Raw genomic sequence first — 264,982 nt, 5'->3', positions numbered from 1 at the left:
TCTCTCATCATTGATGTTTCTATCTCTCCCTCTCTGAAATCAATAAAGATAAATAAAGTTTAGTGAGAATAATGTAAAAAACAAACTCCACTGTATTAGACTTCCTCATTTTACAAGCATGTAAAGTATTTCCTCAGGAGATCAGTAAGATCATCAGATGTTGTGTTTATCACTTGGCTTTTGTCCCAGCAACATATAAATTCTACTTTCAAGCCTCATCTAAGAAATGGTCCCATTGCTACTGATTAGAACTGATTTGCAAAACTATCAAAGTTTAAAGACTGATTGAGGCTTGAGGTTTTTTCCTCCTAACTTGCATGCTGAGAATAATATATATAACAATATTTTTCCTCTATGACTTAGGGCTTTATTAAAGTCAGGTATTCATATATAAATATATATCCTATACAATAAAGAGGTGATATGCAAATTGACCATCACTCCAACACACAATATGGCTGCCCCCATGTGGTCAAAGATGGCCACCCCCATGTGGACACAAGATGGCCACCACAAAATGGCCAGCAGGGGAGGGCAGTTGTGAGTGATCAGGCCAGTAGGGGAGGACAGTTGGGAGGGACCAAGCCTGAAAGGGAGGGCAGCTGGGGGTGATCAGGCCTGCAGGGGAGGGCAGTTGGGGGTGATCAGGCCTGCAGGGGAGGACAGTTGGGGGCGACCAGGCCTGCAGGGGAGGGAAGTTGGGGGGGACCAGGCCAGCAGGGGAGGGCAGTTAGGAGTGACCTGGCCAGCAGAGGAGGGCAGTTGGAGCAACCAGGCCGGCAGGGGAGGGCAGTTAGAGGTGACCAGGCCAACAGGGGAGGGCAGTTAGGGGCAATCAGGCCAGCAGGGGAGCAGTTAGGCGTTGATCAGGCTGGCAGGGGAGTGGTTAGGGGGTGATCAGGCTGGCAGGCAAAAGCAGTTAGGGGCGATCAGGCAGGTGAGTGGTTGGGAGCCAGCAGTCCTGGATTGTGAGAGGGATGTCCAACTGGTGGGATCAGACCTAAATGTGCAGTTGGACATCCCTTGAGGGGTCCCAGATTGGAGAGGGTGCAGGCTGGGCTGAGGGACCGCCCCCCCCCCATGCATGAATTTCATGCACCGGGCATCTAGTATATATATAAAAATTATTTTATTCTCAGCTGCATGGTTTTTAATAAAAATAAATAAGTTCATACATGTTTGTATGCTAAATTACTCATTTGGTAGTGATAGACTGAAAATTATTTCTAAATTTAATGTAAAAATAAAGCACTATGAGATAAAAGGAAAGAATATTTTTTACATTAGTTTCTATATAATTAATATATGTCAATATTTAGAACAAATGCTTATTTGAAAGTAAGATATTTGTTTACTAAAATGCTGATGACTGCCTGGCCAGTGTGACACAGCGGTTGAGCATCGACCCAGGAACCAAGAGGTCACCTGTTTGATTCCTGGTCAGGGCACATGCCCTGGTTGCTGTTTCCATCCCCAGTAGAAGGTGTGCAGGAGGCAGCTGATGGATGATGTTTCTCTCTCATCCATGTTTCTATCTCTCTCTATCCCTCTCCATTGCTCTCTAAAATATCAATAAAAGCATTTAAAAAATAAATAAAAATAAAATGCTGATGACTAAGAGTAAAGGAATGAATTGTGCATCCTTCTAAAGGAAAATTATTTTAATGTAGTTCTATGACTATGAAAAGTAGGATTGTTACCTTCATAATTGCACTCTTTGATTCATATATGTCTTTACATAAGCAAGAAATATCAATTCACAAAGTTCTTATAGCCCTGGTTGTGTTTCTCAGTGATTAGAGCATTGGCCCACTCACCAAAGGGTCTTGGGTTTGATTCCCAGTCAAGGGTATGTATCTGGGTTGAAGGTTCAATCCCCAGCCTCGGTCGGGTTGGATGTGGGAGGCAACCAATCAATGTGTTTATCTCAAATCAAATAGATGTTTCTGTCTCTTTCGTGCTCTCTCGCTCTCTCTTCCCTTCCCTTCCACTCTCAAAAAAAAAAAAAAAAAAAAATCAATGAAAAAATATGCTCAGGTGAGGATTAACAACAACAAAAAAATTCTTATCTTTTTCCTTCCCTACAAAATATTTTTAAATTGAGAAATAAAATTTTAATTATCTATGGGAGTGTAATTAAAAATATTTTTGGAAAATCTTAGAGATAAAACCTCTTTTTTCTGATTACTCACTTTTCTTCATGTCTTTGATTCTTTTTTTTGTGTGTTTTAAAAGTTGATTTGAGAGAGAGAGGAATAGAAAGAGAGAGAGAGAGAGAAACATCAATTTGTTGTTCCACTTATTATTGGTTGATTCTCATATGTGACCTGATCAGGGATAGAACCTACAACCTTGGCATATAGGGATGATGCTCTAACAAACTGAACTACCCAGCCAGGGCTTCATGCCTTTGATTCTAATTTCATTTTCTACATCTTGACATTATAACAGTTAGAACAAGGCTGAGAGGCAGGTTCACAACATACAGATAATATGAAGATTTCCTTGACCAAGGATGAGTTCTTGCAGGTCATAAAAGCTAGTCAGCACATTGACAAACAACGGGTAAGGAAGATTGCTCCTTATGGTTCCAACTAAAGAAAAACCTGGTTAATTGTGGCATTAATATGCCTCTGAGTCTGCTGCAGTGTGTATTTCCCTTCCTATTTTAACTGGAACAACTAAGTGACCAATGTGGTGGGTCAGATCAGCCTGGAGATCATAGCAGACAGTCCCACAGAGTTAGGGAATGATGCAAAGAGAGACCAATAATCTTGACCATTAAGAATTAAGTTCAGCCTCTAATACTAGAGACACAAAATAAAATTGTTTTCAACGAGGCTGGCTTTTTCTCACACATGAGAGTACAGAGGTAAGCTGGTATGGCAAATCCATGGTCACCTGGGACCTGGGCTCCTGCTAACTCTCCTCCTCCTCCATTAGTGCAGAGCTGCCTTCTTCAAGGTAGCCACATGATCCAAGATGCTTGCTCTAGCTTCATAAGCAGGATAATATTTGTATAGGTCAGCCATCCATCCAATGAAACAACTCAGCCCATCCATTGGCCAACCTATTTACAAGGCAACAGAGAACTGTGGTTTCCATGGTTGGCACATCATCACACCCAACAACAAAGTTTCTGTTTCTCAAAGCAGTGAAAGAGTATTGGGTACCCGATAAGGTAGCAATTCTGGCCATAAGGTGCTAAGCACTTAACATATCTCATCTCATTTTAATCTTCAGAATATACTTTGAAGGTAAGTTTAGGGAACTTGTAAACTTGTCCCATGTCTCCCCAAGGCTCTTACATCACTATGCTGCACTGCCTCCCCAGTGATAAGCAGTAGGAAAATATTTAAGAAGGTGTCTGTTATTGCCAAGGAGGCCTGAAAGTGGGCATGGCTTAAGATAAGTAGCAGAAGCTGCAGGATGGCAGTGATGGCAGGACCCCAGGGCCAGTGGAAATGGTATATCATGTTGAAAAAAAGCCAGGGTTTGAATAGAGGTGGTAAGGAAAGACCTAGTTTCTGGATGTAGGTGCCGGTAAAGTTTTGGTCACTGAGCAAAAATAAAATAAAATTCCCGCCCTAGCTGGTTTGGCTTGGTGGATAGAGTGTCAGCCTGCGGACTGAAGGGTCCCAGGTTCGATTCCGGTCAGGGGCACATGCCTGGGTTGCAGGCTTGATCTCCAGTGGGTGATGTGCAGGAGGCAGCTAATCAATGATTCTCTCTCATCATTGATGTTTCTATCTCTCTTTCCCTCTCCCTTCCTCTCTGAAATCAATAAAGATATAATAAAAATTGTCAGAAGTCAGAGCCATTTAAAAAAAATAATAAAATTCCCATTTACTGGAGCTAAAGTCAACAGGATAGTAGTTGTACTCTTTAAAGTTGCAATCGAAAGGCATGTCCAGATACTCTCAAGAACAGGAGTGTAGTGCTAGAATTTGAAAGAATGTAACGTAGCCTGAAATATCACCTCTTTCATAGCCATAGTCATGCTGCCTTTCAGAATAGCCAAGCCTAGCATGTAGGTAGGACTTGTGTGGAAAAGGAAAAGCAGCACAGTTTAGGATTCAGTCTGAGTTCAAGAGCCCACCTCTGGATGCATTCATACTTCCCCCCAAAGAAAATTGGATTGGATTGGTGTTTTAGCCATCTATTGCTACCCAACAAACCACCTCAAAACTTAGTAGCTTGATGCAGCAACAGTCATTTACGAGTCTGCAATGTGGATGGGGTTTAGTGGGGGCTGGGGGATTTTGACTTTCAGATGACTCACTCATATGGCTGGCAAGTTGGTGCTGGCTATTGGTTTGGAGCCCAGCAGGTCTGTGGGCCAGGGACCTTGGTTCCTATTACACAGGACTTCTTGGGCTTCCATACAACATGGTAGCTAGGTTCCAAGAACAAGTATCCCAAGAGAACCAAGTGGAAGTACATGGCATTTTTATAAACTAGACTCAGAAGTCATACTCTGTTGTTTAAAACAGTCACAAATCTCAAGGGGGAGAAGACATAAACCCCACCATTCAATGGGAGGGGTGTCAAGGTCACATTGTGAGAAGAGCAAGTGGATAGGAGATATGTTATAAGCATCTTTGGAAAATATAACCTGACAAAATTAGCATGAGCCCATGCAATATGGAGGAAATATATTAGGAAATCTCACATCAAGTGTCCTTAGCAATATTTGACTTCCTTTGAGTACAGTGCCTGTGTGGCTCTCTTGAGCCTGGACATACATCTCTGGTCCAATAATTTTTGGTAGGTAGTAGAATTGGTTTTATCCACTACATGAGGCATGATTCATGGCACAGAACAGGTGTGGGTGGGTCAGACACATATAAATTTATGGATACTCAATACATAAGGTTCTAATGGGACCTTATGCTCACACTCAGAGTGTGAGCACCTGGATAATAGAGATGAAAAAGACTTAGCATCTCTGTATCCTGAACAGTGTTTGGCACTAGAAGATGCTCAGTAATCATAGAAAAACCAATCACCTGCTGAGTTAAGAGTCACTGCATCACTCTTACTCAAGTATCTAATTAGTCTTCATTGTCAGTGAGAGCAGGACCCAAATAGAGAATTGTTCATTTTCCATCACCATTTTCTCCCCACGTTTCTCGATTTAATTATGTTTTTCTCACCTTACATCTAACAGATTCTGATATCATTTTTTTTATTGTTTGAAATTGTCCTATTGTAAGTGCGTTCTATTTTTAGCCACCTTAAATCAATCCGGAAGGACACTGAGAACAATCATAATTGAACTAACAAGCACGTGGAGGTGGAGGAAATAAAGTGGTCCTGATTGGAGGGTGAAGGAACACCTGGGAAGGAGCCCAGCAGATCATTAAAACCCTCTCAGCAATTCTTTCTTCCTCAGCTCTGGGCTTCTCTTCTTTGTTCTTTGGAGGGTCACGGAGAAAAGAAATACAAGTTTTATCAATTAAAAGTATAAATAATCTATTCTGGGTGATGACACAAGCACAAGATACAAAATACTTCTCTGGGCAGGAAATTTCTCCATCTTGTTACAAGTGGTGCTGCTGACTTTCTAGCTCATGTGGCTGTGCCTCTCTGCTCATATCCCACCTTGTGCCATCCCAGATGGGCCTCCATCCTCCCTCTTTGCTCATACTGCACAGCCTTCTGCCTTCAGGAATAGATCTGGGAAGTTGCCAAAGGAATTAATGTCGAGATTTGTTTTCTGAGTGGGGCCAGGAGAGCTTAGTGGGCTGGGAGGAGTGGGGAGAATGTGAGAAAAAGGACTTAGGGAGTTCTCTGGTAAAACAGGATAAACCAAGGTTAGTTGTGAAGACCAAAGGTGCAGGAGAGGAGCCAAAATCTGAGATACAAAGTAGAGGTAAGGGTCAGACAGGAACAGGTTGGAGAGGATTCTGGTGATTTCCACAACGGAGCTGAGCTATCCAAAGTCTAAATTAATTGGCCACTGGGTGCACAGAGAACAGTGGTCAGCCTGGCCTACCAGTGGGAAGGACACTAGATAACCACTACCTTCTCTTTGTCAGCATAGCCCATCCTTCCTGTTAAGTTGGGAAACCCAGTTGCAGGGAGACAGCATGAATAACAGACCTGGGCTGGGACCCATGCTCCCACAGCATCAGGGCACACATCCTGACTCCTCCCAGAGCTGTGGGCGTGGTGGGAGCTAAGTGAGTCACCGGAGGGAAAGGGCAAGCACCTACATCTCTGGCCAGATCCACAGTAAGCAATATGAGGAGTGGACGCGGCAAGGTCCAACACTTTCCCTTAAGTAAGTAAAAAAAAAATTATACTAAATAAATATGCTTCTCCTAGTTTTCTCTCCTTTAACACAATGTTGGTGTGTTTGTTTAAGTAAGACACTTGATTCCAGTGAGAAAATGTCCAACTCAAACTAACCCAGACCAAAAGGAACTGTGGGCTCATGCAACCAAACTGGACAAGGGCAGGAATTTGCTGCCCTCAGGGACAGCCAGACCAGGGACTCAGCACAATAAGGCTTCTTCGGTTTTTTGTCTTTCCTTCACTCTAAGACCAACTTTCTCCAGAAGGCGGTAACTATTGCAGCTAGTAGCTCCAGGGAGCTCATCTTTCTATCTTTGCCATCAGAGCAGAAGGGAATCTCTTTCCTTGAATCAAATTAAGTAATGTCTCCCAGAAAGAAATAGATTAGACAGTCTGGATTTTATGTCTAACCCTGTGAAAATGGGCATTGGGAATGACCGGGATTGACATTTGTTTCTATGGCCACAGGTGTGTGTGGGTGAATGTGGTTGGCTAGGTGGGTGGGTGGGTGTTTGATTAGTTGATTGGTTGGTTGGTTGTGGGAAGAGGATGCGGGAGTGGGGGTGGAGCAGGGAGCAGTTTATAAAGAGAACCAGTGTTATGGTCAGATGCAGGGCATTTGGGAACCAGCCAAGCCCACAGTTATCTATCACTATATACATTCCACTTACTTATCAACATCCAGAGAGTCAGAACTTCAGAATGAGCCAGGTTCTCAGGATGGTGAATTTACTAATGCTTTTCATTTCCTTCTTGTGCACTTTTTATATTTTCTAAATGTTCTATCGTCAATATGTATTACTTTTGCACTCTATGTTAAATAATAGAGTAATTTTTCATTAACCAAGGTAGAAATATTAAGAACCAAAACATAGAAAAATCCTAATTTTAGGGCTAATTTTCTTGCAGCATAAATATCTTTTGAAACTTACTTGCAAAGCTTCCATTGGAGGATTTAATAGGGTTAGTGAGAGAGGAAGCCAGTCAGAAATCTTGAACAGAGAAAATACTAGAGGGCTTCCCTGAAGATGCCACTGGGATCCATCCTTTCATTCAGCAAACATTTATTGAGTGCCCACTATGCACCAGGTGTTAAAGATACAAAGGGGAGGTAGGGTAGCATAGAAAAGTTCGTAACCCGTCAGCCACACTGATTGAGTTTGGATGCTGGCTATGTGTCCCTGGGCAGGGTACCTAACCTGTGCCCTAGTTCCCCCACATGAGTTGATCCATGTGAATGCTCTTAGCAGTGCCTACTGTGTAATACGATTGTATAGAACTGTGTGTTATGGTCTCTGCCCTTAAGAAGTTCCCAGTTCAGAGGCTGAAAGAGTACAAACTGGACATCTGTAGAACAAGATGAAGGACCTGCCAGGTTCATTTTGTTAAGATATGGAGTTGTTGGGAGGCTCCCCTGCTGAACAGCTTGCAGGAAATTATCCTGCCCAGGACTCTGGCGCCGTTTTCTAGGTCATTAGGTCATAGTGGGCATACATGTGCCTTCTCACACAGTGAGAGTCCTAAGTGTAAATGAGACGGTGATGACAAAGACTTTTATTGAGTACTTAGTATGCAATAGGTACTTGTCTAAGTGCTCCATCAGAATTAACTCACTTAACTCTCTAGGTAGATATATTATTACCCCATTTTACAGATAAAGAAACTGAGGCATAGGGAGATGAGGCAACTTGCTCATCATGGTCATACAGGTAGTATGTAGTGGAGCTGGGATTTGAACCCAAGTAATCTGTTTCCAAAACTAGCTTCCATGTTACCAGGGCCACCATATCATATGCCATTTTCATTGACCACAAAGAAATTGTACAAAGTGTGACCCTGGGTGCTATTTGCCCACATATTTGAGTATCAATTATTTGCTCCTTCAGTTGAGCCCCTTGCTCTAAGAAGGGCACAGTGGGACTTGTCAGCTGCAGAAAGGAGGCCAGGATCTTCCCATCAAGCTGTTTTGGGAGATAAGGCATGTGCACAAGTGCAGAGAGTAACAAGTTCCTGGTGAGAAGTAGTTACAGGGCTCAGAGACACAGAGGAGGAAAGATGAATAGGTTGGGAAGAACAGCAAAACCTCAGGGAGAGAGTTGACTTGGAGCAGAGTCTTAAAGAGCCGGAGGTTTTTGACAAGCAGTCAATCCCAGAAGTTGACATTCCAGTTCCCAGGGAAGAGCGTGAGGAAAGGCACAGAGACAGGACAGTGCAGTGCAGTACAACCTGGCTGGGGCACAGGTGTGTGAGGGAGAGTGGCAGGTGATGAAGGCTGCCCAGGAGGCCAGACGCCTTGAACCCTGGCTTGGGAAGCTGGATTTCATGTAGCAGGAAATGAGGAGCTCTTGAAGATTTTCAAAAATGGGAGCAAAATAATCCTCACCCCTCACTCTCCCTTCTCTTTGCAACAGTAAGTCCCACTCATCCTTCAGGTTTCAGCTCAGTCAAAGCCTTCCCCAGCCTCCATCGTATGTTCTCAGTCTCTTTTCTTGCAGCACTTGCTGCTGTTGCAGTTTTACATATGTTTATGTGATTATTCAGCTAATGCCTCTCTTGATTATAAACGTCATGAGAACAGATAATGCCTGCCCTTGATTGTTAAGCATCCTGAGAGCAGAGAAATACCTGTTTGGCTTACCCTTGTAGCCTCAGCACCAATCATATCTTGAGATAACATGCCCTCAAATGTTAGATCAATGAATGGAGAATCCATAGGATTTGGTAACTGATGGAATAAGAGGAATGAATGCTAACACTGGGCTTTGGAACACTAACAACAGGAGAAGTGGTGTTGCCATTTACTGCAACAGGGAACACTGGAGAAATGGTTTTGTAGGATGATTATAAATCTAGTATTGTCTGTATTGATTCAGAGGTGCCAGGAGGTCATCAATTTGTACAGCAGTTTGTAGCTAATTTAACATTACAATCTAAGGAAAATATTACAGCTAAAGAAAGGAAGAGTGAAGAGTTAGTAGGTATATTGGTGAAAATTGGTTTGCCTGCATATAGCATAAAAACATCTAAAAAAAAAACTGCAGAGGCTTTTACATTTGAATTTTACCCTCCCCTTCACACCTAAAAGAAGTTTGGAGGTAGGAAGTCCAGGGCTGGAAAGGTGGCTCCATTGTCATCGGAGAGCCACGTTCTTCTGCACTGCCATTCTTAGCATGTGGATTCTATCCTCAAACTCTCCTTTGGCCCAGATGGCTGCTGGAGCTGTAGTCATCAAACCTGTCTTTTTGGAAGCAGGAAAGAAGAAGGGGAAGATGAAATGGACTCCCCTGGAAGCCTGTTCCACCTACATCTATCTCATTGGCCAAAATTTAGAAAGGGGTGCATCTTGCTTTAAGTAAAAGCCAAAAAAATGTAGCCTTTTAGATAGGTACCTTGAAGAAAGCCAAAGAGTCTCCTACTAAGGATAACATACATCATGTCGGCAATAGCTGATTCTACCACAGGAAGCAACAGCCTAGATGAGGTCTAGAGAAATGTGAAGTTTCATAAATGTTCCCCCAAATGTGAGAAATAAGCACCCAGTAACAGATACGTGACATTTTAGAGCCACAAGGAATTTCAGTAATCACCTAGTCCAGTTTCTGCATTTTGCTGATGAAGAGACTTGACCCAAAAGAGACATGGGCAATGTCACACAGTGACTGGGGGTCAGAGCTGGACAAGAAGCAGATTCCCTGGATGAAGTGCTAGAACAGGGTGGGAGAAGTTTCAGCACCCCCATCTGAACATGCCTGAATAAAAACTGACTTTATGCAACATGATGCCTGATTCAAAGGACAGGCTGGCATGGAACAGACTTGGATTTGGATCCTAGCTGTGTGACTTCGGGCAGTTACCCAGCTTCTCTGAGCCTCAGCTCCTCATCTGTGCATAATATGGGAATGGCACAGAGCAAGCACTCCATAAACGGTAGTCATCATTATTGTTGTTATTAGAAAACAATAAATATTTTTGGAACTACTGTAATATGAGTCAGTGAACAAATAAAACATGAATGAATGAAACTAGAACAGACAGCTATCCATCTCAGATGGTTTAGCTGTTTGTTTGCTAAGAGATATGAAGTTGGATAGGTAGCTTCTTAATATGCCCTAGCTTTCAATTCTATCACTCTAGTTTTCTGCATTTGCCATCCTAACATATGTGCCTCCTTGGACTCATTATGGCCTATCTGCCAAACCCCGCCACTCTGCTCCGTGACACCTGACCCCCTTCTAAACACATCGGTCCTATAAAAGACTAGCCAGACACAGTCTTCCTCCAATTCTTGATTTCATTTCCTTTTTCTCACCCTCACATATCCCTTCTCTCACTAGTTCACTTTCTCCTCAACTTCCTCTCCTGTTCATGAGGCAACATAGTTTGATTGTTTGCATAAGACTGAGCTTAGTGTTGTAGGATAGTTTAAAAAGACAATAGTCAGATTCTGGCCTTGAATTACTTACAATATGATGACAAATGCATGAGCCATTAATGACATTTTCCAAGACATCATTACTTTGAGGAAAGACACAGATATCTGTACTGCAATATTTTTCCTACCTTCCCCCTTTATTGCTGTCATTTTCCCAACTGTCATTATCTACTCTTTGCTCCTTCACATAGTTGTGTGTTTAATTAGTAATTGTGATAGAATTTGAAAGGCTGGGAAATAGTTGTAGTTATGGTTTTCCTATCTTTAAAAAAAGGTAAAATCTCACTAAATTACCAAATGAAACATGCAAAATCCATGGGCACTATAAGTGAGATCCTCATTAAAATTAATTTATTTTTATTGGGCATATACCGGATTCCGGTTTTATTTGGAAATGCAGCGTTGGAGTCTGTTGTGAAAGGCGGCAATAAGGCCAGAGCTGTTCGCCAGCTGAAGAGCCAGCACTCGGTGTGCACTTGTTTGGGAAGGTCTGGCATCCGCAGTGGGAACCCTCCTGCACTTCTCTCCTGGGGGTTCTGCTTCCACCACTCACCAGCTGGATGACTTGGGGAAAGCTGCTTCGCTTCCCCAGGCCTCAGTTCCCCATCTGCCCTAACTCATTGAAACCTCCAACAAACCTCTGAGAGAGGTGTTATGGTCGTATGGATTTCCCAGAAACTGAGGCACAAGATTAGGCACGTTGCTGAGGGTCATGCATCTAGTGAGCAGTCGGACTCTGCAGCCCAACCTCTCAACCGCGTGGCTCTGTTGCCTCTCGTATGTTTGGAGGAGTCTCAGCGCTCCCTCAGCTGGAACCTGCAACCCCAAAAAGCCATCCCTTACCCAATTTGCATCTTTGTTCTGTGGAGGAGGAGGGCTGTGCAGAGGGAGGGCTCTGGGGCGAAATGGAGGACAGCTTCAAGGTAAACCGGCAGAAAAACCTAGGAAGAGCAGAGAGCCTGGTGGGCAGAGAAAATACAGGAACTGCTCAGCAGTGACAACTGGCCCGTTCCAGGCCCAGGCCCTGCTATACACACACACACCACCCCAACAGGCACTGGAGCCACCACCAGCCCCACCCCCACCCCACCGTGCCCCACAACCTTTAAGATGAAGGTCTAGAGCATTTTCCTTTGGGGGTTGCACTTCCCCGCCCCCCCTCCCCGCCATGCTCCTCTTATTCTTCAAGTGATTAGATGAAAAAGATAAACGCCTCATGCATATAAAGTTTCCTCCTGTAGGAGGTGAGCGGATGGGAGAGAGCCACTATCATGTCATGATGAGTCACTGCCTGGATTTGGAACAAACACCTACGAAGATACACGGGGCGTAGACGCAGTCAGTAACCGGTTAACTGGCACTTCTGACGCCAATTCCTGCCCCTGATGCGTTTTCCTAATTTTGTTTCCTCTTCATTTTTCACGGCTTTGGAGCTGTCTGAAGTTAGCAGCCTGCTCATTCTCTCCATTAAAATGCAGCGCTCCGCTTCCTCTTCTACCTTCAGAGTCTTGGGAGCCAGACTCAGTACAGAGGGGGAAAGTGAGGGCAGGGCTAAAGAGGATCATATAAAAAATAAATGAGCCCTTCATAAAAATGAATATTATTACCAAGGGGAGCTGCCTGCCAGCATCACCACGTATATATTAACTCAGCTGCCGAGCTCTGTAACAACACGGAATTAAGCCCATGCGTCATCTTTTCAGCGGTTGCTCCCTTGATTTACTCTTAACTTTAAACAACCAATTGTGAAACGAGCGCTTCCCTTTGCCATAATGATGATGAGGCTTCACGCGGTACTATTTTTTATCATGTAAGCTTGAAAATAGGGAAAATAAATTTAGCGGTGCTTAGTACACTCTACGGCTCTCCAAAGAAACCAGACATTTGGGTGGGTGGAGGAGGTGGGGTGGGGGGAACTGTTTAACTCAACCAGCTTCATGAAGCCATTTGCACAAATTCTAAAAACTGACTTCAGTCTCCTTTAACTTAGCATATCTTTCCCCGAGGATTCCAAATGCCAAAAAGCTGGGCCTTTTTGCTGTCTGCATGAGCAACTGCAGATGGCCTCTTTTTCTTCACACTGAAAGGCATGCCTATTAGATGCCCATTTTTCCCTCTGAGGCCTGCAGCCTATCGAGGGGACAGTCTGAAAGAAGCCCAAAGAGCCTTCCTGATGACAGCGTGGCCCCGGAGACCACCTGAGCTCCTGCGGCTCATGTCTTGCTGGGCGTTTTGCTGGGTCATATGTATCCTTTTGTTCTTCGCTTCTCGCAGTTGCTGCGCTCTGGCCCCTCGTGAGCTCTGAAGACAAGCAACTGACTCCTACACGCGGCTTGTGGCATCCGTGTCATTACTTCACAGCCACACCTTGTAAATCTCTCCAGGCTACAAGCTTGTGTCTGTCCCCGCGGTTCCGAGAACAATCTGCAGCCTGCGCTGACAGGAAGGGCCATTATGGTCGAGATGTTCTCACCATCTGGAATGGTTACAGTGTCAGGATCTGAGATGACTCACTGTGCTGAGCAATCATTTCTCTGATGGCAGCACTAATCAGGGGGGACGAGGCCGTTGCTAAGAGCCGCTGCGTGAAGAATGCCCAGCCAGATGAGAGGAAGGGCGGTGATTTGCTCTGGCCCATTTGAAAATAAAGTGGCCTGGAATGCCGTCTTTGGTTCCACAGGCCATCCTTTAGGACAGGAGCCAGTCCCTTGGGCCAGCCGTGAGGAGTGTGGCTGTTTCTATGGGCAGAGGACCTGCCCCGGGCTCTCTGTCCTTCTCTGTGGCCAGCTGTGGTCTGAGGAGACTGGGCAATTCCCTGATTGAGACTTAGCAGTTTGGTGTGGAGAGGGGCAGTACAAACATGTGAATACAGTGTTTTATGCAGCCCCTCCCTCCAGCGTTTGCCCTGGTGCCATTCTGTGCAAACGCTCACCTGGCCACAGGCACCCCAGCCCACAGCCGGTCCCAGTGGAAATTCCCATGGGCAGCTGGAGGATCTGAGGAACCACCGAGCTCAGCCTGAACCCTAACTGTTGCCTCCAGAAGGAACCCTGAAGACACCTTGATTTTAGACTTCCAGCATCCAGAACTGGGAGAGAATTAATTTCCTTTGTTTTGTGCCACGGAATTGGTGGTAATTTGTTATGGCAGCCCTAGGAAACTAAATTCATGGGAGACCAGCTGACCTTGTGCGTCACAAGAAGAAACACCAGACAAGAGCCAAATAGACTCCCCTTATGACTAAAAGTTTTCATCAGCTCCTCGGTCAGTTGCTGCACCCAATAGCCTTCGAGTCTGTGCTCCTGGTCACTGTATCATAAAACAAAGAACGGTTACATTCCATGCGGGGTTGATTCATTTGATTCCACTCCTTTTGTTACCATCAAGGGGTCCCAAATTCAAGCTGAACGCTTACCCCTGCCCTTCACCATGTTGTGGCCACATCGTCCTTTTCTCTGATCCTCTTCCCAGCCTTCTTCTTCTCCTTGGCCTTGCCTTATGCAGCTGCTCCCCCACTTCACCAGTGGTCCTAAGACTCTTATAAGGAAATCCAACAGCATCCTCCATCTTCAGATAAAAGCTAATACTCATGTAGCATTGACATATTACCAAATGAACTCATTTACTCCTCACAACCAACTTGCTAATATCCCCCTTTCAAAGGCAATAACATTGAGGCCCCAAGATCAACAACCAATAAGTGACAGGACTGAGACAGAAAGCCACAAAGTCTGGCTCAAGACAAACTGCTTTGCATAATGACTATGCAAACTGCCTCTAAATCGGCCACTGAGGGAAAAGCACCACCGGGGCTGGCAGCGGGGTGCCCTCTGCTTCTCAGTGTTCACCATCCCTTTGGGACACTCCCACCTGAGACTGCAGATCCCACAGAACACACTGGCCCAGGTGAAGACTCTCATTCCTCACAGCACAACCACGCCCAGGCTGAAATCTATAAAGCAATCCTAGAAGAAAACCAGAGAGTGGCCACATGCTACCACACCCGCCTTGCTCCCAGGCTGTCTCCATGACGGAGGCTATCTGATTCTGACCCTCAGGGAGAGGGTCAGAAAATGTCTAAATTTTGGCCCAAGGACAGGAGGAGACCATGAGAAGAAGGGGTTGCCCTTCCTGTCTGCCTGCCTGGTCTTCCTACTAATGTCCAGCCTCCTTCCTTGGGAGTGACCACACATAAACTCTCTCTCCCCCGCCACCCCCCAAACTGGGAAAATTCCTCCCTCTGTCCACATGGATGTTGTCTTACCCTGTGATCTCAACAAGACCCCTTCATCCTAATACAACATAGTAAGCCTAGTATCACACCCTGAGACCTGCAGGTCCAGCAGCAGAAAGAAAGAGTGTCCCCCATATCCTCTCTACGATGGAGTGGGGAGTTTCTGGCTCATTCTTATCTCTGTTAGCCATGTACTCACTGCTGTAATCCAAAAGACGTCTCATTAAAGAAGGGAGTGAGACAAAAGGAACTGAATTTACTGAGGAGTATGGGGGACATTTGTTTCTTGTTTTGCACATTCATTGCAGTGTGAAGATGCTGTGGCCACAGTGGTATCTAATTAGCCCACAGCACTTAGAAAATGAACCTGACAAAGACACTCCTGTGCAAGTTAACACTTGGCTTCCAGGAAGCTGTCCTGAGTCCATACGCTTTATTTGATCTCTTCCCCACTGCCCCAAACTGGCTTCTGGTTTCTGCCTGTGCCAAGGACTCTTACCGTTAACTCAAGGCTAGGGTGTGGGGTGTTAGAAAATGATTTCAAATCCAGTGCCGTTTCAGTGCTGGTCTATTTTTCTGAACCACTTCTGGTTCAAAACAGCAAGCTATTATAGTGATTATGGTAGTGTTTTAGGGTCAAGCTCTTCCAAAGACAAATAAGATGTTCCCAAGTGGTATTATGTTGAAATATTAAATATTAAAAGCTCAAATTTACCAAGAGTTCAAAGTCTGGGCTATTATGAAAGTCTGGGCTATTATCAGGCAGTCTCCAGCAGAATCTAGAAAGATGCTTAGAATATGAAGGTTATTGATTTTCTCAGTTAAGGAGCAGGAAGAAAACAGTGATTCAACTGATCTTAAAGGTGAGGTGGCAGAAGAGGTTGTGGGTAAGTTTGGAAAAATTCACCAGCTCCCACAAGGGGTGCTGTTGAGCTCTGTGAAGCATTCGCATCTGGCATGTGAGCCACCCAGACTAAACGCAGAGCCACAGGGTGTTTCTGGTGGCTGACCTGACTCGAGAGCCACAGTGAGCCACACCAGGGCTTCGTCGGCATTTTTAATACCTCTCTTGTACTTAGCTCCCACCCAGCTCATTTAAGGATGGAGGCATTTCATATTTTTTGCGATTTTTTAAAAAACCTTAGTGCTGACAGGTTGCACTAACCACAGGGCCACCACACTCCTGTTCAGTCACCAGTGACGGTGAAAGTCTAGTATTTACAGCATCCGTTCCTATTTGCTTGCCTTTTCTCTCTTTTTGTTTTTGTCTTGTTTCACTGCTAATTAAATTCCTCTTAACCCTCTGAATGGCTTCGTTTTGGTCTGTCTACTAAGCTAAGAACCAGTAGGCCTGGATTTGAAGCTTAATCCTGCTATTAAATAGTGGTTTGAACATAGAAGTGTCATTTAAACTCCTCTGCGCCTCATTTTCTCACTTGTAATATGGAATTCATGGACCAAAGAATTTTTAATTTGACGAGATCTTAGATGCTTTCTAGTATAGCAAAACATTTCTCTCTCTCTCTCTCTCTCTCTCTCTCTCTTTTTTTTTTTGCAGATGAAGTTGAAGATCAGAGAAGTTAAATGAATTGCCAGAAACCACCACCGGACAGGATTGACAATAAAAATGAGGTAATAAGCAAAGGATATTATAAGAACTCATTTAATACTCGGAATGCATCGTTGCCTTTGGCAAAATACTGAGGTAGATAAAGCCTGTTTTCCTATCTTCCCTTTCAGCTCCCTACTTATCTCTGAGAACCATTTAAATTTGTAGCCATTGTTTGCCAGGAGGGACTGGTAATGCAATCATAGCCTGTCTGCTGTGACTCTTGACATCACACGGAAGGACAGCTGTATTTGTAGACCTCAGGAAGTAAACTATAAGAAGTATTGTTAATGAAGCAACTTTCACAAAGATGAAGCTTGCATGCTGGCAGCTTCTCTGCCTTGGCCTTTTATTACTTCTTACAGAATCTTGAACATCAAAGATTAGTGCGCAATAAGACAGTGCCTGGAGAGAAATGGACAATATATTGGCAGCTTAGAAGACAATTTCTGGGTAGGAAAATAATTCTCTGTTCTTCCTTCCCAAAAGTTTGCTGATTTGGGAGCCAACCCCGTATGAAACAAAGTTAATTTAGAAAGTTTATGTGAATGAAATGGAATTAATTTTCAAATACCTTCACTTCAATGTACTTTGGCTATTTTAGTTCAAAAAGGTTGGCTCTAACCTCTTAAAGCAGACTTAGAACTACACCTCGGTTCAAGGCTGCAAACAAGAGTTCCAGGGCCAGGGGTTTGTGCTGGACCTTGGACCTACAGCATTAGAACCCCCGGGGAATGTCTTTAAATTGAAAGCTTTCCAGGTCATCACACTAGATATTTTGAACCAATTGAAGTGGAATGGAGCCTGGGCACCGGTATTATTTTAAGTTTCCAGATGCTTGTCAGTATCTACTGATGTGACACATGGGGTGCTGTGCCTGGGTACTTACTGAGAGGTGGTCCGTTGTTTCAAGCCTCAAGTGGAGACAGTTTACAGCAAAAGTTCAGTGAAAGTCAGAATCCCAGCAAGGAATAGATTGCACCCTCAAACTGGGTAGTTCAAAGAAAGATAATAAAGAGAAGGACTATAAAGGCATGGGTAAATTGTAGGGAAACCCATAAGAGATGGTACAATACCCCAAGACGAGCAACAGTAGGGAGCTACTCACCCACTAAGTCTAATGGACCAAGGAAAGGGAGTGGTTATGGGAACAAAGAGAGGGTAGTGATATGAAAAGTGACACCTGACAGGATTTATGGCCTTGAAAAAGGATGTAGTCATTGTACAGCAATGTTCATAGCAGCATAATTCACAATAACTAAAAGGTGGAAACAAGCCAAATGCCTATTCCTTTTTAAGGAATGAAATTCTGATACATGCTACAACATGGATGAACCTTAAAAACATTTCTTTTTAATCCTCACCCGAGGATATGTTTTTATTGACTTTTAGAGAGAGAGAGAGAAACATCGATGCGAGAGAAAAACATCAATCAGTTGCCTCCCGCATGTGCCTGGACTAGGAATGGAACCTGAAACCTAGGTGTATGCCCTGACAAGGAATCAAGCCCAAAACCTTTTGGTACATAGGATGATGCTCCAACTACTGAACCACCCATCCAGGCAACTTGAAAACATTTTGCTAAGTGAAATAAGCAGACAAATATTATATGATTCCTGTCATAAGAGGTAACTAGAGTGGGCATAATTCATAAATACAGAAAGTAGAATAGAGGTTCACCCGGGGGCTATCGGTGGAGTAACAAAGAGTTATTGTTTAACAGGTATGGGGTTTCTGTTAAGGATGATGAATTTCTTGAAATAGATAGTAGTGATGGCTGCACACTGTAAATGTACTTAACACTACTGAATTGTACACCTAAAACTGGTTGAAATAGTAAATGTTATATTATATATATATAATCACAATTTTAAAAGGCAGATTTTTTAAAAAAAAGGAAAAAAAAAAGGAAGAAGAAAAAGAATGCAGTCCACCCACAGCAGTTCTTCAGGGAGCAGCCTGGGGAATAAAGATCCAACTTCTTTGTCCTTCCTCCCTCCAATGGTGGCCAGAGCCTCTCATGGGTTGAACCTACAAGAATGCACAGAGTGAGGGAGCCCATTGATGTACTTCATGAGGATCAGCCTTGCAGGGCACAGAACAGGGCAGAGAAGAGAAGAAGATCTGAAGGGACAAAAGGAAGCTGGACAGCGTGGGTCCTGTCATTTAATCATCTGTTCTCTAAGGGAAGCATCAAACCCACAGTCACACCAACAACAAAGAAAGGAGTGGCGTGAGAAAAGCTGGTGGCAGGTGTTTTTTCCTTAGTCAGTAACAGCCGTGCACAACCAGTTAAACACAGCAGTGTGTTTTCCAGTCAACCTAGAAAATCCTTGTTGAAATGCCATGATGTTCATTTATATCTTTTGATCTAGAAATCCTACTTCTAGGAATCTACCTTAAGGAAATAATGAGAAATGTAGACTAAAAATCACATCCAAGGAGATTCACTGAAACATTCTTCATCATCACACACACAAAAAAGCAACTAAATGTGCAGCATGCACATTACATTGAGTGAGAAGCAGGCTGCAAGCGACTGTACGTGTAATGCCACTTGTGTAAGAGGCTACAGAGCACACTAGAACATTAGAGTGGCTATCTTTGAATGATTGAATTACAAATGATTTTTCTTTTTCAGGCTTTGTTATTTTTCAACATGACTGTATTGAACATGATTTACTTTGAAAATCCAGAAAAAACAATTCAGGGTGTTTTTTAAAACCTCAGGTCTGCCTCACATAATAAATACCCCCAACATAGAGGCCTGCAGAATCCTCTCTGTCGTCCTATAGAAAAAGCATTGATTGCCTGCTGGCTGCCATTAATTTGAAGGGAAGCAGCCGGGGGGAGGGCAGCCACCTCCTCTGAAATAGCGAGTGTGGCTAAGAGTGCAGTTTCCTTTGAAAGAATATTGCTAAACGCTGAAATTCTATCTCTTGCAAGAAATTATTTCTGCTGGCTGTGCAAACGTCAAGCTGGAGCCTGCCCTTGGAGAGGCGGCTGCATTACTATGCATTTGTAAAATCAGCAGAGCCTATGCATGAACAGTCACAGTGGTTGGTTTTACAAGCTACTCATGACAGGCATCTGCACAAGGGAAGCCATAGCTCAGAGTAGATTTAACCTACTATGATTCCTTCTAATTTCACATTTTTCCATTGTTTTACCCACGAGAAAATGCTCTTTGTGTAAAATGAGTTCATAGGCATAAGAAATAACAATACATTAACCTAAACTTGGTAGAATCTGGCCTACCTGTGACACCTTGTTTAACCACTCCTCACCCTTGCACCACTCACACTCTGGGCAGCCAGCGACCCGCTCATCAGGAATACCAGGTGTGTGCAGGAAGGTGTGTTTCCAGAAGGAACTGAGCGTTGCTTGGGAATGACAGCTTTGGACAGCCCGCTCCTTGGATGGTCAGCACAATTCTCCCCAAGGCTTCAGAAGTCTTCCCCAGGAGAAGGGGATACCTGCACAGGCCAGAGACCCTGCTGGGCTTGCTCAGTGCTGGGCCTCTATGCTGAAGACTGCCTATTAGAGACAAGGGCCACACCAATCTTGGAGGACACAGAAGCACCTGTCTGCTGCTGGCTTGACATCATGTCATTGCATGATGTCAGCAGATGGTAGGAGTTTTTAACCCACACAGACTGTGCTTCCTTCAAACTGAAACTTGGTATCATTTACTCTTCAGATCATCAGCTGGAGCTGTGATGTTTTTACCAGGAAAATTAATTTTGCCATTAGTGAAATCAATATGATGTTACCAAAAAAATGATGAGAGTGCTTTAAATTCCTAAAAAGTCAACTACAGCCCTGGTCAGGTGGCTCAGTTGGTTGGGCATTGTCCCGTGTACCAAAAGTTTGCCGGTTCAATTCCCAGTCAGGGCACATGCCTGGGTTCGATGTCACTCTCACATCCATGTTTCTATCTCCCTCTCCCTTCTTCTCTTAAAAAAAATCAATAAAAAATTCTTTTTTAAAATTAGGATACAAATATGAACCACAGAGAGAAGCCATTCTTCGCCAATTAGGTTAGGCACAACAACAAACTTGTGAAGCCTTTCATCACATTGCTAGATCACATCCCAAACGATTCTGACCTAGTAGGTCTTGAGTGGAGACTGCACATCTCTATATTGAAAATGCTCCACTTAAGAGCAATTGCATCAGAAAAATTACTGGATAAAATGAGACAATTCTAATGGCACTTACTGTTAGTAAGTATATTTTTTCTTTTATACTTGGTTGCATTCAGACAAGGAGATATTTACCCTTTTTTTTTGTGGTTTCAGTTTCATTCTTTATTTTTTAAATTTTATTTTATTGCTTAAAGTATTACAAAGAGCAGTACATAACCCATTGTGTATTCTTGTCCCAGACTACTGACTTAAGATTTGAGTGAGATCAAAGAAGATAGCCACCTTAACATAAAGCAGAAGGATTTCACAACTGAGTGGCTCACTTCCCCACAAGTTTCCAAGTTATACCTGAGAGCTTCCTCGTCTAAAGCCAGACTGAGAGGGAATGCATATTTCCTAATGACTGATAAGACATTATTTCTAGAGAGAAATTAAGCGAGAGCATATGTAACTTGGCCAAGTGTACAAAAGATGAAGGCAGACATATCTGAAGATGCCCAAAGATTCAGAATGTAATACTGTGGTTGCATTTGACTCTAAATTCCCATAGAGGAAGATGGATTTTTTTCCCCCATCAGTATTGGGCAAAAAACTTCATTCTTTCTTCTTCCTCCACCACCTCCTCCTCCTTCTTCTTTTTCTTATTTTTACCCTGCATAAATGTATCACACTATTGAAATTATCAAAACAAGCATCAGACAAGGCCAGAAAGAGAAGCAAAGCGGCCTAGGTTTTTTTATGCATGTGACCAGAGTTCTTAAAAAGCTGTTAAACTGCCATGCCAGGTAGTCAGCATTCAGTGAACACAAAGGAAAGTGTTGCAATCAAAGAATCATTTCTTTATTAGCTTAAAAATACAGAGTGGTAATTGTATGTTACTATTACTTCATGGCCAATTATGCCATCGGTCTGGTTCGAGCCCTCAGAATAGGCCTTGATAGCGCCCGCCGCGAAGGAAAGGACACAGATTCACTTTCAAGGGAAGGACACAGATTCGTTTCCAAGTGGCAATGCTTTCAAAAACAATGATGCTTTGTGGGCTCTCTGCAAATACAAAGTGATTCATGCAGAAGGAGTCGGGGATTGATTTATACTCTCAGAAAAAGAGATATTACCACCTTGAATGAATCCTTCAAAATGTCTCAGGTGGTTTAGGATCTCTGTCCCCTAGCTTATGAGGGGTCAGTTAGAAAGACAAACTTCCAAGCACTTTCTGGAATGAAATAATAGTAATAGCTGGACAAGAAAGGTCCTTGGAGATGAGACTAATTGAGAGGAATTGGTGAGCAGAGCCCCCCTGCAGCCCTGGTTTGGAGGACGCCCCTGTAGGCATGCCACTGTTATCTGGGAGTCTGTGCTTGAAGCTCTGCACATCTGCCCCAGATCTTTCCGGAGAAAGGATTGCTAAGCAGGAGCTGAATGATCACATCATTCACACTTGAACTGAATGTGATGAGCACATTTGTTTGTCCTCATTAAGGGCGGCGTAGCAGGCACTAACCGACATGCAGAGGCAGCGTGCTGGGGCAGGGCCAGGGAGCCAGGCAATGGTCAGGAGAGCTGGGTTCTCTCTGCCCACAGTCTGGCCGGGACAAACTCTGCAGCCTGGGGAAATCAGCTGCTTCTCTGAGGTCTTGTCAATAAGAAGAAGCATTTAGGTAGAGGTTTCCCAGAAGCCCCTGGAATCCCAGGAAATGCCCTAGGGTAGTGGTCGGCAAACTGCGCCTCCCGAGCCACATGCGGCTCTTTGGCCCCTTGAGTGTGGTTCTTCCACAGAATACCACGGCCTGGGCGAGTCTATTTTGAAGAAGTGGCGTTAGAAGAAGTTTAAGTTAAAAAAATTTGGCTCTCGAAATTTCAATCATTGTACTGTTGATATTTGACTTTGTTGACTAATGAGTTTGCCGACCACTGCCCTAGGGCCACCTCAGGGGTCCAGAGGATGGTGAAGCAGGCACAATGCCTACAGGATCTTGCCCCCATTTCAAACAGGGCATCTCTGAGTGGATCCTTATATATAGGAGTTCTAAGTAAGACTGATTTTAAAGGTGTGAAAATCACAGGACTAGCTAATCTTCACATACCAGGCAACCTGAGAGTCTCATACCTTTCTTCATGGTTGAGCATAATGGTGCTCAGAAGCATGGACCGTGGAGCCAGCTTGCCTGTTGTTCAGCCCTCTGTCTAGAGCTGTGTGACCTTGGGCAGGGTTCTTAACTTCTCTCTGCCTCCGTTTCCTCACCTGTAACATGAGTATAATAACAGTATTTGCCTCCCCGTGAGGATTAGATGAGGTAATATCGGTGAAGCCCTCAGAACAGTGCCTGGCACATGAACAAGTGTTTCTTCTTATTATTATTGGCGCCAGCGAGCAATGAGCTTCTGGGCCAGCATGGTTAATAAGGCCTCAAAAGGAAATGTAGAAGAGCTCACTCATTCCATATAAAGGTGCTTGGGGAGCATAAGTGGATTGATTGAAAGTGCCTTTTGAAACGGTACTGTTGGTTTCTGATTCACACTTGGGAAGAAAAGCAGAACAGAAGGTGATAAATTCCTTTATGGGAGAGCTTGGCAGGAAAGGCAGATGCAACTGTAAAGTTAATTAGAGGACGGGAGGTGGGACTCCTGGGCCAAGGCAGGCTGAAGGCCTGAGCATGTTCTCCCTCTCTGCTTGGGTTTATGGTAATTAATTCATTAGGGATTCTGAAAGGCCATTCTTGGGTGGCTGCTGGTCCTGTTTTCGCCCAGACAGGGATGATGTCAGCATATAGTTTATGGAGTTCTGCAATCCTCGGGAGGATTCCAGGAGCTTATAGGGCGTCTCTAGGCTGCTGGCCAGCACATGAACACGGAATCCCACTTGAGTCCTGTGTATCCCAGCTTGCTTATCTCCATCAGGATTTTTGCTGCTCTCTGTACAAGCATTGGGGCATTAGAAGCAACCTCAAAAGTTCCTTACGTAGGACTCATTTTTCTAGTCCTGTTGGCATGAGTCTTTGAGAATGCAGCTGCATTTCTCAGCCCCTTCTCTAATTCACAAAGAGCATGGAATGAGATACACCAGGAATATAGCAAATTTAAGATGCAGAATTTGAGATTATAAAATGTATCCTTATTTTAGGACCACTAAGAAAGAAACAAATATCTGCTAATTAAACTCTAACATAAGCTTTTCTTTTAAAAAATCAGTTTGAAATGCTCCTTCCTCGAGTTTGACACAGATTTTTAAAAATCACATATCACTCTTGTGCATACATAAAGAGCAACATATCACCTTAGGGTATTCTTAACATGTTTTTGTGTGCAAAGTCTGAGTCTTCTGAATCACTGTTTAACCCTGTCAACATCTGTGTTTCTACACATATTTTCTTCTGTGCCATCAGGAATAATGGGTATGTAGAGGGTCAATGTCAAGTCATAGCATACATTTCTGAGGACATTGTAAATGGCCTGGGGACTCAGCACAGCTGGTGACAACCAGGCACATCTCAACTGAAATGGCCTAGGAACAGGTGTGACAGGTTTGTGCTGGTGCCAGCAAGTCACCAGGTCTGTGGTGACTGTAAGATGCATCCAAATTGAAGGAACATTTACAAGAAAAAAAAATAAGTGCACCTTAGAATCCATGAAATTGGTAATAAGATGATGAATTAAATTCTCAGGACACTTTTCAAGGATTATTGAAAAATAGCACCTCACCCTATTAGTGAGAAGGTACACAGCACATTTTTGGCCTTTCCCAAGAATTTATCATTCCTCCCATTGGGGGCTGCTGCCTCCAGCAGGTTCTAGAGGGGAGAGCCAGCCTTGGGAGAAGACAGCTGCTCCTCGATGTGTCTCACATTTGCCCAAAGCCTCCTCCCTGTAAATAAGAGTCATTTATTTGTATGATAGAATTATTATTTGCTGTGAAAACACCCTTAAAAAGGTCACTCAGTGTTCCTCCTGCCTGATGAATGCGTTCTCCCTTCTACAGTGGATTTTGCAAGAGGTTTATTTAAAGGAGCCAACCTTTTAAAAAGAAAAATCTCTGAATGCTTCAATAGCATAACATTTAGATCACAAAAGACCACATATTGTACAATTTCATTGAAATGAATGTCCACGATAGGCAAATCTATAGAAACAGAAAGAAGTTGCCACGGGCTTAGGAGGGCAGGGAGAATGGGAGTGATTACTAATGGGTACGGGGTTTGCTTCCGGAGAGACAAAGCTGTTCTAAAATTAGATTATAGTGATGGTTGCACAACCCTGTGAATATACTAAAAACATTGAATTGTACACTGGGCAAGTTGTGTAGCAAACAAATTCTATCTCAACAAAGAAATTTTTAAAAAACACGTAACAGAATGTGTTGCATGTGTACTAAATAACCTAAGCAGAGGTTCTTTTACACTTATCCCAGTGTAATTCTTTATTTAATAAGAATTCAGAATTATTTTGTTCAAAGCAATTCAACAGACTCATTAAAGCAAAAAGCTAGGGGATGTGGCAAAGAAGAGTTGATCTCTCCTTTGAGGACCCCATAGTCAAGGGGGAGCAGGTGAGGGAGACATATACATGAATAACTCTGGAGGACAGAGGAAATATTTTGAGAAGCTTTGAGGACGTTTCTTGGTGAACTTAGGATTTGGCATGGCTTTGAAAGCATTGGGCTTTACTAGGTAGGTAAGGGAGGATGGGAGAGGGGACATAAGTGGAGTAGAGAATGTCTCAGATCCTCCATAAGCTGAGTGAGACTTTCTTGGAAAGAGGCCCCAGACCTGGTGAGTTTGTGGAGCCAAACCACTGAGAGCTTCTCAAGGCAGAGTTTAGGAATCGAAGAGCCATGGAGAGTGAGAGCAGGTAGAGTCAAGCAAGAGAAAGTTCTGGGTCTGAGGGGAGAATGTTGTCAGCAGAACTAGATCATTTATGGACCTGAAAGGACCAGAAGACTTGAGCAGGGTCACTCAACTAGTTGCTAGTACAGATCACAAGCTCAAATCCAGCTTTCCTAACTCTCAGCTCAGGCATCAGTCCTCGGGATGCATGTCATAGTACACTGTGCCATCCCCAGCAATGACCACCAGTGGTCTTATGAGATGACAGTCTAGTGGATAAACACAGGCCTTGGAAGGATGAAAGACAAAAATAAAAAAGAAGGTAAAGTAAGAACCTATTAGTCCTTTTTCTTTATTTCTTCAACCTCTCACCTTAGGATCATAAATACTTCTGTCACATTAACATCCATTCCTGAAAGTGTAGAGGTAAGCCCACTTTAGGGGGAACAAACCCCCTCATACCACTGTTCCCTAAGGCATGCTCCTGACTTGGTCTGCTCACTTGGGGACCTTGATTGCAATTAAGAGCTGGATTCATGGAGGACAGCCTTCTTTCTTTAACAAAGCCTCTAGATTTTATTTTTTTAAATTCAGTTCTTTACAAAGACCCCTAGAATAGTTTAGATTGATTGAATCTATACTCTAGCAACTAACAATATGGAGTTAACCAAATAGATGACCCGGTTGAAGTTTATATGTATTAAACATACGAAAATATACAGAGCAGTTCTGGCATTGACTTTTAATCCCTCCTCACTGAGTATTTAATGTGATTCTTAACCAGAGTTCACCAAAGTCACTGTGTCTGTGTTGGCCTATCAGGATCTTCTTTTCTTTCCTGGACGAGGAATCCCTCACTAGGCTGCATGCTGTTCCTCACCCATGCTTGTCATCATCCAAATGGTTATTTCTTTGCATGAAGCCTTTTCATTAATTTTCTTTCTCCATCTGCAGTTGCTTAAAGTGCTCCTTTTTGTCAACTGTATTGCTGTTGTGGGCAAGCAATGTGTGTGGAGTGGAAGGCAAGTGTTCCCCCCATCAATGCACAAGTTCGAGGGCCTGTAGTGGCCACCTGTTATCCAGAAAAGTCTCCTTCACCCCTCCCTCTCAGTTGATTCTTTGCTGTGTTGAGCTGTCCCCATAAGCTCTCAGAAAGGATGTTTATAACTTCTGGTTTTAGTACTATTTTAAAAAATTCTCCTATCCTGCCCAGAAGTCTGATATAAACACCCTAGTTTCTGATGTTCAGCCTTCTCCTTGTAGGCTCTGCTCAGCTTCTGTTCTTACTATGGGCATCTTTGCTCCCCAGGGTGGTAACCTTGCACACACTCACATGCAGGCATGCATGTCACTTCTGCTGTGGGGATTAGTCCATTTAAAGGACAAGCTGGGAGACACTGGGCAAGCCCACTTGGCCTTTCAGTTCAGCTCTCCTTAGCCCTGATTTTGCATCTGAACCATTTCCTTTCTTCATTAATTAATACAGGATAATATAATGCTATACCCAAAGATACAGAATTCATTCAAATGATAAATAATTTCCTCCCATCATGGTGGATAATTAATATTTTGCACTTATTTTTATAGGTAAAAATAAACAAAATGCTACTATAAAATTAACTTGACTTCTAGTTCCATGTTCCTCACAAAGGCTGCTTTCCTTCAAAATGTTTGGATATGCTGGCTAATTCAGACTATGTGATATTTTAAACTGCTTACCAAATTAACAAATGGAAGAAATCCAAACCAGATGTTTTTTTAAAATGCATTTTTTCATAAGCCAGGAAAGAATCCTAAACTCTGAGGGAATCCCAGATGTTTGAATGTTTCAAAGGACCAGTTCCATGATGATAAAACCCTCTTGTAACTCTTTTTGTCAGATCATATGGCTTCTTTATTGTAACTGATAAGTGAACAAGAGCAGCCTTGGCTAACACCACTGACATTATATCTTCCCATAAACATCAGGAGAGGAAGATTCTGAATTTTTCAGGGTCATCATTTCCACCAGCAGTTTCCTTTAAAATATATATATATTTATTGATTTCAGAAAGGAAGGGAGAGAGAGAGAGAGAGAGAGAGAGAGAGAGAGAGAGAGAGAGAGAGAGAAATATCAATGATGAGCGGGAATCATTGATTAGCTGCCTCCTGCACACCCCACACTGGGGATTGAGCCTGCAACCCAAGCATATGCCCTGACCAGGAATTGAACCATGACCTCCTGGTTCATAGGTTGGTGCTCAACCACTGAGCCATGCTGCTCGGGCTCCACCAGCAGTTTCTATCTTCAGTTAAACATCCCTAACACATATACAAATTATCACCTCTCTTTTCTTATAGGCCGGTTTCTGTAGAGCACTGTTACTTAAAATTATTTTATTGGCTTATATTATCAAATGATTATAAACCTCAAGATTTTGAAGCAATGTAATTTTTTTTTAATTTTTGAAAGTTTAAATACCTCCCCCTTAAAAACCAATTATCTTGTGTTCACAGTTTATAAATTATTCAGTCAACAAATATTAATATACTAGTACTATTAACTAGTAAAAAGTGAAGTGGCAGAAAGAAAAAATAAAAGAAACACTCTGAGGATGGAGGGTGGAAAAGATAAGTGACTGAAGCATTTGATGGTCAATAAATAAAAATGCATAATTAAAAGTCAGCCCTCAATACAAGCGTTTGTTTGTAAAATAAATAAATAAATAAATAAAAATAAATAAATAAAAAATGCATAATTAAATATTCAATGAATGCTGTCAATGAAAAGATGCAGTGGGATATTAACTGTGTGTGTGTGTGTGTGTGTGTGTATGTGTGTGTAGTTAGTTGGGTAAAGGGAGGCCCCTTGGAAGAGGTCTCACTGAAGCTGAAGCCCAGAGAATGAGCAGAAGAGGGACAAGTAAAGAGCAGAGAGCAGGGTCCCAAGCAGAACAATAGTAAATATAAGACTTTAGAGCAGAAGATGGGTTAGTCTATTCATCTAGAGAAAGGAGTTCTGTGTTGCTGAGATGTATAGGGCAAGGGAACAGGTAGGACACGACAAGAAAAAGGGGAGAGGCCAGATCACGTAGGCCATGAAAGAAGGTTAGATTTTATTGAAAGTACAATCCATTTAAGGTTGTCAAACAGTGGTGTATCATGATTCAATTTGTGTTTTTTAAAAATTACTCTGGCGGGAAGCAAGAGGGGTAATAGGGAAGTCAGGCCACTACTGAAGTGATCCAGGAAAGAGTAGAGAATGGCTTAGGGCTGGAGAGAAAGTGTTGAAGGTGAGAAATATTTAAGGAAGTAGGAATGGCAGGATTCATTGAAAGTGAAAGAACAGAGGAAGGGAGAATTAAGTATGACAGGGCCTTCTAGATTTAGCAACTGGATAGAGGACAGTTCCACTCACTGAGATGGAGAAAAACTAGGGGAGGGAATGTCTTGCGGGTGGGAGTGGGTTATCAAAAGTTTTATTTTGAAGATATTGAATTTGAGGTGCCTGTGAAGGAAATTCTGAATTCTTAAGGATGATAACATTCTAAGACTCTTCTGTGATTATTTCCATCAGCATCTTCAATCTTCAGCTGAACAGGGAAATGGCGAGGAGGCAGTTTGATAACTAAGGTGAATATATGGCGTATATGAGCTTAGAGGAGAGGCTTGGGGAAGTATTTAAAAGCATGGAATAGATGAACTGCCCGCTGGAGAGGATATGAGAGAAGAAATTAGGGCTCCAGATTAAACCCTGAAAAATGCCAACATTTAAAGACTGTGTTCAGGAAGAAGGTGGAGATGGTTACTCATTTTGAGAGGAGCAATTTTTAATGGAGTGGTAGAAGCTGAAGCCATTTGGAAACTTGGGAGAACCCAAAGGTCATGGTGGTTGTAAAAGCTCTGTTTAGTCCAAGTGTGTATAAAGTTTAGTTTACAAGTAAAATCCCACTGACAGCACAAGTCCAAAAGTCAAGCAGAATGTCTAATGTCATGTGGGATATTTCATTCCTGAAAGGAAAGAGGAATGAAAAAACTTATGCAGAACTTGTATATAGTAAATTTAGTAAACAGATCAAAGAATAGGTTTTTGTTCAAGTGGTTGGATTTATTTACTGTTAAATATTGTAGCATAAAATAAATGTACACTAATGTTCAGACTGTAACTGTATTTAAACCATGCATGTGGAAGGTAACATGCAAAAAGGACGTTTTGTTAGAGTTATAATATTTACATTTATTTATTTAATTTTTTAATTTATTAATTTGAGAGAGGGAGAGTGAGAAAAAGAGAGAGAGAGAGAGAGAGAGAGAGAGAGATATCGATTTGTTGTTCCAATTATTTATGCATTCTCTAACCAAGTGAGCTATCCATCCAGGGCTTCTTTTTTATGGTTTAGGTAAAAGTGGACATTTTATTGAAATAAAAAAGTACTGATGCTATTTAATTATAGAGGGTCCAATGATATGAAAACAATGTATTCCTAAGAATTATGTTAAATGAACCTACATTTGAACAACTACTACCTAAGCAGTACAATGCTATACAAGTTAAATATAAGCATTTGGAACATCAACAGCAGTTAGACTGCAGAGACTGAAAGAGATAAGCCAAAATTTCTGTTTTTAAAATTGATTTTTAGAGAGAGAGGAAGGGATAGGGGATAGAGAGATAGAGAGAGAGAGAGAGAGAGAGAGAGAGAGAGAGAGAGAGAGAGAGAGACATCTAGGTGAGAGGGAAACATCCCTCAGCTGCCTCAACCAGGGATTGAGCCAGCAACTCTTCCCTGCATAGGACAATGCCAACCAACTGAGCCACATCAGCCAGGGCCCAAAATTACTTTTATAGAGAGAAGACATGTGTTGCCATGTGTTGCCATGATGGTGAAAGTTCAGGCCCTGCTGCTGGAAAAGATGAATTAAACCTTGATGGGACCTTCAATCCTTGAGCCCTCCCAGCATGACCTTCCTCCTTCCTGAAGGACCTGGTGACCCAGGGGATCCCCTGGTACTTCTGGACCTCTGTGGGCTGCACGTGGAACATCAGGAGCAAAATCTCCACTTGGGAAAGGATTGAACTTAACCTGGACATTAGTATTTGTCTGATGGACTCGTTTTCCTTTCTGAGCATGTTGGGCTGTCTCCTGGCTGACAGAGTTGCCATCTACCTTTCTTGAGCTCTTTTCTCATAGATGAGAATCTGGTGTTGACAAGAGAAGATGGTTCTCTCCAATTCTTTCTCCGTATCTTCAGCCATCTCCTGGTAGAGGCTACACTTCTGATGGTTATAGCTCATGTTTCCATGCGCCTTGCAAAATCTCTTCTCAATGTCCAGGCAGTGCCTTTCCTCCCTGATTGGTTTTCTCAGAAGCTGCTTCACTTGCTCTTGATGTGATTCCTGTAGCATTTGAAGTTGCAGCCGAAGTTTCTGAGTCTCACTGTTGAGCTGTGAATGTTCAGACTGTAAAGATGCTTGCTCTGTTTAGACAAGGTTTCTTTGTCCCATAAGTGCATCATTCATTTGACTTCCTTCACAGTTTTCTGTATATTTTTTCTTTTTTGTACACTTTTAAGTTAATAGCAAAAATGAGACTCTTCGTTTGGCTGCCAACTTAGAAACTGGGTGATGTTTCTCTTTTCCTCTGCTTCCAAGTTGACGGCCTCTATGGGATCTCTGTGAGGAGATCGGGCACATGGATGACCTTCAGCGTGGTTTCAAAAAGAAAATTTAATTGGCTCGCTTTATCATTCAATTCCTATTGCATCCATGCATTTGAGCATTCCAGCAAATCCCGTGGCCCCTTCAGCTCCTGCATTCTTCGCTTCCATTCCTCAGGTTCTCAGGAGGGCAGTTCTAGACTTTGCTGGAGACAAATGTTTTCATTCCAGCCATTCATGATTTCGTTTGAAGGTGTTGAACATTGTTCTCAGATGTTCTCAAGATGTATTTTGCTCCCCCAAAATGGACGAAGAGACCTGGATTCAACGTAAGAACTTAGCAGAAACCAGTGACAACTGTCAGGTCTCACAAGTTCATGGATTTTTTTATGGAGCCAGTTTGCCCCCATTTAAACCAAGTGTTCTTGGATGGGATGACTCAGAGGACCTACATTCCTACCCACAGGTGGCCCTGCCATCCTCAGCTCATAGCCCTCAGGATTGACCTGAGGATTGCCCTGGGGATGGCCCTCCTACCAATCAAGACATCTTCAGCATGTGCCTCTGGGGAGGGAGGGTGTCCTTCTTTGGTTGGTTTTGCTACCTTTTGCTTCTTCAAGCCCTGTCTCCCTCTCCTAGTGTCTCTCTACTGAGTCAGGTTCAGAGCCTCCTGGTCCATCCCCCTGGACTCTGCCATGAGTGGCCATTGGAGGGTTGAAGCGGAAGTGTGGCATGATCTGACTAATATTTAGAAAGAGTGAGAAGACAGGATTGGAGCAGGAGGTGTCCAAAATGGAAGCAGATGAGGGGTTTGGAGACCATTGCATTAGTGGTCCAGGTCTGAGTGGATGGTGGTGGCAAGCCTAAGGAGGTAGGCACAGCGTTTGAGTCAGGGGGCTGAGTTCAGGATTATGGCGGGGGGGCCGGTAAATGTGGCACATAGGTGACACTCAATAAATATGTTGTGATTATACAGTTTCTGGCTAATGTTTCCCAACAGTGTAATGTCTGGTATAACCAGAACTCACCACACTTCCATAGCCAGCTCTCCAGAAAAGATGCATATCTTCCCAGCACTCAGTCCCACACTGTCTGCCCCAGAGTCTCTGAGAGCTAGTGTGGAGCAGCTCAGAGAAGTGGGGCTGGGAGTAAGGATGCCTGGGAGGGCATTGTGTTGGCTCTGGGTCAACTGCTTCTACTAGATCTTAGTTTCCCCATACATCCCCAATAGGAAGCACCTCAACATGCGAGCATCTGTGTCCATTTCAGTGTCTATGGGGATGTGTCTTCCTTTGCTTTAGTCTGGATGTGGCTTATCCAGAACTGGCAGCCTGGGGAAGAATCAGGCCAGCAGCTCAGATGGACCTTGAACCCTGACCACGGTCCTCTCTTGGTTGGAACCCATCTGCATGGGATCGGAGGTGGAGTTGTGGCTGGCGTCGGAGCAGAGCTGACATTTGTATGACTGCTCTAGAAATGTATCTGCAGATGTTTCTTGAGGCTGCTGCTGTCCAGGGGCACAGTCACACAGGTGACACTTGAGGGTTTTAGCTGGTGTAGCACCGCATATGCACAGGCGGGTTGTTTTTCCTGCTGAAGCACTTGTCACACAATTCACACACTTTCGTGGTTTGTCTCCCATGTGGCTTCACAGATGGTAGCCCAACTCTTTCACGCCATGAACAATTTTGAAGTGGCAACCTCTTCCTTTGACTCGAAAGGAAGAGCCATGACATGGGCTTTCTGGGCGTCATGCTGTCAATGGAGGGACAAGCAGGTTTTGGAACATCTAGTTATTTAGTTCTGAAGCCCGCTCCCCTGCCACCTTGCGGGCCACTGCCGCCAACTTGTTGGGTGCAGGCTGAGGCTGCTCCGAGTGGAGGTGCTGGGCTTGGTTTGCCTGGGCCGTGGCATGGCTTATCGATCCAGACTTCCAGGGATCCCTAGGAGAGGCCTACTTCAAATAACCAATCCCCTGAGTTTGGAAATTACTCCCTATCGGCCAGAGCGTGCATGTCCTGGCAATCTGGTATTTACATGTTTCCTTTAAAAATTATAAGGTTTATATTACTACTATAGAATCTTTCTCTAAGCAGAAAAAATTATTTCACGTGACATGGAAAGAGAGAAACAGCCTTTTGCGGTTTCTGCTCAACAGGTATACATTTTTTGGCAGATGGAGGACTCCCCAGACCAGATAGATATGAAAGGACCTCAGGCCACTGGGTGAGGCGGACTGGGAGGACCAGAAACAGGTCTTCCTCATCTGTGTGTAGGATTCTTTTCCCAGTTTCCTTAGTATTACAAAATAATCAACCCCTATAACTCTAAAATCCATTTCTCATCCTACTCCCTAACTTCTCTGTGACAAGATCAGAATTGGCCATCAAAGCAGCATTATTTATCTGCAAAGTTTTCCACTTAGATTTTACACCTAACTCAATTCTGTGGATTTGTTTCCCTGGAGGCTGGGTCACCATGGTTTCCCTGGCAGTTGTCCAAGCCCCGGATGTACTGGCTGCAGATGGAAATCAAGGGGGCAGTTGCCTTAATGTTGTCAGCTAATTGTTTGTTACCTAATTATTGCACCTTCCCACTGTGAGCCAGCAGAAAGAATCTCAATCTAGTTCCTGAGGTCAAAGGTGGGATTGGGCAAGAGAAGAGAAGGAAGGAGAAGGGAAGAGAAGGGGCAGAAGGAAGTAGAAGAGCCAACAGTCCATGTTCACGGACCTCTCGGGGTTGATGCGGGCAGCCTCAGCCCCATGCTTGCTGAGGTCGGTCTTAATACCAGTTTTTACTGACTAAGCATTTATTGAGTGCTTTGGGTGGTCACTGTGTTTGCTGCTGGCCAGATTCTTAAAGGAGCTCATTTTGTTTATCAATTATGAGAGAGAGAAAAAAAATCAGAATATGTGTCTTTTGGAAATACAAGTAACTCTGAGAAAAGTAATAATTACCACAGCTTTTGTAAAATTCAGAGAACTCAAACCATGTTCCTCAGTACTCCTTTTAACACCTTTTGCACATTCTACCCACTCAAGTAGAGCAAGTGTCCAACAGTAAGTCCTAGTCACTGGCAGTGTCTGCAGGTGGAAGGGGCGGGGGTTCGGTCTCCAGCCAGCCCACTGCAGTGGAGTGGAAATCCAGCAGGGCTCTAGGGTGACCCCTGATATGGCCAAGCTCAAGCATTGGGTGGTCAGAGCTCTGAGGTCTTAGAGCCCATCAGGGGCGGAGTTCCCACTCATATCAGTGTCCAGACTTGTGGTTTTGGGCATTCTGGGCCCCTCCTAAGGGCATTCCTATTATACCTATTACCTCAGTCTTGACATAGCACTTGACATAACTGTAATGGCTGACAGTGACTCCCTATTGGATTGTCAAAGGTGTCCAAAAAGTCTGCTCTGCTCTTGCTCTATACAGGTTCACATAAAGGTATCATACAGGCATAATGGCATAGAATCTAGAGACCTAGGTCAAGCCTTTTTGAGCTTCAATTTCCTCTTCTGTATAATGAGGGATAATAAAAGCACCCACTTCCTAGAATGACTATGAGGTGTGCGATAGATGGCAGCTATTAGAATTAGAAAGCTACCTATGGGGCTGGATGTTGATGTGTATTGAGGAGATTATACCCCAACTGGAATCCTAAAGATAACTCAAACCTGTAGGGCTGTACATCTAATTTTTGATTCAGTGACAAATTCACATTCAGTATTCTAGTATAAGACATGAGAGAAAGTTCAAAGCCTCTGTGGGGAAAAAGAAATCTTACCAAAGTCTCCTTATTTTGTTTTTTTAAATTTATCTTTATTGTTGAAAGGAAACATTCATTTACTCATTCAGAAAATATTTATTGAAACCTACTATAGGTATACTTAGCATTACAGTTTCTGAGATCATAGAACTTGAGATTAATCAAATAACCACAAATAAATAATGCAATTATATAATAAAAGCTATGGAGAAAAATTCTGACATTTTTTTAAATATTGAAGAATAGAAAAGCCATTGAAAAAGATACTTGGGAAGTGTAATTTTTCCATTTCTCAATATCAATCACTTTCATAATTGACAATGGTGTTAGTTCTTGGGCTCAGTTGTTTGTGTGGGGTGCTATTTGTTAAGATAAACTGTACTAAATGCATCTTGAGTGTTTAAAATTGAATTAAAACATAGAATCATTGAATCACTGAAGCTACAACTTTATATCATGGCCATGTCCACATTTTCAAGGGGCAGGAAACTCTGGACAGGAAGCCTGGGGTGGAGCTGGGGAGGGCAGGCCTACAGAAGGCAAGGGCAAGGTTCCCAAGGCAGCTGTCAAGGTCCTCCGTCAGAAAACCCTGAGTCAGAACAACAAAAGGAGTAAAGCAGGACCAGAAAAACCAGGTCATGGTTTTTATGTTCTCACTTGTATTCAGAGAATTGATCCAGAAGGTCTTCTCTGAGAAGTACTCTTCAAAGAATAGGTCATGACCCATTGGTGGCTCATGAAACAAATTTTGTGAGTACCCACTGACTTTTTTTTTTATAAAATAGAAAATGTCACCCATGCTTTAGGTGTGTCGATGTGTGTACTAAGTGAGCCTCTGCTCAGTGGTGGGAATTCTCTGAGCTATATCCCGTATCCTACTTCTGTCAGGATATGGTCCTTCTAAAGTAAACCCCTCTCCCTAGCAAGTAGGGCAGGGACAGGGGCCGCAGAGCTGAAGTTCAGCGATCAGTCTGATGATGTCTGGATGCGGGGCTGATGCTGCAAAGGAACTAGAAGATATGTCCCTTAAAAGTGAACGAGGTAGAGACCAAGTTCAAGGCAAAAGTGTCACCTCCTATGATGGGAAGGAAATGGACATCATTTGACTGACATTTGACCATTTTTGACTTGCAAAATTGGCAATCTGATATTGAAACTAATAGATGGGTTAGCTCAGCCCTGGAGGTGTCTCCTGAGGACATGGCTTCCCTAAGGCTTCAGTGTGAGTGTGAAAGGTGCTGATAACAGAAACAATTGGGAGTGGGATTTAACCTAGAGTTTCCATTCACATTTTCTTTGCTGGTCTCTTTGCCCTTGAGCAACTGCTAAGGGCACCTGGCAGCTGTTTAAACTGAAGCCATTGTGTTTCAAACAAGGTTTGCTTAGAAGTAGCTTCCTTTTCTCCTTAGCACTTTTATGACTAAGACTGCATTCCAAATACTGTAAATGTTTTCAGCTTTATTTCCTCCCTTGATCAGATACCTTTTTAAAATTCTGTTTAAAAAAATCAAGTCACTTTATATAAGAACTTTTTTCTTTTCAGAAGATGAGGGGTTGATCATTTTATTTGCAAACATAATTTCTAACTGCACACATTCTAACATCCCACAATTGTTTTTGGATAACAGAATTCTCAAGGAAAGGAGAATGGCTAGTTTGTCTTCCTTAAGAGTTTTTAGAGCATTCCAAAGAGGACTCCTGGATGATAAAAGGGGAGTAAGGTCAAGGGGTGACTTAGCATAAGTTCGTCAAACAGCATGGAGAGTTAATAGTTGATGGAGAGGACAGTGAGAGAATAGGCTCTTAGCTGGGGATATGGACAGATACACTGTGGGGAGAGAAAACCACTGCAGGAATGAATGATGCCAGCTTTCAGCCTGGGCATGTGTGGTAAGGGGCAGGGTGGGTATCTGCAGAGGTGGAGGAAACATATCAATCCAGGGATCCCAAGAATTCAACATACTAGTGAACTGTTAAGACAGAGATGACAATCTCTAGGATAACCACTTATTTCTCTGAAATGGCCCACCCTGTACTTACTACTTTAGCCTAAGTCTCTAACCTACTCTTTAAGAATTTGAATTCTTCCAAAGTTTTTCTTGGTCAAATCCAAAGGCCTCTTTCTTTCACAAGCAGGGAAAAGAGATGTTTCTTTAAAACCCTAACATAAAACTTTTATGTTGTAGGAAAAAACGTGTGCTTAGAAATTAGACAGACCTGGGTAACATTTTTTTTTTTTTTAGTCTTACCACAAACTAACTGTGAGCCTTTGGGTAAGACAGTTGGCAAGTTAGGAAACTCAAAGGGCTGCAGTTTCTTAACCTGAAAATAGAGGAGACAATCCCTGTCTTCTAGGTTGTTTGAAGATAATGTAATATAAAGTTTATAAAGTGCAAGGCTATTGCTGGGCACTCTATAAATGAAGTTAGTATGTGTGTTACTATTTTTCCATTCCAACAAGCAGTTAAAGGACAACCACCCCAGAATTTGCAGCTCTTTTAGAATACCAGTGTTGATCATAGTATAAACACTTGGGGCACATTTACATAATTCATAATTCAAGATAGGTTTTTTTTTTTTTAAAAAAAAAAAGGCTTTTATGAAAGTGTCACATGAGATTGCTTAGACAGTTATGTGAAAATTCTATGTCAAAATCAAATAAAATGTATTCAGTTTTAATTCTTGAGTTGATTATCCAGTCTAAGAATTAACCAAGCACTTTTCTATCTTTTCACTTCTGCTGTTTAACCTTCATCAGTTTTATTTAATTTGGGTTTCTCTATTGTGGTCAATATGAACAAGATTTGGAACAAAGGCTTAAAAATTATAGACATTTTAGATTTAGAGCTAAAATGTACTTTAGGGATTATCCAGTCTAATTGTTCCAGATGCTACCTATTAAAAAATAATACATCACTATTTTGTCATATCCTCATATCATTGACTTAATACTTGATGTTGACTGGCTTTTTTTAAAAAAGCTCATTTTACTTCCAACCACTAATATTCGTAAACATTACAGGTTTGATGGGCTAAATGTATAACTTAAAACAGTTGTCTATGTATCACCTAAAATCATTTCATGTACCACCAGAGGCCTGGGTGGCACTCTTGGTTGAATACAAATCACATACACCCCTCATTTTATAGATGAGAACACATACCCAAAGAAGTGAGTAATTTGCCCTGTCTGTGATTGCAACTCCAATAAAAATTTTGATATATATTGAAGAGTTTGGTCATTAAAAACCATCTAGGAATTTCAGTTGTACCAACTCTCCCTTTCCAAGTTTCCCGTATACTTCCTAAGATACAAAGAATAGGCAAAATAAGGATTAGCCTCAGTGAAAGATAAAACACTACTTATACATAAGCCCCTTCAAAAAAAAGAAAACATTAAAGTGGGGCAAAGGATGAAAAACTAGATCCAGTAATTTGTTGCTCTCTTAAAACAATTTTAAAATTCATCTGAACACATCAGAAAGTTGAAGCACATTTACCCTTTTGCTTATACCTGTTTGTGGCGTTTACTCTTACTGACCAGATTAAGGTCGGCAATATTGGCCTTCTCCTGACCCTAAATGCCTTGTTCATTGAAACCCGAGTGTTAGTTCCTGTTTGTACCATTGTACCTTGTTAGAGAAGGTATTTCTATTCTCCAGAGAGTGAACAATAAGCTACTGTATGTTTGGTCTCTAGAGTTCATTTCTTCATGTTTTCATTAGTTTTATTCAGAAGATTCTATTAGAGTTGATTGTTAAACTGCTGGAAACGTCCCCAACAAAGGACAAAAAGGTTCTTCTATAAAAAAGCACAGCCCATCCCCTGCCCAGACTTGAAGGACTATAGATTAGTGTAATAAGTTGCAGAATATAAGCAAGTACCTTTCTTCCCCACTCTCCTAGGAGCCTAGGATTCATGAGTCCACATATGGAAGTAGGTCAGTAGCATAGCAAAAAAATACCACCCCAAAACTTACTAAATACAAGTTGGAATTCACTGCTTTGAAAAATTATAGTCCCATCTAGTTAAATCAGATCCCATCTATTCATTATCATGCATAGCCTATATAGTTGAAATAATTTTTATAATTGTTAAAAATATCTCACTTGAAGCATTCCTCTTTTTAAAAAATTCTCCTTTCACTTGTAGAGCTTATGGTGAGAAGAATAGTCTTCAGTTTACTCTGGTGGTTTCTTTTGACATAATTCCATCGTGGAGTCACATTTCCTTAGTGTTTTGAAGATCTAGAATTCCTTTCTCTCTATTTTGAATTTAAGGAAGCATTTGAATATACATCTATTTTGATTCACTATTACAAAAAGCACATTATCCAAAAAGGGGCAAAATTTGAGAGTATGCCCAGTCATGGAATTTCTAGCCAAGAACACAAAAGCAAATATATCACTTAATATTTATTAAGAATTAATTACTCAGAGAGGGTTAGTCATTAACAAAGACAGAAGCACATACAATTCTGTGTCAAATGAGAAATTTGAGCATATTCATTGGAGCAAGCCTTAATCTTCTATGAATTGTGCAATTTTAAATAAAGCAACATGGGAGGAAATTACAATAGAGTGAAGAAAAGACGCAATTTGGGGGAATTATAATGTATTGTACAAACATGCCAAATACTTCTCTTAATACTGATGAATAGAATCAAGCCATATTCTAGCTGAGCTTCACATTGTTGTTGTTGTGCTGTTGTTGTTTTTTTTATGCTACATTCTAGCAAAGTATGAGAACAGAAATGTAAGGAGGCAAGGATGGAAATGTTGCAAAAATATTTGTTTTATAGTACAACAGCTGTTTATCTTATATTGAATTAAATGTTCTCTAATAGACAGCTGCATTAAATGTTCCTGGTTCTCATGGGCTCCTCCTCTTCTGTAATTTTTGCCCACTGTTTCCCCCCAAAACTACCAGAGTGGTTTTTGCTAGTCTTTGAATTCTTTAAAACAAATGGCTGACCATCTTCTTAACACACTGGTAGTATCCCCAGAACAGTTATAAGTGCCTCCATTACACATTAATGCCTTGTTCATTCTCTGAACTCAAGACAATTTCCCAAGTACTTATCTGCTTTTAGCACTTTTCCCTACAAACTCAGAAACCAGTTACCATTCCCTTTATCCCCTTAAAACTAAATGGGAGTGAGTAAAATGATGAATGATATAAGGAAAGGACCCCTTACCTCCCCATTGTACCTGTGGAGGAACCCCTTTAGGGACTGAGGGACCCTCCAGGGGCAGACACTTCCCCATGCATGGGCTGAGCCCCAGCCAGTGGCACTTGCACAGTCTCATCTTGCTGTGGACAAGAACACACCTGCCAGGTTATGCCAGCCCTTGTCACCTGCATTTAAAAATAAAACAGGGTGAGATCTTGGCTTAAGAGTCAAGAGTCATGCTCTGACAGTACCTCTGTGAACTGTACAACTTTAAATAAGCAACAGGGGACTTTACAACGCAGTGAAGAAAAATGGCAATTTGGGGAATTATAATGTATTGAAAATACATGGCAAATACTGCCGTCAATGCTGCTGTATGGAATCAGATCTCTCTGGCTCTCTTTCTGGTCCCCTAAGCTGAACGTTTTTCATCTACTCCTTGGACTTTGATCTTGAACTCAAGCCTACCTTCTTGCCCAATCAGGACTGTTATTTTCAGTAACTAGTTTTCAGCTCAGAGGCCACACTTGGTCATTTCCTCTAGGTCAGTCAGATGCCCCATCTTACATTGGCTGATTCTTCTCTCCCTCTTCCTACATGTAGCCTCTTTCACAGTCTACTAAGCTAGATCAGCCAGGACAAAGTCAACCTGGGACATCTTCTGTCCCAGTTCTCTGCAGCCTCTGCCCCCCTCTTCCTGAGGTCTTGTACTGAATTTTGTCCAATTCCCAAACTCATGAATTGAGGAATTCAAAGTTAAATTAAAATTTTGAAAAAGAACAATGTAATTTTGTTAGAAATGTTGAAAATGTAAAGTACTTAAGTAATCAATATCCTTGAAAGTTATAATTTACTCAAAGGGACCAATAGTTTAAGCTGATGAGTGTTTCTTAGTGTTGTATTCTGGAGGGAAAGTGTGAGGGGAGGAAGTAGAGAGAGTGGCAAAAGCCAAAAACCGGTGAAAAGGGTTGGAAAATGGGACTTATTAGAAAGAGGAGAGGATGTGGGGTATTTATTCGTGAGAAGACATTTGGATACTTAATTAACTCTTTAAGAAGTGATGTAACTACATGAGCATTGGATTGCATTGTCCTCTCATTTCTTCTGTTCAGTAAATACTACTGAAAAGACAAAACAAACAAACAAAACAACAGCAACAACAAAAAAAATCCAAAAAAGAAAAATGGAATGTAAAGAGAGTGCTTTCTGAGGGTGAAAACAGGCAATGACTAAAAAGGCATATCGTGGAGATAAGGAAGGGTATCTTCAGAATTGCCAGACCAGTATTTCCCAACACCCTTATTTCCTCTCCTGTCCTCAGCATGGCCCAGCTCACATTGTCTAAGGATAAGTCATGAACTGTTCCTACTCTGAGACCCAGTAATTCCACTTTGAAGAACATACTCCAAGGACAAAGAAAAAAAGCAACTTCCACAAACTTGTTCATAGCAGCATAGTCAAATTGTGGTGGCCTCTTTTAGGGGTCAGCCCAGCCCATGAGCCATCCCACCACCACCACCCCACCACCACCACCACCATCTACAGAGTGATGCTGGATAATCTCAACTCCGGAACTACAACTCAAACAGAGATGGATCTAATGCAAGCAAGGATGTGAAACTGGAACAGAGAATTGCAGGTTAGTCTTTGTATAAGCAGTGGGGGTGCTGTTACCAGGGTGGTAAAATAAACTGCTGCTATAAGGTAACTCTATTCCCCTATAAGGAGAGACAAGCAGGATAAGGAAAAGAAGAATGAAGCAAATTCACCAAGAAAAACAGAGATAAACAAAAAACAAACCAACAGTTTTCTGGTTCCTTCCAGATGCCCAAACTGCATTTCTGCCCATTGACTTCATGACACACCTCTCTATCTTAAAGTAACTTAAATCAAATTTTGTTGCTTATAATGAGAGTCTAAACTGGGACACAATAATAAAAAAAATCAGAATCAACTCAACCCAAGATAAGAAAATGATTACATAAATTATTATATGTTAGCATGATTGAATGTCTTTTCAAGTGATGAGGTTTCAAATTGTCTGCATGGAAACATCAAAGCATAAAAGTAGAATGAACATACTGCTTGCAACGTTTAAATTGTAGATTTAGTCAACAAGAACTGGAAGAATACAGAAATGTGAACAGTTACTAGGTGTATTGGATTTTTGGATATATTGTTTATAAAACAGCTTTAAATTTAAGACTATTGGCATTTTGAAACAGTGATTTAATATCCCACTTCAGATCTTTCTGAGAATATTCCTTATTCTGATATTGATATTCTCCATCAGTCTTCACCCAAAACTTGTAAGTTGTTCTTCAGTCTTTTTTTTTTTTTTTTTTTTCTCTAAGGAGCCTTTTATTGGGAGATGGTATTTTGAAGACATAATTCTGAGTGTGATTTAAAATCATCTTTGCTTTTATATAGAGAATAGAATAAAAGCCAGTTGAGTGGAATTAAAGAAACAGGTTAGGAGACAGTGTGGTAGTTCACTTGGACTCCCAATGAAAAGAGTCAGGGCTCCTTGGAAAATAAGCTGATTACAAGTCTGAGGCAAGAAATGGAAAAGACTGGTCTGAAATATCTTGCCATACTAGACAGTAGTGAAGCAATCCAAGACCACTGTGGAACTGTCAAAAGTTCTCAAGAATCTACTTAAAAAGACTCCCAAGGGCTCCATATCTTATCTAATAAAAGGGTAATATGCAAATTAACCATCACTCCACAACAAATATAGTGGCGCCCATGGCCACAAATATGTCAGTGCCCATAGCCACAAAGATGGCAGCGTCTGCTGGAGCCAGGGAGCCAGTGGAGGGGGCAGGAGGCTTGGCTTCCTTCGACAAGCCTCCTGCACGCCCAGGCCTGCTGCTGAGGGAGACATGCAGGGAGTGCAGTGGGGAGACTGTGGGAAGTGAGTGAGGTTCCCTGTCTGGGGGTTCCAAATCCACCATTGGTTCCTTTCACCGCTGATTCCCCTCCTCGCAGGTATCCTCCACGCAAAAGCCGTTCAAATATGTCCGTGCAAATATGTCATGTCCTAATGGGTGAATCCTAAACTGAATGAGTGTCACATCTGGGCAACCTAACTCCCGTTAGAAAGAGGACCTGGGAGGAGGGATTTAGGAATCACGAAGCCATCGTGACCTGCTCGGTCTCCGGAACTGCTGTCAAACACAGGCAGTCTGAGACTCTCCCAAACACCACCTGAGCTAAACCTGAGAACCAAGATATTTTCAAGGCCCAAAGCTGACGGGGTAAGGGGGCAGGGGAGCAAAGCAAGCAGAACAGCCAACTCAACCAAAGACGCAGGAGCCTAAGGTAAGGCAGAGAAATGTCCTGGCCACTGATGGTCTCCCGCAGACATGGTGCCCACACCCAGCTGTGGGGAGGGGGTATGTACGTGCGGAATTTAAGGCCACCAGCAGGAGGGAAAGTCGAAGCATGTGGGACATTTTTTGTACATGTCCCACAGTCGAGAAGCAGAGTCAGAATCAAGAAGCGAAGTCTTACCTCAGGGCTGGGGTGTTTAAAAGTATCTAAAAATAGCAGTGCCATCGCGGAGTCCACTGCCATGTTTGCCTTGGACTGGAGGCAGCAGAGGACTTTCAGGGCAGCCCTATAACCTCCGGGGGACAGCGGCTTGGGAGAGGGAGCGACTGCAGCCCTTTGGGTGGTGCGGCCGGAAGCCTCCGCCCCGCCTTCTCCAGCACAGCAGAGAAAGGCTGAGAGGGGACAGGCTGGTACGGTGGCTCCAGTAGTCCAAATCCTGTCGTTGTCTCAGTCACCGAGCCTCTGCGCCCTCCAGGACAGCCTCAGTACCAGTGCAGAGGAGGCTTTGGAGAGGGTGGTGGTGAGGAGAACGCTTCTGACTCTGGATACCCAGTGAAACCGCTGTCAAGAGCCTTTCCAGGGCTCAGTAGCTGCAGCCGCCAGCTCTCTGCTCCTCTCTGCTCTGCTCGCTCTAGCTCTCTGCGCCCCGCTGCCCTCTCTGGTCGCCATGGAAGAAGAGATCTGGTCATCAACAATGGCTCCGGCATGGGCAAGGCCGGCTTCGCTGGGGATGATGCCCCTACCCCTCCCTCCCCCCCGCCATGTTCCTGTCCATTGGCACCAGGGCGTCATGGTGGGCATGGGGCAGAAGGACAGCTACGTCGGCGATGAGGCCCAGAGCAAGCGCGGCATCCTGACCCTCAATGTACCCCATCGAGCACGGCATCATCACCAACTGGGACGACATGGAGAAGATCTGGATCACACTTTCTACAACGAGCTGCGCGCGGCCCCCGAGGAGCACCCGGTGCTGCTGACTGAGGCCCCTCTGAACCCCAAGGCCAACCGCGAGAAGATGACCCAGATCATGTTCAGACCTTGAACACTCCCGCCATGTACGTGGCCATCCAGGCCGTGCTGTCCCTGTACGCCTCTGGCCACACCACAGGCATCGTCATGGACTCTGGGGACGGGGTCACGCACACGGTGCCCATCTAGGAGGGCTGCGCCCTCCCCCACGCCATCCTGCGTCTGGACCTGGCGGACCGGGACCTGACTACTGACTGCCTCATGAAGATCCTCACGGAGCGGGGCTGCAACTTCACCACCACCGCCGAGCGGGAGATCGTGCGCGACATCAAGGAGAAGCTGTGCTACGTCGCCCTGGACTTCGAGCAGGAGATGGCCACGGTTGCGTCCTCCTCCTCCCTGGAGAAGAGCTACGAGCTGCCCCACGGGTAGGTGATCACCATTGGCAACGAGCGGTTCCGGTGTCCAGAGGCGCTCTTCCAGGCCTCCTTCCTGGGCATGGAGTCCTGCGGCATCCACGAGACCACCTTCAACTCCATCATGACAGGTGACGTGGACATCCGGAAGGACCTCTAGGCCAACACGGTGCTGTCTGGCGGAACCACCATGTACCGGGGCATCGCGGACAGGATGCAGAAGGAGATCACGGCCCTGGCCCCCAGCACAATGAAGATCAAGATCATCGCCCCGCCGGAGCGCAAGTACTCGGTGTGGATCGGAGGCTCCATCCTGGCCTCGCTGTCCACCTTCCAGCAGATGTGGATAAGCAAACAAGAGTACGACGAGTCGGGCCCCTCCATCGTCCACCGCAAATGCTTCTAAACCGACTGTGGGCAGATTCATAGCGTTTGCTGCATGAGTGGATGAGTCTCCGTTTGCCCTGGCAAAGGCACACCTCATGCCGCCCCGAAACTGGAAGGCGCCTTGGAAAAGAAATTGTCCTTGAAGCCTGGATCTGAGCTCAGCACTGGATTGTAGGCCTGGTTGCTGATGTTGACCTGTATTCAAGTTACCTGTTCCCTTGGTACATGTTTAATGCCCTGTACATACCTTTCATATAAACCCCTGTACACGTGTCGGTCACTTGGTGGCCGAGAGAGAACATGTTTCTGCAGGAGAAACCCAGTGGCCCCAGGAGCCCGCAGGGCCTCATGTGTGCGGGGCACTGGCCTGTGGGAGCTGCCCTTTCCAGGCGCTCTTGAGTTTGGCAGGGCTCTGCCCCCTGCCCCCTGCACCGTTACCATTCTGCCCTGCCGTCCGATGGGGTGGGGTTGGGAGGGTCCGAGCGTTGGGGCCCACTTTCCTTTCTTAGTTGATGTTCCTGCCAGAACACCTGGGCTGTTACTTGCCTTGAGTTGGAAAACAGTTTGCATTTCCACCTGTAAATCTTCATCCTTTTAATTTATGTAAGGTTTTTGTACGCGATTCTTGAAAAAATGACAAATTTTGGTTTTCTACTGTCACGTGAGAACATTAGGCCCCAGCAACACGTCATTGTGAGGAAGATAAAAGTGCTGCAGTAAAAAAAAAAAAAAAAAGAGCCTTTCTAGGGCTGGCAGGAAAACACAGCAATGAGGGAAGAATAATATCTTAAAACGAAGAGGTTGTTGTTTTTGTTTTTTTGTTTTTTGTTTTTTTTTTTATCATCAGCAAAATGTGAATGTTACCTAAACCACAGACTTTGCAAGAATTAATTGAAATAAAATTCCAGAAATTGTATAACAGCCAGGCTGAAGTGGATAGGTTGGTTGAGTGTGAGCATGGTCCTGTGCATGGAAAGGTTGCAGGTTCGATTCCAGGTCAGGGAACATACCCGGCACATACCTGGGTTTTAAGTTGGATCCCTGGTCAGGGCTCCTAAGGAAGGCAATTGAAGGGATATTTCTTACATTGATGTTTCTCTCTCTCTATCCCTCTCCCTTCCACTCTCTCTAAAAATCAATGGAAAAATGAATTAATGCCATATCTACAAATGTGGATAATCTAAAAAGAAAAAAAAAGAAGCAGGGGAGCCTAACCAGTTTGGCTCAGTGGATAGAGCATTGGCCTGCGGACTGAAGGGTCCCAGGTTCAATACCTGTCAAGGGCATGTACCTTGGTTGTGGGCACATTCCCAGTTGGGGGTGTGCAGGAGGCAGCTGATCCATGTTTCTCTCTCATCAATGTTTCTAACTCTCTATTCCTCTTTCTTCCTCTCCATGAAAAAAATCAATAAGATATATTTAGAAAAAAAAGAAAAACAGGGTTGAATAGGTACTGTATAATTTAAAGCGTGTAAAATAATATAACTTTTTAGGGGCATATATGTTATCTATACTAATAAAATACTAATAAAAGGGTAATATGCCAATTAGACCAGACATCTTTTGGACATCCATCCGGACGTCCTTCCAGACAAAGCCACGGTGGTGGGGGGCGAGGCAGAGGCCATTAGGGGCAATCAGGCTGGCAGGGCAGGGCACTTAGGGGCAATCAGGCTGGCAGGGGAGGGCACTTAGGGGTGACCAGGTCGGCAGGGGAGCAGTTAGGTGTCGATCAGGCTGCCAGTAGAGTCGTTAGGGGATGATCAGGCTGGCAGACAGGCAAGCGGTTGGGAGCCAGCATTCCCGGATTGTGAGAGGGATGTCCTACAGGGATTGGGCCTAAACCGGCAGTTGAACATCCCCCAAGAGGTCCCAGATTGGAGAGGGTTCAGGTTGGGCTGAGGGACACCACCCCGCCCCCCCCCCCCCTCCCGTGCACGAATTTCGTGCCCCGGGCCTCTAGTATTGATAAAAAATGATCATTGCAAGAGATTGAAATGGATTAAAATGTTTAAATCCATGAAGTCATAATGATATATATATTTCAAAACCTTTGATGGATACTAAATTATCTATGTAGAAAATTCTCTGGGATCATTTAAACTTCTAAAACTAATTAGCTATTATAGCAAAGTTATAGGATCCAAGGTAAATCTACAAAAGCCAATTGCTTTCTTATATATGAACAATGAATTTGAAATTAAAAAACACAATGCCATTTACATTAACACCAAAGGAAACACTTAAGTATAAACTACAAAATATCTTCAAGATCTATATAAGAAAAACTACAGAGAGAAACCAAGATGGCGGCATAGGTAAACACCTAAACTGCTGCCTCGCACAACAATTTCAAAACTACAACTAAAAGACAGAACGGACACCATCCAGAACCACAGGAAAGCTGGCTGAGTGAAAATTCTACAACTAGAAGGAAAAAGAAAAGCTCACAGAGAATTGGAGGTACGGCAAAGGGGCTTTGTGCGCGCAGAGAGGAAGGGCGGCTGAGAGCCTGGCTGACTTTCTCTGGCGGAAGGGGGAAGGAAGCCTCCGACCGCACTGAACCCCAGTTCTGACTGCACTGAACCCCAGTTCCGGGCGATCCCCTGGGGACCCACACTCTTACGGGGGGAGTCTGGACTCTCGGGCGGAGACTCGAGCTGGGAAAGGCAGAAGTCTGAAGGCGCGCGCGTGCCAGTGCGCACAAAGGCTGCGGAGGTTGTCACAGGCTTTCCCTAGTGGAAGGGAGTCAGAGGCTCCTGACGGCACTGAGCCCCAGTTCTGACTGCAGTGAACCCCAGTTCCAGGCGAGCCCCTGGGGACCCACGCTCTTGTGGGGGGAGTCTGGACTCTCAGGCGGAGACTCGAGCTGGGGAAGGCGGAGGACTGAAAGCGCACATGCGTGCAAGGGCAAGGCTGACAGGAAGCCAAGACTGAGACTCCACCCCATCCAAGCTGAGCACAGAGCCTATTGCAATTTGGCAAGTCTAATCCTATAAGGCTGTCTCCAGCACCGAACTTCTCCCAGCATAGACACAGCTGATCCTTATAGCCAACTGACCCAGAGGTCAATTCTTCGCAGTGATACCAACAACAATAAAGACTTAATTACAACAAGGCTGTACACACAGTCCACAAAGGGGTGCACCAAGAGTGACCACCTCAGGTTAACTGGGGAAGCAGACCCACTGGGCCTTATTGGAAACCTAGCACAAATATCTACCTTACCAACTCAGGGAATCAATGAAAATGCGGGGTCAAAGAATCAGATCACAAACGAAAGAAATGGAGGAAAACAAACGACTGGATATAGAATTCAAAACCACGGTTATAAGACTTTTTAAGAATATCCTAGAAAAGGCCGATAAATATAACGAGACCCTCGAAGATATGAAAAAGGACCAACTAGAAATTAAACATACACTGACTGAAATAAAAAATATTATACAGAGACCCAGAAACAGAATAGAGGAACACAAGAATCAAGTCAAAGAATTGAAATACAAAGAAGCAAAAAACACTCAACCGAAAAAGCAAAAAGCAAAAAAAAAAATCCAAAAAGTTGAAGATAATGTAAGAAGACTCTGGGACAACTTCAAGCGCACCAACATCAGAATTATGGGGGTGCCAGAAGAAGAGAGAGAGCAAGATACTGAAAACCTATTTGAAGAAATAATCACCGAAAACTTCCCCCACCTGGTGAAAGAAATAGACTTACAAGTCCAGGAAGCCCACAGAACCCCAAACAAAAGGAATCCAAAGAGGACCACAACAAGACACATCATAATTAAAATGCCAAGAGCAAAAGACAAAGAGAGAATATTAAAAGCAGCAAGAGAAAAGCAGTTGATTACCTACAAGGGAGCACCCATACGACTGTCAGCTGACTTCTCAACAGAAACTATGCAGGCCAGACAGGAGTGGCAAGAAATTTTCAATGTGATGAATAGCAAGAACCTACAACCAAGATTACTCTACCCAGCAAAGCTATCATTCAGAATTGAAGGGCAGATAAAGAGCTTCACAGATAAGGAAAAGCTGAAGGAGTTCATCACCACCAAACCAGTATTATATGAAATGCTGAAAGGTATTCTTAAAGAAGAGGAAGAAGAAAAAAGTAAAGAGAAAAATTATGAACAACAAATACATATCTATCAACAAGCGAACCTAAAAATCAAGTGAATTAAAAACCTGAGGAACAGAATAATCTGGTGAATATAATAGAATCAGGGGCATAGAAAGGGAGTGGACTGATAATTCTCAGGGGGAAAGGGGTATGGGGGGTTCATGAAGAGAATGGACAAAAATCATACACCTATGGATGAGGACAGTGGGGGGGAGGTAAGGGCAGAAGGTGGGGTGGGAAATGGGTGGAGGGGAGCTATGGGGGGAAAAAGGAGAAATAATTGTAATAATCTGAATAAAGATTTATTTAAAAAAAAAAAGAAAGAAAAACTACAGAACTCTGATGGAAGACATCAAAGATCAAAATAAATGGAGAGATAGTCCACCTTCATGGATGGCAAGACTCAATATTGTCAAGATGTCAGCTCATCCCAATTTAGTCTATAGATTTAACATGATCTCAATCAAGATCTCAGCCAGGTATTTTGTATCAATAATCTGATTGTAAAGTTTATATATCCTTTAGATACTAAGAAACCCACTCATTATTTTGAAAACAAGTAAATGAAGGGGAAAAGTGAAGCAAAAATAAAAGTAAATCAAATATGTCTGATTTTTAGATTAAAACCTTTCAACTGTTTCAAATTTCACTTTAAATAAAAGCCAACCTGTAAGGCCATGCTTGACTCTAATCACACTCATTTTACTTTATGGCACTTAGCCCTTGCTTATGATATTCCAGCCATATGCTAGTAAACCTTCACATAAACTGTGTTTTTTTTCTAACCTGAGCTGACTCCTCCTCATGCGTTAGATCTCAATTTACATTTTCAGAAGGACTTTCCATGACAGTCTTAGCAGGAAATCCTATTTGTTCCCTCCCTAGCACTTAACCATTTTTGTATATAATTTATTTGATCACTTGTCTTTGTTTCTCCCAATAAACTGTGATTCAATAGAGAAGAATGTCTCATCTCTGCCCAAGATCTACCACATTTGGGTACTTCATAACTATCTGTGGAGAAAAAAAAAAAGTGAATTATGTTATTCACCAAGTAGAGACTAGCTGGTTGAAAAATAGGTGAAACTCTTAAATAAACCAGTGATGTGATTGTGAAATTGTGGGCTCTTTGGAGGGCAGAAGTGCCAAGGTCCTTTGTGTGAAAGAGCAAGAAGAGACTGATAATAAAGAGAAATGTGATTTCAAGGAGAGAAAGGGTCACTGTGAATTTTAAGACAGAAGATGTGATCACCTTAGGCTTTGGGGATATTTCCATAAAGTGTTAAATTTTAAAAAATTATAAATACCACTTCAAACATAAAGTTTGTAGCATTCTTAGGCCTTACTTAGACTTTTTATTTACTTCCATGTTGCTGATAACAAATAGTGGATCTTTTTTATTCTGCATTTGACCATGGCATTGGGACAAATTATTTTAAGAACTTTTATTATTGTATCTGATCTTTGTGTGTCTTGATGCGAGCTTATGTATATGTATAGAAAACTCATCAAATTTATTTGGTGCTTTGGCAGTTTAAACAATGATCCAATTAGAATCTGTCCTACCAAATGCTCCTTTTAATTTTTCCCCCCTTTTTTTTAACCAATAGATCTTTCTGAACATAGTTGTTGGCAGAACTTGCCATTATAGTTTCTCAAAATTAAGACTGGGGTCACTGAAATTCTACATAAAAATGCCAAGAAGCTAATGATTTCTGAAGAGCCTATGACTTTTTCTATTTGTATCTTAATAAATCTGATCTAGATTTTTTAAGAATACATTATAGAAAATATGGAAAAAATTTTAAAAGATGAAAGAAATCAGACATAATCAATCAGCCCTGCCCTAACCGGTTTGGCTCAGTGGATAGAGCATTGGCCTGCAAACTGAAGGGTCCCAGGTTTGATTCCGGTCAAGGGCATGTACCTTGGTTGCAGGCACATTCCCAGTAGGGGGTGTGCAGGAGGCAGCTGATCTATGTTTCTCTGTCATCGGTGTTTCTAACTCTCTATCCCTCTCCCTTCCTCAAAAGTCAATCAGTCCCCATCACCCCATGTGATAAATCTGACATAGTTTCTCGCATGCTTGTTGTTTTCTAGTTGTAATCTCAGTGTACATACATGTTGTTGTCCTAAACGTTTTCTTTGTTGTAAAACACAAGGCAAGTAAATAAGAGCATTTAAGATAGATGTAGGTAATGTGAAGTAAATAAAGGAGCGTAACGTAGAGTAAGTAGTCAGGAGAGATCTCACAGAGGTGTTATTTGAGATGGAACCTGATTGACAAGGAAAAGTCAGCCTTGTGGAGGTCTAGGCCAGAGCATTCCTCACATGAGACAAGTTCAACACCCAGGACACCAGGGCAGGAATGATCTTTGTTTGAGGAACAGAATGGTGGCCAATGTGATAGAGTAAATGAGCAAGAGGAGCATGGAGGGAGCTGAGTTGAAGGAAGGAGAGAGAGAGAGACAGAGAGACAGAGAGAGAATGTGCGTGTGTATGTGTGTGTGTTAGGGAGGGGGGATCCTGTGGGACATGGTCCAACAGCAATGTGAAGTTGTTGTAGGATTTTAAACAGGGCAGTGATATTTCTAATCTAGGTTTTTAAGAATACTCTGGTCACCAAACACACTGTATGGAAATTGTTTCTGCATGAGTGAGGACACAACTGCTAAGGACAGACCCCCAACGCATACTGGCTTAACCATTCCAAACCATGTGTCAGGAATGCTCATATAAGTGGGAAGTATAGGGGATTTAGGTAGAGCTATGTGCAGGGGTCCAGGAATGTCACCAGATTTTTCTTTTTTTCTCTTATTTTCTTCATCTGTTACCTCCATTCTCCTTTTCTGCATTTCTCAACCCAGCCAGCAGGGGGGTGCGGCTGCCAGTAGCCCAAGGTCATCCAAAGGAAGGGAGGACATCTGTCTAGTTTCACTTGGGAAAAATATGTGAAAGGACTGAAATTGGTCAGGCAAAGAAAAAAAAAAAAGTATTCTTCCTTTGACCAATTACCATGCACAAGGGCCGTTGTCACTAGTCCATTTTGCGTCATATGCTCATCAGTTAACAGAGATGAGGTTAGGCCACCAAGATAACACAAGGTTGGGAATGATTCTCCAAAGGAAAGGGATGTTGTTATCAGAAGGAAATTGGTAAGCATGCTGGACAAAGGAGGGGAAAATCTCAAAACAATAGCTGCATTGCCTGGTCATTTGATTTACACAGTGATCTTATTTTTTGCAGAATAATATTCCACCATATGTGTTTCACTCATTCATTAATTTTTGTTCAACCCATCATTTGGCAAGATCTGAACCAGATCCTTATTGTTATATAATTATTGTTTCCGATCTTTTATAACTGTACATAATATTCTGTGACTAAGAGCATATGGCTTTTTGCTTGCATTTTCTTCTTCTACTGGATAAAAGGGCATGAGATATAATTTTCTTCTTAATATATTTTACCAAATTTATTACTTTCCAAAGGTGTGTCACTAGAAATGCACAGCATGTTTATTTTTCTGTCCCCTCCACATTAATGATATCAAAACTCTTTAATATTGCCAATTTAATAGTGAAAATTATGTGTTTTTGTTTTAGTTGTTGCTTTTTAAAATCACACCTGCAGGTGAAAATTTTTGTTTAAAACTAGTCATAGTAGGTATTCTATAAATGTTCTAAACATGCCCTTTGCTGACTTATCTATTAGGATCTTAGTTATTTTCTATCTATTTATCTGAACCCTTTAGAGGCAATACTATTTCCCAGTTTTCTGTCTGCTTTTTTAAAATTTAACTTTCAAAATTATGGTTGTTCTTATGTTGTCAAATTTTTATTTTTTTCTATTGTTTTCAAGCTTAGAAATTCATACTTTCCCAGAGGCTTGAGAAATACTTAATTCTCTCTTCGTTTAGCTTATCTAAAGCTTGATTTGTCTTTTTCATCTCTTTACATATTCTTTTTTATTTAATTTATTGAGTGGCATAGGTTAAGATGATCATATAGGTTTCAGGTATTTTTACATATTCTAAAATTTATTTTTTATTCATGATGTGAGGTGAAGATATGCATTGATTTTTCTCCCAATGGTGTTCCACTGAGAGATCTATCCATTCAATCCCCATTCCAGTACTACAAACTTTTAATTTTTGTTGCTTTATAATATATCTGGTAGGGTTAGCTCCCTACAGCATTTCTCTTTAGAATATCCATGTTGTTTTCGTATGTTCATTCTTTCAGATGAGAAACTTCCAAGTAAAGATTCTATTGAGCTGTTGATTGGAAGTACATACTTTGAAAAAATTTCTTGAACATCTAGGATCAGTGTTCCCTGCCATTAAATAGATCAGGGTTCTGGCACCTATTCTCTGTCCAGCTCATTCTCTCTCTTTTTGAGAGCATATTTCATTTGCACAAGGAAGAAACTTTCTCTTCTCATGGAGCTGTTTAAAATTTGTAATTTAGGAGACACTTCTTTAGTGGCTGATCTTAAAATTGAAGGTAGGACTTAAATAAATGGGGTATGGGGGGCTAAAATTCTTGTACTTTTTGTTGTCCCTTTTAGTTTTAGTATTTGTATATGTCTTTTATTACTTAAAAAATACTTAGAGCTTCAACATGGAAATTCCTTTCATTCATTAAATGTATTGTACTTCTCAAATTTATTTGAAAATTTGAGGTACATGTGCCACTTGTTAGGATAGCTAGCTTTCTGGTTTGTGTAATTATCTGCGAGTATGTCATAGATAGTTGGATCTGAAGTCTTTACCGACTAATACTTAGCTTTCAGCTACAGGTCCCAAATTACATAAATGGTGCCCCCTGCCATTGTGCAGTGCATAAGTCACATGGCCATATGATACAGCCCTGGTGATAACCGTCTGTTCAACTTGAAAGCAAGGGTATATATTTCCTGTCTTTGCACCAAGGGTTAAATGATACTCTGAAAACATTAGGCACTTTCCTAGGTACCTTTTAGACAGCCTGTAATTTTCCAAAGAAGGAAGGAATAATGACAACAATAACTTTTGCTTTCATTATTTCATTCTATCTTCATTATAACTATCTATTGTGAAGGATCTTTTATAGTCTGCAATTTTCCCTTTTCCAGAATGTCATACACTTGGAGTCATACAGTATGTACCCTTTTCAAACTGGCTTCTTTCACTTGCAATTTCCATTTCAGATTCCTCTACGTATTTTCAAGGCTATAGACATTTATTTTTTTATTCAATTTATTGGGGTGACATTGGTTAATAAAATTATATAGGTTTCAAGTGTACAATTCTATGATACATCATCTGTATATTGCATGTGTGCCCACCACCCAAAGTCAAATCTTTTAAGGCTGTGGACTTTTTAAAATGTATCAACAATATGTATTAAATACCTACTATGTGCCAGGCTGAGTGATAGCTGTTGAGTACACTGCAGCAGACAAGACAGGCAAGATCACTGTCCTTGATCAAAGCTTCAGAACCGTAGGGTATTCAGTTCCCAGCAACAATAGCTTTCCCTAGGCAACAAGTACTGTGATTATTATTTTGAAGGTCTTCTCTTTCTTCCCTGAGGAAACCATTTGCTTATACATCAATGAAGAGGAGACCAGTGAACCCATAAGTGACTTACCCTGTTCCAGACTAACCAGTTCCTTCTCCCTAGTGTAACAGCAATGGCCCTTCTGGTTCACAGTGCAGATCCTGCTCCAGCTCTTGGGGAACAGCCCTCAGCCAATGGCAAATGAGAGTTGAAGGACAAACACCCTAGCTTCCCTGCTTCCTTGGGTGGAACAACTAGTTGTCCTTAGTGGTACCCTGCTCATGAACATTTCCTTTCCTTTGCTTTGTTTCCAGCTCTGTATTGTTTTCTTCCCTTTGATGGCTCACTTCTCCATTCCTCTAACAGTACTTCCTGGTACCACATTTTACATGTCTAACATACCACATGTCTAACATACTTAAATCCTGTTGTAGAAGAACCCAGTCTAAGTCAGTAGGTCCTAGAAGTGATGCAAGGAAAGAGATCCTCAGAATGGGATTCTAGATTTGGATCAGGTGGCAACGAAGACCCTCTGCATACTCTGAGCCAGAACTCGCCGAAGCTCTCCCTCTTGCTAGAGGAAGCCAGTCTCTAGTTGCCTGGAGATTGTGCAAAGGCCTTAGCTAGGGCAGATGCCTTGCAAGATGATGCTTGTCTGTGAGATCTTTTCCTGCCTCTCCTTATTGCTTCTAGACCAGTAATTAAAAGTCTTATTATGAGCCAAGCAGAGAAATACTGCTATGTGAAGAAAGGGATTGTTCACCAAAAGCATCACAGAACCTGGCAAATATGTAGCAGCAGGAGCTGGGAGAATTTGCCTGGATCTTGAAAGTGCTCAACTTGGGAGGACAGACTATAAGGCTGGATATGGGGAGAATTTACTAATATGAGTGCATTATTCAGTGACTTAAGACTTAATATCTTGGTAGAATGCCTAGAACTGTACCTAGTACATTGCGGGAATGGCTCCTTGAAACTTTAAAACGACAATGAGATGGAGATTCTGGAATTACTTAGAAAAAGATAAGGAAGTGGGTAAAAAAAAAAATCAAACAGTCTAGAATCAAGAATGCAAAATGTAACTTCAGAGAAACTACCAGCTAAAAATGTTCCCTGGTAGGGCTCAGGGGACACTCTCCTCACTGAAGTGATAAGGAATGTGCTCCTACATTCTGAGAAGCTCAGAACTGCGTGTCCTCTATAGCAAGACTAATAGTAAGAGATGCCCCAGACTCGATGGGAGTAATAGGATTCTAGAGGTCAGACTGGCAGCACTAGACCATCTGAGGCAATGAGGTGCAATTATGGCCACTGACATCAACCTGAATAAATCTTAGGGACCTATTGTTGATGGGGGAAAATTAGTCCCAGAAGAACACATCATTTATTTAGATTTTTAAGCATGCAAAACGAAAATGTAAGTGTGTGTGTGCGTGCGCGTGTGTGTGTGTGTGTGTGTGTGTGTGTGTGTGTGTATGAGATAGGTTAGTAAATAATAAACTAGAATAATAGTTCTGGGAAGAAGAGGGGAGAGAACAGGGGTTGAGAGAGATGTATGAGAGGATTTTTAAGATACTGACAATACATATTTTCTTTCCTAAGCCAGGTGGTGAGTACACAGGTGTTCTTTTTATTGTTAATCCCTATACACATAAATTATACTTTTTCAATATATTTAATATTTTTTAAAAATAACATAAAGAAGTAAACCTAGCCCTGGATGCATGGCTTAGTTGGTTGGAGTGTGTGTCGTTCTAACCAACTAAAACCATTGTGGGTTTGATTCCTGTCTGGACGCATGCATAGGTTCTGTCCCCAACTGGGGCATGTTGAGACAACTGATCAATGTTTCTCTCTTTCACATAGATGTTTCTGTTTCTGTCTGTCTTTCCCTCACCCTGTCTCTCTGTCTCTCTCTCCTTTCTCTCTAAAATCAATAAGCATACCCTCTGGTGAAGATTAGAAAAAAGAGAAAAGAAATACGGCCTAGCCATAATTCCTTGCTGGTTGTGACTCTTAGTGGAGAGTAGTGGAAGGAGCATGGATACTAGGTGTTGGCATCAGATAGCTCCAAATTCATGCCACTTATTGGCTGTACAACTCTAGGTAGTTACTGAGTCTGTGAGTGATGAATTTCTCACTAGTAAAATGATTTTGATAATATCTATCCAGCAGGGTAGTAGTGATTATTAAATGAGATTGTTTGCATAAATCTTATTGTAGTGCCTGGCACATATCAGATGCTTATGAAATAAAAGTTACTATTCAATAACTTTGCCCACACTTTCCACTTCTTTCCCTTTTAGAAAATTTCCATCTTCCTCATTTGACTTCATTCAACTTAATTATTTGCTGCAATGCCCTAATATATATATATATATATATATATATATATGTATATATATATATATATGTGTATATATATATATATATATATACATATATATATATATAGCCAGTGATCGTAACGCCATAACGACTGGAACAAACGGTCACTATGACGCCCAGTGTGGCCAGCGAACTGGCCTGATTGGGGGACGGGCCCGTGGCCAACCTCTTGCGGGCCCCCCCTCCCCCCCCCGCTGGCCGGCCCCAACCCTGGTTGGCCTCTCCCACTCCGATCGAGGGCAGGGAGGCCGGCCAACCCCCCCCCCCCCCCCCCCCGTGGCCCTTCCCACAAGCTGGCCCCGCTCCCTGATCAGGCCGCCCCACCCCAATTGGCCTATAGCCCCTCCCCGCAGCTGGCCTCATCCCTGATCATCCCCCCTACCCCAATAGTGGGCAGGGCTGGCTGGCCAACCTCCTGCAGCCCCTCCCCCCAGCCGACCCCACCCCCGATGGGCCCTCACCACCCTGATTAGCCTGCGGTCCCTCCACTCCATCAGCTCTGCTTCCAATCAGCCCCCCGACTCTGATCAGGGACAGGGCCAGCTGGCCAACCACCCATGGCCCCTCCCCCCAGCCAGCTCTGCCCCAAATCAGCCCCCCCACACCAATTGGGGGTGGGGCTGACTGGCCAACCTCCCACGGCCCCTCCCCCAGTCCATTTGGGGGCGGGGCCAGCTGGCCCACTGCTCACAGCCCCTCCCCACAGCCAGCCAATTGCTTGTAGCCCCTCTCCCCAGCTGGCCTGGCTGATCAGGCCCTGATCAGGGCAGACCAGCCGGCCAACCTCCTGCTGTCTCCTCCTCCCAACAGGCCCGGTCCCAATCTGCCGATTGGGGCTGAGCCGGCCGGACCCCACCTGTGCATGAATTCGTGCACTGGGCCTCTAGTGTTTTTTATATTTAAGTTAGTTTTCAAAATGCCAATATCTCATTTGATCCTCTCATTCAATCCTCAGTGCCTAGCACAAGTTGGAACATGAAAGGAGCCACAATAAATCTTAACAAATGGATGAATGTAGTAGGGAGGTACAATGGGCTGAATTGTGTTCACCCAAAATTTGTATGTTGAAATCCCAATCTCTAGTACCTCAGAATGTAACTATTTAGAGCCGTGGTCGGCAAACTGCGGCTCGCGAACCACATGCGGCTCTTTGGCCCCTTGAGTGTGGCTCTTCCACAAAATACCACAGCCTGGGTGAGTCTATTTTAAAGAAGTGGCGTTAGAAAAAGTTTAAGTTTAAAATTTTTGGCTCTCAAAAGAAATTTCAATCGTTGTACTGTTGATATTTGGCTCTGTTGACTAAGGAGTTTGCCGACCACTGATTTAGAGAAAAGGTCTTGAAAGATGTTATTAAGTTAAAATGAGGCCTTACTTTATTGTAGGGTCCTACTTCAATATGACTGGTATTCTTATAAGAAGAGAAAGAAACCCTAAGAATGGGGTTCCTATAGAGAAAAGGCCATGTTAGGACACAGTGATAAGCAACCAGCTATAAGCCAAAAGGAGAGACCTCAAGAGAAACCAGCCCTGGTCAACAGCTCGATCTTAGATTCTCAGCCTCTAGAACTGTGAGAAAATAAATTCTGTTTAAGTTACTTGGTTGGTAGCATTATGTGTTATGACAGCCCTAGCAAACTAATGCAGTAGGGCAAGTATTATTATACCCAAGTTATAAATGTATAAACTGAATCTCAAATGTTAAGACCTTATACAGATTTATGTAAGCAGTAAAAGAGCAGAATTGCCCATTTAATTGAATTGAGGTGTTACACTCTGGCTCTTTCCCCTATAGCCTGCTTCTTTCCAAATTATGTGCTATATTAAGATGTTTCAATTTGTACAAACATAATTCTTAAATCAAATTCTTGTGGTGTTTTTTTTTTTAACCAAAGTAATATATAGGCTTGTTTAAAAAAAAAAAGAAAAGAAAAGAAAAACAAGAATCACTTGCTTTTCCCCTCACCTAAATGTGGCTTTCTTAGAGGCAACCACTTTCAACTTTTTAGGTGGTTTTCCCCTTAGTATTTTCATGTAATTAACATGCTGATACAGATATGTCACGATTTTTCAAACCAAGACATCATCTATTAAGTTTCTATTATAATTAAAGATCATCTCAACACACACATGTGCACACTACTATCCCATGCCCTTTTTCTTAATAAAGTTTTAATCTTTGATGTTTTTCTTCTTCTGTGCTGTCTCCGTTTTCTCCAGCTAGTTTTCATGTTAGACTTTCCTTAAATGTCTGATGATTCTTGGCTTATTTCCTGCTCTGCCTGCACCAGTGCCTTTAGAGGCAGCTAGCGACTTTGATTTTTGACATTTTCTAGAGTTCCGCATCAGGAATTGGCTGGTCACTGCTGGACACTCTGCTGCAGGAACTTAAGTTTTAGCTTCCTTTTGTCTTAGCTATTCCTTGTCCATGTACTTTCTACCTTATAGAACTTTCCTGAACATCTCTTCTCTCCTGTCATTTCATCTCATGTTCTCTTGTACTTTTTATGTCTTTTTGTTCCTTGACTATTATTCTAGGGGGTTTTGAGAGGAAGTGGAGACAAACAGGTTTTTAAACAGTAGTTTACATTTATAATTTTGATTTTCTTGGATTTTTATTATTAGTCAATAAGTAGTGGTTATTATCAGCTCAATGCAAATGATTTACAAATATTTCCAAGTAACTATGTTTCTAGTGGCTTCTGTCAAAGCCTCTTACATTGAAAACCTCTTTTTTTTAAAAAAAAAATTAAATCTTTATTGTTGAAAGTATTACATATGTCCCCCTTTCTCCCCATTGACCCCTTCTAGCTCACCTCCACCTCTTGCCTCTGGCCTTCACCACACATTTGTCTGTGTCCATGGGTTACGCATATATGCCTACAAGTTCTTTGGTTGATCTCTTCTCACCCACTCACCCACCCACCCACCCCCACCTTCCCTCTGAGATTCCACAGTCTGTTCCATGATTCTATATCTCTGGATCTATTTTGTTCAACTGTGTTATGAGTAGTAAGAGTAATATAACATTTCATACTTAAGTATCACTTATATCTGAAGACTTTCATGCTTAGAGTAAGGTGAGAAGTGTGTACAGACAGGAAGGATGGGTGTGGAGTCAGATACTGAGCAGGCTGAGGAGGCCTGAGGATGGCCTGGGTGTGGTAGTCAAACCTGAGCAGAGAGAGCATACATGAGGGTGGGGGGTGGTCAGATTCTATGAAAGACAAAGAGGAGCCACACTGTGGGGTGACCTGCAGTGTCAGAGCCCAAGGGGATGGCCTGGTACAAAGGTCTGAGCACAAGCAGACTGAGAGGGCCTCCTCATAGGTGAGTGCGCAGTGACAGCGATGTGAGTTTAATTTTATGGCAAGGCATTGATCAATTAAGTAAAAATATTAAGGGTAATGTGAGCCAGGTTTATCACTCTAGGAGAATGAAGTCAGAAATATGGAAAGGGAGAAAACTAGAATAAACCCTTAAGTGTTGGATTGGAAGTATAAGTTATCAGTGTGAACTCATGGGTTGCAATGTGTCTATATCTATATGGCATTGATATTGATATATATATAGATGTAAATGTGTGTGTACACAAATGTTCCCTAGCTCTGTCCATCAAGAGCTGAGAGCTATGGACTCAAATTGCAACCAGCAGGCCTACCCAGATTGTGGCTTCCTCTTAACATTCACCACTTAAGTGGTTCTCAACCTTTCTAATGCCGCGACCCTTTAATACAGTTCCTCATGTTGTGGTGACCCCCAACCATAAAATTATTTTCGTTGCTACTTCATAACTGTAATTTTGCTATTGTTATGAATTGTAATGTAATGTGTTTTCCAATGGTCTTAGGCGACCCTGCTAGTGGTGCTGTAGACCATCAGAAAACACAGATATTTACATTTCGATTCATTAACAGTAGCAACATTACAGTTATGAAGTAGCAACGAAAACAATTTTATGGTTGGGGGTCACCACAACATGAGGGTATTAAAGGGTCGCGGCATTAGAAAGGTTGAGAACCACTGACTTAAAGGAACAAGGGTTCCTCTGTAGGGTACCAGACATATAAAAATACAGCAAATAATTAGCAAATAAGAAAACTGCATGGGACATATCTATCCTTCAATTTTTATCTGAAATTCAAATTTAACTGATTAACCTCTATTTGATTTGGGAACACTATTCCTTGAATAAATGGACAATTTTAACACTGGGGCAAGGAAAGTACATGAGCCTGTAACGTTTTGTTGTGCTAGAAAAAAAAGAAAATACTCAAAGAATTATGAGATAAAATTGCATAGAAGCAAGTCATTTTGAAGGGGCTCCCACTGACCAAATATGGGACAATTTAAGCATCAAAATAAATAATAGTAACAGATTATAACCCATTGAACAAAAATAGAAACCCATGAGCTCATACTGATACATATATATATATATATATATATATATATATATATATAGAGAGAGAGAGAGAGAGAGAGAGAGACAGAGAGAGAGAGAGACAGAGAGACAGAGAGAGTAAAATTAAAGTTTGATGAGAAATAGGGTATTTATTTAGATTTAAAGTTAGATTTATTTAGATTTAAGGTATCTCCTCACAAAGTTAATACTTATTAATTCAAAATAGAAAAAAATGTAACTTCATTTTGGATCTACTTCATTGTGGAGAAGCCTGGCAGACACCATTTAACCAAGTGATTAACATGGACATCATCAGTAATAGGACCAACTGAAACTGAGTATCACCTGATGAGATGCTAAGAATACAGCATCACTTTGGTGATATTCCTGCTAAACAGAAACACACCCAAATTGAGGGATATTCCACAAAATAATTAACTGTAATCTTCAAAAGTATCAAAGTCATAAAAGTTAAAGATTGGGGAAGCATTTCAGACTTAAAGATATGTGACAATTCAGTGCCACACACATTCCTAAATGTATCCTTTATTTTGATATGAAGGATATTACTGGGGCAATTGATGAAATGTAATGGGGGCCTCAGGATTAGGTAGTAGTGCTTATCAATATTAATTTCTTGATTTTGATCATTATATTGCAATTGTGTGGGAGAATGTCCTACACACACACCCTTTAGTATTTGGGGGTGATGGGTCATCAGGTTGGCAACTTACTCCCAAATAGTTCAAGGGAAAAAAAAATTCTTTATGCTGTCCTTGTAAGTTTTCTGTAAGTTTCAGATTGTTTTAAAAATAAATAAAAATAATACTTATTTTTGTTTTAAAAGGAAAATGAATATTCAATCATTCTCACACATGGGCCTAAAAGAAGAGCTTAAAATGCCACTAATAAGATGTGTTTTGCAATGATAATGTAAGAGACTAACACCAACCATCTGGAGATCACAAATTTATTTATTTAAAAAAAAGTTCCTGAAATTAAGTTGCTAGAACTTTTAAACTACAAGAAGCAAAAAGAAGCTTCTATATATGACTGATATATGTATGCAAAACAATGGGGAAAATTGCTATTTTAAACAAATACTTATGGTAGCTATTTCTGGGATTTAGACAGTGACATTTCATCTCTGGGTTAGATGGTCATTTTAAGAAAAACATCTTTAAGGGTGTTATGCACTGAGTGTTCACATATTGAAAAATCTCCACCCCTCACCCCCTGCCATGTGATGTACTAAGAGGTGAGGCCTTTGGGAGGTGATTAGGATTAGATTATATCATGAGGGTAGAGCTCTCACAAGTGGGATTAGCACCCTTATGAGTTAGGAGGTTGCTATGTTTTACTCTCCATCATGTGATAATGATACAATGAAAAGTTGACAGTCTGACTCGGAACAGTGCCCTAACCAGAACTGGACCATGCTGGCATCCTGAGCTCAAACTTCCAGCCTCCAGAGCTGGGGAAAATTAATTCTGTTGTTTGTAAGCCACCCAGTCTTTGGTATTTTCTTATAGCAGTCACAAGAAAGATAAAATGTGTCAGATACTGTTAATATCTTACTACTTATCTATTTCCCCCACCATTCTTATAAACAGAATTCCAACCTCGCTTTGAGCAACAATACCCAGCTAAAATACTCCTCAGCCTTCTTTAGATCTTGGTGTGTCCCCAAGGTTCCACTCTATCAATAAGACCTGAACATAAGTGTGTGGAAACATTGGGAAAAGAAAGCATGTTTCCTCATACAGGCACCACCCTTTCCTCTTCCTTCCAGTCTGCAATGTGGATGTGACTCCTAAGAAACAGCAGCCTATTTGTGACACAGGTTTGATGATGCAAGTTGCAATGACATGAATAGCAATAAGGATGGCAAGGAAAGAAAAATAGCCTGGGTCCTTGATGGCATTATTGAGCTTCTGTGCCTGTGCCAATCTTGGGCTCTCTACTAGCATATTCTTTATTAAGAGAAACATGTTTATGCCACTTGGAGTATGTTATTTGCATCTGTATACATTATTAACAACAAATTTGATGAGCTTTTTAAAATTAATATACTAGAGGCCCAATGCACGAATTCGTGCACAGGCTGAGTCCCTAGGCCTGGCCAGTGATCAGGGCCGATTGGGGCCATCTTGTCCAGTCCTGATTGAGGCTGATTGGGGCCAGCTGGCTGGGGGGCGGGACCGCAGGAGGTTGGCCAGCCATGGGAGGTTGGCTGTGGGAGCACACTGACCACCAGGGGGCAGCTCCTGCATTGAGCAACTGCCCCCTGGTGGTCAGTGCATGTCATAGCGACCGGTCAAAAGTCGCTTAGGCTTTTATATATATAGACTTTTTAGAGAGAGATGGGGAGGGATAGTTAGAAACATTTATGAGAGAGGGACATTGATCAGCTGCCTCCTGCATGCCCCCTACTGGGGATCAAGACTGCAAGCCTGGCTTGTGCCCTGACCAGAAATGGAACCAGGGACCTCTTGGTTCATGGGTTAACACTCACCCACTGAGTCACCCCGGCCAGGCTGAAGAGCTTTTTAGTAAAAGTTTGAGAACCAATAGAGTTGACTTATACAATAAAGTAAAAGGAATCTTGTACGTAAGGAGACTGCTGGGATTAAGAAGCAAATACAGAGCAATAGGAAGAGACTTAAGACATAATCAGTGAGCTCCAGCTAGTGTGGCTCAGTTGGCTGGGCATCATCCCATGCACCAAAAATGTTGCTGGTTTGATTCCTGGTCAGAGCACATGCCCGGGTTGCAGCCTCAATCCCGCATAGGGGCGAGGCAGCCCATCAATGTTTCCCTCTCTCCCTCTCTAAAAAATCAATAATAATAAAAAGACATTATCAGTGAGAAATTCCCCAAGGTTGCAAAAGGCAACAGTTTTAGAAAAAGTAATATCTGACATTGAATTTAAAGTTTTTTCCTCTGATGTAAGTTGGTTCTTATAACAATTTGTTACCTCTCAACCTAAAAGTCCACTACATAGGACAGTTTTATGTTGATGAAATGGAAATAATAAGTGTCCAGTGTGAGGCAAGGTATTAAAATTCTTTGAGGATGCCAGGCACAGTGGAGAGAGCTGGCTTTGAACTTTTCATAACGTATTAGGTGGTAAGTCATGACATTTTATTTGGTTACTAGAGGCCCGATGCATGAAATTCATGCATGGGTAGGGTCCCTAGGCCTGGCTTGTGATCAGGGCTGATCTGTGGGGCGACCGGCAGGGAGATCGGGGGCTCCCACTGGCACCCACCTTGACTGGCCTGGGGCCTGTGGGCTGGGGGCAGCTCCTGCGTTGAGCGTCTGCCCCCTGCTGGTCAGTGTGCGTCATAGTGACTGGTCGTTCTGCTGTTCGGTCAATTTGCATATTAGGCTTTTATTATATAGGATTTAAAGAAATGTCAACCCTGGAATGAAAGGCTGGAGAACCTGAGGATATCTTGCCTATTTGTTGAAAAGGAAGCATTAAAAGCCTGGAGGGTGCTGATGTTCTAATGTGTGGTACTTCTTTCACAGAAGAGTCAATCCCTAAAAGTTCTTTTATCATTCAGATTGGAACTCAGAAATTGTGTTTCTGTAAAAACAGTGTAACAAAAAGGGATAGCTTCTCAAGTCTGCTCACAAAAGCTTATGTAACCCAACCTCACGAGACTAAAATACTAACATAATGACTTGCTATTCTTCATGTTTCTAAATGCAAACTTGGTATTAAATTCAACAATTTAACATGATACAATTTTATATTTTGCTCAGCTCACTTGTCTGATGGAGGTCAGATAGCATTCCTTCAAGTAGCAACTAAGGAATCAGGACTTCTAGCATGTGATCCAATTATCTTAACATCTTTGCTTCTAAGTATTGTTGACAGGTGAGAAATCACAGGCTGATTATCTCATGGGAGACTTTAGGGATCAAGCCTGGGAATGACACACATTATTTATGCTCACATTTTACTAATCACATGGCCCCAGCTTCACTGCAAGGAAGGTCGTGAACAACAGTCTTCCTATGCTTCCAGGAAGAGGAAAAAGGAATGTAGGCATCTTACACCTCCCGTGCAGGGTTTTGTGAAGATTAAATAAAATAACTGTACATTCTAAGTTCTTGTAATGTTACGTCCTTTCCTTCCCTTGGACTCAGCCAAGTACACACCTAGTGGTGGCAGGCTTCAGTGGTGATGGGCTCTGGTGCAAAGGACTCTTAGTGAAAAGGTTTTGGTAAAGGAAATCAGGTGCAAATTCTGGTGGTGCTCAGCAGAGGTCGTGGATAGAGAATAAGAACTGTGGAGTTAGATGCTCCTGAATGGCTTCCTAGAAAGCTAGGAGGGGGAAAAGAGGTAATAGGATTTTGCCTGGGAGAAAGAGGATGGCATGTGGGGCATGGGTGGAAGGAAGCAGTGTCTAAGAAAATGTACAGGCTACTTTCGGAAAATAGTGGAATGACTAGCATCTCAGTGAGCAACTCCACCAACTACTAAAGCTGCATTAAGTGATGTCAAAGGTAAGTGAAAAAGCTACTGAAGAAGGGAGTCCATTCTTTACTAAAAAGTACATAATGCTCTTAGTAGACTTAAAATATAACATTTTTAAAAAGGGAGAAAGGATATCATGTAAAGCAACTACTTTAAAATATTAGAGCCCAGTTTTTAGTTTCTCGAAAAATATTTACATTTAAATAAGATTGAAGAATACAATATGTGAACCTGACTGGACCCAGGTTGGGGGAGGAGGACAGCCATCAAGAATATTCTTGGTATTTTAAACTTGAAATTTGCTGAGAGTAAATCTTAAATGTCATCAAACAACAACAAAAAAGTAACTATGTGAGGTGATAGTGTGTTAACTAAGCTAATTGTAGTAATCATGTTGTATACCTTAACTTACACAATGTTATTTACAAGTTATATATCAATGAGGATAGAAAGTAATCATTTAAATATTAACTGTATTTAGATAAATATTTTTGTTAATTTTTATAAGTCTAATTAAAGGTAGGGGTTAGGTATATCCTTTTTCTTAGGTTATAACTGCTGAAGTACGTGGGAGTGAAGCATCATGAGACCTGCAACTTAGTTTGAAATGGTTCAGAAAAAGTTCATAAAGCAAATATAGCAAAAATCTAGGTGAAAGATGTATGGACACACATACTACTCTTTGAATGTTTCTGTATTTTTCAAAATTATCATGATAATCTGACAAATGACAATAGGCTCAAAGGTTGCTAGCATGTGACCATTAATGGGCTTAAGAGAATAAAGCAGTCACTCCTTTATTCATTGACTGTATCACCAGACATATGAAAATAGTTTTAGATGACAGTAGCTGGTGTGAAATATCAAGCCTGGCCTGCACTAGGCACTAAAATGCAAGCTCTATGAAGCTAGGGACAGGTCTGTTTCTCTTCACCATTATCTGTCAAGCAAGCACTTAGTCCAGTGCTAAGAAACAGTAGGTGCTAAGTTTTTGTTCACTGAATGGTGAAATATGAAAATTCTATGCTTATGATAGATATTCTAACCCTTTAATATTTTCTACAGATCATTGCTTTTTGGCAGATACCACAAAAAATATACAATTAGTATTTATGTATTTGGTACCTTTGGCAACTCCCTATAGTTAATTCAATAACTTTAAAATTCAAACCAGAACATTGTAAAGCCTTTGCTCTTCAGAGTTAAGTTACATCTAAGCCTACATTAGTATTTTTATGAAGTTATTTCTTTGAGGCTGTTTTTACTCAATATTAAAAATATAATAGCTAGATTTTATTAGATAAAAATACTTTGTGACTATTGACAAAACCACATGAAGGATTCTTATGAAACTTTAAGTTTAAATTATTAAAGATTTCAAGTGATTCAAATTTATTTATTTTCTATTAAAACTAGAAGTCATCAAAACAAACAAACAAAACAAAAACTAGAAGTAATCTATCACTCCTTTTTAGAATCAATCTTTTCGCAAAACTGGATGATAATAAAGGTAACTCAGGGGCAATCTCATCAAACAGTTGGTAAGTTTTCGAGGCTGGTTTGTCCTTGTATTAAAAATGCTAATTTCTAGCTGCTATGGCTGCCACTGTTGCAGAGGCCCTGGTGCAGGGCGGTAGGACCTGGGCCCAGGTCCCGGCCCAGCCACTGCTGAGGAGCCAGCCAGGAGCCCCTGGAGCAGGGCCACAGCACAGGTGAAGTGACCTGCCCCAGGTCTGGGTCTGGCCTCCAGGAAAAAAAAAAAAAAAGTTAAGTTCTGATATCCTCCAATGTTTTTAACCACATTATGAAATTATTAGGGAGCCGATCATCATCATCAAGGGCTTTTGCAGCATTAACAGCTAACACCTACCTTCTATTTTGTAACTCTTTTCTCAGATATGGAGGAAGTATGGTAATTCTTTGTAGAGGCAATGGGGCCTAGTGACAAATAGGCTATAAGGGAGAAAGGGGAGTAAAGAAATCATTAAAAAATAAAAACAAAAACCTTCTTATTAATTTTGGAGAGAGGGGAAAGGAGAGGGAAAGATATAAACATTGATAAGTGAGAAACATCAATTGGTTGCCCCGACCAGAGATCGAGCCCATAACCCTGGCATGTGCCCTGACTGGGAATCAAACCAGTGACCTTTGGGTACATGGAACAATGCTCAACCAATTGAGCCAAAACCAACAAAAACAATACAAACTTGCTTATTTTTTTAAAAGCAAGTTTTAGCACTATCATTTATATTAACCTTTATAATATTTATTTATATCAATCTTAATCTGATTCTAAAACTGGTAGGCTTAACATAACCTTATTCAATGGTAGAGTAAGAGGGTTGGCATATGGAAGTGGACAATATTCTGTAGACCATGGGAATTAATTTACCTTTCTGCTCCAGAAGACTACTAGTAAGAGTCAGTGTGATATACCAGCATGCATACTCTATTTGACTACTTGGGGTGGAGTTCAGGCTTCCTATTTACTTGTTCTTTTGACCTGGGTAAGACACTTAATTTCTCTGGGTCTCCTCTTCCTCCAGTTTTAAATATCACTGATTGTAAACCAAGAATTGACTGATAAGAAAATGATAAAAACAACCAAACAATATGTTGGGACAATTTGCCAGGTAGAAACGGGTGGTATATATTTGATATTAATGAGTGACATTAAAAAATAAAAACCCAAACCAACTATGTATTTTAGCAGGAACTTTAGGTAGAAAACAAAAAGCCATTGTGACTTTTATAAAATGAATGAAACCGGGAAAAGAAAAAAAATCTGTGCCGGGGGAAACAATTTGTTACATAGTTGCCTATAAAGTAAGGAGATTCAATGAAGCTAAATCACAACAAGTGAGGATACCACATTGGGCATCTCAGAGATTAGGCATGAAAATTATAATAACACTAGTGGCCCGGTGAATGGATTCGTGCACATTGAAAGGAAATTAATTAGAAGAAATATTTGAATATTGCTATCTGCCCTTTCTCTATCACAGAAGTGTCAACCAAATTCATGATCGACAATGACAGATTGAAACACACGCATGCAATTGGCACCAGCGAGAGCTTTATATGTATTGTGCATGCGTGAGTCAATGTTTATTTTCAAATTGCCAGTGCATGTCATATGTACCGCCCGTCTATGGCAGCCTTGGGCAAACTATGGCCCGCAGGCCGGATCCGGCTGTTCTATCCGGTTCTCTTGCTCTCCCCTCCGCTCCTTTACTTTGAATTTATATTAGTTCACACAAACACTCCATCTATGCTTTTGTTCCGGCCCTCCGGTTCAGTTTAAGAACCCATTGTGGCCCTCGAGTCAAAAAGTTTGCCCACCCCTGGCTATGGTCATATGATCAGGTCACTTAGCCTTTTATAGATATAGATCAGAAACAGCTTGGTGTTATTTATTCAAGTTTATGATATGCATATCCACTTCCAGGTATATACTATACAGAAATTGATATAGACATGATGGAATACATATGAAGAATGTTCACAGCAGCATTTATAATAGTTCCAAACTAGAAACAACCCAGATATCCATCAACAATAGAATGGCTAAGTAAATCATGGCATGTAATATTCAGCAATTAAAATGAACAAATTAAAGCTATATGAACAACCTGAACAACATATGGATTAAGAACAATGTTGAGCTAAAGCGGTAAGTACCAGTATAATAGATTACATATTAGGTTTTTCCATTTAATAAAGTTCAAAAGAAAGAACAAAACCAAACGATATACTGTTTAGGGATGCATGTTTGTGATAAAACAATAGAGAAAAGCAAGGAAATACTTATCACAGAAGATAGAAAAAAGGTTACCTCTGAAAAAGAGGGGATGAATTATGTTCAGGAAGGTCAACAGTGGGGATTCTGGGGTGCTGGCAATGTTCCATTTCTTGATCTGGTTGGTCACATGAAGGTTTATTTTATAATTACTCATTATACTGAGTAACTTCTTTATGCATTTTAATGTATATTTCACAATAAAAATTCTAAAAGTAACTGAATACTATAAATGGTATTTGTAGAAAGAAATCTTGCCAGATAATTTACTTAAGAAATATTTAATAGTAAAAACCAATGATATGGGCTAATAAATCACTGATTAATTCCCCATAAGAGCTCACTTTCAACTGTAGGAGAAAAATACCCCTTTGTCATATTTTAACATAGAAAGCAGATCTCTATCAGAAACAAATTGATGAACCAGGAAAACAACTGTTACCTAAAACTCCAAAGTTTTTTGAATTTTGAAAACTAGCTGTGTTCTCCTCTTTTTTAATAAAAAATAAAAGAACTAAAAAGTTGCAGACCAAGTTGGATATGTATGAACTTCCCCTTTTCCAGTCACCAGTTCCAGCTGTTTCCTCTGGTTATCACGCTGGGTGGTGAGGTTTAGTGTAGCTGGTTCTTTTTATGTAGGTTGTAGGTGGTGGGTGGCACAGGGCTCTCCGGGGTGCCATTCTGTCTTCAGCACTAAGGTTGTAAGATCAGGTTGCTGAAAAAGTCCATCTGGTACACACTTTCCTTGAGGTATACTTTACTAGGTTGCACTCTTTTTATTCAAAACCCACAGAACTGCCCTGGCTGATGTGGCTCAGTTGGTTGGAGCACTGTCCAGTACACCAAAAGGTGGCAGGTTCTATTCTGGTCAGGGCACCTACCTAGGTGGTAAGGTTCATGGATGGTGTTGGATCCAGGGTCAGGGTCAGGGTGTGTATGGGAGGCGACCAATCGATGATTCTCTCTCTCTTCTCTATAAAACCAGTGGGGAAAAAAATACTAAAAAACCTCTCAGTACTAAAATCTGAGGTGCTCAGCTTCACAAAATCCCATAAATCTGTGCATTTTATTCCTTCAATTTCCATCAGGAAGACAAGCAAAATCATAAAAGATTTGTTTTGTAGCCATGTGGGGCCATCACTTCATGGTCTGATTCTCTGTGTGTCTTATTTGGAAGAACATAAACAAGGCAGGTTATGAAAAGACAGTCAAATCAAGGGTAGCTTAAGCAGGACAGTTCACCCGGCTCTTGGAACTAAGGCTCAAAGGCAGTTGGGCAGGTGCTACTTTGTCTCCTCTTGCTTCTGCAACACCCCTCCCCGGTCCCATTACTTTTTCTGCAGGATTTTAATAACAACGAGCCTTGGGATTTATCCAGTTCTAAGTTTCCTTGCTCTACTATTTCCATATGGTGGCAGCAGTAGCGACAGAAACCCAAGCTCCCCCAGCCTGCCTATAAAAACTTGTTCCTCATCCCCGCTGAGGCAGAAAGACTTGAAATATCCAGTACTGCCCCTTCCAGAGGTAGGGCTGCCAGGACCCAACGACAGAACTGTGGAATCTGCTTACTTTCGTCATTGCTGCTGCTTTTATCTCATTCTCACACTATTCACCAGGGCAGGTTCAACCTGAGGATTCTGGTCTTTTCACTTAAAAATTTATTTTCCTAGAGAACTACACTTTCAACTTCATGAGTTTTTTTTTTTTTTTTTTACTTGAATTTACTTTCCAGGATAACATCTGTATGAAAAGCTGCACAACAGTAATAGTATTTACTTTATAGAGTAAATAGCTTTTGAAACGCAGGCTTGAAACACAGGCCACAATTTCTGGGTGACGGTCATGTACACCGATTCACAACCAAGGCCAGTTCTCCCGAGCTTCAAACCATAAGCACGAGTGATTACTAGGAGTGAGGCACTATTCAATTCTCCCCCTGGATAACTGTCACAGATCCTTCCACAATATCCGAGAGGATGATTCCTTTCTCTCGCCAGGGCAACGCGCCTCCTTTTTCACTAGAAAGACTCAGGCTGTGACGCGGTATTCAAGCCGCACCCTTATTTCCTTTGGGGTGAGGGAAGGGGCGGGGGGAGGGGGAAGAAGGGATGCATTACACCTCTCATCTTTACAATGCTATGCAGTTAACAAAGCGCTAGCACTCCATCCACTCCTCTGAGCTCCGCGAGTGTTCGTTCATTCGTTCGTTCATTCATTCACTAACATCTACTCGGTCCGACTCCGCTGGGTCGCGCCCCGCACCGCGGAAAGGGTGGGGCGCTCGCTCCCGGGAACAGGTGCAGCGCGCGGATCAGGCAGTAGGACAACTTCTCGCTCAGTACAGCTTCTCAAAGGCCTGTTTGGGGCCCAAGGCCTCACCTTCAGGTGGTGCGCACCCGAGCGTGGCCGCGCGGCCCGGGCCTCCCTCCTTCTGGCTCCCAAAGGAGCAGCCACCACCTGCCCTGAAGGAAACCACTAAAGAGCAAGCCCTCTCCGCCGCCCTCGGGTCGGGGTGAGATCGGGCGGCCGCTCTGGCTCCACTCGGCTCCTCCCCTTCCTCTCTTCAGTTCTGACGCGGCCGCAGAGGCCGCGGCAGCGGCGGCGACGAGCCCAGCGGCCCGAGGCGCACCCACCCGCTTGCCAGTCCCGACTTCCTCTTCCTTCCGAGCGTCATCGGAGTGCGCCGGCGTCGCCGGGGCGGGGCGGCTGGGAAGGGGAACACAGGCTTGCGGAGGACGCCTCTTACGGAGAGCGAAGGGAGGGGCGGAGAGCGGTTGCTAGGCGACTGACGTCATCGGCGCGCGCCGCTCCCCTCCCGCCCCTCTCTCTGGAGTGAGGCGAGAGCCCCGCACAGAGCGAGCGAGACTGCGAGCTGGGCTCCGGACGCCGCTGCCGCCGCGAGCGAGAGACCTGCGAGCATCGGAGACCCCGCCCCCGTGCGCTGGCTGCCGCCGCGACCTCCGTCCTCACCTGGGCCAGCGGGAGCCGCGGCCACTGCTCTGCTCCCCCCTCACCTTCCCGGCCGGCAGCCGCGGCTGCACACGCCGGAGCCCGAGCCCGATCCGGAGCCGGCGGCCGGGAGGCAGGGAGGAGGCTACCTCGGGCCGGGGCCGGGCAGCAGCTTCCCGGTGAGAGGACGCCGAGGAGGGATCGGAGCTTCTGTCTGGTCCTGGGGAGCGGGCGAGGGACCCCCGAGGTGTAGGAAGGGGGTCCCAGCCGCAGCGACACATGCAGGAGCCAGGAGCGGGGGCGGCGCCGAACGGAGCCGGCCGGGTCCCCCACCTCGCGGCCGCCGCGGCCACCCGCCCGGGGCCTTAGCATCTCGCCCCGGAGTGTATGATCCGGGGCCCCAGGTTCAGCAATCACCCCCGGCCGGGGGGCGGGGACCCCGATGTGAAGCGGCGGCCGGGGCGGCGGGGAGAGCAGGACCGGCGCTGCAGTCCTTCCCTTCCCTTCCACCTGCCCTTAAGCCCCTCGGGGGTCTTTTCCCCGGGCCAGTCGCCGGCCCCCCGGCTCCGCGGCAGGACTCCGGGAGGAGTTCTTAGAGCCCCCTCCCCCGCCCCAGCCCCGAGGGCGGCGGGGCCGGGGGGACCCGGGGGGCCGGCCGCTCTCCGCCCAGAGGAAACTTTCTAAACACACAATCCGGAGCCTCCCTAACGTGACTGTCCTGGGAGAAGTGGCCGAGGACGGGCAGAAGGCAGCCTGAAGAGACCCAGGAAGAGGAAAAGAGATAAGTGGGGCCGAAGCCGCCTCTGCTCCCGCTGCGCGGAAGGGACCCGGGTGGCCGCCGGGCTGAGCGACACGAGCCCCGCTTCTCGGCGACGCGCGGGTCGGCGCCGTCCGCAGCCGCAGCCTCGGTCCTGAGGAGGAAGGGAGCCGGCCCACTTGCTCAGCGCACGGTCCTTCTCCAAAGTGTGAGTGGCCCCGGAAAGGGATTGAGGGGTGGGAAGTGGGCAGATGCCGGTGCAACCTCCTGGGGTTTTGCTGATGGTTTTCTGGAGCGTTGGGAGTGCATGGATGAGAAGGAGGTACTAGAAGCTATCAGGTAGCCCCACGTTTAACCTTTTAGCTCCTTTCTGTGCAATACGGAAGCTTCCAGGCTTTTCCTAGAGGAGTTCTGTCTTTCTCCAGAGGGGACACTTGCTCCCTTCTGACCAGTAATTGACAAAAGGAAATCGAGGAAGCCGGAGCGTATGTGTATACAAAGGACATCTCTGTAATACACTTTTTCCTGGTACACCAGGTGTGAAAACCTGCGCTGTAGTTTTTGTTTCCGGGCAACTCTTATTTGGGTTCTCAAGGGGGAATCTCTTACCCCATGAACCCCTGAAAGTAAAGTACCCCCCCCCCCTTTTTTTGCACTCTTCCTTGAAGAGATTTTCATTTCAGTACCTGTCAGTACAGGAGTTTTTACAGTCATTTCCTGGGTCCAATTCCTGTGTATCAGGAGGACACTGTAACAGATTTCGGTTACTCGGGAAATTGTGAGTTCTTACGAATCACAAGTTAATTGGGGGAGAGCATTTGGTACTTGAACCAGTTTTTAAAAGTTTTTATTCCTTACTCAAATGCTTTTTTTGGGGGCGAGTAGCATATGCCCTACCTGTCAGCACTCTTTTATTTGGCAGAGTGACTTGAGACTTTGCTTATTTGAGCTTCTTTATTTTTCTATCTAATGAGAAAATTTGATACTTAATATTTTGAAGGATGATTTTTTCCCTTCCATTATTTTAGAGGTGAAGTCTATAAAATCTTTGACCTGTATTTTAGGTATCTTCCCAGAGTTCCAAACTAAGGTGCAGGAAAGTAATTTATACAGACCTGAAGGCTTCAGCATGGGATAGAATTTTATATAACAACATAGGGAGTACTATACCGATTTATGGTCCCTGCAGACAACTGAGTGGTCTTGTTCTCTCTGAAGCCCCTGCTGAGAGAAGCATTGTGGGAATGAATGTAAGTCTGAGGTTAGCTATGGTAACTTCTCCATTCAGGATCTTGATTAAATTTGATACTTTCTCAAACAATGTTTCCATCCTATACTTTTTGTCTTTTGAAATAATGAGTTCTACAAGTTTATTAGCTCCTAAATTATGTAACAATTCATTCATTTATCCCAAACCTTTTTCTTTAATGCTCCAGGACACATGCAGAGTTTGTGTTTTGAGAAATGCTATAATAAGCTGGAGTTTTCTTTTTCTCGTTTACAGATTTTTATTGTTTCTCTTTACCATTATCTTTCCTGCCTCTTTGTATATCTTAGACTAATTTCTTCAATTCCTTTGATTATTTTGCTCTCCTCTGGAACTTCTCCGCCTGTTTTGTTTTTCTTTATATGCCTTGTTCTTGTTATTTTTTATGAGAAACCTTAAATTCTATCTATTTTACTTTTATTATTTTATTTTTTTAATCCTTACCTGAGGATATTTTTTCATTGATTTTTAGGGAGAATGGAAAAGAGAGGGAAAGACAGAGAGAAATATCGATGTGAGAGGAACACATCGATTGGTTGCCTCCTGCACCAGTCCCGACCAGGGCCTGGGCCAGGGAGGAACCTGCAACTGAGGTACATATCCTTGACCAGAATCTAACCCTGGACCCTTTGGTCCGCTCTATCCACTGAGCCAAACTGGCTTGGGCTCTATCGATTTTAAATGGGTACTGACATGAGTAGTGGATATAATGTTAGATGTAAAATCAGAAACAGATGTCTCTGGTTCTGTTATCTTATTTTGTGACCTTGAGGAATTCACATATCCCATGTTTTACAGAAGGAAGAAAAGTATAATCTTTCATAGGGAGGAAAGGAGGACAAACCAACAAACTGTAGTTTAAGTATAGATTGTACTCCATCAAAATTGTTTACTTACCTTAAGACTTTTTATTGCTTGACTATGGTAATGTTTTATTGCACATTTGGGTATCAAAGAAACAAAGTATTTGGGATCCCTACCTTTGAAATGCTTTTATTTATAGATGACAAAGGCAATGAATCACAAATTGCACAAAACTGTAGGAAAGTGAGAATGGACCAACCACTATTTATCTACTACCACCATATGTCAGTTACTGTGTTTGGTACCTCATAGATATAAATGTATTTGTATATTTTTCATTAGGGAAATGATAGTGTTGAATTATGGAGGACTAATTGGAATGTCTGAACCAAATCTGCGAAGGTATTTTTTTGGGAAGAAAAGTTTTTCAGACTTTTGGAATTGGAGGGTGTGAGGGACAAATGTAATTAGAAATTTGGATTGATAGGAATACAGAGGTAAGTTGTTGAATAGGCTTAGGATCAATCTGTGTTGAATAGGCTTAGGATCAATACATGTTTACGGATCAAAGAAGCAATTGAGAACAATGTTCCTGAGACAGTTTTAGATGAGGAGAAACTGTATTTTAGGCCAAGAGGCATTATATCTTTTTCTAGGGAACCAACATTTTTACACTATGGTCACTGAAGAGCTATACAGATGGAGGAGTGAAAAAGAAGGCTCTTCCAGTATTTTAGTATGGTGCTAATGAGCGATTTCTTGTAAAACATAATTCAGAAATGGGGCATTGTATTTTTTTTTTTTTTTTGGACCTTAAGTTTCAGGGTAAACAAACATTGGATACTAATGCAAGCTCAAGACAAGAAAATAATGAGTGATATACTGAAAATGTAGAGCTGGAGTCATTTTCATAGTATTAAGGTTTCTCAAGAGTGCAGATGGAGAATGAAAAATGGGTATCTTTACTTGGGGTGGAGGGAGGAAAATCATTAAAGTTAGCAAAGATATAGTAGGAACAGTGAATGGATGAACTCTCCTTAAAATAAATGTTTTAAAAGTGAATAAGAGTTGAAGTTGAAAAGAGAGAAACAGCCTTTAAATATGGCCAGTAGTTAGTCTTATGATTCTGTATTTTTGAAATAGCTATGACAAACTTGTAGAGTATATAAGTCCCCTGAGGTTAAGCTGAATGAATATATAGGATTTCACTGTTAAGGAACTTACACCTAAAAGGACAGATTTCTTTCACCATATTCATGTTTTTAAAGTTTGCCCAGCATCATTATCCTAAATTTGGCCTCTAACTTGACGAAGTGGGGCTAAAAATAGCTGGCAAAGAAGGCTGCTTCCCCTGCTTGAGGTTGGTGTGCGTCTTTGTGTCCTGTACAATGGAGGGGATATCCCTGTGCTGGCACAGAAGTGCTGAAATTCTTTTTTGGAAAACCCTTTTATTAAAAAAGAAACACAAAACAATTTAGCACTTAAAAAAATCCAGACATCTTTGAAGTATGAGAAACTGAAAGACTGTCCTTTTATTTTTTCTTCCTGTGGTGAAACCTGCAGCTAGTGTGGCTAGCTTTTAGTGTTGACTAGAATAAGGATTAAGGATTGTGAGGCAAGGAATACATATATCCCCTCCTCTTTTGCATTGCTGAGTTTGAATTTTCCACCTTCCTAGTAACTTCTTTGGCCTCTTCTTTTTTTTTTTTTTTTAAATATATTTTATTGATATTTTACAGAGAGAAAGGGAGAGGGACAGAGAGCTAGAAACATCGATGAGAGAGAAACATCGATCAGCTGCCTCCTGCACAACCCCCACTGGGGATTTGCCTGCAACCAAGGTACATGCCCTCGACCGGAATCGAACCTGGGACCTCTCAGTCCGCAGGCCGACGCTCTATCCACTGAGCCAAACCGGCCTCGGCTCTTTGGCCTCTTCTTAAGAGTGATCATTGAAATGGCAGAACTCTCTGGGGAAGAGATATTTAGACAAGAAGTTTAAATCTAGGGTGATTCTAGGATGAGGGTACAGGGACTGGAATGTATGCCACGTGGATGCCTGCTCTCTTCACCCCTACTTTCCACAACATCTTTTTATGCAGGTAACACCATGTTTTGATGAACGTAAAGGGCAGCTGTACATGATTTACTAGTACAGACAGAGGGAAAGGTGGGACTCTGGTTGTAGGGAGTCATAACTTCATGTGCTCTGCTTTGGGATTGATATGGGAAGATTAAAGAGCCTTGAGAGTGTGCATTGTGTGTTTAGCACCAGATGACTGACTGCAAAGCCCACACCTAGGCTAGTAGCAGCCCAATTGATGTACTTCGGAGATGGTTCTGGGAAAAGTCTTATGTTTCCTCTGCTATCACATTGTGTAGAGGAGGAGTTGACAAATTTTTCTTTGTAAAGTGTTAGTAAATATTTTAGATTTTATGGACTACATGGTCTCTATCTTAGTGATTCAATTCTGCTCTTGTAGTGTGAAAGCAGCCAAAGACAATATGTAAGTGAATAAATGGGGCTTTGTTCCAGTAAAACCTTATACATAAAATCAGGAGGTAGGTTGGATTGGGCATGTAGTTTATGGACCCCTGATGTAGGCATCTGCCAGGTCCACCAACAATACAGTATGAGCTTCATCTGTTATGAATCTGATGTACAGCTATTTTAGGTGGTTTGTTTTCTAAATGAGATGTGTTCCTCAAGGGTTGTCTTAATATGATTCTGCATAAAGCATAGAGTCTACTGTACAAGATAGTGATGAAAACTATGGATTAAGGAGCAGTGGCAATGCCATCTGTAAAGGGATGCAACAAAAAATAGGAACTACTTGTGTTTCTTATTAAAGGACTAGAGGCCCTGGTGCATGAATTCGTGTAACAGTGGGGTCCCTCAGCCTGGCCTGTGGGATTGGGCTGAAACTGGCTCTCCGATATCCCCCGAGGGGTCCTGGATTGCGAGAGGGCGCAGGCCAGGCTGAGGGACCCTACCGGTCCATGATCAGGGACGTGGGAGGTTGGCCAGGTGGGAAGGGATGGCGGGAGGGCTCCAAGGCATGTCCAGGCTGTCTCACTCAATCTCTATCAGCCAGACCCCAGCAGCAAGCTAACCTACTGGTCGGAGCGTCTGCCCCCTGGTGGTCAATGCATGTCATAGCGACTGGTTGACCAGTCAACTATCTGCTCCTGGTGGTCAGTGCACATCATAGCGACTGGTTGACCGGTCAACTGTCTGCCCTCTGGTTGTCAGTGCACGTCATAGTGAGCGGTTGAGTGGCCTTAGCATATCATTAGCATATTACGCTTTGATTGGTTGAATGGATGACCAGACGACCAGACACTTAGCATATTAGGCTTTTATTATATAGGATACCATAATTGGCATATAGTGATATACTGGCTACGTATCCAGGTCAAAAGTTGAAGGGACTTATGGATATAATTTTGAGAGGTTGTGAAAATAAATTATGAAGCATTTACTTTAGATATAAAATTACAAGTGTTTATAGTTGGCTTGAATCAGATGAAAGTATTAGTCAAATTATAAGAACATTAAGGTGTGAGACTTGTCTCTTAAAGTCTTAATCTCTTGTAGTGACCAATTCAGTGTATACAATTATTGGCTCCCACAATTTTTGTTTTGTTAATTCCAAGTAGTATATGTTAACAAATCATTTAAATTATGTAAATGTATACTTTAAAAACCTTTGCTGTATCCTTAAGAGTAAATGTGTCCCATGGGTTGATTTCGTAGGTTAGTCTGTCTCAACTGTGTTGTTTAGAAAGGACAATTCATTCTGTGTAATTTTACATTGTAGCTAATATGAAAACATTAGTTTCACATGTCAACAAATACTTGCATTGGATGATGGTATTTTTTTGTTCTAATTTCATAAATCTTATTCATCTCAGGATTCTCCTGTTTATGGCAGAGAACGGTGTTACTCTGCAGTAGTGATCAGTTTTTAGTTAGTTTCAAACCTGCTTTTACTTTATGTGCACATGTAATTGGTACTTCATTCCTTCTTCCTTAAAAGGAGTTTATATAATCTGATAATTTTAGTATACCATTTAGAGGGTCACTGTAAAATTGCTTTCTGTTTATTAGGAGAGGAGTCTTTCCTTAATTCTTTTTAAAAAAATCTTCAATTAATTTTTTGCCTTTCAAGTAATTTTATCATTTTCTCAAGCTTAAGGATGGGTGCAATTTAAGAGATGCCAGGTGTTCATCTCATATCTGCAAATATTCTGAATAGAAATATTCTATATTGTGACACTTTCTGTGGACAAGGGAAAAGAATGGTGTATTATTATTATTAAGTGTAGCTGAATTGTCATTGCAAACAGATGACTAAAGGTACTTTCAAACTATGAACGCTTGCTGTTAAACCTTTTTTGCACTATCTTTCAAAATTTTGAGTAACACTTGATTTCTCTAAAACAGCAAGCTAATACAAGCAAGTGTGAGAGCCTACATTTGTGTTGTAGCTGCAATGCAGGAAGCGGAAAGATAATAAACAAGAATGCACAAGAGGCCTTATTGCTTGAGTATCTTATCTTTTTTTTCTTTTTCCCCATCATCTAAGGGATAGCTTGTGGATCAGTCAAGTATTGTGCCGTTTCTGTTGCTATGCTGTGTCTCTTCTGCCCTTTCTTTCCAGCTGAAAGCTAGCTATTGGAAACCTGAGTGGATTTAGGAAGGAGGTGTTAGTGTGTCTCTGTGTGCATGTACCTAGTGTATTGTGCCACATGCTCCTTTCTGCATGATTGTTTCGGAATTTAGGAAATATTAAAACATAGCGCAAAATATTTTTAATGTTACTTAGCCTTTCCTCTGAGATCCTCACCATTAGGTTCAAGATACTGTATTTTCTTTCGGTTTATTCATCACATAGCATCTTGAATGAACCCATCAATATACAGATGGTCTCTGACTTACGATGGTTTGTCTTAGACTTTTCAACTTTATGGTGGTGTGAAAAAGATATATATTCTATAGTGGTCAGTTTTCGAATTTTGAATTTTGATATATTTCCGGGCTAGCAATAAGTCGGGTATGATACTCTCTTATGGTGCTGGACAGCAGCAGCAAGATGATTTTGCCACACTGCAGGCTAATGTAAGTGCTCTGAGCATGTTTAAGGCAGGCTAACCTACAATGTTTGGTAGGTTAGGTGTAGTAAATGAGTTTTTGACTTATGATGAGTTTATTGGGACATAACCCCTCCATTAGTCAAGGAGCATCTGTATATTAGTGCCAAATGTCAAGTCTGATGGCAAATTGCTGGTTTGATTTTGGAAGAATGCATTTATCTTAGACTTTTAGGATGGTATGTTTTTTAGGGCAGTGTAAGGGGCAATAAATAATAGACCTTTGCATGACATTCTCTAGATCTAAAAGGAGCTTCACTAATAATAATAATTTATAACTATCTAATGGTTGAAAATATTGTGCATACCTGGGAACCAGCAACATGCTGCTAGTTCATTTCTCACTTACCTAATAAAATATAGTCATACTATGAAGGCAGAGACTCATTTGTTAGGCAGTTCATTTCTTAGCTTCATGGCTTTGGACAAGCTATTTATCCTAATATTAGCTTTATCACCTGTTGATGGGGGGAAACTGTGTCCTTCACAGAGTTGTTAGGATTAAATGAGATGATATAAAACATATGCAAAACTTTTAGTCCAGTGCCTGGCATATAGCAATGTGACTGATCACTGTTAAGTTGTTAAATTTAAAATCTTTTAAGTGTGACATAGACAGAAGGCTAAAGTCAGGTTTTATGTTGCCCAACATTTAAATTCAGCCCTTGAGTTTGAAAAATAATACTGAAGTAATTCTGCAGTGTTTTCAAACACATCTGAATCAGTGTATGTATGATTCATTAACAATAATTTAAAAAAATGATCAGAGACATGGCAGAACTCCTGATTTGAACACAACAGGAATTAGAATTCATTTCCAAAGACCTCAATAGTGTTTAGATCAGAAAGGACTTTTAAAAATAATTTGTTGATTATCTCTGAAAGTGGCTGTTGTTTAAATTGTCAATTTAGAAATGTCGGTTATCAAGTGTCTTAACTGTCCATCTCCTTAACTGTTGGGAATAAAAAGGTTTAAAGAATTATGAAGAAGTTTAATAGGCTTTATCTCTATTATTACATCTCATCTCAAATTAATATTGAAGGAATTTTATTTAGATGATTCTATTTTAAGTAAATTTTAGTTTTCTCCTTTTTCTAAAATGATTACAGAGATAGTGTTAGTGGTGTTATTGTTTTATATTCCCTTTCATGCTTAGTATTTATTAAATACAAGATTAGTTTCAGAAATAACATTTCTTCAAGCTTGGTGTAAACAGTGTTTTATTGGTCAATGAAAGAAATAAATGCTTCTGGGTCGTTTTTGTATTTGGAAAGTATTTCTATTTTGAGAACCATTTGGCTATGCCTTCATAGTCTGTTTATTTAATAGAACTGTATATTTAAGATATGTGTATGAAAAAAATGCAAAGGCAGAAAGGCAAGATTGAGATATATTTCTTAGCACTGATTTTATTGCCAGCTCTTGTCCTCATTCTCTAACTTCTTCTTTTAAGGCAAGTTTGCTTTAGATTTTGGTGTAAATAAAGAAATTAGATTGGTTTAAATATTAATGGGTCTTTGGTTAAGTGGTTAATTTAATAAATATTCTAGTTTTAAAAATTCAGTATTTTTCTTTGTTGGTAGCGATTGGAGTTATGCTTCTTTCCATTTTAGAGATTTTTAAAAAAGTATTTTATAATGAACTAGAAGCCCGGTGCATGAAATTTGTGCCCTTGAGGGGGGCGTCCCTCAGCCCGGCCTACACCCTCTCACAGTCCGGAAGCCCTTGGGGGATGTACAAATGACAGTTTAGGCCTACTCCCCTGGTGGTCAGTGCATGTCATAGCGAGCAGTTGAGCTGCCTTAGCATATTATTAGCATATTATGCTTTGATTGGTTGAATGGCCAACCAGATGACTGGACACTTAGCATATTAGGCTATAATTATGTAGGATAGGTTCCTGGATAGCTGGGAGAAGAGCATAGTTTCTCTAGTGAGTTCAATTTCTTCCTGCTTATTTGTTATGTAGGCAATAATACCAGGTTAGATAACTATGTGGGTCATTAGTTTTCTTTTGCATGATTGGTGGTTCTAAATTGACTACTGTGAATTTGGTAATAGAAACTTTGGAATGCTGCTATAATGAATGGGGAACCATTTTTCTATTGAGTATTACACAAGTAGAATTTTTTCATTAGAAAAATATTCAAATTTTAACTTACTAGATTAGAAATTTAGAGCAGGAAACACAAAATTTCTGATTTTTTGTACAGGCCATTTAGTAGGAGAGATGGGTGTACAGAGGAGGGAAGAGACACACAGCAAAGGAGGGAGGGAAGAGGCAAATACAAGGGGAGAGTGGTTCAGGAAGTTTTGAGGTCAGTTAAACTTAGTCAGAGGTCACACCCTGTTATTGCTTTGGGTTGTGGATGTGGGGTGTTGCCACTTGTTATCATCTACCACCCTTTGAAATGTTGATTAAATGATTGGCTTTAGTTCTTAGCTTTTCAACATCTGGATTCTTTAAACCAATTTTAATCTGTATGGGATAGTCAGTGTGTGGGAAAATTTCCACAATACCTGCTAGGAGAAGGGACCCACAAAGGGTTTTTAACTACATTGGAGTTTCTTGTCTCCTCATTGCTCATATTTCTCAAGCTTTGCCTAAGAGAGATGTTTGTAATTCGATATATGTGAGATAGTTGTTGAGAGGGAAGCTTTGAGGTTGATAGACCCAGGTTCTAGCTGTGCTGCTTTGCGAGGTTGGCCAAGTTGTTTATTCTGTGTGTTTCCTGTAAAACTGGCATGATAATAATAGTTAGTACCTACCTTTCTCATAGGGTAGTTAAGAGGATAGAGTGAGATAATGCATCACAAGAGGCTTGCTGAGAATTAGTGCTCAATAAGTGTTAGCTGTGGTAATAATAATAAATATTATAATATTAAATTATTGTTATTTCCATTAGGTTGCTGGTTTTTTTAAATGCTGAGGGCATTTGTGGTCTTTACTTCTGAATATATCACTAGAATACTACTGCCTTTATTCAGCAGCACTGGCACCCTAAAATCATAGAACCAGTTTCTTTGTCTCCAGCTACAGCTTGACCTTAATTTTAAGGCAGCCTTATACTCCTCATCATTTCCTTGACTTACTACTTAAATCGCAAAACTTTCCTTTCAGCCCCGAGACTTCTATTTTACAGTTTACAGAAGTGTGGCTTCTCCCCAGCTTATCACCTTTTGCTCACTCATGGCATTTCCTAAGAGAGGGGATACTAGAAACCTCTTTTAAGAAGTATTCCCTGGCCAAAACCGGTTTGGCTCAGTGGATAGAGCGTCGGCCTGCGGACTGAAAGGTCCCGGGTTCGATTCCGGTCAAGGGCATGTACCTTGGTTGCGGGCACATCCTCAGTGGGAGGTGTGCAGGAGGCAGCTGATCGATGTTTCTCTCTCATCGATGTTTCTAGCTCTCTATCCCTCTCCCTTCCTCTCTGTGAAATATCAATAAAATATATTTAAAAAAAAAAAAAAAAAAAAAAAAAAAAAGAAGTATTCCCTGACTAACTGTACACTTTCCCATCACCCGTTTTCTATTTTGCATATCCTGTGTATTATTAAATGAACTACTTAACTTGCTTATCCTATTGTTGTTTTTTAAATATTTATTTATTTATTTTGGTCTCTTCAATGAAATTGTAAGCCCTTTTAGGTCAGGGACCATTTTTCTACTCTAAGCCTTATCTTTCTCACTTGAAAAGAAGATAATACCTTCCTCACAGGGATGTTGTAAGATTTCAGACAGATGATGTGTGAAAAAGTTCCTGAGCCAAATCCTTAATAAGTGGTAGTTTCCTTTTCTTTGAACCACTCTAGTTCTTAAAGTTGGCACTGGGTATACAGTTAGTATTTTAAAAATACTTAATTTATTCTGAATTGAGTTTGGAGCCTTTTAGTTTCCACTGTGTGAATAATTTTAGTTTTCATTTTCCAGATAAGATTCAAAATGCTACTTTCCAATTATCCGATGGTAAAGGCTGAGGCATTAATAAGAGATGGCATGATAGTGATTAGAGCAGGGACTCAAGCCACCATTGTGTGGGTTCAAATACAGACTGCCGCACTTATTAGTTGTGTGACTTTTGGCAAGCTGTTTATCTCTTTTGGCCTCACTTAATTTGTATGATTGGGAAAACAGTTACCTATGGATACTTTGTTGTTAGGTTAAATGAAATAATAAATAAGCATAGGACAGTGACTGTCACATAATGGCCCCCGGGAACATTTGGCAATATCCGGAGGGAGATGTTTTTGAAGATCACAACTTGGGAGAGGTGTGTTTGTCGGGGGTTGCTACTAATATCTAGTGGGTAGAGGCCAGGTCAAAGTGATATACAGGATAGCCCACAACAAAGGATTATCTGGTTCCGAATGTCAATAGTATCAGGGTTGGGAAACTCTGCTCTCAGTTGCTTATTTGAATATTTTCATTGTGTAAGGAACTTTGCCAGTTAGATTCTGTATTATTGAAAAAAATAAATCATAGACATGGAATAGGCCTCAGTTAATATTCATTTTAAAGGACACATAAAGGGAGATGGCTTTCATGATTTTTAAAACAAGTTATATCAGTTACTCCAAACGTAATCTAAGAGTGCTTATACTTACTTAGAAACTAGGAAAGGTTTCCAGGTGGATTTTCCTGGATTCCCCTCCCCCCCCCCCCCCCCCCCCCGCCCTCCGCCAGTGGCAAACTGTTCATGTAAAAGTATATCAAGGGTAGGGGGCTCAAGAGATATGAGTGTCATAGTGTAAATATTTGTAAAGTCAAATGTACCCTGATGGAAAAAAACAAGTATCAAGGTTGATGGAATGATCTATTGAGAGAAAGCTTGGATCGCGTCTTATTTCCCTTATGCCCTTTATATTTTATCACTCACTGAGTTGAATGCTGTTTAACTTAGGCCTTTTCCCCCCAACCCCTCTTTTTCTCTCTGTTTAAAATGGAACTCTTCCCAGTTCCTGTCCATTTTAGGAGCTTCTAAAATGATTTTGTTGCTTCTATCCTTTATACTAGTATTCCTACCTGAATTGACACTTAAGGGAGAGAGCCTTTCTAGTCCAGGATTCTGTCTACCATTCAAACCTCCCTGCACTATCCCTTTATTTACAGGAGAAAATTAAATGCTATTAGTTGTATACTGTCTTTGGGAGAATTGGGAAAATAGTCAATCACATTATTTTCTTTTTTTTTAAATTTATATTTATTATTGAAAGTATTACAGATGTCCCTCCCACCTCAATTGACTCCCCCTTCCTTCCCTACCCCAGGTCTTCATAATCACATTATTTTCTGTATTGCTTAGTTCAGGTGACTTCCTTCACTTGTGTCTAAACATTGTATATCCATTTATATACAACATGTATATATTTTAATGCAAATTTGTGTGTGTTCATATATATACCTTCATGTATAATTTGTCTCTGTACCTTGTTATTTCCTCTGCCTGGAGTATTCTTTTCTTTTCATTTTTGAAACATTTATTTTTTAAGACACTACTTAAATACCACCTCCTCTGGGAAGATTGTCCTGATTTATATAAGTGGAGTTAGTTGTATTTTCTTTTGGTTACCCGTAGTATCTATGTGGCTTTTATAGCACTTAATATAATTATTTGTATTTTTCTCTTCTACTGATCTGTCAGTTCTTCGAGGACAAGGGTTATGTCTTATTTATCTTTTCAGTTAATATCTCCACCCTCCAAGTGCCTAACATCTCCTCCTACATAGTAGGCATATAGTATGTTAAAAAATTAAAGGAAGAGAAAAAAAAAAACTGGGAAGGTTTTTTAATAGGCTCTATAACAGGAAGATATTACCTTTTTTTAAAAAATTGATTTTTAAAGAGAGAGATAGGGGGAGAGAGAGAAACATCGATTTATTGTTCCACTTATTTATATATTGATTGGTATGAGCTCTGACAAGAAATGGAACCCATAGCCTTGCGAGTATTGGGGCAATACTCTAACCAAATGAGCTACCTGGCCAGGGTGAGGAGGATATTATCTTGTCACCTTTGTTTCCAAGTGCTTTGTGTACGGCCTGTCCATTGGTGTTCAACAATTATTTATTGAATGAATTAGAAGTCAGCCCCAATAGTTGAAAGAGAATCCATGCGAACTTTTTTTCCCCTGCATTTCTAGAAAGCATATCCTAGAAGTAAAACAGTCTATATATTTGGTACACCTGATGCATTAGGCCAGGCATCCTCAAACTATGGTCTGCGGGCCACATGCGGCCCGCTGAGAACATTTATCCGGCCCGCCAGGTGCCGCTGCCTGTCCTGCTTAGCAGCCGACTTGTCCCGGGCCCGCAGTGCGCATAGGAATTTGTTCATAGTTTTTTTTTTTTAAACTATAGTTTGGCCCTCCAACAGTCTGAGGGACAGTGAACTGGCCCCCCTGTTTAAAAAGTTTGAGGACCCCTGCATTAGGTAAACATTTTTCTTGATTCAGTAATGAGACTTTTGATCCAACAAATACTTTTTTTGAAAATGCTTCTGGTTGATTTGTTTTTCACCTATGGACCCATTGTAGTATTGGACTTGTTGAAAGATGAATGTTTAATATTAGTCTTACATCTTGGATGAGTTATCAGTAAGTAAAATTGGTGTACATTGGGTCCAAACAGAGTGAGTATATATTTACTCTCAAGTATGGATAATGACTGATGCTATTGAAGCATGGGAGAGAGAGGGGACAATTGGAGGCCAGGAAGGTGCCTACTAGGAAAGGTCTCTTTTTCTTTTGATGATGATTAATTTTTACCTGAGAGCTGCCCCAGTTATTTTTATTTTATTTTAAAAATAATCCTCACCTGAGGACATGCATTGATTTGAGAGAGAGAAAGAAAGAAAGAAAGAGAGAATCATCTGCTTCCCTTACATTCCCCAACTGGAGATTGAACCTGCAACCTAAGGTATGTGCTCAGACCAGGAATCAAATTCATAACCTTTCGCTGTACAGAAAGATGCTCCACCAACTGAGCCACACCGGCCAGGGTTCCCCCAGTTATTTATAAAGAATTATCTAGGAGGGAGATGGGTGTGAATCTAGAGGATAAGAATATTGATTTGGTAATTTGATATTTATTGTTTTAATTAACATTACCACGTATGGAGTGTTTATTTTATGTGAGACACTGTGCTAAGGTTTTTTATATGCATCATTTTATTCTTCACAGTAGTCCCTATGAAACAGGTACTAATGCCTGTTTTATGGCAGAATAAACAGATTCAGAGAATTTTCCAAGAACATAATATAGATAGGAATTTGAACGCACAGAACTGGGATTAAAATCCAGATCCATCTGATTCTGTGATCTATGCTTTTTTTTTTTAAAAAATATATTTTTTATTGATTTTTTACAGAGAGGAAGGGAGAGGGATAGAAAGCTAGAAACATCGATGAGAGAGAAACATCAATCAGCTGCCTCCTGCACACCCCCTACTGGGGATGTGCCCGCAACCAAGGTACACGCCCTTGACCGGATTCGAACCTGGGACCTTTCAGTCCGCAGGCCAATGCTCTATCTCCTGAGCCAAACCGGTTTCGGCATGATTCTGTGATCTATGCTTTTAATCACCATGCATACTTTCTCATAAGTTTCACTGAAGGAGTTTTATATTGAAAATGGGAAGTCATTGGTTGTACTGAGACTAGAAGTCTGGTGCATGGAATTTGTGCACTTGGGGTGGGGGGTCCCTCAGCCTGGCCTGTGACCTCTCACAGTCCAGGACCCCTCGGGGGATGTCCGCCTGCTGGCTTAGGCCCACTCCCAGGGGAGTGGGTCCTTAGCGCTGCTGAGAGCACTGCTGTGGAGGTGGGAGAGGCTCCCGCCACCACTGCTGCTCTCGCCAGCCATGAACCCAACTTCTGGCTGAGTGGTGCTCCCCCTGTGGCAGCATACTGACTACCAGGGGGCAGCTCCTGTGTTGAGCATCTGCCCCCTGGTAGTCAGTGCGCATCATAGCGTCTGATTGTTCCACCATTTGGTTGATTTGCATATTAGCCTTTTATTATATAGGATAGGAGGGGGAAATGATAGCATTTCTTTCTATACAGATGTTAGAAGGAAAAAGATTAACAGACTCATAGAGAAGCAATTCCCAGGTTTATGTCCTTATTCTATATAATAAAAGTGTAATATGCTAAGTGTCTGACCAATTGGTCGACTGGTTGACCACTCAACCAATTGCTATGACTTGCATTGACCACCAGGGGGTAGACGCTCCCACTGGTAGGTTAGCTTGCTGCTGGGGTCCAGCCAATGGGGACTAGGCGAGAGGGCCAAACATGCCCTGGAACCCTCCTGCGGTCCCTCCACAGCTGGCTGGCCCCCATTGTCCCCATCAGGACTGGGCAAGATGGCCCCAATAAGTCCTGAATGCTGGCCAGGCCGAGGGACCCCACCCGTGCACGAATTCGTGCACTGGTCCTCTAGTACAAAATAATTGTGAAATTTAAGCCTGTAATTTTAATTGACTTGCACTACACCTGTATTTTTTATTAAATTTAGTCTTGCTCTTGGTATCACCATCAGGATAGGTGCCCCAGATACATTTTTAGCAGTAGAAGAAATTTGTCTACGCAGAATCTGTCTAAAAGATTGTGGAGCAAAGTGGTATTTATAATTTTTTTTTTCTATGTAAAATGTGTTTTGTAGTTGAGTTAAATTTTTTGAAAGATTCTTGTTAGGGGATGAACCTCTGAAATATATTATTTAGGATTTTAAAACCTATGATTTGGCTTGCTTGGAAGGTATAGCAGAAAATTTGTTAGTCTCTAAGCTATAAATTATTTAAGTCAATGGGTTATTTGTGGAGTATTTCCTTTTTGTGATTTCTTAAACTAGTTTTGTTTGCCAGGATTGTGTTTGTCACTTAAAAAATTCTTTTTCATACTTCATACAGGTCTATTTCTTATTCAGTTAATTTATTTATAGATGTTTTTCATTTAATAAATATAGTGGGAATATAGTTTTGACATCTGGGCAGTATGATTTTTATTTTTTCATTATAAGATTAAAATAGTTTTTATGGTGTTATTTTGATACCTTGAAAAGAGCTTAACCTGGATATTGGCCTTTAACCATGTTTCCTAAAAGATTTTCTTTTTACTCTTGGTCGCATTTTAAATACTGTATTTGTAACCAGTTATATACATTTGAACTTTTCCCCTTCCTGAATTTTAATTTTATGCTTTTGTAAAATTTTATCAGAAGTTTTATGTAAACACTAAGAGCAGTGTGCTGAATGATATTCTACTGAAGATTTAAAAGGCCTAAGCTGAATTGAATTCTGGTAAATAAGAATTTAGGAATTGGGGGTTGGTGCATGGAATTAGATAATCATGTCAAGAGTTTAGGATTCTAGGTTTTAGGCTTGTTAGTGTTCTTTTACATTATCTACCACAGGTTGCTTTTCCTAGAAGTGAATGTTAACATGGCACTATTATAAAAATATTAATGTCAACATTCGAGTGCTTAATAGGTGCCAGCACTCATCAGTGTCCTCTATAAGTATTAACGCACTCAGTCCTCATGTGAGCCTTCTGAGGTAAGTATTTTTAATGTCCCTATTTTAGGGTTGAAAATGTGGCATAGAGAAGTTAAACATGCTTAAGATCTCACTTTTAGTTACTAGTGGAACTGGGACTTTATTTGGGCAGTCTGTTTCTAGAACCTGGGGCCTTAATCACTATTCTATATTATATTTATCATCTGTAATTAATTTCTTTTTTGTTATTTGTAGAACAGTGCCTGGCACACAGTAAGATCTATAAAAGTGCTGCTATTTTAATGGCATTTATTATATGCTCTAAGTTATCCATGTATATATGTATGTGTTTTTTTCTCTTAATTAGACTCCAGATTTTATTGAGGTTTCTGTTATTCCCCCTTTTTTAATAGCTGAGTTCCCTGAGGTTCTTAGGAAATAGATCTTTGCCCAGAATTATATGACCATGCTAGATCTCAAAATTAGTTTTTTTTTTTTTTTATCACGCATTCAACTTGACTTCAGTTTCTTTAGAAATGGATAAGGACTGAAATTTTTTGGAGTGGGGTGGGGTGGGGTGGAGTGGGGGGTATGTCATTGGTTTTGAAAAGCAGAAACAAACATACTAAGATTAAAGTATTGTTTGCATGTCCAGTTGGAGGAAATAAATTCTTAGGTGGTATAAAGTTGTTTTTTTTACCTATAAAGTTTTGAGAGTAGTATTACCTTAATCCTGCTGACTTGTGAAATTGAATCATCACTCATAGTAACGTGAAGTATTAGAAATTGTTTTGATGATAGAGCAAAGCTTAGTAGCCTTTTAGCGAAATAATGTAAACCATGTTTCCTCAAATCTAAGGAGTCATCTGTATTAGTTTTCTATTGCTGCATTGCAAGTTGCCACAATTTTAGCAGTTTATCACACAGTTTTTGGGTCCTGTCCTCTGGTCTTACCAGGCTGAAATATCAAGGTGTCAGCCGGGCTGCCATCTCATCTGAATGAAGCTCAGGGTCTTCTTCAGGCTCCCTGATGGTTTGCAGACTTCAGTTCCTATGTTTGTGGGAATGACGTCCTAGTTTTTCTTGCTGACTGCCAGTCAGGGACCATTCTCCTGAAGGCTCCACTGTTGGGCTCTTACCACTTTATCCTCTCTGTGGGCAGACCAACATGGTTGTTTCTTCAAGGAGAGTAGGAGAATCTCCCTTGGAACCTCTCTGCCTTCTTTTAAGAACTGAAATCTGTACGTTAGGCCTACCTATAATAATCTTCCTACTTTAAAGTTGATCGATTAGGGATTTTAATTATCCCCGGAAAACATTCCTTTCTTTCTTAGGTCTTAGATTTATTCCTTCACTGTGGGGGTAAATGATACTTCATGAAGCTTTCTAAACACAATTCTGGGATGTTCTTGGCCTCTACTTTGTCTATACATTTTTTCCCCCAGAAGATTCAGAGTTGGCTCTCCTAACCCTTGTATGTGCTTGCATAGTTTCCTCATCCACTTTTCTACTTATTGTCTTTGTAGGGCCATAAACAGAAATAATTTTCAACTACAATTCCAAGCTCCTAAAAAATTTCACACTGTTGCTATCTGAGGCTTTTCACCTGTTATAAGGTAGTCATAACCCCCAAGACAATCTCAAATTGTAATCATCTCAGGTTTTCTTATTAAGATTCATAGTACAATTTGAATTTTAGGAAACATGAAAGATTTCCCTTCTAGTCATTTCCTATGTTATTGCTTGTTTCATGTTGCTTGCTGTGTGCAGTGTTTTCTAGTGCAGGAAACACTCAGGGAAAAGTCTTCCTGGAGCATGAGAAAAAGGGACCATGGGAAGACTCAAGTGAAGCTCTCAAAAGCTCATTTAGCTGCCATCTAACACAGCATTGTCCAGTAGAAGTGTAATGTAAGCCAGATAACTAAATTTAAGTGATTTCGTTGCTACATTGAAAAAACTAAAAGAAACAGGTGACAATTTTAATAGTATGTATTTTTTAACAATGTATCCAAGCTATAATTTCAGCAGGAAATCAATATGAAATCTATGAAAACTTATTAAAGATTTTAGATTCTCATTTTAGCACTAACTTTGAGATCTGATTCATACTGTATACTTAATAGCACATCTCAATGTGGACTTAGCCATATTTCAAGTGTTCACTAGCTAGTGGCTACCTCATTGGTCAGTGCAGATGTAGATTATGAAGTTTTTTAAAAATTAGAGACAGTAATATATGCACACCTCAGGAAATTGGCTTGAATAATGTTTGACTCTCCAATAGGTTAGGGCGTTGGTGTTTCAGAATGATTTCTATGGTTGTTATACAAAATATTTTGTTTATAAAGTTAAATACATTTTTATTCATTTCCCTCATTATATAAGTAATGTCATTGTTGAAAATTTGGAAAACTCTGGATAAGAGACTACAAATTGACCTTATTTCCTCAATTTCAAGATAACAAGTGTTAACTTTTGTTGAATTTCCTCTTTGTGAATGTTTCATTTTCAATCAAAGAGAGAATAGTTTTCTTTTTTTGTTCTTTATTCTTTCCTCTTTATAGTCAGTCACATTAAGTTTTATTGACAGTCCTTTTGCTCCTTTGCTTAAATTTAATTATTTCTATTTTCCAGGCTATATCTAGTCTACAGAGTATCAGTGAGGGGTGCTCTCTGGAGCACAATACCCGGAATGGTGCTCCCTGGATTGGGATTAACAATAGAAGCTCTGATGGCTTTTATGTACTCATTGCTAAACCATTATAATTGCTCTCTATTTTTCCTGACTGCAGTCTTTTACACATTCCCTCAGCTTTCTTTGTTATTGAGATATAACTTAACATACCAGAAAATTTACCCCTTTGAAGTATATAATTTAGTGGGTTTTAGTATACGCACAAAATTTTGCAAGCATCACTGCTACCTAATTCTATAGCATTTTCATCATCTTGAAAAGGAACCCTATTTCCATTAGCAGTCCCCATTTCTCCTCCCCCCAGTTCTCAGGCAAGCACCAATCTATTTTCTCTCTTTATAGATTTGCCTATTTTGGACATTTTATGTAGATGAAATCATGCAATATATGGCATTTTGTGTTTGGCTTATTTTACTCAGCATAGTGTTTTCAAGGTTCTTCTGTGTTATGCCATGCACCAGTACTGCATTCTTTTTTTATGGCTGAATAGTATTCCATTGTATGAAGATACCACATTTTGTTTATCTATTCATCACTTGATGGACATTTGGGTTGCTTCTAATTTTTGGCTAGTATGAATAATCCCCCAGCTTTTGAGATCACATTTATTCTCCAAGAACATTGTTTCTTCACATTCTTGTTCAAATGTTCAGTGGCTATCTATTGCTCATACAGCATAATAGAAAATACTTAGTTTGCATTAAAAGTTTTACAAAGTGTGACCTCAAGCCACTTTTCTTTTCATTCATTGTGGTGTTTCTTAGTATTTCTAAAATAAGTGCTACATATGAATGATAGATTATGTAGACAATATAGATACGTTTGTCAATTCAATTCATTTTAAAATAATCTAAACTTTAAGAATGAAGATCTACATTGACAAACCAAGGAATGAATGAATGTGTATAAATATTGTATATGTATATGTACATATTCTGGAGACTTAGAAAGGCAAGTATTAGAACAGAGTACAGAGAAACACTAAGTAGAACGAAGAGGATTTTTTTTCTGGATTTATTCATTATGTCAAACATAGATCTATTTATTTTCATATAATATGAAAAAATACCTCATTTGAATCAGCATATGATACATGTAACTCATTCATATCATTTTCTGGTTAACACTATTAGCAGTTTCTTTATTATGGGGCTTCAGTTTTATTTTTCCTCTTATCCAGATAGAGTCAGTATTTTTCTCCTTTTAACATGTCTGAAATAGTAAAAGTGAAATATTTTAACATATAGAGTACTTAAAAAATATTTCCAGAATGTTTTTATGTGCGCATGTATGTACACACACACACACACACACACACACTCTCTCTCTCTCTCTCTCTCACAGAAATGTTTAGTGGTATTCTCTTCCATTTTATAAAAAAGAGAACATAGTATACAGATTTTCTTTTTTTATTTCATAATATATCTTGATATTTTCATAATAATGGCACATTGAGAACTTTCTTATTTATTTTCTGCAGGATACTTTCTCCAAAGTGAAATTATTGGATCAAAAGCTGTATCTACTTGAAATTTGATTACTTATATTGGTAAACACAGAAAAAGAAATAAGGGAATATAAACAGGAAAAAGGAAGCTATGGATATTTTGGACTTTGTTTATAGATTAAAAAAAATGGAGGACCAGAAAATTTGAGTAACTGCCCATGGTCATGCCACCAGTGCAGGGATCAGGATGCTAATCCAGATATTTCTGATTTTAAATAAGCTCCCGTCCTTTCTCTTATATTCATACTAGGGGCCCAGTGCACGAATTTGTGCACCTTGAACGGAACTGTGGGCCACGAGGCTGCAGTGGGCACAGGGGCGGGTCTCAGCCCATCTTCTGTGCCCCCACCTGGCCCCTCCCACCATGGCCCTCGGTTCCCTCTCTACCGGCAGCCCCGCTCCCACTGCTGCTGCTCCCACCCACTGACAGTGTGGAGCGATTGGGGCTGGTTCCAGCAGCAGGTGCAAGCAGGGCTGGCACCGTCAGTGGGTGCTAGTGGTGGCTGCTGGTCCAGATTGCCCCTCAGGAGCATGAGGAGGTGGAGAAGCCATCAGGGGTGTTCGGGGCCAGCAGCCGCCGCTCACACCCACTGACGGCACCAAACGATCGGGACCAGCACCAGGTGCCAGCAGTGGGGTGAGCGCCGGGTGGGGTGCAGGAGCAAAGAATTTTCAGTAACCACCAGAGGCTCGCCCCAATGACAGTGACTGGCGCCCTGCCTTGATCTGCCCCCCCTCACCTCCCCCCACCCCCGCTCACCTGCTTCACCATCCTGCCGCGCAAAACACCTGCCATGTTCTGCACGCACCCCCTGGTGGTCAACACACGTCATAGTGACCAGTTCGGTTGTTCAGTTCCGCTGTTCGGTCTGTTTGCATATTCGGGTTTTTTTTATATGTAGATTGCACTTGATGAGCAAAAGGGAAGAGGAATCATGCCAACTTCTTTTTGGAGAGAAATAATGGATTTTCAGACTTTTTTTTCTGGATTAGTACTTTAAGAAGCTTTATGTTTTTCTAATAACTAATGATGTTAAGCATTTTTTTTCATGTGCTTATTGGCCATTTATATATTTTCTTTGGAGAAATGTCTACCCAGTCTTGTGCCTATTTTTAAATTGGGTTTGTCTTTGTTCTTGTGTGGTAGGAATTCTTTATATATTCTGAATATTCATCCCTTATCAGATATATGGTTTATAAATATTTTCATCCATTTGGTAGATTGTCTTAATTTCTTGGTAATGTTTGTTTATGTATAAACGTTTTCAATTTTGATAAAGTACAGTTTACCTAGTTTTTCTTTGACTGCTCATACTCTGGTGTCATCTGTAAGAAAACATTGCCATGGTCGTGGCAATCCAAGATCATGAAGATTTACCCCTGTGTTTCTCTGGAAGAAGCTTGTGATTTTAGCTTATATTTAGATCATTGATCTAGTTTGAGTTTACTTTTGTGTATGGTGTGGATTCCTTCCTTTGTACGTGAAAATGCAGTTGTCCCAACACTTCGTTGAAAAACTATTTTTTCTTCGTTGAGTGGACTTGGTGCCCCTGCTTAAAAGTCAATTGGCCATGGATGTATGGTATAATGTCTGGACTTTCAGTACTGTTCCATTGGTGTATATGTCTATCCTTATGTATTATGGTGTTTAGAATATATATTTCTCATGTGCTTATTTATTTAAAAAAACTCTTAGGCACTCTAAAACCAAAATTATAAGTCACTTTAAGCATTAAACATACTGTACTTAGTAAATTCTAAAGAAATAAATTTAGTATCATGTGACGGATACTCTCTTGGCTTCTGTGGAAAGCATGAGTATGCTTAAGACTTGTTTCTGTTTTCTGAAAAATTGCAATTCACTAACAAAAAAAAGTGCTATAGTTTTGCTTTGCCATTTTATTTTTTTGTGTGAGTCCAACATTATGATGTCCTTAGGAAGTAAGTATAGGAAATGAGATGCCTATTCCTGTTACAAAAAAATTGGAATGTTTAGCTATTATAGTATCACTATTTCTTTTATTTTCATGTGGTTTGCATCTTTACTCTTAATAAGCACACAATTTTTCCACTCTCCTTATCTTTATACTAGAGGCCTGGTGCGTGAATTTGTGCATGCATGGGGTCCGGCCAGCCTGCCCCACTGGGGGCCCATTGGGCCGGAGGGGCTGCGGGTGGTTGGCCAGATGACTCCATCTCCGATTGGGGTGTTGTGGGCCAATTGAGGGCCAAGCTGGCTGGGGTGGGGCGGGGCGGGGGGCGCGATTAAGGCCTGGGTCAGGCTGGTTGGCTGCTGCAGTGCGCGTCATAGCCACCAGTCGTTCTGGTCATTCTGGTCGTTCGGCCGTTCCGGTTGCTGGGCTTTTATATATATAGATAATTTGCTGCTGATAATATTCTGCAACTAGTTTCCTAGAGAATGGTTTTGTCCTGTTTTAGTTTTTTTAAAAAGACTAAGCTATTGTAACACGGAAGTTGCAAATGCTGCAAAACGGTATATCATTGAATCTTCCTCAGGCAAATTTATATTCTGCTGCTGAGACTCATTCTCTATGTGTTGTGCATATAATGTGATGGGCAATCATAATGTGAACTTTCAAGGTGATATTTTAGTACTTGATAACAATGTTCTAAAGAATGTGCTCCGCTCATAAGGATAAACTTAATTATGTTCATCCTTAATCTTGTCCAGAATAGCCCTGTGTGACAGAAATGTAATTTGAGCCACATACTGTATATAATTAAAAAATTTCCAGTAGCCTCATTAAAATAGCAAAAAATGGCTAAATTAATTTGAATATATTTTACTTAACCTGATTTATCCAAAACATATCATTCTAACTGATAATCAATATAAAAACATTGAGATATTTTACTTTTTTGGGCGTACTGATTCTTGGAAACCTGATATTTTACATCTCAATTTGGTCACTAAATTTTCATCAGAAACACTTGATCTTCATTTAGATTTCATAGTTTATGGTTGGAAATGTAGATTCACATACCTAAGTTGTTCCCAACATTCTTATGATTTTTAATATTTGAATTTAAGTACCAAAAATAACTTTCTTTAAATATTTGCATCCAAATGGATAAAACTAATTTATGCTTTTTTAGTAGAATGTATTAGATTCTGAAGTAAAAGCTTGTTAGTTTCAAAGTTATGCTACTCAAATTAAGCAAATTCACTAACTCTTGTGTCAACTCAGTATTATTAACATCAAATTCCAGAGGACATTGTATAAGTTGAAAAGCAACTCTAAATTTTATCAACTGTTTTATGTCATTTTTATAGCCAGTTTGCACAGTTCTATCCATTATAATGAAAATACTTTTTACGTAAGAAACATCTTTTGTATTTTGCTCTGCCACAGCTAATTGTAATTGTCATTAATAGTAAAATTTCTTTCAGTCTCACTTCACTGTTCTGGTCATAGAACTAGTAGTTTCCATATCTCCACTTGATGCTGCATAGGTAGAATACCTTCATTTTAATTTAAAAAATTTGTCTATCACTTCCTTTGTCCATTTGTTTTTTGAGTTAAAGAAAGTAACTTAATTATATTCAAAATATTAAAATTTAAAAGGCAACTAAAATTAAAGTGAAAAAGTATCTCTATTTAGTTACCAATTTTAATTTGCAACTTATTTGCCAAAAAAATTAAGTAAATATATTGCACCATTATTACATTAGTGTGTAGAAAAAAAAATTTCAACTGAATAGTTAATTGATACTGACTAGATCAGTTTTATTTCTGTGTAATACTAGAAATGAGTCACTATATTTCTACATGTACAGTTTAGTGTGCAGTGCAGTGGTTACAATGAAATGTAGACTTACCAAAACAATAAAATTATCTTTAGTAGAAGGACATTTTATACTGCTTCAGTTTTTATATTTAAATAAAATTATTCATAATTAAATAAAAATGCAATTCCTTATTAACACTGGTCACATTTCAAGGGTTCACATGCAGCTAATGGCTAATGTATTGGTTGGTTACACTAGTATACTATACTTCCAGGACTGGAAGTTAAAACTTTGAGAGTTGGTTATATACTTTCTTAAAGTATTTTGGAGATTGGGGACTAGGGATTATAATATTTTTTGTTAAAGGCAGAGTCCCCTGTTATTAGAATACTTGAAGAGTGGAAAAATGTCTACATTCTAAAAACTTATCATGTTGGTGAAAGACCAAAAAAAGGTGTGTGTAATTTTGCTTAAATTCCTTCTCACAAGTAAAATTAAGAATGTTTTATCTATAGATATCTGTAGGGCTCTTATCAGGTTTACAACAGACCTTTAGATTAGAAAACGGACTTTCAGTTGACATGAATTGTGGAAAGATGGTTAATGGTGTTCAAATATTTAATATTTGGATAAATAGGAAAATGTTTTATTAAATATACTTAAACTCCTTTGGTTTTTGAAGTTATGAGAGTCCATATCTCAACTATTTATAGCACCAAGTTTTTTTCTTTTATTTACAGGGATGGCAAAAGTAGGTTTACAGTTATTTGATACTGTGACTAGGTCAGTTTTTCTACACAAATGTGAACCTACTTTTGCCAGCCCCTGTATCTGCTGTTGTCTTTTGAGCAAGCCAAGCAATAAGTTCTGCATGTTTCTGATTTCCACAAAATAGATGAATGCCCTTACCAGGTTTTGTTCATTCCTAGTCATGATCTGTGAATACAGGGAGATGTCTAAAGACCTGTTTTAAAAATTAGAAGAGTAAGTCCATGAATAAAGTAGGAAGTAAAACTTGTCTTGAGAAAATTTGCTCACTAGATTGTTTCCAAAATGCATTCTATAGTAGGCATTAGAGATGGTTCTTGAATAAAGGGTTCTGTGATTAAGTAAGTTTGAAGGAACACTGTATACATAATAATGGCCCATTAAAGATTCACAATGCGCAATGATATATTAAAGACTGAGGCATCTTACAGAAAGAAACTTGCTTATCCTGCATTTCACCTGTCTATCCAATGAGATATGCTGCCCTCTAGAGGCTTAAATTTAATTGCTCTTGCATTTGAGTACCGTAATGCTGCCTCATCTTAATGACAGTTCATACTAAATACATAACAAATAGATTAATTGTCTAATTTTAAGAAAATTTGAGGTGATGAAAAGCAATGTAATAAATGCCCCTTATTGGACATAGGCCATATTTATTGCTGCTAATAATCTTTTAAATCAGTTTACTTTATATAGGGCATTATGGAAACATATTACAGGTCTGCAAACTCTATGAAGTCTATTGCTGACAGAAGCTGTCTTTCCTTGTCTTCTTTGGAGACCTATAACAATCTTGCTTTTGACAGTTACCATTCAAAGGGAGCTAGCTTTCTCCTATCCCTTTCTATAATCCTTGTTGTTTACAGAACTCTAACTGGAGTCATATTGTACATGCTTTGCCTTTGCATAGTCAAAATAGGAAGAAAAGCATTATCTATCAGCATTAAAAGATTTTTGCTAACATCTTAGTAAAAACTTCAGGAATACGTAGAGAAATGGGTTCTGATGATGAGAGGGAAACATGCTTTTTGCATTTGGCTCAGTGTACTGGCATGGGACAATTACCAGAGATTCTGGATTCAGTATTGCTCAAGCAGCTAGGATGTGTTGTATTGTTTGCTCCCTTGACTGCTTCCAGCATTGATCTATATTAAATGAAGTTAAATGCCTAAAAACTCATGGAATAGTTAGAGGAAGAACTCAAAAGAATAAGGGAAATAGGACTGATGGAATGGATTTTTCAATGAGACCATCCTGACCTCCCCATGTTCCCACCATTATCCACAAAGAGGTCTAGGAGATACTTCATTCACCAAGGTAATGAGAAGTACTTTGATGACAGTTCCAGCATCCATGGAAAGCAGTGCACAGTAGTCCCCCTTTATCCATGGTGTGAGTATAAAATGGTAGAGCCACTTTGGAAAACTATTTGGCAATTTCTTATAAATTTAAGCATTACACCTACCTTTGGAACCAGCAGTTCTAATTCTTCTCCTGGGTGTTTTCCTAAGAGAAATGAAAACATGTCTACAAAAAGCCTTTTAAAATAATGTTTAGAGCAGATTTATTCATAGTAATTAACAACTGGAAACAACCCAAACGTCAATCCGTAGGATAAGTGGTTAAAAAGTTTTCATACAGTGGAATACTACTCAGTGATAAACAGGAAGAAACTTGCATGCCAATGACATGGATGGCTCTCACAAACTCACCCAGTGAAAGATGCTGGACACAGTATGCTCTGATTCCATTTATATTAAGTTCTAGAACAGGCAAAGCTAATCTGTGGTAAAAAGAATATTGAACAATGGGTTAGTTCTTTAGTTATGGGAAGTGCTGTTGCTCAGCTGGGAAGGGGCATAAGTGAGTTTCCTGAAGTGAAAAAGTATCTTATAGAGGTTACAGGAGTGTACTTGTCAGAGTACTATGGTAAAGGAGTGTATATGTCAGTGTATGTAAATTTTACCTTAAAATATGAGAATAAGTTGGGTGGCAGGGAGTGGAGGGTTCAGATGAAACAAGAATAGCCGGATATTGATGGTTGCTAAAGTTGGGTAATGGATACATATGGGTTTATTATGTTCTGTTTATTTTGTGTTTGAAATTTTCAACATAAAAAGTTTTTTTTAATACAAATGTTATGAAAACCCATACATAGCACCTATGTTCTCACCACCACCTTAATAAATAAAACTTTGCCAATATAATTGTCCTACCCTGTGAACCACACCTTAATTCCATGATCCCTTCCCCCATCAGCCACTCTCCTAAATCCCTCCTCACTTTTAAACATTTTCCAAATATCAATCTAAAGGTCACTTCCTTGAAAGAAAGGCTTTCCTCACTCAAAACACTCACTAGGTTAAAAGCAACTGTTATGTGTATTCATGGCTTTTTATCATATTTGTGATTTATTTGTTTGATTAGTTCATATCAATCTCTCCAGTAGACTAAGTTTTCAGAGGGCAGAGTATATTTATTTTTGCCCTGTTAGTGACTAGCATAATAAATTTATTGGATGATTGTGCTATTGTAGTTTTTTCTTTTTTTATTAAAGATATAAGAATTGAAGAGCTATTATATTATTGCATACTTTGTTTAGTCAGTATGTTATAAAAAGTTATGAATGTGAGAGAATGATTGATATGTAGTAATTCTTTTTTATTTTATTGGCATCTGCTAAAAAAGGAGAAATAATACTATGTCCTTTGATCTTGAACCATGTCCAAAAAGTCTGCTACTTGGTTCTCAAATGCTATTGAGTTTTATAATTTTCTCTTTCTATTTTCTTACATGGAAGCTATGCAAATAAAAGACCGCTTTCCTATTTACAAAGATTACTCTAAATACCTCTTCTTTTTCTCTTCTCTAATATACTTTCTCCTTTGCCTATTAGTTTTGATGTTTATCAGGGATGATGATCTTTAAGGGCTCCCTGTTTTCTGATTTTTTAATAGAGGCCTGGTGCACAAATTCATGCACATTGAAAGAAAATTAATTAGAAAAAATATTTTAGAGGCCAGGGAGGGACCGCAGGAGGGCTCCAGGGTGTGTCCGGCCCATCTCACCCAGTCCTGATTGGTCAGACCCCAGCAGCAAGCTAACCTACCAGTCGGAGCGTCTGCCCCCTTGTGGTCAGTGCTCATCATAGCGACTGGTAGACCAATTGGTTGGACACTTAGCATATTAGGCTTTTATATATATAGATACCCATAGAGTATATTTTAAACTTTGATATGCCTCACTTCCAAATGAAGTTATGAACTGATAAATAATAAAGATTGCTAAAAATGTTTGGTTGTAATTGTACCACTGAACATATTATCTCTAATACAAATACAAATTAAAAGTATTGAAGGAAAGGGAGTGCTTTTGATTTTTGCTATTTCGTATTTCCATGGAATACTTAGGCAGTTTAACAAAGTAGTTAGATTTCTGTTATGATTTTTTAAAAATGTTTATTTCAGAGAGAGGAAGGGAAAAGGAGAGAGAGTGAAACATCAATGATGAGAGAGAATCATCGATTGGCTGCCTCCTGGCCCCCTACCCACAACCCTGGCATATGCCCTGACTGGGAATCTAACCATGACTTCCTGATTCGTAGGTCAACACCCAACCATTGAGCCACACTGGCTGGGCTGTTACAATTGTTTTTAACTGTTGTCTCTTCTTGGGAAAGAGCATATTATAGTATTAAGAATGTGGAAGACTCCCATTTCCTAAGCTGGAGGACTGATCAAGTGACTTAGCTTTTTTGTGGATCTGAAGTTATTGAAAATAGAAGCTTTTTAGTGACTGAAAACTTGCCCCACCTGGTGAAAGAAATAGACTTACAAGTCCAGGAAGTGCATAGAACCCCAAACAAAAGGAATCCAAAGAGGACCACACCAAGACACATCATAATTAAAATGCCAAGAGCAAAAGACAAAGAGAGAATATTAAAAGCAGCAAGAGAAAAACAGTTAGTTACCTACAAGGGAGAACCTGTACGATTGTCAGCTGATTTCTCATATTAAAAGTGATGAATAGCAAGAAACTACAACCAAGATTACTCTACCCAGCAAAGCTATCATTCAGAATTGAAGATCAGATAAAGAGCTTCACAGATAAGAAAAAGCTAAAGGAGTTCATCACCACCAAACCAGAATTATATGAAATGCTGAAAGGTATTCTTTAAGAAGAGGAAGAAGAAGAAAAAGATAAAGATAAAAATTATGAACAATAAATACGTATCTATCAACAAGTGAATCTAAAAACCAAGGGAATAAAAAATCTGATGAGCAGTATTAACTGATGAATATAATAGAATCAGGGGCATAGAAAGGGAGTGGACTGACAATTCTTGGGGGAAAAGGGGAGTGGGGGGTGCAGGAAGAGACTGGACAAAAAGCGTACACCTATGGATGAGGACAGGTGGCGGGAGGTAAGGGCAGAGGGTGAGGTAGGAACCTGGTGGAGGGGAGCTATGGGGGAGGGGGGGAAAGAGGAACAATTGTAATAATCTGAACAATAAAGATTTGTTAAATTAAAAAAAATAAAAATAAAAGAGATTGAAAAGAAAAATAGAAGCTTTTGGGCATTCATGAGTGACTTTTCTAAAAACAAAACAAAACAAAATACACACACACAAAAACCCAGACCTGAGTGCCACATATCTTTTCTTACAACTTTTTAGTGAGTGCCCATTGCATGGAATAAAGTCTAAATTCTAGAGCGCAGTGCAAATGTGGCTCTTTAAGAACTGACAGGCATTTTCTACTAATTTCTTATATGCACAATACATTCCAGCCTTACTAAATTAATTAAAAAATTTGAATTTACCGTGATGTTTTATCTATCTTGTTTTGTATATAAGCTATTCTCTAAACCTAAATATACTTTCATTTATTTAGTTTAAAAGTATCTCCTCATTGAAGATTTTTTTTTTCTTATCTCAGTTCAATTAATTATATCCTCATGCTATTATATTTATTAAACACTATTAAAAACTACCTTACAGTCATTTTTTAAAAATGCCCATCTTTCCTCTAGGAACAGTTTTCTGAAATTGGAACTAATGTGTTAAGCTATTAAATACCTAGAATGGAAGGTCAAATTTTTAGAATGATTATGTTTTAGTTGTTAAAGTAAATGGTACATAAGAGAACTTTTAAATTCATATGGCAAAAATGGGAAAATTGCAAAGTTAGTCTCTGAGGTTTCTGATGTTTCATAGACTAACAAAAGGTTGCTTTATTAGCAGCATTAATGAACGAATCGCTTTATTGGCTTAGGCATACTGGTAGCTTTGTCAGTCCAAAGAGCTAAGAGTTCTTATTTCAATTCATGATTATGTTAGAGTAGTGAAGTGAAAGCCGTTGACCTTCTCTTAAGCAGAAAATAGAAAGTTTTCACAAATAGATTAAAGCATTAAAGGGAATGTGATAAAGAACTAACTTATCAAATCACTTAAAAATTTGAGTTAAAAATTTTTTTTGTGTGTACTGATTTTACAACACTAGTAGGTTTTAAAAATAAACTTATTAATTGGAATTAAAATAATAACTTTAATAGGATGGTTTTGTAGAGTTAGGTCTAAATGAAAAAACTGAGTTATTAGAATGGATAAACTTTTAATTCTTCAAATGGTGATACATATTAAGAGCAATATAAAATGCAGGAAATATTAAACTTTGGAGAAGGTGTAATGCCCCACATATGGCATGCCTTCCAGGTTATTTTTTATTTAAGTAAATGAAATGCATTTTGCTTATTAGAATCATTTTTGCAGTGTTGATTTGCTTCTGTCCATTAATGTCAGAGACTAAAGAGATTACTGGGAGCCTGTTTCTAAATTAAAGTTCTTCAAAGCAATAGTTTTAAATACCAGGAATCACAGAACTAAGGTAGTATAGCAGAAATTAATTTTAAAAATTAAATTTCTAAATGATGGAATATTTAAAAATATAAAAAATACAAGGAAGAATATAAGATGCTCATGTATCCATACTGTCAAAATAAGCAAATATTAACATTTTGCTGTAATTGTTTCAGAACTTTTAAACTAAATTGAAAATATACTTTAATGTTACTAATTAAATCTTTGCCTCCCTCCAAGGTGTAATTACTAAGCTGAAGGTATCCTTTAAGTTTTTACACTTTTATGCACACATTTATAAAAAGAGTAAATAATATTGATTTGTTTTCAAGGTGTAAATAAATATTATTATATTGTTTACATCTCTTTGTAATTTGCTTTTTTCACTCAATGTTCATTTCAAGATTTATCCATGTTTATATAAGTATTTAAAATTTGCTTAATTTAATCTCTGTATTACTAACTAGAGGCCGGATGCATGAAATTCGTGCAAGGGGCTTGGTCCCCGCCGCTGTGGGCGGCTGCCTTGGCCTTGGCCTTGGCCTCGGCCCCCACCCACTGTGGCTTCGTCTGGAAGGTCCGGAAGGTCTGGAAGGACGTCCGGTCTAATTAGCATATTACACTTTTATTATTATAGATTGGTTCCATTATTTGTGATGTTAAGCTGGATTATTTGATTTAGCTGGTGCTGCCAAATTTCTGCATTGTAAAGGTATCTTTTTTTTTTTAAATATATTTTTATTGATTTCAGAGAGGAAGGGAGAGGGATACAGAGATAGAAACATCAATGATGAGAGAGAATCACTGATCAGCTGCCTCCTGCACACCCCCCACCGGGGACCGAGCCCACAACCCAGGCATGTGCCCCTGGCTGGAATCAAACCTGGGACCCTTCAGTCCGCAGGCCGACACTCTATCCGCTGAGCCAAACCGGCTAGGGCGTAAAGGTATCTTTTTATCTTTGGTAATTAATACATGCCTTGAGGCTGAATCTGTTGATTTTTGTCTGAATCATTGATTACATTGATGCTTGCAAAATGATGATTTTCTAGTTCTGATATTCTTCACACATATATTAACTGGCATTCTTCTCTAAGGAAGAGTTTCTACCCTCCTTTTTTCATTATCATTGTGGGCTCATGGATTCTTCTTTTATTCAGTGAGCTAAGACCCTTTATTGTTATATTTCTTTTGAAGGTTCAAATTATTAACATTTAGCCAGTAGGAACTCATTCAATCTGGTTTTTAATGTCTTTTTGATATGTCCCATGATTTTTAGAGTACTTATTTGCTTTCTGGCACAACAAATGTTCCATTCTTACCTTATGCTTCCTCTACCCTATACTAGGAAATAGCTATTTCTCCATATAGGATGTGTTCTGTATTACTGGATGAATGTCATTGCTTCTATTGGGGGCTCTTTTCATTGGACAAAACGAGGAAATACTTAAAAAAACCCCATACTAATATTTTCATCCCAATCCAGTACCAAAGGGTTCTTCTCTTTTCAGCGTTCTTCTTTCCTCCTGTTGCATATTTGGATCTCTCTTCTCCCACTGTGAGGATCCTGGTTAAGAATAACATCAATATATGTTCATTCATTTCCTGTCCTACAGTATACATGACATAATATTGGAATTGCCACACGAATGCTGCTGCCAACAATAAGCACAATAAGTAATGAAAGTTTAAGATTTCTATGCAGTTTTTTCCATGTAATATATCTCAGTGAGGGTATATAAGAGTAATATGCTCATAAGTTATTTTAATTAATTATTTTTTTATGGCACCAATTTGATAAACACTTAAGTTCATTTGTTTTTACTTGTATTTTAGCTGCCCCCATTGATTTAATTTCATTTCTTTTTTAGTATAATAAAACAGTAAAACACTTAACAGTCAAAACTATATAAAAAGATATTCTTAAAAGTCTTACTCCCTTCTTTCCTATTTTTAACATAGGCATTTAATGCTATAAAATTTCCATCTAAACACTATTTTGCATCCTAATAATTTCTGATATGTTGTATTTTTATTTTCATTTAGTTCAAAATATTTTCTAATTTCTTTTGAGCCTCCTTTGATCCACAGGGTATTTAGATGTATTCTTGGATTCCCATAGTTGGGATTTAGGGGTAGCTTTCTATTACTCATTTCTAGCTTAATTCTATTATGTCATATATTGTATGTTATTTTAGTTACTTTAATTCTTTTAAATTTATTAAGGCTTATTTTGACAGATGTTTCATGTACTCTTGAAACATGTGGTTAGTTGGAATAATGTGTTTTTGAATGCAAAGGGAAAATGTTTTAACCTTTTTAATTACTTTGTTCTAATTACTTTGTAGTCAGTGGGGTAGTAGAAAAGGAGATTGGGGTTCTGAACACTTGGTTCTAGATAGGTCTGCTTTTTACTAACTATATTTTTTCAAATAAATCTTTTGGGCTTTTGTTTTCCGTATTGATGGATTTGATTTTGTGGAAGCTTTCTTTTCTTTAGAATGCATTTCATTTTATAGCATTGATTGAAGAGTTAATATGTTTACTCTTCTCAGTTATTATTTTCTTTAAAACTCAGTTTGAATAGTATAGTCTCAGGGATTATGTGCGATCTTAGGACTCCATAAAATTTCTATTTATTGCAGAATCTTCCAGTTGCAGATATCAAGGTGGGTAGCAGTTTACATTTCTAGATAAAGTTTATTTTTTGGAAGGGGATCAGTATTCTCACAGTGGTTGTATGTCGCTGCAATAAGATGATAATTGGGGCTTGTGTTGACTTAAGGGGTATGAACGTGGTAGTGAAAGATATATAAGGCCTAGGCATCATAAGAAGTATGTTGTAAAATTGGCAATTGACAAGAACTGTGAGAAATTTAGAAATACTTTTAGGTTTGTGGAAATGTTGAAGAAAACATTGAGAGTATAACTTTATAAAGGTGTAATTGTAAAGTGAAAAGGATTATAAAAATGCATGAAGTTTTATTGAAACTTACATTTGCAGTGTTTTAACAACTGGGACAGTCAAGTATTTTAAAAGTACTATGAATTTAGTTTTCACATTTGTTGGTAGTGTCTATGAGAATGTCATTAGAACATTGAGGGATTCCTTTCAAATTGTTGGAGGTATTGTATAAGCATTCCTTTGCAGTTTTGTAGCAATCAGGCAAGATGTTTGAGAATCTAAATAGTGAATGCTATGCCTTCTTTGTTAAGGGAATAGAAATGCAACATGAGACTTTTAAGGTAAAAAAATTTACATCTTTTAAAAATTATTATGGTATGAAGTTTTTTTGAAGACATTTGAAAGGTATGATAGGATTGAGTTCTGTATAAGGTGGAGACAAACTCTTGCTTTGCATTGGATTGCTTTGTGAAATACTGTAATCTTGTCAAGTTGAATGGGTGCTGGGGAATTTGAGAAATGGTTTCTAATGCTGTGTTCCAGATTATTCAAGATCTGACATCTACATAACTACTTATAACTTTTGACTAGCTGAGACTGCTTTTTTAAATATTCTTTACCAGCCAAGTTTTAACTTTTTTACTTCCACAATTGAATAGTACAGTCTCAGGGATTATGTAAGATTTTAGAATTTAGCAAACAACAACAAAATAGCAGTATTCTAGGAAAGTATATCATTAGCACTATCTTAAGATGCTAGACTTTTAAATAATGGTTATAATTTACGAACACTCTTCCTTACATTTATTTCTTGAATAAACAGTGTGCAGTTGCTGAATTTATTGTTCATTTTTTGATTTGGGGAAAGACTGTTCATCCTATCTTCCTCTCTGGGGTCTTAAGTATTACTAGAAATTATAAAGTTAGGCAATTATCTTAATAAACCTGTGTCTACTTTTGTAGACTCTATAGATTTGGGATGGGATCTGTTGGCTCTCAGCTTCATAGAGGATCCTAACTAGATGATCCTGGTCCTACTCCTAGTATTTGTCTGTGTGGTCTTGCTGAGGTATTTGATCTCTGAGGAGGTCTCCCTTAGGTTTACCACGTTGTTCTTTCTCTTTTAGGAAGATAAGACAAACTTCTCTTTGGGGCAGTCCCCTTTTTGTTCTAAGGTGCCTCTCAAATTAACAGTTGTGTTCATATCACAAGTTGTCCAAAGTGGGAACTGTAAGTAAGCAATCTTGGTGAAAATATACCATTTAGAAAGATAATTACCGGGATTAGAAGAAGCAGGTTTCTGTTTGTGGACCAGGGTTGGGGTGGAGTGGTTAGACTGATTAAAAATATCTGTTTTGTGTAAGTGTTGCTTGTGCACCTTATGTATCAGAATTACAACCCAATGGTTGGCTGCCTTCAAGTAGAAATCTGACAGCAGTTCCTGGCCAATTGAAGGTTTAGAGAGATCTGTAACAGGCCAAGATCTTAGAGATAAAACAACCCAAGACCAAGGAAAGTTATTGAGAGGTTTTGATGAGTTGTTTAAAGTAAAGTTTGTCCAAAGGATGCTTAGCTCTTGGAATTGTTCAGGGAACTGGCTTTTTGGGGCCTGTGCCATCCTGTTCCTCTGACCTGTGTCTTAGAGGCTCATATAACAAAAACTAGAGGCCTGGTGCACGAAATTCGTGCGTGAGTGAGTGAGTGAGTGTGTGTGTGTGTGTGTGTGTGTGTGTGTGTGTGTATGTATGTGTGTCCGTCCCTCAGCCCAGCCTGCACCCTCTCCAACCTGGGACATCCCTTTCATAATCGAGGACTGCTGGCTCCCAACCGCTTGCTTGCCTGCCTGCCTGATTGCGCCTAACTGCTTCTACCTGTCAGCCTGATCACCCCCTAACAACTCCCCTGCTGGCCTGATTGACACCTAACTGCTCCCCTGCTGGCCCGATTGCCCCTAACTGCCCTCCCCTGCCAGCCTGGTCACCCCCAACTGCCCTCCCCTGCTGGCCATCTTGTGGTGGTCATCTTGTGTCCACATGGGGGCGGCCATCTTGTGTGTTGGAGTGATGATCAACTTGCATATTACCTCTTTATTATATAGGATGTCTCACATGCTCAAGACAAATAGGTTGTAACAAGGCAGTTTTCCATTAGGATAAAAGTTTTCAAATCTTATCAAATAATGCTATTCTTTAATTTAGAGAATAGAAAAATAAGTTGGTTAGTTAAAAAAATAATTTTTAGATAAATATAACAGATAAAATGGGACAAAAGGAAATATAGATATTTATATTTTGAATAAAGAAGGTACTATTGTAAATATTAACCTAAACATTTTTTAGATATATAAAAATATTTATTTGCCAGCTTTTTCTTCAAAAGGTTATTGGGGTGAGGGGGGTGCAGGGGGAGAGATTAGGGGAATTTATATGCATGTGTGCATAGCCCATGGACACAGACAATACTGTTGTGAAGGCTTGGGAGGGGCAGGTGCCAGGAGGAGGGGATCAATGGGGGGGGGGGGGAAATAAAAAAACAAAGAAGACATCTGTAATACTTTCAACAATAAATATAAATTTTAAAAAATTAAAGCCTTTATTTACTGGGGGGAAAAAAAAGGTTATTGGTTTTAAAAAGTCTAAGATTTTCTAAGGAACAGGGCCAAGTAATTTGTCTTAAAGTTTTTCTGAATGCCTAACTTGGCCACTTGATTGCTTTTGAAATCAATTTCTGAATTAGCTATTAATACTTTTAATACATGAGTGAAACTACACAGTTGTAAACCTAACTTGAGCTTGTGTAGAATAGGCATTATCAAGATTTCATGCAAAACTTTTCCTGCTATTAAAGAAAATCATAGGAAATCTCTTGGTGGTAAAATTTATGTTTACATTGAAACTATTCTTAAACTTTTAATACAAAATGACCAGACATATTTAATTTACCTTTATACAGTCAGTAGTAATAAATTAAAATACATTATTAGGAAATTCAGATTTTCAAATTAGTGAGCTTTGTGTCATTAGGATGATGACTTGAAGTTATAGTACTAAGAAGTACTTTTTTCATCTGGATTGACTCCATAAAAGAAGCCACATGCATGAGTCCTCAGGAGCTGAGCAGGGCTTTTGCGGACAGGACATTGTTGACATCACTCATTCATAGGGTTGCAGGAGCCGGAACTGATTTAATGGCACATAACATAATTTTTCATCTTAAAATTTTATTAAACTTTTTTAAAATAAAAATTTTGAAATAATTGAAGTAAAATTAACATACAGAAAACTATTGATAAACTTTTCTATATTAATGAACTTTTATAAAGTGAACACACATTTTAACTATAGGTTAGATCAACATATTGACTCTTCTGAAACCTCCCTGTGTCCTGTGCCTGTCAAATAATCCCTTCACCCCCAAGGTAATTGTTATTCTGACTTTGCGATCAGAGATTAGTTTGGCTTATTCTTGAATTTAATAAAAATAAGATATTTTAATATGTATGCATCTCCCCATGTGCCACCACCCCCCATCCCCCAGGCTTATTTCACACAGTATTATGTTGGGGAGATGTAGCCTATTTTGTGTGTGGCATCATTTTCACTGAGGTTTAGGAGTCCATTGTATGATTATACTAGTTTATTTCTCCCTTCTACTGCCGATGGACATTTGGGTTATATTCAGTTCTGTGCCCCTTAATAATGCCGCTATACTAAATCTTGTATATATCGTTTTGAACACATATGTACACACTAGAGGTGCAGTGCATGAAATTCATGCACGGGTAGGGTCCCTAGGCCTTGTGGGCGATCAGGGCTGATCTGTGGGGCCCCTGCTGGCACCCACCTTGTCTGGCCTGCCGCTGCACACTTGCCGGCCCTGCCGCCGCCACTGCCAGTTGCCTCCCTCTGCGGGCGACCAGTGGAGTGATGGGGGGGGGGGGGCGGGGCGGGGAGAGTCCACTGGCACCCACCTTGGCTGGCCTAGGGCCTGCGGGCTGGGGGCAGATCCTGTGTTGAGCATCTGCCCCCTGGTGGTCAGTGCGTGTCATAGCCACCAGTCGTTCTGCTGGTCATTCCACTGTTTGATTTGCATATTAGGCTTTTATTATATAGGATAACTATTGATTGTATACCTGGGAATAGTATGATTTAGTCATTGGCTGTATGTATTTTCACCATTAGTAGATACTTCTAAATAGTTTTCTATGCTGATTATACCAATTTATACTTCTACCTGCAGTGCATGAGAATGCCAGCTATTGCACATTCTCACTTATACTTGGTACTAGAGGCCCGGTGCATGAAATTCGTGCATGGGGGAGGGGGGTGTCCCTCAGCCCAGCCTGCACCCTCTCCAATCTGGGACCCCTCGAGGGATGTCCGACTGCCCATTTAGGCCCGATCCCGGTGGAATCGGGCCTAAACGGGAAGTCGGACATCCCTCTCACAATCCAGGACTGCTGGCTCCCAACTGCTCGCCTGCCTTCCTGATTGCCCCTAACCGCTTCTGCCTGCCAGCCTGATCACCCCCTAACCACTTTCCTGCCAGCCTGATTAATGCCTAACTTCTCCCCTGCCAGCCTGTTTGCCCCTAACTGCCCTCCCCTGCAGGCCTGGTCACCCCTAACTGCCCTCCCCTGCAGGCCTGGTCACCCCTAACTGCCCTCCCCTGCAGGCCTGGTCACCCCTAACTGCCCTCTCCTGCAGGCCTGGTCTCCCCCAACTGCTCTCCCCTGCAGGCCTGGGTCCCTCCCAACTGCCTTTCCCTGCAGGCCTGGTTGCCCCCAACTTCCCTCCTCTGCCGGCTTGGTCACCTCTAACTGCCCTCCCTCCCCTGCAGGCTTGATTGCACCCAACTGCCCTCCCTTGCAGGCCTGGTCCCTCCCAACTGCCCTCCCCTGCTGGCCATCTTGTGGTGGCCATCTTGTGTCCACATGGGGGCAGGATCTTTGATCACATGGGGCAGCCATCTTGTGTGTTGGAGTGATGGTCAATCTGCATATTACTCTTTTATTAGATAGGATAGAGGCCTGGTGCATGGGTGGGGGCCAGCTGGTTTGCCCTGAAGGGTGTCCCAGATCAGGGTGGGTGTTCCCTTGGGGCTTGGGGCGGCCTGGGTGAGGGGCCTGTGGTGGTTTGCAGGCCGGCCACACCCCCTGGGGACTGAAGCAGAGGCCCTGGTATCTGGGGTTTATTTATCTTCTACAATTGAAACTTTGTAGCCTGGAGCGGAGCCAAGCCTTCTGCTTGCTCCGTGGGGCAGCCATTTTTGGGGGGATTTATGTATCTTCTATAATTGAAACTTTGTAGCCTTAAGTGGAGGCCTGGGCCGGCCTGGGTGTGTGGAAAGCTTGGCTTCCTCCATCACCAGGGGCAACCCTAGCCTCCTGCTCTTTCCAGCTTCGTGGCTGCTGCCATTTCTGTTTGGGTTTATTCAGCCGTGGGCAAACTACGGCCCGCGGGCCAAATCCGGCCCATTCGGCTGTTCTATCCGGCCCGCGGAGCCGAAAGAGCGGAGGGTTCTCTTGCTCTCCCCTCCGCTCCTTTACTTTGAATTTATATTAGTTCACACAAACACTCCATCCATGCTTTTGTTCCGGCCCTCCGGTCCAGTTTAAGAACCCATTGTGGCCCTCGAGTCAAAAAGTTTGCCCACCCCTGAGTATCTTCTATCATTGAAACTTTGTATCCTTGAGTGGAGGCCTGGGCCGGCAAGGGCAGGCGGAAAGCTTGGCTTCCTCCATTGCCGGGGAAACGCAAGCCTCCCTCCTGCTCTCTGTGGCCGTAGCCATCTTGGTTGGGTTTATTTGCATATTCGCTCCTGATTGGCTGGTGGGCGTGGCTTGTGGGTGTAGCAGAGTGATGGTTGATTTGCATATTACTCTTTTATTATATAGGATTCTTTTTTTTTTAAGTAAAAAGTAGTCGTTTTGGGGGGTATCAGTATCTACTTGTGTTTTCTTTTTTATTTTCCTAATGATTAGTGACATTGAGCACCTTGTCAATATGTTTATTGGGTTTTGAAGTTATCTTTTGTGAATTTTTGTTTAGTCTTTAGCCCATCTTAAAAACTGGGTTGTCTTTAGCTTGGTGTAATATAAGGTTGTTTAAAAAGTATTTTGTATATGAGTTCTTTGTCGAACATGTGCATTGATATTTTTTCCTACTCTGTAGCTTTCATTTTCACTTTTTTAGGAACAACTTTTAATGCTAATGAAGTCCAGTATGTTGTTTTGATTTTTCTGTCTTAAAAAACCTGTGCTAACCTCAAAGTAATGATGAGATTTTCCTGTCATCCTATAGAAACTTGTATTGTTTTAAACTATTGTTTAGGTCTCTAATATAATTTTTCTTCCCCCCTTTTCCCTGGTTTGTGGATATGGATGTCATTCATTTGATCAATTTTGGTTTTAGCAGTGGTAGTGATAGAAAATCTTATTGGTATGGTTTACTCATAAGAAAACTTTTTTATTTTTTGTATGGCATTGTTATTTCGAATATAGTAACATTTTATGCTAGTTAAGATAGATGATTTTTTTATTCTGAAGGTTCTTGGAAAGGACTCTAAAAACATCTTTTTTTCTGACTTCTAAAGAGGTAATCCGTTTTACCTCTTATTATGTTATGTTCTGTTTTACTTATTTTGTTTTTGAGGAGTCATAGTATGGTGCCTTAAAGACATGGGATTGTGCAGTCAAAGGCAGCTGCTGTATGTAAGCAGATGACTTAATCTCTATACGGCTTGGCTTTTTGCCTATAAAATGGGCAATAAATGAAGTGTTTTAAAAATGTGTATAAATATTTTTCAAGACCTGAGCAATGTGCCTGATAAAGAATAAGAGCTCTATAATATTTAGTGCTTTATTCTTGAATTTTTGAACTTTATTTTGAATGTTATTTTTACTTGAGACTTGACTGAAAGGATATATACTATGTTTATTATAAAATTATTAGATACAGCTAACTTTTGTTCATAGTAAAGTTAATTTTTCATTTTATATATTTCTTTTTATTGTGGTTAAAATACCTTAATATTTTAGTACTCACATAAGGTGGATTTTAAAATGTTTCCTTAAATTAATTTTTAAATAAAAATACTTTGTAAAATATCTTCCCAAGGCATTGGCTCTACTTTAACTCTATAGATGCTAGTTAGATGGTAACTAGATAACCAGAATGTAGAGTATAACATTGTATATTGATGGCAAAGAAGAATTTAATATATGGATGCTTCTCTAAGACATTGTTATTAGCAGGCTGTTTTCTTGGTCTGTAATTTTTAAAATCTAATTTATTATAGAGCTTGCTCTTTTTGTAATCTAGTAAATTCTGCCAATATCTTAATAATTTTTTAGTGTTTCCATATCACTTATAAAATTTCCATAATTTATAAGACTGGGAAAAATGTTTTATATTTGTCATGTGCCAGAGTTTCAGCATTAATCTGGGTTGTAAAGTGTAGAAAGACAAATTGTTCTCATAAATGAGATTCTAGGGTAAATTTTATAGAGTAGGGTTAACTTCTGAAGTTGAAAAATTATTTCTTCTTTTTTTATTTAGGGAGTCTAAACCATCAGTGGGATTTTTAAAAGGCTATTTAAATATTTGGTAAGTACATACTTTTTATATTAAATAGTTTGCATGTTACTTAAGTTTACATGTATGTAACATTAATGAGATTTACAACAACCAGTGCAAATGACAGTTGTAATTTATATTTTTAAAATTTTTACCTGATACTGGAATTTCTTCTCTTTATATTTATTTTGCTCTCCTCTGTCTCTTTCTACACATTGTATTCAGAAAATTCTTTTAGTGTGCAAGCTAAGCATTAAAGGAATTCAGAGAAAGAAATGTGAATGAAACAGGATCTTTCCTGCCGAGATTTTTGTAAGTTTTCTATTAGCTGTTGATACTAGTACAACTTTCTTCTTTAGCCATCCATTACTTGAGTCCTCTTTACATTAGGTCCTGTTCACCACAATAAGACAACATAAAGACCAGTACTCTGGGCAGGCCCCATCTGGGCTAGTCCAGATTCTTTTTGATAACATTATAATATGAAAAATTTGTTAGGTATCTGTAGTTAAGAATTTAAAAAAACTTAAGATTTTATTAGATAAGGCTTTAACCTTTTAATTTTTGAGTAAATATAGGAGAGTTAATCTCAATATGTTTACTTTAACTACATAGTATTTATATAGATATAATAATGCCTTGGTTAATTATGATACCTGTTAAAATTATTAAATAATGGGGGGTAAATACTGAGGCATTGATTAATCAAAGGTTGTAATAAAAATTTTTGATTGTTTTAATGTAAAAATATCTTTAAGGATGAATACACCTGTTTGATTAGCTAAAGGAAATTTCCTAGCTACATGAAGAAATATTTAATAAAAAACATTAATTTCTTTTATTATTCTTTTTAATGTGTTTGAAACAAATATTCAACCAAATGATGTTTCTAAAATTCTATAATAATCATAATTGATGCTTAAATATTTAACACTTATACTACTCTTTTTATTGTATAATGAATGCAATATTTTTAGGAGCAAATGATGTTACAAGAAGATGTATTAAATAGAAAAGAGTAATTTGCTGACATTTTCCCCCTCATTGATACATGTATTTGAGTTAGTCTGAGGGAAGTAATCATCTTTGCATTATATATGTTTCTGACATATATTGCCCTATTGCAAATTTATTCATTTATGTTAAGTAACTGCTTCCTTGAAATATAGTTCACATACAGAAGTCATCCCTAAGTGTATAATTCAATAATTTTTAGTGTATTCAGAATTTTAGAATAATCATTACAATCTAATTTTAAGATACTTTTATATTCCTCCAAACCCCTTTATCTTTTAGCAATAACTGTCTATTTTCCATAAAACCCCTGCCCTTAACACCCTCGGCAATATATTCTCAGTTTGTATCAGTTTGTCTATTCTGGACATTTCATATTAATTGGAATTTTATCTAATAAAAGAGTAATATGCAAATTGACCATCACACCAAGACACAAGACGGCTGCCCCCATGTGGTCAAAGATGGCTGCCCCCATGTGGACACAAGATGGCCACCACAAGATGGCCTGCAGAGGAAGGAAGTTGTGGGAAGTTAGGGGTGACCAGGCCAGCAGAGAAGGGCAGTTGGGGGAGATCAGGCCAGCAAGGGAGGGCAGTTGGGGGGGACCCAGGCCTGCAGTGAAGGGCAGTTTGGGGGGACCAGGCCTGCAGGGGAGGGCAGTTGGGGGGGAACCAGGCCTGCAGGGGAGGGCAGTTGGGGGGGACCAGGCCTGCAGGGGAGGGCAGTTGGGAACCAGACCTTCAGGGGAGGGCAGTTGGGAGCCAGCAGTCCTGGATTGTGATAGGGATGTCTGGCCGCCCACTTAGGCCAGATCCCACTGCGACTGGGCCTAAACGGGCTGTCGGACATCCCTCAAGGGGTCCCAGATTGGAGAGGGTGAAGGCTGGGCTGAGGGACATCCCCCACCCCTGTGCACAAATTTCGTGCACCGGGCCTCTAGTCAGACAATATTTTTCCTTTTGTATCTGGCTTTTTTTCATTTAGCATAATATTTTCAAGGCTTATCCATTTTGTAGCATGTACCATTTATTTTTGTGGCCAGAAAATATCCCATTGTATATTACATTTATCCATCCATTCATCAGTTGATGGGTTGTATCTACTTTCTGGCTTTATGAATGCTTCTGCAATAAACATTTTTGGATAAGTTTTTGTGTGGGCATATGTTTTCATTCTTTTACGTGTATATTTATAGGAGTGGATTTGCACAGTAATATAGTAACTGTGTTTAGCTCTGAGGAACTGTCAAAAATGGTTGCAATATTTTACAATTCTACCAACAGTGTATGAGGGTTCCAAGTTACTTCACAGTCTCACAGATACTTGTTTTTGTCAGTCTTTGGATTTTCACCATGCTAATAGATGTGAAGTGATATTACATTGTGGTTTTGATTTTCATTTCCATAATGACTAATGAGCATTATTTCATGTGTTTATTGGCCATTTATATATGGTTTTAGGATAATTGTTCAAATCTTTTGCCCAACTTTCAATTGGACTTTTTATTGTTGTATTGTAAGCATTCTTTATATATTATAGAAACTAGCCCCTTATGAGATATATAATTTGTAAATACTTTCTCCTACTCTGTGGATTGTCTTTTCACTTTATTCTTGGTGTCTTTTGAAATCTAAATTATCTGTTTTTTGTTGCTGCGCTTTTGGTGTCATACTATAAATTTACTTTTAAATAAATATTTGTTGGTAGTCTAGGTCTGTGACAAGATTTTAATTATCACAGGAGTATAAAGCATTGGCATTTCTTGTGTTTGACAGCCAAAGCCCAAAGGAAGCAATTATTCTTGTATTTGTGCTTCGATTCCTCAGCTAATTGTTTTAAGCAAAACATATTTTGATCCCATGTGCTACCGTGAAAATGTTAGCTGTGTATGATATGTTTATTGTTATTAGTCTTATGAATTGATATTTAGTTTTTTGGACTGGAGATAAATTTAATACTTTAGTTTATCATGGTACTTACTGTGTATTTGATTTTGTACCTTAATAAAACCATTGCTTTTTAGGCTAAGCATAGTAACAATTCTTTTAAGTCTTTCCTGTGAAGGGACAATAGATTTTGAGAATCTTAGTGATTTTAATCTTGTTCAGGTTATTTGTAGGTAATAATATTTCAATGTTTTTGTAAACCTACATTTGGAATATGTCTATTTTCCTCTGCTTTATTAAGTATATGTCTTTCAAAATTTTATGGGACCATTTTAGTTTCTTATTTTTTATCATAATGTGGCTTTTATCAATTGAAGGCTTATTTCAGGATATATTGATCTATAATGTTGTCTAAGTTAGTTTTTAGAGAAATGGCAATTAACAGTGGAATGTGACCACTCTTAGTAGCATTGCCATTCTATGTAAGGGCAAAGGTGTTGTAATATAGTGTGATAAATGTATTTTTTATTAGGAAAATTTACTTTTGTTTCTATCTTTTGTATTATTTAACAATATTCAGTGTTAACTAATAGTAACCAAAATATATTTTAATGAAATTTTATAGAGCTAAGATTATTGATAGTCTTCTTAGTTGATTTTAAATCATGGTATCCATTGGCTAAAAATCACTTAAGTTCCCATTTTATGGGTAATATTGTTCTTCACATTGATGCTTTTGTAGTTTGTATTATACTATCCACGGACATTTTGCAATGGAAAAGGAAATGAAAACTGATATTATACCTTTCATGATGGTGTTAAATTTTCCATTGTGATAAAAAATAAGTAAAATATTTAGTTGAGAGAGTTATGTCCTCCTATGGTATGTGCCAAATGTGGTAGTTAAGAGGATTTTGATAACCTATTTATGACTGAATTAAGGCAAAATGGTTTTTGTGCATTCTTTCTCTTTTTCCTTCTCTTGTTCTGTATGCTTATTAACATAATTATCGAGCAAATATTCTCTTTGAGTATTTATATTTGAAACTGGAGGCCCATGGAGTCCCTAGGCCTGCCTGGCAATCAGGGCCGATCAGGGCCTTCCAGCTGCTGGCTGGGGCCTCCTTTCCCTAGCAGCCAGTGCTGGCCAGGGCCTTCCTTCATTCCACGCCACCCCCGGTGGTCAGCGCGCGTCATAGCAAGCGAATGAACTCCTGGTCTCCCAGTCGAACTCCTGAGGGGACACTTTACATATAAGGCTTTATATATATATATATATATATATATATATATATATATATATAGAGAGAGAGAGAGAGAGAGAGAGAGAGAGAGAGAGAGAGAGAGATATGGGGGTTTAATATTAACAGAGACCCCTTTTCTTTATGAAGATAAAGTTTACTCTTTAGTTAAACTACTAATTTGTCATTAAAGTCAATAGGGTCTGCCTCATACTTATACTAGAGGCCTGATGCACGAAGATTTGTGTAAGAATGGAGCCGCCTTTCCAACTTCCCACGCTGCCCAGAGGCCCGGAGTGGCTGGGGCAGTGCAGAACGCCCGCCTCTGGCTGCTCGTGCCTGTGTATGCAAATTAACCCTCCATCTTTGTTGGTTTAATTTGCACATGCACTCCTGATTGGCTGGTGGGCATCGCAAAGGTACATTCAATTTGCATCTTACTCTTTTATTAGTGTAGCTAGGTAACAGCTTCTCAGCACACGTACTAGAGTTTGCTAATCTGCTGATCAATAATACACCTTAGAGCTATTACTCATTGGTGAGGCTTGTATGGATAGAACTATTCTTCCTCAAAAGGGTATTTCAATATTTACTTAATATTTATTCTAAATGTCACACTGTTTTTTCACAAATGTATGAAAACCATTGAAAAGTAGTATTGACTCCCTTTTCTCCTGGTATAGTTACTGTGGCAACCACATCATGCAGTGAAGTTTTCCTAAAAGCCTTTTCTTTCAGAAATCACTTTTTAAATGAAAAAATCCAGTATGACCCACATTCAATCTAGTAGCCATCTAAATGTTGTTATTATTAATTCCTAGAATTTCCATTCTCCTGATTGTTACAAATTTTCTAGGCTTTCAGGTGTTTATTTCTTCTATATTGTTCCCTGTTCATGGACTGCCTCACTTTACTACAGTTTTATCAGTTTACTCTTCTGAGAGGTTCACATTTCCCCATATAGTTTAGCATCAGTGCTTCCTGGTAAGCCTTATTTTTTTTAAAATCTATTTTATGGTGAATGTTATTTGAAACCTTTCCACTGCCCTCAAATGATCCTATCCCTATTTTTCTTACTACTTTTTGATTTTATATGCTATACTTTTTTTTTCTTTAGTTTATCTTTACCCAAAGAATAAAATATTTTTTTTTAGAAAGTTAACATCTGTATTCTTTTTTTTGTTTGTTTTTTTGGTTTGTTAATCCTCACCCAAGTCTATTTTCTGCCATTGATTTTTAGAGTGGAAGGGATGGGGAGAGAGAGAGAGAGAGAGAGAGAGAAACATCAATGTGAGAGAGACACATCGATTGGTTGCTTCTCGTACTCGCCCCGATTGGGGATCCAGCCTGCAATTGAGGTACAGCTGTATTCTTAATCTGATCCTTCTTCCCTTCACTGGAACTTTGCTATTTCCAGTATTCTCCCTCTTTATGCTCTGTGCTGGGTTGTTTGCCTTATCACACTTAATCTTGAAAAATGCCTTACTTCTGCTCTTCTATCCTTCTCATTATCACCAAACTTGTTTGATTTATAGTCCATGCTAAGTGTCCAATTTCTTAACTCTTATTCAACCTCCTTCTGTAGTTTGCCTATTGTTTCTACTGGAGTTCTGCTTTCTCAAGTGAAAGTAAACCACTTTTCTCACAAAACTAGCTAGATAGGCATTGGTTAAGCTGTTAAAATGCTCCCTCTCATTCCCAAGATAAGATTGAAGTTCCAGTTACTAAATCTGTGTCTTTTCTTCTCATCCTACCCTACCTTTTTCAGCACTTGGTATTTTGTTTCTTAGCAGCCACTTCTCCCTTGTCTTTTGTGATAGTATACTTAAATGGCTTTCTGTTACCTCTCTGACTACATATTTGTTTTCTTTGTTATTGCTCTTTCTTCATACACCCCTTAAGTATACACTGGGTTGAAGCTTTGCTCTTTGCCCCTCCTAATCATATAATACATTTCTAGAAGATGGTCTGTTTTCATTATGTGAATTAAGACAAATTTGTGATGCCTTATAAATGCCATGTTTTCCTTCATTATCTATTTTCCCTCAGTTATTACATTCTCAACACCCAAAATTATTATTTCTCATCCTGAAAAATTTGCTTTGTACAATGCTTGATATGTTGTTGGGAGTCATACATGCTTGTTGAGTCAGTGAATGAGCTCATTATCTGAGTCTCCCAGTCTGTTCAGTTTGTTCTGTATTAGATAATGATTTTAACCATTCTTCTGTTCTCATGTCACAGTCCTGTAACATCTGTGGCAAACTCTTGTCTACACTTGTTAACATTACTTATCATATTTTGGTCCTAAGCTTAACTAATGAGGCATATGATATTCTTATTTGCAGATGGTAGAAATAAGGGTCACAGAGATTATAATTTGCTTATGGTTTCACAGGTAGTGCTGGAGTTGAAAGTTAATATGAGGTTTCTGATTACACGTTTCCTGGTTTTCACAGAAAACACTCTTTCTAATGATAAAAGTAGTATACAGGCAAGAAACTGCTCTCCATGTACTGTGTGAGTTCAGGGAGAGAAAACTGGAAGGTGGTAGTACTTTAAATTCTTGTGTGATGAGATGAAGGCCTTAATTTGGTGGGAGGAATGGAAATCAAGACTGTGAATTTTTAATCTACATTAATAGAATTTTGAGATTCTTAAATCCAACAATGATGCAATGATGCCAGTAAAGTAGTTGAATGAACCATCACTCCGATAACAATGATAAAAATCTGGATAAAATATTGAAAGAAAATCTCCACCTATTTAAAACAGTGGAAAATGGTCAAAAGGAAGCAGAAGCCAGAAAGCCTGCACTGTAATATGTAAGAATTGTATGTTTGTGGCTTTCTTTTCTTAGAGTGCATACTAGCCGCCTATAGTTGCAGTGGCATATGATGGTAGTTAGGGCTAGCCAAGCACTGGAAATTTACTGAGGGGAACCCTGGAAGCAAGAGAACCATTGAAGAGGTAAACAAAAACATGGACTTGTCAGTTCACTGTTAATATAAGCAATTCTAAAGGAAGTAACATTTCATTTGGAAAGAGTTCTATTGTGGGAAAATGGTTGAATATCACTATCTTACACTATTAATAGAATAAACTAAAATTTTTCTGTTTGTTTAGTATTGTTACTTGCCATGGATGACTGGCTACTTCTTTAACTCAGAGGAAGTATAGTACATCTTTATTTACAGTAATATATATTTACACATAGTACATCCCAAACCTTGCTTTTAAGGAATTTTGACTTGTCTGAAATAATTTGTTATTAAAATTAGCAATTCTAGCTCCAATATGATTAAAACCTTATGTTAAAATATAATCTCTATAGAATATATACTGAATAGTAAAAAAGAATTGAAAATGTTTTTTGATATAATGTTTAATGATATATCATACGTATACTTTGGCTTAGAGTCCAGATGTGTTGATTTCCTAATAGTGTCTCTGTGGTATGCTGGATTATGCACATCTGGATCATTCTTTTTAGTTGACTTAAGTTGATACATATCTTTTACTTTGAGAATTAAAAATGTCAAAAAGTTTGTGGAAAATTTATTAGAAACTCTCTTAAAAGTGAAAATAAATGTACCTTATCACTTGTATTGTTTGTTTTTGACTACTCTGTCAATCTGCTTAGAAAGTTTATCTTAAACATCAAATTACAAAAGTGTCCTGAACTTTCTCTTTTTTTATGGTATTGGGGAGGATAGATGTGGTGGAGAAATCCATTGGAAACTGAATACCACCACCCTTTACCTTCTAACCAGAAATCTTTCCTAAATTCCACAGTTAATATCCATGTTCCTATCCCAATTCCCTGACAACTGGGTGCCTACAATTCAATTCAATTCAATTTAAACACTAACTATACCCATAGTTAGTGTAATATCCTACTAGTTCAAGGGCAAGGTTCTTAGCAAGACTGCCTTTACTTTGGATACATGCCCTAGGTGGTGTCTCCCAGTAACCTCTACTTCTGTCTGACCTGACTACAAATTTAGAGCTTTCTACATGTTCCCTTCATGTTGGATTATTTGCTAGAGTGATTCACAGAACTCACTGAAATCTCTATACTTACAATTACACTTTTATTATAAAGGATACAACTTAGGCACTGCCAAATGAAAGAGAGGACTAGGGTGTGGTCAGGTGGGGGTGGGGCCACACAGATTCCATCCCCTCTCCTCTTGGTATCCATGCATACCACCTCTCATCATCAGTGCAGAAGAACAAGACAGGAGACTGAAGTAGAGGTTAGAGTGATGCACTTTGAAAATTGAGGAAAGGAATTCAGGCAGCTTTCTAAAAGTTGGAAAAGACAGAAACATTCTCTTCTAGAGTCTCTAAAAAGACCACTGGCCTGCCAACACCCTAATTTTAACCCAGTGAAACTGATTTTGGACTTTGACTTCAAAAATAATTACAAGATAATAAATTCATGCTGTACACCACCAAGTTTGCGGTATTGTAACAACAGCTATAGGAAGAAAATACAGATTTTGGCTCCTGCAAGTGGGGGTGCTGCTGCAACAAATACCAAAAAACAGAGGAATTGCTTTGAAATTAGGTAATGGGTAGAATTTTGAGGAGTATGATAGAAAAATTCTAGATTGCCCTGAATGTACTGTTGGTAGAAACACAGATGTTAAACACTACTGGTGAGGCCTCCAAAGGAAGTGAGGAGCGCAACCGAGAAAAAGTATTTACAAAATACTTAAATCATTATACAGAGAATTGGTAGAAATGGGTGTTAAAGGTGCTGAAGACTCAGAAGAATGTAAGGATCGTGGTGAAGAAAGTGTGTAGATTCTTAGAGAAATAACAAAATTATCATAAGCAGAATTTTGGTGAAAATAGGAATACTAAAGGTGCTACTGGTGGGAACTCCAAAGGAAATGAACATGTTATAGGAAACTGGAGTAAAGGGGATCCTTGTTAGTTAGCAACAGAAAGCTCTCTTGAGTTCTGTCCTTAGGTTACCTGGTAACTGTTGCATCTGGCCTTGGCGTAGTAGTCATTTGTGTACTATAAATTCGCTTTTCTATTATGTTCTCGCATAAAGTACTTTAATTTTCATTAAAGTGACAGGTGTGCATTTTTTTATAAATTAAACTTATGTTTAAAAAATATCTGTATTCTCCAAACATCTTAGTAGACTATGTATACTTATCCTTGAGAAGTCATTATTACTCAAGTCTTTTTGCAGTTTCCTTTTGAAAAAAATGGGTATGTAAAAGTAATTTGCTATACATTTTCCCGACTTTTTTTTTAAAAAACTATTTAAAAAAACATTTTGAACAAAAATGGTTATTTAAAAAAATACATTGGGTTTATTCAGGTATCCTTATTTAATATTGAAGAAATTATTTAGAAAATGGGAGTGCATTGTTTGTTAGAATACAGTTGACCCTTGAACAGCATGAGTTTGAACTGTGTGGGTCCACTAACACACGGATTTTTTTTTTTTTTTCAATAAATGCCTGTACTGTTTTTGATTTGCGGCTGTAGATGTGGAGGGCTGACTCTGTGTGTTGATCTGGCCACTTGAGCATCCTTGGATTTCGATATCCACTTGTGGTCCTGGATCCAATCCCTTGTGGATACTGAAGGGCAACTTAAGATTTTTGGAGTCAGAAGTTATATGCAGATTTTCAGGTACATAAGGGTTGGGACCTCTAACCCCTGTGTTGTTCAAGGGTCAACTGTAATTTTAAATGATAGCTTTTGTTAATGGTTATAATTTATTAGTGTGATAGAATTTAGAAATGTCTGTATATTCAGTCTTCACTTTATTCTTCCAATTCTTTTTCTTCTGCATTGTAGAGTTTTTGGTTGTTTTTTTTTTTTTTTTTACAAGGAAAATTATATAAAACATTACTATATTTTTAACCACTGCAAAGTTGAAAATCAGTGTTTAAATGTTAAAAAAAAAATTTAAGTATGGAATTCTAAAATATTAGAGTTCCCTCTTCTGTCTTTTCAGAGCTATTGCACCATGTTAAATTTTTCAAATTAATTTTAATAAGTGTTCAACAATTGCCAAGAGACTTGAATTGCTATTTGATTCTCTGGAGTTAGAGGGACTTTTATGTAGGCCACCTATATCGCTAGTTATTTCTTTTGAGGTTGGAATTTGGTTATAGTCATCAAAAGTTATTTGTAGGAAATATGAGAGATTGGGGTACAAAGTGAGTAGCAGTGAAGAAGCATGCAGTTTCAGAATAAAGGACAGCTAAGGATTCTGCAGGTCAGTGATATAAAAAAGAGGAGCATGAGAGGTTGCTCTCAAGTACTAGTAAGAGAGAAAAGAAATGTAATAATCACATACAATGAGTGTTCTTGTTTGGATTCTGTTTAGATCAAATTACCTAGAAAAGACATTTTTGACACAATCTTGGAAATTCAAATGTTGACTGGTATTAGTAAATACCAGGGAAACTGTTATTTAAAAAATATAATAGTCTCAATTGGATAAATTTCTATTTGATACATTTTAGTTTTGGAAACTATTGAAGTTGGATTGTGCTTACTTATATATTGAAGTTGGCTTGGGCATTGAGGGAGGATGTCCGGCCCTCGGGGTTGTGTTTGTATATTACACATCTTTTAGACTACCATGTAATAGAATGGTTATCATATTCTTAGAGAAGTAGAAATTAACTCAATAGAAATAGATAGCAACAGAAAGCTCTCTTGAGTTCTGTCTTTTAGTAAAAATGTTTAAAGTTTTTGATATTTAGTGTAATGTGCAATTAAGGAGGAAAGTACAACTTTAAAATGCAGTTTATTTAAAAATAATCATGATTCTTAATTGTCATTAATGAGCAAATATTAATTTTGTCTTTTTTTAAACATATCTATAGGAAGGTAATTAAAGATAAATATTAACTTTTTCCTAAACAATATTATGTGTTTTTGTTTTCAGATGGTTTTTAAAGCTTTATCTTTGTTGGTTTGCCTTTTGCCTCCATCTGTATTCAACCTAAGAATCAATAGTACATTAAATTAGCTGACATGGAAGGAAAAATAATAAATGAAGATAGCCCTTATTGCTTACATTCTCGTTTAGTTATAACTAATATAAGATCCGGAGGGTATTAGTGGAGGAACGAGTGGGATGAACCATTACATGTCAAATTACTTCACAAGTAATCTATACTTTGGATCTTTTATTTCATGGTTTTGTTTAAAAACAACATTGATTTTGAGTAGCTAGTAGAATAACTTACTTTCATTAATAGCATTTGGTGGGGATTTTTATTGATGCTTGTCTATAATATTAGACACAATAATTTAGTTTCAGGCTTTTGTTAATTATAAAGCTAATAAAAATCTCAAGTTATTGTATTTGTTGATAATATAAATTGTATGAGGTTTTAATGCCTGGTATTTTGTTCTTATGTTAGGATGCTGTATTAATTTTTTCATTACCTCTTTTGGCTGCCCAGTCTCACACATCTGCTAAGAGCAGTGCATCAGCAGCAATAAGACCTTTTCCCCCAATGTGTCTGGCAATGCTTGTGAAAATGTGACAGAGCAGAGCTATGGCTAGATTGTATAAGTTCTTTTGTTAACTCATATAAGAAACTTAAATTGATAGTACTTCACATTTTCCACGTAATGTGCTCTTTCAATGAATAGCTGTAGCAAGCAGCACACAGGAAAAGCAGAGTTCTTAGCAATACCAACTCAATTGCATCTGCAGATGAGGATTTAAAATTCTATGCAGCAGACAGTACCTCCAGCAGGCGAGTAAAAGGTTACTGCATTATTTTGCTTGTTTCCATAGCCTGTATCTACAAAAGGTGTTTGTTATTTTTTAATTCAATGTGAAGTGCATGCCTGTTTTTAGATATTCTGGAAATTGATTTATGTATAACATGAATATCAAAAGGGCAGTGCAAGATGAAGGAAGGAGCAATACTGGCTCTTTTTAGCTTTAAACCAAGGAAGAAATTGAGCATGAGGCACACACAAATAAAGAACCTTTCAATGCCATAGAAAACAGGAAGTTTTAAAAATACATTTTAATTCAAGTTGTTTCTTATTACATTTAGTTTTTAAACTGTCTTCCTCAGAAAACAGTGCTGTTAAAAAAGATTGATAATAAATGGTTTATGAATGTTTATTCAGTTATAGTAATTTGAAATATGATTATTTGTGAAGACTATAAAGTATTTATATTAATGTTATCTTCTCTTGTCCTGGAAATAATAATATGCATTATAACTACATGCTATAGATAAATATCTTTATAGGCAAAAGAGGATGCTTACATATAAAAGATATTAGAGTATAGCTAACATATTTAGTACTATTGCTTATGTTTTTAGGGTTGTTTGTGTTTTTTGAATATTTTTAATGAGATGCAAATAACCAAGTAGGAGAAGATTTAATATGAAAACCAGGTTTTGACGGCTTTTTACTCATTGTCAATACCTATCTATAGATACATATCCTTTTCTTCTCATTAAAACTCTTCTAACATTTATGATAGTCGGGGCCTCCTTGATTACCTTGTTTATTTAGTGCATAATTATCTACACCACTGTTTTTGCTGTAGAATTTTATTGCTCCATATTCCTCAAGTTTAAGTATAATATTCAGAGGGAATATTTTACTTTGCACATCAGCCATCATCCTGCCCCCTCCCAGCAATACTCAAAAATCTTTTAAATAGCTACTGTCTAAATCTTGTTAAAAAATACTTATGCCTATGTTTCTGCATTTTAGATTGAATAATAATATTGAAAATGATCTTGTTAATTAATCTATAATATACAAATAAAATCAGTTGATTATTCTTACTGTGAGGGTTTGTCAGGCTTCTTGAATCCGAGAGTCATAAAAGGTCACCAGTTCTGATTGGTAAGTTAAAGAATCCATCCAGTAATTTGCTCCCTGTTGTTTCTCAAAGCAATGCAGCAGCAGTTCTTTTCCAGATATTGAGCGGTTCTTGAACAGTGTGTATGGGGACGGAGGGGTGGGGCTCATTCCTGTTGGTTGTTGAAATAGTGTGCATTTATAGAGGGAACAGGTTGGATAGGCTGAGCTGAAGGAGTAGGCAAACAGATCTAAACTGATGGAGGACAGAGAGAGTGGTTAGTATAATTTTGGGGTGTAATATCTTCAGTTTGCTCCTTTGTTAAGTACTGGGGTTTTAATATAAACCAGTTGGAAATATTAAAGCACCTCTTACCTTCTTTCTAAAGAGTAGCCGGGAGACTTCTGTTTTTAATATCGAGTTTTTCTTGGCAATGAGTTTGTGGCTGGTTTCTTCTGTAGGGAAGCTGCTGTTTTATTCTTTTTTAACAGTGTTTCTTTCAGCCAGAGAGCTGCAGAATGAGGCATTTAGCCAATTTTGAGTATATATGGGACATTACCAATTCTGATTTTTTAAGTTAAATTCTCATCTAATGAGCAAGTCAATGTGTGGCTGTGGCTGCAGCATTATTTCTTCTTTAATGAAGAGGTTGAGCCGTTCGACCTGCTGCTCCGATCTGTTCTCTTGTAGCCATACATCAGACCAGTTGCAGAGATTATCCAGCGAATGTCCCAGGCAACCAAAGGTAACTACATAGATTTATTTCAAATAAGAATATACAATTAAAATGGATGCATTATAACTAGGACCAAATGATTAAACATAAAAGACCAATTAAAGATGTTCTTGGCAGTTTTCTTGACCTTGCAGTAGCTATCCAATATCATTTTGTCATCATCAGATTGTGTAGCAATGGAAATGCACTGCAGTAATTGATTTTGTAATAGGATCAGGTGATTTACTAGCTGCACTGACAACCACTTGCTTGCTTGCTCTGAGCTGTGGAGCACTCTAATGGATGTTGTGATTGCAGCCTGGAGTTGATGTGAGACGGCTGGCCATTTAAAGCAGCAGCACTTATTTTTAAAATTAGAATACTAAGTTTCTCTTTTTTGTCTTTGCTTTAAGTTTTGGGTAGCCTCAGTAATTTCAGTTAATTTGAGTGCCCCCCCGCCATAAACTTTTAGAGACTATATATTATTTCATTCATCAATTCATAAAAAGTCCATTGGTACTACTAGCCTTGAATATAATGAAATATAATCTCTCTGCTCCATACTTTCAGTTTAGCATCAACCTATAGTATCAGCATACTCTGGTATTGATCACAGAACATATCTTGAAAATATAAGAATTTATTTAACTATTCTTTGTTATCTAAATGGAACAGAATACTCTTAACATTTGCAAATTTCATAAGTTTAAAACTAGCTGTAATTATAATAACGGAATTATGGTAAGTTCTTGTACTAGAGAATTGCACAAGAGTTGTTTTGTATCCTTTTTTGGTCTTTTGCTCTCATTAGTTTCATAGATGCAAAGATTTAGGAAATCTGAGTTGGACCAATTCTAAGGATTATTGATGAAAACATAGTAGCTATTTTAAAGCAATATTTAAGGATATAGCAAATCAAAACCTTAGTATCCAAGATTGTGAATTTCCAGTGATTATATTTTAATAATCTTTGTTTTCACCTTTATTATATGCCTTTTTAAAAATAATGGATTACAAAGGAAGTATAGGACTAAAGCTTAAAGTAGAAGAGAACTAGTGTTGCAGAAACAAAAGTGAGACTCAGGTGCTAAAGACTTTGTCTATATTCAAATTTTGCTGAGTGCTAAAGACTTTGTTTATATTCAGATTTCACCAGCTCCTCTACCTCTTTAACTATCCAGTATGTAGAGTGTTTTGTGCAGAATCTGACACAAAAATACTTCTCTAATATATGTTCTTTAACAAGTTTATGTTCTTGCCATGATAGAGACACTGTTTCTTCCAATGACATTTAAAAACATTTATATTAATTAAATATGTTAATAATTTGCTGTAGAAGAAATTTAGCATAAAATTACCATTATATATACTATTCAAAGCACTGTGTGAAGAAAGCTTTACTTGCCCTTAATGTTTACAGCCTTAGTGTTTCTTGAAAGATGTATTACCAATGTAATTCTGTACTTTATCCTGAATTCAGGTACTTAAAACATTAATTATAGAATACTGTAATATAATTTACAAAGTAGTGTTTGCAATATTTTATTATTCATTAGGTAACAAGTTTATCCACCCCTCCTCCCCAAATCCCTTTATAAACACTGATTAACATAAGTATGTCAGTATCATTTGAGATTTGGTCAAGGATGTGTCTAAATTTCATATGTATTGAAATGTTAAATAGTAGATAACCAACTCATTAATCATTAATATAAGTTTCAGCGGAGTGGTGTGCATTAAAGCTTTTTTGCAAAGGGCTGAGCAAATAGGAGGAAAAGAAGGGCATACCAGAAGTGTTTACTACTTAAAAAAGATTGATTATAAGAGATAGAAGATACTATGATTATTCTGTATTTAGACAGTATTTAGATGTGTAAAATAAATAGGCAGTATACATTGTGACATTTTAGCCCCAGTGGAACTGCCTGTTCTTTTTTTAAAAGCCTACTTGTACTTGACTTAATCAGGCTTTGCCACTAATCTGTTTGATGACCTTGATCAAATTTATGTATGAACATTTTTAAGGTTCCTTAAACACAGTCTTAAAATTTCCATTAAAAAGAAATCAATTTGTTCATACTGGTATGATGTGTTATAATATTTGACTTGGAAGCTATAGAAGTTGGAGTTAGGAGGAAAGATAAAATTTCTTAAAGAATCAGTTTCTAGGAGGTAATGAAATGTCTTACTTTTCATCTCTCTTTTTTTTTTTTTGTGGAGGAGGGGTAGAGAAGGGGGTGCATTTTTTTTTGCCAAAAGCACTGTTATATCTTTTTGATATCTAATATTCTCCATATAGCATAATTATTTTGAATAATTATTCTAGTTCTTAGAAAAATTTGGGATTATTTTCTGGCACGGCAGTTTTTCCCTATGCTCTGTAACAAAGGTTATTTTGTAAATAATTTATTTCAGTACCTAGCAGATTTTTTTAGTAATCATTTTTTTTGAAAGGCAGCCTTTATGCTAGTATTGCTTGCTCCATACATGGTCCATCAGAAGCTGGATACAGTCCTCTTTGTTGCCTAGGCAAAGTGGTCTGTGGTTTGATCGAATTAGGCACTTTCAAAGTGATGATTATATCAGAATAATTGTAACAAACACTTATGGAACCCTTAATTGGACCAGATGCTAAACTAAGCACTTCCATCTTATGTCATTTATGAGATAGGTATTCTTCTTGTAATTTTTTAAGATAAAGGAACTGAGGCTCAGAGAGGTTATATAACTTACTGTAAATCACGCAGCTAGGAAATAGAACAAATTTTCAAACTTTTACTTAAAAAAAAAATATATATATATATATATAGTATCCCAAAAACTGTATAAATACTCTTTGAATAATTATAAAGGCAGTGTTTATTAAAATACATTTCATTTTCAAAATGGAGCTATCAGTTGTTAAAGTGTGTATACCTTTTTTGGGACACCTTGTATATTTTAAAAACTTTGGTATAATACTGTACCTCAATATTTTAAAGTATTTGCACTTTTAATTAAGCAGTGACTATAGAGATGAAGCCAGGTTTTGGTCTGAAGACCTATATGGTACCTAATTTTTGTGTCTTGAATAAGAAGTAACTGATGCATTCACCTTTTACTCAGCTATTTGGACTATGCTTTTTATTGTTGCAGTAATTATTCATATAAAGCACTTGTACTCTGTTTGTAGTAATGTTTCTCAAAGTGTGGTTCAGAGATTACTTGCATCTGTGTCATTCAGGGTGGTAGTAAACATAAATCTATATCAGAACCCATTGACAGAGTCACTGGATGGGAGCCAGGAACTCTCATGCTCAAACAAGCCATATGATTCTTATGCATACCAAATTTTGAGAACAATTGATGTTGATAATGTGCTCCTCTTTTACCTTTCTGTATATGTTGTCCGTCAGCTTCCTTTTCTCTAAGAATTGGTTTACAAACCATAAATGATTTGTAAAGTCATCTCTCAGACTGTTAAAAACAGGTTTGAGCCGAAACCGGTTTGGCTCAGTGGATAGAGCGTCGGCCTGCGGACTGAGGGGTCCCGGGTTCGATTCCGGTCAAGGGCATGTACCTTGGTTACGGGCACATCCCCAGTGGGAGGTGTGCAGGAGGCAGCTGATCGATGTTTCTCTCTCATCGATGTTTCTAGCTCTCTATCCCTCTCCCTTCCTCTCTGTAAAATATCAATAAAAATATATTTTAAAAAAAAAACAGGTTTGAGATGGAATGAGCAATCTCATACACTAATGGTGAAGTGTAGACTGGTAATGTAAATTCTCTTATGGTAGGTATTTTAAGAACTTGCTTAAGTAGTATTTAAAATGCTTATAAACTTTGATCTAGTAAGCCTGCTTCTAAGAAGTTATTCTAAGGAAGTAAATCAGAGATTTACAGAAAGATTTAGGTATAAGGATTATTTCCACCAGAATAATTTGTAATGGTGAAAAACTGGAAATAATTTAGTTTGAAACATCAGGGGAATGGTTAAATTAGTTTATTATATCCATTTGTTTGAGCCACCATCTAGCCTTAAAACATTATATTGGGAAGAATATTGAAAACTAGGAAAATGCTCATAATCCTATATAATAAAAGTATAATATGCTAAGTGTCCCACCTATCAGTCGAATGGTCGACTGCTTGACTAGTCGCTGTGATGTGCACTGACCACCAGAGGGCAGACGCTCTGACCAGTAGGTTAGCTTGTTGCTGGGATCCAGCTGATGGGGACTGGGTGAGAGGGCCTGACACACCCTGGAGCCCTCCCATGGTCCCTCCCTGCTGGCCGGCCCCCATCAGCCCTATCGGGACTGGGTGAGACAGCCCTGATCACCACCCAGGCCGAGGGACCCCACCCGTGCACAAATTCATGCGCTGGGCCTCTAGTATAATATAAAGTCTCAGAAGAAGAATGTAAAATTGTACTTATATGTACATACACATATAGTCCATATGGTATTAGGTTGAAGCATATGAAATTGCCTTTTTTGTAGATCAGGAAGTATCAGAATTTTTATGGAGTTTAACCTAAAGTGATATTGGTTTTGAAAATATGTATTGGTTGTACATAGTAGAGAGGGAGACTAAAAGGAGATACAGCAAATTTATTAAGTGATTATCTGTGGATGATGAGATTTTAGGTAATTTAAAATATTTTTTCTTTACATGTCTATATTCTTCAGAATTTCTAAGTTTACTATAATTGCAGCTTTGTCATTGGATCAAGATACTATGAGAGTAGATTAATGTGACAGTTAAAATGCACATATAATAAGTGAGATCTTTTAGTGCCTAGAGATGAGATTGGACATGACTTAGAGTTTATATAAGTTGAAAATAATGAAGAAAGTAATTGAGGAAGAAGTTACATGAAGCTGGAATGAGAAGAGAGTGACAGTGATGGAAAGTTATGATTACAGATGTATCCTTTTCATTTTTCTCATGCTTACAAATTTATAAATTTCTTTTTTTTTTTTCTCTCTCTCTATATTTTTATTTATTTATTTATTTTTCATTTTACTTTATTTTTTTGTTTTTTTTTTTAAATAAATATTTATTCAGATTATTACAATTATTTCTCCTTTTTCCCCCCATAGCTCCCCTCCACCCCTTTCCCACCCCACCTTCTGCCCTTACCTCCCCCCCACTGTCCTCATCCATAGGTGTATGATTTTTGTCCATTCTCTTCATGAACCCCCCATACCCCTTTCCCCCTGAGAGTTATCAGTCCACTCCCTTTCTATGCCCCTGATTCTATTATATTCACCAGATTATTCTGCTCCTCAGGTTTTTAATTCACTTGATTTTTAGGTTCGCTTGTTGATAGATATGTATTTGTTGTTCATAATTTTTCTCTTTACTTTTTTCTTCTTCCTCTTCTTTAAGAATACCTTTCAGCATTTCATATAATACTGGTTTGGTGGTGATGAACTCCTTCAGCTTTTTCTTATCTGTGAAGCTCTTTATCTGCCCTTCAATTCTGAATGATAGCTTTGCTGGGTAGAGTAATCTTGGTTGTAGGTTCTTGCTATTCATCACATTGAAAATTTCTTGCCACTCCCGTCTGGCCTGCATAGTTTCTGTTGAGAAGTCAGCTGACAGTCGTATGGGTGCTCCCTTGTAGGTAATTAACTGTTTTTCTCTTGCTGCTTTTAATATTCTCTCTTTGTCTTTTGCTCTTGGCATTTTAATTATGATGTGTCTTGGTGTGGTCCTCTTTGGATTCCTTTTGTTTGGGGTTCTGTGGGCTTCCTGGACTTGTAAGTCTATTTCTTTCACCAGGTGGGGGAAGTTTTCTGTCATTATTTCTTCAAATAGGTTTTCAGTATCTTGCTCTCTCTCTTCTTCTGGCACCCCCATAATTCTGATGTTGGTACGCTTGAAGTTGTCCCAGAGTCTTCTTACATTATCTTCAACTTTTTGGATTTTTTTTTTTTGCTTTTTGCTTTTTCGGTTGAGTGTTTTTTGCTTCTTTGTATTTCAATTCTTTGACTTGATTCTTGGGTTCCTCTATTCTGTTTCTGGGTCTCTGTATAATATTTTTTATTTCAGTAAGTGTATGTTTAATTTCTAGTTGGTCCTTTTTCATATCTTCGAGGGTCTCGTTATATTTATCGGCCTTTTCTAGGATATTCTTAAAAAGTCTTATAACGGTGGTTTTGAATTCTATATCCAGTCGTTTGTTTTCCTCCATTTCTTTCGTTTGTGATCTGATTCTTTGACCCCGCATTTTCACTGATTCCCTGAGTTGGTAAGGTAGATATTTGTGCTAGGTTTCCAATATGGCCCAGTGGGTCTGCTTCCCCAGTTAACCTGAGGTGGACACTCTTGGTGCACCTCTTTGTGGACTGTGTGTACAGCCTTGTTGTAATTAAGTCTTTATTGTTGTTGGTATCACTGCGAAGAATTGACCTCCGGGCCAGTTGGCTGTAAGGATCAGCTGTGTCTATGCTGGGAGAAGCCCGGTGCTGGAGACAGCCCTATAGGATTAGACTTGCCAAATTGCAATAGCCTCTGTGCTCAGCTTGGATGGGGTGGAGTCTCAGTCCTGGCTTCCTGTCAGCCCCGCCCTTGCACGCATGTGCGCTTTCAGTCCTCCGCCTTCCCCAGCTCGAGTCTCCGCCTGAGAGTCCAGACTCCCCCCACAAGAGCGTGGGTCCCCAGGGGCTTGCCTGGAACCGGGGTTCACTGCAGTCAGAACTGGGGCACAGTGCCGTCAGGAGTCTCTGACTCCCCTCCACCAGGGAAAGCCCGCGGCAACCTCCGCAGCCCTTGTGCGCACCGGCGCGAGCGCGCTTTCAGTCCTCCGCCTTCCCCGGCTCTGGAGTCTCCGCCCGAGAGTCCAGACTCCCCCCACAAGAGCGTGGGTCCCCAGGGGCTCGCCTGGAACTGGGGTTCACTGCAGTCAGAACTGGGGCTCAGTGTAGTCAGAATCCTCTGACTCCCCTCCACTAGGGAAAGCCTGTGGCAACCCCCGCAGCCTTTGTGCGCACTGGCCCACGTGCGCCTTCAGACTTCTGCCTTTCCCAGCTCAAGTCTCCGCCCGAGAGTCCAGACTCCCCCCGTAAGAGCGTGGGTCCCCAGGGGTTCGCCCGGAACTGGGGTTCAGTGCAGTCAGAACTGGGGTTCAGTGCGGTCAGAGGCTTCCTTCCCCCTTCCGCCAGAGGAAGTCAGCCAGGCTCTCAGCCGCCCTTCCTCTCTGCGCGCACAAAGCCCCTTTGCTGTACCTCCAATTCTCTGTGAGCTTTTCTCCTTCCTTCTAGTTGTAGAATTTTCACTCAGCCTGCTTTCCTGTGGTTCTGGATGGTGTCCGTTCTGTCTTTTAGTTGTAGTTTTGAAATTGTTGTGCGAGGCAGCAGTTTAGGTGTTTACCTATGCCGCCATCTTGGTTTCTCTCCTATAAATTTCTTAACTTCTTAAATTTTTTCATCAATACAAATAAGTTGTAAACCTATAAAATCACAATTTTTGTTGGAAAAACCTCAGAATTCTGATATTACAGTATTTTGGCAAAAAAAAAAGTTACTCTTTACCCCCAACACTGTGATTAAGAGTAAGTAAAAATCACAGTGTTAAGTTTGCAAAGATAAGGTCTAAGAATCCAATTGGTTTATTTATTCTTTTTAAAGTAAGCATAAGAGCAAGAGCAAAGTTTTGTAACATACTTTGTTTTTATATAGGAAATTATTTCCTAAATTTTGGAGTTGACTTGTTGAAGGTCATAGCAGTTCATCCTCTAGAGCAGTTGTCGGCAAACTCATTAGTCAACAGAGCCAAATATCAACAGTACAACGATTGAAATTTCTTTTGAGAGCCAAAAACCGACTTCTGCGCATGGGCCATGAAGTTTCACTTGCACTGTACATGCGCACCCGCACATGCGTGCACACGTGGTATTTTGTGGAAGAGCCACACTCAAGGGGCCAAAGAGCCGCATGTGGCTCGCGAGCCACAGTTTGCCGACCACTGCTCTAGAGTACCTTTTAAAATTTATATCTTAGAATTGTATCTGTGATAAGTTTTAGATACATTTTCTCATAACAAAGAAGTGGGTGCTGAAAATAAAGATTAGAAGTCATTGCCATACAGCCTTTGCTCGTGATGTATTTTATGATATTTGCTTTTGCTTTCTCTTTTATTTTCATTCTATGACCAGAGCTTTATTAAACAGTGAAATGAAAAAAATATTGAATTTTATTATTTTTAAAATTTGTCTAGTTAGATTGGGACGACTCCCTTCCTATTTTAAGGCTTCACCTCTTTTTTTTAAAAAATATATTTTATTGATTTTCTACAGAGAGGAAGGGAGAGGGATAGAGAGATGGAAACATCGATGAGAGAGAAGCATCGAACAGCTGCCTCCTGCACGCCCCCCACTGGGGATGTGCCCGAAACCAAGGTACATGCCCCTGACCGGAATTGAACCCGGGACCCTTCAGTCCTCAGGCTGACGCTCTATCCACTGAGCCAAACCGGCCAGGGCAGGCTTCACCTCATTTACATTGTTTTGCATCCAAGAATGAATGTTATACACTTGTGAATGTTCACAGAAAGAGAGACAAGAGTGAGATTGAAGAAATCGAATCTTTAAGCAGAAGGGGAATGATTAATGGAACAAGTTTCTGGAGGAGGTGTAGGGATAGAGTTTTGGAAATGATAGGGATCACTTTTGTTGTTGTTGTTGTTATCCTCACCTGAGGACATGTTAATTGATTCCCCCCCCCCCCCCCCCATCTCCCCAGGTACCCTGAATGGGAATCGAATCCAGGACCTTTAGGTGTACTGGATGATGCTCCTACCAAATGAGCTACACCTGCCAGGGCAGGATCACACTTTTTTCTTACGAGACAAGTGAGAAAGAAGGAGGAGTAAAGAAACAACCTTTGAGATTGAGATATCGAAAATTGACAACAGCAAAGTTTTGAAAGCTTCACTCTCAATAAGTGTAAACTCTAGTTGTTTATAAACATTTTATGTGGGACTGTGTAATTTTAATACATGTTTTCTGTCTTATAATAGAAACTGTTCTTGATCAGTATTTTTATTTTAATAAGATAAAGTTGCCATTTCCATCTTGAAAATTTTGCACAGAGGAGACGTGTACCCAAGTGAAAGTTTTGGAAAACAAATCATCTAACCATAGGCAATGAAGAAAGAAAAACAGACTTTCAGAGCTATTACTGACCTTTTGACAGTCCCTGAGCCAGAATTTGATTCAGAATGTTATAGAAATAATCACTAATTGGCAAAAAGAATAGAGGGTGATATGAACCATCAAGATCCAAATGACTTTTGATACAAAAGCAGATAGGATGTGTTTTGGCATTGTAGAGATGGATTACATTTATTTACCAGGTTGGTATCCTTGTTCTGTTCAAGATACCATTTTCTCCTTTTTTCTGCCAACTCCTGTATCCTTTCCTCCCATTTTTAAAGTGGTAGGCATACTTTGCTGGCATTCCTAACTTTAGTGAGTTGATATTTCCAGATGCCTCTGTTTCAGAACATCATACAAAGTGCTTTAAAAATTCCTTAATGTAGCACAACATTTCAGGGGAAATTTAATAACTTGCACTTTTTAATAACATGTATTACTAAAATTAAATTTTGATTAGTACGTCACATTCTTAAAATGTTGGGAATGTCTTAGGCACATGTTGCAGACTGATTTAAATGCTAAAGTCAAGTTTTGTAATTTTTCATATTAGAAAAAAGAAATGTATTCTCTTTGTGACCAAAGTAGGTAGAGATTGCGTTCTACTTAATTTGACATTTTCATAAGATAATTTCAAGTGTGCTATGCTATAAACCAAAACAGTCTGTCCTAAGGAAAAAGCCTGTATCACTCTAATGAATGTCATCCTCCTTGTGGCATTATTATAAAATTAAAAAACGACTCAAAATACTGGTTTTTAAAAACACACAGTATATGCTATAATTTAAATTTAATTTAGCAGAATTTGGAGGTGATATGTTTTACATCTATTATTGCAGTTTGTATTTTTAAATGTTATTATCTAATTTTTATTCATTTCTGATATTCCACTCCAACTTTTAAAATTAATATTTCTTAAAGCAAAAAACAAAAATGAGCAGTATTTTGGTTTTACAAAGTAGTTCTTAAGTGTTTAGCAGCAATAAAGTTTTATAATGCAGATTGGTTTTACCCCATAATAGCAAATTCTGAAGAAGTTAGGCTGGGTTTAAATAAAGCAGGTGGAGATGCTGGGTTTCCTTCACTACCACAACACAGGTGGTCCTGTTATAAAGCAATATATGTATCTTTGGGAAAAACCTCAAGTTCTGCAAAATCACTCTAAAAATAGGAACAGGCCATTCATAACCTATGCAGCTTTGTAATCTATGTACTAACAAAACCAGTAACAATTCTAATAAAAAATATTCTTAAAGCTAAGCATTTGTACCAAACATCAGTCAGCTAATTTTAGGATTTATGCCTTCTTTGAGATGTAGGTCCATGAGGGTATTCAATTCCACTTAAGATAAATTCTCAAAATTAAAAATTTTTATTCTTTATCAGTCATCCCTACCTCTAACCCCTTTAAAAAAAATAAACATGGAACCCTAGCTGGTTTGGCTCAGTGGATAGAGTGCCAGTCTGCGGACTGAAGGGTTCTATTCCAGTCAAGGGCACATGCCCGGGTTGCAGGCTCAATCCCCAGTAGGGGACGTGCAGGAGGCAGATGATCAATGATTCTCATTATTGATGTTTCTATCTCCTCCCTCTCTCTTCCTTTCTGAAATCAATTATATATATATATATGGAGAAAATATTTTCATGGCTTCTTTATCTGTACTCACAGCTTGACCAGATAGTTTAACAATGTGGAAAGCCTAGCAGTTGTTAAAGCCATTAACCAGACTGTGCTTGCCCACTTCTACAGGATTTTCAGGGTGTTTTTTTCTCCCCACTAGGGTCATCATGTATTGGTAAGGCATTCTCTGTGAGAAATCTTGTCCCTGATGGCTTTAAAGCATTACTGGGATGGAGAAAATTCTTTGTGGACCAATGTGACTTTCACATTATACTGACCTCATCCCTTAATGATGAACAAATGAACTAATTCCCATTACAGAAAGGTGTGTTGTAGAAAAATAGACTGCTGTCTCATTAATACTTCATGCATTGAGCTGTATTTGTGTACATTTATGTTGATTTCCCCCCCCCCCCCCTTACTGTGCTATTAGTGTCAAGCATCTCTTCCTGTAGGGAGGAGAATTAGTGTGACGGAATAGTGTACCAGTAGAGTACTATTTGTTTCTTACGCTTGTATAGCTTTATATTTTAAAACAGGCCATGTGGATTATGACAGCTTTTATTGGAATTATTGTGTACTTCAAATCGTTTAGGTTTTAATTTATGCATTATCTTTACCATGTAGTTAAGAAAAGGAGTTTTGGAGTTAAGCAGACTTGTGATCAAATCAGATTTAGGTGACTGAGTTTTGGTTATCTGAGGATAATACTAATAATCTGGTAGGAATATTTTGAAGATTAAGAGATAATTTATATAAAAGTAGCACAGTGATTGGCACATAGTAGATACTCAAATATTACTTCCTTTTCTAATGATGAAATTTGAGATTGCAAAGATTAAGGGACCTGCCCAAGGTTACCTGTACGTACAAAAGTCAGATTCACTGACTACCATATTCCTATCTTTAATTTTATATGGAGAAATGCAAAAGCACAGTTTGAACCTAACGATAGGTTCAGAAATGAAGTTGTAAAGATATATTCACGTACTTGTGGGTGCACACATACGTGTGGATTTTCTTACTGATTTAAGTAAGGTGAAGCTCTTGATGTAAGTTCTTATTCTAATTAGACCAGTGCTGCTTTTGAGTGAAAGGTGCTGTACTTAAGTTTGTGTCAGCAGTTTAATTCATGCCTGCTCGCACTTTTTCAACACACTGTATTTTCCTAACTAAACGATAATACTCAGGCATTGGTAAATTCATTGCTTACTTTTACAAAAAAACATGGCATCTCCCTAGATCAAAATATATCAGGTTGCTTGTTTATGCTACTATATTTTACTGATCATATGAATTTTCCTTTAGGGTTAATTTATAAATGAAATTTGTCTGGTTAATATATGTGTTTTTTAGTAAAATTTCTACCTTTTAAGATGGTCATTATTTTACCCTTGTAATTATAGGTAAAAATACAGCAACAACTAGCACATAGTTGGTAATTCATTGTGAATTCCTGATTAATGAACTTTTGTTAAAAGTGGTAGGAAAAAGTAGAGCATATGCCTCAAAAGAAAATCCATAGAAGTATGCTATAATGTACCAGGAGTTTTGAATTTCAGAAAAATACAATTGAGTTTGTAATTCTAAAATGAGATACCAAAGAATTCTTCAGATTGCTGATTGAAATTATGTAATTTTGCAAATATGGCTTAGTATTTATGTACACACACACATACTTACCTTAATTTTTAAAGAGATATTAAAGTCTTATATTTATATAATAAAAGTGACATCCTGACACCTTATAGTTTGAATTCTTATGGCATCTTTGACCTTAGAAGAAATCCAGAGAAGCTTGTTCTGCAGCTGTACAAGTGAATTACTATTTTGGACACTGGTTGTATAATAGTGGAATGAAGAGGTGTCTAAAAGTCAATTCACCAGCTTCAAGCTATATGTTGTATTCCTAAATTTGTTGAGTTTGTCAGACTTGATGGGAGCAATGAGTCTGAATATTGTACTGAATAGTTTCATTAGAACCATTAAGAATGCATCAGATATTTTAAAATTCTTTCTGAAATTGTGTATTTCTTTCTGCTTTTTTAAGATGATACTGTGATTGGGATGAAAATGATTATTGAAAATAATCCAGATGACACTAGCCCATTGCTGAGGAATCTTTAGGGGAGTTATTCTCACAGGTGTGCAGTAATCTCTCATTGTGGTTTTAATTTGTATTTTCCTAATGATTAGTGATATTGTATACCTTTTCATATACCTGTTTGCCATTTGTATGTCATCTTTGGAAAAATGACTATTCATTTATCTTTCCGCTTTCTAATTGGATTGCTTTTTCGCTTTTGAATTATATGAATTTTTTTTATATATTTTGGATATTATTCAGTCAACAGATATGATTTGTAAGTATAGTCTCTCATTCTGTAGGTTACCTTTTCATTTTGTTGATGGTTTTCTTTGCTGAGTAGAAGTTTTTTAGTTTGATGCTGTGTCACTTGTTTATTTTTTCTTTTGTTGTCTTTTGGTGTCAAATCCAAAAAAAGTCATTGCCAAGACTGATGTCAAAGAGCTTACCCCTCCCCTCCCCCCCCCCCCCCCCGGCCTGGCTGGTGTGGCTCAGTGGTTGAGTGTTGACCTATGAACCAGGAGGTCAGGGTTCGATTCCCAGTCAGGACACATGCCGGGTTGCAAGTTTGATCCCCAGTGTGGGGTGTGCAGGAGGCAGTCAATCGATGATTCTCTCTCATCGATGTTACTATCTCTCTCTCCCTCTCCCTTTCTCTCTGAAATCAATAATAAAAAAAAAAGTATGTATTTAAAAAAGCTTACCCCCTAAGTTTTCTTCTAGGAGTTTTATGGTTTCAGGTCTTATGTTCAAGTTTTTAATTCATTTTGAGTTGACTTTTGTATGTGGTATAAAATAGGAGTCCAGTTTCATTTTTTGGCATGTGCCTTTCCGGTTTTAGTGAAGAGACTGTCCTCTTCCCACTGTATATTCTAATTGCTAGAATAGAGGGCTAGTTTCTAAGAGTCATTAGAGGGGGTTTTAGAGTGTCAGAATGTTCTATTTTTGATCTAGGTGCTGGGACTTTTCTGGGTATGCTTATTATATTCAAATAAAAAGATAAGAAAATGAACAATTAATGGCTTCCAGATTTGGAAAGAATACCTTGCATGTGCACATAATTACTTGGAAGCTGCTTATTAAAAAAATGCAGATTGATATTCAATGGATCTAGGGTAGCTACACCTGGTTTTTGCATTTAACACCTCTTACCCCACCCCCTGCAATAACTTCGATGCAGCATTCTCTGAGAAACCACTTTTTAAAAAAAATTCTCTCTTTGACCACATATACTTTGTTAGAGATATGTGCTATAGGGTTTTGTTTTGTTTTTGTATATGAATTATTTTTTAATGTGATGATTAAACACATTTTTTAAGGCATAGTAATAGATAAAAGAAAAATGCAGTATAATGATTTTCTTGAAAACGTCTACAATGTTAAATTTGCAGGCAGCATCAGACTGTCTTAATGGTGGTAACTAATCGCTCAGCTCTTTTAAAAGATAGTAACTCCAGAGAAGCAGCCTGTATATATTCCTAATACTTTGTTCACTTTCATTTATTAGAGTAAGTCCCAAGTAAAACAATGGAAATGTATATAGAACTGTTAGTTCTTACCTACTTGATTTAATGATATCAAGATACATGAATTTAACTTGCTTTAATGTAGACATACTTTTCATTTTTGTCTATTTTACTGTTAAAATAAAATCCCTCTCCTGCATATTCTTTCATTGATTCAAACAAAATATTAGCCTATGGTCAAGATGGGAGAAAGAAACAACTGAGATGAATGTCTTTACTAAAATACCAATAAATTTGTCAAACTCTATATTTTTAAAATAAAAAAAGTATTCTCTGAAGCTTGGACTATGATGATGATCAATATTTATTAAATTTAATAAGTAAAATGATTCAAATATATTATGCACTTAACATTAAACAGGAACATAGCTAGGACATTAAATGAAGCATCCAAAAATACGGAATTGCTCTATAGCTAAGAACTGTCTCCATCTTTTATAATAATTTTTTGTTTAAAAGCATCAGATTCTTTGCCTTTTCACTTCTATTACAAAATAGGAAGGTCTTTCCTACCCCATTTTTTAACCTAGAGAGTTACCACATATGCAACAATGAGTGGAGAACTAATTCTGATTCTGAATAATAGTCTCCTGGGCTTACCAAATGGTCTGCTCTTAGACAGCAGCCTGTTAATGGACTCAAACTTATGTCACAACTAAATAACAAATCACTCTGTCTCACAGGCTTGTAGTGTCCAAACCTCAAATATTAAATCTAACAGTGTTAACAGTCAGCTTGTTATTAGGCAAACAAAGCAACTGGAACACCAAACGAATGTCATGTATTCTAGAATAATTAAGATTTTTTTCTTAAAATTTAAAATAAAGCTAATGTTCATTGACTTTGCAGATCTTTGTTTTGCATCAGTGACTGTGTAGATGATTTACCTAGGATTCTTGTTAAAATGCAGATTATGATTAGGTAGATGTGGAGTGGGATTTTGTATTTCTAACAAGCTCCCAGGTGATCCCAGAATTGCTGGTGGAAGCCCTAATTTTGAAAAGCAAGACTTTCTTGTCTCTTCTATTTGCTTGTTTTCACTTCTGCCAGAATAATCTTTTTAATGCATTGATACAACAGTGGCAGTTCTCTGCTTATAGCCCTGTAGTGACTGACAGTCTCAAATTCAGATTCCTTATCATGACACACCAAGATTTTCAAGAGTTGGACCTTATCTGTCTTTAGCCTGATCTAGTCCATCATCAGTCTCATTTCCAGCAATTCTGTATCCTAAAATTAATTTTAAACTCAGCAAAACCAGTCTTCTCAATCTTAACTCTATTTCTTTAATTTGCTATTTTTCTAAGTGTTTTTCCTACTTTACCTCAATTTGCCACCTAATAGTACTTTAATACTCATTTAAACTATTATATTCTTTGTAAAGTCATCTAAGGCTTCCCTGTAAAGAGTTAACTATGACTTTTGTTCCTAGCATTATGGTGGATTACCAAATAGGTACTATGAAAAACTCTCTCAAATGAAACAACTAAAATGTCAGATAAAAATCCTCCTAAATAATAAAAGCCTAATATGCTAAGTGTCCGACAATTCATTTGACCATTTGACCAGCCGCTATGACGCACACTGACCACCAGGGGGCAGACACTCCAACCAGTAGGTTAGCTTGATGCTGGGATCCAGCTGATCTGGACTGGGTGAGATGGGGCCGGACACTCCCTGGAGCCCTCCCGCTGTTCCTCATTGGCCCTGATCAGGACTGGGGGAGATGGGCTGGACACGACCTGGAGCCCTCCCGCGGTCCCTTCCCGGCTAGCCAATCTCCCACGGTCCTTCCCTGGCCTCTGAAATATTTCTTCTAATTAATTTCCTTTCAATGTGCATGAATCCGTGCACTGGGACTCTAGTAAAGATATAAATAGCTTGCTATCTTGCTGGATAGATTTATTTAACCATTTTTGAAATGAGAAGAAAAATTTCACAGTGACTATGAACAAGAGACTGTGGGAGCTAAGAGTGGGGAAAACCAACTTTTGTGTGATATGGGGGGTAGGGGGGACAAAATATAGAGACCTTGGGTTTCTAATTTAAGGGCAGCCTCAAGTGCTAGAGACAGGTAAATTAGAAGGCCATGCATCATAAGGTATCTAAAATGAGATCCCTCCATGAAGGCTGCAGTATAAAGATGATCACTCTAATCCTCACAATAATCCTGTGAGATACATGTAGCATTTTAAATCCCCTTTTGCAGATGAAGTAACATTTAAAGACATTGAATCATTTGCCCCAGGGTACATAACTAGGTAGTGGTAGAATTAGAATTTGTGCTGTTGTCTAATTACTGAACTTGGGCTCTTAACCATTGTTTTTTTTTTTTTTGTTTTGTTTTGTTTTTAATATATTTTATTGATTTTTACAGAGAGGAAGGGAGAGGGACAGAGAGTTAGAAACATCGATGAGAGAGAAACATCGATCAGCTGCCTCCTGCACACTCCCTACCGGGTATGTGCCTGCAACCAAGGTACATGCCCTTGACTGGAATCGAACCCGGGACCCTTGAGTCCGCAGGCCGATGCTCTATCCACTGAGCCAAACCAGTTAGGGCATTAACCATTGTTTTTATTGTTGTTTGTTTTTTTAAAAAATATTTTTATTGATTTTTAGAGAGGAAGGGAGAGGGAGAGAGAGGAGGGGAAAGAGGAAGGGAGGGAGGAGGGGAGAGAGAGAGAGAGAGAGAGAGAGAGAGAGAGAGAGAGAGAGAGAGAGAGAGAGAGAGAGAGAGACATTGATGTGAGAGTGCAGTATCCATCAGTTGCCTCCTGCATGCCCCCAGTGGGATCCACTGGGCATTGAGCCCAAAACCCTGGCATGTGCCCTGCCTGGGAAGGGAAGGGAATTGAACCAGCAACCTTTTGGTAAATGGGACAACTCTCAACCAGCTAAGCCACACTGGCCAGCGCAACCACTGGGTTTTATGATCTTATTTTTTTTCAGCTATTTGGCTTTCAGTTTGGCTTTGATGAAATGATCTATTTATTAATGTTCTGTAGTGATAATAGTCCTATTACCTTGGAAATAAAACTATTAGCTTTGCTGGAGCCAGGAATTGTTTGTCTTAGACCACAATACTATGGGATTTCTGCTGCCCTGGAAGTACAATACAGGAAGATAGAGGTTCAGAGGGACAATTACTATGCAAAGATGGGTAGTGCTTGAGAGGCAATATAGCACAATTTCTGAACCTCATTTCCTCATCTATAAAATAGAATCTACATCATCAGTTTGCTTTGATAGTGAAATCAAGTTTCATATGTAAAACAGCAAGGCCTGGTACAAAGTAAGATTCTATAAATAGGTAATAATATTTTGCAGTTGGGTTGAAAGCAAGATGATAAAGTTGGATAGCTTCTTTGGGTTAGAGTCTATAGAATTCCATTTCATTGTTTTGCCTAAAATCAATTATCAATTAAACTATCAAATACTGGTAATCATAGGTAAGTACAGAGCTACATTTACAGATTCAGATATAGCTATAAGAGTATTTTGTAACTAGTAAGCAAAAGCAATTTTAGAGTATGTGCATGAGATTTTGGATGTATGGTGCTGGTACAATTCACTGAAGCCCTTTTGTCCTGAAGGGGACCTAGGACAAATATCATATAATTTCTACTTTGCTAGGTGGAGCCTAAAAGCTCCCTCCCCAGACCCCTCTTCCAAGGGCCTATACTTGTTTGTGGTGGCCCTTACTGGAAGAAAGGCAAGGTTTAGGTATCTGAGAAAGAAAAGACGTCTCTTACCTTAAGAAGGGGCTTTTTTTATATGAAAAAGATAGTTGCAGTGGTGTCATGTTACTGTCACTTGTGTCTTTTGTTTTGCTGCTGTAAGATCCTTACTGTGCCATATTGGAAGACAGGTTGGCCTAGTGCAGTGGTCAGCAAACCGCGGCTCGCGAGTCAATGTGGCTCGCGAGCCGCTGTTTGCCGCTCTGTTGACTAATGAGTTTGCCGACCACTGGCCTAGTGGAATGAACTTAACAAACCTTGGCTTAGACATATTTGTATTTCAAACATGTTGCTAAGTCTTACTAACTATAAATCTTGGGCAAGTAACCTTAATCCAAGCACATTTCTTGTTTGGTAAAATGGGAATAAGATCTCAGGGTTCTTGATTAAATGAATATGCTGTAACTGACATCGTGTTGGTCTCTGTGGGCACTCTATAAATGTTTGCTGTTATATGAATGCAGTGGAAGCATTTTTATTCTGAATGTATAACAGACTTCTTAACCTATAAGATTCTGCTAACATTTTGGTTTCTGTATCTCGAATCTGGTTTCTGAATTCCTGTAGTAGAAGGCATACTTTTATAGCCTTCCATTAATCATTATTATTATTTTGAATTAACTCTATTTTATCTGGGTGAGAGGAATAACTTCAGAATGAAGGAATGCTATCCAGAAACTTGAAGATCTAGGAAATATTCTTTTAACAAATCTCAACTCCAGGGGTTCTGGAGAGCAGTGGGCATCATTGCGGTCTTCCCGGTTATTTGAATGGCTGAGTTTAGTGGTAAGAACCTTAGGCAGTCCTCATTGTGATAAGGAATTCAAGTTGTGACCAACCCACAATGCTTCCTCTTAGTGTTAGATTGAGGGTACAACACAGCATTGTTTGTACTAAAATTGAGGGTGTTTAGAAGTTTCAGTGTTTTATAACTACTGCCTTGTTAGGTTTCTCTAGAAATACTGTTCTATAACCTGAAAAATTTTAAAAATGTCTCGTCTGAAAAATGAAAGATCATTACATAAGGGGTCTAGTTTACTGATTTAATCATTATGACAGTGTTGCTTTATTTCTACATATATAGAGAACATCTTTGTAAGAAAAATCATGATATTTCTTACCATTAAACATAATAACTCTCAGACTTTACTAAGAAAGAAAGGAAGAAAGAAAAAGCAAGCAAGCAATCATTTTATGTGGATTATAAATGTTGGTATTAGAATTATGTTTTGTTTTTTGGGATTTTCTTGGTTGTGGTGATGGGGTGATATTGGTGGGTGGTAATGGAGCCAGGCTAGAATGAAATTTATTTTCCTGGTTCCTACGGTACTTATATATATGAAGATGTTTTTCTCATGAGTTTTTAGGATGCAAAGCTATGTCTTTGGTCAACATTGTATCCCCAGTGCCTGGCACATAGTAGAGTTTAAATATTTCTCTTTTTCAGTTTATACATTTTCTGAAACCACACAGTCAGGCAGTGTCTTCCCCCAATATGTCCACCCAACCTTCTTGCCAAGAATTTGAAGAGGAAGATGGAAGTCTGTCCGTGAATATTGATTCTTTGGCATATTCAACTAAATGAGGTAATTGTTTTGCCTCAGAGAGGAAGAAAGGAAATCTGGAAGGAGTTACTGAATTCTAATAGCACACATACAGACTGAAACCTCCCAGGAACCCAGGCAAGGGAGCATCAAGCAGTAGCAAATGAGAATAGGATTCTTAAATTTAAAAAGCAAATAGCAAGAAGACAGTGTTTCCCCCAGGTGCTCTACAATGCTGCCTTGCAAAAATTATGCTTATTAAGAAGATGGGGGCCCTATTAAAAAAGACTCACTAGTGTTCTACAGACAGTAACTTGATATATTACAGTAGTGTGCCTTTTCTGAAGTTCAAACCCTTGTGAAATGATAGTGAGGCAGAGTATAGGCCAAAGTTACAAGGATTTGAGTCAGTACTTGCTCATTGTGATAGTGTTCAGGCTTTCCTTAAAGATGCTAAGTTATGCCTGAGATTTAGCAGATTCTGTTTTCTCTGGTCCTGAGGTTATTGGTTCCTTATTAACGTAGCAGATACAGATATTCTTCCTTCTAGTACAGTTGTTTATGTAGCCCTATCATATTTTTCATTCAAAGTTCTACCTGCTCCAGAATGTTTCACAGGGCTGACTCCTCAATACCAGGGTTGTGAACTCTGGAAAACTGCCACCTTTCCTATTGAAGTGGAAAAATCAGTATTCTGAGCTTTTATCCTAGTTCACTGATGTGATCATATCTGGTATTTTCTACCCTTTTTGCAAGTAGAAGGGGGAAGTCCTTGTATTCAAGACCTGTACCTGCCAATTTCAGCAAGTTCTATAACACAAAGGAATAGAAGAGTGAGGGAAGGTGACTTACATTGCCAGATAGGGTTGCTAAACAGTGAACAAAGAAATATGTCATCCCTGACTAGTTTTGCTCAGTGGTTAGACCATTGCCCCCTCCCCACCCCCCCCATCCCGGCCCGTACCTTGGTTGCAGGTCCAATCCCCTGCCTGGGTCTGGGTGTGTGCAATTCATGTGTCTCTCTCACATCGATGTTTTTTTTTCTCTCTCTCCCCCTCCTCCCTCCCTCCCACTCTCTCTAAAAATCAATGGAAAAAATACCCTGGAGTGAGGATAAAAAAAAAGAGAAATATGTCAAAGAGGAAAAAACATCATTTGCAAAGGTTTAGACATATGAGAACATATAGCATATTGGTAGAATACAAGTAGATCAATATTGTTGGGTAATGTGCAGATTTAGACAAACCAGTATGTATTGAAGGATAGAGTGAGACCAGATTAGGAATATCTTGCATGTTGTGTTTAGGAGTTTAGTCTTTATCCTGTAAAATAGTAGTTTTCAAAAGTTCTGCAGCATCACTCAGGGGTTGCCAGTTCTCCCTGCACCCTGTCTTCTCCCCTGTGCCTACCTCCCTTATATGCTCTCTCTTTACCTGTTTGATGTTTTGCCTTCGTTGAACAAATGGTTCAGCATGTAAAAAAAGTTTGGAAACTGCCACTGAGGTGTTGATATTTCAAGTTCTAGCAGCAGTTTAGAGAATTAGATGAGAGTGGTGGGAGACAAAAATAGGGAGAATACTAGGGATGCTATTCAAATAATTTGGGCAAGAGACCTATGGTATCTACTTATTAAATAGTACTGGAGAAGTGTAATTGGTTGTAGAGCTAAAGGTAGACTTAGGAGGACTTAGTGATGAAATGAGTGAGTGACAGAAGTGTGGGAACAAGGCAAAGGTAGTTTGATGGGAAGGAGAATGACTCCCGGTTCTCCCCCTCCGCCTTTTTTAACTTTCAGAAAAGTTCCAAGTACAGCACAAGAAATTATATTGCGCCACAATCCTATCTAATAAAAGTAATATGCAAATTGACCATCACTCCAACACACAAGATGGCTGCCTCCATGTGGACACAAGATGGCCAGCAGGGGTAGGCAGTTGGGAGGGACCAGGCCTGCAAGGGAGAGCAGTTGGGGGGGATCAAGCCTGCAGGGGAGGGCAGTTAAGGGTGACCAGGCCTGCAGGGGAGGGGAGTTGGAGGGGACCAGGCCTGCAGGGGAGGGCAGTTAGGGGTGACCAGGCCTGCAGGGGAGGGCAGTTAGGGGCAAACAGGCTAGCAAGGGAGCAGTTAGGCATCAATCAGGCTGGCAGGGGAGCAGTTAGGCATCAATCAGGCTGACAGGGGAGTGGTTAGGGGGTGATCAGGCTGGCAGGCAGAAGCAGTTAGGGGCAATCAGGAAGGCAGGCAGGCGAGCAGTTGGGAGCCAGCAGTCCTGGATTTTGAGAAGGATGACTGACTGCCCGTTTAGGCCGGATCCTAAACGGGCAGTTGGACATCCCTCGAGAGGTCCCAGATTGGAGAGGGTGCAGGCTGGGCTGAGGGACACCCCTCCACCCTGTGCATGAATTTCGTGCACCGGGCCTCTAGTAATTTGATAAGTTGCCATCATGATGCACTATTTTCTCCAAACATTTGCATATGCATTTCTTGTAAACAAGGACAGCCTTCTGCACAATCACAAGATAAACCATTAAAATCAGGATGTTGGCATTATCTATTGTCAGGCCCCATTTGAGTTTTACCAGTTGTTCAAATAATATCTCATAGAACAAATTGTGGGTTACATTTAGTTGTCATATATCTGGAACAGTTTCTTGATCTTTGCTTTCATTCCTTTAACACTTTTGAAGATTATAGGATGGTCATTTTGAATACGGAACCTTAATTTGGGGTTGTCTGATGTTTCCTCATTCATGGATTCAGGTTATGCATCATTGGCAGAAATATCACAGAAGTGATGCTGTGTTACTTTCATTGCTTTTTGTTAGGTAAACATATTTTCAATGATCCCATTGCTAATGTTTACTTTCAGCCTCTCTCAGTCTTTTTGCACTGGGGAAACACTTAAAATAGTTATCTGATCTTGAGAACCCCTACATAAAAATTATATCTACAGCTCATGGTACCTTAACTCAATCAGTAAGTTGTAGATATAATTCATTGATAATTGTTGTGCTCTTTTGAGTAGAGAATACTCTTTTTCTGTGCATCTGTTTATGTTGGCAGATTCATTAGCCTCCTTTTTTGTGTGGTTCCCCTTCCCACAAAGGATGTCAGCTGTAATATAAGTTAGTAGAGCAAGTAGAGGAAACACTAGTTCTTTCTTTCTTTCTTTACTACTTTATTTTTTAAAATCTTTTCCAAATAGACCTTACCACCGATTTCTACTGTATGAGATCCAAATGAGATACAGTAAATACAAGAGTAATCCTCCCCCACCCCCAATATTTAAAACTAAAAATGACATTTTAGACAACTTTTTTCTTGGGGGAAAATATAGTCCCGTGGTAATTAATCTTAACTTTCCTTGAAATTAATCTTTTTTATATTTTCATAAATTTTGCAAACTCATAAGAAACATAAAAAGTTTGCATAACTAGCTTAAGCCAAAACAAGACTTAATTTTTCTTAATATAGCCTCAGCAGATTTAAATTAAAGATTGTAAATTAATTTTAATTAATGTGGTTTATAATATAAAAATTTATTGGTAGTGTTGAATAGTTGATCTACTAAAAACATAAGCTAAAGCAATATGAATAAAAATATTGCCTAGGTATAATTTCATACAAAATTTTGAAAAAAATTGCCTTATATAGTCAATAATAGTTTAATAACTATGTATGGCACCAGCTAGGTACTAGAATTATCAGCTGATCACTTCATAAGTTATATAATTGTCTAACCTCTATGCTGTACTCCTGAAACTAATATAAAATAATATTGAATGTCAACTGTAATTGAAAAATAAAGTTAAAGTAAAAGAAAAACATTTTCTTACTCAATGATATGATCAGATTCAAATGTAGGCCTAGCAATTAGATTACTTCTTTTATAGACTCATATATACACAAAATGTTTTTGAATCTTAAAAATAAAATTGTATTTTCCTCTTTAGTGCAAATTTACCTCTTTAATGTAAAAATTATATTTACCTACTGTGCTTGTTCTTTGCTTCACAAATACCAATTCAGGGTCAATCATGAGATAAATGAGCACGTACACATTTCCTTTTCTACTGAAATGAGACCATTTCTTAGATTGCTCTTGATGTTCATTGAATAAGAAAAAGATTGTTCAAATGTGTGAGGAGTTAAAAATTTCAGCATAATGTCCATTGTTTTCCTGTGAATAGCAGGTTATTCTTTTCTTCACAGAAATTCAGAACTTGTCTGGGACAGATCAGTAAAACTCATCTTGAATGTCTAAGACCACAGCTTTTCTTCCTTTTTTTCTCAAGTCAAATTCTCACAATCAGAAGATTCAGAAAGAGTTCACCAGTGATAGACTTGTGTTGAAAAGGAAGGACAGTCTGTTCAGTTTTGTTCTGCAACTTCTCCAGGTGGTTTCCGCAAGACTTGAGACTTGCTGATATCCTTCTACACTCAGGCCCAAGCAGCAGAGGACACTTTCCAAGATTTTTTTTTGTAACATGATGTTTTCTAAAAGTTAATTAAAAAAAAAAAATCCAAGAATCTTGTCCCTTGAAGTAAAAGCCATTCTTCATCTTCATAGTACTCAACAACAAAAATCTAGCTTTCTACTGTCTTAAAAGGATCCCTTTCAGCTCAAATACCCTGTTGAGAACTTTTTTCTGCTAAGCCACTGGATCTCTTTATGTAGTAGGAAATGTTCTTTAAACATTCTGGAGTGAAATGACCTTTGCTTAATGAATTTAGTCATTTTGAAGCCTATTCCAGAACTTTTTCATTTCGTCTCAAGAGTTTTTGACACCAGAGTACAGGGATGCATTCTGAGTCAATTCAGTCCCCATAGAAACAGATGTCAACACAAGATTTGATGTGCAGGAAGTCCCCCATCTAGAGTTAGCTATTGGAGTATTCTCACCGTGTTCAGTCATTTGCTGGGAGCAGCCTAGAGGAAGCATGGCCAGGAGTGAATGTTGCAGTGGATTCCAAGGTGAGGGACATGGGGGCTGTCCGGCAGCTCTGCTCCTCATAGCAGGTTCTGTGAAAGGGATATTGAACAGGACAGCATATGGTGAATCATTCTTTCCTCATCCCATTTGGGCTTTGACATTATCCCGCTTTTGGATACCTTTCTTACTCCGCTCACGTTTACACCCCCACTCAAACAGACATTTTCATTTTACTTTGTCTTTGACCCACTGGGCTTGTCCACTAAATGGATCCCTTCTCACCCTTCTCATAGTCAGGCTTTGACACCCCATTTTGGCCTATTTCTCCTCCCCTCTCCCACATGCATGAGATAGTCCTCTTTTTGGACTGACCCTTCTCTGCTGGACTGTTACCGTACTTCTCACACATGTATCTAACTTGCTTGGCTTCATCTAATGGCCTTAGCACTAAATCATTGAGAGAGGGTATTGTAGGAGGGAATGAAGAGCCATCTGGGTTTCTTAAATACGTAACTGGCTAGAATATGGTTCCATTTGGTGATGCAGAGAGAATAGTAGGAGGATCTAAGAACAAATTTGGGTGGGAGGTGAGAATCTTATGAGTGTAAACAGGATTTGGGTTTTAAAATACTGAATTTAGGTTGACAGATATCCTGGTAAACCTAATAGGCTCAGTACAGGGGTTTGGCTGGAGATAATAGAATTGGTTGTCATTAGCTTCTATGTGATAGTTGAAACCCTAGGTTTCAAAGAAACTGCAGAGAAGGGAGGAGCTGGCAGGGGAGAACAACAGTGCTGCCTGAGGGATGATACCATGAAAGGAAACTTTGCGACAAGAGAGTTGTAAAGAAGAGAGAGTGCTTGTTCAACAATGTAAAAAGCTACAAAAATGGTAAAAGACCCATTGGGGTTTAGCAAACAGTTTATAATTTAGTTATAATGGAGTAAACCCAGATTGCAGTTAGTGGAGTTGAGTGGAAATGAAGAATTAAATTTGGTCAATACAAATATATGTAGTATAAGTAAAAAATAGGTAAAATAGGTATTGTCATGTGGACTGAGAAATAGTGTTTTGTGTCCTTTTTAGTAAAGATATATGATTGATGAGACATGTGGATTTAAAATTTTCAGTTCAAAATTATAAAACTTGAATACTTGCTCTTTGTATGATAATATTCTCCATAATCATTTTGTGTTGATTTTGTTAAGCCACTTTTGATCAGCCACTTTTGCAGTCTCTGGAAGATTGTCACCTTAAATTACATATGTGACTTCCCAGTTATCTGCAGCACAGGAGCTGTGGACCTAGAATCACTCAAAAAAGAATTAATCTTTTAAATCACATATTTGTTTTTTTATAGCATGTGCTGAAAATAACAAGAAATTTGACAGTTAATGATTTTAATGACTTAGAAGATAATCTATAATAATAAAAGCATAATATACTAATTAGACCAAACATCTTTCCGGACGACTTTCCAGACGAAGCCGGGGCTGCGAGGGTCCCGGGTGCCAGAGGGAAGCCGGTGCCAGCAGCTGGGGGAAGGAAGGCCTACTCTTGCAAGAATTATGTATATCAGGCCTCTAATTTATATATAAATGTTAATATATATTTATACCTTATCAGTTTCAAATTACTACAAATGACTTGCTTAGTGCAGACTCCCAACTTTTAAAAAATGTGTTTAAAGCAATTGATACTACATTTGTGGCTTGCTTTAAAGTTCTTCTTTGCTAGAGAAAGAATGCTTAGCACATGACTGGCTTTAAAAAGATTTAGTAATAATTTACTCACTAAACAAATGTTATGAGGACCTGCTGAGTCAAGCATTTTTGTAGGTGCTTAAGATAACAGTGGTGGGAAGGAAAAGTCTCTCTCTTTATGGAACTTAAATTCTAGGTGGAAGAGGCAGATAATCCTATCTAATAAAAGAGTAATATGCAAATTGACCATCACTCCAAGACACAAGATGGCCACCCCCATGTGGTCAAAAATGGCTGCCCCCATATGGACACAAGATGGCCACCACAAGGTGGCCGGCAGGGGAGGGCAGTTGTGGGCAGTAGGGGGTGACGAGGAGGGCAGTTGGAGGAGACCAGGCCAGCAAGGGAGGGCAGTTGGGGGGGGGGGGATCAGGCCTGCAGGGGAGGGCAGTTGTAGGCGATCAGGCCAGTAGGGAGGGCAGTTAGGGGTGACCGGGCTGGCAGAGGAGGGCAGTTGGGGGAGACCAGGTCTGCAGGGGAGGACAGTTAGGGGGACCCTGGCCTGCAGAGGAGAGCAGTTGGGGTGGACCAGGCCAGCAGGGGAGGGCAGTTGGGGTGGACCAGGCCTGCAGGGGAGGGCAGTTGGGGGGGACTAGGCCTGCAGGGGAGGGCATTTGGGGGGGGGGTACCAGGCCTGCAGGGGAGGGCAGTTGTGGGCGATCAGGCCAGCAGGGAGGGCAGTTAGGGGTGACCGGGCTGGCAGAGGAGGGCAGTTGGGGGAGACCAGGTCTGCAGAGGAGGGCAGTTGGGGGAGAACAGACCAGCAGGGGAGGGCAGTTTGGGGGGATCAGGCCAGCAGGGAGGGCAGTTTGGGGGGATCAGGCCAGCAGGGAGGGCAGTTAGGGGTGACCGGGCCGGCCAAGGAGGGCAGTTGGGGAGACCATGTCTGCAGAGGAGGGCAGTTGGGGGGGCCAGGCCTGCAGGGGAGGGCAGTTAGGGGTAACCAGGCCAGCAGGGGAGGGCAGTTAGGGGTGACCAGACTGCCAGGGGAGGGCAATTAGGGGTGACCAGGCCGGCAGGGGAGGGCAGTTAGGGGCAATCAGGCCGGCTGAGAAGCAGTTAGGCATCGATCAGGCTGGCAGTGGAGTGGTTAGGGGTGATCAGGCTGACAGGCAGAGGCAGTTAGGGGCAATCAGGAAGAGGCAGACAAGCAGTTGGGAGCCAGCAGACGCAGTGGGATTGGGCCTAAATGGGCGGTCGAACATCCCTCAAGGGGTCCCAGCTTAGAGAGGGTGCAGGCTGGGCTGAGGGATCCCTCCCCCCCCACCTGTGCACGAATTTCGTGCACCAGGCCTCTAGTACGTGAATAAATGGGTAGATAGTCACTTACATAGCAGTTATTCCAGTGCTTTTGTATGGTGCTGTGGAGAAGGCAAGGAGGAAAGGGAATGTGATGGACAGGAATTATTATTTTAAATAGGATGATTAGGAAAAGCATCATTGATTAGGAGATATTTGAACATAGTCCCGAAGGAAGTAATGTGAAGAACCATGCAGATATATGGGGGAGCGCATTTGGCAGAGGTCATAGCCAGTGCAAAGGCTCTGAGGTCGCAACATATTTTCCTCATTAAGAAAGAACAAGGACAGAAAGAGTGGAGCAAAGTGAAAAAGAGAATAGTAGAATATGAGCTCAGAATGGTGGGATATGTGTAGGTTATATAAGACCTAACAGACAACCATAAAAAAAACAACCCTTTTTTGTTGTTGTTGTTAATCCTCACTTGAAGATATTTTTTCCCCTGCCAATTTTTAGAGAGAGTGGAAGGGAGTGGGAGAGACAGAGAGAAAGAAACCTCACTGTGAGAGAGACACATCAATTGGTTGCCTCCTGCACATGCCCCCACCAGGGCCGGGGATTGAGCCTGCAACCAAGGTATATGCCCTTGACCTGAATCAAACCTGGGACCCTTCAGTCCTTGGGCTGATGCTCTATCCACTGAGCCAACCTGGCTAGGGCAAAATACTTTTATTATGAATGAGAGGGGGAGGCTTTCTTTCCTTTTGCATTAGCACAGTGGTCTTACTTTATCATGTATTCCAGATACTTAATACTAATCAGTGTGGCCATAATAATTAACAAATAAATTGTTAATTTGGAGTATAGAGAGTTACAATATGAAGTCAGAGTGAGTAAGCCAGGGGAGGGCAATTAGGGGCGACCAGGCCGGCAGGGGAGGGCAGTTAGGGGCAATCAGGCCAGCTGGGGAGCAGTTAGGCATCGATCAGGCTGGCAGTGGAGTGGTTAGGGGTGATCAGGCTGGCAGGCAGAGGCAGTTAGGGGCAATCAGGAAGAGGCAGACAAGGAGGAGGACGACTGGTGGTTAGGGAAACTCTATTAGGATTTAGTTATTATCCTAAACTCCTTGCGGAACTTGATTCCAAGCACTGAATTTCCTTCTGGTGATCAGTCCATTGTAGTTTCTTTTCTTGCCATCTTTGTCTTAAGTTTTTTAAATGACTATTTAGCTCAAATGTAATGGATCCTGCCTGCCATGTAACTTCTGAAAATATTAATATTGCACAGTTATTTGGAGGCTCTGGCAATTTGCTTAAGTCACACCTTACTTTATTAGTGTAACCCCAGCATGTCAAACTTGCGGCTGACAGGCTGCAAGCAATAGGCATGTGGCCCGCCGGCTGCGAGTTTGACATGCTTGGTGTAACCAGTGTTCCTCGGTGTCAGTTACGGTTTCAAGGTTAGTCTTTGTCTTGGACTCTTGTTTTGAGGCTCCTAACTCTAGTTCAATCTGAGACAGACTTTTAGAGCTGTTTGTTTAATGTGTGCTACTCCTACTTGGATTCCTTTAAGCATTCGGAGATGAGCAGTTCAAATGATTTTAGATAATCAAAGGGCTTTTGAAAGCAAGGTTCATAAGAAACTAGTTGAAAAGTTTGTGAGAAACTCGTTAAAAAAAATAAGAGCACTGAAATTAGGTCTGAAGTGTCACTGAGTCAACAGGTTCGAGGACTAAAAGTTACCCTGTATTTTCTAGGACTTGGGGAAAGTCACGAAGTAGTTCTGTTTTACCTAAATAACCTTAATTTTGAAGTTTTGAGAGTGAAATTATTATGTTACTTCATCTTGGGATAGAGCTGACTGTGTCTCCCCCTTTAGGCACCCTTAGGTTAGGACCTCTCTGGACTTCACACTACAGTGAAAGATGCTGCCACAAGAACACTGTTCCTTCTCTTACAAAAGGAAAAGTAATCCAGTGATTACTTTATAAAAAGTACAATTTTATTTGATTTTTTAGAAAAATTTGATGATGAATATCTATATTGGAGCTTTCTCTAATCATTTCTCCTCTTTTAGATTACCAGAATCATAACAATAGTTAATGCTGTGGCTTCTTCATTGATGTCAGAATACTGTGTGAATCTTGCATTGCATGCAGTGCTCTGTTTAGAGGAGTTAGATTAAGTATGGACATTCCCATGCACAGAGGATGAAAACATTTGTCACCTGGCACTCATGTTCCCAAGTGAGATCGAACAAGGTGACACTCTGCCTTCTTATTTCAGCTCTCATACGATAAATGTTTCCTTTTCCAAGTCCATTTAGGGAAACATTTTTCACTAAAAGTTTTTCGTGCTTTTATTGGTGTTTAAAACGGCTCTCATGCAGTGATGAGGTGCTGCCTAGTGTTGTGTTGTGCCTTATGCAGGACATACCTGTGTCAGATAAGCTTCGTTCAGGCATGAGCTATAATGCTGTTAACCGTGAGGTCAGTGTTACCAAATCAGAAATAATATTTTTAAATAGCATGTCTTTAAATAGAAACCCTCATTATGTATTGATCGGTTGGCAAAAATGTCATGACCAGAGGCTTTCAGAAACTTAATCCTCTGTTTCTCCTAGGAGCTATGGTTCAGTATTTGTGGCAATTTTATAGAACACAGTTACTGTAAATAATGAGAACAGACTGTGTTTAATTAAGGGTAGTGACTTACAGACTTAAGGTATGTAAAACATTTCATAATCCTCTCTCTCTGAAATCACTGTTTTAGGTCTGTTTAAACACATGTATACAGAATTATAATATAAAATCTAATTTTACTATGGGTTCTGGTCAGGTTAAAAGCCATTGATTAACTTTTAAAGAAATATTATTCTCTAGAAAATTAATATGTTCCTGAAGCATATTGAGGGCTCAGTAAATATTTATTTTAGAGAGATAATCTTTAGGGATTTTAGTGATTCTGGTTTTGGAAAAGAAGGTACTATCAGTGTTAGAGAATATATTCTTATGTAGACTGAGGCACATGAAAAAACTCAGTTGAGAGCTATTTTGCTAGAAGCTGGCAATCTTGAGAAATTTACTTAATCTCTTTGAACGTCAATTGCTTGTCTGTCCTTACTTTGAATCATTTTCATTCTTATATGCCACTCAAGGAAATTCTACAATTTAATGTCAATATATTAGCCATCAGATTTTATTTTACTGACCTCCAGTGTGATCTCACCACTTATTGATAAAAACATAAGTGATGTATTTGATCTGTGTTGACATTATATACTAGTATTTTTATTGGTAAGAAGAAATAAAAGCATCCTGGCATTTTACTTTGATTTTTTTTTTAGGGTATATATAGGATTCTGTTTATTGATGTTTCTATTTTTATGTCACAAATCCGAAATTATACAAAAAGTTTTCTTTAAAAAATTTTAGAATTAGAATTTCAAAAGCAAGATTATGTATTCTTTTGATAATACTTCATTTATTAATTTTCCTGTATGGCAGTTTCAAGTTTAAGATCATGGGTACTTAATTTTTTTTTAAAATGTGAGGTTTTATAAACTACTAGAGGCCTGGTGCACGAAATTCATGCATGGGGGAGAGGGGTGTCCCTCAGCCCAGCCTGCACCCTCTCCAATCTGGGACCCCTCGAGGGATGTCCGACTGCCCGTTTAAGCCCGATCCCACCGGATAGCTGGCTCCCAACTGCTTGCCTGCCTGTCTTCCTGATTGCCCCTAACCGCTTCTGCCTGCCAGCCTGATCACCCCTTAACCACTCCTCTGCCAGCCTGATTGATGTCTAACTACTCCCCTGCCAGCCTGTTTGCCCCTAACTGCCCTCCCCTGCAGGCCTGATCACCCCTAACTGCCCTCCCCTGCAGGCCTGGTCACCCCTAACTGCCCTCCCCTGCAGGCCTGGTCCCCCCCAACTGCTCTCCCCTGCAGGCCTGGGTCCCCCCCCCAACTGCCCTCCCCTGCAGGCCTGGTCACCCCTAACTGCCCTCCCCTGTAGGCCTGGTCCCCCCCAACTGCTCTCCCCTGCAGGCCTGGGTCCCTCCCAACTGCCTTTCCCTGCAGGCCTGGTCGCCCCTAACTTCCCTCCTCTGCCGGCTTGGTCACCCCTAACTGCCCTCCCCTGCAGGCTTGATCTCCCCCAACTGCCCTCCCTTGCAGGCCTGGTCCCTCCCAACTGCCCTCCCTTGCTGGCCATCTTGTGGTGGCCATCTTATGTCCACATGGGGGCAGGATCTTTGACCACATGGTGGCAGCCATCTTGTGTGTTGGAGTGATGGTCAATCTGCTTATTACTCTTTTATTAGATAGGATAGAGGCCTGGTGCATGGGTGGGGGCCAGCTGGTTTGCCCTGAAGGGTGTCCCAGATCAGGGTGGGGGTTCCCTTGGGGCATGGGGCGGCCTGGGCGAGGGGCCTGTGGTGGCTTGCAGGCCGACCACACCCCCTGGCGACCCAAGTGGAGGCCCTGGAATCTGGGGTTTATTTATCTTCCGCAATTAAAACTTTCTAGCCTGGAGCGGAGCCAAGCCTTCTGCTTGCTCCGTGGCGGCAGCCATTTTTTTTATTTTATTTATGTATTTTCTATCATTGAAACTTTGTAGCTTTGAGTGGAGGCCTGGGCCGGTAAGGGCAGGCGGAAAGCTTGGCTTCCTCCATTTCCGGGGAAACCCAAACCTCCCTCCTGCTCTCTGTGACCGTAGCCATCTTGGTTGGGGTTATTTGCATACTCACTCCTGATTGGCTGGTGGGCGTGGCTTGTGGGTGTAGTGGAGTGAATGTTAATTTGCATATTACTCTTTTATTAGATAGGATTTTTTAAAAGGTGTTTTCTACCCCTTAAAATGTTTAGGAGTTGATTCTGATTTCTTATTAATTATTGGATAAATATTCTTTTAATTAGGCAATTAGCTTACTTATTAGATTATTATTAGAATTAATTTCCTAGAAATACTGGTTTTTGTTTTTAATCCTCACCTGAGGATATGTTGAGAGAGAGAGACATATATTAGCTGGTAAGGTTTTGATGACCTTTGTTTTCTGGAGTTTACCTTCTGGAAACAGTGGATAGATTTAATATGCTTTTTCTAAGGAACTTTACCTTCTATCCTTGTTCAAAACTGATGTAGTTATATTTAATGGTTTCAGTCTACGTCAAATAGAAGTTTTGTATTGTGCTAGCCTGGGTTGTAAATAAGAGTCACTTGACTTTTAAAAGCCCCATTTAATATATATTACATCATGGTTTATTGATTTACATTTGATCACCAAAATTACATGCACCAAGGGAAGTTCCCTTCCTCTTGCCCTAAAGGACTATTTCTTACCTCCTTCAAATTTTGAATACCTCCTCTCCCAAGATAAGGCCCAGCTGATGATGACCTTGCTTCCTACTTTAACCAGTTAAAAAACAAAAGGAATGAGAAGGGAACTTCCAAAGACTCCTGCCACTATAAAAATCTCACCTGTTTTTGATTGTTTCCACATTGAGAGATATAGTAAAATAAATAAATAAATAAATTTAAAGCACTCATAATACCACTCTGTTTTTCTATCTGGCACCATAAACGACGTATTCATTTTCCTAAGTAAAACCAGTTATTACACTTTTGAATTCTTTCTCATCTCCTTTTAACAACTAAGAACTATTTCTTCTCTTTCTTGCTTACATTTTCAACTTCTTGTTTTGTACTGGGTCATTCTTGTCATTATACAGATATGTTGCTAATTCTTCAATCTTAAAGCATCACAATTCTTCTCTACCAATTACCCATTTCCCCTATCAGTCACCACTCCCTTGTTTATTCTCTTTTGCAGCAGACTTCTAACTTGTCATATTGACCATCTCTATTCTCTTTTCCCAGTATCTTAACTCTGCTTTAATGAGACTTCAACTACCAAAAATCGCTCCCATTACTAGTGACTTCTGTGTTGCTAAATCCAGTGGTCAGTTCTTTGTCTTCATCCCATTGATCTATCACAATGGTTGTTATTATTTACTTTCTCCTCTTGGATATGCTTTATGTGGCTTTAAGGATACCACTCATTCCTGATATTCTTTCTTAATCATTGCTGGTTTACTCCTCTTCTTTCAGAATGTTGGAGTGCCTCAGGGCTCAATTTTTGGAACTCTTCTCTTTCTACACTTAACATTTCTAGTATAATTAGAATTCAAGAATTCCCCCCACCCCACAGTATAGCTTATTTCTTGGAAAGTGTAGATTATAGAAAATACAATTAAATATTGCTATTTTCAAACTATGATTTAGACTTTCTTGGCTCTGTTTTAAAGCTTGCAGTGAGAACTCAGCCATCTAGTGGCAAGGTTGGAAAAGTAAATAGGACTGTTTTATCCACACACCATTGTGATATAATATGGTTACTCTTAAGGTGTGATAGAAATGGATATTGTACTTTTCATATCTTAAACCTTAAAGATATTTTAAAGGAATTTTATATGAACTTGTGTAATTATTTGGCATTATTTGAACATGTCCATGTGTCTTCAAAGGATGAAATTTAAGAATAAACATTATGAAAAGTTTCTGTCTCCAAATTTTAGAGTCTATGTTAAAAAAATACAAAAGTAAATATGCTTGATATATAAAATTTGAGAAATATGGTAAAAATAGATTTAAAATATCTATAATACCACTGCCTAAATGCAGCTTATATTTTGAAATATTGTCTTCTAGTCTTTATGTAGTTTAAAAATCATGCTGTGATCATATAATTCCCTGCATTTTGCTCTTAGCATAATATAAGCATCCATGTTTTCATATTTTTAAAAGTGAACATGATGTTTAGTGATTGCACTGTATCTATCCTATCTAATGGATTCCTTTGTCTTGAACATATAGATTTTGCTTATTTTTATTGATATTTATTTATTTATTCATTTATTTATTTTTGTTTTTGTGGATAAAGCTGCAGTGAGCATCCTATGCATAATTTTTTTTTCTGTTTTAGGATTACTTCCTTAGGATAGATTGCCAGAAGTGGAGTTACTGGGTCAGAGGGTATGATCTTATGAACTTTTTTCCTTTAAAAAAAAAACAACTTTTTTTTTTTTAGTTTATTTGCTATCCAGTTGATTTGTATTCATTGTGAAAAGTGAAACTCATGATGATTGTACTTGGTACCTGGCAGAAAATTGTGTCTAAAGGCCAGGTTCTGTGAACAGAGAAGTTTGGGAAATTCCTAGAGTAAAAAAGCCTTTTTAACTTGACTTCCCTCAGCATTTCCTGAATTTAACTGAGCATTGGCTGGGTGGTTGTTTGTTTTTGTGAGAGACACTTTTTAACATTTTGTGGAAGTTTTACAAAAAATATAGTTTATGAACTACTGATCCAAAATTTCAAAACGTGTTTAGTGATCAAAGCAATTAAATCTTCATTCTAAAACTATTTTTAAAAAGAATATGAAAATAAAGCTGTTTACTATGTGATTTGGGGGTATGTTTTTATAAAGTCTCATAACTTTTACAATTTAAAACTTTCTATATTGATTCCTAAAGAATATTTTAATGCCTCAATGGCACCAAATACTTTTTATGATCTTTAATAAAATTTGGAATATAGACAAAACATAAAAGTAGGAGATAATGTATATTGTACAAACCTTTTTGTCTTCCTTCATTTTCCCCTACAGAATGTGAAAACCTTTGCATCTTCTGATAGTCTAGCCAAGGTCCAAGAAGTAGCAAGCTGGCTTTTGGAAATGAATCAGGAACTGCTCTCTGTGGGCAGCAAAAGACGACGAACTGGAGGCTCTGTGAGAGGTAACCCTTCCGCAAGCCAGGCAGATGAGGAACAGATGAATCGTGTGGTGGAGGAGGAACAGCAGCAGCAACAGCTAAGGCAACAAGAGGAGGAACACACCGCAAGGAATGGTGAAGTTGTCGGAGCAGAACCTAGACCTGGAGACCAAAATGATTCCCAGCAAGGACAATTAGAAGAAAACAATAATCGCTTTATTTCAGTAGATGAGGACTCCTCAGGAAACCAAGAAGAACCAGAGGAGGATGAAGAACATGCTGAGGAACAAGATGAGGAGGATGAAGAGGAAGAGGAGATGGACCAGGAGAGTGATGATTTTGATCAGTCTGATGATAGTAGCAGGGAAGATGAACATACACATAGTAACAGTGTCACAAACTCCAGTAGTATCGTGGACCTGCCTATTCACCAACTCTCCTCATCATTCTATACAAAGACAACAAAAGTGAGTATATTTAGTCTGCTGTGCACTTGAGAAATTTTACATATCCATATTAATTGTAATAAAATTTCTCACACTCTTTGTATTACTGCAAAATTATTCTTCAGATATGTAATAAAAAATGAACTAATTTTTGTTTTACAGAAGGTATTAAATATATTAGAAATAGAAATACTGATACTGGGACAGTCTTATTACAAATGGAGGGAAAGTAATTGATCCTATTTATTATTATGAAAAATCATTAATTTAAAATTTTATTATAAATCTTATCCCTGGAACAGAGATTAGTAGATTGTGTGCAGTGGAGAGGCTTGGGATGAAACATGACTTGTGTAAATCAAGTGGTAAAAATACTTTCTTATTTACAAAATGCAGCCTGTGGGGTGGCTTTGTGTTCACAGGTGTTAATCCAACACGTGAGTTATTGGAAGTTACTTCAAATCTGTTTTCTTCCTTTGATGATTAAAATTTATCCTTTGTGAATAGTCTCTTTATTATGTAGTTAAACAAGTTGAGACTATAGCCTGAATATTAATATTTGTTGGTGAAATCTGAGTTGGTATTTTTAAAAGTTATAAAGTACTAGACATAGACATTTAAGAGTAAACATTTTTCCTACATTATGAAACAAGAATTTATGGTGCTATCATCACTGTTTGCTTTCCTCCAGATTTTATCATATTTACAATATTCAGGAACAACAGGATCATTGGATTTTCTTTCTGACTTCATTTCAGTGAAACACTCTGTTTATTTCTCTAAGGCATTTGAATATTTACTACAGATTAACAAATCATTTTGGTTGATATTTGACTGTGAGAGGTCGGAGGAGATGATGTTACCAGGCTGAGATTTACAACTTCCTATTAAGTTTCTGCCACTCCTTCGCTTGCCTGCAGTTTTCCTTTCCCTTACCATTGCTGGGAGATAACTCTGTTATCTCTGCCTCCTTATCTTATTTTCCTACTGGTTGCACATGGAGTTAACCATAGACATATTTTATTTTACTTACTTTTTAAAATATATTTTTATTGATTTCAGAGAGGAAGAGTGAGGGAGAGATAGAAACATCAATGGTAAGAGAGAATCATTGATTGGCTGCCTCCTGCACACCCCCTACTGGGGATTGAACCTGCAACCCAGGCGTGTGTCCTGACCTGGAATTAAACCGTGACCTCCTGATTCATAGGTCGACACTCAACAACTGAGCACATCAGCTGGGCAACTGTAGACATATTTTAAAAGGTGGATGGTTAGATTCCTGTCTAAACTGGAAGAGTCTTATTAGCTCAGGGCCTTGGCGATTAGTCTAGTACTGAGAAAAACAGTTCCATTGGATACAGTCCTTTGAGGCTATGCCAGAGATCAGGGACTGGAATACACTAACCAGTCACACCTTCACTGCTTCCCAGTATTATCTTTGCTACTGGATAGGCAGGGAGGTGCTGAAATGTTGAAGTCTGTCTGAGCTGGAGGGAAGAAGTATTTGGGCAGCTGCAGTAAATTTGATCTTCCAGTGCTTGTTCTTTGGGGTGGTATGTGGGCTTCTTTCCTCAAAACATTCCTTGATATTATATCACTTAAAATTGTGGTCATGGCCGGGATGGAGTTTGGAAAGAGGGAGCATTATTTCTCTCACTACGCAGTCTTTCTGCTGTATTCTCCCCTCCCGTCCCCATCAAAATATAGTCAGAATTAAATTATATAGTGTCTGGGCTTTGCTTCAAAATAATACCTAAGGGGAGAAAAAGGAGGGTATAGATTGGCCATGAGTTGCTGATTGTTGAAGCTGGATTGCAGAGATGTGAGGTTTCATGGGTATTATTCTGTGTAGTTTTTCAATATTTTAGGCAGTGTTGCTATCTAATGATCTATTCAAAGAGGAAAGAAAGTAAAAAGAATTATGCTCAGAATGAATGAAGTATGTAACAACTTCTATCCTCCCTCCCCCCTCAAGCTTCAATGCCCATAGATCTTTATGTTTGCATGCTTTCTGGCTCTTTATCATTTGAAAATTAGATAAAAATCATGAATATCCAATTAGAGTACACTTATGAGTTAATTCTTTGGAAAGGAACATTTTAACTTGAATAATAACTTATTTTATAGACAGTAAAATAAATAATGTTTGTAGTAGTTTATCCTTTTATTTTTAATCTCACCCGAGGATAAGTTTATTTATTTATTTTTGAGAGAGAGAGAGAGAGAGAGAGAGAGAAAGAAAGAGAGAGAGAGAGAGAGAGAGAGAGAGAGAGAGAGAGAGAGAGAGAGAATGAGAGAGAAAGGGAGAGAAAGGGAGAGAAAGAAACATCGCTGTGAGAGAGAAACATTGATCCGCTACCTTTTTGGTGTAAGGGATGACACTCCAACCAACTGAGCCACCCAACCAGGACTGTAGCAGTTTATCTTCTTATTCCTATTTGCTTATTTTTAAATTTTATAGGGAACCACTGATTTAGCTCATAAACAATATACAAACAGATTTAACATCATCTCTTTTAACCTAAATTGACCTGGAATGATATATCTTAGATACTTAGTTTAATACTTGAATTGCTGTCATTTTTTTGCATCTGCATGTGAAACTTAAAACTCTTGAAACATGTTTATTCCTAATTTCCCTAGCCTGCCTGCAAGTTAATTTTTATTTAGATGGAACTACCTGAGGCATTTTCTCGTCCCTCCCTCCCGGTGTTCAGGCAGTGCTTTGAGTCTCAGACAGGTGGCTCTGACACTCACTGCTGCAGCCCTGCTTTGTTGGTAAGGCTTTCATAGTGCAGTTTGCCCAGCTTTCATCCCCATCTCTTGGTCTCTCTCCTTAAAGGTTAGTATGCCAAAGAGGGAGTTTACATCTTTCCTCTTTTTTCTGAGGGTTCAGTTGTAGGAATGGAGGTTTAGTATTTAATTGCATTATCTTATTTAAGAAAGAAATGTAATCAAAACAAAGACTTGCTAAGCAGTGCAAAGCCATCAATGATTTCTGCTACATTTTAAATTACAAAAAGAAAGCCAGCTAGGCAAAACAGACCTTTTTCTAACAGGAGAAGCCATCATAATGTTCAGTGGGAAAACTTCCAGCACCCAGGTTTTACAGGTGCTTTATTTTTTTCCCCTCAAGATGAAATTGTAAACAGAACTTTTAGATGTGTGTTGTATATAGTACCTCCTTAGAAACAAACTATACTGAATTTAAGTCATTTTGATGACTCTTGAGTTGTGAATACAAATTGTTTTGTATATACAAGCTCAAAGGTGTATACTGAGTACTGATAGCAGAGATAGATGTGTGTATGCATTTATATGTTGTGTACATATACATATATCTACATATATACATGTATGTGTGTGTGTATGCTTTTAATATGTTGTTTATTTTGAGATCGCTTGCCTCCATAAATATGGCAAGAGGAATATAAAACCATTTGATGGTTAAGGCAGCAAAGCCCTTCTACATAAGTAGGATTCCCATCTGAAATTGGCCTGGTTTTGTTTTTGTCCATTCCTGAAACTTTCTTCAGAATCATTCCCAGAGTACTTTATTATTATTTTTTAAGAACATTTAAAAAACGTCAGTTATTATTGTGTTGCTTACAAAGAAAATGTTAGTCACCCGTGTGTATAAATGTGATTAGTACAATAAATAGGGAAAAGCTCTCTATTTCAAAAACTTCATTTTGGAGCCGCTTTAAATTCTTAATCATTATATACATAAGACACTTCTACAGACATTACCCTAGGCCACAGTTTCAGGTCTTTAAACTGTGACTTTTGAGAAGAGTAGAGGTATAATAATCACTTTTAAAAATCCCATTTTTAAGGTTAATATGGGATTTAATCTAGATTAGCCTAATTTTAAAAAAAACAACACACCTTTCTCTGCTATGCTGCCCTCTAGGTAGAATTAGGCAGACATTAATTACTAAGGTTTTCAGAAGAACTACAAGTAAGTCTGTATATATTCTAGACTCTGGAGTGTGGTGGTTTTCTAATGCCATGTCACATTTGAAATCACCAAGCTACCCTTTAAAAAATATAGAGCTCAGTTAAGTGCTTTTTTTGTGTGTATTTAACAAACCATATTGAAGATATGAGGGCTCAAGTCTAAAGCTGTAACAGGAAGATATAACAATGGAATTTGAGGCTGGATAACAGATACCACTCTCTCTATAGTTTATCAAATGTGCTTCTTAACCAGGGGTTGTATGCCAGCTATTTCTGTCAACTTGATTAGTCTGCCTATAAATTCTAAAGTAAATTTGCTTCCCCAGATAGGAAGGCCCATCTCTTCAGTTTTAACTCCTTCTGTCAACAGCCTTATCTCATTAAAGAATAAAAAAATAAAACTTATTTTCTAAAGAGATGCCCAGCCCACACTAAAGACTTATTTTGCATGTTTAATGCACAGTAACAGCTCATTTTCTACTAAAATGAAAAGCAAATGAGATTACCATAAAACCAGGTCTAGTATCCTCTTGATCTTTTCATGGAGAGAACCATATTTGAGCACTGATTTCTGCTTCTTCCATATCTGTTTAGTGCCTTCCATCAGTTCTCACACAACTTCATTCCTGATATCAGATTAATCTGTTTTTTTTCTTCCCATCCTAAAACTAATCAGTTTTTTTTGTCCTTTTTGCCTCAAATAAGAAATAAATGGTTAGTATTTATTGTCCACGAACCTCCAACCACTCCCATTAACCACAGCTATTGGGGAACTTTGTAGGACAATGTGGCTAACATCTGAAATATAATAGGGCACTAAAATCTACTGTTATTAGTAGAAACCTAGAGAGTGTTGGCTGCTCCAGGATGTCCCTGGTCTTGTTCTTGTGAGACCAAGAGCTGAAGTTAAAAATTCTGTTAGGTATAGACATGCCCAGAGAACAAGTGCTATGTAAGGCAGTCATCTTGAATAACATTCATAATAAACATAGCCCAACTAATAACCATGCCATCTACCTTTATGTGAAGGAGGAAAAACTGGAAACATTCACTCAGTTTAGTTTAACCTAATTTTAAATATGTGGAAAGGACAATAGAAGTGGAGGAAAGGGGACACACTGGAGAAGATAGATTTTCCCCATGTCATAGTAGAGTGGTAAGAGCTTTTTAGATTTGAGCTTGAATTCTGATTTTGCCACTCATTATATGATCCTAAGTATGTAATCTCATTGAACTGTTCCTTTATCTGTAAAATAAGACTACAGTACCTACTTCTTAGGGCTTTTGTAAGGACTAAGTGAAATAACATATGTAAAGCAAGTAGTATAATACCTGCTATACTCAGGGGGTTCACAGATGTAGGCTTTCTCTTATCCCTCATCCCGAATCTTCATTCCCCACAGCACATATCAGTTTATCTATGTGTTTTTTATGACCTTTAGAGGTAAGTCTTTATATCACTCTCTAGTGGAAAAAGATATAGATAGAAGGATACACAGGAGGATTGGAAATACTGTAATAAGCTGGGCCCATATCTAATAAAAATAAAAATATGACATACATTTTCAAGGGGATGCTATTCACACATCTTCCCAGTTGACAGGTATGTATCATTTCCTTTCATTAGAATTTAAGTCAGTTTTTTTAAACTTTCTTCTTCTAAAACATTCGTATTTTTAAATGCTTGAATCTTACAAGTGGATGCCAACATGAATTTTATTTCATGGTCAATTTCTATTTCTTGTTAGTGTAGTTTTAAAAATATTTTTAAAAATTATTTTAAAATATAATAGCTCTAAATATTGGTCATGTTTAAATCTATATCTGTTTTACTGCAAGCAATTAAAGATTACTGTGATTATTGTTTTTCATTCTAGACAAAAAAAGTCTCTCCACAGAATGGAGAATTAAAAAAATTTGTAAGTGTTTCATTGGTTTGTATACAGAGAAGATAAATATCTCTGATGTATCCACAATTACAACAAATGGTTATCTTCAAAATGTTCCTGAGGCAAATTGTTTCAGGTGTTATAGTTGCAGTGATCTGATCTGTATTGATGTTTTTGTTGGTGTTAGGGAGGATGGTATGAAGAGGATAAAGAAATATGTCATGGTGGGTTCTGTTTCTAACTTTGGTAGACAATTTCAAAATGATGTCTCAAGCTCCCATCATTCACCCAGACCTCAGTCCTACACTTTTGTTTATTGAGCATTGTCACTAGAGTGGTCCACTTAAAACTGCTGTTTCTTTCTTCATACCAATTTTTTTATTTTCCTCCCCAGATTTACAATCTTTATTAATATCCTGGTCTTATGGTCATTTGGTGGAAAAACAGTTTGACTTTTTCTTATCCTCTAATCCCATGGGTCTACTGAAAATTTAACAGAGTTGAATATTTGGACTTCCTTTTTCTTACCCCCAGGTGCTTATAAAATAAAAATTAGAGAGTCAATGTTTAAAAATTTTACGAGCATCTTTGCTTAGATTTCTGTTTGCACTAGGCTATAATGTCATGTCCTTGACAATGAGTTGGCAGTATGAACAATTGGATGCATTTTTTAAAATGGATTTTTACCTCCATATAGATCTGTAACCTCAATATAAATATTCTGATGAAGCCAAGTCCGTAAGTGGATATTTGAAATCTTTTATAATCTTACCACAGTTTTTTTCACCCTGATTTCATCTCCATGCCCCCACTAGCTTTTAATGACTTTGCTCCTCTCCAGCTAGCCAGATCCTTGAAAACCCTGATTTCATCTCTATCTTTATACCTTCCTAGAATTAGAAACTTTAATTCTTTGAATCAATTGTTGATTTTCTATGCTGCACAGTTCATTTGGTATTACTTTGTGATTTTTTTGTAAATTTGTTTTGAGTTGATGTTTAATTTTTTTTTTTTAAACAGAAGAAATTTGATATATTTTTCTCTAGTGCTGATTCAGATTGAGAGTTGAAGATCCACAAATTGTAATGTGAACAATTCTCATTTCAGCTCTTACGGTCTACCCAAGCTAGACTATAAATTATAAATAGGCATGCCATTTATGTTTAGTTTAAAATTCAAGTATTCAATATAAAGATGGGTACATTGAGGAATATTATAATACATTAGTAGTTCTAGGGTAAGACTCCCCAAGGAGAAGTTAAAATCCTAATTTTAGAACCATGTTGCTAAGATACAGAAATCAATTGAAGGTAACTCATACAGCCATTAAACACCATGTTTTTAAAGAAAATTTAATAACAGGAAAATGTTTATAAACAATGTTTACTAAAAATGTAGAACTAAAAACTATGTCTACAATATGATCCTAATTATAAAGCAGGCATACATTAATCTATCTACCTACCTACCTACTAGTATCTACCTATCTATCTACATAGGGAAAAATCAGAAATAATTAAATCAAATGTTAGTAATTATATCTCAATATGGTTGAATTATTTCTATTTTTTCTTATATAAGATCAACTTACCATATGCTATAGTAGTAGTTTAGCATGGTGATATCCTTCTTTGTTTCTAAGACATTTATTTAATATGTGGTTTCTTTTGAGAGTAACTTAGAACACTCTCGATAGCACTTTTGACTCCATGAAACATGAATATCTTTCATTTTAAAATCTTTCTGTGACCAATTTCAGAGTCTGTCTTTAAAATATAATTCTAAAGTGCTTTACCAGGAAGTCACCAGTGTTTTCCCTCCCCTCCCCTATTCCCAACTCCCCATTTCGTCAAACTAATTAATGCATTTTAGCTGCTTAGGCTTTCCATTCGAATTTTAAGTCTCCTGTGATAGAATCTGAACTGGAGGGGACCTTTGAGATCACCAATCCAAGGCTTTATCAATAGACTTGGGCTTGAAAATGAAGTCATCTCTAGAGAATACTGCAGTATGAAGTAACATTACATTTTTACACAGTTCTTTATGTTTACACTTATTAGTCTTCTTTGGTCCTTGTTCTTCCATCTAGAAATGGCAGCCCTTCTTATAGGAGAAGACTGCTGTCATATTCATCCATAATCTTTCTCCAGACTGAATCCCATCAATGTGTTTTCCAGGGTCGTCATTCTGTTTGCTATTCTGGACAAATTGCTCTTGAAGTGTTGTGTCCTGTAGTCAACATGGTGCTACTGAGGTGCTATAGAGCCAGACTATCACCTGTTCTTATTCCGAATCTTATCAGTGCAATGGAAATAGCCTTGATAATGATGGTATTAGTAATATGATAAATAAACCATTTATTGAACACTAATTACTATGTGCCAGGACATTGTGTTAAATACTTGCCATATATAATTTCATTTAATCTTAAAAGTCTAGTTTATGTAGCTTTAATTTTTATCCATATCTGAGATGAGAAACAAGTGAAGAGAGATTAAGTAATTCATCAATGGTCAGTGAGCTAATAAGTCGTGGAGCTAGGATTTTAACTCAGATCTCATTCTGGGTCCTGGTTGCACTTTTGTTAAAATTTGTTAGTAATTTTGGCCAAAACCGTTTGGCTCAGTGGATAGAGCATCAGCTTGCGGACTGAAAGGTCCCAGGTTCGATTCCGGTCAAGGGCATATAACTTGGTTGCGGGCACATCCCTAGTAGGAGGTGTGCAAGAGGCAGCTGATCGATGTTTCTCTCTCATCGATGCTTCTGACTATCTCTCACTCTTCCTTCCTCTCTGTGAAAAATCAATAAAATATATTTAAAAAAAAAATTTGTTAGTAATTTTGGGAGGAGTTGGACTGTTAAACCCATAAAGCCACCACTTTACCCTCTGTTTTCATGCCCTCCCCAAAGTTGTCTCAACTTAATCTCTATTTCCATGGTATATTTATTATGATTCATATCACATTGTATTAAAATTGTTTTGACTCTTCTTCAAGCCCTTCGATTTTATATCTTGCCTAATAATATTAATCAGGTATAAGACATCCCCATGCCTAATAGTTTGTCAACAAATAATTAGCGAATCCATTTTTATTTACTCCTAGCCAGTCCCTGACCACATGGATACATATTTTGCATAGTGAGGGTCAGTGCATATACTATTTTGCATTCCTGCTTCTTGTAACATCCATGTGCAGATTTTTGTGTAGGCGTACGTTTTTAACTCTTCTGTAAATACCAACAAGTGCAATTGATGTATTGAAAGATATAAGTATGCTTAATTTTGTAAGAAACTGCCAAACTGCCTTCTGGAGTACCTATGCTATTCTGTATTCTTACGAACAATGAATGAGAGTTCCTGTTGCCAGCATTTGATGAATGTCACTGTTTTTGACTTTTGGCCATTCTAGTAGGTATGCAGTGGCATCTAGTTTTCATTTGAAATTCCCTAATGCATATGATGTTCAGTATCTTTTTATATGCCTACTTGCCACCTGTATGTCTTCTTTGGTGAGATGTCTGTTCAGATCTTTTGCCTGATTTTTCATTAGGTTGTTTGTTTTCTCATTGTTGAGTGTTAAGAGTCCTTCATCTATTTTGGATAACAGGCCTCTATCATATTGTCTCTGGCAAGCATTTTCTCCCAGTCAGTGGCTTATATTCTTACTAGAGGCCCAGTGCACAAAATTCGTGCACAGGTAGGGTCCCTAGGCCTGGCCAGCGATCCGGGCCGATCGGGGGCCTTCTGGCTGCTGGCCAGGGCCTTCCTTCCCTTGTTCCGCACTGCCCCCTGGTGGTCAGCGTACATCATAGCAAGCAATTGAACTCCTGGTCTCCTGGTCGAGCTCCCAAGGGGACACTTTGCATATTAGCCTTTTATATATATATATATATATATATATATAGATTCTCTTGACATTGTCTTTCATAGAGGAGAAGTTTTTAATTTTAATGTCTAGGTTATAAATTATTTCTTTCATAGATTGTACCTTTGGTGTTACATCTAAAAAATCATCACCATACCCAAGGTATTCTAGGTTTTCTTCTATGTTACCTTATAGGAGTTGTATGGTTTTGTGTTTTATATTTAGGTGTATGATCCATTTTGAGTTCATTTTTGAGTGTGCGTATCCAGTTTTTCCAGCACCATTTGTTGAATAGACAGTCTTTGCCCCATTGTATTGCCTTTGCTCCTTTGTTCCTTTGTCAAAGATTAGTTGACTATATTCATGTAGATTTATTTCCGGGCTCTTTAATTTGTTTCTTTTTCCCCCCCTTTATATTCACAACATTTTCCCCCTGGGATAACCTATGGAAGACATTGTGGAATAGCTTTTTTCCTATTGAATCATAACCCTGGTGTTATAGGTTGGGCAGGTAATATTAGGTAGAATTGTGGTAGTTATAGTAAGCTTTCGTGTTTTGTTCCACCCCCACCCCACCACCAAATTTAGATTGTTGACAGATCTGGTTCTCTGAGATTCTACTGTGTCTTATAGGACCTTGTACTTTGCATACAGGAACTGCTTAAAATTAAATTGAACTTTCAGAAAACAAAGCCTTTAAGTGTTTTTATAGAAATGGTCCTGTTGAATCCTGTTCTGCTTAGTGTGAACATTTGCAGGTTTTTGAATCTAAGTATAAGACTTTGAATCTGCCCTTATTAGATTTTCTATCATTATTTGACAGTTGCCTCTATCCTCAACCATTTTGGCTCCTGCCTTACATAGGTCCTCCTCACTAAGATGAGCTTCTATCGGGATTCTCTTTCAGAATTTTCACTGTCCTTCCCAGTTTTGTAGTTCTCAGTACATATGTATCTACATCCAAATAATTAAATCAGTGATATCTTAAGTGAGAAGATGAAAGCTAGGTTGAGATCTAAAGGATAAGGAGGATTCGACAGTGCTAGGAAGCTGTAAAGAAGTGAAAATAAAGAGTGGTAATTTTTTTGAATAGTGGCAGATTTTTTTTTTTGAAATAGTATAGAACCTTGCTACATATTTGAATATATTCCAAATATCTATATATATTCACATTGGGCAAATTTATTTAAATTTTTTTGTTTATATCCTGTCTGTTTCTTAGTGGTTTGCTGATGGCTGATGGCTAAATGGGACTTTGGAGGGTTGTTTGCAGAGTTTCCACACCATAGACAACTTACCTTGACATCCAATGTCAAGGATTAATCTTAATGCCAAGTATAGGAATTTCACAAAATCTTCTTGTTATTTCTAAAGTTTTAACTTAGAAATATTATTAACTTCAGATTACAGAAAATGAATGATAGAACTGGGAGTGTAATTTAGATATTGCTCATATACTACTCTCCCCATTATCTTCTACAACTCCAATATGTAAATAATAATTAATATTTCACCAGCTTTAATTTAGATGGTAATATCAATTTTTAAACCTTTTCACCAGTTCTTATAATCTTAAGACTCTTCCTAACTAGATTCTTTTCTGTTTGTGAGTATACTTTTTACTTGACTCTTTTCCTAGAGTCTCAATCACATCTTTGGCCTCTCTCCTGGGAGACACAATTTTTATGTATTTTATTGCTTTGGTTGCTGTAGTGAATCTCTATTATCTGTAAATCACGAAAAAGGGAAAAAACCAGTTGGATGAATTACAGAAGTAGAACACAGAGAAAAGAAAATATGCTTAGAAAATCTAGGTGTGTTTTAAATACCTAATTTGTAGTCATGGCACTCTTATTTTTCTTTCTTTTTGGAAAATTTCCTTAAATTCAATATTGTTTAGTCTTGAGAACTGCTGTTTCTTTTCCATTTAGTATAGGGATTAAATTTTTTAAAATTTAATTTATTGGGGTGGCATTGGTTAATAAAATTATATAGGTTTCAGGTATATAATTCTAGAAGACATAATCTGTATATTGAATTGTGCGTTTACCACCCCAAGTCAAGTCTTTTTCCATCACCATTTAGCCCCCCTATACCTTCTTCTACCTCCCCATAACCCCCCTTCCTTCTGGCAATCACCATACTGTTGTCTGTGTCCACGAGCCTTTCTTTTTTTCTTTGCTTAATTCCTTTACCCTTCTTACCCAGCCACTTTTTTAATGGGAAAACTTTGAAAACATTTTAGAGTTCTCTCAGTGGATACTCTAAATATGGATAATAGTTCAAAAGAAGGCACAGAGAAATAAAGTCACAAAAGATACAACATATTTAGGTTTTTGTAGAAGTCATACATGAGCTTGTTTAGCATATATAATAAATCAGGAAGTATTTTTTACTATGAAATATCATATATAAGACTCACTTAAGAATTAATCTATTTCTTCATTGAACACTAGAGGGCCATATAGTACTTTATTGCTGTTGATAGGAGCTGCTTTTAATGTATTTAAATATATTTAGTAGGTGCTTGTCTCTCTTCTACTTTGTGTTCTAGTACACTATTTTTTTCTCAGAATTTGAAATTAATGTTGGGAGTAGTTATGTGCATTCTCATGTAATATGTAAGATACCTAGGGATTTTAAAAAACTAACTATTAGCATATCTTCATTTTGCTGTTTTAAAGAAACAATGCAACAAAAGTGAAAAAATGAGCTTTAGAATAAATGTGCACATGTGCACAAACTTACTGTGCTTTGGGAATATAGGTATGCTTTTTGAAACTTTCTCAAGTATCTGCACATAACCACATTAAAAACAAAAGTCTTTTCATTGTTAGTTGCTCTGAGCTTCCTCAGCTTACATGTGAGAAAAGAATGATCCCTTTAAATTCTTGTCTAAATTTTCTCTTGTGTTAATTAGATAGAAGGCAATATTGCAGGGGGTCACCACCTGGTCATTCTTAACTAAAGAATATTTGAACAGATTATTCTTCATCCTTAATTTCTTTTGGTTGCTTGGGGTGAAGAAATGAGAAACATAACTGACATTGTGGATGAGTGAAGAAAGTCATGGTTACCCCAGTAGTAAGATGGCTCAGGCTCTTATGAACTGTAGGGTAATATGCCTTTCCTAAAAGGTGTTAGTGTTCAGTTAAAAAAAGAAAAAGGAAAATATTGCGCAAGCTTAAAAAAACTTGTCTTTGAGCTACATTTGACCTATGGATTACTACTGATTTTGATAGCTTCTAAAGATGAAGTTTAACATCTTAAGTAGCATCTTAGTTAAATTTTTATTCTCCCTTAGATATACTTCAGAGAGCACTTTGCATTATTAATTTCTATATTATGTTTCGGGGCAGGGGAGGGAATAAGGACATTTTCTCTTCCAACTAGTGTTTACACTTCTCTTTTTGTGAAGGAAGATTAGGATGAATTTAGGGGAAACATTTACACCTGGAGGAGAGCAGAAAGGCTCTTGTAACAGAGAGAAAGCAATAATACATCTGAAGACTTAAGAGAACCTTATCTTTTGAGTTTTTCTTCTTTGAATTTGTTAATTTTAATATCTTAAATTATTTCTTCAAATTACTTACTATTATGAAGTTACTAAACTTCTATCTGTAGTTCTCAGTTTTACTGATGACTTAGTCCTCGTGAATATTGATGAACTCAATTTAAAGTCATTGCTATGATAGCGGTATTTTCAAACTGGTAGTTACATTGTGTGTGTGTGTGTGTGTGTGTGTGTGTGTGTGTGTGTATTTTGTATCACTACCATTTGCTGTATTTTGACAGATTAACATGAGTTTAAGTGATTAAACACTGAGCTTGAATTCTGATCTTTTTGCACAGGTAATGAAATTAGCTTTTAATGGCACAATCTGCTTGGTGAATGAATGTTAAATGGTCAAGTGTAAACAAGTAAAAAAAAAAAAGAGATCAGTATTGGATATGGTGAAAAAACACCGGAACTGCTCTTTTCTCAAGAAGGAGAGAGAGAGAGATTAGGTGTTATTGATGGATTGAAGACATTAAAATATTGCCTTTTTTACATGTATCTGGAGAGAACATTAGTAGTTAAAATTTGGTTGAATTTAGCAATATTATTGAGTCCTGAAAGAATGCCATATCCCTTTTAAGATGTGCCACAATTTGATCCTAGCTTTTATGGGAGCAGAATAAAGAAGGTGTGGCGCACATTGCTGTGCCAAATGCATACTTCCACTCTAAGGCCATTTCATTTCAGAAAGGTTAATGGGGAAGGTGCAAGTGCAGAATTGATGGTATGTGGTATTTTACAAAGGTGAAAAGACCACTTAGATTCCCTCAAAAGTCTGAAGGTTTGGGAAAATCAGGTTAGTATGAGTACTATAGATATTTCTAAAATACTACCTATATTGTAACTAATCTCCATCAGTGATGCCTTGACTACACTGGAATGATTTCCAACCAGAAAATTTTTTTAGCCTCACTTCTCCATATCACAGTTTTTAGGATATGACCAAGAGGTAATGCAGGCCAGAAACGTAATTTAAATGAATAAAATGGACTAAACATAAGACCCAGGGAGCCAAAGCCTTGCTAAAGGGAGTGACAGTGAAAATTGTGATCCTGATATTGCCATGTTTTCCAGTTTCTCAAAAGCCACTGGGGTTCCTGATTTTTAGATGATAATTTCTCAGTTTTTTATATGTTGACCTCTAAATTTTTCAAAAGCATTTCTATGGGCTGGTTTGACCTATGGGCCACCCATTTTCACTAGATAGTGTATATAGAAGAAGACTGTGCAGTTCATTACTCATTGCAAAATGAAAGTCGTTTGCATCCAGTGCAAATTGATGAAGGGCACGAAGTTCTTTGCAGTGCAAGTGCAGCACATACATAGCACAGTAAGTGCCTTAGTCGGTGGCCTAAGGACTTTTTTCTTTATGAATTTAATATACTGGTTTTAGGTGTTGAACTGCCACATGAATTGGCCTCCTTTAAAAGAAATGTGTATTGTAACTTCCACAATGAATCCGAGGTGGCATATATCTAGGAGAAACAAATTTAGTAAAATGGTCAAGTGTACCTGAAAATCAGAACCGGGAAAATACTGGAATAGACTATGAAGACAAGGCCAAGAGAAGAGTAAGGAGCGAGTTATGATGAGTTGGACTAAGCTCTTAATAGGACGCAGGTTGGCCACTCATACAGGTTGGCCTACTCCAGTATTCTTTAAAGTGTGACCTTTGGCCAGATGGATCAGAACCATCTGGAGTGCTTATTAAAAATGTAAGTTGCAGGGTTACATGCCAGAAGTGACAAACCAAATCTCTAGGGTTGGGATGTTCATTTTGATTAAGTGCCCATGATTCTGATATAGATTAAAGTTTGAAAAATATTGCCCTATTAATTTGTTTCTCTCCTTCCTTGTGATAAAATTAGGAGGAGGATTTGCCAAGTCCTCTCAGAAAGAGAAAATGTCATTCACACAGATACGCACACACACAGCCCCTTTTCTAATATCATATCAAAGGAATTTCTCACATGGGGCTTCATAAGTAGGCTGTAGCATAGTGTAGTATCTATAATGCATAGTATCTATAATGAATGCATTAATAGCATAGTATCTATAATGACTGCATTAATGCTTATAAATAGTGGTAAATAGTGTGATCTCTGAAGTCAGAGTGGAGTTTTCAGATACTAGTAGCTCTATTCCTTGATCTTGGGCAAACTGTTAACCTCTCTTATAGAGTTACCTTAAAGATGGTAGTAGTATTAACAATAATCTATTCTAATAAAAGGGTAATATGCTAATTAGACTGGGTCGACAAGACATCTTCCAGACATCCGACTTCCTTCCGGACAAAGCCATGGTGGCGGGGGCCGAGGCAGAGGTGGTTAGGGCGATCTGGCCAGCAGGGGAGCAGTTAGGGGGCAGCCAGGCCGGCAGGGGGGCAGTTAAGGGGCTGCCAGGCCAGCAGGTGAGCAGTTAGGGGGCAGTCAGGCCGGCAGGTGAGCAGTTAGAGGGTGGCCAGGCTGGCATGGGGGCAGTTAGGGGGTGACCAAGTCAGCAGGTGGGCAGTTAGGGGGCGGCCAGGCCGGCAGGAGGGCAGTTAGGGGGCGATCAGGCCGGTAAGAAGAGGCAGTTAGGGGCGATCAGGCAGCCAGGTAGAGTGGTTAGGGGCAATCAGGCAAGCAGGCAGGTGAGCAGTTAGGAGCCAGCAGTCCCGGATTGCGAGAGGGATGTCCAACTGCCGGTTTAGGCCCCATCCTGCAGGGATCAGGCCTAAACTGCCAGTCGGACATCCCCCGAGGGGTCCTGAATTGGAGAGGGTGCAGGCTGGGCTGAGGGATCCTCCCCCCTCCCCCCCATGCACAAATTTTGTGCACTGGACCTCTAGTATAGTATTATTGCTCAGCCAGTGTGGCTAAGTGGTTGAGCATTAACCCATGAACCAGGAGGTCACGGTTCAATCCCCTGTCAGGGCACATGCCCAGGTTGCGGGCTCAATCTCCAGTGGGGGGCATGTAGGAGGCAGCTGATTGATGATTCTTTCTCATCATTGATGCTTTATCTCCCCCTCCCTTTCTCTGTGAAATGAATAAAAATATATTTAGAAATATATAGTATTACTGAGGAGATTCAATGAGATGATATAGTTAAAGTACTTAGAAAAGTGACTGGCAGATAACAAGTTCTTAATAAGTGTTAGCTATTACATTTCATAAGATTTATCATTATAATGTTACAAGACTTATACCGAAACTAGTTTAACTAACTAGTTCAGGCTAGATAATAGATAATAAGCTATGTAAACTATTTTAGTTCCAAAGATACCTACTTGATGGGTTGAAACTATTCCACTGATTCTTTTGGTCTAAATTATTGTAACTTTCAGCATCAAGTTCAGTTATTTGATAGTATAAATTTTCTTAGGGCTAACTATGAAGCATTTTTGTTTTCTGACAGGCACCATCACTCCCCAGTTGGTTATTAATACTGAACCTAGAAGAAATTTGAAAGAGAACCTAAAATTAAATTTTGGTAATCTTAGAGCTTTGAGTTCTCAAAGAAAACCTTCAGAAGAGATGAAAATGCTAGTTCTATTCTATAACGATACTTGGGTGTTCTTGAACTGAATAGCTGGACCTAGAATAAATGCAAGGGAAGAGTCTCTGCTACTTCTATAGAAATTTTAGAATTACTGCTTGATATTACAGGAAATACTTAAATTTTTCAGTGAAGAGATGGTTATAAACAAATGAAAACAGTCATTACAAATGAACAAGTTTAAAATAAATCAAGTTAAAATTCTCTCTAGGATGTATCTTAGAGAACATGTTTTAAAGAATATTGCTATAGCTACTAGCTGTATCTGATGTAGAATATTAACTTGATTCCTACTAGTATTAAAGGGTGGCATCTTGCATGTAAACTTTAATCTTTAATTATATGAAATGTAAATAATGATTGTTTTTATACAACACTGGGGCTAAAAATAAGATTATTTTTGGCTAGAAAAAGATTTATTTTGTCCAAATGTACCGTGTCCTTCTGTTCATTTGGTCTTTGCTGATGCTATTAAAGATAGATTCTCTATTTTAGAAATAAAAGTTGCTTTTATGAGATGCTTTACTTTCAAAGTGAAAATGCTTTATTTTTTTATGTTTCTGGTTGATATTAAGTGGCAATTTCTGGTTATTGAAATCAGATGCAATGAGGAATGCAAGTATGAAGGAAGTATTGGTGTATTTGGGAACTAAGTGTCAAGAGTTATCGTTTCCTTAGCTACAGATGTTGGTCTTATATGTCTACATTATACATTTAATTTTCTAGAAGGAATTATTTGTTCCTAACCAATATGCTGTCATCTATCTTAGGGTCTAGTGAGTGAAAATTTTAAATATGCTGAGATACATCTGTAATGTTTATGACAATTTTAGTTTTGGGGGTTTATTTCTTACTAGAGGCCTGGTGCACGAAATTCGTGCATGGGGGCGGGGTTCCTCAGCCCGGCCTGCACCCTCTCCAATCCAGGACCCCTCGGGTGATGTCCCCCTGCGGGATTGGGCTTAAACCAGCAGTTGGACGTCCCTCTCGCAATCTGGGACCGCTGGCTCCTAACCACTCACCTGCCTGCCTGCTTGATCGCCCCTAACTTCCCTCCCCTGCCGGCCTGATCGCCCCTAACTGCTCTCCCCTGCTGGCCTGATTGCCCCTAACAGCCTCTGCCTCGGCCCCCGCCACCGTGGCTTTGTCAGAAAGGAAGGAAGGAAGGGAGGGAGGGAGGGAGGGAGGGAGAGAGGGAGGGAGGGAGATGTCCAGTTGACCAGGTCTAATTAGCATATTACCCTTTTATTAGTATAGATTACTAATCACTCCAATAACTAGTATAGAAAAAAAGAGTAAAATTAAGATAGAATCATTATTCTATATCATTTAGATGTCAGTAATCTTATATTTTATTTTTACTGTATTTTTATGCTTCTTTACTCCACCAAGAAATAGAGCAGAGATTACTAACTGGTGTCTTATATGGTATTTTTAAAAAACACATTTGAATTTTTTGCCAACATTTAAAAATTTGGCCCTAGCCAGTGTATCTCAGTGGTTAGAGCATCAGACTTCAAATCAAAGGGTCTCAGGCTCAATTCCTTGTCAAGAGCATGTACCTAGGTTATGAGTTTGCTCTCCACTCCCCAGTCGGGGCACATGTGGGAGGCAACCAATGGATGTGTCTATCTCACATTGATATCTCTCTCTCTCTCTCTTTCTCTCTCTGAAAAGCATTGGGGGAAAAAAAACCTCAGGTGAGGATTAACAACAAAATAAAATAAATGAAAATAAAATAAAAATTTAGAGAGTTCACATAAAAATGTTGATTTTTCACTTTCTTTTGCAAATGTGGAATATCTGGGGTTACTGTGCTCATGTGCTTCCATGACAACCATCAATTGCATCTTTTAAATGGACTTTCTAGGTATTAAACTTTACCTGCCATTTCTCTTTCATTTTACTTACCTGCGCCTCTAGTTATTTGAATTAGCTTGGAATAAAGACAAAAGCATGATTGTAGGAAATCCAAAAGTTGATTTTTCTTTTATTTATCACATACCAAACTAGTTTGGATATAAATCAAAGTAAATGTAATACGTAACTGTTTGTCAGGGTTATTATTAAAATAGCCAGAGAGTTGCTAAACATCTCATTTCCAATGGGTATTATTAAAGTGAGAATTTGTCAGCAAGACTTTTGCCATGCTCCAAATGCCCACTAACTTGAATTTTCATTTTGGATCATCTTTTTTTTCTTGTTAAAATTTAAAGTTAACACTACTAGGATGACGATTTATCATATCATAGCAGTAAACCAGTGTTCTTGGAGCTCCTTATTTTGTAAGGTATTTCAGTTATCTATAGCTACCTAATCAATCACCCCAAAGCTTTATAGATTATAACAAACAATTACTTTATTATTTCTCACTAGAGCCCCAGTGCATGAAAATTCATCACTGGAGGAGGGTTCCCTCAGTCCGGGCTGCCCCCTCTCATAGTCCGGGAGCCCTCAGGGGCGGGAGGCAACCCAGTGACTGGGGAAGGTGATGCCCCATCACACCTCTGCTACTGCCACTGCTGGCAGCGCAAGCCTCAGCCGTCCCTGGTTATCTGAGCCTCGGGCGGCCCTGGGTGGCTGGGCAGCCACTATCCGAGGCTTGCCTGCACCTCGGGCCGGCCCTGGGCGGCTGGGCAGCCGATATCTGAGGCTTGCCTATGCCTCAGGCGTTGGCTGGCAGCCACCATCTGAGGCTTGCCTATGTCTCAGGCCAGCCCTGGGTGGCTGGGAAGCCGCCATCCAAGGCTTTCCTGCACCTCAGGCCGGCCCTCAGCAGCTGGGGGGCTGAGGAGACTGGGGGACTCCGGAGGCAGGCGTGCGGAGTGGCCGGGCCCACCTGGGGGCCGGCCCGGCCTTGCCACGCACCTGTCGCCTCGGTGAGGCTGAGGGGACTGGGTGCTGCCATCTTGTGGCTGTGGGCGCTGCCATCTTTGAGGGTGGGGCAGTCAATTAGCATATTCCCTCCTTATTGGCTGTGGCAGGGGTCCTCAAACTACGGCCCGCGGGCCACATGCAGCCCGCCGAGGACATTTATCTGGCCTGCCGGGTGCCGCTGCCTGTCCTGCTTAGCAGCCGACTCGTCCCGGGCCCGCAGTGCGCATAGGAATTTGTTCATAGTATTTTTTTTTAACTATAGTCCGGCCCTCCAACGGTCTGAGGGACAGTGAACTGGCCCCCTGTTTAAAAAGTTTGAGGACCCCTGTGTGGGCACCTCCATCTTTGAGGGCGGGGCAGTCAATTAGCATATTCCCTCCTTATTGGCTATGGGCACCGCCATCTTTGAGGACGGGGCAGTCAATTAGCATATAACCTCTTTATTGGCTGTGGGTGCCGCCATCTTTGCAAAGGCGTGAGGGTCAATTAGCATACTCCCTCGTTATTAGATAGGATTGTTCATGTGGGTTATGAATTTGGAAGGGATCACTTAGACATTGCTGATTCAGGCTTGCAATTACTGGGGGCTGCCCAAGAACCTTTATTTCTTCACATAGTCCAAGGACTTCTTTACATATGGTCTTTTTACCAGGGCTAGTTTGGGCTTCTTCATAGCATGGGACCTTAGGGCAATCATTACTTGAGAAAGGGCTACCATGTGAAGGTTACCATCAAGCAAGGTGAAAGCAGAGTCTCTTTATCATTATTTAGCCTAGCAAATCACATAATGGACTTTTACATTCTCTCCTGGTTGAAACAGACTCCACCTCCCAATGGGAAGAGTGTGAGAGAATATTGTAAGAAGAGCATGTGAGATAGGGGATATTGCAGTGCATTCTTTGAGAGAGAAACAATTTGCTGCAGGAGGTAATAATATTGCTCTTAGAATTTTTTTTAATCCTTACCTGAAGATATATTTTTATTGATTTGAGAGAGAGGGGAAGGTGGGGGAGAAACATAGATGTGGAAGAGAAACATCAATCGGCTGCCTCCCATGTGCACCCTCACCGGGGATCAAGCCCGCAACCTGGGTATATTTCTTGACCGGGAATCGAATCCACAATCTTTTGGTGTACAGGATGATGCCCCAACCAACTGAGCCACCTGGCCAGGGCTGCTATTATAATTGTTTTTTTATTTTTCATTTGGACTTTAAAAAAATCAGGCTCGTTAAACCAGATTCCATATACTGTATAATATGTCTTATGTAATATTTTATTTCAGTTATCTAGAACTCAATTATCTGACAAACTTACATATCTGAAATATATGATAACAGATCTCCAACTAGATTAGAAAGTAACACAAATAGGCTAGGCTTAACATCCTATAGAATAAAATATATGTTCTATTACAAATGCATGAATTTAGGAATCAGACATGCTAGGGTAGAAATCTCAACTCTACTGCCTTGCAGCTATAATACCTTAGACCAGTGGTCAGCAAACTCATTAGTCAATAGAGCGGCAAACCGCGGCTCTCGAGCCTCATGTGGCTCGCGAGCCACAGTTTGCCGACCACTGCCTTAGGCAGTTTTAAACCTTTCTGAGCCTCAGTTTCTTTGTCTGTAAAATGTAGGACAATAATACCTCACAGTCTTGTCTTGCTTGATATTTTAAGTGGAATAAAGCATGATCTACTAGGAACTCTGTCAGTGTTTAATCCTTTCCCCACATCATTGTACCAATCTGAAATAATACATTTGTATTTTCTTAGTCCTGTAGCTGCAAACTTCCTTTATATCAGCTATTGATATCTGTTTCAGGCATAATCAAGAATTGTAGGGATTTTTCTTTGTTTTTAAACTTTCTTGATATCAGTTAGTGTTTTATTTATTGGAAAGGTTGAAAACTTAGACTGTCAGTTTAATGTAAACTTACCTATAAAATTAATGTTGATGTTTATCAGACAATGCATTTCCTTGAATATATAATTTTGACAATGTAGAAGTCCAGTTGTATTAACTGTCAGCTCATCCAAGAATGAGGCCCTACATATATACGTATTTTCTATAGCTTAGTTCTATACTGAAAGTATTTTCTATTATAAAAGTAATTCATACTTAAATTTGATGAAGTGAATATTGAAAAGTGAATATTTTTCAGTAAAACATTTATTAATGTTTAGTGAATATTGATAAATCAGGCTTCTATAGCATGTTACTGAAAATTATATAAATGAAGTTGTGGAACTAAGTTTATTTCACTCAAAATAACTTATTTTTATTTATAATTGCATAAAAAAATGCAACAGTGTAGGAAACAATTATCTCCCCTCTTCTTACTATTTTACTTTTTAAAATTGTCAACACTTAAATATCTTATATTTTCATAAGTTCAGTTTTGTATGCTTCATAGAATAAATTCATATAAAGTGTTAAAATATCACTTTGGTGAACTTCCTGCATTGTAACTTAATTTTTTTTAAAGATATATAGGAAAATCACCTGCTGTATTTTCTGTGTTTAAAAGAATTATTGGTATTATACCCTTTTTTTATGATTCTCTGGCCTGCAACACTCTTAAAATTTTACTGGAAAAATAAGTAATTGATAAGTAACATTTAGTTTAACTGAAGTTAATGACTCTTTTATGCTTAAATGTGTGCATAAAAGTAACTTAGATGAGGGACCTTAAAAACCTGATATTAAAGAAGTTTTTGTGTCCTTACACTTAAGTTATATTTTGAGAATTGTATAAAATTAAGTTGCTTTAAATCACTTCTTCTGTCATCACATGAGGCTTTTGCATGACTGAAATACCTATAATTATTGTGTCATTTTTGTCATAGTTGACTTAAAGGTATAACTATAATAACCATCAACTAAATTCTTGGTGAGCAGCTGTGTAAGACCAATTAACAGCTGGGGTAACCCAGCACAGACTGTAAGAATTAAACTTAAATTATGTTATAGTCATTGAAACTTTATACTGGGCATTTCTGAAATACTTAATAAATTCAACCCAATAGTTGGACTTCCATTTTCTCTCAAATATTTCTTTAAATGCTTAATGAAAGAATGAGGAAAAATGTCATTTTAATGTTAACAACTGAAGTTCTTAGACACAAATATGGAATAAAATCCAAAGTTTTTTAAAAAAACTAACAAATATACTCTTATGTCACTGTTTAGGCAACTGTGGTAGATAGAAAAGGAAATACATATAATGGTATAGTATGGAATAAAAAATTCTTGAGTTTTTTTTTTAATTTCATCTTTTAAAATAATTTTTATAAAAAAATAATTTATGCCTATAACTTTTTTCCAAATAAAAATGTTTTCTAATTAAGCAACACTAATATTCACAACACAGGAATAGAGGTCTATTTTTAGAAGTTATATACAAATGAATTGAAGCAGTGAATTTTCTTTATAGTTTGTAAAACTGTACTATTAACTAAACTAGAATAAAGGAAGACTCACCAAATTGACAATCTAACACATTACAATAAGACTCCATACTTGGTACTGCTAGCACTGTAATATAATAGCTGCAAGGGACTTCATTCACAATCATCTCCTTATTCTAGCCTCCTTATTCTAGAAGTCTGAAACCTGAGACAAGTTAAGAGACTTATCTAAAGTCATTGGTTAGTGGAGGAGCTGAAACTTAAAATTCACCCAGTGCGGGTAGTGGGGTGAATGGAGAGTGATTAACCAGGGAACTTATAGCCCATGGACACAGACAATAGTGTGGTGAAGGCCTCGGGGGAGAGGGGTGGGTACAGGGTAGGAAAAGGTCAGTGGGGAAAAAAACGGGAACATCTGTAATACTTTCAACAATAAAGATAAACTTAAAAAAATTCACCCAGTATTTTTTGGAAATAACTGGAAATTACCAGGAGAATTCAGAAACAATCTAAATGTCCAGCAATAATCAGACCTTGATTATATATCACAGCAATTACAATACTTTATCAACCTGGTATTGTAGCAGTTTTATTTTTATATATATGCAATACTTTTATTTTGCAACTGTCTAATTACCAGGTCACATTTTTATAGCACTTATACTGGTATAAACTGTATGTACTGCTTCATTACCCAAACTAATTTCTTTTAAGTAGTTAGGAGTGGCCTTTTTGCCTGGATAAAGAAAGTTATCAGGGAAATACAGTAATATGTTTTGACCCATTATATACTTACATGAATGTAATATCTCAAATACATTATAGTTGAAAGTTGTAATCCTTCTTCGTGAACACTTTTAATGTTTTAAAGCATTTAAATGTTTTTTAGAACTTTTTAAGGACTTGTTTTGAATGTGACTTTAATTTTTATAAAAGATTTCTATTTATTTGACTTATGCCTTTCATGAATAATAAAACTTAAAACAGAATGTCATATATTTACATTTTTCTTTCGTACTGAATCTAATTGTACTTTTGTTTCTACAACTGAAGTAATGATACAGTGTTTGCAACTTGTTCCTAATGCAAGCTTGACAGTTTATCATTAAACAAAGAACTTAATTTCTTGATTGATATTGTTTTCCACTGTGCTTAGATTACTTTCTGTCTTTGTACATGAATTGCTTAGACTTAGGGAGATACTTTAACACTCTGGTATCTAAGGTGTTAGCAAGGACTGAAACAATGACTTAGAATTAGAGATATAGAGAATAGTCTGTTTCACTCTATATCTCTGAATAAAAGATTCTGTATCGCTTTGTAATAACATATTCTTGTCTCAAAAAGATACTGATTCTAGTTTATTTCATTTTAGTAGTGGTACAATTTTAGCATCTGGAATATTTTCTTTTTCTGTAAAAGAGTAAATCTTGTGTTGCTTAAATTCACAGACATAATATTGAGTGTAAATAGCATATGCTATTCTCCCTTTCAAAAGTTTTGATGTGAGCCTTTGAAAACTCTTGATTTAAAATCATTCATACTTGTCTGTAAACTTGAATCTCCCAAGTGATTGGTTTTAGCTCATCAAAAATAGTTTTTGAAAAATGGAAACACTTTATGCCACTCTTAGGCTGTGGCCTTTGGTCAAGAGCAGTTAAATCCTAGCTTTCTGTATCATAATGAATGAAAGGAAAGGTCAAAATCCAGAATAAACTGCTGTAATCTTTTTGTTGTTGTTGTAAGAGAATTGGAGTGTATGCGACTGTAATACGTTTTAGAAATACCATTTTGGTGATATTTTGTTGCATGTAGCATTTATATACAATCATCTGACCAAGGCAAATTCTTAGAAGGAAAACCAGGAAGCAACACGTGGGCAAAATACCTCTTTACCCTATGTTCCCCAGTATTGAGTTCTTGGGTGGGTAGTTGGTGATGTCTAGAATCTTAAAATGCTATGATACTACACCTTCATTTTTAGGTAAAAATTTTGACAGAATTGTGGGAGTCTTTCTAAAAGTTACAGATAATGATGTGTTAAATATTTTACTGTAAAGTTATTACAGGTAGATTTTAGGATCTCTGCCTACATTTCTAGTGACTTTTAAAATGAAATTTAATCTATAAAACACTTACTAGATGTGAAGCATTATTCTAGGTGCCTCACTTACATTAACTGATTTAATCCTCATAACAATCCTGTGAGGTAGGTTCTATGTACATGGAATTTAGGGACAGAGGCATCGATTTAAGGTCATACCATCAATAAGTAGAACCAAACTTTGGATTAAGGCAATTTGGTCCCGCTGTCTGTGTTCCTACCTACTATGTTATACTTCCTCAATATTTGTAGGTATCTCAAAAAGAGCTTGTCTGTTTTGAAAAGTCTTAGTTTGGGAGGAGGGAGTTAATAATTAAGAGTTTCTTAAATGTTTAAAAAGGATAATTGGAACTATGACTTAATTTTTTCTTGAACACATGGAATTAGCTGCATTTTAAAGTATTAACAATTGGGGTTCTCCTGTGTATTCTCTGATTTCCCTCATTGACTAGGGTTTTCTTCTGTATTGGAAGATTTGGTATTTCTAATGTTTCTATGCTAATTGAGAACATTGCTTTAGAAGTACTGAATGAATGTTCCACAAAAGATGACATGTGGTAGTATAGACATTTGGAAATTAGCACTCATTTTGTGCAATCACTCTAAATGTCTCTTTTTAAAAAAATATATTGTTGTAGACATTATTTGATTTAGTGTTTGGTTTGCTAGAGTTGCAATGCTCTATATTGTCCAGTTGAGGGCAGCTATTTACTGATTTTTTAAAATGAGGTTGAAATAGAATGTCACTGCTTTGTGTTTACCAGAACTTGGCATCCAGTGTAAAACACAACATTTGACATACTAGTAGAAACAAGCCTTAGTTTTCACTCCTATTATAATCGTAAACAATTTCTTGAAAATGAATTCTTACCTTGTAAGAATTTCTGCTCTCTTACAAGCAGAAAAATGAATACTTGATTTTAGTTTTAATTTTCCCAATCCAAATTCTTTCAATTCCAGTTTTTCCTCCCTCCTTTGAATCAGACTCCAGAGAGATTAGAGATAGCTTCATGATCTTTATTTTCTAAAGTGTATTTTTGTTGATTTTAGAGAGGAAGGGAGAGGGAGAGAGAGAAGAAACATCAACAATGAGAGAGAATCATTGATTGGCTGCTTCCTGCACACTCCCAACTGGAGATTGAGCCCAAAACCCCAGCATGTGCCCTGACTGGGAATCGAATTGTGAACTCCTGGTTCATAGGTTGATGCTCAATCACTGAGCCACACTGGCCGGGCTGATCTTCCTTATCTTTAAATTATCTACATGTTACTATAAAGTTCTTTGAGGGCTTTTAAATATAAAAGTAAAAAATTTAATATTTTTAGTATGTTATCATTAATTAACCAGCGGATTATGTGAAAGCTAAATTTGGAGTTGATAAGTTTGGTTCATTTTTCTGTGCAGAATGCATGTGTTAAACTGGAGGAATATAGTACTCTCGTAATTTTTCTGCTTTGAAATAACAGTTTAAATTATACTTCTATGTGGTTCATAGAAAGGAATTTTGAGGGGTTAACTAATTTCAAAGATATCACTGAGAGGATTTTTTTAAAATAAGGAATGTCAATCTGCATAAAAATATGTGTAATATTAACGAAGTAGATATTGATAGTAACTTGGAGAGGCGGCATTCTGTGGGAGCTACTTCAAAAATTTTTTTCTAGTAAGGAGAATAAGACAAAAAAAAGATTATTGTTGTGCTAAAAAATACAGTGAGTATCAGTGGAGATGCTGAGACTAGAATGAGACAAAGTAGTAGTCTAGTGGGGCTGGACATGACTCTTAGATATCTGGCTCACCTTTTTCTACCATCCCATCCTACAGATTTTCAGTATCCTGTTTTCAATCCTTAGATATCCTTTGGGTTTTTGTTTTGGGTTATAATGGTTATATCCTTAGTTATTTCCTTTTTTTATTAAAACAAAATTTTTTATTGTGGTTAAATATACATAACATAAAATTTACCATTTTAACCATGTTTAAGTATACAATTTAGTGGCATGAAGTACATTCACAATGTTGTGCAGCCATCACCACTATCTATCTTCTGAACTTTTTCATCTTCTTCAACTGAACCTCTGTACCCATTAAATAATAACTCCCCATTCCCATCTTCCCTAGCCCCTGGCAACCAACCAGCTATCTACTTTCTGTTTCTGTGGATTTAACTGCTCTAGGTACCTCATATAAGTAGAATCATGCAATATTTGTCCTTTTTTTTCACTGACTTCCTTCACTTAGTATTATGTTCTCAAGGTTCATTCATGTTGTAGCATGTGTCAGAAGGCTGAATAATACCCCATTGTATGTATATACCACATTTTGCTAACCCACTCATCCATCATTGGTTACCTGGGTTGCTCCCACTGCTTGGCTATTGAGAATAATGCTGCTATGAACATGGGTGTACAGCTATCTGTTTGAGCCTCTTCTTTCAATTCTCTTGGATATATATCCAAAAGTGGGATTGCTGGATAATGTGGTAATTTTTGAGGAACCACTGTACCATTTTCCACAGTGGCTACATCCATTTTACATTCCCACCAGTGATGCACAAGGGTTCCAATTTCTCTACATCCTTGCCAGCATTTTTTATTTTCTCTCCTTCTCTCCCTCCCCATTTGTTTTTTAATAATAGCCATGCTAATGGGTATTCATCGGTGGTATTTTAGTGTTCATTAATGGGTGGACATTGGTGGTTTATTCTGGTTTTGATTTAAAATTTCCCTAATGATTAATGACATTGAGAATCTTTACATGTGCTTATTGGTCATTTGTATATCTTCTTTGGAGAAATTCAGTTGTTTGCTTTTGTGTAGTTAAATATGTCACCTTTGCTAATGGTTTTGCAGTTTTAACTACATTTTAAATTGTGGTATAAGAGAAAGTTATACTTTAAGAAAGTAGTATCATGTTAGGATTGGGAGTATTTCTTGTGTATGTATTGGCTTTCCAGCAGCTCACTTTATATTTAGTAAGACAGATCTCTCCAAAGTTAGAAAGGAAATCACCCACTCTGGCATTCTTCTTTTTAATTCCCTCCATTTCACATCCTAAATGCATGCTATAAAGATCCATAAAAGCTCTTGGAAGGAGAGATAAAGAGATGAGTGGCTATTGAAAGAAGAACGTAGAATAGAAAGAGAAAAACCAGTTAACAGCATTGTGAACAGATAGTTTACATCTGTATCTGCCATCTATTAAAACTACTACCGCCCTAGCCAGTTTGGCTCAATGGTTGGCCTGAAGGGTCATGGGTTCAATTCCGATCAAGGGCACATACCTTGGTTGCAGGCTCGAGCCACATGGGGAGGCAACCAATCGATGTGTCTCTCTCCCTCCCTTCCACTCTTAAGAAATCAATGGGAAAAATACCCTCAGGTGAGGATTACAAAACAACAACAACAAAACCCTACTACCTATTAATTTTCACACTGACCTTTTTATCTTATCATCTTTGTAACTGTTTAGTTCAAGAGTTTGAATATGAAATGTAGTATAAAGTTTATCACTGGTATAAGTGTTAATTTAGGGAAATATTTTAGACTAGAGGCCCGGTGCATGAAATTCATGCATGGGGGTGGGGGTTGGGGTGGGGGGTGTGTGTGTCCCTCAGCCCAGCCTGCACCCTCTCCAATCTGGGACCCCTCGAGGGATGTTCAACTGCCCGTTTAGGCCCGATCCTAGCAGGGTCTAAACGGGCAGTCCGACATCCCTCTCACAATCCAGGACTGCTGTCTCCCAACCACTTGCCTACCTGTCTGCCTGACTGCCCCTTACCGCTTCTGCCTGCCAGCCTGATTACCCCCTAACCACTCCCCTGCCAGCCTGATCGATGCCTAAGTGCTCCCCTGCCGGCCCGATTGCCCCCAACTGCCCTCCCCTGCCACCTGGTCGCCCCTAACTGCCCTCCCCTGCAGGCCTTGTCACCCCCAGCTGTCCTCCCCTCCTGGCTGGTCACCCCTAACTGCCCTTCCCTGCCGGCCTGGTCATCCCCCACTGCCCTCTCCTGCTGGCCTGGTCCCCCCCAACTGCCCTCCGCTCTGGCCCGGTCACCCCTAACTGCCATCCCCTGCAGGCCTGATCGCCCCTAACTGCCCTCCCCTGCAGGCCTGGTCCCTACCAACTGCCCTCCTCTGCTGGCCTGATCGCCCACAACTGCCCTTCCCTGCTGGCCATCTTGTGGAGGCCATCTTGTGTCCACATGGGGGCAGCCATCTTTGATCACATGGGGGTGGCCATCTTGTGTGTTGGAGTGACAATCAATTTGCATATTACTGTTTTATTAGATGGGATAATGATGGAAAGATTAGTTTGGGGCCACTTAGTGGGGAGGTTTCATCTTAGGCATTGGGAGCCATTGAAGGTTCTTGAGGAACGGATTGTGCACCACATCCCTCTACATGTTTTAAAAAAGGTTTATATGACCTTAGTATATATAAGGCTGGAGAAACTAGGCACTAAGGATTGGCAATGAACTGGTTAGTTAGTATTCATTTTACTAGAATTACTTCTCATCACAGGTTACATCTATAAATACTTGTTTTTTATTGTTTTTTATTTTTTTATTATTTATTTATTTTTTTAATTGTTTGAAGTATTACAAATAGTAGTACATATGTCTCCTTTTTTTCTTTTTCCCCATTGACCTCCCCCCGGCCTCCCCTTCCCCCCAGTACATGCCTTTACCTGCCCCCCGCCCCAGTGTCTTTTATCCATTGGTTATGCTTATATGCATGTGTACAAGTCCTTCGGTTGATCTCTTATAGCCCCCCCCCCCCCCCCGCACCTCCTCTGCCTTCCTGCTGTAGTTTGACAGTCTGTTCAATGCTTCTTTGTCTCTGTATCTATTTTTTCCCCATTTCTTTCCTTTAAAAAATCTTGCCTCTGCAGACTAGAAATAAACGTATAATAACAAAAAATGTTTGAGTCCCAATTTCAATGTCTAACAGTTCTGAGTCCCCGTTTCAATGTCAAACAGTTCCTTAAGTGCACATGTCAGCAATGATATCTGGATGGTGGGCACATGGTGGCAATGCAGGTCTGACCCTCTCTGGTTTGGTCCTAGGCACGCTGCTGCGTCACACAGCTGCTGACTGTTAGTGTGGCAAGGCGTCGTCAGCGTCTTCCATCTCTGGACTGTTTCTCCTCTTGTCTTTGTGGTTGGAGCAGACCTGTCAATTCCTCTCTGTTGCAGGAATCCACATGGTCTTGGAGTTGTTTTCTGAAAATATACATATTCTCGACCAAAAGTTAATAAAGGAATCTTTTCTATATAATTGATTTGGGATCCTTTTTATTTTTGCCCAAACGATTTTCCTTTGTCTTATTTAGACACCATGTGTGTTTTTCATGGGTGTCTTGCTGTTAGCATTACAAATGAAAATTAATTTTGTAAAGTAAAAGTTTTCTAGATGTAATTTACTTATAGGATATTTTTCCTTACATGATATTACCCTACTATCCCCCCTTTTTTGATTAATGGAGGCTTTTATAAATTTTATAATGCAGTTTTTTAAATATCCTTAATAAGTCACAACACATGCCTCTTGTACTTTCACATGGAATCACTGAGTTTTTCAGAATTATAGCGATTGAAATTTGCAAACAACTAAAACATCTACTGTAAAGATTAACCTGAAATGCATATTAATAGCTATAGAGATCTCAAGTCAATTCATTGTCTTACTAAATGTGAGACAGAGAATGGTATGTATGGAAAAAGAAAAAGCATGCTTAAGACGAACACTTGAAAATACAGTGCTCATACTGAATATATGTAAGATAGAACAAATATGTATATCTATTTTTTGAGCATGCATAAGCGCTGTCCTTGAATTTGAAGCATAATCCAAAACATCCCTAAAATATTAATGCTGATATTTGGGTAAAAAAGCCTTAGATATTCATGAGAAAATACAATGTTTATTTTTTTATTTTTGTAAAGAAACTCTACTTTCACTTTCTAGGGAATGAATACCTACATTAGTAGTTGGAGAAGTTTTAAAAGGGCCTTTACAGCACAGCCCTGCTTCGGTTGCATTCACATTACTGACTTTGTATGGGAGGTTCACCAGCTGTTTGACTGGCAGGAGCAGGAGCTTTCACTTCAGTAGTTTATAATTCCTGGCTATTCTAGGATAGTTTGCACTTCACCAAGCCTCAGACAGGTCAGGACATTTGGTAGGAGAAGGTTGAAAGACAAAAGCAGCAGGCCTTGGGTTCTCAGCCTTTCTTTTTTTTTTTTTTTAATAGAAAATTATATTTTAATTTGGTGGTTAGAGTTTTTAGTAATGTGCCTGTATTACATGTAGAGGGTATTCATCAACCAGGAAGAGTTTTAAAATGTCAAAACTGGGGAAAACTACTCTAAACCATGGCTTGGTTCCTGTTGATTTTAAAAGTGCAAAAGAGCCTCTACCACACCAAACTGTGATGAAGATATTTAGCATTAGCATCATTGCCCAAGGCCTCCCCTTTTGTCGAAGACGGGTAAGTCTTACACATTTGAAAAATAGGAATATTTATTTAAAAGAAATACTTCTGCCTCCTTTAGTAAAGAAATGCTTCAGTTTTCAATTGATTTTCATAACTAAAACTCTCAGTACATTATGTAGCCAGCAAAAACTTATATGTGATAGTTTTAATAATATGATAGAGAGCCTTGAGGACAAGGTTACCCAATCCACCTTTATCTCTTGTTCGCTTATTTTTTTATGATATTAGACTCCTTATTTTAAGTTGGTAAATATAACAAGTATGTTTTGAAATATGTTGGCAAATACTAAAACCCAAAATTTGTAGTTGTTATTTTGTGGAAAAAGTAAAAACCTGGTGGTATTCTCTCCTTATACATGGGAATTACAGCATTTAGCTCTTGTAATGTAAAGAGTATTCCAAGTTCCGTAGCTTTATCTGGCACTTTAAGCTGTATTATTTTTAAATTGCTATTTCTTAAATGCAAACTTAACATAATAGAGCTATTACTTTTTGCTGTTATGTAAAATAAAAATAACGTGCCATTGTGTAGCAGTTACGATAACAGTTTATATATAGACAGTCCTGAACTAACAAACATCTTGTAGAACTTGTGCTAATGTATAATCAAGTTATGATCTATTGGATGTTTTTCAGGATATTTTGCCCTCTCTCCCCGCCAAATTTTTACCCTGTTAATATGAGCAGTTTTGTTGTATTTTCTGTATTGCCATTTTGAAATATTAACTAGAATGCTGTATTTTTAGATCTAAAATATGTTTATGGTTCTGAATACATTAAAAAAAAACCTGTCTGAGATTAAATGAGTGTTTGCATATATCAGTACTATTAGTGTTTTAATACCCTTTTTAAAAACCTTGTTTAATCATATTATTAAACAAATAGATTAACTAGTAACTCATGAAAAATATTTTTTCTTCTTAATAAGGAGAATCTTCTATTTCCTGGGACTTAAATAACCTTCATAAAATATGTTTTTTATTATCTTAGTTTCTTTTAATTAGTTTCTAGTTGTATTCCAAACAAGTAGTAGCCATGTTGAAAACCATTTAAATGTAATACAGTTTAAATGTAATACAGTATAAACATTGACAATGGAATACAAATATCTCCATCACTCTTATTTTCTTTTCTACTTTGTTTTCAGAAAGTGTTTCTTTTATTTTATCTTCTTTCACTTTGTCGCTTTTATAACTTCTGAATGAGGTCACTGCTCTGATTTAAGCATTTACACAGAGCCCTCTAATAGCTTTAAAGTCATTAATAAATTACCTTGTTGTTTTAATACTTCTATAAAAGAAAATACCAATACAAGTCCTTTTTTTAATTGAGGAAAAGAAATGTGGGATTTTTAATGAAAGGATTAAGATTCTAACAATAAAGATACTTTGTTCTAAAAATTAAGAGAGAACTTCAAGACTTTCCCTTAGAGCTTCCTAAGGTCACTATTCAGTTTGACTTTTCTAGGTTACTATGTTATGTTAAATTATAGCCTTGGATTTTTAATAATAGAAAGGGACTAAATTTGAAAAATAAAATTCATACTAGAAAATTTTTCAGAAGATAGTTAAAAACAAAATTAACACATTCAGTTTTAGACTACCTGCCTGCCAATAACTATTGCATAACTCATTGACTTGACTACTAGAAATATTAGAGGGATAGTGTAATTATATCCTCCCTCTCTCCTTTTTGCAACTGGTTTATTTAGGTAGCTTTAAATTGAATCACATGCTCTTTGCTATTTAATTTGCTAACATTTCCTTGGTAAAGTTAATGATAGACATTTTTAAAATGGATTTTTCTTTATCAAAGATTTAAAAGAGACTTTTGGTGTGATATATAATTAATCTTTTTGTGTCTAGCATCCCATTTATCTTTTACATTAGTTATAGGTCCTTTCAAGCAGATTGTTAAACACACAGTACATAAAGCAGATAGACTACTGTATTTTGTAAGCCATTATTTCTTCCAAGTAGTGAGCTAATGGAAAGTACAGTGACCTTTGTAAGACTGTATGTAGTCTTGACCTATTAAAATTTGAAAAACATGATATTGTCTCTCCATCATAGACATTGTCCTCTTAATGTTTGCACAATAAAATAACTTTGAAGATTGTAAAAAAGCTTTAAAGTAGTTGTTAAAATTACAACTTCAATTTATATCTTTTGAGTGTTTTCAGGAAATCCATTAACCTCATTATTAAGTATAATATGAGTACTATAGTAGTCTAGTTATTATTGTTTGAATTATTCTAGTTTCTTATTAGAGATACTTTGGACTTAATGCTAACAAGAGTAAAGAAATAGCAATCTAGCTATTAATCAGTTACCTAAAAAAGTGTTTTTAGTCTTAAGATCCTCATAATCCTATATAATAAAAGGCTAATATGCAAATTGACCAAACAGCAGAATGACCGGTCGCTATGACACGCACTGACCACCAGGGGGCAGATGCTCAATTCAGGAGCTGTCCCCTGGTGGTCAGTATGCTCCCACAGGGGGAGCGCTGCTCAGCCAGTAGCCGGGCTCATGGCTGGCTAGCGCAGCCGCGGTGGTGGGAGCCTCTCCCACCTCCACGGCAGCGAAGGATGTCTGGCTGATGGCTTAGACCCGTTCCCAATAGGGAGCGGGCCTAAGCTATCAGTCAGACATCCCCTAAGGGCTCCTGGACTGCGAGAGGGTGCAGTGCAGGCTGAGGGGACCCCCTTACCCCGAGTGCACGAATTTCATGCACCGGGCCTCTAGTTTACTTAACATTTGCTCAGACATACTTGATTGTAAGTATCACCTAGAATACTTATTAAAAAAACAGAATCTAGGGTTTCTTCTTTTGGATAGTCTTATTTAAGAGGTCTGGATAAGGCTTAAGGATCTATCTGTATTTTTTGAAGTCCTATAGGTAAGTCTCAGTATCAGGAAAATTTGAAAATACTAGTTGAGTACCTAACTTTTTATTTTAAAAAGAATTGATTGTCCTTTAAGAAAGAGAAATTTTACAGGAAAAACTTCTTTAATCTATAAAATCTCTAAAAAATTATTATTTTTTTGAAATTGGAATGTCTAGTTGTGGTAATAGTGTAGATCTTAAATCTTAAGATACATTATTTTTCTACATTTTGAATATATATAAATTAATGATACAGCTTGATGGAATTTCATAGCTTTCCTGGCAGCAATTTTTTTAAGTGATAAGAGAAATAATGCTCTTACAATTAAAAATAGTATGTTGAAAGAAAATGCACTTCATTGCTTAAATCTAATTTCTTAATTCATTTTGTTTTTGTTGGAGACTTTAAAGCATTTAGGATATTTTTGTAAGGTTATTCTTCAATGTTACTATTTTGGTGGAGAGTCTAAGTGGCATGCAATTGTTCATTTATATAGGACTTTTTAAGATAATCTGGTTGACTGTGCTGGTTTATAGACAAATATTGCTTTTAGAGTGCCTTATATATTTTTGAGTTTGAACCACATAGTGATTGTATGTCCCATAAGCATTGGCAACACAGCTGACTTAGAGAACAGGGTAGAGCTGCTGATGGAGTGGCAGGAAGGTGAGGTGGGGACAATGTGGGATGAGGACTGTTTCACCTGAAACCCAAGAGCTCAGGCAGCAATGAAATATATGACTGGATTTCTGTTGGTTGGAAATAATTTTGTAATCATTGTATTCCATATCAAGTTCTATTACAATAGTATATTTAAAATTTTCTTTAAAGTGAAAATAGGAATAAAATTAAAGTCAGATATTTGTATTATTTGAGGAAATGTTAATCTCACTCCTGTGTGTTGTTATCACTGAGGATTAACTTAAATCAGGGGTCTACAAACTTTTTCTGCAAAGGGACCATTAAATATTTCAGACTTTATGAACCACATAAGTCTCTATTAGAACTTATTACTCAGCTCTGCCATTATAGCAGATGTAGACAATATTTGGTGAATGAATATGTGTTTTAATAAAACTTATTTACAGAATAGTTATGTACAGCTTTTTATGATTACAGTAATACTACAGTAAATCTTGTCCATATATCTTTTTGCTTGTATGTAAGTTTCAGTTTATGGTCAATTTTTAGGTGTGATATTGATAGAGCCTTAAGCCTTTCATTTTCTTTAAAACCCTCATCTGCTCTTCTTACTCTTTTGTAGTTAAGTAGAGAAAAATCTTTGTGTGTCTTATTACTAAGATTTTAACATACTGCTTATTATTTCTGTTCTTAATTTACAGTATTAATATAATAATGCTATTAATAATTGCTAGCATTTAAAAAGAACCTACCATGTATCCTACACACTGTCCCAGCTATTTTGTGTATTTAACTCAGTTAACCCTTAAATGATTTAAATGTTAGTTTAATAATGTTAGGTAATATCTCCCTTCATTAGACTAAAAAACTAAAGCTCAAACAAATTAACTTTCCCTAAAATTTCTTGGTAAATAGTAAAGCTGGTATTTAACCCTAGGATTCTCTAATGCTACAGGTAGTAGTCATTCTCTTTCTACTAAATTTTGTAACCTTTATACATTTTTTTCTTGTAAACTTAACACTTTTTAATTACTGTTACATTAGTATTTGGGAGGGTAAGCCTGGGAGCTTATCACTGTTGATATTGTTTTTATGAGAAAATACATTCAAAGATTCAAACAGCTGACCTACAAATAACTTTGAGTAGCATAGTCCATTATAAATTTAGGGTTTTTGTGTGTGTAATCTCTTAAGATGTTTCACTTATAAAGTTACTCCACAGATTATGCAATAATTATAGTCATAAAAAAACTGGAAATATTTAATAGTATGGGTGTTTGTTGTCTTTGTAAGCTGAGGAATGAAACCAGTTAGAGAAAAAATCATTCATGACACTTGCTAAAGACAGACTTTATTTGGGGGACTATTGCCATAGGTAGAGATTACTAAAAGGAGTTTTGGTGATAGGGAAGAGAGTGGATTCAACTCCAAATACAGCAAAGAAAAGCGAGAATTTAGAGCCAAAGAACAGGTGAGTTAATGTATGGAAAATGGCTAAGAGGAAACATCAGGGAATTCTGGCTACATCATTTTAACCAAAAGCGGTTAGACAACACCTGCAGGATGATGGAGGATGAGGAACCCAGCAGATATGGAGGGTGATTTGGTATGGAGGTTGGTCAGATATCGAGGTTGGGAGATTCTGATTAAACTGACTTAGTAGGATTCTTGGTAAAATTTGGCTCTTGAGAACATGCTGAAGGACAGGGCCTCTTGAAAAAGAAATCAGAGGAGACTCGACTAGAGTTTGGTCAAGGAACGAGTCTTTGTCATACTTCAGGGTCTGTGTGAGGCAGGCAACAACTGAGAACAGTGTCTGACAGATGAACCATTAACCATGCATGCAGTGAGGTATCATTCTCATCAGTTTTTATTTTTTTTATTCTTTCTAGAAAACAATATTTAGCATAGACCTGCCACCTGTTATTTTTAACTATAATTTTCTTCTATTCTTCCCATAGTAGTTTTAAAACTATCTCTCTGTTTTCATCTAAAAAGATGATCCACATGCATAATTTCATGATTTATCATTTATTTAATACATTGTTTTTACTGTAAATTATCTCAAATTTTGTCACCTTAGTTTATTCTTTTACATATTTAGGTTTTAGTGTGATATTTGTAAGTGTAAATGACAGCCTCTCCCAAAGCATATTGCTATTAATAATCTCTACTACAAGAGTACTTTTCGTGCTAGCAAGAGCAGCTGCCAGAAATACTTGCCTTTTCTTACGGCACTACTACTTAGTCTTACATTTCTGACATAGTTTTGCCTCTAGCCCCAATCCCAGTTTGCCTTTTTTTTTTTTTATTCTAGCCATGATTAATTCTCATTTAAAGTAGTTGTAGCAAGTCTGCTCTTCTAAAATGTCTTGATGCCTGAAAGACATTTCATGAAACTCAACATCTTAGCCAAGTAGAAATATTAGATGTATTTTTTTAACATATACTAGAAAAATGAAACCCTTAAAAAGCCAGCATCAAGCTCTCCTTCCTCATACTAATCTATTCAGTATCCACAGTTACATTTGTACCTCTGTCTCTCCAGACTTTTTCCATGACTTCACAGTCTAGCTTCCCCTCTCTGTTGGAACCTTTCTCCTGGCACTGTTGTCATTCATTAATGGAACATACTGTCATTGTTGCCATTATCTTTGGCCCTTAAGCATATATGTACTGCTCAATGGTGTTGACAGCTTCAAACAGGTCTCAATTAGGCTGTAAACTCAAAGAGTTTAATATATTTTAATACTCCCAGTGATATGAAGGGAAACGTGAGTATAAATATTTGTATGATCAGTTCGTTGTAGTGTGTGTTAAACTCAGGAAATTCTTTAAGGAGTTTTTTGTACTGTAAAACTATGTCGTGTTTTTGTTTACTAAATGTTTTAAAAAGACTATGCAGCTGTGATTTTCAATATTTCCTTTTCTAAATTTAACTAAACTCAGTAACAGTTTGACATTTAATTTTAAAAGTAATTACTACTTACCAATTTTGAAAACGAAGGAGAAACAAACATAGGATGTAGTCATTTAGGTGGTACTTTTGAGTGTCTACAGTAGTCCCCAAATGTCAGAAAATGCTGAAATAAAGCAGAATTATTACAGTATGTTGGAGAGTAGGAAGAACAAGGTGATGGTATCAGCAAGTTTGGAGAGAAATTTCAATGGGGTGCCAGATTTTTAAAAAATGTTACTTTCTAAGTTTTTTTCCTACACATATATTCCATCAGAACTTCGGGGGAAATTGGCATTTTCAGATCATTTAATATCCCTTATTTTCACTACTTATTTTATCAATAAAGGAATTAATTGATTAGATCCTGTTAGTCTTTTTCTTCTTAAGAATGTCCATGCCTCATGCAGAAACATGAGTAAACATAATGTAAATTGTAGTTTCTTGCAGCCTTATTCTCCTCATTTTGGAAGGCATTGCTTATAAATAAAAAGGAGATGATTTTTCATCCCCTCTATCCGTGGATATGCAAAAATGAAAAACTCACATCGTTTTAAGCATTTTATAGTCTAGTGGTAAAATCATAAATAAACCCTTATAGTACAAAAGGATGCTTGCTTAATTGGGCCCATGTACCAAGTACTGGTGGGAGCATGAGCAGGTCCCCAAAGTCTCAATGCAAATGGCTGGGGAAAGGCTTCACAGTAACATGAAGGATGCTTGCTAACCAGATGATCAGAGAAATGATGGACAGAAGGAACTTGGGCTCATAGCTTGTTTTTTCATGTTAATTATACTGCAGATTATTCACTTACGTCTTAGCATGGAATGTATAAATATTAATATCAGTCCAAAAATATGTGTCAAGCACTTAGAACAGAGTTGGGAACTTTTCTAGAACCTGTGACTATAATAGTGAGCTTGGATTCTAATTTAAGGGAACAGAAAAGTAACTGTTAATGCTAACATTTTGTTGACTATAAAATAGGATAATAGTATAGTCTAACTTGGGATGCAAGGGAGGCACTATTCTAAATACTTATGCAAATGAACCCATTCTACCCTTAAAATAACCTATTTTACAGATGAGAAATATGAGGCATAGGAAGATTAAGTAAGTTGCCCAAAGCTAGTAAGTGATGGAGCTAAGATTCTAAGTTGGGCATCTGGCTCCAGCATCATGAACACTGCTTGCTATACTTGCCTGGGTAAGCATTTGTTGAGTAAACGGATCCTTAGTTTCCAGATGTTTTAAGGGTTAACTTGTCATGTAACCCTGTGTCTTTAAATATGAATCCTCACTTTGCTACCACAATTTATGATGGTCTCAATATCTATTTACTGATAACATTGCTGTCTAGTTGTTTTTGCCATCAGATAATAATTAGATTGTGCCTCAGTTGTCAGATATGAATATGAAACAAATTACAGTATGATTTATAAATCTACAACTACATCATAGAAATAACTGACATGAATTGTTATTCCTTTTGTTGTTAGATAACAATCTGTACAAATAGTTTAGTAATTTTAACATCACAGGGCAAGACTATTTAAATTTGTAAGTTATATTTTACAGAAACCAACAATATTAAGACTTGTAATATGGGAGACAGATGAAAAATATGTTAAAAAGAAACTTAGTACTAAGCTTCTGGCAAGGTGAACAAGTATGAAATAATAAATTCAGTTACTTGTGTGCAGACCACAAATTCAACAAGCCCTGAGAACTAAATAAATTTTTTTAAGTTAGCCAGATCTGACCCTAACTGAGACAAAAAAAAAAAGTCACTTTTATTATTTACCTGAATATTCTTACATGTTGCTGTGAAAATATTAATGTTTAATGTACTGGGAATGTTCTATAATGCACTCTGCTTGAACCATATTACTTTCTAAACTCAAAAAAGTTCTGAAGTCAGAAACACAGTTTTCTCTAAAGTTGTGGAAATAACTCCACAGACCTTTGAGTTTTACAGCTATCACCCACATGAAAAATGGAGTACACTTTGAAATGTCAAAGTAGTCTAAGTCTTATCTTAAGTCTCCGAGTACATGCATATTTAAATGCTTTAAAAAAACATACATTATATAAATGAATACCTAAATTGTGTTAACCTAGTTATAGGCAGCTCCATATAATCTAAGTCATGCTAGCATATTTACACTTAAAATGAGGAATGGGATCCCTGGCCATATTTTTACTTCTCCGAGTATTTCTGTGGAAAATTAACACCACTAAATTAATTTTAATTCTGCTAATAGATATTAGGCATACTCCCTGTGTGTGTTGCTAGTGTAACAAAGACCAGTAAGGTAAAGACCTTCCCTGAAGAAGGACACGGATGCTTTTCTGTCTCTGAGAGACTTAGCTCATTGTCCCTATTCTTGGTCACATATCAAAGCCAGAGGAACATTGATTATTCATTCATTCAACAAATAAGTATCTGCTAATTGCTAAGGCATAGGTCTAGGTACTTGAGTTGCATTAGTGAACAAAGCAGAAAAAAAATCCTACCTTTCTATACTTTAACATTTTAGTGACTCAGAATTCTGTCTAGGCATGGGCAGCATGTTTGGTCTGCTCCAGTATAGTGTGTCAACAGACTCCTTTATTCAATTATGCACTTTTCATTTCTAAGTCAGCGGATGATCATTTGTGTAATAGTTTCTCCATATGTATATTTGGATATCCACATACATGTGCAAACATACACAGACATACTCTTTCTCTGACTTGGTAGGATTATATTGGTATGAAATGTATGATCTACTTGCTTTCAAATACTGTTAGATCATATTCGGTATAGAATATTATTTTGAGGCTCTGATAGATTAAATATTATTCCATCTTATTCTGTTTTTCATGTTCTTGCAAGGAAACTTCAATCTTTAATATCCTATCAGGCTCACCACTGTGATTTCTTTCTGGATTGTTCCTGGGCCACAGTTGAAGTTCTTGACCCTATCCCTGACTTGTGGAAAGTTGTATAAGTTAATTTGTGTCTCACATATGAACCAGTTAAATAATGATAGATATAATTTATGGTAGATATAAATAATGAAAGATCTAATTTAAGATTTGTAAATATGTAAATTTTATTGTAGAAGTAATAGCAGTTGGACTACCATTTGTGGTAAATCCAATGACACTCCTGATAGAAATTACAATTCAGTTATTTCCTTTTACAGGTACCTATTGATGCAGCACACTTCTTTATTTGCATATATAGTGTTTTATTCCTAAAATGTGAAAGGTAAAATAATTAAAGAAAAACTTTTAAAGTAAATCTGATACTACTTTAATAAAGGTTTCTCTTGTGACTTTTGTAGTGTCTATATATGTAAGTGCTTATGTATATATTTACAAACTTTATTGATATTTATTTAGTTCTGGGGGGAAACAATCAACAGTAAGTATTTCTCAGACATTAATACATTAATATTAACCCAAAGAGACATGGCTAGTCAGCCATTTGTTTATGGTTATTTTATGTTATCTTCATGTAATGATGAGGAAATTTGTTTTGAGAGAAAAAATAATATGATAATGTTGGAGGAAATCCTCTTAAATTTCTCCTTGCTAGTATTGAAAATGAAAATTGAAACTTATGCATTATTCCTATATTTAATTACATTTTTATGTGTGTGTGATTTCATATAATTCAGTTGGGAAGAATTTAAGCTTAAACAGCTCTTCAGTAATCCACAGAAATCTCTGCATTATCACTTTAGAATTTAAAATGTCATTGTTACTATGAGTTTGAACATGTAGGGGCAGTATAGGACTGTTTTTGTAAATCTTGTCTGAATTTTTTTAAATCCATAAGTGTTGTTAAAAGTTTGCTCTTCTGAGAAAATGCAACTGTATGTCTTTTTAAAGGATAATTGGCACTATTCCATTAAGTTGGAATTATTCATTATTCTCATATATATTATACAAAAGATTTTATGTTAGGGAAGCTCGTGGCCTTGATTTATATTTGAATTCAAGGAATGAATTAAACTTGATAACAGGAAAACTGCATTTTTATATTCAAACAGTAAAAATGAGGACAAGTCAATCTGTGAAAATATGTAAAATACTAAAATCAGTGCAATTTTGTTCTTATTCATTCTGTACCACCCTTTCAAAATGAATGTTTAATTATGAGAATTTAAAAAAATAAATTCTTAATTTTTCAGACTGACAGGTGAACAAAACTTAGGTTACTAAGCAGTCTAATTTTAAAATGCTTTAGTCAGTATTTATTTCAATATTTAAACAATTAGGGTTATTACAAACTGTATAGTAGATTTTTTTCATTGAAAGTGCTTTACACTTAAAACAACTGAGTAGTTATCTCTTCCATCTATCCATGCAGTCTCTTCAACATCTCCAATGTGTCAAGAATGGCTTTAGGCATTAGGAGTACAACGGAGAAAAAACAGTCCCACATCCTTGCCCTGCTAGAGTTTCTTTCAGAAGCAGAGTGCTTAAGAGCATAGGTGATAGAACCTATTAGACCTGGGGTTAGGTTCTTAGCTCCACCACTTATTTAACTTCATCTATAAAGTAGAGATAATAGTATCTACTTTGTAGGGTTGTTGTGAGGATATAGTGAAATAACCTATAGAAAGTACAGTTATGTAATAAGAACTTAATAACTGTTATGAAACCCACATAAGACTTTTTGAAGATGTATTGGTAAAAAAATATAATTAATTCTTCTGATATATTGGTACTTATTTCTTTTACCTACCCATGATTAGTGTTTTCAATTTTAATTTCTTCAAATTTTGAAAATATACAGCATCAATTTTGAATGTCCTTTTTCTTAAACTGTTTCCTGAATGATTGTTAATCTCTAAATGGAAAGATACTGCACATAAAAAATTAATGTGATTTTTGTTCTACTTACATTATGTAGATTCATTCATCGTGACTATCACATATGGAAAAATTAACCCCAATATGTCTTCCTCAATTAAGAAGGTAACATGTGCCACCTTAGTATTTTGTTGGAGTTTCTCAGATGTTCAGTATAAATGTGCTGGCTTCAAATACCATTAAATTAAAAAATTTAAATTGCTGTATAGGAATTAAAAACAGAATATATTGATTCACAGATTATCTAAAACATCTAGCAAATAGTTGCTAAAAGTCTAACAAATAGTTGCCATTATGATTTTAAGTTCTGACTCCATTTTCCCCCCTGAAGGCCCCAAATAAGTTAGTTAGGAAATAGAACATACTTGTTAACATCTTTGAAAACTAGCTTGTCAAAATGGTACGTGATATAGCATCACTATATAAGAATTGAGATTTAAAAAACATTTAAAGAATTGATTCACAATTTTTAACAAAATTCTTAGAAATTTAGATTTTTTTTAACCTGTGCTACTTTTTATTTTTAATTATGTGGAAACCCCATATTTAACATACACACTCCCACAAGGACATTCCCCTCAATACACACAAATAAAATTTCCCCCTCGTTCCACTTCTGTTTATTAGCTTATCTGCTATGTTCATGCTGCAAGTGCTTCATTGAAGGGGAAGTCTTGTTCTGCCATTTTCATATTAGCTTTGTTATCATGCAGTATTTTCAGCTGCCCATACTCATTACCATACAGCTGGTATGTAGAGAAGAGAAGGAAACAGGCAGAAGTTGTGCTGTCTACAAAAATAAGAAGCTCTCTTGCAGATGGGGTGCTGGCAGATGGGGCATGTGTTTGAACAGGTTTTACTAATAACAGAGTGCATTAAAAATCATTCTGAGAAAGTCTAAGGTCAGTGCCATGAATTCAGAGCTTAAGAGGTTATTCAGCCTTTGTAGACCTTTTTAGAATATTAATTAACTCTAATTCAGAAAAGTAATAAATGGCCAACCACAACCTCTTCCAGAAATTTTTTTATCAGTTTTTCCCTTTTTATTTTAGTGTATTTTGTTTCTCTTTAATATAATTTTAAAAGCATCAATACTGTTAGTTTGCATCTTTCATAGTCTTGCACTATATTTTGTAGTTTTCAATGTATTTGCTTAAAATTGCCAGACTGTGTCTATATACAAAAATGTATATGCTTTTGGCAATGTAATAACATTCTTCAGCTTGGATATATAACATTAGAATGTGTATTAGAGGTTGAAAGCCAAAGACAATTTTGAAATCCATATGTACAGTGTTGACCACGTTGAAGATTAAGATGAGGTATGTTTTGTCTGCATTCAAAGTTAGAAGTGAATGGTATGCCCAAAGTGTGTCTGTTGTTAAAATTATTACTTGCACATTTTTCATATTCCCCAAACCAAAATGAGTGTAGCAACTGAAATAACTATCAATAATTTTTTTTAAAAAGTATTTTAGTGGGATTTTAGCCCTTTGACCCTTTTCATTAAGTGTAGTGTTCCTTGATACATTCTGTCTCAATAAAATATGGTTATAAAAAACAGCTAAAGTAAAATAAAGCTAGGCAATTATATGTAAGATATGCAGTATCCAATGTAATTTTAATAGAAATGGAACTCAGCCTGTTATTCTGTTCCTAGAAATTGAAAGGTGTTTTTGTTTAGCTGAAATTAGTTATAATGCTTTTGGTAATTCTCAAAAACTTTCTTGTCAGTAAAATAGAGGTGCAAAAATGCTATCTTTTAGGTTAATGCCTGCAAATAAATAAAATACTACTTTAAGATCCGTGGGAAACACTATACACTAAGTGTTGTTAAAACTGTATATTTCTTATAAAGTAAAAGTTTGTATTCTGTTGGGCATTTTTAAAGGTACAGGAAGTTCTAAATGAGGTTCTTTTAATAACAAAGATAATTGCATTTTCATTGCACACCAAATTGTTTTCTTCCCATTAAATTTATACTTGAATTATGTAACTGATAAATATCTAGAAAATTTTATTACTTTCCACTGAAGGGAAATATATAAAATATTATAAATACTATATGTAATACATGAATACTAAATGATATAAAATGTATTTTTCTCCATTTCCTACTTACATTACCTTACCTTATTCTGAAAATAACAAGTCTTTCAAATTAAGCTGAAAATAGTATTTCAGTTATTTTTTCTATAGTTCTGTTCATTGTTGATTAGAATATGTCTTTCATTGCTAATTATATCATAAATGTTATTTATTGATACCCTGATATGTGCAGGAACTATGTACCATAAGAAGCTGAGGTACCACAGGAATCAAAATAGAAGTGGTCACTGTATTCACGGAATTTATAGTCTAATGGGGAAGATAGACATGTGCCTACACTGTGGCAGGGTGGATCCGAGCACTGTGATCAACACCTTAAGAATGGGGAGGAGGTGACTCTATGAAGGAAATTGGAGATGGCCTATACACAGGTGATTCCCATGTTTTCATCTCCAATTCAGACATTTCTTCTGAGCTCCAGAGCTAGTTGAAGTATAATATTCTCACCTGGACGTCTCAAATACACCTTTAACCAAATATGACCAAAAATGGAACTTGTGATCCTCTCTACCCCTGGAAAGAAGCACAACACTGCTCTTGTCCAGTAGCCTCTGTCAATCTTCCATGCAGTTGCATGAGAAAACCTTGGTGTCATCTTTATCAACTCCCTCTCCTTTACTTCTTCTCATGACCAAGCTATCACCAAGTGCTATCAGTTGTATGTTTTAAACATCTGCCAACTGTTCACTTCTGTCCATCTCTGTTGTGCCATGAGAATCCAAGCCAACATTGCCTCCTGCCTGGTGGAATAACTTCCTCACACAGTTGCTCCACATCCACTCTCACTTCCATTCTGGTTTTAACATTATATTCAGAATGATTTTTCAAGAAGTTTATCTGATCATGTCCTTCCTTTGGCTAATATCCTACATTAGCTTTTCATTACTCTTATGGTAAAGACCAAACCCCCTTAGGAGCTCTTGCATAATCTGGCCCTTGCCTACTTCCCTAGCCTTGTCTTACACCTGTCAAAGTACTTTTATTCTGAGCAAGCAGCCATAGTGGTGCCCCCTCCTCCACCCCAACACAGCTTAGCCATTCCTTTAGAGAAAAAAGGCTTCTGAACCTGCAGACTAATCAACACTTTACCATTGTGCCCTTTTCTAACAGTCTGTAGCATTTGCCATAGTTTCAGTTTTGCTTTGTTTTGTTTCATTATCTTTCTCCCATATGACACTGTAAACTCCAGCCATGAAGCAAAGATCATACTTAATTTAGCTTATGTATAATAGGCACCCAAATAAAAGTTATTGAATGAATGAGTGTCTGTGGGAGATTAAAATAACCATATAAATCTACGTTTGTTATAATTATGTATCCTAGGTAGAATAAAGATAATTACAGATAGTTGAAACAATAAAGTGTAGGATAGAAATATGCATGTATCAACACCATATTTACTGCTAGGAAGTAATAACCACACATGGATCAAATTGACATATATTAAAGATGGATTGGCTTTAAGAAGAGGTCATGTGGTGACATTAAGAAACTGTATCATTAAGAAACTGTATCAAGTGATAACTACATATTGAAGAGCATGTTCTATATGTACATATAAGTACACACATAAGTACACACATATAAGTACACACATGCATTGACACGCACACACTACATGGTTAATAAGTCAAGTATTTTTAGGCTGTCTGCTAAAGTAAAAAGTTCAAAATGAAGTAGAAGTCATAATTTCCTGTCAAGTATATTTGGGTTGGAGTAAACAACAAAGAACATTGGAAATAGTTTCTTAAGTAAATGTTATTACCAGTTTTCTGTAGTGTTCAGATCATTTTGGTGAGGGTGAAAGAGCTATTAGTTCCTTCGAAAGGACATTCCAATGGAGCTGTTTTGCTGTATTCTGTTCTCAGCTTTTTTTTTTTTTGGTCATCTTTTTTTTTCTTCAATCTTTAATTTCTTTATTGATTAAGGTATTACATATGTGTCCTCATCCCCCCTTTTTTTGTCATCTTATGTTGTAGGGAAATAAAGCATAGGGCATAAAGGAGTGAAGGTAGGATATAGAAGGTCTTGTGGATTTAGAAAAAGGAAGCAAAATCCACGTATTGTTGTGAACACCTTTCACTGTGTCTACTGATCACTTAATTTAACTTATATAATGTCAAAGATGATGGGATCAATTCTTCACCAAGGAAATATTGGCAGTGGTGTATTAATTCTTTGTCAAATAGCTTTTGGTAAATTCCCAGAAGTGTATCAGAGTATACAATTAGTTGCCTAATTTGTCTCTTCTTTGTGTCTGCTGTGACTCTTAATATATATTTTATTTACACATCACACATTTGCACATTGAAATAGCTCAGGAAGTATCCTAGAGATTTCTTAACTACCAATACTTCTTGCTATGTACGTGGAAAACTATTTCATTTTCTATAGACTAGAGACCAAAAACTGCCTTTATTTAAATCTTAACTCCAATATTTAATAGTTTTGTGACCTTGGAGACTTAAACTCTCTGTGCCTGTTTTTTCATCTGTAAAGCGGGATAATAATAGTACCTACTTCACAGGGTTTCAATGAATTTTAATTAGATAATATAATGCAGTGTTAATGAGTTAATATAAATAAAGCACATAGAAAAGTGCCTAAAATATAGTAAGTTTTCTTAAGTTGTTTATAGTATCTTTGATAGTAGGTACTGAAGAAGCACTCGAGTCAGATTAAAATCTAGTATTTATTTTTCCTTTATTATTTTGGTTTAAAGTATTGCCATGTGCATTTCCTGAAAATACTTATCTCTTACTCTTTCCAACTCTATGCATTGCCATAAAAATTGAGCAGTTTCATTTATCAATTATATTGATTTGTCATTTTTTATTGACTTCTCTATTCTTCCTCCTGAATTGGGAGTTCTTCCAGGATAGAGACTACATCTTGCTCAATTTTACAACCTTTATTTTTTGCTTAGTGTTTGGTTTTCAGTAACCCTGCCTAAATATTTCTTGAATGTGATGGATCTAGATCTATAAAAATAAAATGTATGAATCACTGTTTAGTTTTTCCCTCCCTCTTGTTTTGTTGTTTAGAAAATGGAGAACCATTGTATAACACATAGGATTCACTGGATGAGACTGATAATATTATGGTGGAAATTGGGGTTAGAGGCTCACCATAATTTTTCCTCACGATAATTTCCTTTTCCTATGCTACCTATCTATAAACAAATACAGTGAAATTATAAAGTTAAATTTTTTGAAAAAAACGAATTAGTGGGGAATAAATTACATCTTGGTCTATCAAAGTCTGTTTATTGCAATTGTTTAATAAAGCTAGTTGAGTAAAAATACCTTAGAAAATATAATTTAATTTTAATTTTTGCTGTTTGCATTGTGATCATGATAACTAACATGTCTTCATTTTACATCTCTTGAAAAATATGTTATTTTGTCTCTTGATAGAATAACTTTAAAGGAAAGGCTTAACGTGAAGAGGTGTGTGTGTGTGTGTATCCCAAGTGCTAACCAAAGTATTTCAAATTTAAGAATAAAGTTCAGCACCTTTTGTGCTAGCTTTGATTCTATATTATTTTGTAGCGTTAAATAAGCTATTCCTCATAGGCTTCTTTTATTTTTTGTGGGTGGTTGTAGAAGTCAATATTCATTGACTCAATAAAAATATTTTCAGGTTCAATAAAATATTTTCAAACTCAATAAAAATTTATTATTTTCAGCCTGGCCAGTGTGGCTCAGTTGGTTGAGTGTCACCCCATGCACCAAGAGGTCACCAGTTGATTCCAGTCAGGGAACATACCTGGGTTGCAGGCTTGATCCCCAGTAAGGGCGGGGGGGGGGGGGGAGGGGCGGTGTTGCAAGAGGCAGCTGATCCATGTTTCTCTCTCATCAGTGTTTCGTCTCTCTGTCGCTCTCCCTCTTTGTCTCAAATCAATAAAAACATTTGAAAAAATATATAATAAGATTTAGTTTTTAAAAGTGTTCTCAAATCACCATGTTATACTTCTCAACAGGCCAGCTGTATGTACAGAGCAGTTCTTAAGTTGTAATGGCCATTTGTTTACTAGTCATCATGCCATCATTATACCATGCTTTGTTATCTAGTGGAAAGTTAGGGTATTCATCCTAGGGAAATAACTTTTTAGAGTCATATATCAAATATAATAAACTTTCAAAGTTCATTTTTAAACATTTGGAGTCCTCCAGTATTTATATACAAATATTTTTTAAATTATGTACTAAAATATTAAAGTACATTTTAGTAAAGAAAATGAACTTATAAATAAAATTGTTTGTTACAATAGTTTTGCTAAGATTATCAAAGTGCTCCTATTAGGCTCATAGTCATTAGAAATATAACACTACTATAGATCAAATATCTTTTCAAATTAATAGTTACTTTGAAAATATTTCTCTGACAAGCAAAATTATGACAAATCCTACCTTGACCCACATATTTCCAGCAATTTCTTTGTATTCAGATTTTACTTCCTCAGTCTTCACAGTCCTTTGGAATGTCCTGAAAAGGTGGGGGGATCATGTAAACATTATGCTATTCATATAATTCTTTATTCTTTTGACACAAGGAATGCAGTTTGTTAAACTATATATACAGTAATTGCTTTAAAATGTAAATTGATGCTTCTAAAATGAATATTTCTAATCCTTTTTTAATGTATTGGGGGCATGACTACTAGGTTCTTCCCTACTCACTTGACAGCTACATCAAACTCTTGAATACTTAAAGAGCAGACAAGCTACTCTAAAATAAGTAAAGAATTGATTAAAAAATCACTGTGAGGTACACTTTCTAAAGCAAGTGTGATTCATACTTCTTAGGAGCCCAACACCAATATGGAATAGCTGCTTAATAAATGTTATTGAAGAAATGAAATTAGTTCATGTCCACAGACTTTTGATTCACACCTAAAATTTTTAAATATTGTTTAAAGTAATCCTTTCTCATTTGGAATTCTTCTAGTATGTATGTAAGGTGCTTGAGATGAGAAGAGATGTTATATTTTTTAAAATGCATTAAGTTTGAACCTGCTAGTAAGATATTTATAATTGGACATAATTAATCAAATTCAGTAAGCCAAATAATAGAAGTTTGTGGAGATGAGAATAACACGTATTTTAGATTAAGAGGATCCTGGATGACAACAAGCTAGTGAGAGTGAACCTGAGAGTTGTACCTGAGGCTGTATTAAACTTTAGTTGAAGGCTTTTTCCAACCTTGAGATTTTGTGATTATGTTCTGGATTCCTTTATGGTCATAGACAATCATTTCAAAAAAGTGTACCATAGGTAAAATCCTTTCACCTCCAATAGAGGATGTCTTTCACTATCATAGATATTTTCTAAAATAAGCCTGGAAGATGCATTGACAGTCTACAGAGATCTGAGCCCAATCTCTCTCTTTTTCAAAAAGAGTAAATTATCAAGTGGAATGATAAAATCGGAACTTAGAAAGTTAAAGAGCAAAGTATTAGAGATATGATCTGGTAGAATTGAGTTACTAGATAGATATAGTTTAGAACAGTGCTTGGCATATGTTATAGATTAAGTATTAACCTGCTATTCCAATTCTCTTCCTTTTCCAAGTTTAGGAATCTTTTGAGATTAGGTGCTGAGATTGTGAGTAGTATGAGGTGACAAATGGTGAAGGAAATTGAAGAGTAATTGCTACATGAAAGAGATGAAAAGAGTTTACTAGTAAATCCAGTTATGTATTCTTTTCTCTGTATCTCTAATTTCAGCAAGTGAGAATTTTTTTGTGAGTGGTCTTCAATTTTATATACATTTTTGAAAATATAAAAATAATATAACACATATATATTGTGTTAAAATACTCCTGTACTAGAAATCCTCTCATGACACCACTGTATATTTAGAATTATGTCCAGGCTCTGGACCATGGCTTATAAGATTCTACATGATTTGTACTATTTCCCCATATTCAAGAGTTCAACCTGCTTGTGAGTTTGATTTCTAATATGAATGCCTCTTGAAACAGAAGGACCCCTTATTAGTCAGTGTTTAAATAAAAAGTCAACAGTGTTCACACCCTCACAGTAAAGATCTCCTTGTACAGAGAGACACATATGAGCCCTAAAATGGAAGAATGAGTCAGGGCAGGAAGTACTTTTAAAGAAACTGTTACTTGTAAGTTAAAGAATATTATAAGTATAATATTAAATGTTTGAATTTAGAGACACAGAGCTAAATAGGTTACCCCTGAATTGAGCCTTATAAGACTAAGGACTGCTAGAAGCCTTATAGCTGTAGTTAATCCTTCAAGTTAATGGTTGTGGCATTTCCACATATATCTTAGATTCACAGTCTCCTTTATCTTCAACATCTACCAAATTTTTGTCTTAAACTTAGAAGCAAGACCATGTCTTTTATGAAATCTTTGAGACTATTTAAACTATTTCCCCATTTTCCAACCTCCTACACTACCCAGTTTGCCACTTGATATCTAGTCAAATATTGTTCTCAATTAGTTTCTTGTCTCGCTGTTAGGATCTTAAGAATCTTGGGGGAGGAGGGTTATTGTAATGCTTTTATTTGTCCTCAGTAGCATTTTGCAGTTAGTAGGATGTAGTAAGTGATTATTTCTTATTTTATTGCTTTCTTTTAACCTAAATCTGTTTCTGTCAACTTTTCCCCAATCATTATGTCTTTGCCTCAGATTTCCCACGTGTAATGGAAGCATAGTTATACAGTATGGGCCTAGATAATCATTCCATGAACTGAATAATCAATGTTTAGTCGTAGTTCATATATTTAATTATTTTTTTGCAAAATATAACACTTTTTTCTTCTTTAGAAATGTCTAATTCTTTTTGGATCAACTTTTACCATCACATATCTTATGGAAATCAGTTAAAAATTCATGAACTTGGGGCCAGAGTCTCAGGTTTTAATACAGCTGCATAATCCTGAGCCAGACACTTAATTCCCTACCTCACCTTTCTCACCTATTAATAACTGTTATTATTTTATAGGGTATTTGTAGGATATCTGTTGGGCATCTACCGTGTCCTCACAGCGACTCTGTGGGTTAGGTTGGTAAGGTAGATTTTTACAAATAAGAGAAAACTCATAAAGATCAAATAACCCCTGATAGGTTACACTCTAATAATGGCAAAACTGGTTTTAAACTCAGGGTGCTCTGATTCCCAAGCTCATGTTCATTTCACAAACAAAGGGAAATTAGATAAGATGATTTTCAAGATCCCTTCTGGTTCTAACCAGCCCTGGGCAAACTGCGGCCCGTTCAGCTGTTCTATCCGGCCCACGGAGCCGAAAGAGCGGAGGGTTCTCTTGCTCTCCCCTCTGCTCCTTTACTTTGAATTTATATTAGTTCACACAAACACTCCATCCATGCTTTTGTTCCGGCCCTCCGGTCCAGTTTAAGAACCCATTGTGGCCCTCGAGTCAAAAAGTTTGCCCACCCCTGCAACTGTATGATTTTCTGCTATTAATGTTTTTCTGTTGATTCAGGTGATACAGTTTTGTTTTTTTTACTTGTCTAGCTCTTTTCTCAAAACTTTCTCATCATGACTAATAGCTGATTTAAAAAAAGTCTTTGAAATGAAAGGTTAATTCTAAAATATAAGAATGATGTGCCACACCTATAGAAAATTTTTCTCAAGTCAGGTAAATGTATTTGAACATCACAAATAGCAGTAAATATGGAATTAGATTTAAAAAGTAGAAGAGTGCATAGGGTTCTAGGCCTTACATTGAGGAAATATTGATTTCATTCTTTCTGTGTATTAAGTTCTTTCCTGGTTTATATTTGCTGCTTTAATTTTCTTAAGGTGAACCTTATTGTTTATAGTTTCCCATGATATTTTTCTTACTTTACTAAAGAAGTCACTATAAAAATTTTATAATACAATTTTGAAAGGAAAATTTTGGATACAAATTCAAGATACTTACTGGTAGTTTATTTTGGGTTTGAAGCATGAGATGTAAAAATTAATTGCTTTCTAGATAAAGTCCAGACTGACCTACTAACTTGGCTAAATTATTGCAGAATTGCAGGCGTTGCCTGTCTAAAGTAGTCTAAAGAATATTTTGATACATGTATTAAGTCCCTCTGACAACTCTGTATAACAATATAATTTTCAGAAAATAAGCAAGGAAAATGAACGTACTCATTATTTTCTTCTGTGGCTGTGATAAATAGAACTCCTAACTTCTATTATGTGTCAAACTCAAGTGTGAATATTAATATATTGGTGGATGTATACATTGGTGCTTGTGTTTATCAGATCACAAATTTGGCCCAATCTGAAGGGATGGAAAAATGCTTCTATTGCTTGAATTAATGTTACCATTTGTGTTAAGCCCTCAGATGCTGCATTTTTTGTAAAAGGAGTTATAGATACCTTAAAACTTAAGAAAAAAATAAAATTTGTACCATTTCTACAATTATAGTTATTGTAAAAGAATTTTAAAAGCACTCTGAGCCATCAAATTTTGACTTGCGTTTTGCTTTTCTGAGGTTAGCATTTTGTTATATTATTTGCTTGTATTATTATAAACATTCCCCCTCCCCCAAACAAATTTATGTTAAACGAAAGTTAAATTAGATATTTATACTAATTAGTGTTTGGATTATTTTTCTAATGCAGTAATATTTCAATATTTGTTTACTTGGATGGTGATTTCAAACAAAATCTGGCTCACTTTGTTCATTTTACCTATTATCAAAAAATGTTTAGATCTGATTTCAGTGTGAGTCCTAAGAGTCATATGTGTATGTTTATGTGTGTGTATATTGCCTTTTGTGTCTTAAATTCACCATAAATTCATTAGAGGAAGAAAATTTTTTCTTAATTATATAATTTCCTGTGCCTGACACATAATAGGTGTTAAATAAGTGCTTAATGAGTGACTATAGCTTATTGATCAATACTGTCTCCCACTTGCATTGATTAGAGGAAATATAGATGTGGGGCATATATACTATTTTAATTGATAATACCTGTGATAAGATAAGTTTATTAACTTGCCAGTGTCAGTCATGAACCTGTTAATAAGAAGTTGCATCCCAGAAAGTTAATGACAGTGCGTTAGTGAGATTTTAAAAAGTTTTTCAGCCTCAACATGCTTGGCATTCTTTTCTTTGATGTTGAAATATTGAACTGTCTCTAATCTAAATTCTATACTCAGGGCAAGACATCTAACTGAAGTAGGTGGTTTTCCTGGTGTAATATCAGAGTAAAGAATGTTTTCATGATAATAGTAAAGAAAAATCACTGACATAAGAATATAAATACATTCTTCTACTATTAAAAGTGTTAGCAAGGCAATGAAAAGAGAACCAATAGTGTTTATTGTATCAATTAATAGATAAACTTTAAGTATAATATACCATATTTAGAAAAATGATGCTATGATTGCTAGTATTTGCTTATGTGGCTGATTTTTCATAAGTATTATATTTATGTATCATTTTCTACTATATTTTAAAGTAAGACGTAAACTTTCAAGGAGTAGATAATAGGGAAGAAAGATGTATAAAAAGAATGACAATGAGATGATAAGTGCAAGTATAGAAGAATATATTTTTCATCAAAATAATGAATTCTGGGGGTCAAAGTGAGGAGGAGAACTCTCTTTAATTACTCCTTCTTCTATTGATACCATGTATAAAAATACATACTTCTCTGAAGATACAAAACTTTTACTGTTTGTTTTTCTCACTATTTGTTTGTAGATTAGTTTTGTTTCTGCCTGTAATCACAACTTGCTCTTATAAAACTTGTTGCCTAACCAGTTGTTCAGAAAACCATTTCTCTTGTATTAGCTCACAGGTTAGTCATTCTATAGCCATTTTTTTCCCAGAGGCTTAGACGCTGGGCAGTATGTCTTCATATCATTGTGCATTTTTTTAAATTAAATTATTGCTCTCATCTATTCTTGTACACCCGGCTCATTAGAGTTGTGATGTGATGAGCACTGGGTCTAAGTTATCTGATAGGCTATATTCTAGGACCTCATTGTTAGTCATTCCCCTTGCTAATAGATTTTCAATAAGATTTATAAGTTGTTAGTCACCACAAGAAATAATTTTTATAGAAAGGGGAAGGTGTTGCTTAGCTGAAATTACATGAAGCTTTATATACTGCAGTGAAAATATATTGAATACATTGCGATTAATTCTGAAATTTTGGATGACAAATAGGTATTTTCTTAGCTATCATGGTTGACTAGCTAACCTTTTCACGAACTTACTAGTTAACATTCTGACATAAGGCATAAAATACTTCCTTTTTTTTGTAAACTTAACATAGATATAGGCTGATCTCAGTTCTAAAATGTTTCTATCTCACAGGTATAAAACAGATAGACAAAGGCTTTTTCAATCATACTACTAAAGAGTTTAAATTTCTGCATCACGTTTTAAACATCTGTATTTTAGCCAAGACTTCCAGAAATAGGAATGTGAGAATGATTTCAGTTGCTGTGTTCATATGTAGATTAGGATGGAAATAGTATAATAGATCACAATTTTCATTAATAGTATATCAGAGAATATTGAAAATCATTCATTTTTATTCTATTAACTTGAAATCTAGTTAGAGACTTGGTTGACTAGCTTTGCTTGGCAAATTTTTTCTTCACAGTTCAAATTAAATGGTAAACAAGATGTTATGGAAAATTATTTAAATACTTAGGAAAATAAAGTCTTAATGAGTACTTATACATTCTCACTTAAAGGATAAGCTAATTAAAAAACATTACTAAGTGAGAATCATGGTAGATAGGAATTCTCATGGTAGTGAGAATTGGGGGGTAGTAGAAAGTCTTCTCAATGTATATTTTATATATCTTCTTGATTTTTAAACCTTGTAAATATTTTGCCTATTCAAAAATGAAACATGCATATACTTACCTACATATAAACAAACATTTGTGGGGATCAGGTTTCCCGTAACTTCATAGGAACCATGTAACCCCAAGATCATTCTTGGTATATTCTTTGAATATACAAAGTTAATATATATTTGTTGTTCTTTACATAACTTAGGTTTTGAGACAGTGTCCCTGGTTTATTAAAGTTGGTCTGTGTCTTCAACCGGGTAGACTTACTTTGAAAAGGATAGTGCAACTAGAAATAGGAAAAGATTTCAATTGAAGTCAAGATATAAACTAGGACTGGTAGGTAGTCCATTTATTCTCTGACAAGCTAGGGACCACTTATATTAGCGGTATTCATTTTACAATTAGTTTCTTCAGATAGCCCAGAAGGGGTTAGAGGAAAGAGGAAGGTCAACTTTTTTTTTTTTTTTTTTTAATCCTGAGTTCTCTGAGACCTCTAATAAAAGGGCTTATGGGTCCATTCCTAACGGTTGGATTTTCTTTTTCTTAGAGTAGGGGATTTCTTTTTAAAAGGAACTTTCCTTTGAAGTAAGCTAATTTTTATTTAGAAAACTAACTTCTTCTGGATACACATGTGTATTGTTTCTGAAGATAGGGATTAATTTAAGAGCCGAGTAGAAGATTTTTTAAAAAGATAATAGACCATAGAATTTCCAAGAGGAGATCCTAGATGTATGTTTTTATAAAATTTTAGATTATTTCATTTATGTTACAAAGTAAAAGACATTACACAACTTAATATCTTAGTTATAAAGGTAAACATATTTATTTTTTAAATTATGATAATACTTTATACAGTATTTAGAATTATTTCCTAGCAAAAATCATTTATTACCATATCAGAAAATATTAAAATGTAGTAAGTCTAAATAGTATTTCCTTTTTCTGAAGAATTTCTAAGTACTTAAATAACTACAGGCAGACAATTTACTTGTAATAAAGAATGTTAATGGGGAGGGTAGGAGTTAATTAACTAGACCCTTAATAATGGGCCTTTCTAGTCCAAGGAATCTTATAATTGCCTCTGAAGCTAGTTGTGTAGCAAGTTGCAAGATGAAATATCTAGATTTGTGTAGTAGTCATTTTTTTTTTAAAAAAAAAGGTTGTCTTCAGGCAAACTTTGGTACCTTTATTATGTAAAATGCCTTTTTAATGATAAGCAATACATATTGTCAAAATAATTTTGGAGATAAAGGTTCAGTGCCTCCTATTTACATAAGATTAAATTAACAATAAGGCTAAGACTTCAATGAGCACAGTTTTTACTCCCTTTGGAGAAATTAACCTTTAGGCAAACTTTATACACGTAGTAGTAGTAGTAGTTTGTTAATCTTAAAAATATATTCCTATAATTACTAAGGATTATTGAAGTGTGTGGTAATTTTCTTGAAAACTGAAACGAATGAAATGGAAAAGCATAGGGGATATTTTCATTAAATCTTAATATAAGAAGTATACAGGTTGAAAAATAACTTAGTGCATATTTTCTACAAATATTATATGTTCCAAACTGGTTTACTTTATTATAAATCCCCCAAAGGATATTTAATATCCCTCTCTTAGGGATTGTCCATTTTGTACCATTAAGCTACTTGCAAAATCTGGTCAGTCTGTGCCAGAACTGCAATAGGATAAGTTAGTGAAAATAGCCTGTTTGGCTTCTGTTGGGAAGACCCGATGAAAATATGTTCCATTTTCAAAATGTTTCTGAAAGGACTTATTTGTGGAAACGATGCTTGCCATTTCAAACTCTTCAAAAAGGCAGGTTTTACAAAATGCAAAAATAATCTCCTGAAAGTTTGAAAGGGTGGAGGGGGCTGCCGTGTGGGGGCGGTCTCATTTGCTGCCCACATCCTCCCTCTGTTCAGTGCCTTGTGTGCTCACGGGTTCCCTGGAGCGGATCACCATATAATTGATGTGCAGTCTGCATTGCTGAATCCTGGACTGCACCATTCTGTGTTCAAGGGAAGATGTAATCTGATCCCTCTGCTGCTGAGGGAGGAATCTGTTCAGTCAAGGCTTTGACAGGGCATAGTCTCCTCCAATAATCTTCTCGGTTCTCTCTCATTATTCCCTCGAGTTCTCCTCAGTCAAGCTGCATGTATGTATGTGTGTCCCGAGGAGCGGTTTGATACTGAGCTGCATTTGCCTTTACTGTGGAGTTTTGTTGCCGGTTCTGCTCCCTAATCTTCCTTTTCTGACGTGCCCGAGCATGTCCACGTTAGAATCTGTGACATACCTACCTGAAAAAGGTTTATATTGTCAGAGACTGCCAACCAGCCGGACACACGGGGGCACAGAATCACTGAAGGGGAAAAATACAGAAAACATGGGTTTCTACGGCACGCTAAAAATGATTTTTTACAAAGTAAGTAATCTGTTTTCTTCCTGTGTTGTATGAGTGTGTGTGTGTGTGTGTGTGTGTGTGTGTGTGTGTGTGTGAATGTGTGTCTGCCTGAGAAGGAAAATCTGTATCATCAGAGATGGCTGCAGTATCCTCTAATTTTGGTGGGTGGCTGGATGTCTGGTAGTCTGTTTTATATTGTGAATGTAAGCAAATAAGGGAAAGACGTGAGCTGTAAAAAAGCTTTAAAATGAAAAGAAAATGGATATTGGAATCTGAGAATTTTGCACTAAAAACATATTCAGACTTTAGAAATGTGGCTCCGTTAAATGCTGACCTGGAAATACTCTACCCTTAGTTGGCTTTTAGTGAACCTTTTGCCTTTAATTTTTCCACATCTTAGATCTACATATTTTTTTCTTTTTTCTTTAGTTGACTCTTTTAAAATGCGGAATTGCTAGGATATTGGGGATTTATATTTAAAGAGATCATATTTACTGTCTGTATCCCTTAAAAATTGCAGAATTAATTTTTGGTTCTAAACTTGGTATTTTTCAGTAAACAATATAATATTTAAAAGACTTCTATAGTCATACAAGAACTGCTTTATTTTATAAAATATTCTAAAGATAAAAACCATTTCTCAGTGGTTCCCTTGATATGTATATTGGGCATTTTTATTAATTGAAGGTTTTCTAAGATGGAAATAAAGTTTGCTTTTAGTGGCAAATGGCATTTGCACCAATGTATTTACAAGATATCTAGGGAAGTTCTGAAAGCCAGTATTCCAAACTTAATTAGAATTCATATCAAAGTTTTTCATAATAATTTTGAAAATAAGAATCTGTGGAAGTTATTTAAAAAAAACCACTAGAATTTTAAAGTAAAATGTACTTACTGACCTTCCTGATGGATGGATACATTTGGGTGTATGTGTACGTGTCTATAATTTATATCCATGCAAGCACGTGACTACCTATATATTAAATCTTTTATACTTATTTTTTATTTTTATTAAAATTAGTTGGAGAAAGAAAATAATGGTTTTTGAGAGGAGGCACATTAAAACAATGTAATGAGTACAGAAAGTTCTAAAGGGTTGAAATGAGACCACTTCCATTTATTTCAAGCCGGTATTTCATGAACTAAGGTATACACTGTAGATGAGCTTTTATACTCTCACCTCTAGCCCCTAATATTGTAAGATTGTCCCTGTGTTTTGCAAGACTTTCTTCATGATGATAAAAACATAGTCTTTATTATTCAGAGTGTGGTTCAGAGAGATTTTTAGAGTCATGTTGGTCCTCTTTAGTATTTACGGTGTAGCATAATGTGTTATGATGTCCCCACGTGAGGCAATAGGTAAGAAAATAAGGCTGCTGCAAAGCAAGGGCTTTCACCTTATTATGCAAGTAAGAGCTAGCTATCGCTCTGGTTTTTCTCCTTGTAATTTTCAGTAATATAGTAATTAATTAGCAGACATATCTGAGAGGGGTTGTTGAAATACAAAAAGTTGAATCCTGTCACATCTTATTTCCTGGTTTTATGATATATGTATAGTTTGATTACCTAAGTTAACCGATAGTGAAATATAAAAAATAAAAATTTCAGTATTGACAAAATGCAGTTTTGAATACATTTACAGTATTACATAAATATAGCATAATGAAATACGTTAAAGCTATAATTGTTGGATATACCTTACAAAGATGGATAACTCATTCTTTTTAAGTCTTTTTGTTGTTGCTTTTCAAATTAAAATGTTTGTCGTATCTGTCCATAGAACTATATTCTGTATGAATATCCAGAATCAATCGATGGCTTTTCCCCACCTTTATTATAAGATCTCCAGATTTCTCTTATTATGGACTTACTTTTTTGCTGTCCTCATTGCCCATATTCATTGCTTTATGTCTTATTATTACTTTTCAAGATCTTTTTCTTTGCCTTGCTCTCTTTACCTTTTATAATATGTGTTTTAAATGTAGTCACTGTTACTTTCATTTTAAAATTTTAAATTTTACCTTTCTTAAAATATGTTTTTAAAGGAAAATGAATATCAGTAAGAAAGGCATGTTAAATATTGTTCTTTTTGTGTGTATTAACATGACATTTTCCTCTATGTTGGTTCTTAAACCGGAAAACATGAAAGGTATATTGCTCTTAAGGAATATATATAATGGATATCTTATTTTTAAATCCTCATACACTGTTCTCTGGACAAAATATTAGGTGGAAAATTCACTTTCCCAGTCTTGTAAAAAGTAGAAAAAAGTAGAACTAATAGAAGAAACTGTGAAACATTTATTTTCTATAATATTTAACTATTCCTAATTAACACTTTAGGCATATGAACATTTAAGATATTTATTAAAATTGGTTAGTTGGACCGGTGATTAAAAAAAAAATCTTATTTGTTTTACCTTATAGATGAAAAGAAAGTTGGACCATGGTTCTGAGGTCCGCTCGTTTTCTTTGGGAAAGAAACCATGCAAAGTCTCAGAATATACAAGGTAATATTAAGTATAATAATTGAATCTTTCATGATTCTCATGTTTCTTTAAAGAGTTTATGATTGTAAAAGCATTTCTTTCCATTTATTCTCATATATGTCACTAGTATTGTTGGCTGTCTAACACATTTTGAGATCACTGAAAATTGGGAAATACCTTATTTGAAATAAGGAGAAAAATGTTTACCACTATAGCTTTATATTTTTTTACAAATACATTGAAGTAAAACACAAGCAGAAGTTCTCTTGTCAACAAAATTTTTAAATCACAATTTTTCAGGAATTCTAAAAAGTAAACCCAGAAATATGAGCAAATGTATCTTGTTACTATAGCAACAACTGTTCTAGGGAGTATATTTATATATGCAAAATAGAAGATACATTTATTAGCAGTGAAATAAGCCTCACAATTACTAACTAAATCATATTTCACGAAATTACTGTGTTAGAAATCCCCTTTTATTTGCTTGGTAGGTCTTGTGTTTTTAACACATACATTTCTACACCAGTAGAATAGTTTCCATAACAACTAAATACAATTGTAGTCTTGTTTCCTGCACCATTCCATCATTTTTGGATTTTGCATCAGTATAAAACTTCCAACTCTCACGCTAATTAGGCTAAGTTAAGCACAATATCTATTACCCAGCCAATTAAAAATGGCTTTGGATGTCACTTGAAGTGTGGTATTTTAAAATTTAAATGACAGAAGTATCTTAAAAACTTTTTTTTTTTTTCGTAATTGTCAGTTCTTCAGATAACTGAAAGTTAGCTATAGAAACCATAAGAACTCATGATGGTGGTATTACTTTTTCCCTAAATATTTTTATTTAGAGTTGTTTTTATTCTATAAGCTGCAGTAAAATTAACTTTGCTCAGACATAAGTTTTTGTGATTGAACATTGTTACAGATTGCATTTTCCTTTTTTCAGAGAAAACAGCTTATATTTTTATTTAATTCAGTTGTGGAATATATTTCTTTCAAAAGCTTCTTTGTGAAATCTAGAAATGATAATAATTAGAATAGTTTTATATACAAAAAATGCAAGGATGATACAGAAATGAAAAATAAAGCTCTCTCTTGGTTATTCAGGAAATGCTTTTAGTATCATTTTCTCATGTTAACCATCCCCTTCCCTTTACTTAACCCTTTGCCTTTTGACAATTTGACTGTGTTTTGGTATTTCCACCAGAGGGTGTGGAGTGATGTAGAGATAAGTGAAACTACTCACTTAATTTTTGCTTTTTCCTTCTAGTCTTGATAAAGTATTTCTCGGATGAGAAAGTTGAATGTAACGTTAAAAATGTGCTATTTAAAAAAAATGTAGATTTCAGATAATCATATAATTTTTGATATTTTATTAATATGGCTGATACCAGGGCAAAGGGATTAAATTGTTCAGTTATTTTTAAGGCAGCTTATAAATGAATGCTGACCTTTTACTGCAGAATGCATTTTAGTTAAATGTGTCTTTAGTTGTTTATCTTTATAGTGAGAAAGCACCTGAAAAGGTGAAAGTTTTATTTTTAGCCTTTTCACATATAATATTATTAAAGCAAACCAAACAGCATACCCTATCTTTTTGGAAATGTCAGTATATATTTGATATTTTTAAAATTTTTGACAGATTTTCTAAATAAGATGAAAAAAATTTCCATCATTTTTATTAGAAAATGTAAGTTATAATCACTATTTAAAAATTGTTTCATTTCAGAGAAGAAAATAGAGCATATCTTTGAAATTTGGTAGAAGAAAAAAATAGATTTAATTGTTGAATGTTAGAAATTGTCATAGATGTATAATGTTAAAAGATTTAAAGGTGGTAGATTTTTCTGTAAAATCTGGTGACTGAGATACATTTTTTTAAAACAAAATAATGAGATATGCTGGCTGGAAAAGCATTGGGGAGAGATGTTTTATTAGTAATTTATCAGAGCTTGATATTCAACTATTAGGGTACAATTTGTATGTTCTTTGGATTTAAAACACTATTATTATAGCTCAACAAATTGAAGATTTATTGTACAAATATAACTACTCAACTAAATCTTGCTTCTTTTTTAACTATCTCTAAGAGATGTTTAGTATTTACCATGAGTTTAAATAATTTAGTTATTGAAACTAGAAAGTAAAGTTTAATATATTAATAACAATTATCACTATATTTTTTCTAATTAGTCATTTTTAGGAGAGTTGGACATCTTTGGAGATTGATAATCTAGTCTTAACTACTCATTTTACTAATTAATGATAGAATTGAATTTTGGATGTTTTAAAAACTGGCTCAGAGTTTATTGGATAAAACTGTTTGGATGATTTCATTTAATTTTGCATATAATACGTTTTCAACACTTACCTGTTTTGAGTAAATACATTTCTAATCAAGGTTTGCTCCTGTCAAATATTATTTAAACTAAGCTTTATAAATTATAAAAATGAAAATGAAATAGACAAATGTTATAAACAATTTAGAAGGCATCTGGGGCAAACTCAAGGAACATTGTGACTAGTGAAATGTCCAAAACATTTGGACATACTATTTCTACATTTGAATTTTTTAAAGTATTTGTAAATCTCACACCCCCTTTTATATAGAAAATTTTAACTTTTATTTAACAGTGTCACTAAAGACTAGTCAAAAGAGAAGTGGAACCTGTATCTTATAAGGAAATATTTTAACATTACTTGTATGTATCAACAACTTGTAGTTTTGCCATAGAGATTCTGTCACTTGGTTGCAATTAGCATTGCTGGGATAATAACAGGTGGTTATGTAGGAGGGAGGAAACTTACTCTAAGAATAGAAGAATAGATTTTATGTATCCTTGCTCTCTGGGAATAAGCAAATAAAAATAATAATTTGATTAATGTTTGAAATATGCCAGATCATAATTCTTATTAAATTTGAGCTTGTTATTCTTAATAAATAGCTGTCTTTACTTTTACCTTTATATTTTTTATAGTACCACTGGGCTTGTACCATGTTCAGCAACACCAACAACTTTTGGAGATCTGAGAGCAGCCAATGGCCAAGGGCAACAACGTCGCCGAATTACATCTGTCCAACCACCTACAGGCCTCCAGGAATGGCTGAAAATGTTTCAGGTGACATGTCTAAACACAGTACTTGAAATCCTTCACTTAATTGCTGCAAAAAAAAAATAAGATTATTCAGCCATGAAAAGGAATTGTTACAGGCTACACCTTAGATCAGGCATCCTCAAACTACAGCCCGCGGGCCACATGCGGCCCACCGAGGACATTTATCCGGCCCGCCGGGTGCCGCTGCCTGTCCTGCTTAGCAGCTGACTCGTCCCAGGCCCGCAGTGCGCATAGGAATTTGTTCATAGTTTTTTTTTTAAACTATAGTCCGGCCCTCCAACGGTCTGAGGGACAGTGAACTGGCCCCCTGTTTAAAAAGTTTGAGGACCCCTGCCTTAGATGAACCTTGAAAACATGCTAAGTAAAAGAAGCCAGACACAGAAAGCCACATATTGTATGTTATATTCCAGAACAGGCAAATCCATAGAAACAGAGAGTAGATTGAGTGATTACTAGGCTATGGTGGGAGGGGAGGTAGAAAGTAGACTAACTGCTAATTGTACAGGTTTCTTTTGGGGTGATGGGAGTGTTCTGGAATTGGATAGTAGGGATGTTTGCACAGCAAGATGGCTGTGCTGGGAACCACTGAAGTGTACATTTAAAATAGTGGATTTTATGTTATGTGGAGAATATCTCAATTTAAAAATGCTATTAAAATAGGGAAGCTCATTTTAATTTTTAAGTGAATTAGTGAGGAGAGTCCAGTGCTTATTTTATGGAGGTGTGCATTCCCCTTCCTTTATTCCTTTTTAGGTAATAAGACATTTCTTCCTTCTCCTCTTTAGGTTTGGGTGTCTGGGATTACTAAATGTATTTGTGTTCTAAACTGCATTGATAGGAAGTTATTAGTAAGCATTTAGGAGTAATGTGAAGAACAGTGTTCCTCTACCTAGTAGCCTCCGAGAGTTGATGCAGCTTCTTTTCACTATGCCATGCTTGTGTGTGGCTCACTGAGCTCAAACTCTGATTACTACATTTTAGTAGCATTTAAATTCTTCGAAAGTTTACCGGGATGATTAGCTACAACCAAACCTTGAAAATTATGAATTTTATAACTCATGATAGTGGTATTAAATTGATTTCTCTCTTCTTCCAGTGAGATTATGCATATAAATGACATATTTAGCAAAATAGTTGGCATGGATTAAACACTTGCGTAATTATTCTTTTAGATAGTAAATAATATAAATTATGCTAAGTGAAGCTATCTGTGATATTGGCCACCATTCTAATGTAAAATGAATATATTTTCTTATGTAGCTTGATTGGTGGTATTTTATGAATGCATAAGGGGATAATAGTTGAAAAGAGGATACTTTATTTGACATTTCAGATTTTTAAGATGTCCATTTATGTAAATCCTAATGTTTTAAATACTTGGGCAAAAACTAAATAAATGTCCCAATTTTTTTTCTTCAACAGCTAGAAAACTCACTTGAAGCAATGTTGCTTTCAAATGGATTTTAAAAAATTGTTTTTTACCCTTCAGATGATTTCAGAGAAAGTAGGATAACCCTCCCATTCAACCACCCCACCCACCCCCGCCTGTTGGTAACGGAAAAGTTAGAGCAGTGGTTCTTGACGGGCAGATTTTCCCATGGCTGAAACAAATTCAGTTGTTACAACTGCAGGCATGGGGGAGGGCGGGCAGGGGGTTGCTGGCATCTAATGGGTAGAAGGAATTTAAGGATCAGCCCCCCACAACAGAGTTATCTCTCCCCAAATGTCAATATTGCTGAGGTTGAGAATCTATCGTTAGAGGAATGAAAAATGTATTTTATTGTTTTAACAATATTATGAACCACTACAATTATAAACAATTGTGGTGCGTGGTTTAGTGTTTTTCTTTTTCATTTTCGTAGTCACTTACTGATTAAATTTATCTTCCCCCAAGGTTTATCCTTCCCCCTCCTCCCAAGATTGTGATTTAAACTTTTTTAAAAAAAAATTTTTTCATATGCATACCCTCAGAGTTTAATTTTTTTGTTGCATCCTTTTCAAAAGAAAGTTATCCATCAATAAGAGGTAAAAATAGAACTCAGACATTAATATAATCTTAAAGAAATACTTTAAAGATTTTTACTGTCTCTGATTAATTGACAAAATGGAAATATGGGTGTGTGTGGTTATACCTGCACACACATGCGGTGTGAGCATCACAGCACTTGAGAGCAGTGCAAAAACTGATTTCATCAGATTTTTAAAGGAACAACATGATCAAAAATTATCATCAGTGTAGACAGCCTCCAAATAGTTATTTTATATGAAGAACTTTATTTCTTACGAGAAGGTAGTCCAGAGTGAGATTTAAAATGAGTATGGGTCCATTTTTTCCAATATCCCAAAATATTCTTTGCTAGCCATTTAGGCTTTCCCTCCCTGATTTTTAATGGAACTTTCTCAAAACATGGTATATATACTAGGGAACATTTGTGCATTATTTTGCGAAGGACTGTTTTAGGAAGTCCTTTGTACGGTATTTGCTTGTTCAGATAGCTCAGGCTTTATTTAATGAAATGTCCACATTACCACATACTGTATGTCAGCAAATCTGAGATACAATCAATTGTTAGATGCATCGCAACTTCAAAAATGTTAATATTTTTTTAAAAAGCTTGTTTCTTAGAATTAATGAGACTCAGTAAACTAAAGAATATTAGACTACCTTTTGTTCAGTAAAAAGGCCCATTTGATCGCTTTTTATATGAGAAGTAGATGCAGTGAAGAAAACTTGTTCTTAGTTAATAGGAATTACATGTAGAATTGTCCCTGTAGGTATCGTACTATTTTATTTTCAGATAAATATTCTGTAGCAAAGATATCCACTAGCAACCAAAGGTCAACTAAACAGATAGATCAGGACCTTGTCTGTCTCTGACACACCCAGGGCCTCATTTTCATTCACTGCCCTTTATTTTCAAGGCTGATGCCAAAATAACTAGAAATGAATCACTTGCCTAAGGACTTAACAATGCTTTAATGCCTAACTTGCAGAGAGATACAGATTTCATAGTAAGGTGGGAGAGTCATGAGTTGACATATGTTGGATAGTTGAGGGATAATTAGACTGGCATGATTTCTACAGACATGCTATGGGGGCATTTAATGATGACTTTTCTGTTGCATAACAAGTAAAATGGGAAAGTTTGTCCCCTCACTGTTCTGTTATTGCTCCTACGGCAGTGATACAGCATTGTTTTGGTCCAGTTCCATCTATTCTGACAAAGTACTCTGTACTCAATTTATAAATTGAATGAGAACAAATGACACACCATTTTGGATAAAGGGAAATTGAAACAGAATGCCACTGCAAAATAGCAGTGCAAATTAAAAACAAAACAAAAAACCTCAGAAATTTTGTACTGTTTGAATTTTCAGTAGCCATTGATTTTGCTTGCTTTGGCAGCCAGATTGATGCTTTACAATGTTAATTTTGGGGAAAAGAAAAAAAATTGTGTTGTTGTTGATGTCATTTGGGTGTTAATAAATGGTTTTTCACTTGAAAATTTTAGCCTAGGTAAGGACACCAATAACGTCAACATTCTCTTATGTTGAAATTTATGTTCAAAGGCATCCTGATAGAATGAGAAGCACATATGATTTAGAAGAAAAGCTCTTAGTACAAATTCTGGCTTTGCCTGTTAATAACTGAGTCATTTTGTTGATATTATATAACCACTCTTGCCTTTATTTTTATCCTCTGAAGAATAGATATAACACTAAAAATTGTCAAAAGGGAGAAAACATGTAAATGTGCTTAAGCTATACTTGGAAATACAGTGGAGAGTCAATAAAGATTAGTTTCCTCTCTTGGTCAATAAATAGCTATTGTGAGCCTCAGTTTTCTCAGGTCTAAATGGAGCTGTTAACATTCTCTTCATAGGGATGCCATTAACTTAACATTATTAGCATTATTTTAATCAAAGTATATTTGCATTGCATTAAAACTGTAAATGTATTTTGAAAACACCTGTTATATACTAAAAATACTGTTTAAAATGATAAAGTAGATAACACTTCTGTGTTCTGAAATTAAAAGTAGAGTAAAAACTATTCTATTGCAGGATTTAATCAAGTTTCATGGTAACATTTAGAACTTGTGCATACACTTTCTAACTTATTTATTTAGATCTTTTTTAACAGTCAACAAAATACTAAAGCAGGAAATGAATTCACTATTACTTTGCAATTGTACTTGAAACAGTATGATCAAGAAACCTTGTTGTGTGAGGAGTTAAAAAGGCCAGAAAAAAGTGAAGGAAAAATATTGTGTGTAACATTTTGTAGAATTTTGTATAAAAAATAGGATCAAGCTGATTCTTGGTATTTTCAGAAAACAAAACCTGGATCATATTCTTTGAGTCAGAGTTTGATGTAAGTTGAAGTTAACAATTAGAACTGACCCACAGTAGAATGGGAAGTAGTAAGCACTCTACTCCAAGAACTGGAAACATAATGATAACCATCTGCTGGAGGAACTAGCAAAGGGAGTTCACTCCAGTACTGTCCAAAGTCATAAAATATGTATCTGATTGGTTGCTAAGGGTCATCCAGGTGTTATTAGTCAGTTTCACTGCTGGTGTGTGAATCCTCTGCATCAATCCTGGATGAATTATTTAAAACAAAATGTCCTCAGCCTCACCTTGACCACTGGATCAGACGCTTTGATGGTGGGTTGTAGGACTCTATGATTCTTGCATTCCTCAATCAGCATTTGCGAACCACTGATCTGAACCAAGCCCCTCATTATACAGGTGGGGTCTCTGGGACTCAGACTAATTATGAGACTTCCAAGTAGTTCCATAGTGAGTTTGCTAGTGAAACCCAGGCCCCTGATTATAGTTCAGTGCTCCTTCTATTCTTCTCTCCTACCTGTATTCTCTAATTACCTGAAATAATATATCACTTACATGGGGAATTTTCAAGTCAGCATTTGCAGTTTAGTCCATAAATTAAATTTTGTGTCTCGTGAACCTTTCTGAATTTGGAATGTTTTTCCTGTCCCCTCTAATATGTTTCCACATAACTTTACCATGAAAGACCAAAGGAAGGTATTTTTTCTTTTCCAGGATAACTACTTTTCAGAACAGAAATAAAATAATTATTATCAGACTTATCCAACACTTTTGCAGATAAAGAAACTTTCCTAAGGCTGCAGAGATTAAATGGTAACTTAATTAGTGACAGTGTCTCCTCCAAAAGTTGGATTTTCTAACCCTCAATTCACTATTCCTCATTAAAGGTTGGTGTGGGTTGTTATTTTATTTTAATACAGTTATTAACTGCAGCGTTTTCAAATTAATACATATTTCCCCTTTCTGCTTAACATGTTTATATACAAAACTTGCACCCAGTCTTGGAAGTAGACTAAGCAAGCAAGTTCTAGTAATACCATCAAATTAAAGGATAGAAATGTTCCAGAGAGAGTGTTGAGGTAGTGTTGGTGCAGTATTTCTTGACTTTGGGGACTCATTCATTGATTCAGCAAATATTTATTGAGTACCTGTTAGATACTAGGCCCTACTATGGATCTGGGCTACAATAGTTAACAAAGAAGATCCTCCCCATCCCTCACCACCTCACCTCACCCTCCCCCGCCCCCCCCCCCAAAAAAAAAAGAAAACAGTTTTGCAGAACATTGTAGTCAGGAGGGCAATGGGTTGGGGCCTTGGAACTGGTTTGCAATCTTAAAGAGGTTGCCCAGAGGAGGACATATGGAGCAAGCCACGTGGGTATCCAAGGGAATAATGTCCTAGGGAACAGCACGTGAAAAGGCTCCGACGCAGAGCATGCTTGGTATGTTTGAGGCGCAGAAAGCATGTTTATGACTAAAGTATAGTAGGGAAAGGAATAGGAAATTACAACCTTGTAGGTTAACCCAAGACTTTGGGTTTTGCTTTGAGTGAAGTGGGTCTGGAGGGTTTTAAGCAGAAGAGTGAGTGCCTTTTAGCAGTGCCACTGACCACTTCCTGGAGATTAGAACAAGGAGGGCAAAGGTGGGAAGCTGGGAGGCCAGGTAAGAGGTTTCAGGTATAATCCAGGTGAGAGATAATAGTTTAAACCAGTGTAGTAACAGTCAAATTCTGAATATGTTTTGAAGTTTAAGGCCTTAGAATTCACAGATGGATTGGAAACATCTACCAGTGAGAGTGGGGGAGTGAGGAGGAGATGGCTCCAGAGTTTCTGGCCTGAGCAGCTAATAAGAGTTACATTGCACTGAAATGGGATTGTGGCCATGCATATTTAAGGAGAAAGATCATGGAATGTTAGGTTTCTATTACATATCCAACAATAAATGTTGAGTAAGCAATGTTATGTACAGGTCTGGAGTTCAGGGGGAAATCCAGGCTGAACAGAGGAGAGCTGCCTATGTGGTCCAGACCTTTACTTAAGATATGTGATTAGACTGTTGAATATATCTGGTCAGTAGGAACAGTCTCATTTACTATGAAGTTTAATAGCTTACGTTACCAATCTTTCTAGGGTATACTTTTTAGTAAAATGTCGCAAGTAACACTTGCTAAAGGTAGGTATCATTTAAATGAAATATTATTTGAATCTTATCGGATTTGTTAAATCAAATATTATTTAACACAAAATAAAAGTATAGCTTAAAGTCTTAGAAACATTTTTCTGTAAGGCCTAACTTTTGTCATGGACTCTGCCTTAAATATATAGAAATTTCTGACACAGTGTCTAACATTTACCTGAGATTTGAATTAGTTATTTATGTTCTATTCTGGCTTTTTTCATTCTGTACTCCATCTCCTAAAATCGTTAATAAAAGCTATTTTTTTCTTCTTTCAGCAGTCATATTCCGTGTGTGGGTAGTGTTTTTATATTCCTTTCTTTTTAAATATCATAATAATACATAATATAAAATTCTAAATCTCCTTTATATATATATATTATATACATCATATATATATACACATCATATATATATATATATATATATATACACATCATATATATATATATATGCCTACTTTAAAAATATTTTGGTAGTGTTTATGGTTAAATTTTAATATAAAAATAAAGATATCCTATGTAAAATAAAGAAAAATCAAGAAAAAACATTAATCATATATGGTATGTTACTTTAAATTAGAATTATTCATAGTAGCTATAAATGTAGTTAAAATATATTGTATATAAAGTATTAATACATTGAAATAATTTCACTGTCTTTTTGCTATAGAGGATTACATAAGATAGCTTTATTTTTATATTAAAATTTAAGCATAAACACTACCAAAAATATTTTTAAAGCAGGCATGCATATATATATATATATAAAACACACATATATATAGTATATGATGTATATAATATATATATATAAAGGAGATTTAGAATTTTATATTAAAATTATTCTGTTATCAAGTGACTTAATTAAAGTTGCATTTTAATTAAGTCGGCATAGTTATTCTTTACCCAAAATGGGTATCTCCTTATGCTAGTGTCCATGGATCTTTATAATGTAGACAGAGAGGAACCATATATAAAAAAACACCTCAAAACTTGTGAGCAATGTAAATCAATGAATCAGCATTTATAGTATTGACACTAATTGTTCAGAGATGAGTAGAGATTGGTCAGTGTAAGTTACATCGAAGATGTTAGTTTTGAACCAGGATTTAAATCTGTGTGAGGGAAACTGAACAAAATCAATCAAACTTCAAATTAACTACTTTTAGTTGGTCATGTGTGGGCATATACATGTATGTGAGTATTTTTAATTTTATGTATGAATCCTCACCCTAACCAAAAGGCTACAAGGTGAGTGAGTACTCAAGGACAATGGTCTGGGTGTGTATGTATAGAAGTGAAAGGAAAGGATGAAGTTTATTACATAGAACCTGTGTTTTCTCATATTTGGTGATAAAATGGGGATAGTTCCCAGGTTTTGATAATGGTCAAATGGGATAATGTTGTGACAGGTACTCTGGAAGTAATACTGAAATGTTTGATAGTATTACCATAATCTACACTATATGATAGGAAAAAGAGATGAAGTTTATTGTAGAGTCCACATAAATACTTTTAAAAATAAAAAGTGTTCTATCTAAGGCTTCCTGTGTCCTCAGTATATCTCAGTTTTCAATTATTGTCTATTTCACATATTACAAAATGCAGGTTCCTTTTGAAATAGAATTATGTGTAGTTTCTATTTCTTACCCTCTTTTATTCTTTGCTCATATTCTAATTTTAATTCTAAGTTAACTACTATTTTCTACTGTTTGCTTTTTATCTGAAATTATTTTTACATAATTTGATTTGTTGAAGACACTTGTCAGATGTGCAGTATCCAGTTACTAATTTTTCTCTCAATGTTGCTGCTAGTCTCTCACATGAGTGTTTCATTCAAACCCTCAAGTTTTCTGGTACCCACTTGAAAGATGTAGGGAAAGGAAGAAAATCATCTATCAAAATTCCCTATTCAGTAACCCAAATTGATGTTTGTGAATAAAATGTTGGTTTCTAAACCTGTATCTTGGTGGTAGATGAATATATGACAATTATAATTATGTAATGCAAAAATATTTTTCCATCAAAACCATGACATTTTTTTAAAGCTTTTATAAAATGAAGGTATGTGGCACATTTGATGAGACTAAATGATTATCACTTCATTGCCTTTTGGAGAAAATGTCACTGTAAGCAGTTCCTTTTTATGTTGTATGTAAATGAGGATTTTTCTTTAATTTGAGATGTATGAAAATAATAAAATTTTCTAATTCCTCTTTGGTAGAGCTGGAGTGGACCAGAGAAATTGCTTGCTTTAGATGAACTCATTGATAGTTGTGAACCAACCCAAGTAAAACATATGATGCAAGTGATAGAACCCCAGTTTCAACGAGACTTCATCTCGTTGCTCCCTAAAGAGGTAAGAGTGATCGCTTATATTCTTCCTTTTGTGCTATTTGAGAATGTAACAGTTACCACCTTTAAACATTATCATCCTTTGATATCCAGTATTGACAGTTTAACAGTGTTAATTAGCACTAAAGAGGGCTGTAAATGAGAACCTGCCATGAATTAATAATATAATTTTTATATTAATGTATACTTATGGACTGAGTGGCTTCTTTCTACCACTGGAATAAGTCATTTATGGGAATAAGCTATTGAATTTCATTAATTTGATTGTTTCTTTACCAAGATTTTTTCTCAGGTTATTTGAAACCCAATTTTTTAGTTTTCTTGGTATGTTCATTATAGAAGTAGATTTTTTTAAAATACCGATTTTATTAAAACAACAATATTTTTTCTTTGGTTGTTTGTTTATCCTAAGTCCCTTTGAAAGTGATAGTTTTATGATTCTATTGAATTGTGATTTTCTGTTACTTACATTGTGTAATTATATTGAAATATATGGAATTTCACATGTATGTCTTTTTCTACTAATCATCCCACTTTTCTCCCCCATCTCTCTCTCTCTCTCTCTCTCTCTCTCTCTCTCTCTCTCACACACACACACACACACACACACACACACACACACACACAATTATAGATTCCCATGCCAGTTGCATTCTTATAGCGTTTCTTTTGGAATTAAAAAAAATTTTTTTAGAGAGATAGGAAGGGAGAAGGATAGAGAGAAACACTGATGAGAGAGAAGGGAGAAACATTCATTGATTGCCTCCTGCATGTCCCCTACTGGGAATCAAGCCCACAACATGGGCATGTGCTCTGACTGGGAATTGAACCTGTGACCTCTTGGTTCATGGGTCAACACTCAACCAGTGAGACAGATCATCTGGGCTCTTTTGGAATTTTGTATGCCCATCAGTTTTTGACTTTATGTAAGCTGACACTATTTTTTAATCGTAGATTGATTATGATCATATGGGCATCCTTGACTGTATAGATGAGGCATAGTTTAATTGGGCATGCATATATATATATATAAAACACATATATATATAGTAGTTTTTATTGATGTTATAGGCTACATAGTTTCATTTTTGTCATCATATTTTCACAAAGTATGTGTGTCCCACTGACATGTCAATTAAGAAGGCTAATATACCGTTGCAAATGATCCTTAAACTTTAAGTTTGAAGAGAAGCAGTCTGGTTTTTTTTTTTTTTTTTTTTTTTTCTAGATAACCATTCTGAAAATATCTCAAAGGCATTTAAGATAGTCTCAATAATAATTTCATATTATATATGAATGAAATAATTTCATTGTATTTAATGTACAGAGCTAAGCATAATTTCAGGAAAAAGCAAAGTGGGAAAAACACCTCATTCCTGAAATGTTCTTTGGAGTTATTTTTTAAAAAAATGACATTCTCCCAGAAAAAAAAAACTTTTATTCTTGCTGGTTCATTCTAAAACAGAATCCTTTGAATAGATTTGGCTTATGAAAGTGATATAAGCTCTTTTTACCTTTAGAAGGATATTAATTATAGGAAATGCTTTTTTATAAGTATTTGACTGAAAATGAATTTATTCACCTTTGATATACACATCATAGTTCCCTTGATTTTTATTTTATTTTAGAAGTTAGTATTTTTTGTTGAAAAATAGACTTGCTCTTGGTCTAGTTTGTCCCCTTATCTCTGAAAATGGTGAGTTTTTGTTTTATCTTTATTTGTATTTCTACTTCTTAACACACAAAACTGTGATTTTTAAATAAGAATAAGAATGTATTTTTAAGAGTCTAAGAATTAAGCACAAATAAAACTTTTTTTGGATTAAGTGTTCTTTTCAAGATTGCCTGAGGAAAAAGAAGCGAGGCTAGGTTGGAGAATAAGAGTGAGCCCAGACTTAGAATAGCATCTATGTTTCCCCCCTTTTTTTCCCAACTACTAGAAAAATTTTTTCTATTTTGAAAAATGCTTTATGTTGTATGTGGAGAAATCCTATATAATAAAAGCCTAATATACAAATTGTCCCCTGGACCAGGAGTTCGACCAGGGGATGGGCTGGCCGGCCAACTGCCCGTGGCCCCTCCACCCAGCCGGCCTGGCCTGATGGGGGCGGGCCAGCCAGACCCTACCTGTGCACGAATTGGTGCACTGGGCCTCTAGTAATGGTATATGTCCTTAAGGAAATGAATATTATTTTATCAGAGACTAACTACAATCATTATTTAAAACATTCCCTTCATGTCAGGAAATGGACATATAATAATTATAATTTATTTAAACAGATCTCAAAGTTCTTTACCAACATTTGCTTATTAATCTCAAAAACCTTGCCAAAATCCCACTAGTCTCACTCGAGAGGCTTATGATAAACAGCATTATCCTTATTTTGTAAATAAATACTAAGAAAAGTATGGTGATATAGTAGATGATTTAGAACAAACCTAAATTCTTAACATAGGATCAGCCACTATTTTCTTTATTCTTTATTCTTTCACTAATTTAATCCACTGAAATATAGCAATTCTGGAAAGGTATTAGCTACCTTTAAGTATAATATGGTGATCTTTTATACAGTTTATACAGAAAAACAAAAAAAGCAGCTCTCATTGAAATTAAAAATTTGAGCAAGGAGAAGGTAATTACCTGAATCAGACTATCAATTTAATAGCATCTATCTGGTGGAAGTGGTCCTTAGGAAGAATAACTAATCTAGATTTTACCTTTAAGACAAACAGATAGAAAACTGCATTAGCATGCCCGTTCTCTGTCCCCTATAAGGAACCTCACATGACAAATATTTGCTTGCTTTGAGGAAATGGTATACTTCCCCATAACCTACACTAAGAATTGTGTAAGTAATTGCTGTTCTCTTTTTGCTTGACAGTTTAATTTAAAGACCATATAAAATATGTTGCCAGCATATTTGTGTTCTACTTTTTCCCTAACTTAAACCTTCTTTTCTAATTTATATTTTTTCTGCTTCTGACTTTTTCATGCATATTTTCCCATTTTGCTGTGTGCATTTTCTGTAATACCTAGATGTTTTCATGGAACTGGCTAGATGTAAATAGACAAACATTTACTACATTGAAATTCATGGTTGAGTTCCTTTGCTATTTTAAAGTGTGCCCCTTACCTATGGAGTTAGCACTTCAACTTTCTTTAGCACATGAATGTTTCTTTACATTTATCTGTAATGCATGCACACATAGGCCTAGATGACCTGTTAGTCACTAGTAATGAAGGAACTTTTACCCGTTGACTTTGGGATATACCAGCGATTTTCAACCTTTTTCATCTCATGGCACACATAAACTACTTACTAAAATTTTGCAGCACACCAAAAAAAAAAAAAAAAAAAAAAAAAAAAAGGTATTTTTTGCTGATCTGACAAAAAAATAGGCATAATTTTGATTCATTCAAACCAGATCGCTATTGTTGTATTAGCTGTTATCATTTTTTTATTTGACAATGTAAGGGAAAAGAGGTCAGTGCCCCTAACTAGTCAGGTATTGCATGTTTTAAAAATTCTTGTGGCACACCAGGTGCCTGCCATAGCACACCCATTGAAAATCTCTGGGATATACCTTTGAAATCTGAGCTGCTCTGGATTTGTTTCCTAGCCTTTAAAATGGAATATTTCATTAAATTATTTGATTTCTACTCAGCTAGAAAACTAAAGCAAAGAATAGACCTTTTTTCATATGACCATTCTAAAAATCTTCTGTATCTTTTACACAAATATAATTTTGTTCCTAATAATTTCTATGTTAAATATCAGTAATACATGGAAAATTAATAATGTGGTATCACATTACTGTTATGCTGACTCTAAGCAAAGTTGCCTAAGCTTTGATTGATAATTTCAAAATTAAGTGGCTTATTAAGTTTTCATTAAAAAACTACATTGTTGAGCTGTACATACATTGTTGAATATAGTTATGCCTTATTTTAAATGATTCTGTTTCTGTTTATGGTACTGGAATATCTTTTCTGACAGACCAAAAATAATTATTCCACAAAGTTTTCTACTGTCATTAGTCAATATTAGTAGTAAATTAAATACTGACTAGTTGAAGTATTCTCTATATAGAATGTACTCAATAAATTTGTGATTAATGATGAACTCCATACATACAAATTCATTGGGAAAGCTTAATTTATATCATGTAATTTTTATCTAGCATTAAAAAATAATTCAGATTGTACTTTTACTCCCTTATGTGGCCTTTGGCCCTTTAAATGATAGTTTGTTTTAATCCTTGTAATTTAATTTATATGAAAACTAAATTTTATTGCTCTGTTTATTTTTTTATTGCTCTGTTTAGATCATTTTTGTCCTATCATAATTTAGTTTCTGTGTGATTTGTGTGGCTAATTGAATAAGCATACTCAGAAGCTTTCATCCCACCCTCCTTTTTTTTCTTTTTCCATTTCCTTTATTTATTTTAAATGACTTTACACAATGAAAAAGAAATTGATGATTTGCAAATATCGGAAATAAAATTTTTAAATCAAGAAAGAGCTGGCCCATGCCGAAACCGGTTTGGCTCAGTGGATAGAGCGTTGGCCTGCGGACTGAAGGGTCCCGGGTTCGATTCCGGTCAAGGGCATGTACCTTGGTTGCGGGCACATCCCCAGTGGGAGGTGTGCAGGAGGCAGCTGATCGATGTTTCTCTCACATCGATGTTTCTAGCTCTCTATCCCTCTCTCTTCCTCTCTGTAAAATATCAATAAAATATATTAAAAAAAAAAAAAAAAGAAAGAAAGAGCTGGCCCACCAAGAAAATCCCCTTAAGCAATGTCAAGTAATTAGCATCCAATTACTTTTGTATGTCTATGGAGAAGTTTGGTAATTGTCCCCTTTTGTCACTTATAGTAAAGAGTGGAAATGTGTGAAAAGTTCATCATTGTGCTAATAAACACTTTGATGTGATAAAGAACTATTAACTATATCTATCAGAAGTGATCTCAAATCATATCATGCAGAATATAAAGAAATCTTATTTCTTACCTTATATCCTGTCTTGGATGAATTTACATTGTACTAGGGAAAGAGAGAAGACAACATTTAAATAACTAATAAAATAGGTAGGTGGTAGATAAAATTGAGTTGAGAGACTCAGCAAAGGCAAGAGCAGAGGCTAGAGGTTTAATAATTATTTTTTGAAGAGGTGAGGAGTTAATGGAGTGAAGTTCATAAATTAGAAATTTATGAAGTTAGAAAATAGAATGTAGAGTTGCATTACATTTATCTATAAGTGCTTTCCCCATAGAGAATACATATTATTTTTATATATGTAAAAATATGGGTATACTGTGCTTTTTCTTTCCATAGCTGGCACTTTATGTGCTTTCATTCCTGGAACCCAAAGACCTGCTACAAGCGGCTCAGACATGTCGCTACTGGAGAATTTTGGCTGAAGACAACCTTCTCTGGAGAGAGAAATGCAAAGAAGAGGGTAAGGTTTCCATAGGGAAAATGTCCGAATTCTGAAAAAGCAAAGTGATTCTGAAAAGCGTAAGTTTTATGTGCAAGTAGAATAAAGTGGTGGGTAAATGGAAAAAGAATTTTTGGCAGCCTGTCAGGGAATCAAAAATGAGTGTTCATCTGCATCCACCTACTTACATAAAATCCACAGGTTATTCCATATGTTCAAGTGAGTCAAATCTTGCAGCTAATCCCTTTAAAGAGCACTATAACTCATAGCAAGTGTATGAAAAAGGCAAGATGAAGATGACTTAAAGGAAATCCAAAGATATATTAGCAATTAAATACTCAAATATTCCATATTTTCTTTGTTCCTCCACAAATATTTTTTGGGCACCTCTTATGTTTAGTGTTTTTGAGGAACCACCATGCTATTTTCCATAGCAGCAACACCATTTTATATTCCCACAAGCATTGCGTAAAGGTTCCAATTCCTGTACTTCCTCACCAACATTTCATAGAATCATTTTGATAAAGAATTGAAATTGTTGATATAGAAGAGCACCATACAAAAGATAAACTTTACATTATTTTGTTTTGTAAAACAGTGTTAGAAATTAGACAATGCCTGCATTTTGGTGGTTTTCAGCATAGGGGAGAATGAGGTACATTATAAAATTTGTAATATTTATTATTGGTGAAGGCAATGATACTCTTTAACTCTTTAAAACTAGGTATTGATGAACCATTGCACATCAAGAGAAGAAAAGTAATAAAACCAGGTTTCATACACAGTCCATGGAAAAGCGCGTACATCAGGCAGCATAGAATTGATACTAACTGGAGGCGAGGAGAACTCAAATCTCCTAAGGTAACTGAACTCATGCCAGTGTAACAGAATCCATTAATCAGTGTTAGTACCTACTGTGTTTTATAACTTGACACCTATTTCCAGAAACAAAGAAAACAATGTATTTTAAAATAACTGTAAGCATAACTGACAATATCCTTCTATTGTGAATCTCTCTAGTCTGACAACTCATTGTCTTGAATAAAAGGTGAGTTGATTGGTATTTGGTTCTTATGTAAATGAAAAATTTTCTGAATATCCTGTTGAATTTTGTGTCATATACATCCTCCCTAAGAATTTGCTCCCTCTCTGACCATATAGTCTGAATATGATTTTTGAGGAGTGCCCATGTTTTGGTTTGGTGGCTTTTGTGTGTTTTATTTTTTAAATTTAACTATTCTGACTTTTTATCTTATAACATTTCAAGTATATAAAGAATAGCAAAAATGCTTAAAATTCTTAGACATAGTTTTATAACTGGAAAAAAGCAATTTGGGGAGATACTGTTCTAGTCCTTTTGCATACATTATGATGGGCTTTTTTTGTTTTAAGTTAAAAAGTTGATTATTGTTCTTGTCTTCCTAGTTAATAGGTGCTTTTGTTTTTGTGTGTCAAATTGTAAAACTTAGATACATATTCTTTTGGTTTGAACAAATAAAATAGATGACTATAAAATACATTTGTGTTTGAACCATCTTTATGAGATCTTGACCTGGTAAAATTATAACAGTTGATGTCTCAAGTATAAATAATAGGATATGGAAACAATAAAATGTTTAATACTTGATTCATCAATGAGGGTTGATGATGCTTCATATTTCATGTAAACTTTAATTCTAGAAATAGACTACAGATTACTGTTCCTATTTATGGCTTCATTTTTTCTTTTCACCAGTATTTTAAAAGACATAATTTGGTAACATTTCTAACTCGTACGTCTACCTCCTAGGTGCTGAAAGGACATGATGATCATGTGATTACATGCTTACAGTTTTGTGGTAACCGAATAGTTAGTGGTTCTGATGACAACACTTTAAAAGTTTGGTCAGCAGTCACTGGCAAAGTAAGTTTACTTCTCTCTGCACATCACAAAGTCACTGTTTTGTGTATATCTTTGCAAAGATCAGCCAGTGAAAGGAAAACTAGAACTCATTTTTGTCTCTAGCTTATTTCAATAGTAAATATCAGAACTTCTAATTTAGCTTCTCCCTTGGTGTGAAGATGATGTTTCTCATGGTAGGAATGTTGTTAGTGTCTTCTTTATTTAAATAGCTTGTCTCTGTGATATACCTATTAAGATTTTAGAGATGTGCTTTATCGTTTTCTTGTCTTAATTTTTCCCACCTTTTTAACTGTCTAAATTATATCTTCTTCCTTTTTAATCTTTTTCAAAACTATGATTGAGGGATATTTGTTTTTCCTTGTTCAACTGCTTTGTTGATAACCTACTTACAGTTTAGCAGTTATACATAAATCATGTTAATTTAGACTTATCTTAAACCCTGTGAGATGGAAGGTAAGCAGACCAGGTATTAAATAGGAATTTGAAGAAAAAAGCAGTCCAAGCAATCGGTTACCCTTAAACAATATTATATTTTAATGGTTCTCCAGTGAGGACTTATATTTATCTGTCCAATGGAGAATATTTTTATGAACTGACCACCTAAAAATAATGGAAGAAAGTGTAGGGACAAAAATCTGTCTTTTAAAATGTTTTATCACATGTTGTTTCTTGGGCAAGAGTCTTCTAAATATTCCAAGTTAGATGTTAAAATTTTTAAAAGTAGCTTCATATTTCCATAGTTTAATGTTAGTTTTGGATTGACTTCAGGGCTTTAATGTCTGTCTTTACTTGTCTAGAAGTACCTTACCTGGCTCTTAACTACTGCCTTGTGGCAGATTGAGATGGAATGTGGTATGTAGCCACACCCAACACCATCGGCATTCTTTCATTGAATCCATTCCCATGAACAAAACCAAGTTGCAATTTTAGTATTATTTCATCAAAGAGGCCAGGCTGGAGCTTTTATGCTCTAATGATAACTGTTTACTTTCTATGTACTTGTTCCTCAGTTGTGTGTACGTGTATAATATGTAGTGCTACTGAATAAAAAAAAAAGCAATAGCAATGGGGTCATGTTATACTGATGTGAGAAATTATTTTCTGATATGCCAAATAATCCAATTGAGTTAATATAACTTTACTCCAAATTTTAATGAGCTACTGAAATGTTATTTAAATCATTTTTCTTTCTACCCAAAAGTAATCATCTTAAGTGTTTTTCCAGTGTCTGAGGACATTAGTGGGACACACAGGTGGAGTGTGGTCATCACAGATGAGAGACAATATCATCATTAGTGGATCCACAGATCGAACTCTCAAAGTGTGGAATGCCGAGACTGGAGAATGTATACACACCTTATATGGGCATACTTCCACTGTACGTTGTATGCATCTCCATGAAAAAAGGTGAGAGAAACGCTCATTGTGGTTGGGAATTCCTCTTCTGTCACTTGTGAATTTGGAGCCTTTTGTGTAGAGTTCAAGTTATATAATACTTAAACTGTGTCTAATAAAGAGATAGCAATAATGTGCTCTTAAATTAGACTTCAATGATTAGATTTCGGATGTTTCTATACTAACAAAGCAGTAGTGTATTGGCTTACAATTGGAGGGTTATCTTTACATTTCCTTTTTCATTTATTAGTGTTGTTGGCTTCCTCCTTGAAACTCTACTCTTGAATAACATCTGTATTTCTCTATATCTTTGATGACTTATCATCTTTAAAAAATCATTGTTTCTTTTTCTTTTTTCTCTTATATTTCTGCTAGTGGGACAGATTCAGCTATTCAGGTTTCAAGACTCCAAGTCTTTTTAATTATGTACCTACCCTACCCTCACTCCATCATATTCCCTATATCTAGGCAAAAGCTGAGGCCTGCGGTTTTTAATTTATTCTCTCATTACCTATCACCTGAACTATTGACACAGTTTTCAGACCTGGTCCTCTGTTGTCTACCAAATCAAGGACATAATCCTCAATTCAATTTTCAAAATTGTTTCATCAAATCAGACTGCTTCCTTTTTTTCCCTCAGTGCCTTTGCTGTTTGTTACCTCCTCCTACAAAGCCCTCCTATTTAAAGTCCTTTCTGTCTTCTATTGGCATGTCTTCATGGTAACCCCCCACACACACCCCCACACACACCCCTGTTAAACAAATGTGATTTCTACTCCATTTGTCAGAACAGGTCTTTATGAAGGGTCCTTTTAGTGACTCTATTCCAGTCTTTACCTTTAACTCTGCCCACAGCATCTTCTTTATTAAGAACCATAGCATTGAGCACATTTCACACTAGATTGGTAATATGTGAAGAAAAAGTATATTTTCCATTGTAATTTGAGTCTACTTTGAACAGTATACTCGACTATTAAAATTTGGGGAATTGTTATGAAGAGACCTTGCCTTTCAGTTTTTATTAGTTCTGACTTAAATCTCTCAATGATTCCACTTTCTACTCTTCCAAATGTGGAAATACGGCCTTTCTTTCTCTCTTAGGAATGATATAAAGATGCCTTGTGTTTTCAGCTCTCCTTTGTAATCCAGAGATGGTTGCAGTGTTTGTATCACTCTGGTCTTCAGAAGAGTGTAACTTCAATAATGTTGGGCCAAATTTTGAAGGAATTTATGTTGCCTCAACATATGTGTCTTCTAAAATCTGTATATTATAATGCCTATATAGCTGTTGAATACTTATAAGCATATGCAGCCTTTGAGGACATGTCTAAAACTGGTTCATTTTGCCAGTATGTAGGATGTAAAGCACATACCTTTAAAAATACAATACAGTAATTTTCAGACTGTCCCACAGAACCCCAAGGAGCTGCTCGATCTCTCACAGGTGGGGAACCAAACCAGCCAAGTCTAGGCTCCTCAACTTCCCATCCCAATCAGAGTAACTCAACTTTCGTATGTTTATCTATCAGGGTTTTTACATAGGAGTTTTTTAAAAATACTTAACAAAAGAAAGAAAAGGTTTAATAATCACTGACTTTATATATAATGCTTTTTCATATTATTAAAAATTGTAATACTTTTTTTTTTCTGTTTTTCTTCCTACAGAGTTGTTAGCGGTTCTCGAGATGCCACTCTTAGGGTTTGGGATATTGAGACAGGCCAGTGTTTACATGTATTGATGGGTCACGTAGCAGCGGTTCGCTGTGTTCAATATGATGGCAGGAGGGTTGTTAGTGGAGCATATGATTTTATGGTGAAGGTGTGGGATCCAGAGACTGAGACCTGTCTACACACGTTGCAGGGGCATACTAATAGAGTCTATTCATTACAGGTAAGAGATCTTATCTCTCCTACCCCTTAGATGCTCTACTGGTGAATCACAAGATAGTTTTACTCAGATAACCACTGTCAAATTGTTGATCAAATGCAATCCAAAAAAGACTGATCAGATTACCTGTTGTTTACATATACTTTAAAATTAGCATGAAGAAAACATAAATCTTGAAATTATTTATATGATTTGTTTTAGTTTTTCGTGATCTATTTCCCCTCCAAAATATAAATATTTGTCTTGGAACCTGGGATTTTGGAGCCCTAAGCTTTTTGCTATATTAATTAATGGGTAGATAGTCTCATAGGAGAATAACCCAGATTTTAATAAACTCCTTAGCAGAGGATTAATTTGGCCAAAAGCTGCCCCTTTTCCTTGATAGCTGAAGGTTGATGGACCATGTAATTGTGATTCCATCCCCATTCAGAGGAAAAGTGGAGCCTTCCTGCATAAACTCTACTCTCGCGGGGCTGATTCTCAGTCATAAAGAAATAAATATGACTAGTTTTTTTGTGTACATTTGAACCTGATGTCCTTGGATAGATTGCCATATTTTGAGATGAATAAATTAATAGCAAGTTTAGAAAATGGGTCTTATTTTATTTTCTGAAAGACAGCATTTCCATTCAAGAATATTTTCAATTACTTATATAGTTCATTTAACAGTTATTGCCCATTAGTGATCAGCAAATTAGTACATAGTCCCAGTGCTGACAGACCTGCTTTTGGGGTATTTGTTTCTTAATTGATAGAATACTGACCATGCCACAAGATATCAACACATACTAAAGATGTTTGTTAGCTTAGAAAAGGTTATTAATTTGGAGGAGGGGGAATTGGCTCAACTGTTTTTATGTTTTGTGATATACTCAGAACCTTAATGAATATAATAGTCTTGTTTAAATAAACCATGAGGTTTAGAAAAGAGGTAGGAACATTGTTATAGATCTGGGAATTAGTAGATACTTAGTGACTTTGGGTATAACTGGGAAGCAGGAAAAGTGCTGTGTAGCTTACTTTTATTATAAACGTGCCACCTCTTCTAATTCCAGATTTAACTATCTATTGGCACATTTTCTAATTAGCATTTAGGTTATTGTAAATGAAATTTTTTATTTTACATACAATTTTTAGTGGAACTATCTTTCAAACATCATGAAAGTTATCTCTAGCCCTTTTCATGCCATAGGTGTTGATAGGCACACCCTTTATCACAAGCTGTATCAGTACTTTCAACTTCCTATAGGGAAATAAAACTTGAATGGTAGTCCTTGTTAAATTGTCCATAGTATGTGGCTACTGTATGTAGCCAGATGATCTGGAAGTAATGTGTTCATTTTAGGTGTTGTGTTTTCTTTTTAATTATTTCTGCATCTTTCGGATGGAAGCTTCTGAGAAGGTGCACTGTAGAGTTGCTTGATTACATGCAGTTTATCCTAGTACCTCATTTGTTCTTGGCATTACTTGTTCTCCTTACCCTAATCCCCTCCCCCATTAAGATTAAGTTCAATAAATAATATCAAGAATATCCACACATCTAGTCTAATACACTGTGTTTGTTGTAGTTTGATGGCATCCATGTGGTGAGTGGATCTCTTGACACATCAATCCGAGTGTGGGATGTGGAGACAGGGAATTGCATCCACACGTTAACAGGACACCAGTCGTTAACAAGTGGAATGGAGCTCAAAGACAACATTCTTGTCTCTGGGAATGCAGACTCTACAGTTAAAATCTGGGATATCAAAACGGGACAGTGTTTACAAACATTGCAGGGTAAGTATTGGCTACCCCCTTTTAGCTGTGTTTGTTAAAAATTAGATTATTAGTCAAAAGAGAAATATGGAGCTTTCGTGTCACAAAAAGAGTTAACCTCATACAAAATGAAAATGCTTATTTTGGATAAGCTTATGAGCATTTCCACTCTTGACAACACAAGGCTACCTTGAGAAAGTGTGTTAAATTGTGTGTTAAATAGAAGATGTAAATTGTGGTTTTGATATAAAATTATTTAACCACCTCCTGCATGCACAGTCAACTCTACCCTACCTTGGTGGTGTCACAGAAGCAGCATGTTCATTTTATTATTTGAGTGATCATTTCATTTTGAACTTGTAGTCCAATTTTAAATTAAAGAACTGTCTTGCTGGGGGTAGGGAGCTCTCTAATCTGATAGAAAGTTGCTTTGGTCTCATCTTACACCCTTAACCATCTGCTTAACCAGAATGGGAAGGAATGATAGTGCCCACTCAACTAGAGAAAGAAAAATGTGAAAGCCACCGTTATTAAATGAGGCACAACCGTGTAATCTTACATCATGACTAACTTCTTCATATTGGTCACAGCCCTTAGAATGTGTGTGTTTGTTTGTTTTCAGTGAGGCCATCTGGTGGGCCGGCCATATTGCAGCTTTTTACTCATTGGTTTTATCTCTTTCTCAGAGTTTTGGAATAGTGTCCATTCAGCCTTTGCCCTTGACTGGCCAGTTCAGAGCAGTAGATCTCTTACGCTCATATCCCTCACAGAGTCCATGATGCTGGGCTATCTCCACCATCACTAAGAAGAGTTCTCATTTCTGCAGCCAGAAAGCAAATGTGTGCTGGTAGCTAACCAAACTTCTTGGAAGACAGAACTCTTGAAAGTTAACGTTTCAGTTACAAACATCTATCAGATTTTCTTACATCCCTGCTGATCCTAAAATACTCAGAGCATAGTTTCTAAATATGCAGCATTGCAAATATTCTGTGTATTGTATGTTCTAATGTAGAAGCCTACAAAATTACAAGGTAACTAACTTGTAGCCATGAGTTCTGACCAGTAATTAAATCCCTTTGGTTTTGCCTAGGTCCCAACAAGCATCAGAGTGCTGTGACCTGTTTACAGTTCAACAAGAACTTTGTAATTACCAGCTCAGACGATGGGACTGTAAAACTGTGGGACTTGAAAACGGGTGAATTTATTCGAAACCTAGTCACATTGGAGAGTGGGGGGAGTGGGGGAGTTGTGTGGCGGATCAGAGCCTCGAACACAAAGCTGGTGTGTGCTGTTGGGAGTCGGAATGGAACTGAAGAAACCAAGCTGCTGGTGCTGGACTTTGATGTGGACATGAAGTGAAGAGCAGAAAAGATGAATTTGTCCAAATGTGTAGACGATATACTCCCTGCCCTTCCCCCCTGCAAAAAGAAAAAAAAAAAAAAGGAAAAGGAAAAAAAAAGAAAAGAAAAGGAAAAAAAATCCCTGTTCTCAGTGGTGCAGGATGTTGGCTTGGGGCAACAGAATGAAAAGACCTACAGACTAAGAAGGAAAGAGGAAGAGATGACAAACCGTAACTGACAAGAGAGGCGTCGGCTGTCTCATCACATACAAAGGCTTCACTTTTGACTGAGGGCAGCTTTGCAAAATGAGACTTTCTAAATCAAACCAGGTGCAATTATTTTCTTTATTTTCTTCTCCAGTGGTCACCGGGCAGTGTTAATACTGAAACATCGTCACAGGTTCTGCGCGTCTGTTCTCTTACCACTGAGACCTTAGAAAGGAGCTGCAATAACATCGGAATAAGTATGGTTGACTTTCTAATCAGAGAGCATCTGCAACAAAAGTCATTTTTCTGGAGAGGAAAAGCTAAAAAAATATATATTACTGTGAATTGTTTTTGTACAGCTATCATGAAAAGCTTTTTTTTTTTTTTTTTTTTTTTTTTTTTTTGCCAACCATTGCCAATGTCAATCAATCACAGTATTAGCCTCTGTTAATCTATTCACTGTCGCTTCCACATACACTCTTCAGTGCATATGTTGCTCAAAGGTGGCAAGTTGTCCTGGGTTCTGTGAGTCCTGAGAGATGGATTTAATTCTTGATGCTGGTGCTAGAAGTAGGTCTTCAAATATGGGATTGTTGTCCCACCCCTGTACTGTACTCCCAGTGGCCAAACTTATTTATGCTGCTAAATGAAAGAAAGAAAAAAGCAAATTATTTTTTTTTATTTTTTTTCTGCTGTGACGTTTTAGTCCCAGACTGAATTCCAAATTTGCTCTAGTTTGGTTACAGAAAAAAAAAAAAAGACTTTTTTGCCACTGAAACTTGAACCATCTGTGCCTCTAAGAGGCTGAGAATGGGAGAGTTTCAGATAATAAAGAGTGAAGTTTGCCTGCAAGTAAAGAATTGAGAGTGTGTGCAAAGCTTATTTTCTTTTATCTGGGCAAAAATTAAAACACATTCCTTGGAACAGAGCTGTTGCTGCCTGTTCTGTGGAGAAACTTTTCTTTTTGAGGGCTGTGGTGAATGGATGAACGTACATAATAAAACTGACAAGATATTTTAAAAATATATAAAACACAAAAGTAAAATAAAGTTGCTGGTCAGTCTTAGTGTTTTACAGTATTTGGGGAAACAACTGTTACAGTTTTATTGCTCTGAGGAACTGACAAAGCAGAAACGATTCCGTTTTTGTAGTAAAGGCGTCACATGCAAACGAACGAGATGAATGAAAAAGTCAAATGGTTTGCCTCATTCTCCAAGAGCCACAACTCAAGCTGAACTGTGAAAGTGGTTTAACACTGTATCCTAGGCGATCTTTTTTTTCCTCCTCCTGTTTATTTTTTTTGTTTGTTTTATTTATAGTCTGATTTAAAACAATCAGATTCAAGTTGGTTAATTTTAGTTATGTAACAACCTGACATGATGGAGGAAAACAACCTTTAAAGGGATTGTGTCTATGGTTTGATTCACTTAGAAATTTTATTTTCTTATAACTTAAGTGCAATAAAATGTGTTTTTTCATGTTAGTATGCCTGTTTCTTCCCCTGGGGTCATAATACTTCATTATAAATATTTAGGGTTTGTCTCTAATCATTAAAAGAGCAAAGTCTTGGTTTCTTTGTGTTCCCTAGTGTGACTTAGAAATCAGTGCTTCCGGCCCATGTGATACTAAAGTAAGAGTGATGTGCTGTGAGTGTAGGTTTTCTTCCTCTCCTTACACTCCAAAGGATGCTCCATTGGGTTCGTCTCTGTGTTACCTTGGGATGTATAACTAAGCGGCAAAAATCACAAAACTTGTGACCGCTATAACTGAAATTTCATTTTAAGAATTTGACCACATCTTGCAAACGTGGTCACAGCACATTACAAGCACCAGTAACTTTCTATGCATGATCTGTGGGGCTCCCACCACACTGCGAAGTAGGTACAGTAAGTCCTCACTTAACAATGTCCATAGGGTCTGCAACTTGAAGCAAAATGACATACAAGGAAACCACTTTTACTGCAGGTTAATTGATATAAACAAGTTCCTACGGCATCTGTCAACATTAAAACAAAACAACCTTGAACAAAGTGACGTTATACGAGGACCTGCTGTACTATTGTCTTCATTGTAACGATGAGGGTGCAACTGCAGCTCAGACTGGTTAGGCGACTTGTTGGAAGTCAGATAACTAGTGGACTTTAAGAAGAAACATCTAGAATTTTGACCAAAGCAAGGTTGTGGTACTTTCAGGATCTTCTGCCACCATTTTATGTGGTACATCTAATATAAATTAAAAAAATGAAGTCAGTTATTCAAATGATGTAGACTCTTAAATAGCAGGTTCTCTCTTCTGCGTATATGCATATATGTGGCTATACGTGTGCATATATAAATATAAAATCTCCAGTAATCTCAGCTATCCAAGCCATAGATAAAATCTACAAAATGGATGCTTCTTAATGAATAAATTTCTCACAAAGCATGTGTTCTTTACTCATAGGGCCTCACTTTCACAAAACTACTAAGTCACAACATCTAGGAATGGGACCCACGTCTCTGCATGTAGACTAGCTCACCAGGTGAGTTATGGGCACAACTTCGAGAGCCACTGCCTTCGATACCTTTCCAGTGCGGATGGTGATTTGGTTTATTAGATCACAGCACATTACAAGCACTAGGATATCAGGGAGGAATGACAAGTTACAGGGAAAGACGGAAGAACTGTGTGAACACAGCAAAAATTCTGAGGCCGTGAAGTGCAGGGGCCAGCAGCCCTGCCCACTCGAGGGTAAACAATGACTCAATGACTCTTCATTAACATAATCGAAGAAAAACATCATCTACATTATAGAAGACAATGAATTCACAGGCTTGCAGACAAATAGGCCTGAATTCAAATCTCAGTTCTAATACTACTTTCTAGTAACGGGACCTTCATCAGACTTTTTTTGACCTCACATTTCATCATCTAGAATGTAAAGAGTACCCCCTTCTAAGGTTACTGTAGGGATTAAATGAAATGTTCCAAAGTATATAGCATGAATATGATACTTATAGTTCAATAAATGGTAGCTACTATTAGAACTTTAGGAAAATTGACCCAGATGATTGTAACTTCTATATCTGGGAACAATTGAACGTGTTCATGACTCATCCAGGAATGTAATAAAAATAGCATTTCTATATGTAGCGATTTACATTTTTTTAGAGTAAAGTCACATAAATGTCTAATTTGACTCTTATCAAAACCTTGTGAGGTAGACTGGTATGGAGCACCTAATGGCAATTTTGTACATACTTAGGTGTTCATTTTTTTATTCAGAAATGAATATTCTTTATTATTGTTTCCAAAAGAGAAAATGTTAACCTCATTCTAAAGAAATTATTATCATTATACTAAGAAAGGGGACTCTGCTTTGTGACCTCCTTAATGAAGATATTCACCACCTTCTATAACTGAATTTTTAAATCTTCATATCAGAAGATAAGCTGTCTCCACATTTAGATGTCACTAGTTCCCAAACATCAGACATTGCCTGAAACTAAAGCTAAAATTGGGTCACAAAGGTAATGCATAAAAGCCCGAAGCAAGTGCTCAGTGTATACTTGTTGAATTGAGTAAAGGGAGTCTCTCTCTCTCTCTCTCTCTCTCCCCCGCCCCCCTTTCTCCCTCTCTATCTCTCCCCCCCCAATCTCATTGGAAGTGTTTTAATTTTGACACTTGGACACTTACTGAGATTCAATAACCACAGCTATCTCATTAATTTGCAACAGCAACTGCATACCAAATTGTTAAGTTAATATTTCAACCTACCTATTGGTTTAATTTTAAAAAGTAATTGACATTTAATTATTTGTGCTAACTCTTTTTAAGCAGTTTTCTTTATGCCTTTTGAGCCTGTCTGTTATAAAATCTCCTTTCTATTTCTCTGACTTGATAAGAGTCTAAATCAAACAACAGGAAAAGACCTCTGTGCTTTTCCCTGAGGTGAGTCAGGATCAAGGGCAGCCTCCCCAGACCCCGGTGGTGCCTTGCTTTCTGCACACTTTTCCCTGCACTCACTGCATGATGTGGAACAAAGGGATGGGGTAGAGGAGAGAAGATACTTGAAGGAGCCTGCCCAACTCCATCCTCCTCCTGTGCTTCCTTCCAGTCCATGTTGAAACTAGAAACAAGCAGCTTGTCAGAGCAGGAATAGATTCATGCATTTTTCTGATTCCTTTCCTCAGACACTTCTTCATTCTTTTTCCTTCTATTAGTCATCCCCAACCCCCAAAGTCAGGATTGTAACCTGTGCTCCATCAGATTATTCAGCCAATGAGGGATTCATCCTCGGCATCCCTTACAACAATTCTAGGGGAACCTCCTGTTTTCTTTGCACCGTTTGTAGTTATAATGGTAAAACATGGTTTAGTGCTGTCGATGAAAGGATCTGAATAAATGCTTCTGATGCAGGTTGTTCTCATGTTCCCTGCCTACTGCATTTCGAAGATAGATTGTGTGTGTGTGTGTGAACGTGTGTATACACACACACACACACACAAATACAAGGATATATTGGAAGCTGGGAATAAGCCTCTTGTTCCCAGTGAATCATAACATCATTTCCCTTAAGCTGTTGCCCTTTTATCCATGAAAAAGAGGAATAAGGGAAGGTGTTGGTGGCCATGAGGAGACACCCTAAGTCTTTTCCATGATAGGTGAGTGGCCTCTGAAGATGGTATGTGTGTGTTCACACTGTGTTCTTGGGGCCCTGCTTTAAGTAACCATATAGTAATTTGAAAAGTTGATGCACCGTTTGTGATTTTGGCATTTTCTATTGTCCAAAAAACAAAATTAGATCCAAACCTGAACAGTTAGAATGATAAAGATTACAACAACTACTGAAGCCTTGGCTGCCGATCCCTCCCCCTCCCCCACCCCGAAATCTATCTTATTAAAATCTATCTACTGTCCAGGAGATAGGTTTCAAGTTAGAGCCAGAGTGGCTGCACCAGCTCTGTCAGGGAGAGTGCTTAGTCACTGATTTGAATTACAAACAAGCAGAGCATGGCATTGTTCCTCAGCCAACACCTCTCATTTTCCATCTATTAGTACTGGTGATGCCCAACTGAGTGAAGTTCTTGCCAACATCGTCCCTCTGCCTCCTTCTCTTTTTAGGTGGAGGAGACCAAAAATATCAAAAGGTAATTTCAAAAGTCCTTCAGGGAAATGAAAAGCACCGGAAGCTGAAAGGACTCAGAACGCACCTTTCCCCACAGTGTAGAGTATGAATACATTCCAGATCCAGTTCCTAAGAAGACGCATTGCTGAGAGGAAAGGCTGGCCACGTCCCCATTTGCAAATGGGTATAAAAATAGCAGAGTTTCTATTTCAGATGATCCGATTCTCCCCAAGATTTTTAAGGACAAGGAACCAGTGAGTGGACATTCTGATGTTTCATTCTTGGCTTTGGAAAATCTATCGTGGCAGCACCTCTGAAGGCTGTTTACCTCTGGGTTTTGTTTTGCTTTGGCAGTCATACTCTGCAAAAGAAAAATTACGTTGAAATCACTCTTGCAAATCAAAGTTCAAATATAATAGACCACAAAAATATATTGCCAATATACCCTGTTTTAAGGAGGTTCATAGATTATAAAAGAGACATCAGACACTACTCACCACAAGAGGAAGGTTATTTGTGAGACCTTTTTAAAATATATATATATATTTTAAATTGATTTCAGAGAGGAAGGGAGAGGGAAAGAGGTATAGAAACATCAATGATGAGAGGGAATCATTGATCGGCTGCTTCCACTCAGGATTGAGTCTGCAACCCAGGCATGTGCCCCGACTGGAAATCGATCCTGATCTCGTGATTCATAGGTTGAAGCTCAGCCACTGAGCCATGCTGTCCAGGCTTTGTGAGACCTTTTAAACGTGTATTGATGAAGCCCATTAAGACTAGACCAAACCTGATGCCTTACTAAATGCAATCAGAAAGACAATACAGTCCCCAGCCACCAGGATCCTTCAGTGTGAGGATGCTATCCAACTCTGCCGAGTGAGGTCCAGCAGCTTCAATAAACCCTCAAGGACACAAGAAGATATAGAGGTAAACAGTAAAACTGAATGCTACTCCGGTAAGGTTTTGGGGGACCTGAAGCTTATAAAGGACCCTCTTAAAAAGCAAAACTAGATCCAAACTTGTACAAATAGAGTGATAAAGGTTACAACAACTACTGAAGCCGGGGATGCGGACCCTGTTTTTCTGAGGTCACTTTGGGCAAGTGAGGAGCAGGCTCTCACAGTTCTGAGGAGAGGCAGGGCCATGCAGAAGTTTTGTTGGTACATAGTACATCCATAACTGTTAGCAGTTATTATTAGTGTCAGTATTAATGAAAAAACACAGCTGCGTTCAAATTTCATCTCAGCCTCTTGTGTGACTCTGGAAGATTTTTTTCACTCTGTCTCACCATCGTGACAGACCATTTAGAGAAAAAGCTCCTCAGTACTCAGGACGTTTAATGATACATTTAGAAAATAATTTTAAGTTTCAATTCGTCAAAAGCTATACAACAGATAAAAATGAGGTAATTATTAATTCACTATAGTGTGTGAAAGAAACAGAAGTACAGTACAGTGCACTATTAGCCCCTCAGCAAGCCATATTTATGTAGCCATACAAATGTAAATACTGATTAACGCTGTTGCTGACATGTATTCAGGGGAAGAGAGTTAAATGCTCATCTACCACAATTAGAAATTATTAATGTCTAAAATGAAAGACTCTAAGAAACAAGAGGATATGCATATTATAAAAGGAAAGGGCATACACATCAGAAAAATCAGCTAAAAAGTTACGTGTTTGCCTTTGTGACAGGGGGAAGAAGATTGGGCTGCATGTTAATATGCTTTACTTTTTTTGCATTACTTTGCTAAAATATATTTTTTAAAGCAAAGCCAAAAATAATCAGTATAGCAATTTTTTCAGAAATAATGACATTTCTTGACTCATTCCAGTCAATATCCATTACAAGGCATTGATTGCCCTTGCTCATCACCACGAGTCACCTAGTCTATGGTGCTACAGGACTGCTCCTTCCAGAAGAGTTCCAGAGCCAAGGAGAGGCTAGAACAGCAGCTGTGTGAGGCAAGTCACCTGGGTTCTCTTTGTCTTTTTTTTTTTTTTTTTTTTCCCTGTATAAGGACCCCAGTAAGAATCCCCTCCTACTAGGCTGTTGGAGGACTGAATAGATGATGCTTAGCAGCGTCTCTGGCTCAGGAGCTCTTACTAAAGGGGTCTTTATTATTACCACCCTCCTTCCGTCCCAGGGTGAAAACTTGAATTAAGTCTGGAACTAGCAGGACCCAGAGCTTTGGACTTCGGGTTCTGATTTGAGCGTGTGTGATGGATACACTGGGTTGTAGCCCCAGTAGCTTAGATCAAGAGGACTAGCCACTTCTGAAGCCCCAGAATATAGCCCCCTCTCCCCCCACCCCACCCTACCCCCAAACGGGTTTCTAACATCTCTTGCTAGTTAGCAAATTGGGTTTTACTTCTAAATTCTCCCACCGGGTATCTTACGCGTTCTCTCTGCTTGGAAATACTTATCAGCAAACTGAAACTGACTGAACTTTTTGTAAAATGAAGTTCAGGGTATCTCTTTTGGAACCTCTATTTTTCTCTTGAAATTCCACATCAGAATTTCAAAAAGGCCATAGTGGGGCCAGTGGGAGTAGAAGCAATGGGTTGCCGGAAACTTCCTTTGTGCCTGTATTCAAGGTCTGCGCAATTTCCCTGATTGCCAGAGGCTTCTTCACACCGGGGAGGTGTGCGGTGGGATTTAGTCTGGCGCCTATCAATACGCAGCCCAGCTGCGCAGGGCGCAGTCCCTGCGAGCTACTCCGGACCTTCCAAAGCTGCCCACCACAGTCCTCGGCATCGCCTGTGGACTCTTCCTCTGCCCTGGCTGCTCTCTACAGGCTCTAGAACCAGTGTAAGCCTCAGGCCCACAGGCTTGGGGGGCCAGGTGGGCGGGGCTTGCTGCTGTCAGCTCAGCCCCTCAGGCTGAGTCCTAAGGTCTAAAGGACAGACAGACAGGCTGATCCTTCTAAACACAGCCTGGGTTGCCACAAAGTCCCCAAACCACAGCTCTCGTGTGTGCGTTTGGCCGCGCTCGGTGTTTGGGTCTGGTAGCTACAGGCTGTTTATTCATTCGTGTGTGTTGCACTGTGGCTTTCTGGTTGGCGATCTAGACTCTTACCCAGAGATTCCTGAAGGTTTCAAAGCACCCAGAGGGACCATTCGCAAGTTTTCCTTTTTTGAGAGCTATTTAACCATCACTTGCCAGTTGAAGTCAGTTGTTTGTTGAAGTGGGTAGATTCCTACTGTCATGAAGTCATAGGTGACCATTCATAAGCTGGATCCTCGAATCTTAAGTATGTATGACACATCAGGCAGTATCACTACCCTCAGTGAATTATTTATTTTCTTTCTTTCTTTTTTTTTTTTTTTTAAAGCAGCCAGCAGGGACCCAGGGCTAAATAAGCAAGTCTGCTTCCTAATCAGGAAGCCAGGGCTCCAGCGAAAGAATCTCCTCTGCAGTGACTTGCTGCTCTGGAGATCGGCCTGAGGTCCCACACAGGGGCGCCACGTTGGAAGAGAAACACCAACCCCACGAGAAAGACTGTGATGGTGCCTCTTCATCAGAATCCAGGTCTCCTGCTTTGGTGAGTGTCATCCTCTCAAACTCCTGGGAGAGGGGTTCTGGTCCTGTGCTCACCGAAGCCTCGTGCCCCCTCCAACCACAGCGCCTGAGCCCACACACACCCCAGTGTTTCTGTTCATTCCCACTCAGTTAAGGAGTCACAGATGGGGAACATAAATTAGAACTAAATTAGACTGAAACTCAGAGTCCTGGAAGCATGACTGCCCGTGAGCATTACTAGCGGTTTCATGTCTCCATGGCCTGGGGTGCGGGTTGGGGGCCTTCCACATCAGTAACCTGCAATCGGGCTAATCCGTGCACAGGACAGCAATTTGGATCTCCAGAGGCCTGACTCTGCTAGGAAAGAGAGTAACTTCCTTCAAGCTGTGTCCACCTCTAAGGAAAAAAAAAATCACTTACCCACAGAATATGCTCAAGTTGTTAAAAAGCTCTTCCTTCACTCTTTCCCCTTGCTTTACCCGGGAGAAATCCAAATTAGAACACTTAAGATAAATCAACAGAGAAAAACAACAGATCAACTTGGGGCTAATATCAGTAGCAGGGAAGACCAATTAACAAATTCCTGCATTGTGCTGTTTACACTCCTATTCCTAAGGTTAATTATGCGATCAAGTAATAGCTTTTGCCTTGATTACAGGACCCTCAGGAAATAAAAGTGTGTTTCCACTTTACAAGTGTGTTTGCATTTCGGTCCTGCATTGGTAGCAGGTACTGGGCTCAGCAAATATTGCCTTACCCATGGTTATCATCAAAGGACAGGGTCTTAATTTAAAGAGCTTGGAGACTAGATGGGTAAACAGAAGCATAATTTGAACAAGTGCTAACACCCACCTATACATCTTCTCTCTCCCTGCTCTGGACTACTGTTGATTCTTTTCAGGTGCTGTGGCCTGGAAAATGCCCAGTGGCAGGTCTTCTCCCATGATTTCCTATTGGGAAGAATCAGTGAAATTTGCTGCCTGGCCTTACACATAGGAAAAGAAACAAAAATGTCCCCTGCATTGCAAGGGGACATTCTCAGAAAGGTCATGGCAGCTTACACGTTTTGAGGGATTTTCTTATGGCAGGCACCTCACGTGAATTAGCTCAAAAAAGGTTCACGGTAGAGGTAGATGCTAGCATTATCATCACCTCTCCTTTACAGGTGGGGAAACAGGTGCAGAGAGGCTGAGGTTATGCATACTGCCCCACCCACAGCAGCCAGTCAGAGCAGGACTTGAACTCAGCAGTCTGGCTCCAAAGGCTGCACACTTAACCGCTGGGTGTTGTGCTTCTTTCTCCCTTCGGGGCCTGACTTGGGTGCACAATGTTGGAAGGTGGGTTATTTTAACACGTTGGAGAAGGACACCTAGAAGGTATATTGTGCCATTTGTAAGCTTCAAGTGAGGTGCAAGCTACCTCTGCTGCCTGCAATCACTTCTGAGCAGCCTGCCTCAAAGTAATGAAACAGAATATACTTTGGTGCCCTGGTGGGTGGCTCCATTGGGCGTCATCCCATGCCCCGAAAGGTTGCTGGTTGGATTCCAGGCCAGGGCACATGGCCAAGTTTCAGGCTCGGCCCCCTGTAAGGGACATGCAGGATGCAGCCAGTAGACGTTTCCTCTCACATTCATGGTTCTCTGTCTCTCTCACTCTCCCTCCCTCTCTCTCTAAAAAAAAAATCAATTAAAAATCTTTTTTTAAAAATGTATTGGTGTCTTTGGGGTCTGCTGAACGTGTTCCAGAGATGTGACCAGACACCTGTGAGGCTGAGTCCTCCGTGCCCTGCTGGAGCTCTGGGCTGGTCCAGGTCTGGCACCCAGTGAGCGCTTATTGAGGTTGGGTCCAACTTACGGCAACACAGCCATGCCTGGATGGATGCCCACCTCAACTGGTAACATGGGGAAATGAAAAATGGGTTTGTGGCTTTAACAAGGACTCATCACAGACTTCTCTGGATGAAGGTCAATGTATCAAATTCATTTCATATCTTCCTCTTGACAAGAGTGCCTACTGAGAACGGGAGGCAGCAGGTGCAGCAGCTGTGTGTTCAGGCTGCAGAGGCTGGAATGAATCAAGGCCAGGCTCTGCCGCTTTCAGCCAGGCCACCTCAGGTCCACTCCTCACCCTCCCTGCATGTCACTGGCCTCATCTGTAAAAGAGTATCTACCTCATAGGTTGTAATGAAGACAAAATCAGATAATCCAGGTAAAGGGACGCCCCATGTGGTCCTGGAACCAGCAGCAGCAGCCTCACTGGGGAGCTCCTGGGAGAGGCAGACTCTCAGTCCCACCAGACCTGCCGAATCAGAATGGGTGGTTAGTCCTCCAGGCCGTGCACCTGAATGGTCCTTCCTCTCAAATGGTCCTCACTGCACTGTGGGAAGTCATAGAAAAGTGAATCGCAGCATCACCATTAGCCCTGAGATCAGTGGCCATCAAAGTGCCTAACCTCCTGTTAAAATACTATAAACAGAGAGACACTTGAGAAATGGAGCCGGAGCTGCCATCCCAGAGGAACTGCTGCGCCTCCGTCTGTGGACTGTGAAAACAGGTCAAAATAACCTTTGGACTGGGGCTAACGCAACATTGTGCCCCAAAGATCTGTTTGCAAAGAGAGCAAGAAAGCAGTTATAAATGATCCCTGCTGGACTGGAAATTGAAAACACTGTGTGGATCAGCATCACTATGCTAGCTTATCTGTACCAACAGACGCCTTCCTTCTATTGATGTAACTGCGCCCCTCCCCTTCTCATAAATACCCATGGCCAGTATTTCCTAATCGGAGCACTATGGGGGCTTCTGACTCAATCAGTGCGTTCTGAAGACCTATTCTTTTTTTTTTTTTTTTTTTTTTTAATAATCCTCACCCGAGGACATGTTTTTATTGATTTTAGAGAGGAAGAGAGAAGAAGGGACGGTGGGAGAGAGGGAGAGAGAGAGAGAGAGAGAGAGAGAGAGAGAGAGAGAGAGAGAGAGAGAGAGAGAAAGAGAGAGAGAGAGAAACATTGATCTGTTGCCTCCTCCCAGGGATCAAACCTGCAACCTGGGTCTGTGCCCTCACCGGCATTGACCTATGACACTTTGGTACATGGGGCAACGCTCCCGCCAACTGAGCCACACTGCCTAGGGCCCAAATAGCTATTCTTATTGAGCTCAAATACTAGTAAATGCATGTTGCCTCTCACCTTGAAAGGCCCTGAAGTTTTAGGTTAACCTCAGGATCACCCTTCCAGGAGTAAAGTGTTACACAGGGAGAGACCCTGGAAATGAGGGCCGGGCCCAGGTGGACTCCCCTCCTTGTCTCCCCTGTCCCTCCTTCTCTAAATCCTCAGGGAGGCAGGGAGAGCACCTGAAGAAAGCAAGAGCCTTTCCGGGGGAACCAAAGTTGGGACAACAAACAGCCACAAAATGTGTGGCTTTTGTAACAGGCAGTGATGGGAGCTGGCAAGTCACGCCTGGTCCCGACACTAAGAAAGCCTTTAAAAAATTATTATTACTACTTTTAGCACAACCCAAGTCTGCCAATCGTGGCTTTTCAATCAAGTGTACAGTTACAGCTCAGAAGTGACTGGCAGGCCGGTAAAGAGCCCCTCTCCCTCGGAAGTCTGTTTGGAATGCAGAGGCTCTGACGACGAGTGTTGGGAGAGAGAGGTTTGACTGAGTATTCAGTCTCCCAGGTACTTCGATATTTTACAGCGAGAAATGGTGTACATTAAGCTGTAAACAAACCAGACTTTAAGCCAAGGACATAAAGGAAGACGTAGTGTATGGAAGTTTTGGACCACTCTTAGGTGAGGTGGTACACTTCAGGATTAGTTCCACGCACAAAGGAAAAGTATACAGCTCTGTATGTGGGCTGCCGAGAATGTGTCTTATCACACTCAGTTTACAAGGAGATGAAGCAAAAGTCTGCAAGACCGCAGTAACGCTTTAATTTTCCTTTTGGGTTTTCCCTCCCTTGTATCTGTAGAGGACCCCGCAATGGTTTGATAAGCAGAGTTTTTGCCAGTCAATGAATAAGAAAGCTCTTATCAGGAGCGTCCCACCTCAGAAGCGATCTGGGAGGAGTTCAGGGGACGGATGGGCACAGTGCCTCCAGCGTAATTGATTTGGAGAAAACACTTTGCTCGCTGTCCCCGGCCAGCAGCCCCGCTGCAACGCGGTTTTCAGTGACTTCAGGTGCTACACCCTGGGCCTGCCTCACTGGGCCTGGGTTCCAGGAGGAGATCTGAAAGGAATGAAAGCCCAGGGCTCCCTCCAGGCCAGCAGCTGAGCTAGAAGTCCTGCAGGGAGCCTGTCAGGTGCCCCGCCCGATTCCAGGAAGTTCTGGAAGCCAGGACCTGAAAGACAGAGACCTGGGACATGATTTCTGCGAGGGGAGCGGCCTGAGCAGGGGAATGGAGGCGGCGGTGTTTCGGGAAAGCAGGGAAGCAATCACAGGAGAGAAGGATCCCAAGGAGAGAAGGCGTGGAAAGCGGTCCTGGTCACCCCAAGTCCTCTTCCCACCCCGCTGGAGTCCAGAACCCTGGAAACGTCTAGAGCACTGGGTATGGGAGCGCAGCCACGGGGGAGGGGC

General features: G+C 38.2%; 1 protein-coding gene and 1 pseudogene across 7 annotated transcripts; both read left to right on the top strand.

Moving 5' to 3' along the window:
• Positions 1-44,218: 44,218 nt before the first annotated feature.
• On the top strand, positions 44,219-45,234 carry LOC308250309 (actin, cytoplasmic 2-like; annotated as a pseudogene). Its single transcript has one exon. The product of its transcript is annotated as an actin, cytoplasmic 2-like (transcript).
• Positions 45,235-73,611: 28,377 nt separating this feature from the next.
• Positions 73,612-253,253, top strand: FBXW7 (F-box and WD repeat domain containing 7; the record flags this gene model as incomplete). 6 transcript variants are annotated; one of them, XM_080675319.1, is made up of 14 exons in its annotated part: positions 73,623-73,876; positions 115,433-115,480; positions 163,718-163,767; positions 164,399-164,971; positions 225,771-225,853; positions 228,817-228,958; positions 237,711-237,845; positions 243,178-243,301; positions 244,005-244,141; positions 245,070-245,183; positions 246,409-246,590; positions 248,244-248,469; positions 250,035-250,245; positions 251,315-253,253. In XM_080675319.1, exons 4-14 carry the CDS (start codon positions 164,468-164,470, stop codon positions 251,581-251,583), a joined length of 2,127 nt encoding a protein of 708 aa, XP_080531445.1. In that variant the 5' UTR covers positions 73,623-73,876; positions 115,433-115,480; positions 163,718-163,767; positions 164,399-164,467. The 6 variants fall into 6 exon arrangements, with proteins under 6 accessions (XP_080531447.1, XP_080531445.1, XP_080531450.1 ...); XM_080675320.1 differs by lacking the exon at positions 163,718-163,767 and having other exon boundaries at positions 73,748-73,876; XM_080675321.1 differs by lacking the exons at positions 115,433-115,480; positions 163,718-163,767 and having other exon boundaries at positions 73,612-73,876.
• Positions 253,254-264,982: the final 11,729 nt, after the last annotated feature.

The sequence above is a fragment of the Plecotus auritus genome (assembly GCF_963455305.1).
Source record: "Plecotus auritus genome assembly, chromosome: 6".
In the NCBI taxonomy this organism is placed as follows: Eukaryota; Metazoa; Chordata; class Mammalia; order Chiroptera; family Vespertilionidae; genus Plecotus; species Plecotus auritus.
This window is presented reverse-complemented; position numbering and strand designations above follow the sequence as displayed.